This window comes from Manacus vitellinus, unplaced genomic scaffold (genome assembly GCF_001715985.3).
Source record: "Manacus vitellinus isolate BGI_N305 unplaced genomic scaffold, ASM171598v3 scaffold_14_pilon, whole genome shotgun sequence".
NCBI lineage: Eukaryota > Metazoa > Chordata > Aves > Passeriformes > Pipridae > Manacus > Manacus vitellinus.
This window is the reverse complement of record NW_021939063.1, coordinates 7,404,416-7,657,197: the sequence shown is the minus strand read 5'-3', so window position 1 is coordinate 7,657,197 and position 252,782 is coordinate 7,404,416. Positions and strand designations below refer to the sequence as shown.

Sequence of the window (252,782 nt, the reverse complement as noted above, 5' to 3'; positions counted from 1 at the left end):
TTGGGACCACTTACCTTTGCCCAGCGCCGGCGAGACTCATCCAAGCAGCGCAGTGTGGCCACAGTCACATTTTGATAGCAAACATCTTCCTGAGCGTCAGATCGCGGTCTCGTACATTTAAAGCTGACATCACATGAAGTCACTTTGAGCAGAATGACATGGGGATGCCACCATGGATCTTCCCCGAGCCGAGGCGCCGGGCTGGAGCACGGTGGGTTGGGGCAGAGAGAGGAAGACGAGCCCCCCCTCTCCACGCACAATTTCCTTCCAGTTTAAGACGCACAAATCGCTCGTGTGCGAGCTGGGTTTTTTCCTCTCTCTCTCCCTTCTTAAAAAGCAACTTGCAAAGCAGAGGAATCGTTTTGCATGTGGCAAATTAGAAGGCAAGTGCGATTCACAAGTTGGGTGGAAAAGAGTGCTCCAGTTCTTGCTGGGGTTAGAAGAGCCACTCCGAGTGAGCGTGAGGATTTTTTTTTCTTCTTCTTCTTCTTCCTTTTTTTTTTTTTTTTAAAGAAGGGGGAGAATGATTTTTTTTTTCTAAAGCAACTACCACGCAACCATGCTCGAGTTATTTTGGCAACCCATCTGCAATCAGCTCCGTTGCAACCGAGCTGGAAGATAATTAATAAATTGTCACTTATCTGCGAGCCTCCCCAGCATGTATAAATTAATAGCCAACCCATTAATTAGGACAGTGTATTAATGTTAATTAAACTAAGTTTAATTCCACCCCTCTCCCCTCACAGGGTAGCTGGTGATTAGCCTTAAATAAATGTGGAGGGAGTTGAGTCCAGGACTGGATTTCGCTGCTTTAAAAAAAAAAAAAAAAAAAAGACCAGTGTTCAGCGAACGGGAGTTCTGCAAATTGTCACCCCCGAAAGATGCCCGCTGCCCCGGCGAGGCACCCGGGCGGCTCTCCCTCGTCCTTCTAGCCCTTGTCGTGCCCCCCGCCTTTCCTTTTCCTCCCCCCTCCCCCCCAAATAGGCGACGATACATTATAGCGCCTGGATGCCGGGGTTTCTTTCCTTCCTCTCTTTAATTAAAACGTCGTGATGCGGGAGGGAAGGATTTGCAGAAACCTCAGATGCGAGGACGCGGTAATTGAGAGAGTCCCGCGTCCACCTGTTTGGGGGGGCCCGGCAGCACCCCCCTGGCCCTGATTAGCCGCCCTGTCCCTCGCTGGGGCTATTCAGCCGAACCAATTTTCCCCCAGCGATTCAGGGCGCTCAATTCTCTTTCACTTGTAGCCACTATAGCGCTGCGTGGAACCTGGTTTTGTGTGTTTCTAAAATAAAGGGGAGGATTATCCGGGGGAGAGGGGGGAGCGAAGGGTTTAGACTGAGCCTGGCCAGAGGTAAAGCAAGCAATGAAAAGGCCCCAATATATATTTTTTTCCGCCTCCCTCGCACGCCTAAGAAAGTTTGGAGGAATTCGGGGGTTTTGTGCGGCGCTGACAAAGCCGCACCTCCTCTCTCCGCCGGGGCAGCTCGCCGGCGGCTGTTTGCAGACAGGCTTTTTCACCTGCGAACCACAACACGCTCCAGAAACAAACTTTGAAAGCGGCGGCCGCCCCGGGCTGCCTGCGGGCGGAGGGGAGCGCCTTGCCCCGGGGGGACACCTCGTCTGGAGCATCAGGTGTTGGCATCCCCCCAGCCCTGCCCGCTCCATCCCGCCTGCCCGGATCTGTCGGGTCAGCGTTCACGGGAGCGAGGGAACCGTCCCGCGTCTGGGGCAGAGGGGTGGACGGGGACCGCGAAGAGCCACACAAGGCCGCGTCCGGTGGCTGGGCTGCGGGAGAGCCCGTGGGAACCCCCGGGGAGCGCGCCGCGCTTTGCCCGCCCTTGCCGCGCCTCTCCGGGACAGAGGGAGCGGGCAGGCGGCGGCTGGGCTGGGCTCCGCTCGCTCCCGGGGCTCGCCGGCTTTAGCAAAGTATTTAATTAGCCTCCACAAACTTCTTTTCCTCGCCTGCAGATTATACTGAGTGGAGGGTTGGGAACTATTTTACACCTTGCCACTCACATGTTAATTAATCTCTATCTAACCCTAATTGCAGTTTATTCAAGCACCGCTCAAACAGCTCACCCACACAATAAACACTGGGGCTGCTTTTATCCATATTACTCCCCGCTCACACGTTGAGTAATTAACTCCAGTACCAACTAATAGTGCAAACAAATATTTTCTGTAAACGAGATGATTTCGGGCAGGATAAAAGAGGGCTGCGGAGCCGGGGCTGAGAGCTTGCTGCCAGCTTCCCCGCGCCACCCTCATCCTTGCCGGGGTGTTTGGTGGACCGGCTCTCTCCCTCTTTCCCTCCCTCCATTTCTGGACGAGGGAAAGGCTGCCGGCTCGCCGCTCCGCACCCACCGCCCTGCTCGGGGCAGAGGGTCCTGTAGGCCTCAGGGCTCCTGGGGGCGAGGAGGGACGGGGGAACCCCGAGTGCAGCCCCGAGGCCGCCTCCATCCTGCATCCCGGAGAAGCCCCCGTGCATCCCGGAGCCGGGCACCGGCTCGGGCCATGCCGCTGCCTCCCGGCCGGTGGGGAACCGGGTACCGCATGCCTTGTGCATCAGGGCTTTGAGATCCCAGCTAAGACCCCGGCATCGGAGCTCAGTATTTTAATTGAAATCGCAGGTTTAGGCACAGCTGGAGGCCGTCTCTATCGATTCGACTTCTGCTGTTCCGGCGAGCATATTACAACTGACTGACTTTGAGACAGCTGCCCCAGCCCCCTCACCTGCCCCGGCCCTTCCGCCTGCCCACCGCCGAGCCCCTCGGAGCGGGTGGGTCTGGGGGGGCCGAGCGGCCCACCCCGGCTTTTGGAGGCAGGAGCTGCCGCACGTCGGGTGGGCTGCGGGCTCCCGGCTCGGCAGGGCGTTCTGCCTTTCCCGTGGAGGCTGTTGTCCTGTGGGGTTTTAATCCTTCACCCCCGACGTTTGGAGGGAGAAATGGTTTGCGGATTTTTCCCAGGAAGGGTGCACGCCGCAAAGCCGCTCCTGATGCGGACGCGATCGCTCCTACGGTGATTTTTGCGCTGCTGCCTCCCCAGAAAAACGAGTGCGGTGTCCGGTCGGGCCGGGCCGGCCCCACTCGGGACACACCGGGTCACCCGGGGCTTCTCTAGCCTCCGCTCCCCTCGGAGGGTCCTGTACGCGCCCGGCAGCCCCAGCCCCAAAAGCTCCCTGGCCGCTGACATCGAAAACCGGCGGGGGTTCCCCTTTTGCCCCTCGACAGCCAGACCTGCTCAGCGAGGGGCTCCCGGGGACGTGTCCCGGGTGGGTCCCGGGTGGGCAGGAGCGCAGGGCCCCGCAGGCCCGGCCCGGCTTCCCGTGCCCGTCGGGCCGTCCCTGCCCGGGCAGTCGGCGCTGGGCATTTCTGGTCCACTGGAAGACAACTTAGGATCCTCCTAGTTATTTAACTTGGCAGCTGCTTAAACTCCACAGTGGAAGCTGCCGAAAGTTATTAGCATTATGCTTCAATCTCTCCGAAATGGTGGCTTTGATTTCTATGCTGCTTTGCTTTATATATGTATTTTTCTAAATACTTTTTTCCCCTTTTTCTCCCCCCCTTTTTTAATAGCAGAAGGTGATGAACTACCAGCCAAGCCACCAGCCCAGGCAATGGGGCTGTCTTTGTCAGCTGGGGGGTGGCAGCTTTTTATGTGTTTTTGCAGCTTTGTGGCTGGTGTGAGGTGTGGCAGAGCGGCCCTGGGTCAGGCTGGGCTGTGGTGCTGCCCGGCCCTGGCCCCACTTTTCTGGATTTGGGACTGTCTCAGTGCAAGGCAGAAATTACTACCTCGAAGGGTCAACCCAGGGATGGTCCCAAGGTGTTTGGCTGGAGTTTGGTTTGCAGTGGTCAAAGACAGACACTGCTTGGACAAATTAGGGAGCAACGAATAGGGAAGTCAGGATAGCAAAGTTTGGGGCTGGGGTGAAGTGAGGGTTGTTACCCATGTGACTGCTTCCCGTTATTCCTTTGAAACCGTGATACCTGGTGTAACAGGAGCAGTGCCAATGCCTCAGTCCCTATGAGCAGTCCATCTCATCCTGCAGGATCCTGCTGCCCTGTCACCCAATGGGGAATGCCACGACCGGGGCAGGGGCAGTGCAAGGCAAGGCCACCTTGGCTGGAGCAGAGGCATCGAGTCCCTCCAGACTATTGTTTTATCTCTTTCACTGAGTTATGTACACATTACTGCGTATCTGTAGACAGATAATTTTAATTTTTTTTTTTAATTTTATTTTTAGATTTATTTTTCTTTACTGGGGAAGTAGTTTTTGGAGCACTGCACAGCTCCCAGAGCAAGTGTGGTCAGTGGGATTTTGGAAACAAACTGTCCCAGAGTCCTTGCATGGTTATGCTGTTCAACATTGTCAGTTATGCAAGAATAACATTGATATTTTCAACCTGAGTCCAATTTTAAGAGCTGGTATCTGACCTGCTTCTAAAGCTGTTTGAAATCTAGTCCCACTGCAGAGCAACCGGCAGGGCACCGTGGCAGGAGCTGCACAGAGTGCCTCGATGGCAATCAAACTGGCTTATGTAATTCTAAAAATGGCAACTCCTTACTTGCCACATCTCTTTCTGTCTTTGCGGAGAGTCCTGCAGAGCTGCCAAACAGAAGCAATTGAATGAACTCTTTTCCCGGCTCATTCCTCCTTCCGCAGCTCGGAGAAAGTGAGCCAGAGCCTATTCTAGTTTGCCTGTCAACAGGAATGGTAACTAACGGCTCGATCCCAGCCAGGCTTTATGCCCCAAAAACGCTGCCTGCCTGCCTGTGAGGAGTGGAGAGAGACATCATGAGGGAAATCTAGTTCCTGGTGTGAGACTGGTCTGGCCCGGGAGGCAGGCGAGGAGTTCGTGGAATCTACACCGTGTCCCAAGTCAACCTGGCCAGTAAGGCAAGGAGGAAATTGTTGAGCAGGTGAGCTGCTGATCTCCTTCCTTACTGTCGGAAATAGTCGTCCCTCGCGCTGCAGTAATGGAGCAATGCTGCGTCTCATTTCTGAACGCTGAAACTGAAAGATGCTCCTTCCTAATGTTTTGAAATGTTGTACTTTTTTGTTTTGAAAGAGTGGGAGCTTTTAAATTTTTCTGGTTTTGTAGGGTGTTTTTCCCCTTATTTTCTATTTAGGAGAAAAGGTGGGAGGAAGTAGAGAAGGAGAATATAATGGGGGGATGGCCTTGTTCTCACTTTCCTACTGAAAACGTTTCAGAAAAAGGAGCAAAAAGCAGTGAAAATGGGTAGAAGCCCACTTCAGTTTTGTGTTCCTATTCCTTCCTTTTTTTGCTTCGAAAAAGGATGGCCAAAAAAGTAAGTGGGACAAACTCCACGTGTTTTGAATTATTCTTCCCTTAATGAGATAGAAAAACATCTCATTTTCCAAATTTCTTGCTTTTTCAATGAAGAAAACCGAACAGAGAAAGAATCTTTCCAAAGCCAATTTTTCCACTGTGTCTTTTTGCCACTCCATCCTCACTCGGTGTTGTCCAGCCTTTGTGGCTGTGCCACATGTTACATAGTCTGAGATTTGTATTTGCCCTTGTTTGAACTGTTGTCACAGATGTCCCCATGGGCTGCAGGGCTGGACTGGTACGGAGGTGGCAGCACCTTACCTCCTTCCCCCGGGGCATGTGGGACCGGCTGGACTGCAGCATCCCTGTCCCTGGTGGTGGTGGTGGCTAAGACAGAGAGAGCCTGGCAAGACTCCCAGATTGACTGGTGAAACTGCTGCTGAGCTATTTGAGCACAAGAAAAGGGCTGATTTCACCCCAGAAGACATGATCTAGAAGAACCACTAAAAATCCCTCTAACAATGAGAGCCCGAACTAAAAATCCATACCTTGTTATTCAATGAAAAATATTCAGTGCACAACCCAAGTATTTCCAGATATTGAAGAATACCCACAAATTATGCAAAAATAGCTATTTATTTATTTGATTTAATTATGAACCTTGCCTGTGATTTTTGGGGTGGGAGTGGGGCTGGAGTTAATCATGCTGGAAAGCCAATTGAGAGAAAAGCCCAGGTGAGTCATTGGCTCTAGGGAGCAGAGGAGCTGCTTTGGTTCTTCCTCACAAAACAGAGAGCATTGCAGAACCCACCAAGGGCTTTGAGACTTCTTGGGTGCAGAGGACCTCACCAGGGGAGGTTTCTCCCTGGGGAACTCTAGGACTTTGGCCCCACAGTCCATGGATGAGGCTGGTGTCCCATGGCTATGGCCAGTGTGTGTTGGAGGGATTAGCTCATCAGTTCCTACTTGCACACCAAGCAGATGACCAAGGGTAGATCTGCCATGGTGAGCATCAGCTGCCATTCAGTGGGTCTTCCTTCCCATCCCCATTGGGCTGAGCTACTGAGTGACCCCCAGAACTGGTGAATATGGATACAGGACTTGTTCCTGTCCCTGACGTGAGGGTCCAGATGGTTTGGAGGCTGCCGTGTGCTCCGCCTCTGATGTAAAACCGAACCTGCAATCCTTGCTGATTTAGCTGGATAGAAAAATACCTTCCCCATCATCAGAGTTCACCACCACATTCACTTTAAGTCTTTGAGCTATTAATCTCCTCCTACCTCCCTTCCAGTGTGTGCTTCTCCTCTCCAGCTGACAGCCTGGGACAGCCCCGAGATCAGCTGCTTGTGGAGCTCTCTGTGCCGAAAGCAGTCCTAAACGGTGTGGCCTTTGTTCCCCCCAGCTGTCGTATCCTCCCGGATCTGCAACAAGTCCTCATTTTACAGACCCCATCTTGACAGTCCCCAATCTGATCTGACCACCTGGTTTGTTTTTGAATCGAGCACTTGAGTCATAACATTTCTGTTTATTTCAACAACTGTATTCCTTGCATAGGAAATGAGCCAAGATGGTCTAAGGTGGGGAGAGTGAAGCATGTCGTGGTTGTAATTGCTTTTGCTCTTCCAATATAAAATTTTACAGTATAATCAAAATCTTATTTTTGTAGTACTGGACTCTGTTATTGACTTAATCTTCTTAAGTGCTCCTATTATTCCAGTGATTTCATCGTTGTATGTTGATTTTAATCTTTTGATCTCCATATTAGCTACTGCCTGCAACTAATTTGTTGCTCAGTGTTTTTCTTTGTTTTGACCTGTGAGGCATTTTCCTCATGGCACACAACTCTGCTGGCAGATTGCATATAATCTCTGCACTTTTTTTCTCCCATATTCTGCACAGTTATAACAAATGCAGATTTACAAATTGAAATGGAATATGTATCTTTTTAGAAAGGCTGAGGAAAATACCACTTCAGGTTTAGCCCAAGAGCCTAAATGTGCTTGATTAAAGGTACTATGGCTGAATGCAGCTCACCAGAGAGAGATGTTGCACAGGTTTTTTAGTCCAGCAAGTTCAGAATGGGTGAAACTGCAATAATTGTAACTTATATACAGTCAAGGATGAAGGAGTTTCTGAAAGCAGTGTTAGACCTAAGATGAAGAAGGCTGGGTTTTGTGAATGGCTCAAGGGACTCTCCTAGCTGGGCTTGGCTTGATGCAGCAGTGACTCTGTTGAATCCTGAACCATGGAGCAGGTTTTTGAACAAACACTGGTGACAGTGGCAATAGTGCAGAGCCATGAACTTCACAGCCAAAGTGCAGAGGTTGACATACAGCTCTGCTGTGTTTTGGTTGGCCATTAGACAACTGCTTTTCCCCTTGGTAGTTGATGTTTTAACCTGTGCTGATTTATTGTGTGCTTTGTTTTCTTTAGCTTTTTCTTTTTAAAGCTTAAAGAAGTAATTTTTGCCTTAGGTTTGCTGTGACTTTTTAAAAAAGAACACAGCCTGAACATTGACAAAATCATCTTTGCTTTGCTGTGTGCCTGTTTATGCTTCTGAACACAAATTGTCTTCTAATATTTTTGACGTTTTGGTCACTAGAGAGGCAGAAAAGCAATTTCCAAGATGCCTATGGGCCAGAAGACATGCATTACAGCAGAGGGGAAAGAATCTGTTAGTTGCTGAAATATAAAACAAATTGGATGAACAGCTGCTGACACTTGTCAGTCAAATAGTTGATAGCATTTTCAGTCTCCATGCCACATGCTTTTAAGTAAGTCTGTCAAAAAAAGGATATTTTCGCTGGACTTCCCTGTAAATATGAGAGAAGTTTTGGCCTGATCTATCATTTAAAATTTTGCTGGCAGAGGAATGAAATTTTCCTCTTTCCCCAAAACTGATTGACATAACTGTACTGGCAGATTCTTCATCTAGGTGCAGTTGTACTGGCAGAAAGTCCTTTGACTGTTGGAGCTTGTTCTGTCGCAGCAATGGGTTGAAGTGAACCAGCAGCAGCTCTTTGCATTCCTTGTCTGGCTTTGCCAGAGCTCCCATCCATCCGCAAGCCCTTTGCTGCCCGAGCTTTACTCTACAGGAGCCTGAGCCCTGTCCAAGCTGTAGTCTGTGGCCAGCAGGGTTTTAAACTCGGATTTTCAGACAAAACCAAACCATTTTAAATTTGACATTTCTGCAGGATTAACCCAAGGTGGTCCGTCCTGCTCCTGGTGCCACGGTACAGAAGCCATTTAGGACAGGGTTGGGCTGCCAATCCACATAACCCTGTGCAGGGTTAAAGGCAGTGGGGATCAGGATGCAGAGCTCTCCTTTGCTCAGCCACAGGCTGCAGGCTCTGGAGTGGGAGGTTAAATCCTGCTTTGCAGCACTGCTTGTACGTGAGATCTTCTCCCTGCTCCCACTAAAGTATGTAACTTGAAGCTCATCATTTGGGTCCAAACTCCTTAAAAGTAGCAAGCTGGTTAATGCTTCCTTGTTCTGGATGTGTAGCCTCTGGGTTGTTTTGGAATCTCCGAGGTGCTTTATTGGGATTTGAGGACATGCAAAAAGCTGTCACAGGCCATAGGGTCGCTGCTCATGACAGAGGAACTCAGTTGAGGGTGTCCATCACCGCCGTTCCAGGGAAGTACCGACGTGCGTTAGCGATGCACAGCCAAGGAGCATCTCCTGAAGGCTGCGCCCACACTCTCATTCAAAAAACTGAGCAGGGCTCACTATTTTGAAAGGTGGCAGGTGGAAGTGGGCTGTGTTTTTACCCAATAAATATTTTATGGTTAAAAAAAAAAAAAAAGGAGCCATTCCAAGAGCAGAATCAAGCTGTTTCTCCAGCTCTGCTCTGCCTGCCTGAGAGCGGAGCTACAAATCTGCGTGTCCCTCAGTGCTCTTTGCTACCAGCCTGGTGGCCAACCCAGTAAGGCTTTCCAAGTTCCTCCTCTTGTTGTCCTTCACATAAATATCTGGGACAGCTGAAGGACAGGATGAAGAGGGCACGAGCACACACATGCATCAGTATGTGTGTGAGTCTCAAATGGATCTCAGCCTCCTAGAGAGAAGGATTTATGTCCATTGCTTTATGTCTTGTGAGATTGGTTTTGTCAGGCAAGTCTTGTGAGGGCTTCAAGGTGGGATTGAAGACTCCAAGCAAAATGAGGTCAAGATATGGATGGGTTTTTTATGCATCCCAGTGACAGACCTGCAGAGGCACCTGAGCTTGTTTTGATAGACTCAGTATGACTTAAACACTCATTTCCTCTGGGGATTTAGGACCAAGTAGTTGCACAGATGGAGGGTGGGTAAGCAGGGGGAAAAGCTTCCTGTGTCACTGGCCACAAAGCCATGTTCCTGCCTAAGTCCTCAGAGGTGGCCTTCCTAGCAATGCTTCCCTCTATCAGCAGCATGGAGCAAGACAAAAATCAAGAAGGGGTCTGCTGGGCTACAGTCAAGAGTTCAAAACTTGTCTACCCTCATGTATCAAATGGCTTCTCAACACATCAGTGGTGTTAAATGTGCATGTCCACTGCCCACTCCTGAAGTGAAGCCCCTGTTAATGCCCCTGTTCCCAGGAGGGTGGTGTGTGCAGGACACCGGGGAAGGTGGGTGCTGCTTGTGCAGGGTGTGCCCATCCAGGTGGGGCTGCAGAGCACCTCCACAGCAAGGTGCTAAACTCTGTCACAGGGGGGAGGGACCCAAACATCCAGCACTGCAGGTGAATATGCTCCAGGCTCCATAATTATCCCAGCCCAGTGTGGGACTCAGCACCCCCTTCACAGGCAGTTCCAGAGGTCCCAGTCTCCTCCCATACATCCAGGGAGTGTCTCATGGCTTTTGGACACTGGAATTTGGTTTAGTTTAATGGTTCATTATGTCAATCAGGATTGTCCAGGTAGGAAGGTTTTCCAACATTTGTCTGTCTTTTATTTGTGGATGGTGGACATTTGTCCTGGTTCCCCAGGCTGGCAACAGGATGTTGTGCTTGGGCATAAAGGACATCAGCTCTTCTGCTTCTCTCTCAAATGACTCAAATGACTGAGACCTGGGCAACCAGGAAGCATTTCTGGTTTGAACTGGCTGATGGGAGGGAGGGACTGCAAAACCTCTCAGAAAACTCAACCTAACAGAGAATGACAGAGTGGTTTTAGTTGGAAGGGATGTTAAATATCATCTCATTCCAACCCCCCTACCATGGGCAGGGACTCCTTCCACTAGACCAGGTTGCTCAAAGCCCCATCCAACCTGGCCTTGAACACTTCCAGGGAGGGGGCATTCACAACTTCTCTGAGCAACCACTTCAAGTGTGTTTCCATTAAACGTTTTCCATCAAACCAGGCTGTTATTTAATTTCAGCTCAGGGTCTGCCCCTGCCCTGTGTGTGTAAGTGCTGCTGCAACTGGCTGCTTTGGGAGAAATTAAAATACAAAATGAGGCCTTTTGGAGGAAGGTAAGTGTTGGGCAAGGCTGATGGCCATGTAAAAACAGGGGCTGAACAAGAGCAATTAGATGTCCAGGGACAAATCACAGGATGTAGAGTGCAGATAGCAATGGACACGACTGTGGAGGTGATTGCAGAAATGCCCTTGTACCTGGGGAGCAGGCAGTGTAGTCCCACCCTGACCTTGGGGAGCAAATCAGGAAACCATCTTCTTAATTAATAAACTAAAAAACACCCATGAGAAAAGAAAATTCCTTTATTCTGAGGTGGGGGCTCTTACATCTCAGCTTGTCTTGTTTTTTTTTTTTTCCTAAGGCAGACATAAAAAGACTCCATAATTTATTATTAGGACATCTGAATAGTTATTTATTGAGAAGCCACAGTTCTCACACTTTTACAACTGTCGGCTTGTATAAGGCAAAAAAAGCAAAATGGATCACTATTTTACACAGAAAGTAAAAGCTCTGGAGGAGGGACTGATGGACATGCAGTTACTGGTCAAAATGCAATGTACATGACATATATAAAAACCATTGTGAAACAGAGGAATTGTAAATTATGGTAACAATCTACTGAAATAAATATTCAATATATTATTATAAACACATTTGTATAGTCTAAGATTGTAATTAAAGTTGTCTTTGTACATACACAGTTATTTGAAATTTAAACAAAAATGTAACATTTAGAGGAGCAAATGTCAACATAAAACAACTGCTTTGGAGTTGTAATGTGGCATGATATATCCATAATGATAGGATTAATCTGGTGTGGCAATTAGAATGACTAATCCTCTGGGATGTAGCCTCTATGGAGTTAACTGCATATTGGAGGGAATAGCCTGGTACATTAACAAGGATGCAGAATGATTCAAACGGCTGTCTGGGTTTGTTTGTTTTCTGGTTTTCAAATGAACAGAGAGAACAAAAAATCATTTGTAATTGCCTGGTTCTTCTTTTAAAAACAAAGCTGGTTTTTTATTAATTTTAAGCAGTTGGCATCCACAGAAGAGAAACAAAGAAATGAAAGGACTCGAGTCACTCATCTTCACAACAATTTACCATCAATGTATATACAGTACATTAATGAAGCATTGTTTAAACTTTAATAACAGGGACACACCTAGCATGTTTTCTATGTAGTTTTTCCATTAACAGTATTAAACAATGGTGCTCCATATTGCTTATGAACATAGAGATATGAAATTAGGAAACTGATGAATCAAAGAGAGGTGCTAATCTTATTACCACACAGCTAACATGGCATTTGTATTGGTAAACTTCTCATGGGCATTGAGAGCTGACATAAAAATTCCTAATGTGGCTAACTGAGTTACAGACGAGGTACATGCACGGATACCAGGCGACCCCCAGCCTCCCTAGTCGTCCTCTTCATCTTCCTCATCGCTGTCCTTCATGGTGATCCCCTGGAGCCCTCCGCCTTCGCTGACCGACGCCGTCGCCTCCTCTACCGTCAGCCGGTTCCGGATCGTCTCGTAGGTTTTGCTGTTCAAGGTGGAGTCCAGCACGCCTTGCAATCGGAAATCCCGGTATGTTTTCTAAAGCAGGGAGAGGCACAGAGGAAGGAGACAACAGGGAGAGGTCAGGGCCCACACCAGCTCCCCTGCTTTGCCTCAGGGGCCAGCCTGTGCCCCTGTGCCGGGGGCTTGGGGCCGCTAATGGAAGAGGCTGTGATGCCAGAGAAATCCCAGCCCCAGGGACATTTTGCATCGCCCCAGACAATGCACTGGCCACCACTTTGCCATGGCAGAGGTTCCTTTAGGGTGCCTTGGGCAAAAAAATTTACAGCTCTGCAACTCCAGCCCTGCCTTTGTGGGCTTGCGGGGTGGCCGGGCTGGGTGGCTTCAAAGCAGGGACGTGCGGGACTGCTCAGGGCAGCTTTGCATCAGGGAGGCTGGGGTCTAAAAAGACATCAAACAAGAGATAAGGGCTCTGCTCCAGCTAACTTCCCTTGCTCCTGGCTGCGTTCATCCTGCCTGTGAAGTCATTTATTTTCCCTCATGCAGCAGAACGCTGATCGCCCATAACCGCCGACGTGATTACACGTTCCCGGAATGCTCCGTATTAAACAATCCTACCTACAGTATAGGGATTAAATGAACTAAGTCCGGGATACTGGAGGAAATTATTGAAGTATAAATATAAGCACACGGCATGTGTTTCTTAAATCTCTCTTTTTTCACCTCAAATTGGAGTTGCAGTTCCATGGTTCCCGTATTTCCCTTGTTATTACAATTAACATCTCTCATTTGAATTTATGTTTATAAACTTTTCGACTCTGTGAGATAAAAACTCTGGTCTCGTTGTTCATTTAATTCTGCTCTGTGCTCTGTGTGGAAACTATTTACTGTTCTGCTATTTCAGAAAGTCCTTGGGTTTGTTGTAGCTGCTTCTGAACGTAATATTGGTATAAATAAAGCACAAGGAAGAAAGCTTTCCTCAGCTAGCTGACAAGTAGAAATAATTTGTCTGTGCCTGTTTTCAGTTATGAAAAGCACATTTAATACATCTCAGTTTTAATTTATTCATGCCTTCAATGTGTTCACTGCACACAAGACCATAAACATTATAAAATACTAGACCAAAAAGCCTTAGATAGAACCTAAAATGATCAAAAATATATTTACCCCCTTCTGTGATCTTATTATTTCATGTAAACCACTGTGATTTCACACTGAAATAATTATCATTAGTCCAAGGCATGCACACACACATATACACATACACGTGCCCTTAAGGAAAAAAAAATGCTACTTTCAGGGTATGTTATCTCACCTTTATGATCTCTTAGAGTTGATTATATACAGTCATTGTAAAAGAAACAACTTCAACTAATTATGAGAACAATCTCTCATTTGAATTCTGACAATAGTCACAAGCCACAGTTGGGCTTAAATGTTTCTAGTAAAACAGTGTTAAAAACTTTTGCATTGATTTAACCCATTTTAACACTGGAGTTCATCGGTGTGATCAGCAGGTTTGTCCCCAGAAAGGCTAATTTCAGTGCATGCACTTTACAGGTAGGGTCAAATAACAAGAGAGGTTTTTTTTTAATGAAAGGAGTTACTTTGTTCTTACCTGCACACCTGTATTTTGCATCGCTATGCATTTCAATTTTGCGTGCTACCTGCCCTAGACACAACTATCTGAATTTTTAAAAAGAATTTTAATGAAAGGCTTAATTTATTTGCGGGTGACAGTCTGCCTAAGACAACATGCCACACATGCAGACACACACACGCTCCTCCCAGCAGCAAGGGGAAAACACACGGGGTGATTACCTTTACTATCCTAATGAGAGTTTTCAGTTGGTAGATGTGGAGCTGCAGGTCCATGCGGTCTGTCAGCCAGGTGCAGACGACATTCATCGAGCTGGTGTACCATTGCTGCAAGAGAGACAGGACTTCTCCAGCAACCACGTCAGGGCTGCCCCCAACACCCCATGACACCGACCTTCCCCACCAGCCAGCCACACACTTAGAGGGGAGACAGGCATCTGCTTTTACACAGAATTTCCATGCATGAGCTTTCGAATTTTTATAATATTAACAGCAAGCTTAATAAGAGACCACCAGTAATGCTGCAAGATTTTGTAATCTGATTTTGCCATTGATGGGACTTGCCAGCGGTGGTGTGCATTTGGCTCAAGCCATGTTTTAACCTGTTTCCCCCCCACAGTGAGAGCACAACCCTGCCTTTAAGTGTGTCAGTCCCACTCTCAAGCTACTTACCATCTTCAGATTCAACCACAAACAGCCACAGGGCGAGTCTGGTTCCCTGAGGGGAGGCTCGTGTGGGGCAAGGTTTGGCTGGGGGGCAGAATGCTGGTGTAAGCACCTACGGGTGCCTGTCCAGGCTGTGTGGGAAATGCTTTGGTTTCACCCTCACAATTATGAAAAATGGAAAAGCAGCAAAGAAATGAGCTTGTTTCAAGCTGCTGAACTCACAGGGCCCCTCCAGGGGCTGAAAATTTTGCTGCTTGTCTGTGAAAAAGGCTTGCAGCAGTGTGGCAGCAGCCTGCCGTTCCCCCAGTGCAGGAAGTCTCCGGTGGGCTGTGGATCAGCGCCCTGCTCACGCAGGGCTGACATGGCACGTCTGACGCCACACAGACGAGCAGTGAGCCCTGAGAGAAGGAAAAGCAGGGGCTGGGAGGGGGGGAATCACAGAAACCTCCCCATGGCTCTCAGCACAAGGGCTGGTTACAAAGCGGGCTGCAGACAGAAACTCATCACGCCTCTGTATGCGCAGTCGCACCCTTCTCGTGATCTCTCTTACACACAGAGATCAAAACCTTTACTGCAGACCAGCTGCAATTAATCTAGAAACAGTTAAAAATACTCAAGAAACCCCACCAGACCAGTTTATGAAAATCCTGATTGAGCACCATCCACGTTAGTGTGGGATGCAGCTCCTTCCCAATGAGCCTGAAACCTCACATCAGTTCAATGCACCTTTGGGTGGGGGTCTCTGACACAGAAACATGCTCTCATTCCACTGGTTGTAGAAGCTGCTGGTTCAGCAGGTGAATGGAGACAACTGAACATGCTGTAATTGTGATTTGTTGCCCTCCACCCTTCAACATTGGCACTCACCAAAGCAAACAAATGAGTCTAAGCTAAACCAGCCCAGCATCACAGAAATGTGGGCTCAAAGCACATCACTGAACTGTATGGTAACACACATGGGAGCTACCACCCTTCACCAGGAATAGAGAGCAGAGGTTAGACATGCTGCACAGGGAAGAGTTTTCCCCCTGACTTCAACAAAGATGTTCCCATACTTCTATTTCTACACCAGGAGGAAATAAAGAGGCAGAAAAGCCACCAAAGAAATGGCACATGGTAACCTCTTGCTCAATGCTTACACCTTGTGCAACTTCTGGCAGTGATTCTGCTGACCCTTCATCTCCACAATGGAAAGCTGGCAAGAGCTTGGATGAAACTAATGGAGGCTGGCAAGCAGGAGCTCTTGCCACAACCGAAGTCAAGCTCAGGCACTGTCAGCTGTCACTTGAGGTCCTGATGTCAGATGGGGTTGAACTGTGAGTGAAGCACCTTGGTTAAATGGCGTGGGCCTGACCAGCACAGGAGACATGAAGATCTGGTGGGGCTTCATACCTTTCAATCATTCAGACTAGTCTGGGGGGTCAGAGCATCTCTCAATATCCCCAGAGACCCCTCAGTGCTTCAACCCAGGACAGCCAGCAGTCAACCGGTGGTGCCACAGAGCGACTGCTGCCACTGGGGGATCTGCCTGAGGTGCCTTGAAATGCTGCAGGTCCACGTGGGCAAAACAGAGGAATCATTAACGTTCATAACGCTGCTTTTCTGCCATCAGTGTGCTTAACTGAGCCGTGCTCTTGGGTGACACCAGTTGTGATCTGGGGCTGCGCTGGCACACGGATGCCCAGGTCACCCAAACGCCTCCTTCTGCCGCCTCTTTAAATCAAAACCCGGGGGAACGGAGCGACCGTATGTTACACGTGCACGCCCTCGCCCTTCCACTGCCGCCTCCCGTCTTCCACACAACGATCTGCCGGGTGTTTATGTCACCTCCTCATGAGATGAGACGTCCCCAGCAGGGGCAGGTCCCGCCGTTTCTGTCTGTCCCACGCCACACACGCCTACACAGCTGTGCAGATCCCAAACAGAAATTATAACCTCTGCCCCGGGGTTATGGCAAGGTGGCTTTGCTGCTATGAGACCTTCAGAGCAAGCAAAACATTTCTCTGTGTTTCTGGGTAGGCACTTCAACATGCTGGATTCTGGGGAGATGCAAACTCCTCGGAGCCAAATCTGAATCACACCCTTCTCCTCTTGAGCACTGGCTGACAAGGGCTCAGCCAGGCACATTGCTCGGCTGCATGAAAGGAGCTCTCTTTTCTCAAAGCCAAGTTACTCCAAAGACTTTCTGCTTTATGAGAAAAAGACAAAGTCTAATTCATTGATCTTGATACACAAAACCGTCACGTCACTTCATAGAGCACACACCAACTGCTGAATTTAAGCCCTGCATATTCATAAAAATAAGTTAGCCCATAAATTAAATGTTCCCTTTAGCTATCACTAGTGTTGATGTGCTATAAGACGCACAAGCCCTCTGATTCATGACTAACCTACCAAAGAAGATAACATTTGCATATGATTATATTATTAAAAAAACAAAAACAAAGCCAAATGCTCCTGAACAGAAATGTGATCATCTCAGACAAAAGAGCACAGAGTGGTCCTGTGGGGACAGGGGCCACCTCGCTCTCCCTGGGGGGGTCTGCCATTCCCTCCAGGGCAGTGGGGTACATGCCAGGGACACAGGGTTCCTTGGGGATCTAGCTCCAGCCTTATGGCTTGTTCCCATAGATGAGATGCAGAGGTCACAGCCCAAATACTGAACTCTGGGGCCTTGCCATGGGGCTGCAACACATTTCAGGCACATTTCTGGAGCCCCAGCACAGCTGTGGCATGGGCACACCAAAATAAATTCTGTAAATGTATTTTCTGAGAACTCCTCACACCTGGTTGTAAAGAACAAGTAGACCTCATTGATGGTTATGGACCAAACCCCACGGATAACCCACCGTGGCACACACACATTACCAGTGCAAATTGGCATCCCTGTGTGTCACCTGGAGGAAAACACACTCAGTCTGGGGGCACAGCATGAGGAAAGGCTGTGGAGGCTGCATCCTGGTGGATGCATGGTGGATACCACACATCCACTCGGATGTCAGTAGGGAAGGGAGCAGGTCTCTGGCAGAGACAAGCCTGCTGCTGCACCATGACCCAGCTCACAGCAGAGGAAATGCAGATACTCTTTGGGTGCTCTCAGAGCCCAGGCACAGCAAACAGATGTAACTGCATGGCCAGGAATTCAGTCTCTCTTTCAAGTTAGTTTTCCAGTTCTCCTCTATGTCACAGTGACCCTCATTGTTGGGTGCCAGCCTGGGTAGATCAGGTAGGCCATGGGCTGGCTGGGATGCTCCAGGATGGGCAGTAGAGGAGCTGGAGCATGCCAAGGGGTGGACTTCCATGACTGTCCATCCAACATCCCAGCCAACTCAAGCATTAAGCTTCCTTGTTCCCCTGTCTTTTTTTTTTGAATGCAAAAGCATGATCAATAAGTTGCTGAAATAGCAAGTTTGTCTCTGAATACATAAATTTCAGAAATTGATATGAATTAATCTGCAACTAACACACTGAGTGTGGCACATTTTATCAAAAATCAGCCCTATGCTGGGCTCCTGCGCTTTCTGGGAGGTGGTGTCATTACACATACCCAGGAACATCTGCAAACCCCCGTCTTCTTTGGTGTGAGCTGAATGGAAGCATGACCTCCTGTTCCTTGCCATGAACCTTGAGTTCACACTCATATTTTACATGTTACAGGAAGCCACAGCTCACTCCAGGGGTGCTGCAAACAGAATCTCGTAAGCCAGATGCAACACTGCTTCTTAAGGCACCTGAAGGAGCTGTATTCTTCATTCAAAAGCTTACATACTAGTAGCTTAAGGTCACTTCAGCTTTTGTAAAGAGTGGGACAAAACCAGGAATGCTTATAGGGCTGGGTTGTCAGCAGGGTAGCAGAGGGATTACAAGGAACCTGTGACTCTGCCTCTTTCTGCCTTTACTGGTAGTTTTTTTGTGTGTGAACAAGTGCCATACAACAGATTGAGGCTGGTATAAAGGCCTGGGACTGTGCAAGAGCACCCCGCTGAGCCTCAGCTGTGCTTGCAATTAGCAATAGGCATGAAATGATTATTGTTGTGGTGGCTGATGGCAATCTGAAGTGACAAGTTTTATGGGGGAAGTTGTAGTAGGGATGTTCAGCAAGTTTCTGCAAACCATTAATCGAAGGCTGCAGCACAGTTTAGTCAAAGCTATTTTATGTCATTCCAAAGGTCTCACAAGGATGCTGAAAGAATATTTTTCTGCTCTCAGTGCCTTGGAATGGAGTTTTTCTAGGTCAGGGATTCTTTACTGCCCTATTTAGTGTCAAAAATACCCATTTGCCTCAAATTAGCAGAAAGCTTGTAGTTAAGGGCTAGAGATTAGGCATACAAAATTACTCAGCAGGTGACTGCTGGGTGGATTTGGGGGTTGAGAAGTCTTTAAAACTGACTACAAGACATTATATACTTCTGACAAAAGAACATAGTAATCCTACCTGCTTGCTTTAACCACTGTTGTTTGTCTATTATTATGTGCTTTAATGCTCATAAGAGCAAAACTACTGGTGATACTACTCAATTACCATAGTAACTCTCCCCTATGACCTCTCATTTCAGTACTCGCTTTCCAACCAGAACCAATCCAAGCAGGGCAAATCTATTTAAAACTGTGACACACACTGCACAAGGAGGCTCCGAACGCCGGCTGGCTCCCTCTCTTTGTCCGGGACATGGGCTTGTTTTGAAATGCTGAAAGGCAGCTTTGAAATGAACCCTTGAATTCAAGGTGTTTCAAAGATGAGGGACTGGATGCTGGGCGGCCGCCTCCGCAGCATCCCCGAGTCGGCCAGCGTGGAGTGAGGGGACCACAGAGGCAGGAAGGGAGAGAGGAAAGGGCTGAACGTGAGTCTTATTTACCAATGGAAAACTGAACCTGCTCTCAGGCAACAGCCCTCACTCAAAGTGACTTGATCAGCCAGGAAAAAAAAAAAATTAAAAAATTTACCAAGTCTGTTTCTGGCATTTGTGTCCCCATCCAAAGGGCCAGAAGCTCAGCTGGTGGAAGGCACAGTGGGGCTGTGCTGATTTACAACTGCTGACAGTAGGTGACAGGCCACAGAGCTGTGTCCATCCCCATCCAGGGTGCCTCTGAGATCAAACTGGGTCTTTGGTGTTGTCACATGCATTCAGGGCAGCCACCTCCCCTTGGCAGGTGTCCTCTCCACAGGGAAGGTACGGATGCAGCAGCACAGGGATGTGTTGTCCGGGAACCAGCCTTATGCACACAGCTCCCAGCGTTGTGGGAAGACTTGCTTGGAGGAGGGGAGCAGAGCCTGGGTGCTGCCTGCACTCCTGCCTTCACCCCCGGAGTGCCCTGTAAGCACAGCCAGCATTGTACACCAGAATTTGCTGCAGCCCAAAGGCCAGGCTGCTCCTTGGCAGTCATGGAAGGATCACTCTTGTCCCTTCAGTCTTCTGTGGCCACCAAAGTGCTCCTCTCCACCTTCCCCCAATGTTTCTTTCGCTGTTGATCCCAGGCAGTTCCAAAAACTTAGTAAAAACGGGTACATGAAGCATAGAGACCAGTGCAATTCCTATTCTTGTTTACAAAAAATAAAGAGATGTTCTCAGAAGTCCGAATGTACATGGCAGCATCTGAGATCCCAGTTTGAGAGCCTCCTAAAAAGGCCAGTTCTGACAGGGTGCTGGATGTGGATAAGCAGTGGTGGGATGGAGCGTGCCTCTTGCTCTGCTCCCAGCCAGTGCTACTGAAGTCTCCACCAGGCTGCCAGAGTTGAGCCCCAGCTATTTTTCAGGCTGTTCTGGAAACCCAGGTTTTGTCTTGCTGCAAAAGATGTGCTGTGCCCCAGGCTGACTCACAGCCAGGAGAGGGGGGGAAGAGCAGGGACAGGGCCTTGGTGACACAAATGTATCTGAAAAGCTTAAGATACATGGTGGTGGCCCTGGAGCAGGACATGGCAGAGTTGTGGTGGGCAAAGAGCCACTGGCCCTCAGGCACACACATCATCACACCATTCTGGTCCCCAGTGTCAATGAGGAGACAGGGATGGACCTTCTGCCACACGATGAAGAAGAAAGACGCATCTCTCCCATGAAAGCATAAGTTTTCTGGATGGCAGGCAAACAACTACCCATGCAGCAAACCACATCCCACACATTCATCATCTTTTCTTCCCACTACTCAACAAAATCCATCCACTGCACCGGGTATTACTCCTCAGAGCCCTGCTGATGGACTCCCCCTCCTGTGCCCTTCCCCAGGGACCAAAGAGCCACCCAAACGCAGCTCAGCATTTGGAGCTACAAGCCCTCCTCCAGCACAGAGGGCCAAACCTGCAGTGGGCTCAGGGCTGAACCCCCAGGCAAAGAGCATCTGGCTCGGTTGTGTCCCGGCCGCAGCCATGGGTGGCATCAATAATGACCCAGCAACTCATTGGATTTACACCTGTCAAGGATTTGGACCATTCCCCCAAGCCGGGCAGGGGCCAAGGCTCAGGGGATCAAGTGCACTGTTGAGTGCCTGGGTTTTCCAGAAGCAGAGAAATCAGTGTGATATTGCCCATGTTAGAGAAATGAAGTTTAGTGGCTGAGGCTCTTGGAGCACAGAGCTAACCATAAAATAAGCAATGAGTTAATATCGCAGGCATTGATCAGCTAGTCTTACAATTAATGCTTCCAATAAAAAAAAAAAGCTCCCCCTTTTATTCAACAGAATAAGAAATTAAACACTTGTGGGCTCATTCTAAAGAATGAATGAAATTGAATAAGCTACCTAGCACTTGAGATTCCCAGCGAGTGCTTGAATAGAGCAAACCTCCTGAGTTGAATGGATTGCCTTTTGGGACCAATTTGTCTCTTTTCACTCTTTATTCCTCCTTTTTTGCTGACAGATGTACAAAGGCGGAACTGCGCTGTGCAGCTTAGCTACATGCACCCACAGCAGCTGTCACTTTTGTCGAGCAAGTTAATCAAGCAAATGCCACCATATCCCACTTTCTATAAGGAACAACATGTTATAGACAGTAGTCTTGGGAGACGGGGAGGGAGGGAGAGAGACTTTATTTTAACTTCGAGTAGCTGGTATTTTTTTTTTCCCCTCTGTGTGTAAAAAAAAAAAAAAAAAAAAAAAAAAGAAGAAGGAAAAAAGAAGCAGCCAAACCTGGTAGCACAAGCTGACACTTTTGTTTTCCCGTAGAGCAAATATTTAATATGATTTTAACTCTAATTTGTACTAGAAGGAGAGCTGTCCGGTTTTAATTAAATTTAAGGGACTTAGGGAAACACGGTTAAAAAAGAAATAGAAGCTTTTTGTTTGCGTTAACGCTTGTTGATAATAATATATTGATTGTCAATTGCTAAGCCCAAAAGATTAGTGTAGTAAATACTATTATCTGAATGCCACAAGTGAAGTGCTAGCTTCCCGTCCCTGCTTTTCCCTTTGTGAGGCACTTTGAATCACTGGTTGTTATTTATACATTTTCTTTGATAAAACCAACTTGTGTGGCTGATTTTTTTTTTTTTAAACCCTGCCTCATTAAGTGCATAATAGCATTTGCGTGTGGGGCTTTCTGCTTTTTAGCCTTTCAAGCTTAAGCTTATATTCCTCTCTCACAACCATGTTTCAAAACTTGGGATGTTCACAAACAATTGGATACACACCAATATTGTATATATCAGATGCTCTCTTGCTATTGCCAAAGACTAGAAAATAACAGAACATTATCCACAAAGAGTAAATAAATAGTTATTGTCCTGCTACGCCGCCGCACGCCAGATAATAACGCTGTCCGGTCATTAAGCAGCTTTTCTATTGCACAAAATTCTTTAAGTTAGGTATGCAAAAGCCAACATCAAAAGCAGGTCTGTTGGTGTAGCTCTACGGAGCACACAAGGGCAGAGCACCGGGAGGGCTTCAGGCAGCCCTCAGTTTGCTGTTAGAAAAGTAATTCCCCCCCAGATTCACACCCTTGGGAAAGTATCTTTCAGAAAATAAACCTAAGTTATGGTAACAGATTGCAGCGTGCTAATTTAACTTCTCTGCAGGGTCTTTGGGTTGGTGTGTTCAGGAACAGTGCGCCCAAACCCGCAGTGTTTGGGATCCGTGACCCCTTTGCCAAACTGGACTCCACGCCTTCCCCTCGCCCGTACAAGTGAACCCTCTGCCAGCCGTGCTCGGCAGGGCTCTGGGTGAGCTGTCCTCACAGCAGGCAACATGACCTTCATATTCCGAATTAAACCTCTCTAGGAAAGTCCACATTAAATTCTAGAGATCTGGCAAAGTGCTAGCAATTTGATAAAAATCCCCTGAAACCTCAGGGTCTTTTTTTTTTTTTTTTAATAAAAGTTATGATTTTATTCTATCAAAGCCTCGTGAAACTGTTTCGATTCTCCCAGGTCACACTTGCACTGAGCTATTACTGAGGTAAACGGCTGCAGGTTTTTTTCCTGGGATTTTTTTTTTTACCACTATAATGCTATCACTGCAAGTACACACAGCGTGTTCTTACACATCCACCCCAGAGCTGTGATTTCTGGATGCCTTTTACTCTATTTTATATTCCTTAACCACGAAATTTCATTCTCGTTGACAATGTAGCTATACAAGGAGGTTACAAAGTCAGAGTCTTGATATTAAAATAATTTGTATTATTATTTAATAAAGTCACAGTCCCAAAGTTGCCTAATAGGGTTAAGCTGCTAGCCAGAGCGACTCATCACCTGTCTAGGATGCAAATGGCATCACCGAATTACATTATTTTTTTTCCCCTCTTCCTAAAAATAAACCCCAAAACAACTCTGAATCGCGTAAGAGCTCTGCCTTCCAGCAGGGAAGAGCATCCAGAGCGAAGGCAGCAGCGCAGACCCCGGCGTGTGGAGGTGCTGCACGCTTTTTGCAGTACATATGGCACCTGAGATCACCCACTGTTTGGGGATCTCAGCATCAGGGTGTGCTCAGGCTGCTGTGTCACCCTTAATTGGCTGGAAGTTGGACCCAGCAGGGCTCGGCAGGTCGGTGCCACAGGTGTTAATGGGAGGGAGGCACAGGGGTCCCAGTGGGTACATTGTGTGCTGGTGGAAACACACAAATTCCCTGCCCTCCAAAGGGGTACAGCCCATCCTGCACGCTCCTTGCTGCAGATCTCTCTCTGCTCTTAACCCAGAATGATTTTATTCCTTCTCGGAGAGGACAAGGAGGATCAGCATCTTTTGTGTCAGTGGGGCCAAGGTCCCCAGCAAACACACACGCCCAGGAAGCTCATCCCTAACACCCCCCACTCTTGGTGCTGCACAAACCTGTAACACCTACACGTGTTCTGTGCAGCTGCAACTCCACCTGCTGTGGTGGGTGCAGGTTTGTTTACACCACCCCTCAGTGGCTTTGCAAGTGATCCATGTGCTCTCATCACACCAGCAAAGGCTTCCCATGGCAGGGACACAGCCAGAGATGGACCTGCAATGGTACTGCTCCTTCACTGGGGGAGGAACAAATCTGCTGGGGATCTGTCTTGTACTTATTCAGGTGCTCCTGAGCTGTACATCAGGGTAGTCTGCTCTGACAGCCAGACACCAGTCTCTGCCTAGCCAAGAGCCACACACTCACACCCCTGGCAGAGGTGATGGGTGGATGTACCAATGACTCCCTGAGCCTTATCCCCAGGAAAGGATCTCATGGAAACGGTTACTGCCTCCTACAGCTGCGGATGCCCTGGTCTCAGTCAGGTTTGCTGTGAGCAAACACCGGTGCCAGATCATGCACAGACCATCTCTGAATCCAAACCAGCCACGTGCTGCTACACTCTGAGCCCTGAGCCACACGCTGGTCAGGGCTGGACAGAGGGCAGCAGGCAGAGAAACCTGTGAGGGAGACCCATGTGCAAACAGCTACTGATCCGTGGCAGGGTGCAGGAGGGATGTCGGAGCCAGTGCTCACAGTGATCTGGGAAGGAAGCCCACTGCCACTGGTTCTGGCAGCACCTCCAGCTTCTCTCTCATCCACAATGTCCTCAAACCAGGGACATCCCATACTTAAACCTGCTAGGTTTGCAGGCTGAGCACCTCAGCGGGTGCCTCCTTTCCCCTCTGAGACTGCACAGCCCCAATCCTGTTTACACACCAAGTTATACATCTCCAGAAAACGTTGCCTTTCGGGTAACAGGTAAAGCCTGTCCTGGCTACGTGCACCCCTGAGCTGGAAGACTCTGCCTTTCCAGGCTGTGTTGGCATGGAGCATCCCATGTCCCTGCACACACAGGGTTGAGTCCTTAGCACCTGGGTACAGCTCAGGTGGGCTCTGGGTGCTGGGCCCTCTCTCCTTCACTGCAGATACAGCTCAGCAAAGTGCACAGCACTCAGTGGGAACTGCCAAATTAAACCCAAAAAGCCCTACTGCTTTGCAGGATTTTGCAGACCTCGCTTTTCCTAAATGAAAGAGCCTCTGCATAAAAACCTCTGAAGGCACGCGCACACACAGAACCACTCCTGTATGGATGCTTGTTGTGAAATACTTTTTTTAACCTATAAAATATTCTCTGCTTATTTCCATTTTTCAAAAAAGAAATGAAGCTGCCATGTTAAAATCTGAGTTTCTATATAAAGCAGCCTAGTAAAATACAATATCCACACAAAGTGCTGCTATTTTTCTGTCCCGATTCCAGGGCCCTGTTAGTGCGAGGCAGCAATGGCAGAACTGGCTGCAGAGCTGCTCAATAAGATGCAATACAGCAATGCCTGCTAGGGAATACTTCCATTCCACCTGTTATCAGCTTGAACTGGAAGCTGTCACAAAGTGGGACTCGATAAACTTCAGCCTCTTTCATAGCCTTCAAATTCAAAAACAGAGTAGCTATGGGCTGCCTGGATACCTCAGTCCTGAGTGCAGGAGGGAGCAGCTCCCCTGGTATCATTCCTAGGGTTACACACCGGATGCAGCGCGCTCCCTGCCTGAGTCCTGCTAAGCATTTTTGAATGCTGATATCATACATCCAGGGCGAGGTTTAAGGGAGCACTGGGAAAGGAAAGAGCTGCAGATCAAGAGAAACGAAGTGACCTGGGACGGCTAATCCGGCACGCACCGCTGGCTGGCGCAGGCAGCGGCAGCAATTGTGTGGGGCTGGGCTGCAGGGGGAGAAAAGGAAAAGAGGGATTGAAGGCGCTGCTGGAAATCAGACAATTCGTCATTGTCCGCGCAGGGGCCGCTGGCTCACCCCTGTGCGCACCGCGAGTTTCTTTGGGCAAAGGCCCTTTGCAGAGCCCGCAGGGAGGGAGCAAAGCCGCCGGCAGCGGGGGCTCGGCCCCGCCGCAGCCGTGCCCCGCGGGCTGCGGGGTCAGCCCCGCACACCTGCGCGCATCCCAAATCCCGGCCCTTCCCACGCCCCGCGCACCCCCGGACGCAGCTGGGACCCGCGTGGGCTGGGGTTCACGAGCAACACCCGCTCCTCCAAGCTCTCCTCCCCGATGACCCACAGGACTGGAGCCCCAGTCAGCTACGGCTTCTTAAAGGAAGCTGGAAGGCAGCTCCAGCTCGGAGGGCACTGTGTAACTCTTACACAGTTATAAATGTGCAGAGAGCGCCTGGTCAGGGAGCAGAGAGGCTGCTCAGAAAAAGGCTCTCTCTGGATGGAGGATGTCATGCTCCCTCTTCCCCAAAACCTCCTTGGCCACTCACGTCTACCAGGAAATAAAATGATCTTTCACTCAGGGCTGCCCCCAAAACACAAATCTCTGACGCTCAAAAGCACGGTGCGGATGATGTTAGCAAGCCTATGTTGACCTTAACGTAACAGAGCAATCAGTCTGCCTTCTTAGAATGATTAATGGAAAATCTCCTCTGGAAAAGAAATCAAATTAACTGTCTTCAACCAAATGTCTACTGGAACATGAAAAGCTGTTCTGATAAAGACATTTAGGAGGGAAAAAAACCCCTTACAAGCATGTAAAATCCAGTGACAGATCTAGGACTTATTTTATTAAGACTCTCCCTAAAATAAATTAAATGGAGCCTACTTAGATGAGCACTTCAGAAAAGAAGCCTTGCTGAGGGGAAGCCAGGGAGGAGGGAGGCCACATGCCAGTGCATGCTTGGAGCCGTGTGAAGTTCATGGATGGGAGTATAACAGGATGAGGAGCAGTGTCCATGCTAAGCTCCTTTCTCTGTTCCTATGTGGCTCCAAGAGGGCACATGGGGAGAAAAAGAGGCTGCAGAAGGACAGTGCACTCTATGCCCCCTCAGAACAAGGATAATTTGCCCCCTAGAAGATATACTAATAATTGCCATCACAATTTAATTTTTTTTACCAGCAAAGGTCTCTGCTGTTGCATCAGTTCCAGGTCTGGGTCTGATCCCTGCTGAGCCAGCCAAGGGCAGTGAAAGCTGCGTGGCTCCGGCTCCTCCAAAGATGCACAGGGAGGGAAAAGCAAGCTGCACTTCCTCAAGATCAATCTGCCTAATTGTCTTCATTTCACAACTCACTCGGGAGGGGGGAAGAGGGAAAAAAAAAGAAAAGCAAAAAACAACGCAGAAGAAATAGCTCCGTGGAGGCCATATCAGGATGGGAGTGGGAGAGAGTTAGTGCCCTAATGAGCAGTCTTGCTGCGTAGGAGGGAAACAGGTTGTTGTCTGTCTAAGAGAGAGCGGTGAGTGCGGCTACAAGCAGATACGAGATGGGAGCCCGGCGCACAGCCTGATATCCGTTCTTCCCCTGATCCTGCAACCCGTCCTCCTGTGAGTAATTCTAACTCACAGTGAGTAGCTCCACTGACTCACGACCAGGCTTTTGAGTTCGAGGAGGAGAAGGGAGGGTGAGAAGGGCTCTCTTCTGGCATTTGATTGTGCCACGCAAGGCTTGTGTTCCGGCAAGAAATGCCATGATCCTGCAAGCATGCCTTGAAGGAGCTGCCAAAATTCAAGTGGGTAACCCTGCTGAGGGCAAAAGCTTTGATTTTAAGACTAAGCTAATGCTTCAGTGTCTGCAGAGGTCTTGCTGAGTTAACCGATCTAGCTGCGTTTTGTATTTTTTCAATATACTCAGGTGTGATATCAGGCTCCAAATTTGTAGGTACTGAGACATATGCTGAGCTGCCTGTGGATCCTGCAGTAAACCAGTGACAAGTACTCACTCAGGCTCCTGGAAATTTGCATAAGGATTTTGCTGAAGTCTGAGACTCACACAGTGTTATTACTCATTATGATATTGAGAAGTCAGTCACCAGCAAGGGTTTTGAAAACATGAGGACAGTCCTGCACTGTATCTTCAGGCCCTGCACTCCTGCTGGGCTCCTGGCTGAGGGAAGGAAATCCATCAAAATCCACCAGATGCAACATCAGCCTTGGGATATCACTGGGGCTTCCTAAAAACCCAACCGGGCTGATCCTGAAGGATGGAACTTGGTGTTGGAGTCTCAGCCAAGGGCTTGTGCCTCCCCGAAGGTGGTGGGAAGGAGATGTTGGCTCCTCTAGCTGATGAGCCATGGATTCTCCTTTGCTGGTGGAAGTGGACCTGGGGTGACTGTTCCTCTGCACCAAGGACAGCACAGAGCAGAGCAAACCCTGGTCTCTCCACTGCGCTCCCTGGACCCTGCTGGTCCCATCCTGCCACCAAGACTAAAAGCCATCTCCGTCTTGCAGGGAAGAGCGGGCTCGCTTCTCATTTCAGGAGAAAATACTCCGTCTGGTATCGCGGCTGTGACACAGACCGAGGGAGCTGAACACTCACAGTGACAGTGAAATGGTAGAACAGCCTTCTGCAAAAAGCACGGTGGCTGCTGCCACCTCGGTGGGCTGTATCACTGCGTGATTAAGTTCTTACCAGACTTTTTGGTAAAGGCAACCTTCCTGATCTGATAACTGCCAAGGACAAGCCAAATACGCGGGGTCAATCTATGCACACTTAATCCCCAGAAGGCAGATTAAGTGTATAATTGACCCATATAATCCATGTATCATCTCCAGTGAAATGTTTTCTATGTCCGGTTTAGGCAGACATGAGGCCCATAAGACAGCGATCAGAGACACAGAATTACCATTGCAGTGGATTTCATCAAAGTTAGAGATGGCTTTTTAATCACTGATCTCAGAGACTGCTAGATTTAAGCAGATGAACTAGCACTAAGCACATCTGTTTTAATCCTTATCTTCTACTCAGGCTGGTGTCTTCAAGAAGTACAAGGAGGAAAAAAATAAATAAATTTTTTTTTTTTAGGTCCTCGCAATCTTAGGAGCTTCTCTTGGTGTTTTGATCTCATATCAAAAGCATGTTTTTGTTTTTTTCGGTAAGATATTGAATTAATCATCAGAGACAAAAATGCCATCTGCGCTATTTAGGGACTGCATCAGGATGCTGGAATTTGCAGATCTCGGGGAGCTCACTCAGTGTTCAGTAGCCTTTTGTGTACGTGTTACTCGGTGTGGCTGGGGAGGAAACAGTCTCCCTATGTTTTACATTAGTGTTTACCAATTTATGAGGAAGAAAGGGTTGGCATTCACACAACCTAGTAGTCAATCATAGACTTTCTGGATCACATATGTTCTGATGGGTTGAAACCTCTACTGTGAGTATCTAAGGGTGTGTGTAAAGATATATACAAATACACAGATCTATAAATAAATCCCACCAAAGGGCACAACCCTTACAAGTAAAACTCCCACTGCCTTCAGATTTATAAACTCTGATCCTATGAAATTCCTATGAGTGACCTGAGACAAAGGGGGCCTGAATTTTGCAGGACTGGTCAGAAGACTCAAGATCACTCTGAAGATATTTTTCCATGTTTAAGATACACCCACCTGCTTCTGCCTCATTGTTCCTATAAACAGTGCCATTCTGCACATCAACTCTGCCCCCTTTCTGGGGAGAAAGTGTTAAAATTTTACTTTCTATCAGGCACTACACAGAGTTTGTGATCCTTCTGCATTGTGTACAAAGTATCACAGGGTTTAAATCCTGAAGCACAGGAACGCGGGGAGGGGATGCTACGATGCTATTCTGAAACTCTTCTGTTACCATTGCTCTCTACCAACGGGCCCTATTACAGTGTTTTAGCTTTAAATGTTATCAAATTAGTGAGCCAGACCAAGTAAATAAGTCATGTTACTCTGCAGTAAACAGCACTGCCAAAAAGCTAGTTAGGTTTTGATTACCAGCAGAACTCCACAATCAATCTGTTCATTCAATGATCCCAAGAATACAGATTTTTAAAATTAAGATGACTCTATTTCGGGGCGGGGGGGGAACCCCACCCTGACTAATTTGCAGAATTAAGAGGATTAACACATAGGCCACACAGAAATATGACAATAATCTTCCATAAACACCAGTATCTCCCAAAGAGCAGAGCCCTTTTCTGCAGGTGTGAGCAGGGCAGGCAGTGCAGGGGAAGAGAGATGGTTTCTGAGCTAAGAAATCATGGCAAATGCCAAGAAAAGACATATTAACCCAGCTTCTGTGGGGACATAACACACTCTGCAGCCTCTACTCTGGGAAGGAAACAAAGGGGGAATAAATGGAAGCACAGGGCAGGATTGCACAGAAGTGTGGGGATTAGAAATATCCCGTGAGAGCTCAAACCCCACAGAACATATGACAGACAACCTTGTCCTGTGCACCTCTGCTCCAGCACTGCTCAGGACTGCGCAGAAAGGGGATGTAGCCCCAGCCTACGAGTGTCTCCAGTGTGACCCCACTGGGCACAGAAGACCTGCCTGCAGGAAGGTTTAAGCTGTTTACTGCCACTGCTGCACCTATCATTATACAACACCTTAAACTGGACTGAGCTTTGGCTGGGGTAAGCCAGCACTGCTGCACTAAGCCAGAGGAGGAGCCAGCCTCGAAAGCGTTAATAATCTCATTGCCTGAAAAAATTCTGCAGCTAAGAGGATTGCTCCCCTGCCACACTGGGGGAAGAGTGAACAAAATCAGGTCCAACTCTAACTCAACATCATAAATACCATTTTTGATTATTCCCCTTCTCTTTCATATTAAAAAGGTTGTTAGTACCTGAAATGTCCTTGGAAAATATAACCAAAGAATCTTAAAGACCCCACGGCTGTGGTGCTTTGCTGGGTTAGGTGAGAAGGGCAAAGGGCTGCAGGGCTGTGTCTGAGCTCAGGACAAGAGAGTTAAGCATTTGCTCCTGTCCTTACCCAAACATGGGTGAACACAGCACCAATTTAAATGGGGTCTGGGCTCTGGTGAACCCCATGTACTCATAAACCTGCTTCTACTGACCCACCAGGAGCACCTCAGCCATGATGGGAGCTGACCACAGGAGCAACCAGCTCCTTCAGATGCAACCTGTCAAAGATGATACACAGCCACTCCACACACAGTTCCAATTTTCGGGTGACCAGGGCTTGGCACACCCCACTCCCTCCTCGTGAAGCAGCAGCCCCGCAGCTCGTCCCGCCCGCGGGCGCACACGGACGCCAGACACATGCGAACATGCCAATGGCATCGGGTCCCAACGCCACCCCACTGGTGTGGGGAACACGGATGGCAACAGGGATGGGAACATGAATGGGAAAAGGAATGGGAACAGCTCCCACATGCTGCAAGTCCCACCTTCAGCCAGTGTGGGTCAAAACAGGCAGAGCAATGTAAAAACACTACCCTTGATTATTTAATTCCACATGGACCAGGGAGACTTGAGGAGAGCAGGAAGGGAAAGAAAGGTTTTGCGCTTTTTGCTTTCCACCAAGAGAGCTGCTCTTTTTTTTTTTTTTCATGTCAACTGTTAATTTGTTTAAAACAAAAATACAGCTTCGTAAAACCAAATACGAGTGGATCAAACTGAAATCAATATTTGTGTTAATTACAGCCTTTTGAAAATTGGAAATAATGGCCCAAAGGGTACAAACACACCAACTGTGAATCATAGGGAAAGGATGAGGGAAAAGGCAGTGTGGGCATTGAAAAGAACAGTCCAGATGAGCTCTGGAAATTTAGCTGCTCGTGGAATAAATTTCAACACAAACGAGCAATGCACTCGCAGGCCCGCTGCAGATGGAAGCGACAGTCTTTTGTTTTATGTTTTGTTTTTTCTCCCCATGCCTGCTTGATGGGTGATTTGCGTCTGGTGCTTGCGCTGCAAACTCTCCCCGGAGCGAGCACTGCTGTGCTCCGTGCATGAATGAGGCATTCTCAGTGGATATGGGTCATGCTAGTAGATGTACACAGTAAGATTATTTGACTCTAATTCATGCCACTTGATATAATGTGATAAAACATTTGACATGAGAGATAAGTTCCATTTTAATCCAGCAAGTTATGGGGGAAAGAAAGAGTGGGAATTGTAAAGGAGGAAGAGGTTTCTAAGGGACAGGTAATGCGCAGAAAGAGAGGTATCGAGTGAAGGAGGAGGTTGGCTGGGGAAAAAGCAGCTCTTCCTGAACACTGAGGAAGCAAAAGAGCGAGTAAGGAAAGCAAGGAAGGTTGTTAAGAGTTCCAGAGCCGGAAGACTGAGAAATGGCATTGCTGAGAAATGGAAGGAAGGACAGTAGGGACAGAAGCTGTTTCAAACAGAAATTGAGATATGGACAAATACCCTCGAGAGACTGAAACACTAATGCTACAGGCTGGCTGTCAACAGAAAACCTTCAAGGACACAAAGGCTGTAAACGCAACAAGAGCAACAGAAACAGAGATACTGTTAACAAGCATTCAAACCCAAAACAAATGGGCATCACAGATCACTGTTCTCTCACAGTCCAATGAATTTATCTTATTCAACAGAAAATTAGCTGTGATCATATGGGTCAGTTCCTACCACGCCATCTTCATTAAGGAGACCATGTCTCAAATTTACCTTTGGTGTCAGATACATTATGATCCTCCTGCAATACCAAAGTCCATTCCTAATTAGCTCTGTTTTGATTAGCTTTTAAAATTAAAATTTAGTATGCTTAATTTGCTGTCAGTTTGGAGTGCTTGTCAATGAAACAATGCAAAATGTGCAGAAGAGATGGCCCTTAGCAAATGCTACTGCCAAAAAAAGGCTCAAATTTTAACAGTGAGAACAATGACTGAGATGTTCTGCTACAGAGAGATTTTCCACAAGCTTAAACATAATAAAGAGCTCTCTTAGAAGATGCTGTTCCCTTAAAATCCACACACAGACAGACTAAGACACAGTAGACTAGAGTAGAGATTTAAAGCAGGCAGAGAGCAGATACGAGCCTTAGTCAGAAAGAAAGGAAAGATTTATTTATTTTTTAAAGCTATAACCAATAAATTTTCTCAAAATGTGACTTATCCTCCTGTCTTATTTTGTCACATTTTGGGTCTCTCCTGCTTGGTGTCCAAGGAGGAGAAGGCATTTACTTACATCAAATAACCTTTCTATATACATCTCCTCATTGACCTTATCACGCAGGACATCCTGAGAGTGGCGGACAAATGTCACATAGGCATCAGCAACATCCATTCCTGGCTTCTGCATGGAGGAGAGAAGAAGAGAGAGAGAGAAAAACATGAATAGCGACGCAGGGGGCAGCTCCTCTGTGTAGCCTCGTCGCTGCTTTTCCTTCTCCTCCATCTCCTGCTGTCCTCCTGCAGTTTGCCCTTTCCTTACCTGATGGACACTGAGTCCTGCTGCTTTGTGCCCTGTGCCCAGCAAAATACCACGTGCAGCACAGGATCATGCACAGACATTTCTCTTCTCTTGCCTAGGGTGCAGGTGGTCAGAGGAATAAAGCTCTTCCTCAACATACTGATGCTGAGAAGTGTCTTACTACCTTTGGTGCTGTCAACCTACTGAGTGAACCTGCAAGATGGGCTGGGGATTTGTTGTTTTCTTGTGTCATCTTCTCTGCAAAAGCCCTATGGTTTCTTAAAGCAGAGAGCAAACAGCCAGAGCTGAGGTCTTGCTGCTTCTTCTGCGGTGTGAGGATGTGTGCAGCAAGCAGCTGGTGTTGCAGGAGGTGTTCCAAAATCACCCTTCTTTTGGTGTTTATAACCCTGACTTTACCTCAAACTTAGTGCTACTTTTAATATTAAATTGGGTAAATGGTAAGTCAGAGAGTGTATGTCTATAGGAATGTTTAAGCTGCTGCTAAAGTGTAGGACATCTGTGCTGGCGCATCTCTACAGCTCTCTGCAGAATTCAACTGATTTTAAAGAGTAACCTACAAGCACCCAAGGTTTTGGGGATAACAGCAGTCCTTTAAAGAAAATGAGAACTGAAGCAGGTGGATGTAAAAATACTTTCAAAAAAATCCTCTCTGAGTTCACATTCCTTGATACATTGGATTCAAACTTACCTCAAAGGAAACCCATTAAAATACGGTAACACGAGTCATTACAAGAGCTGCCACAAAATATTAAATTTCCATAGCACATTGTAAGTTTGTTAATAACTAGTGTCATTAGTTTCCATTACTGTGATTTACCTCAGATCACAGAGTATCATTTCTCTGCAAGATACGATTGTCAGCCACTGTAAATTGAAGTTAGTTAACACATCTGTGTAATTTCCAGGGTGAAAATGAGGACAGTTTGGAAAACAGTAGGAAGGAAGTTTTTTAATACAAAGCAAACAATTATCAAGCAAAGGGCCAGTGCTTGGCCCTTGGGGAGGCAGTGACATTTCTTAACACCTACTGCAACAATGACAAGGTATTAATTTGAAAAACAATGAGGACAACACAAATGTGGCAGTAGTCAAGTGTTACACTTTCAAGCAATTTTCAGTCTGCCGATTGTGCCCATTCCAAGAGGGCAGTAGATGGATTGGTTTGTACCCAGACAATTGCAACAACATTTCTGGAATGAGATTTAAGTAATGGTTTTCTATTTGATATGAGGATTTCCCCTCTGTCCTCTAGTCAAACAGGTTTTTCTTTCTCCTTGCCCTGGAAAGGCAGTGGCTTGTGAACCATGGGGTGGCCTCCACACAGGTTTGGATGCTGTGTGGGGCTGGTGGTTGATTTCATTAAAAAGACTGAGGCTGTCAAGGAAGCCATTGTAATGTGGCTTCGTTTCCAGGGGGAGGTGGGGAAACAGCCAAAAAATCGCTCAGATGAATGATTTCTGCTCTGTTTTACACAAAGAACTGGAGCATCTCTCTGGCTCTGAGGATCGGAGCAGACTCCACTCCTCCTGCTGCTGACTTCACAAAGGTGTCCCAGGTACAATGCTTTTGGAAAAGCTTGAAAGGGTTACACAGTGTTTTACTGAGACCACTTCCTTGAAGGTGCTTTACTTCCCAGGAACACAGAGGCCTCAGAGAAGACCATGCTTTGCTCTAGAAGTTACTTACTGTTCTGTGCTCAAATTTCTGATGACTAAGTATTTAAAGATGCACTCAAACAACTAGGAATTTCAACTGAAGGATCTCCACATTTTTTAAGGCAAGAAATAAATTCTTAGTTTTTCTTCCCAGTGCTGTAAATATCTTGTTTCTATTACTCCAGGATGCCAGTCTCTGCATCTGAGGTATTTTAAACCAGGTGACACCTCTTACTGTTCAAGAGTTTGTTTTTTCCATGCTGGGCTCAAAATATGATAATTTTGTAGGCAAGGTTTATCTTGGACTAAAGGGATGGAAACACAAATGCAGATGATGTGGTCCAAGTTGTCTGATAAATTTATCATGTTGTCATATGAGAGCATGTAGAGCAGTCCATCCACATTAAATATACATACATTATACATGCAGGTCACGAAACTCAACTGAGTTATTCTAGATTTCCACTGTCCAGTCTAACTGGATGCAGGAACTGGTGTGGTATATTAAGATCTTATCTTTTTTAATTTGCAATTGCTCAGGATCTCTCTGCCTGTAAATGTTACAGTAACCCCTTATTCCAGCCAACATTCATATATTACACTTCAACTTAATTTAAATGTAAATTTCTGGCAACTTAAGTGCTCTGTCTAAGAACGTTAAGGGCTCTTTTCCTTATGAATCAAGGTCTAATTAGAGGAGATCATGTACAGTTTTCCTATACCAATTACAGAAAAATGGAAAAAATTATTTTCATTAACAATTTCCCAAACACATGTTGCTAGCTCATCACCATTTCCCCAAAGTAATAAAAAAGTCATTTTCTGAAAGAGTAAAATAAACCAACAATTAGAAGAACAAAAATAAAATAGATTAGCTAATGTGTTAGATGTGTGTTGGCTCAGTTCTAACATGTCTGGACCTTTTTGTTTGGAAATTATACTGTATTTGTACAAGTCCAGATGAAGAATTAACAGAATGTACTGCTCCCATTTTTTTTAAATGTGATTCAAGCCAATTGCATAAATATGGTACCTTTTTGACACCATCTGCAAATTATTGCCTAAACAGCCTCATAGGTCTCCATAAGAGGGTAACTGCTCATTATTAACTTCATGGAGATATTGTTTCCAGTTCAAATGTTAGAAATGTGAAGGCCCATGGTTCAGTCTTGGCTGCTAATGCATAATGTGGGTTGCTACACATGCCATAAACCAAAGCACGATGCAAATTACTATGACAGAAGTTGTTTAAATTGTGCTTACGGGTACATCCACGTATTTGGAAGCAGCCTTCACCTGTAAAAGGAACAAGAAGACAGTTTACACCATTAGTAACTTCTCAGGTCTTTTCTTTTTTTTCTTTAAATATCTCTTAGACCTTGCCCAGCCAAGACTTGGGACAATGTAATTCTGAGAAGGTTGAAAAGAGTGATAAAACTAACTTTCCTGTCTAAAAGGGTGGTATTTTTGTTGTCATGGGGTTTTTTTGTTGTGTTTTTTTTTTTTTTTTTTTTTTGAGAGGTAACTTTACTGCTGCTAAAGCTCTAATAGCAACAGATGATAGTGTGGGAGTTGTGCTTCTCCCTCTTCTACTTCAGTGAGCGGGGGAAGACGGGGTTCATAAGTAGACATCGTTATTTTCTTTGGAGGCCTCGCTCTCCACCTGGTGCCACGTGCCTCCCAAGGCAGTGCATGTCTCTCCTGTCAGGAGCTGGGGATTTTGGGAACTTCCCTGGCACTGGGAGCATTACGGTATAGTGAGGCTGGCAGGGGCCTGCACCAAGACACAAGAAAGCACCCGAAGGACCCTCATTTTGCCCTCTTCCCATTGTCCTGCTCATGGTGTGCTTCCCCCAGCTGTGCAGGCTGCAGCCAGGGACATTGTCAGGGCAAGGTTGGATGGGGCTTGGAGCAACCTGGTCTAGTGGAAGGTGTCCCTGCCCACGGCAGGAGGGTTCCAACTAGATGATTTTTGAGGTCTCTTCCAACCCAAACTGTGATGCTCTGTTAGGCTGAGAATTTTCAGAGAGGTCTTGCAGTTCTTCCCTCACATCAATTCAAACAAAAAATGATTATTTTTTCCCTTTTTGCTGGCTCTGATGCTGACAGGAGCTCACAGACCATGTTGGGGCACTGTGCTCATTCCATGCTACACTGAAGTGCCCCAAAGCTCTTCTGCTTCCCAGACCCTGAACAACTAAATAATTTTTTCCATGATTTCCCCCCCCCTTTTAAAAAGACACTATTCAACTGGGGGTATCAGAGGTGGACATTGCAGTCTGTGGTGTCCTCACAAGTTGGTGGGAGCTGTAAGACCCCAGATGTACTTTGTCTGTGGTTTGCCATGCAGCAGGGTGCAGGCACGGGAGGTGGGGTGGCCCCGACGTCAGGGCCAACTCTTCCAACTGAGCAGTGCCCAGCTGGCCACAGAGACCTTTTTCCCACTGTAGCATAAGGCACCGTGTCTAGAAAGAGTATGGCTGGGATTTTCCACAACACTTCTGCTTTTAATTAGGGTAAGCGTTGCCGGCCATCTTTGTTTGGGTGTAAAAGCTCACCTGCTTTTAAATATTTCTAAAGCTACCATTAAAACAGCCTAAATATAACACGCACACAGTTGCATCTTGGGATGAATAAATTATGTGTCCCGAATGAGAGAATGAATGTATGTGTGAGACAGAATGTGAGAGTGGGTGGAAGCACTCATATGGTGTGTGTGGGGGGTGCATAATTAAGCACAATGAGGCGATACAAAAGACCAGACTGGTGGTAATTGCCGAGGTGAACGCTGCAAGTATTGGCAGCGCCCGGGCTGCCGAGCCGGGGGGCAAGAACAGAGGGAAGGGCAGGAGGAGGGCACCGAGCGCCTGCTGCCGTGGTGAGACCCGGGGTCTGCTGCCGGAGGGGGACGGGGCACGTCCCAGCACGGAGTTTATGAAGGAGGTAACAAAATCAGCACCAAGCCCTTGCTCTCAGCGAAGACTTGTCTCCAGGTATTCCTGTTTCCAGCCAGCTGTCTGGACACCTCACCCTTTCACTACACTCATCCCCACAACTTTCTCGGGAGGTAGCGAAGCGCTATCGCTTGCTCCTGCGGAGTGGGAGCTGAGGAGCCCCAGCCTCCGTGAGTGAAGGCAGCTGGAGCCCATCCAATGGCTTCATCTCCAGAGGAGCAGGCAGTCATGGCACACCTGCACTGGTGTGGAGCAGCCACAGGCAGGGCTGCCCATGCGAGCACCAAACCAGCAGTTTGTCCAAGCAGCGAAGCCAAATGACAGGAGGAAAGCTTGGAAAATGATGTGGCCTGAAAGCCCGCAGAATTCAAGCTGGGGTCCACGCTCAAGGCTGCACTGTGCCATGCACCTGTACCTTCAAATACCACGCAGTGCATGAAGTGAGGCAGTGGCAAACCTGCTATCTGAGTGCAGATTTGCACTCTTGGGTCCAGCTTAGCGCCACTGTTTTAAACTACCTTCTCCAAAGCCAAGAGGCGACAAGAATAACTCAGCTTCCTGCGATCTCCTCCCTCCACCCACAAAAAAACTGAGCTGCTTCTCCTGCCCACTCCCCTTTAATCAGAATAATTACTTGTTTTTCTTTAAACTCAGATTTGGCTACATTTAGTGAAATTTCCAAACTGCCGGATGTTGTGTGATTTTTGCTAGGCTGCCGTTTTTCGCAAAGTATGTGACTTTGCCATGAAACGTCTCAGTTTACCATACAAATTTTGTGCAGAACAAAAATAAGATCTTTTACTTCTGTCTCCCTCGGGTAACATGGAATCTTTGGTTATAATTACCATAGGTGCAATGCTCTGCCTACAGAGGCCATCCAGATTACAGGGAATTTTAGCAGCTGGCATTCCTGTGACACAGTGGATCTGTACATGCAGACGCCCAGCCAGGGCCTGGGCTGCTGCCACCAAGATGCACTTAAATGTATCAACAAACAGAAAAAAAAAAAAAGTCTGGCCAAATTTAGAAGGGTGTTTTCCTCTCAAAGTGCTCTGCAAGGAGAAGTGGCTAGTGAGAATTTATTAGGACAACAGATGCATTAATTTTATCTTGAATTTCGAGGCAAGAATTGGAAATGAGGATATCCTACTAGGTGATAAAACTGTCTGTCACAAGACCCCCGAGTACATGTCACTTGCAGAGCGCCTGGAAAACACGCGATGAAAGAAGTCGGTGGAAGGGGGTGGGAGACTAATGCTTTCTGGAGCTCAGCGGCTTGGACCATCACACTTTGTTGTATTTGTTCAGACAGGGAAAACGTGGGAGGTGGTGCAAGCATGCTGTAACAAGAGAGAGATTCTGTATTTACCATTGCAAAGACTAAACACAGCAAGTCACATTACTACTGCAGGGAGAGGAGACTTGCTAAGCCCAGTGCCAAAGGGGTCAGGGCTGTTCCTCAGCCTCCTCTCCCAGTGAATCCCAGCAAACACTCAGGCCAAAGCGAGAGACATCCCTTTCCCAGGAAGGAGCAATCCTGCTCCTCCGCAGTGCGCCCAGCCTCTTGGATGTGGGCGAGGGCTCAGCACTTTCCTGGAGGCATGCACACACCATGCACAGCAACTATTTGAATATACACCCCTTTCTGGCTGGAAACTCAGAAAATCAAGGTTTTGGGACTGCATTCAGAGGCTGTGGGGCCATTGGAGTGGGACAGCCACAGTTTTGCTGCTGCTGGGGCAGTTAACTGTGAGTGACTGTCTGAGGAGCAGCAGAGAGGATGTTTGAACCCCATGCTCCGATGTGCTGGCTCCTGACAGGAGCCCAGAGCCCAGGTGCAGCCAGAGGGTTTGCTCAGCAATCAAAGGGAGCAGCACTCGGCAGCGTAAACAGTAGGATGTGGTGGGAGCAGTGCAGCATCAACCGAGGAACAGCTTGGATTCATGGATAAGGAAGGGCTGCACATTACACTGTCTATGCGGGCTGATGCTGGTACTTCCGATGCCTGGAAAGCTGCCGCCTCCACATCCTCTGCTGCTGGCACACAAGAATTTCCTAACCCTCCACAGCACTGGAACGAGGGAAGGTATCCAGGTATTCACCCCAAGCCACCCTCTGCATCTGCTCAAGCAGGAATGTGCACAGCCTTGTGACTGTAATCACACAGGGGTTATCCAGGGAAAAGAGCTGCACTGTGGGGCAGTGAATGAGATACCCTCCCTTCCTCCCTTCTCGGAAGAACAAAGTGCCTCCAGCACACCTGAAAAGGCAGAATGCTTAGTTTGAACCATAGGGTGGTTCAGATAAGCTGCCAGACTGTGTGCACATAGCTGCCCACCAGCAGTTTCTTGCTTCTGCTGGTTAAGTCTTCCTACAACCACCCCAATTCAAAATTGCCTCAAACTCAGCAAAAGGGCCCATGAGCAGCAAACAACAGACAATTTCAAGTAACTGAGACAACTCCAAAATAAGATTTTGGAAAGCCTTGCCAGTTTTCAGAGCAGTGCCTTCTGCCTCCTGCCCGGTCTCTGCCTGCATGTGGGGGCAGCAGGTCCGGAGAATGAAATGTGAACCCAACTTTCCAACCATCCCAGACACAGGTGTTTGGGGGCACACCTGTCTGTGAGCTGAGAGGAGTGAAGCCATACTTGCACAGAGACTCTCTTGTAAACTTTCTGGCATGCATTTTTAGAAGACCTTTGGAAATCAGCTGCCATGTGTTTGTCCTAAGAAGCTATCACAACACTTTTCTGGAATACAGCTAAGATTGTTAAACTCTTGCTGGATACTCCGGCTAGTTTTGCACAGGTATTGGTCTGGTCCTGTACCTTGCTAGGAAATTTGTGGTGAGCTGTGGACTGGTTCTGCAATGTTAGGGAGAAATTAAATGTGTCATTAGAAGCACCTTTTGCTGCATGACCTCATGGCATTTCCTCTACCTTGTTCTCTTTTAGAAACATAAAAACAATCCCTAGATTTCCTTTGCTGTTTACTACTTAAGATGGTCACTGTTATGTCCAGAAGACTGAGAGAAACACACTTGTCATGCAAAGTGGCAATGAAGCAAATTCTTTAGTTAGGAAAATTGCATGTACAGTGTGATGATTTTTTTTTCATCTCCATACCTATCCTCTGCAGAATAAACTCCACCAAGATGAATGATGACTGGAAATGGCTTTACTTTGTGCATCTTGGGTGTTTATGTACTGTATGTCTGCATACAGGTTGTTTGTATACTCATATGGGGGTTACAGTGATCAAACATCACAGAATGGCAGAATTATTATGTAGCTGATCTAGTCCTGGGAGGGCAGACTACAACTCACAGAAAAAAGAAAAAGAAAGAAAAAGAAAGGAAACTGTAGTCTGTACTTACAGTAAATGACAGGAAAGAAGAAAACAAAGTTCCTTCATCGTATCTAGACAGTTTGGCCAAGACTCCTTCCAAAATGGTGACAAACTATGAAAACAAAAAATACTGCAATTATTTTTAATAATTGAACAAAGGTGTAAAAGTCAGCATCAGCTTCAAAGAAGCCAGTGGAGCTCTCAGCCTTGACAAAGCAACAGACCACCCGTCCCCGAGCACAGCAGGCTGGGGAGTGGGGAAAAAGGAGCGCTGCTTTTTGGACGGTAGTGGTGCACCTCTTGCTGGGTGGGAATCACCCTTCTGTGTCCTGGGTGATGCTGGGGACAGGACGTGGGTGCAGTGTGTGGGGAAGCCAGCAGAGCCTGTCTGGATGGGGAAGGCGGTGGTTCTTGCTCCCAGTATGCCGTGTCAAACACGCAGCTAGCTGGGTATTCTTGCAGAAGAATCAAACTGGCATATGTTGGTGGATTATGTTTAAAGGTCTCCACTGTATAATAGGGATGACTTGTTCTCAGAAAGTTTGAAACTAAAGGAAAACACACCCCACCATCTTTCTCCCTACATACCAATTCCCCTCCGTGTTAGCACAGCACACCAGACCTACACAACCACCCAAGGGGAATGCTGGCAGCTGAGCTAGAGGAGCTGACTCTGACGAAAAACAATTTCCAAACAATTAAACCTGACATTTTGGAATGTATTTCCCACTACTGTCACCTCTAAATTAATTTCTTAGGAGAGCATATGGTGATCTTGCACAAGATGAGCTATTTTGTCCGCACAACCTCATGTGTAGGAGTGGTGGCCACCTCTGCGTGCCACCCCAACGGCTCTGCAGCAACATTTAGCAGTGCCACCCCCTGACTACAGCTACCCCCAGTGCTGTGGGGTGATGCTGACCATGGGGTGCTACCCCATTAACATAACACCCATTCCTTAAAACCACTTCTGGCCCAGTATGGCAACCCTGCCAGCAGTGCATTACATCTCACGCAGTTCCTAATCATCAAAGAGTCACCATGAAAGGACTGGGAGATGTATGATCTTGCCTGTGAGAAACAAGAAGCCAATTCAACATCTTAATGTGTCACATTTTAATGGAAACGCACATATTAAAAATGCAATGTTAACAGTGAATCACTTCACCTGAAGCCGAAGGTTACCTTTGCCACTAGGAGTGTTATCATTTCTTTGACGGTTTCCTCAATTAGTTCATCTATTTTTGAATGGTACTGGTGCTAAAGAAAAATAAAAGGAGAGGGGGAGGAAAATATTAGCATTGATCACAGCCAACAGCTCTACCCTTGTCAGCCTCTTCCCTTGGTAAGCCACAACACGCAGTATTAAACTGAAGAATTATGCAGCTTATTACTCTGGGCCCCACTGCAGTGACCAGTGACCACTGACACTTGTAGGAGAGACCTTGAATTCAGGAGAATCCTATATCTGTTTGTGAAGCATGGGCAAACCCTGCCCTCTTCTGTGTGCCCACAGCTCCAGGAGCCACACGGGGGTGTCGGAGGGGAGGCTCTGCCATCCCTGTGACCACCAGCACCTAGTGCTCCTACAGACCCCCAAGTCCCTTTTCTCCACTTCCGTGGGCATTGTCCTGTCCATCTGGCACATGGACTGCACCGGACAATGAGATATACCTGCTGCTGGAGGGGAACAGGCAGCCCTTTCCCAGGGCACCACAAACCACCCAGCCCTCGGCAGGGGAGTGGGGAGGACCTGCTGCTCCAGGGGAGCTTGCAGTGGCCTCAACCACTCCCCCGGGTGTTGCACCCTTCCCACCCACTGCAGCAAAGCAGCTGAACCCGTGTTACACTGTGTTCAGCAGGCACACGGCTCAAATTAAGCACTTGTTTAAATGCTTTGCTCAGTGACTGTGTAAGACAGAGTTAAAAACCACCCAACAAACCACAACGAGCTTTTTTGTCCCATGCAAAAGCCAGCAGGCAGTGTATCCCCAAGCCCTGGGTGCTGGCAGATCCCGTGGCAGTAGCTCAGCACTGGCTGACCAACGCCTGTGCCTGCAGCATCAGCGCTTCTGAGTCTTCAACCCAATTTCTGCACATGCCAAACCTTGCTTAGCTTGGGAGCTCTGATGCAATCAGCTGCAATATGGCTAGAATAGGTACTAAAATACAGTCTTCTACTAATTTAGAAAAGACCTGTTTCCAATACAAGATTTAATTAGTGAAAACATACAGTATATTCTTATTTTCAATGGACTGAGAAAATACTGATTATGACTGCTTTCCAACACAAAACATTTGATTTTTCAGTCAAACATTTCAAGCACTGGTGCTAGTCACTATATTCATTACCACTTGGCATTAATATTGTTTTAAAATGTTAACATCAAATCACATTGAAAGAGACAAATCTGCTTTAAATACTAATCAGACTTTGGGAAGGAAGACTGCGAGGGCTTTACAAATGCTAGCTGCTGGTCTCAGTGTCTGATGGGTTCTCTCTGAACTGCTCTGCGGTTTGGGGATTTTTTTCTATGGCAGTAACATTAATACAGGAATTCGGGAGAAAGAAAATAAAAGTAGGACACACTTACCCACTCTTTTGCAAACTTTTCAGATGATTGGGGACAGAAATAAAGAGGAAAGTGCAAAAGACAGGAAAAAGAACATATGAAGATAAACAATAAATAAACCAAAATCTTTTAAAAAAAGAGACGTATGAGAACAGCAGCATCATGCACAGAAACAATAAGCAATGGGAAATGAAATGTGATCAAAACCTCCTTTCGCTGAAATACCAGAGATCGCTACCTGTAGGATTTGCAGGCAGTAAAACAGTGGGAAGGGGCCGGATTGTAGCTGACTGCTGGCACTCTGTTATGGTTTTATTTTGCTCCCAAGCGGAAGGGACCCGGCTGTTGACAGGCAGGGTTCGGCATCGGGGCAGCCGCACACCCCTCACCGGGATGGTTGTGCTGGGGGGACCCCTGCGGCAGGGGCAGGGCAGGGGGACGTGGCACAGCACGTCCCAGCCCAAGGCCTGGCTGGGGGCACTCAGAGCCTCACCTGGGCAGGAGGACAAGCTGGCACCACCACGCCACAGGCTGCGATCTGCTGGGCCCACGTACAGGGAAAACATACACGAACAAGCAGGTGATTTTTGCATTGGCACTTCCCATTCCCATGTCCTGCTTTGCAGGTCAAGACATATACCAGTCCCTTATGGGATCATAGTTATGATTAATCTGTTTAATGCAGAGCTAGCCCTTATCAGCTCCCAGATTGACCTGGCTGCTCCCAGCACAGCTGCAATGCAGCTGTGAGGTGACAGGGACCTGTAAGAGCTGGGTACAGGGAGAAGATGCTGATGTCCTTGGCAGACACAGCCAGGACTTCCTAGGAGAGATGGAGGAGGGGCTGTGTGTATATTGGGGTGTCTGCCCCACGACAGCTTCCTTCTGCAACTGCATTTTCTGTGTATGTAAGACCTTGCAACCAAGCGTTTAGCTAATGGCTTTCATCAAGTAAGTCATGAGCTTGAACTCAAACATGGCTAGCTATGTGCAAAGCAATCCACTGTGAAATGCACCGACTGATGCATGTTCAATCAAAAGCTTGTTTATAAAGCAAATAAAAGCCCTGATGGAATAAAACTGCTGCTCTGAGAGCAGGAAAGGAGCCTGGGCATGCACCAAGGCAGTGTTGCAGGACTCTGAGCGCTCATTCCCATCGCAGCCACAACTTCCAGGGTGGAGTCAGCCCCGGTGCCAGGGCCAGTGACCATGCAGGACAGGGCCTGTGAGGCTCAGGGTCCTGCCCCGGGCAGCCACAGCCATGTGCACCCTGTGCTCCCTGTGCTGCAGCCCCAGCTCCACCTCAGGAAGGCGAGCCTCGGCCAGGACGGGGTCGGAGAAGGCGGCGGTTTGGAAAGCGAGCGCCTGGTGCTGCTTACAGACGCCTGGCTCGTAAACCAGCAATTCTAAACAGCTCCTTCTACATTCCTTGTGAAAATGCTCAAGGTTAAAGATCGCAGAGCTGGTTTGCTTTCCCCAGCGTAGCCCCCGCTCTGGATCGACTTCATCACAGCTTTCTATTAGCTCAATTATTACAATCCATAATCAGTGCACTACAATGATTCAACTTGACTTTATGTGATGAGTATCTTGCCTTGTCATGTAACAGATTGTGTGTACGTTGTATTTCTCTAAGGACCATCTGACCTTAGATATTAAATAGAAACATACTAGACCAACTGAGAAACATTTAATACATACATTTATCCCCTTAGATGTATTAAAAATTCAGAGGAAAAATAAATATTTAAGATGGTAAAGTATGTTTACCAAATGTTTTAACAGCTGCCTTTAGAGACAAGGAAATGGAATGAAATGATGGGTGTTTGTTTCACAGGGTAATGCTCGCAAAATGCACTCAAGTATCTGCTAAAGTGAGTGTGGCTGAAGGTAGTGTGGAAGGCCTTTGGGGTGGGAGGGAAGCTGCAGAGTGAGGTCAAGTAAGGTATTGAGAGAGTCTCTGCCCACGTACATCTAGAACTGTCAGAAAAATCAGTGGTTTGTTTCTAATAAAAATGTCTTCTCCAGTTAGACCTGGGCAAACAGCCCTGCCTGAAGATTGTCGTGGGCAATGTGAGCCCTTTTTGCTCCTGTTGAACTGTCTGCACAGGGACCATGGACTGGAGGAGCCACATGATGGCTGCAGCACCAATGGATGGTTCTGTCAGCGAGTTTTTCTGACCCTCCCTCCCTTCTCTCCCTCCCTGGTGGAGTTGCCAGCAGCCCTTGCCGAGCTGTGCGACTGCCACACACCAGAGACAGCAGGACAGAGGGACTCAGTGAGGCACAGACCCAGCTCTCCAAATTACAGAGGAAGATGCAAGCTGGAAACTTGGGTGCCCGTCTCTCTGCTACCTATCTGACTGTCTCATCATTTCCACTGGGGACTGGAATAGGCAGGGTGGCCTTTTGTCCTCCCCTCCTGGGCTGTAATGGCCCAGGATCCAAACTTTTACGCTCCTCAGCCTGCCCATCTCAGCACACAGGTTTAGATACCTTCAAGAAGAGGAGATGGAGGTAGCCAAAAAACGGAGTGGTACGAGCGAATGGAGGGGGAGGTAGTAACACTCATTAAAAGAAAGAAAAGAAAAAGGGAAGGTGTATAAAATACTGAAGCCCTAAATGGTACCTTACGCACCAATAATTTACATCTGCTTTACAGGTCTATTAGTTCAGCTATCTGCTAAAAATCTTGTGCCCCAGCAACTGCTGCTTGCCACAGGAGTTTGTCTGTCTCTGAGCTGCTGTACCAAACACCTTCTGGAAGCAGCACAGGCAGATTTGCAGCTGAATCTCCACTGCAGCCCAGAACAGCCGAGAAACAACCGCCTGCTCCCCTCTCACCTGCAGCCTGAGTCAGGCTCAGTGTACACTGTGACTGATGCTCAGAATTTGGAGGAAATTGTGGCAAGCAGAGAGCATCACAAGTAGTTATGGAAAGAAGCAGCGAGTGCCCGGACACACAATACCCTGGCACAGCTCCTGTTACAGGTCTTGTGACATCTGAATACTTAACCTGACAGTTTTATAAATGCAATGAGCTTCCTCTGTCATGATATCAGCTTGCTTGATCTCCAAAATCTCCCTGTTCTCAGGGACTGTGCTAATATAAGGGTTTGATGCTGGTTTGCAGTGGGGAGCATCACAAACACGGACCATCCCAGCTGACGGGGCGCTGCCAAGGTAGATGCTGCAGCACCTGCAGACTGAGGGATTTAGGGAGATAAATGGGTATGAATATGGTACAGAAAATGGTAGAGAAGTTCACGTCCAGGCTCGGACAACAACAACCCACTCAAGATCTGCCCCAGCTGACCTGGGGGACAAGGGAAGAACCTGATGACGGGCAGTATGAAATCTCTTGCAAGGTGACTGTCACAAATAAAATGTCAAAACTGAAATATGTATGAGAAAAATAAAAAGAACAGCTGGATCTGATCCAAACACCACTGACATCAGGGCAAGGAGCCCTGCTGCATCCAGCGGCCTTTGGAGGAAATTCTTTCGGAGGAACGAAGTGAAGTGAACAACTAAAAAAACCACAGGAACAACTTGCAATGATTCACTGCAAAATCTGACCATGGAAAGCTGTAGTGAAAAGGCTTATCTAGGAAATGCTGACAAGCAGCAGGATAGGAGAGCCAAAGAGTATTTGTGAATTTATTCTAGACTGGTATATGAATATTTAATTTGGCTTGAAGCCACTGGAGCAAAATGGTCATTATGATGCATTAAATCTACTTCAATTTACCATTTCTTTCTAGTTCATAGATCAATTCACAGAAACTTCAACCTGCAACTATGGCTTCAGTAGAAAATAAAAATCAGCAATTCATTAAAACAGATTTGTTGTTTGGAAACTTGAGTCATTAAGAACCTGGAAATCCAGAATGATCAGTGATGTGCTGATTATAGCCAGTACTCAAAAGGAAATCAAAACAGCTGGAATTTCAATCTACTTTTGGAAGTTATTTCTTTATTTTGGTGGGGTTTTGTTTTTCCTTACAAGCATCACAGCAACAACTTGGCACTTCTGTTTTCCTTATGTTTGTCTACAGAACACACTCATACACAGAAAGTGTGTTGCCGACACCTGGCTCCAAGGTGCAGTTAATGACTCAATATATATGGTCATCATGCATCAACCAAGCTTGAGAGATACCGTATGCATACCACAGTCCTTGCAAAAAGCCACTCCTAAGTGACAGGGATTCCGAATGTTTCTATTCATTAGATTTGAGAGCCACCCCCTGTACATTCATCTGCACACTCTCTATGGAAGACTAAATCCACAACCGATACAACGTCTCTGAAACGAGCACAACAGGAGATAGGAAATTTCATGACATTGCTTTTAAAAGCTGTGAAAGGAAGAACCTTCATTTTTACCTCTTGGCCCATTTCCATACTGCAAAGCTTTGTTGACTGAGCTTTGGCATCCACCATGACATTAAACATGGTGCATATTGACTGAGGGACTCGGAAATCTGTTGATCGGCTGGTTTTCTGCAGTTTTACTTCAAATGCAATCCTCGTTCTGTGAAGGAAAGTAGAAAAAGATGTGTCAGTAGCTTTTAAACATTCTGAAGCCAATAATAATAACGTGAAACAATTCTGAGAAGAGTTTGAGAAGCCAGAAAGCCGAATGCTGCTGGGAGTACCATAGTGCAATTGCTACAAATGTGCTTTTACTAGAAATTATTTTCCAGTTTAAAAAGAAACCCACTTTCCAGAATACACACTCTATTTATAAAGTGTGCAATGGTTTCAGGGAAACTATGACTTTCTCATGCTTGATAAACAGTGTGATGATGTTACAAACAGCAGTGTCAATATACATCTATAATTTGGTTGCATTAACTGGTTTATAACCACAGCCTGCCACACTAGAGGAAGCTCCTATTGCTTCCTGATATCAACTACAAATAACAGAAACTCCTTCATCACTTGACTGAAAGGACATTGCCAGACCATTGCATTTTTAGGTCTCCATGATGGTATTTGCTTGCTAAGTTCCTAACTGTCTTATAAGTTCACAGATTACTAATTGTCTTTTCAGTATGAGCACACGCACATGCACCGCACAAGCCCACACCTCGCTGCTCTCCTGAGGTCTCACTGAGCACAAATTTGACATCTCTGGCAGTTACAAACTGATACAGTGATACACCAAGAGCTTTATTGGGCCAAAGACTACAGAATCTGATCCCGTGTCATATTTTGAATACCAAGGCATTTGTGACTAACATGGGAATGCTCTGCAGTGTGGTGGGCATTGTCTTGCCTTTCTTTGGAGTCCCTCTGCATATTCCAGAGGTAGTTCAGTAATCTAACCTAACACAGAACAATTATCACATCAGACAGAATCTGCCAACAAATTAACATAGGAGCTTCAATTTAGAAATAACAAATAATATCAGCTGCAGCTCAGGCATAACTCTGAACTTGGATGATCCCCCAAGGGTTATGCAAATGAAAACTCATTTACAAATGTGAAGCTCCCGTTCTCGGGATCAGATCTGAGTTTGTACATAGGTCCTCCTTGCCTGGATTTATTAGTTAATAGGCCTTCCTTGCAAGGTCTGCTTTCCTGACAGCCCCGAAATACAACCAAGTGCGGAAAGCGGGGTGGCTCCTCCATGGATTCAACAGTTCAGAGACAGACGCGAAGAAAAATGTTGTGTCAAACTGAAATTGCTAAAGAAACCTTAGCCAGGCCCTGTTTGCAGGTGATATAAATAGGGAAGGCAGCATATTGGTTTACATCAGCAGTGGCATTTGAACTGATTTAATTACCAGTGCCAGATTTAGCCTGGACTCGGGGACTAGAATCTTGGTAATTACTGAAAGGACCTAAGGAGACTTGGGATTTTCCATCGCCTTGCAGAAAGGAGCATGTTCCTACTTACTTGTGCTCAGAACCATTATTTATAGTCATACCAGTACAAGCTGGGCCAGGTTTTTACAGGGGGGCAACACATTTGTAGAAAGGTTGAGGCAATTAGAAAAAAAAACCAACCCTGGCTTCCAAGCACTCAAACCCTTCTTCAGATGTACCTAGAAATTTGCTTATTTTTCCCAGTTACCTCAGCTGAGCTAACCTGGTTTGATTTCTACAAACCATTGCAGCTATAACTGGAACCAAGGGGCTTTGGTTACAATTAAAGAAAAAATAAACCAAAAATAATAATAAAAAAACCAAACAAAAATCAACCAACCAAAAAACCCCAAAAAACCAAAAAAGAAAGTAAGAGTTTTGCTTGTGATGCTGCGGCAGAGCAGAGAGCAAAGTTCCAGCACTGAGTTTGCTCCTAAAGAACAGTCTGACAACTGGAGGAGAACTGAAGCTCAGTGACCAAGGATGAGCTGCTGCAATAGAGGGAGACTTGCTCAATGTCAAAGACATCATCTCACTGCACTTTAAATGCACTGGGGTTTATTCCAGGATGGTGAGAGAGCAAGTCTCATTGCCTGTCTTCCTGCCTGCATCCCAAGGACTGAATGTGCCTTCCTCTGTGGTGACACTGCACATCCAAGCTGTGAGGAACAGATAATAAATGCCACACTCACACTGACAGAGTGGCCAGGAAACTGTGGTATAGAACAGCCACATCACACACTGCAGCTAATACTAGCATGTACCAGCTGTACTTGACATGCATTTTTCCTCTGGTTGATCTCTCTGTCTATGCATTTCTGCACAATGAAATACATAGTCCATTTTTTCTTCTTGTCTCATCACCTCTGATACCAATGGATATAAATTGCTGTGGAGAGGTTTGAAATTTAACCTCAACATTTTGCTTTCAAAATGACAGCTGCCAGCATGTCTAGAAGGTTTTTAAAGAAATCTCTGTTTTGGAAGACCTGCAGGTGACTATCCTATAATGTGGCTGATAATACAATAGCTTTTCTCAATCAGCAGCAGATGTGAAACCTGTGTGCCAAGATACTATCTCCTTTTTCTGATAATTTTTTTCTTGTTTTTTTGTCATGGATCTGTGTTTTTTAGGTGAGTGCTGGGATCTTTCTCGGGGCTATGCCTTCAGCACTCAAGATCATCACACCAAACTGCATTTACAAAGGCTTGACTGCATGTGTAGCACTGCAAATAAGAACTATGTAAAAAGCTTGAAAAAACGGGTGATTATTGTCTTACTGTGAAAAGGCACTCTCTAAAGTCTCAACAGAGAAGTACTTGCTTAGGAGAGTCCATAATTCACAGGCAATGGGGTGAATTCCACTTTTTAGGGTGGAACAGGCTTTCCACCGCATCTCTGCTGGGCCGAGCTGGGCTGGGGTCACTAATAAATGGTGACTGAAATGAAATTTCCTTGACAATAAGACATAAAAACCCATTGCATCCTGTGAGCTGCTGTGAGAAACACAACCGGCTCGCTCATGGGCACGCACCTTTTCACACAGGACTCAATCATGTCACTCGCCATAAGCTTCAAGCGCTGCTCTAAGTGTTTTCCAAACTCCTCCTCAGGCCAGTGCAAATCCCGAATGAAGGTCTGCAGGGCATCAAGTTTCCAGAACATATCTTCCGAGGTGCCTGATCCGTTGCTGGCAGGGCAAAACGAGAACAAAAGTCAGAAGTGGTATCAGGCTCTTTGCAACCTGATGTGGAGACCATTCCTGCAACAAATGTAGGGCAGACAGTATTTTCATACACAGGACAACGCTGGCCATCTCCACCATCAGGATTTTGAGTTTTACCATACAGTTGCCTAATCTACCTTGCTGTCATCACCCACAAAACTTTCCAGACCAGATGAGTAAGACAACATCGAGTTACACATATTAACGGGAAGTATGGTAAAAATCAGCCTTAGTTAATAACCACATTAACATATGTGATTATTAAGAATTAAGGCCAGAAATTGTGGGAGAAAATCCTTGATCGATAATAACTGTCATACTAGGCTGTATGCAGTTATTAAGATTTAGGGTTTCATGCAATTCTCCTCCCTCCGAATTATATCTCGAGTTTGCCTTGTCCCCCCACTGAGGCCCTGTTTCCAGGTAAGGGACAGTGCTAACAAGTGGTGAGCGAGGACACACTTTATCTCTTGAACAGCTGAAAAAAAACTGGGGTAAGTAAATTGAGCTAAGGGCACTAGGCAGCTCATATCCAGGAGTTTTGGCAGGATTGACTGCTGCACCCTTTTCTTGCAAAGGCAGTTACAGGACAATGAATTTCCATTCTTTTAAAATTTATTTTGCAACAACTTTGGTCAGCCACAAAACTCTTAATTTCTCTTCCAAGCACATATTCTTGTACCCATAGTCCTGCCCAGATGGAAGTCTTTGGTCCTGCAGTGTGTAGATACACCAGCTCTTTTCACAGTATAATTATATCTCAAACCTCCACTTACAGAATAAAAATACAGAACTGGATTGCGCTCTGTTTGTGCAGAGAAATTTATGCATCCATAACCCTTTTCTCTCCCTCTCTCCTTCTCCCTCACTTTTTTTTTTTTCTCTTCTCCAGAACAATTACCAAGGGAGCTTCAAGAGTTTCAACCCCCTCCTCGCATACCACTAATGCTAACACAGTAATTTATAAGATATTTAACACACCATGCATTACCACTTGTGCTGACATCATCTATAGAAACAGATGAGGGAGGGTGTTTCTATTGTGACAGATGCCAGCTGCATTGAGTTAATGCTAGAGGAGCTCGGAGCTAATGCAAACAGGGCTACTGCCAGGTGAGAACTGTAGTCCCAACATGCCAAAGGGGTCCTGTGGGGTCCTGGGCTTACAGTCAACGAGATAAAGAATCGTCTCGGTTGTAGGAGAAACGTATCTGACACTAAGCAACAGGTAACATGTCCTTGATGGAGGGGAAGGGTGAGAAAAAGGAAACCAGGGAGATGAAAAGATAAAGAATCAGGCATTTCCTTTAGCCAGGGGACAGGTTTGTACAACAGTCTTACATGTTCATCTACCACCAGTTTTCAGTTGTGCCTGGTTCAAACCTGTGCTTAGGTGTAAATCAGCTTTAACAGTCTAAACCCAGTTTTTGAACTGCATAAATTTACATTTTAAGTGATTTAATGTGTACAAATATAGTAATTGGTATTTACTACAACAGCAATATTCTGACATCCATTTGGTTTCAAAATTTTAAAAGTATTATTCTCAGTCTTTTTCTCACTTTTGATTAGGGCTCCATCCAAGTAAACAATATAGTATATTAATTTCCAAAATGCACTGTTCTTATTTTGCTTGTAAGCACCACAATTACTCTAATCACGCAGGCAGCTTGCAGTATACCATTGATTCTCAAGCGTTTTCAGAGGAATTATCCAATTTTCTGTCATTACATGATTCTTATCTTTTCAAGGGCAATACCACAAAGCATGCACAGAGAAAGATTAAAACTTTCATGTACTCTTTACAGACAACTGCCTAAGCTAGCCTTTAATATAGCTATCTTAGCATGAATATGAGTTGTATGGCTTTGAAACATAAACAACCATGCTAATGTTTTAAAAGCTTTTAAAATGTATTAAAAAAAAATCTCACATCAGTGTTTGGTTTACTTTGATTTGTTACCGGTGCTCTGCAATCCCGCCTGCGCCAGGTTAATGACAGAAATGTTCTGGTGGACTCCAGGTGTAGATGTAATTGCAGGTGCTTCAGTAACACTGAAGGGGGCAGTTTTGGGGGGTTCTTCAGTTTTACCTCTTAAGTGAGAGGGTAGAGGAAAAGCACCACAGTGCTGGCTGAGAACACCCTATGCCAACCCTAAACAACGCTCTAGGAATTTAGGAGGAGGATTGACAAGACGTGTGTCCATGTTGGGATGTTCATCTCAAATGACAAGATTTGGGTTGAGCCCACTGTGTACCACCCTCCACACTGCTCAGTGATGGGACTTTTAAGGGAAATCTCCTATAAGAAGAGAACTTGCCTAATCTGTGCTGAGGATTTGTGGTATGTTCCCTCTGAGCTCCACACACGCACCCTGGGACACTTGGACAGGGAGGTGGGAGCACAGAACAAAAGGCTCCTACAGACTGACTGCTTTGGCACTGTGCCTGGTTTTCTAAGCCATGATCTGAAGCTCACATTGAAATATCTTTCTTTAGTTGGTCATGGCATTATTTAGGCAGCAATGATGGCTATGGAGCTTTAACTACTCTCTGGGGCCTCCCCCAACATGAATAAAAACTGTTGCAGGGTACTGCTCTTTCTTAGATTGCTTCATCAAAATCAAGACAAAAATAATCTGGGAAATGCAGAGCTTGCATTAAACAAAATTCACTTTTAGATCTACATCTGGTCCACAGAAATTGGTTGACTGGCACTGAAATTGGTTCATCTCTTTTGGACAAAACTCTTTGCTGAGACACATAATGTCACATTGTAAGTTCGGTGGTTTGTATGTTGTTCAAACCATGGCCCATTGTTGACAGCTATTTTGTACAGCAAGATACTTGCTCAAACTCTCAGTGGGAGTTGAGACAAATTTTCAAGATTTATACAAAAAAACCCTCAAAATACACATGCCAGAAATTCACTAGTGTCTCATTCAGAAAACGTCTAATTAACTGTATCACTCTTTAAAGTTTTATGTAATGCACAGAAACAAACAATACATATCCATGCCAAGATTACTTTAAATTTAAATGAGATCTAATTTGAACTGAATACACACTCAGAATCATAAATAGCAGCCATCCATGACGGTGCAGAAAAGCTAGGCATTTGTGGGATGCCTAGTGGGATGTTAACTGGTAGATTTGGTACTTTAGGGAGATTCACATTTGGTAGATTCACATTGGGCAGATTACTTGTTAAACTCCTGTGGAAGAAACAGACAGAAAGAAAAAATACCATAACAGTGACAATGCCGATGTAGCAGAAGCACATGACACTCAGAAACAAATCTGCAAAGTTCACAGCACAAGGACAGTTAAAAAACTAAAGCAAAACATTTCAGAAAGAAGCATGAGTATGGAAGCTTAAGTGTACTATGTTTGCAGTCTGCAATAAAAATCAAGTTCCTAAAAAAAACCCCAAAACAAACCAGAATGGAAAGAAGAATCACAAAGTAGCAAATTAAAAAAGTATTCAAACATCCATGAAAATAACTCCACCTTCAAGTCCTGATGCCATTTCAAAGTGCTGAGAGCAGCCTTTCTTCCAAAAAATCTCTCTTGTAAGTAAAAGTTTCAGTTCTTACACACTTAGGTTGGATGAAAGAGCTAAACTAAGAGATCTGCTAAAGAATTAGGAATTGAAATAATGAATAGATCTTGCCACTGAATTCAGAGGAGTCAGGCTTTCTCTGCAAAACCTCTCTTTGTCTTAGGCCCTATAAATAACAAAGAAGGGCTAATCTGGAGTGCTGAAACAGTGAACTACAAGGTTCTTCCTCAGTGAAGACTGTGCCCTGATCCTCCCTTGCATTCCTGGGTGTGAAAAAAATGGGTCCTGCAGGTTGCCCAGCCCTCATATGTGCACTGTGAATAAACTGCACTTTATAAATAAATCCAGGACTGGTATGTGACTGTTTCTTGGCTGGAAATGGGCCATGAGGTGATTAAGACATTCAAAGGTTAATTTATGAAGCATGTGTACTTGGGCATCATGACTTCAGTCAGTATTTTCAGATGTGCAACTGTTATGCAAAAGTGGGTGAGTGTCTTGATTTAATGTAACATTCTCCCCTAAGACAACCTGTGTGTAACAGCACCTCATGCCCAAAGTCTGGAGTCCACCCTGGACATATTTCAGTGTGCTAGGTCTCTAAATGTTATAATTGGTCTAAATCTGTTTTAATGGGTATCTTATCACAGCTTATGTTTTACGTGCAAAATAAAAACATAATGGTATTTGGGAATCAGCAAAAGATAGAACTCAATTACCCAACTCCCATGTCTCCTGGCTCACAGAAGAGGGGCCAGTTTCCAAGGAATGTCTTGTTTCTGCCTTCACCCAGTAATGCTGTATGGCCCAGTGGTACACAACCCATAGGTGGTTTTACAGTCCCATAAGAGGAACAAAACCAGATATTTTGACACTGTTTTCACTGGATTGTTACTTGGGCTCAGTGAAAATGGAATCAGGACTTCAGGATTTCAGCTTCACTCTGCACTGCTGAAGCTACTGAAAGCTTTTCTATTGATGTACACTGCTTCAGCATCCAAACTTCCCTGGTCTCAGTCACTGCATCAGGATATGCCACCTCTGGAGGCCTCTCCCATTCCCCTGGATTAAATTAGTTACTGTACAGGCAGCATAATATGGACTGTTAGGAAACTATCAAATTATACACTATGTCTTTCAAGGCATATTCAAATCTTAGCAATCTTCCTGAGCCACATTTTGAACTTCATTTCTTACTGCAAGTTTTATGGATCAAACCCCAAAGTAATGGAAACTGAGCTGGCTGCACTGAATAAATGTTTCCTAATGCAACAGACGATGTGAACCACACCTCTGCAAGAGCTCAGCCTGTCATTGGTGGCAAGTACTAGGGAATACACTTCATTCTTATTCTCCCTTTGTGAATAAAATCCCTTGTTGGGGAGAAAAATCACAAATCAAAGTATTCTTCTAGTAAAAAAAAAACCAACTATGTTCTTATTTTTTTTTCTTATATATTTCTTAGAAGATTTGATTTCCTGCTATCTTGTTTGTCGTCTTTGTCAGGCAATAAGCAGACAGGAGAATTCACTACCATCACAAAGATGCCCATTGTTTCCATTCATACTATATCTGCTGATAAGATGATATGACTATTGAATGAGACACAGACTCCATAGTGATTGAGAGAGTGTTAAATCTTCAGAACTGGCAGTGCATGTGGTTAGATACTGATACGGAATGAATAAAGAAATAGCAAGAGGTGGACAACATATAAATGTATAAGGAAAAGCAACTTAAATAACTTAGCCAGATGGTAAATACATAAATCAGAGGACCTTTGGTTTTAATATTAAAATTCAAGAAGTGACAGTGTTATATTAATAAAAACACTGTATTAATAAAATATGACTTCTAGAGTAAACAGTATACTATATTCACACGGAAACATATTTCTTTTATACAACACATTATTTTGCTGATGCAAGAATATGTTGCAAGAATAAGTTAGTACTCTTAAAACAAAACAAAACAGCAAAATAATGGAGTATATTATGTTAACATACAGTTACTAATTTAAAAAATATTCTCCTGAATTGACATGCACAGTTTTGCAGGTTCAACCGATCTAATTATCTGACTAACAGTTGCAGTGAGACCTGTAAAAAATGATTAATATTACCAACAAATGTTCCATAAAGCCTGCAGTTGCTCAGACCATAAAACTACAGGTCCAAGATGAGAAACCGTTTCTAGAAGCCAGCCATGCCTATTTAATATAGATGGCTAAATATAACCTCAGCCATCAGGCAGGGAATGTGGGCATTTGCATCAACAAGATGAGGGCTGTCTGATTTAAGACGACTCAGCTTCAGGACTGGATCCTGATATGTTTGATAAAAGACGCACGCTCTGGAGCTGTACCGCTTGTTTTCTTGGCTTCTTCTGCTTCAGCCCCGTTTGTGTCTGTTAGCTGTGAAAATGGCTTTCACCTGTACTGTCTGCTGGGAAATTCTCAGTGCAAACAGACTGGCAACGTCCCCCTGGACAACATCCCAGCGCTCACACGGTACTGCAGCACCGATCACACAGAACACGTCCAAAGGCACCGGGGCTGCTCCTGTAGAGCTGCCCTAGTAATGAAAGGAGGGCAGAAAAAATCACAGCATTTTTACTGAGCTGTCTCCTGGGTTCAGAATAGAGCTAAATGAGACTCTTGGCCATACTTAAATGCTCAGTTCCTACGGGATGCCTGAAACGATTTAGTGAGGGAAGATGCAAACGCCTGTCTCTTCCATCCCTATAAACACTTAAAACCTCACTGCTGAGGCTGAGCAAATGCTCAAGAGCAAATCTTTTCACAAAAGCCTTGATGTGAAGCAAAGAGCTTGATAGTGAAGTAGGCAGTCAAATCTGTGCTCTTCCTGTGACTGACACCCAGAATAGTAACAAAAATACTCACTTTCACTACAACGGTGCTTCTTTTAAGGGGAAACATTTTCCACAGGCATTTTGTAGTTGTACAACCTTATAAAGTGATTAATATAATCCTATTGTTCGAATTCTGACATTTATATTAATGATACATTTATAAGTAGTTTGCAAAGGGTTAGTGAGCAATTAAAAGATGCTAAAGCCAGGACCACAGTGCGTTAGAGACAGCCCTGGGTCAATGAGTAACATCTTAGTCAAGCCATTGAAACTGGTTGTCATTGCACCAGCTTTAGCATTTGCTCAAAAAGATCTTTCAACACAGACACACACACAGAGACACACACACACACACATACGTGTCTGTTGGCTGCGATATAAATCAGTGTTCTCTTAGAAGCTAGAATGAAAAAAAAAAACCCATTGCAAACCCTACTTTTCCAAGACCTCTCAACTCACCAGAGAACAGACCTACTCTGTATCCTGCAAACTTGGATGACTGTGCGAAGGACAAGTGTTCCACATTTCTCTCCGTGGATTCATACGAGCACACCAGCTGCTCTAGCTATAGGGCACGGACCCCCTGCAAACTCAGCAGCTCTGCAGAGGTAGATTACATAGCCCTCATAGGCACATTACATCCATGCTTTTTTCCCCCCACTTTTTCAGTACTTAACAGTATCTCTCTCGCTGTTAGTGATTTCTGTACCTAACTCCTCAGAGCATAAGGTGCAGAATATTCGGCAATGAAAATAGAAGAAATACATGCTTGCAAACTGCCATCTGGTCAGGTTATGGAGGGCTACATATTTCAGCCTTGATTGCAAGCATGAGCATAGAGAAACCCTTTCAAAAGACTCTGTGCTGTGGAAAAATTTCTTGGTTAACAGGAGATAATGAGATTTCCTTCTCACAATGCACTGTAGAGATCCTAAGCAGGACAAGAAGCTTGGTGGAACAGACAGCCATGATGGTTTGCCTTTGCTGGCCAACCTGAAGGTCTTTCTTCAAAGCAGAGGAAAGCTCTGGGAGAACATACTACAGTGTTCCCGATTTCCAAAAAGCTTTTCTGAAGAGGTGGCAATAGAAGGTCACAATTTGGATGGGAATTGGCTGGTCCAAAGTATTTGACAATCTATGGCCAAAAATTCAACTGTGCTGTAGTATGGACATGTGGAAGGAGAAGAAGACAGTAGACACAGGAGGGCAAATCAAAAAAACTAAGTCTCTAACCTGAGTTTCTCTGCAAGTTCCCTGTCGATCAGACAAAGAGGAGCAGGTGGTCTGCCCAGGAGGCAAAAGATGAAGATGCCTTAACATTTAGTTCTGAACAGAACATCAAAAGTGTCATAAGATCCTAGGAATGACACTCCTCTTTTCTTTTGCACTGTATGTGCCACCCTCTGGCACTCACTGGTGCCTTCCTTCACCGGGTCACATCACATTGAGCCAGCATTTGCAACTCGCACTTTTGTGTGCGAGACACAAGAACAAAATATGAACTAGTGAAAAAAAAAACATAGTGCATCTTTTCACCAGATGGACAGAAGCTTCTTGTGGAAAGCACCCACTTTCCTGATGGAAGAAATCTTTTAAATACCCAAGCATGTAAGAGAAAGAGTCAATCCTGGGCTTTTGCTTGGAAATGCAATGTTCAAAGTACTCTAACTGGAACTCCAGAAGGAAAGAACCATCACAAGAGAACTAAGAAAAGATCTTTTATAACTATCAAAGATAACTTCGAAATGAGAGGTGATGGCATACCCAGGGACAAAGCATTTTCACAGGCAAGCATCACATCGAAGTACATATGGGCATCTACAGGTAAGCCCCTAAAGTAATTAAACACCAAAATGATGACAGCTTCTGATAAAAGAAAAAAGCAAAATTAATTGTTTATTGAGTGCTTGACCCAGGTGGACAAGCACACAGGATTAACTGCCTCTGTTTCATAACAGACAAGGAAATACAAACACATTCATTACTAAAGCAGAGCTCTCAAACTGAAGTTAATGCTAACTTCGGAGTGCAATTCTGCTTGAAGGAGTGGCTGTAAAAATGGCATTCTCCTACTCGAAAGATCTATTTCTTGTATGTTTTCTGGGTCACATCTGCTTATTTGAAACAAGATTTTTTAGGATTTTTAATCCTGTTAGCCTGCAGACCAAAGACAGCAAATGGAAAGTGAGAGAGGCTCCTGAATGCCAGCCACTTAACCCCACTCAAAACAGAGGGGATGATCAGGTGTCAAGAAAAAGTCTGGGATTTGGCAGGCAGAATCCTTACGGATGCTGAGGATGCACAAGAAAGAAAGGAAAAAACCTGGGTACTCAGACTCCAGGTTGCATATGGGAGGCTGGCTGCTGAACAAAATCCTTTTCCTTGTAAACGGAACATATTTGGTGTGAAAAGCCCTGAAAGACCACACGTTCTTTTATACAGCAACCTCTGAGAGTGCAGTGCCACTTCACTTTGCCTAGAGAATCACAAAAAAAGCAAGGAAAAGAGTCTCTCCAGAGGTCACTTGGTCCCAGTTCCTGGTTTGAGGCACTGCCAGACTCATGTTGCTTGCAAAGGGTCAATCTTTCTATTTTAATACCTTTATTAGAAGGAAAACTCAGTTATTTTCCTTTGTAGGATCTGACTTGGCTTTATAGAGCAAGCATGACAGGGTTCAGCAATGCTTCAAAACCTGTGAAATAACAACAGTAATCCAAAGCACATGTCACATTTTTATCATTCGCCAGCTCTTGAGTTCAATTTGGGTTTTTCTCAGGCTCCCAGTTTCTTGCTGGTGAACTCCTAGCTTTCCAAATGTAAGAAATGAGTCTGCTTGACTCACTTTGGTTTCTGCACGTCGAATTCTACAGGCAAGGCAGCTGGGACAGGCAAAGCTGCCCGGGACATGGGACAAGTGCAGCCATCAGCCATGGGGCTGATAGGAGAGGCACACGCTGCACTATCCCCCCATGGGGTGGGTGGAAAAAATGAGTATTGGGAAGAATAAGTACAGCAATGACTCACACAGGTTATAGGGCTGGACTGAACACAGTGAAGCGAGTTTTTTTTTGTTCTGAAAAGGAGCTACTCGAGTTCAAAAGCAGCACTGGAAAAGGCCTTTTAGAATAGGATCCAAAAAGCCATGTTAGCTAAGAAGGTTTTCCCATTTTCATGCTTCCCTGTCCAAAGGCACACGGTTCAAACTGAGGCAGCAACGCATTTCAAAAAACCAATAACATTTCCCTCGTTAGCCTGAAAATGCTGAAGAGATCAGGCCTTCTATTTTTAGCATTACACTAGAAAATCTAAAGCGCTTTCTGCGTGTCCAGTCTAATGTTTGCTAATTCATCTCTGTATGAATCTCCATCCATTTGCACCCAAATTCCAATTGTATCAAAGGAGGTTTCCTTACTTTACTGGTTCCCATGACTCCCGCTCAAAGCCCCTGTGAATTGACTGTGCAATTGAGGACTCCATCAGATCGACATATCTAACAACAAGTGGAGCAAACAGGTCTTGGAGGTGTTTGTGGAATTTTCCATTGCACAAATTATCTAGAATAGATAAATAAAAGTATAGTAAGACACTACAGTTACTAAAACCTCTGTAACAAACCACAGCGTGGTACTTCATCACACAACAAATTCGTCAGCAAACAGGAAAACTTCAAGAACACAACAGGAGCTGGCATCAGGCACCAATGTTCACAACACAGACAGCAGGAATGACTTCTTACTCCAAACAAATAAACAGACAATGAATCTTCTTTTCCATTAATGTCACGCTTACAAATACATTATTACTTCCTGTGAATAAAACAGGTGTAAGAAATACAGCATGGCAAACATTACGGTTTTAGCAGGTGGGAAAATCATTTCTTTACTTGCTACCATGATGCTGGAACTTGCTTTCTGAGGATTGGTCCCTGGATTTTTTCATGTGGTCTTAGAAAACTAACTGGGGCCCTGGTCTGGGACCTGGCTGAAGGCAATGCCAATTCTGCCACCAGCTCCCTGGGGAGCGGTTGGAGCACCTGGGCAAGCACCAAATCCTCACACAGGTTTTTAAGGCATAGGCCCACGTGCTTTAGAGAAGAGTCTTATTTCACAAAGTACTCTTCTTCTGAATTACTCCTGCTTCCATTTACTTTAATATTTTCCTCCCTTCAATAGAATGTTAAAGCAGGGACTGGTTTACTTCATGCTAAATAAATGCAGTACACATATATAAAACAATACAGACATTTAACAACAACAAGATAGAGTACCTAATTTCCTGCTTATCAGGCAGCCATTACCAAGAGACTTGAGAAGAAGAAGCAAAATAAAAGTTCAGCTTCTCACCTTCGACTGAGGCATTTCATTTAAGGGGTGTCTGTGTGGGTTTTTTTTTCTAGTGGCAATGGAACAAAATCGAGAGTATGTACTGTAAACCTCTACTCATCTCAGTTCTCTTTGCAGTACGGAGGGGCTGAAAGTACTATCAGTAACCTGAGCCGCCCACTGAAAAGGAAATGATCAAAATACAATACATACAGTCACTACGGAGGGAATCGTTTATGAGCTGAAAGAGCGGAAAGCTGTCCCAGGTGTCTGGGGGTTGCACCTCTAACGCAGCATCCATATCCACTGCAAACAGTGACAGGAAGGTCTCCGCATGCTCAACCATTAGGTCTGACCACCAAGCAAAGGCCTTCAGAGTTGGTAGAAAAAGATAATAAAGAAGTGTGTTAGTTCTAAGAAAGCACAGAGAAAGATGTCAGGCCACGTTATCTCCAAAAAAAAATTTTAAAAAGTGCATCCCATGGAAACTACCTTTATTGTAAAGAGAACAGTGCTTTGGAGTGCTAGCCTGCATGGGTCATACTAATCCCAGAATTAGGCACTGCTATTCTAAGATAAAAGGTTTCTTGTAAAGGATCTGTTCAGAGCTCCACTGTAAAGGCACGCAGCTATAACATGGCAAAGAAGGTTTCATCTGTTCAATTTACAATAAACAACTTCATTAATCTTTAATGATGCTAATTATAAGAAAAAAATCAACTAATTCTTATTCTAAAGTATAGGAATTTGGGAGTTTCTTCACTGTGCTTGTGGGTCTTCTGCTGTGTTTTTCAACAGTTTAAATTTTACTTGGATTTGCTACTTCCATTTGTCTTGAAAAACTACAAGCCTGAGACATTAAAATCTGTCCTGAATCACTCACACTCTCCTTTAAAGATATTTCAAACATGACCAGTAAAAGTATTACAGCACTGTTCATTTTACATGGTTAGCTATACACGCCCATAGAAACACACTACCACCTTCATGATGCTACTGATTAGGAACTCATTACAAAGCTCTACTATCAACATGCCAAGGTGAAAAAACAAAAATATCTACGGCAAGCCTATATTTTCACAGAGGCAGGAAAAAATTGTCTAAACTTGAAAACCAAAAAATATCAGTGAAGTAACTCATTCTCATGCACATGGGTCCTTAGAATTGGCTGTGCGGGTTCTCTGAGGTGACATTCACATCATACATGGCTCAGATGTGAATGCTGCGGACGCATGCATGCGTGTTCAGAAGCCACTTCTGGCTGGGAACATGCAATATGAGAAGTGCTGTAGATAGGACCATGTGCTGTCATTTTGAAGTGACGGGAAATTACTCAGCGACTTGAAGGATCTAAGGAATAACTTTGTGGCACTCTGTGAGAAAAAGAAATTTCTAGCATAGGCACAAGAGTGGAGATGAAACGGAAGAGACTGGGAACAGAGGAATCAGTTTGAAGAGGAACTGCCAGCCAGGCAGGGGTATTTTTTGCAGATTTTAGCAGACATGAATAAGCAGAATGGGCTTTCACTCTCTCAGGGTTCAGTTTTGATTCGCTGATGAAGAACTGCACTGATGTGCAAAACACAACTCCAGCTGCTGGTTCACTTGGCCATGGGGAGGGGGCAGCACCCCCAAACCAGGTTACTGCCATGGACCCCTTTAATTTTTCCTGTTTTGTCCAGACTTCTCAGATGCAAAATAACCACAACAACCACCTAAATCCCAATCTAATCTTAGATTGGGCCTGCCCAGTCATGGGGGTGATGATGTGGACAAGGTGGGCTGTACCATGAAGGCACAGCTTCAGTGCTTGCCCGTGCCCAGAGCGGCAACACCAGGAGGTGAGTGTCCCTGTGGTCATGGCATGGGGACAAGTCAGCTACAGCAGACTCCTTTGTCTGCAAACTGTCCCCAGCCCCAGGCCCATAGATGAAGCTGCTCAGCACTGTTGAGGGGGTGCTCAGCAGGCTCAGTGGTCGCAGTGGTGGTGGCCTTGGGCATCTGCAGAGTTGATGCAGTGAGTCCACAGGGCTAAGCACTGAGGGCGGTGCTCTTCAGCTCTTCTCCCACATTTGGTGCTGGTGTCCAACCAAGCACAGGGCTGAATTCCTGCAAGTGCCACATCAGGAGGCATCAAACTGTGAGACCACACAGGAAACAAAAACGTCATGACACAAGTCTGGTCCCGATGCCCGCTCCAACCTTCTCCCCAAAGCAGGTGGGAAAGGAGCTGTGCTTAGCAATGGGAGGGTCCTCTTAGGTTAGCAAAGCTTGGCTGTGGTTTTCAAGGAGGGTGCTGGGGCTGTTCTCGCTCTGATGTGGTTCCTCTGGCTGTGCCTCTGCCTGCCCAGAGCCTGCTATGGTGTCACCACCAGACACTGCCCACAGGTCTGTGGGCACTGAGCGATCGGTATGAAGGACCAACAGCAACCGGGATTTTGGGGGGAAGGAAAAGAGAGGAGGCCAAAGAATATCTTCTGTAACAAACACCAACATAAACACTTCAGAGTCCTGCAATAAAAACCTGCTTCCACAAAAAAGGGGGGGGAAAGCTATTTTAAAAAAGAAATTAAAAGAAAAGCATGTGATCATTGGTGAAAAAAAAAAAAATGCCCAAACCAGTAACAGTTTCTCCTTTTGCTGGAAAAGTCAAATTTCAGTTCTGTAAGTCTCTAACTTATGCCAGAATCCTCAACCTCCTCCCTAGTTTCAGTGAGCAGGACCTTCCTGCGGTGGGAGAGATAACGACATACTTAGAAAATCTCCTTCAAGATGGTAACATTGCATTTATTTACCATCTACTTACCTGTTTTGTTTAAATCACAATGTAAAGGAGGAAAAAAAAAAGTGTGCTTCTAGCCAAACACACCTATTATTGTATATTTTACACATGGATACACATGTATATATGTATGACCTCAAGGAGTTAAGATACATATATACATATACACATATGTATACATAGAGAGAGAAAACACAAGTTCAAAAATAGGTGAATGGCATTGTCTCTGGCATTTGTCATCAGTCATCTAGAGGAAGGGAAAAGGAGCTAGGAGACATCTGATGGGAGAGATGACACAATGACAGAGACCTCCCGCTCCCAGATTACAGACATAGGCACACGGGTTCTGCTGCATTTCTGCCTGTGCTGGGTTGCTTCCTTCTCATGAGTAAGGCAAACCCAACTGACTAGACACAGTACTCCTCTTGTAATGATTTTTGAACATTCTCCATGCTCAGAGCATTATTTTCTGCGTTCTCATTAAGGAATCTGCCTGGATGTCCACGTAGGGAAAATGGGGCATGTTTTAAGTGCAAAACTGCTGTTTTTCAGTAAAATAAGGCATTTCTTCAGTAAGCAGTGCAACTTAATTTTCTGCTAAATATCCAAAGTAGACCAAAGAGTTGCACCTAGTAGGTCAAACATTTTCCACATGTAAAAAAAAAGTCACCTGGAATTGTTCGGGAGAAAAAAAAAAAAGAAGTGCAATGCCTCAGCAATTCTCATTGCACTGTGACAGCATAACACGGCTACAACGCATAATAAAAATCAGTGATAAACCACCCAGCCTCTTCTCTCTCTTCCTTGGGTGCAATTCAAAGTGTGCAGAGAGCTGGCCAACTGCCTGTGCACTGCTGAAATGCCACAGCCACCCTCAGGACAGGGATCCAATAACGCACCGACAGTGTGCCGGGCTCTGGAGAGAGATGGATTTCACCCTTCCAGGTCACTGTTCAGAACAAGGGACCGGGATATGCCTCCTATCCATGTTGGCATTAACCTTCTGTCTCTAATCAAAACCTTGTGACACAAAAGATGCTGGAGAACAGTTCTGAGCCTTCCTCCTGGTGATCTCGGCAGTGAGGCTGGCTGAGCACGACCGGTCCTGTAACCACTTCCTTCAGAACTCTACTCTTTTTAAAATAACCTGCGTTTTAAAAAACAGCTTCTTCCCAGCCAGTTGTATATCCAGCCTGTGCTGGTGAGGAGTGGAATAAAACAGTTTGTGCACAAGTGCAGTGCTCTTGAGCACCCCTTGCTTTTGTAAAAATGAGTTTTATTTCACTCTTCACCCCATATATTCTCTCTCTACATATAAATACTGTATATCCAGTACAATGCACATACAGACAAAACCAGAAGAAGACCACTACCATTCTAGGCACTCGTGTAGTACTTAGTCCATCTCCACCACAGTGTACTAGAGATCAGGTGAATGCAAACGACAGGTAACAACAGGCTGAGGAGCGAGTCCAGGCAGGTAGGGTTGTGTTGGGATGTAACTGCAGCGCTCGTAAAATATACCCACTGCTGCATGCATGGACTGGACTGCTATGCCACATTTACCCTCCTGTGTCAGGCTACCAGCCCTGCAAGCAGCCGACTCGAAGTTGCTGTTACATTCCTCGGTCAAAGTTACAGAAGCGAGGGCAACCCGGGTAAAATCCCAGTAGGAAACATGGCACTGAGAGGGCATGCACGGAATATGACAGGAGTGACTCGTTTCATTCAGTTTAGTCACATACCTCTTTCCCCTGCCAGGATCATCCAAGATTGAATGAACAGTAGAAAAACAGGGAGGAAATTTAAATATGCAGTCAGGCATTAGTTGGGTTTTGTGGATTGTTGTGTATTTATCAATAAGTAAAATTATACTGCAAATTTAATACACACCGGAATGATTTCTAGGTGATTGTGAAATTATTTATCAAATGCTTTTAATGCAAAATATAGTGAGTATATATAGATATATATATATATTGACGGGAAGGAAAAGAGAAAATAGTGAATGAGTGTTACAATAACTACAATCATAAACAATTAACCATTCCCTCTGAATTTTAAAATTATTCCCTTCTCAATAGGCATTCAAGAGCACCAGATTTACAGAGAACTCAGGGCTCAATCCTGCAAATACTTACATGGATATGCAACATCACCTGCTTGGGCAGAAATGTCCTGACGTGCTGAGAGCAGGACTACAGCCAGCCATGCCAGCTGCCTGTGAGATCAAGTGTTTCCAGGATCAAGCCTCACGATTTTCTGGTCTATACATGACTATGACATGGTTTCAGTGGTTTTAAAACATGAACTTTTCCTGTCAAAGTGCTTTGAAAAGTTAAGAGTGGCATTAGGCCTTAGATAACCCAAATAATGAGTAACTGAGCACACACAATTCATCCTAACCTCCATGACTAGTAATTGAAGTATTCCCAATAAGCCAAGACAGAAGAGGCCAACAGGAAACCAGGTGAGTTAATCATGTACTGTAGGGGCCCAGGGAAACCTGAATGCTCAGAAAGGGACAGAAAGGAGAATTGTCCTGTTTTGTTGTCGTTTTCCTTGCTTCCCTCCGGACAGCAGGAGCTGCTGCAGGGACTCTGCTCATGCTGGCTGGAGGCACACACACAGGTTATTATTTGGAAATACAACCTTTCTGGAAAGCGGACAGGCTTGCTCTTGTATGTAGTTGGTGGTGAATTATTTGGCCAGATTCAGCTCCAGTGCTGTTGGAAAGGCTGCAGACTGACATTGAGGAGAGTACAACTTAATTAATTCCTCCTTTAGCCCTCCCTCCCCTCTGAAAACACATTCCTCCTGAACTGTACTTTGCCTTCATTGTACTCGAGCACCGTTACTTAAGAATACTTTTGGCTTTTAAAGAAGAGAACCCAGCACCATTTGGGAAGACATCACCCAAACATACAAGGCTCCCACCGGAGCTTGCTGAAGACCTGGGGGACACGACCTCGCCGGGCGCCGCTGCTCACCTCTGCGTGGTGCTCTTCATTTTGCTGTAGGACTTCAATTACCAACTCTGCCAGACGTATTGTATCTTCTAACTTTTTAGCTGGTGTGACTAACCGGCCTACATTCTCTGTAGTACAAGAACTCAAGTTAAAAGGGAAGCAGGGTGAAAAGCTAGACGAACAGTAAGTTATTTTAGAGGTTAAAAAAAATAAAATCCCATAATATTCTACAGCTTTAAAGATCTTTTCATGCATATGTTAAATGCTTATATAATTAGTACTGAGCAAACCAGAAAGCCACATTCGTTATTATACTATGAAAATACAGTGCTCCAGCTCCAAATTTCACAATACTGTCAGAGTTGTTTTGCTTTATGGTGGCACTTTATTAGCTCAAATAAGAACATCACATTCTCCAAAGACAGCATCTGGCCACTAATATATGAAAAACACGTATCCTTCGACGTAGATGATGCTATTATAGGAATCGTGTCTGTATTATTTTAAAATTCTTTTAAGAAGATCAATTCAAACAAATCTGTCTGTACTTGTAATAAATTGTCTCTCAAGCAATTTAAATGTCACCTGCTACTGAAAGCAAAACTTGCAGGTCTGCCCTGCTCCAGGATTTAACTCCACAAGGGTCAGGAGTTATGCATGCTGGAGGGAGTGGAAAGTGGTAAATCCCATGTTCATAGGTAAGATTTATATGGGAAAAGGGATGCAACTTTACAACAAAAACCCCGGAAAACAAACCAAAGAGTTTAAATCCTGGAGCTTGGTGTTCAGCTATGCTGAGTTATTTTGCAGCGTTTTCTGAAAACTCTAAAAAATAATTAAACTGTATTCTTCCAGGTGATTTATATTATTAATAACACATTAAAAATCTGAGGTGCTAACAATATGGAACACTTAAGAGTATTTCACTAGAAATAATGTAGAGAAAAAGAAAATAATCACATTTTCCTTAAACAACAGCTTCTGCAGAGCTGGCTGAGTGCAGCCAAGAAGGTTTCTGTGAGCTGATCCTGCAGCTCACTGCCCTGGGGTGTGGAAAGTCTCCTTGGGATGGTTGCCTGGAGGAGAATCGGAGTGGGAGACCTGCTCCCTGGGGATCCAGGTCACCACACAGACCATAGGCATGTGTCTCCAGTTAACAACCAGGTCCCAGTGCTGGCTCTCTAATGCAGTGAGGGCGAAGAGAAGCCTTGCACTACACAGCCAGTTCACACCTCTGCACCAACATGAATTTTGGCCTCTCCATGATATCAAACCCACAGAACTCATAAATGAGTGAAGCACCAAAACCCCAAATGACCAATTCAATCTGTAATGAGCAGTGTAGAGCAGACTGCATGACCCCGGCACAGCAAACTGCTAGCACTGCAGGTACTGAAGTGCCACTACTGGGAATCACCCTGGGATTTCCAAAGGATCCCAGCTAAGCTGGAAGCCTGGGTCCTGACAACAGGCGAGGTGCTGGCTAGGCATCTCTCTCCAGCCTTCCACACATGCTGTATTTTTGCTAGTTCACCATGCAAATGAACTCTACACTTTTGCTGGTGTATGTCACAGATAGGGGCCCTGGGAGTCTCTTATCCAGTTTTCCTTTTGTTTCTTGTATCAGTGGAAAAAAAAAATCCAGGCTCCCCTTAATATTATGTATTGGGCAAATACTGAAATTGCAGAGCTCCTGATTAACTCCTTAGTCTTTGTCCTATTCAATCCAGCACTTCACCAGCTACAAGTAGAAACTGCTTTCTTTTGCAAAAGGAGCTCAAAGACAGGTCCCTTAGTAAGATCTGATTGTTTCTGCACCTCTGAAGCCAAGGGGAAGGTTTTCCATTGATCAGAGCAGCATCAGACCCATTCTCATTTGCAACACTGATCTGCTCTCAAATATAACTAAAAGACAAAAGTGTTAATAAGAACAACTGCTCAGAGATGCTGTCTTTAAAGAAAATATTGATGCTTATACAACTTTGGCAGCCAGCAGATGTCAATCTTAATTTTTTTCCTTCTTATTTTAAATATTTCCCTGGTTAAGTTACTATACATCAGAATATTCTGCTAAGATAGCTGGAGCACTGACAGTTACATGAAACGTATACGATATACTTATCAAACATTTCATCCAACATCATGTAAAGCTCATACATATTTATAGTTTTCATGCAAAATGTTATGCAACAACAATGTTATTTTGTGCTGACGTTGATATTTGAAAATGTTGCATATGTCAGACATTGCTAGACAAAAAAATGTGGACATTTTGAAATAAATGCTACCTCTAAATCTCTAAAACCTACCACATCGCGCTAGGTATTTTGTGTAAAGCTGCACATGAGAACTAGCTTTCTACTGCTACAGAAGCGGCTGCTAGACTAGAAAACCACTGAATAAAAGAAAGGAAGGCTATTACAGTACTTGGCGGCTGTTTGGCCATGCCTTTGAGCATATGATCTATCATGTTAGTCTGCGTTTGAGGAGATGATGGTGGTGGCCCAGCCGGTGGCTTAGGCTTGGGCGGACGGGCTGTTGTGCATGACGGAGAGAGACGCCAAAAGTAAAGAGACAAATGACTTCATAAACAGTGACAAAAAGATGGAAACTTCGAAAGGAACATAAGCAGAAATGATCAAATACAAATGGAATAAGCTGCTGGGTTTTTTGCTCATTGGTATTTGAAGTATTGCACGGTAATGACACCATTTAACAACACGTACTCTAGAAATCGGCAGATTCGAACATCCTGCGGTACCGTGCAATCAGAAAGCTAAAAATTCAATGCAAGTATGAAACTGCACTTCATGCAGTCCCACGAGGAAACTGAAATGGGTTAATTCAGTTAAAACTCTGGAATTCAGAAAAGGTGAACTAAAAAAGATGACTTGAAGTCAGCGCCCCAATGCTTAGGTACATTTAGCAATAGAATAATGAGCCACAGGAATTAATTGCTTTGCAAATATCAATTACACATTTTAGATTTAAACGTCACTGTTGGTTAAAGGGAGCTATAAAATATTCTTGTGCAATTTAAACATGTAAAAAAATCTGTCACTTAAAAATGTGTGGTTCCTGATCGTTTCCAGCTCATTTAATTATTTTCAACTTGGAATTCTAGTGGCTTTTATATTCTGGGTTGAATCATATATAAAAACTTGCCAGCTCTATCAAATATGTTACTTGCTATTCCAAATGTTAGAATACTGCAATCAGGACTTGACCCATCTGTCATATAGTTTACAATATCAGCATAGGAAAAATTCAAAGAAAATAGCCTTTCCTTTTACATACACCCAGAGAATAAATTATATACTGTGAATATATTAACACAATAGTTTCTATTCCTTTTAATAACAGTTTTTAGCAGCATTGTGACTATTTTTAATCATGCCATTTGCAAGGAATCTGGCATATTTATCTGGACATTCTATTGCCAAAAGTCCTTGCCATTTCGCTTGCATTTTCCAGCGGGGGGAAAAAGAATCGGTTGGCTTGTGCAAAGGAGATTTCTGATTGCTTTTAATTCTGACAGAATTATAACACTTATCAAAGTATAATAAAGAATACTCGAGTAAACCATTAAGGAGCGTGAGTTAGGTTGGTGCCCCTCTCAGTACATGTGGATATACACACACACACATAAACACACATACAGCGCACACGTGCGTGCACACACACACATACATATTTTTAGCCTTTGAAGCTGTGTAATGATTAATTCAGACTCTCAGATTTAAGCTACTGGTTCCTGGCTTTTTTATTTTTCCTTGTTTTCTTGTAACAGGAAAAGCAAATCTATTCATCCATCTCTGGAGTAATCCTGATCTTTGTTCAATGTTTACCAAGAGTGGCTTTGTCCCCAGAACTAAACCTCTCAGCCTCAAGTGACAAAAATAACTGCTTTTTGGGCATTGGCCTAATGACTTTCACTCTAATTTAAAACATAAGCAAGAATTCAATTTGCTACTCACTAATGACTCCTGAGCTTGACATGTAGATGTAGAAAGAATATTTTACTGCCCTTCACTATGGAGAGCAGTTTGTGCCAAGGTCCCTGGATGGGAAGGGACGGTGGTGGGCAGAGGGGATTGCACATCTCCTCCCATCTGCATGTGACAATAGTGGGCTGGGAAACCCTCACCACCCAGGGGAGCCTGTTGGGTGCCAAAGTTGGGGGTGTCAAAGAGAGTTCCTCTTAATACTGCCCCCATCCCAGAATTGCAACTCATTGCACACCTCAGCATTGCAACCCTCAAGCATCCTTAAATGTGAGTCCAGCCCCTGCACCCCCAACAGCTACCCATCAAAAAACAGACTTCATGGACATGCAGACTCCAGAGTGTTGAATGGGCCTGACTAGTGCAAGTGTTTTCTGTCCCAGGGAAAAGTCATTAACAGAGAAGGAGGAGGAGGAAAAAGCAAGAGATGCAGCAGCATCTTCACGAGTCGCTAGTGCAGAGCGTACAGAACAGCTTGGAGGAGGCTCCCGCTGTGCAGTTGTCAGCACAGTGCCCCGGGGTGGCTCTCACTTCTGTGAGACCCCCCCAAGCACCTTCCCCTGCTCCTGGCATCCCCCTGCCACCACCCGCTCTTGGAAACAAGCTTCCACAAGGCATTGCAGCAGGATAAGCAACAAACTCTTGATATAATTCTGATCTGGCCCAATCTGCACAAATATTCAGCTCTTTTGTTTAATTCCAATTTTTCAGACCCAAATTCAAGGCTCTTGCACTACGGCTGCAAAACCACCTGGAGCGAAAGGAGAAAAGTTCTCTCTGTTCCTGGGGGCACTGAACACCCTGTGAGTCCCAACCCATGCTTTTCTTTGTTGTCTCTTTATGGCAAGAAAATTTAAAAGATTAAGGTCTGGCTAAGGAAAAAGATTAATTTCCTCTGTGAATTTAGACAGAAATGGGGCTGTGACTGCCATGCCCTATGGAGTTTATGTGTTTCTCTGGGTCCAGGTCCTCAAGATGGCACGTGAGGTCCCTTTGAGGGACTCCACCTTTCAGGGGTGGCTCAGCTCCCGCTCGGAGAGAGGGAGACATGTAAGGCTGGATGGGTTTTATGGTACTTGCTAGTGAAGAGCTGCAGTGTGTGTGATAGGTTTTGTTTCACTTTGGCTTTTCTTTTTTCCCTGTCCTTTTCCTCTCTAATCCCTCACCACAGGCAGTTTAGTATCAGAAATGCTCTTGTATTTGCTCCTCATGTGTGTCAGATGGGTAGGATTTAAACACCTTCATCACTGAAATCAGAGGCAGGAGCAGCTTCTTCCTTACCAACAACCTGACAAAGTGCTTTCCTGGACAAATTTCTGCCAAAGGTTTTTATGCTTCTCTGTGATACTGGCGAATAAAATACTTGCAGAAGCTCAAATTACTTGGCAAATTCTGGGTTTGTGCTTGAAATAAGCTTCAGCCTGCAATGAGTATAACAGGTACATTGTTAAATCTGTGCTACTTTGGGTGTGTTATTGCACACAATTCATTGTGTGTGAATTTACAGACTGAAAGATTTTCAAACTACATGTTTTTCACTCAGCACCATGACTTCTGCTACATGGGTTACATCAACCATAGTAAGAATCACACTTGCAATAGAAGAGTATTATTGACTTTTTGTATTTTTTATAATTTGTATTTTTGTAGCTACTGATTTAAGGATTTCCTTGGAATAACTAAAACTATATGACCCTTGCCAACGGCCTTAGTATCTAAGTGTTATATGTGCATTCTTTTGCAAGCCAATCATCAAAATGATATAAAAAGCTGCTGTTATCAAGACAATTGTAAAGAATAATGGACTTAGCCATAATGGACAAGGCAAAACAGCCTTTTATTATATTCATAAAATGAATTTGCATATCTGAAAGGGATTTCAGTAACAATATTCTTTCTTTCAAAATTAGATGTGTTATCTTAAAGGCAAGAAAAAAAATCATGAAAAAAATGGTTTTTTTTCAACTCAGCAAGAGACTCCAGTTCACCTCAAAACCTCAACATACTGCCAAGTGAACTGATCTCCTGATTTTCTGATCATTACTGAGTCTAGTGAAGAATTTGTGCCTATCTGAACTGTGTGTCATGCCCCAGGCAGCAAGTTCCTCCACAGTTGGTGAGAGACTTGTAGAAACATAATGTCAGAATGTAGATGTTCGGATTTCTGAACCTCTTGTAATAACTTTGTACTGCTCTAAACACTGCCTTTGAAAGGGCAAGAGGAAATCTCAGAAGCTACATAACGATTCTTCATTAAACACAACTGAATGCCACTTCAAGGAATGAAACAAATAAAGCAGCATTTCGGCAGCACATGGATACAGGTTGTCATGTCTGAGTGAAAGTGTAGGATTTATTAATGACTTCAGCCTATACCCTCACATAAAAAGATGGATGTTTCCATACATTTTGCATCTGTATTTATGTGAGGAATATAATTTTATGTTCTTTTTAAGCTTTGGGGTTCACCAAAAATGCTGGAGGGATTGCCCAGCAGGGGCTGGGCTGACAAATCATACAGGACCTCTCCTTGTCTCGGACCTGATTAATCGTCAGGCAGCTCAGCTCCTCAGCTGAGAGTTACGAATATAAGCACAGAGCTTCCCAGGCTGGGATCCAGAAATAGGGAAGGCGAGTGACGTAAAGTGAGCATGGGACTGTGACAAGGGCCAGTGCGAGCGCCTTGAAAAATACCACTGCTTCTTAACAACCTGCTGTATCGCTCTAGTCTCAAACCAACCTCTCCTGCTCCTGCTTCCTCAGCGGAGGACGCCTTCCACGCCTGCTGGAGCGACTGTACGTGCAAGATGCTCCATGGCTGGTGCCAGCTGGGGCTGATGCAGCCCAAGACTGTGCTCAGTCCCTCTCCTGGGGGTGCGCCCGGGTCCCCAGCCCGGCGCAGGCACCTGGGAGATGCCTGCTTCTGCACGGCCACTGCAGCTGCCCCTCACTGCTCTGTGGGCAGCACTGCCCCCCACCCTGACTGGGTTTCAGCCTCACACCCACCCTGGCATCACCACCGGGTGTGTTTTCAGGGGAAGTCTGGCTTCCCTGTCAGTCTGTCCTGGGAGGACAGTGCTCACCAGTGTGGTGAGATGTGGTGTCTCGGGAGCCCTGCTTCCTTGCAAGGGGATGGAGTGGCTGCCAGAGAAGCAAAAACCTGACATGTTTGGATAGAGTAGATGATTTCCCTTGGTGACAGTGCAATAGGAGTTCAGTGGGTCCCTCTGTTTTCCAGGAGACATCCCAGTGCTCTGCCACCCCGAGGCGAGACCTATCTTTGTTTCTCATCTGTGTGCACCAACTCAGCACTACCACGAGAAGCCTCTCTTTACAGAGACCAAACCCAAACTGCAATATGAGAAATATTTGGTCTGAAAACTAAAAAAAAAACCAAACCAGTCTTACATCAAACCAATCAATTGTCAAGCTTACAACTATTGCCTTGGTTGGCACCATCTCTAGAGCTGCCTGTACCCAACTCCACCAGTGCAAGGTTGCACTCGTGTTCATGGGAGTGCCACAGCACTCCAACACAGTGCAGCACATTTCACAAACCCTGTGCACAAGGGACGGAGAAGTTATTCTCTTCCAAAGGAATTGTGGATTCCCGACTTATATAAATAGACAAACACTTATTAAAAGGTTACACTTATTAATCTGTTAGTAGTTTTGTCTAATCAATAATTAAAGCAAGCAATTAATTTTAATTCTTTTAACATAGTTTCCTGTTTAATGTTCTATTTCAAAATTTTAAAGCATGGTAAGAGACTACACACTACTCAGGAGAAAGGACATCAAAGGGTGACATTTGTGTGTTTAAGAAGTTGTTTTCAGTATCTTATTTTTATTCTTGCTTCTGGCAAAATAAATAAAAAGTCAGGCCAAACCCCAGTCACTTTTGACTCCACTTAAGCTGAGGAACTGGTTTCAAGTTGAGTCCTGCTGACCTTGCCTGAAAATTTTTCATGTAAGACAAAGGGAGATTTGTGGGCACAAAGCAGCAGAGTCACAACTCCTTGTGCCCTGTCACTCGCTCCAAGCATAGAGAAGAAGCAAGTTTATTTTTAAATGAAGTGGGCTGTAGGAATATCCTTCTGAATTTCTAAACTGTAGGCATGCAATGGGCCATTGCAGCTAGAATGATGCTTAGTGCATTTACTGTGGTTAATGCACAACAGCCTGTGCTCACTTTAACTGCTGCAGTTAATGGTAATAATTGGGATTGTTCTATTTGCTCTTTGTTTATTTGCACCTTTTATAGCTGCGAGGAAAAATTATTTTCCATTTTCTAAATATTGATTTTTATTCACAATTAATTTTAATGTCATGCAATAGATTATGGGCCAAATTTGAGATGAGGAGGTCTGGGGAAGCCAGAACCTGGCCCAGCTTCTTGTACTGCTCTTCTGAAGCAATTTCCCTTTGCAAACAGAGCTGAAATCAACCTGATCCTTTTTTTTTTTTTTTTCCCACAAAACAGAACAATCTACTCACAAAAATAATGAACAGTTCAGGTTTCAAGGACTTTGGAACTAGGACTCTGGGATACAACAGAAACGAGACCAGGGGCTGCAGAGCTCCACCATCCCTTCTGCAGAGACGGGCACTTGAGCTGAGCCTTTGCCTTGTTACATGTCACCACAGGTTATAAACGAGAGACAAACACAACTTCTGTCCCACTGGATTGTTTGTTACACACTAACAAAAAAATAGAAATAAAGAAAAACCCAGTCCTCTCATAAGGGCATAAAACAGAAGGTATGGAAACCAAAAATGAACGTTAGTTTAGTTATAAATGTGTTTGTTAGGTGTGGAAAATTAATGGCCAAATCACCAACATTTTTTCACCCAAAATGAGTTGCAGTTCTTTTGGAAAACAAGAAACTTTCTCTTTACAAAGACTAGATTCTCCTCTACAACTATCTCCTAAGAAGACACTACATCTCTATAGGGTACTTCTAATCTATAGGGTACTTCTAATCTACACTCTGGTCTATGGAAGGAGGAAAAGGAGATTATGTAGACAGCACAAATTAACTCCTTAAGTATCAATGCATCTCCATTTTCAGCCTGAAGGAGTACATATCTTAAGGAGCTATGAAAATAGAAAACAAAATAAATATAACTCAACAGTCCTAACAATTTATAATGCATATACAATTGTTCACCTGCGTCCTTTTGATTCTCTATATGAAAGAGAGAAAGCAACAAGGAGAGAAAAGAGAGAAACAAGAACAGATATGCAGGATTAATGAGCAAGTGGACCGCACAGCCCCCCAGTTATGCGTGATATATGACATTTGAAAAGAAGAAAAGTCGCCCCGTCTCGCCCCCCACCCCCCAAGCGTGGGGTTACCAAAGGAGGCTCCTTTCACGGAGGTGAGAGAAAACGCTGCACAAATAGAAAACCAGAGAGGGCGAGCTCTGAGGACACAGAGGGGATCTCCGAGTGACAGCGGGGTCGGGATGTCCCCTCCAGAGCTCGGTGCAAAGGAGTAAGTAAAAAAATCGAGGAGGAGAGCAAGTAAAGTGCATCCTTCCGCTCGAGAGCTAACAGACAGGAGACATTAAGATCTGATGTACAGAGAAAGGACAGCCTTAAACGATCTTAAACACAGGATTGGGTGAAGATCTTATACGCAGGCAAAGGGATGGCTTTTTCCAAGTGTCCTTTATCTGACCTCTAGCTCACTTCTCCCCGATGTAGCTGCTACCTTTTGATTGTGTACCAGTGACAAGCACTTTACAAATTGGGGTTACACAGAAGCAAAGTAAAAATGCATTCAGGTCACGGACATAAAGAAGAACTGAAAAAACTTACAGACGGTCTGAGTTTGTCACAAACAGATGGGTTAATTGTCTAACCTGGTTTAGGCTGATAAAAAGTGACTGGACTTCTCACACTGGGTTTCACAGACAGAAGCAACAGACAAGCCAATGCTAAAAGACTTGAAGCAAGGAGAGTGAGTTGGTTTGGATCTGGACTTTCTTGAGGTAATGAGAACAGAGAGAGCGAGGACAGCATGGAGAGGAGGGTGGTAGGTACTCACGAATGGTTAAATCCATCACTTGAGAGGCCAAGCAGAAGACAGGATGCTCATACATTTCTCTCTTTTTCCCTATAAAAGAGGATTTGGGCATGCAAGAGGCTTAGGTCAGAAGTAAAGAGGTTATAGGCTATAGGTCAGAGGAAAACTTCATATCAGGTTAAAAGGAAAGTAGCCACAGAGTATTTTGGGAAACATACAGGATAAAAAGAAGAAAAAAAAAAAGAAAAAAAAGGAGGGTTAAAATTTGAGATCTACTGGATTAACCATTCAGCATGCCCATGAGTCACAAGAGAGGCTGTGACCATGACTCTAAAGGTTTGCTCTGAACTGTTTGCAGAATATAATGATCAAAACATCATGAATAGAGGGAAATAGAATTTCATTGGTTTAAGGCTCCAAGATACTAAGGATTTCAGCCTTCAGTATCTAAGGCTTTCACAGGTATTTCTTCATAAGCATAGCCTCAAGCATTGCTGCCACTGATTTGGTTCTTCATCTCTGACAAAAGTCCCTTCAACATGTGGCTATTCAAATGTCAGCTTTCAAAAGCAAGATTTCAAAGCCATGTACGGCGTGCAGGAACGTGTCTCACCAAGAGAAACGTGGCATTTGCTCTTCTAAGGAAGCATTAGAACATCTAGTGGACTATGCTCATGAGAGAAAACCTGATGCATGCAGCTGGCGGATGTTGGGTTGTTCGAATTAACAATCCCAGCATGCTTGGAAATTGGTGTTACAACCACTTTTGTAGAAATAGCATCAAAAAGTGGCTGTGGCCAATCACAGATAAAGGAGGAGAAAAGCAGAAGAGAGCAGATAGTGTGGAATGAACTATTTCCCTGAAAAGGCAGCTGGAAAAAAAATAGGTTTGTTGCTTCAAAGTATTCCCAGACCTAAAAGTCACAGTGCAAAAAAGAGGGCAGATAATTAACACAACCAAGAAGAATTGAGGCACAAAAGGAAAAGTACACACTAACTGTTCTACTTTGGAAATGAATGCATTTTTACTTACAGATCATAAAGTTTGTTTTTGCATAGATTTATCTGAAAGAAGAGAGCAAATCTTACCAACGAGTTAGTGATATTTACACAGAGAACCTAAGGGAGCCAGCCCTGGGTAGAAAGCATCCATCAACAGAAAAGCTGCTTTTGATTCTCAGTCCTCCATCCTTGTCAAGTATATTTAAACATTGCATTTTACAGAATACACCAATTAAAATATCCTGTGAAGTTGAGTACTTTGATAAATTGCCTGATAATACAGTGCTTATGAAACCTTCGTTCCTTCTCTATTTTTGTCACTCATTACCAAGTCAAGAGTTGATAAACATCCTTTTAGTGCCCAATTCTTAAGTGTTTCTCGCTGGATGCATAACAATGAATTCATTACCACTGGTACACAATTTGCATCATTAGACAGAAAAAAAAAATGGAAAAAGAGAGGACATGTCATGTACAGAACCTGGACAATTTGCCATATAATAACAACCCAATTTTTCATGTAAACAAGAACTAAGAACAAATCAGAGGGAGTTTTAGGGGTTTTTTTTCCTCCTCTCAATATTGTCCTATAGGCATACAACAATAATCTTGGCTGTGGGAAAGCTTCACATCACACATGACAGAAACCCAGAGTGTAGAGCAGAACATACCATTCATCTGGAACACACAGGTTTAAGCAATTGGGAACTTGGAAAAAGTTGGGTGGGAGTTTCAACTTGGGAACAGCAGCCAACAGGGTACCAACATAAACTGAAAACATGTAAAGAACGACTGTATCGCAGAGCTTCAGTAACACATATCCTCCAGCAAACTTTAAAATGTCTTTTTGATGGCTACATGTGTCTCTGGTCACTGGTTATTATTCTCCCATAACTTAAAAGGTCAATAATATCAGCTATGCCAGATTTAGAGTGACAAGAAAGAAATCTGATGCAAGTATGGGATCGCTGATCAATGACTGTTAAGCAAACTGCAAAGACAATGAAACACTCCCAGAAAAAAAAGACATTTTAAATTGGCTACAAACAATTAAACATACATTTAAACAGTTTTTCAGCTTTTTATTTTTCATTCGTTTCCTGAGCTGTCACAAGCAATTAGCTGCACTATACCTTCAGCTGCAAAGATGACATCCCAAGTATTTCTCAATTTGTTTTTTAAAACCACGACTGTGAGTCTGAATACTACACCACTGGCCAAATGCACTAACGATCACAGAAAAAAAGCTGCAGTTCTTGTTAACTGTTTCCTCTCTCTTTTCCAGAAAAAGAAACGTTTTGCATAGCTTCCATTCTTAACTGCTTCTGAAGCCAACACCACAAAAATTATTCTGAATCACAACAGTTTTATTGACAAGAGAATAAATAGCAAATGAGCTTCTTTTAAATAGCTCCCAGCCACAGTTGCCACCTAGAAACATAAGAAAAATTGTAATTTCGCAAAGAAAGAGCCTTACCTTCAATTTTGGCATACTCTGATAGTCGAGTATAATTGACTAGAGCTGCTTGCTCCAAGCATTTACGGATGACTGTTTTTACCTCCTCTTGAGGGACCGGAGTAACTATGTCTTTCATCAGAACCTTGACACAAGAAAATCTGATTTGTTGTGGCATCGGGCACACTGAACTGCTTTTCTCCAAGCCCAGCACATCCATCCATATCCCTATGCTAGTGCTGTGTGGCTCTCGAGGCATGTGTACAATAGGCAGGACCTGCTAAAAGGTCACCTTGGCCAGCCTAAGACGTGGGACCTACCCCTCCTGTATTATTCCCCTTCTGTATCTGCACCCTATGGTACGCCCTGACATCTGTGCTGATGATTTTTTAGGGCATGACATTAAGATCCATAACAGCTTGCCCAGTGCCAGGCAATATTTTACTCTTCCCAGGCTCTGCTCACTGACTTGGGTTTGGGTCTGAGCTTGGCCATACGGCAGGTTAGCAGAGGTGAGAAGGATGTCAGAGCAGCGGGAAGGCTGGAATAGGGATGGGGAGCATGATGGTGAGCAGGTTTCATAGATCCAGGGGGAACAAGTCTGTCTGAAGACGGGAATTTCACTGGGCAGCAGCCAGGCATCGCTGACAAGGATCTGTGGTGTGGCTCCTTTCCAGGGAGATCCTCCACCCTCACATATCAACACAGACACAGGCTGTGCTGCCCTTAGTGGCCAGGCTACACACCTGCCTTCAAGCAGAAGCAGGAGAGACACCTAAATACCCACACTTCAATGTTAACTATTATTAACTGTATGTCCTATGCAAAGCCAACAGCTCCTCAAGCTCTTCTAGATGGAAAGGTACATGAATAAAGGTAATTTGAATGACTCTCTGCTGGTTTTATGCTTACCCTTTCCAGCAGCGACAGAGTGGCTTTCAGTGCACCCTCGGGACGGCCAAATGGAAAGCAGTACCTAGAAAAAACATATCATGTCAATACCAGACCAGGTGCATGTGAACAAGCCTTTCCTGAGCTATAAAGATGCTTTCCTAAATATGCCCAAGAAATTCCCTAGTCCATCTGCCTGGAACGAGCAGTCTTTCTACAGAGGAACTTTCTGAAAGGGTTTGCTGGGGACACTAAGGCAGCAAAACAGAATATAGCTTAGTTGTAAGCTGATAGTTGCAGCAGTTTCTTAAATCTGGGTGTCACCTGGAGAGTTTTTATATCTCCTAGGAAAGAGATAAATAGCATCTTGTAAAAATGGGGGGAAAAAGCTTCTCTGGAAAGGACATTAACTTCCAGCTGGAGACCTGGAGATGCACCAGGCTGTAGGTAACTCACATTGCTGATCTGTGTGTGAACATGCACAATCTGCCTGACCTGACCGGTGTAGTGGGAGCCATTCATCCCTTTTTGTGGGGGAGCATCCATCCTTCCCATACTGTGACATCCTTGCAGAAAGCCCTGCCTGTCAATACCAGGGAGAAGGGAAAGTAAGTGGGTAATAACTGAGAGGAACAGAGATATAAGAGGATAAGGGATTTTTTTGTTGTTATATTTTAGAAAAAATCCACAGCTTTACCATGCCTATGAGAGCAAGATGGTTTGAGATATCCTTTAAAGGATATATATTTAAAATCACACTCCAGCTATAAACATGCTGCACTGCCCTGTGTAGGTCTGTGTCACTTATGCAAAATTCCTGTATGCATTCAGAACCTGCCTTTTGGCTTTGCTGCTTATGGGAGGGAGCTGGGAGGAAATCAGTCCTCTCACATCCAGCCTGGGCTCTCTGCCTTTACCTGAAATGCGTGATCTGGTTCTCCAGAAGCACACGAAGCCGCTCCTTGATCTCTTCAAAGCGCTCTTTCTCGTCCACGGTCACAGTCCCTATCCCGTCAGGCCTGGAAGAGAAATGTCACAGTGATTTGGGTTCCACCTCAGCACCCTGGTACCTCATCCCCACTGCACACTGCCTTTTCCAAAAGGGACTTCATCAACTGCGAGACATGGGGAAGTCATGTCCATCAACTTCTGGACAGGGGAAGTGCCATGCCGAGACATGGGTGGTTGCAGCAGAACTGCTGCCAAGGTATCAAAAATAAACAAATATCCTCTCTCAGAGTGATAATCTAGATGTGGAAGCCCCCCCTTCCCCTTTATTTTCCTTATTAGATAAGTTGGGAAAAGCAGATTTCCCCGTAAATACAGGTATATGTACGGAGTGCAATGCCAGCTCTCGCTGCAGGATTGGGCCCATTGCCGGCAAAACAGAGACTGAATTTCTGCAGAAAAATTCAGCTACTAATTTAACACAATTCACAGTATAAAAGAATATCAACAACAAGACATATATATAAACAGAATAGAAGATTCTGCACTTCTTCTTAACCGCTGAATCACCCCACTATATTAATTTCTTGAAGTGAACCATCTTCAATATATTCTGCCGAAATGTGCCCAGAGAGTGACATGCATTTTGCATTGAAAATGCAGTGCCTTTTTGGTAATTTAATTTTAACTTACAAAAACAAGCACATTATACAATTTAGCACAGATTTTCTCAGACTATTTGATGATCCTGTATTTCAGGAGTGCACAGGAGTGTGTAGAGAGACACCCAGGTCCTGCTGCCTTGGGGTGTTTCGCATGTTTCACAGAGCACAGTGTGCAGGCAGTCCCTGCCGAGGCTCTCCTGGGGCTGGATGATGTGGTGGTCCCTGTGCTCTTCCACCCTGTACCTCTGCTGATGCCAACCCACCCGAGAGCAGCAATCCCCTCCTTCTCCCCCACACCCACACGGCAAAATCCGTGGCGCAGCAGCATCCCAGGCAAGAGCAAGTGTAATCCATCCATTGCCAGACAGACAATCATCGGCACTGCTTCCCATTGCAGAGAGCAAAGTCTATGGATTTGTGTACTCCTGGGCAACTCTGCTGGCACAGGCACTCTTTAGGTAATGTAAGACGTCTTAAAATTGAACAATGTTCTTACTTAAAGGCCTCCTCCAGTGTTCAGCTTAAGCTGCATAAATCCGCAGTACTAGACTGGTTTGGCTTTACAAAAGACTTGGCAAGGGATTACAAAGCTTCTAATGAACCTCCTGTCAGGGGTTAATTGGTTGGCTTTATTTTCCTCTTAAAGAATCAAAGGCCCTAAACTTAAAAAAAAAAAAAAAAAAGCTATAAAAATTTAAAAGCTATAAAATCTGTGCCATCACTTCTCCCTGACCCTGCATTTCGTAAGCTCTTAGTATCATAAATATGAACTCTGATATTCCAACACAGGTGAATAAACCATTAAAACATTTGGGAAGAGGAACTTGCAAACCGTACATGATATTTACTGCAAAATTTTATAGCTAAATATACATTAAATAAAACTTGCAACATGGACACAGAAAAAGACTTGAATACCAGGGCATGTATTTAAAGTTAAACAGCATTTAATCAGAATCTTTGATTATTTGCCAAATTCATTTGTGTATTAAGGAAAAAAATAGGAGAAAAGATTTAGGCTGAAACTTGGACAAAATGTCTCAGCTGGGGAACACATTTCATAAACAATTTTGGAAGTATGGATCTGGTCTCATTAGTACCTAATTAGTACTAGTTATTTTGAAGAAATGAGCAAGCCACAAAAAAACCAAATTAGATTACGAGCAAAAATTAATGTCTTAACATGCTTAATATAATTTATTCCAAAGTTCCATAAAATATTTAATATTCAGACAGAGATGTCCATGCCTTTTGTGATGCTGTGCACCGCACAGCGCCTGGTTTGCTCCCAAGCAGAGAGAGATAATTCAAGGCAGACTACAATAAATGCTGTACATTAAGGGGCAGAGTTCTTTGACTTTTGGCATTCGGTCCTCCCCCTGTACCCACAACAGCTCAGAGTGTCACTGGGTTAATTGTCTCAGCACTGACAAACGAGGGAGGGAAAGCTGCCTGCCCTGGCAGTGATTTGCTGAGGGACTGGAAAATTGTGTTACCCTTTGCTGGGTCAATAACCTCAACTGGTGAGATTTAATGGCCGGATCTGACAGCTCGGGTTGGGTCGCAGCCCTTTCACAGGAGTCTCAGCTTCTCACTGTATTCGAAGCGCTCGCCTTGTAACGACTCGTGGTGGACACCAGGGATGGGCTGACGTGGCAGCATCAGCCGTGCCACGGCTGGGCAGTGGTGGCTCTGGAAGCATCACCGACCCACATGAAGATGAGGGGTGGGCTCTGGTGACAAAGCCCCTGGCCAACACATCTCTTGCTCAAGTCACAACACCCCAAGGGATGGCAAACAAACCACCAAGCCGCGTGTAGACCATGGAGGCTTAACCCCTTGTCTTTGCCGTCCTTGGGATCTGTGTGAGCCGGGAGGACACAAACCCAGCGGCTCCAGCCACTGCTCCCTCCATGCAGGGTGTGCTGTGCAGTGTAAACACATGCTGCTCTCGTGTATCATGCAAACTTGAGACAATCTACAGGTCAGCTGTAGCCATTTTTGGAGCAGCGTGGATGTCTGGAAGGGCCTGCCAAGTGAGAGCCATCACCGTGGCAAGGACTCCCTTTCTCACCCAGCTGTGGACTATATTGCATCTGACATGATGAGCATCTCTTGAGTCTACCTTTCAAATTTTCGGCAAACCATTTTCTCACTGTCCTTCACAAAGTTGACATTTTCGGCAGCATGATAGGAAAGATGTCATGTCGGCTGCTTTTCAAGTTGTTGTCACAGTGGTTAGCACCAGTTCTGTCATCTTTGCTTTCCTCACAATCCCCCATCTTGAGCCATGTCACAAATAATAATACTTCCGATGTTTTTGTCAAATTTCAAATACTATAACCCAGCTGCACATCTTCAGATTTACTAGTTATGTTAATCTTTGTTGCTCATCTTCCCAGAAGCTGAAGCATTAGGAACTCACTAATTAGTGACAAATGCAGGATATAGATAGAACTGGAAAAACACTACCCAAAGCCTTGCACTTAATTTATTAGCTCGATAATTTTGAAACCTAATTAAATATTCAAGTCAAATATACTTTGAAAATGTAATCTTTCTGAGGGAACATATTTATTTTCCTTTTTGCAAGAACACAAAGGGAATATAGCTTAGCATTGCTATAATTTAAGATTCGCTTCTGTGCTAGAGACAATTCCAGTACATGGCTGATGGGGCTGAAAAAAAATCCCCAAGAGAAGCTCAAGTCGCACCAGCTCGTTCTGATGCTTACTGGCAATTTTGTTTTCAGCAAAGGTCTCCAGCTCAGCTTTGATACTTGCTGTTTGATCTCATGGACAGAAGCACTGACTCCTCCAGCAAACAGCATCTCTGCAGCAAGGACACCTAAAACACAGCTGCAGGAACTCGTGTTCTCACACACAGTCCACAAACACATCACTACTGCGCTGAAGCAGTGATGAGAAGTGAGAGGAAAGCAAAGGGGTGGGAAAAAAAAGTTTTTGATGTACATGGTATATACAAACACATGAGGGGCAAAACGGGTTTGGGTCTATGAATTCAGGTTGACAAACAACATTAATGTCTCCATCTGTGTGGAGACACAATTCCATCCAATTCTCTATAGCTCCTGCTCATGGATACTTGAGGTGTACGGCAGAAGTTGTGGGCAGAGAGGGAAGCAGAAGGGCAAAAAAGGCAAGAAAAATAACTAACGAGATTTTTAATTATAAGTAAACAAGTTTCAGATCACTCCTTCTGCTGCAGATTCACTGTGTTGGCTCTAAACTAGTAAATTCCCACTGTAAATATTTCATATGAAAAGTTTTAAATGCCACTTTCCTAATCCCTCCATGTTTTTAAGTTTTAAGCCACAAAAACAACAACATCAACAAAGCAGGTGGTGATATTAAAAAAAAAGGGTTGCAATTTAAACAGCAAAAATGATAGTCCTTGTTTAGCTTAGATGGTTTGTGCAAATTCCAGCGTTAATTATAAATTATAATTAGGACCTGTGATCCTAAGGCCACTGCTTTATTCTACAAGTCCCGCCTCCCCCCATGCCCTTTTCTAATTATACCCAGTGCCCCCAGGGCTAGTTATGCTGCTAAAACAAATATATCAAAATGATTTTTTAACAAAGACTAATATATGAAGCAATAGCATGCATTTGTATGCAATTATAAATATACAGTATAGCTCCAGCACGTTCATCTCTTTGACATAAGCCTCTATGAAATACCATGGCGGCTTCTAAATGAAAAGACATATCATCTTTTACACCTTTTATGTTTAACTTGTCTACACTTTTTTTTTTACTGGGGAAAATATTGCTTACACGTAGCAAACAGATCTTTGCACGCACTGTGAGCCCTGGCATGCAGAGCCAAGGGAAAAAAAACAATGTCAAAAACTGATGCAAATAATTTGATTTTTTAAGTAACAACTCAAATATAAAACACGTGCTGCCTTCAGCTCCCTTGCTGGTTGCCAGGTGCAGCACATATGAGCTATACAGTAAACATCAATGATTAGTGCCTTGGACGGCATGTGTCAGGATAGGCTTTCTCAGGATCCCTCGCAGGAAGACTTGCCTGCGCAAAGTCCCACCGGTTGCACGGGGCAGAGCTCTGGGGATGTGGGCAGGATCACAGCTGCCTGCCTGCTGCCTCCCACATCTCCCCCAGCAAATTGGACCTGAAAGAGCCCACCTGTCTAGACCCCCAGGAAAAAAGTGTATTCAGCAAACGTCAGTTTTCCCCGGTTCCCTTTTCCTTCTGGGGATTCACACGGCGCAGGAAATGCCGGTCGGGAGCCCTTTGTTCGTCCCAGAGCTCCTGGGTGCTTCCCCAGTGAGATGCTGCCGAGCATGGGAGCCATTTCATCTCCCAACTCCTGCCTTCATTTCGCTCGGGCTCTCCTCCACCACCGCAGCACTGAGCCAAGTCACGGCTCATCGCTTCTCATGTGCGATCTGCACCCCTGACGCACCGCGGCTGCACCGGATGGTTTCTGAGCCCTGCCATCCTACACCCATTGTAATGAATCACGTCAGCCGTGGAGCTGGTGATCTGTTGGTGGCTGGCAACCCACTGCCCTTCAGCACAGGCGCCGGATCCCATCCGACAGACAGTCGTAGCGTGTGCTGTGTCACCATGGACTCATCACGGGGCTGGATGGGACATGGAGCTGGCACCCAAAGAAAGGGTATGGCATCACACCCTGCCAGATCCAACCTGCCTCCCTGCAGCCAAGGCAGTGCATCTGAATGAGACCTGGAAACTCAACACAAAGTCCTAGGGAAGCACACGAAAGTATCATGATAAAATGTTCACATATTTACTACTGAAGGGACCAAAACAATCCCGGATTTCTTTTGTTTCAACTGGCTGTGTAGAAACCTTGCCTTTATGTGAAACAGCCAGATATGCAATTAGAATACAATGGAAAAAATTAGAGGTATGTCATGCAGTTTTCAATTCCTCAAGGTTTATGACACTCGCATTATTTCTGCTGTAAAAACACTAATGAAATGTTACCATTAGCTAATGAAAGAGCTACTTCTTGAAAACAAGCTCGAGGCCATAAAATACAGTTTACAGAAGAAAGGGAAGTCACTAATATACCAAATCAATTAACAGAGCTGCCTGGACCTTGGGTAAATCGTCATTGAACTTGCAACTTGCAGAAAATTATGGTGTTCAGTTCAGTTGTTACTAGACTGGAGAGGATTCAGTCCAGCACCCTGATTTTGATAAGCTCCATGTCTGCTAATACTAAGCATGCACACGATCAATATTTTAAGTCTTATTTTTAGAAGTTTGGGATTAACAAGCACAAAAAGAGTCTTTTACGGTGCCAACTTCAAAGTTGAAAAACAATATTATTATATGCCTAAATCAAAAAAATGCACAAGAGAAACAAGGCCACTCCTGAAAGCGACTGCAAGGGGCAGGAACCACTGCTCAAGGTTTAGGCACTAGCTTTTGACCTGGAAAAGCTGAGCTCAACTTTCTGCTCTGCAATGGCTCTCCCATGTACAGACAGGGAAGCAGCAAAGCTCCTCTGACACATCCCTTCTCTGTGTGTCAAACAATGCTGGCAGTAGTCATAGCTCTCCGACATGAGGACAGCGAAAACATGGAAAGAGAAGGCAGGGAAAGACCTCAGTGGCCATGTAAAACCTTCCACAATTTTACCTCAAATCACAATGTCTTCTCAAAACCATTCCTGCTCTTGCCTTTGCTAGTTTTTAAGAACTACTGACAAAGGAAAGCAACAACCTCAGTATTATAGTGGTGATACGAAATGCAGAGACATCAACAAAGACACAATGTATGTTGTCGGATGACTGGATAACACTGTGCCTTTCTCACCTGTCACCTAAGTAAATATATCAGAAATCACACCATCTTTCATAATGGTAGGACTTTACAAAAGGCATCCAGTCATACCCAGTGGACAAGACTCCGTTACCAACTCACTAGTGATCACAACAGTTAAAAAGCATCGAGTTCCTCAGTCTTAGTGAAGAGCAAGTACCTGGGGAACAGCAAACCATGTGGATATTTCTCTTGTTGATCCCTGCCTTCCTGACAACCTGACCTCACATAGTCAGGTGTCTGCAAGAGGTGAAACTTAGGACAAGTAACTTACATTTAACCCGATTTTTACTTGGAAAAAAGATGAAATTAAAATAAAAAATTAAGGGGACTGTCACGCAAACAGCAGTGATTTACAGCCTTGGTACAGAGAGAGCATGTCAGGGCTCTGAATAAGCAACATGAGCCCAAAGGAGGGGGAGACCAAACTCTGACATATAAAGCAACAGGGCTACAAAATGCCCCCAAAATCCCGTTTTGACCATTTCACCTGCTGCGGCCGCAGGGTCAGCTCCAAGCTGGAGGTGCTTTTCCACCAGCAGCCGTCCTGCCCCTGTCCCGGCTGTGGTGCAGCGGCCGTGCTGCCGAGGCGGGGGTCGGACGGGCGAGGAGGCATCGTGCCCACGCTGACGCCTGTCATCCTGTCAGCCTTGACCTCCAGGCTGTCCTCAGCGCCCGCACCGCAGCCCGCCTGCACTTCCCCGCTGACTGCGAGCGACTGTTGTCTCACTGCCTGACCTTATGCAAACACGATACAAACAGACAGCCCACCTCAGCTCCATCACTGTCTGCTGCTAATACAGGAGATTGATAGCCACATGAAATTATCTCCCTTCTCGACCTTCATTACTGGGTGGCATATTCTGACTGACAGCCAACCTCGTCCTGGGGAAAGCTAAACCACCCGTTCGGGGTTTTTACTGTCTAAAAGTGAAGGAACTTTTTTTTTGTAAAGAAAATCAACACTTTTTCCGTTTCGACAGAAAAAGAAGCCTCTGTTAAACAGAAGAATGTCTCGCAACTCAATCTTTCCCAGACAACTGTGCATCCCAACAACAATGCAATGCATGGTCGCTCCAAGATGTTCTGCTGAATGCCGTGCTGGGTCGTGGGGCAGGTGTGCCACCTTGACAAATTTTACATGGAAAGTTTTCAGCTCTGCCATGAGCTATAGGTTTCCTGGGGAGAGCAGGGCCAGCCATAAGGCAACAAGCAATGTATGGACACAGCAGGTGGGAGGAAGGGACGTAGCTGAAGCGAACGCGGTTTTACACACGTCGCAACTGCCAGGAAGGACTGCGCGGGTAAACACCGGCTTTCGATCGCTCTCTGCCAGCCAGCTCGCAAACACACCACGCGTGTGGCCTCAACAGCTCTCTGAAAAGAAATCGTGACTCTTCCGCTCAGATATTCACATTTCTTATAGTAGACACAAAAGATACGGAGTCATGTGTTCTCTCAGACCCCCTGTGGTCCCTTTCTGTGACCTTCTGATAGCAAAAGCCAGACGCTGCACCCCGCGGTCTCTGCACCGAACTGCTGGGTGCTACCCAGAGCCTGCCCTTGGTGGCAACGTGCAATGCCACAGCCCTGCAGTTCCCGCACAGAGCCTCCTGAAATCCCCAGGCAACAGAGAGACAGCAGTGACCAAGAAGGAATATGAACCTTCAACCTTCTGATGTGAAGTCAAGCATCAGCTAAAGACAGCTAAGTCATAGCAAGACACCTCACTTCTTTCTTGGAATATTTTAAATGGAATGTGACTATTTCAGTGACTGGAATAGCCCGTCCATGGCCGAGTTTCCCCTCTGGCCGTGCCCAGCAGCTCCCAGCACAGTGCAGCAGCCACACACAGCCCTGGACAGCTTTACAGCATGAGACTGGGGTCTACATACCACATGAGTTTTAAAGCATGACGTTTCCTGAGCCCACAACTCTCCAGCCCCATGGGGAGGGAATGGCAGGTTGTCACCTTGGTCAGTACTGTCAGATACCTCCCGCCACCAACCCTGATGAAAAGGAGGCTTCAGCTCTGGCTGTGCTGGACCCTGTGCAAAGGTACATGGGGGACCTGTGACTGGTATCTGACCTTCTCTCTGTTATGGGCTAAATGGGCTTTGAGCCAGGTCCTGTTCCCACACCAGCTGAGATGACAAAGGGCAATGGGGCAGCCAGTTTCGCTGCCTGGTCCCATCCCCTACACGTCATGTGAGCTATCTCACATGTTTACACATGCCTAAAAAGTTTAAGGTCCTGACCCCCTGTGGGACTTGGGTGCCCAAACTCCATCCAGCTCCCAGGAGAGTGTATGATCCAAATGCCAGAGCCACAGTGGGCATCCCTGAGCTGTGGGGATGCAAACTGCCCAGTGTGCTCAGTGACCAAGGAGCCCCCAGTGCCCTCTGCAACACACTCCTGTGCACTGCATGCTTTTGCTTACCTTTTTGGCTCTGGATTCGGCTGGGATTTGGGCTCTTTCTTTTTTTTGGACTCCTTTTTGGAATCCTTTTTTGTCTCCGTCTCAGCAGCAGGGGCCTGAGATGCTTTGCCCCCCTCACCGTCTGCACTTGGCTGTGACCCACCAAGTAATTCTGCCATGAGTTCTCTTGGGGGAGTGATTGAAATGTGGGGGGCAAGACCAGCAGCAAAAGTGAAAGAAACAAGAACAAAGCATGAAAAAACTCAAAATAAAACAAAAGGAAATTAAGCTGAAAGGAAACAACTGAAATCATATCACAATTGGCAAAGAAAGAACGGATGAGCAAAGGAAAGTCAGAACTAAAAAAGAAACTAAGGAATCAAAAACTTGGTTTCCATGACAAGATGTATGAAAGTAACTGCAAAAGCAAGTGGCAGCCTTGCAATGTGAAACCTGGGCAGTGCATGTCGTAATTCGGGGTGGTATTTACCAGAGCATTTATGAAAACACCTAATTATTTTATACCAGCAGCATATGCAGGATACACAGTGATATCTCAAAGTATATAATACAACTTAACAGAAAAAAAAGCAGAAAAAGAAGTTGCAATAGATACTACAGCTGTCAGCAAAATAAACAGAGGGAAAAAGCACAGCTCCAGTTCCTCCCATCAAAGGTTTTCCACATTTGAGAGAAAGGAACTGGCTTCTTCTGAAACTGAAACTGCTTTGAAACAGTGCAAGATAAAATTTTCAGTTATGTCTAAGCAATTTCTGCACTGATGTCATGTGGACTTTAAATGAGACATGGGTGCCCAAGGGCTTAAAGCCCTTTTGAACACTGAAGTTTGATAGTGCTGAAAATTTCACTGCTGCAATTTGTCAGATCCTCTCTCACAACAATTAAATCAGCACAGTGTATCATTTACTTGTATCTATTCAACCTGCAACAGTCACATGTAACTTTATCTTGTCCAGAACTGCATCTAGCAGGTGCCTGGGCAAGAAAGTTAAAACCCTTCATTTCTGGATCCTCTGTGTGCATTTTTACTGCTTACATTAAACAAGCGACGAAACAAACAAACAAACCGACTATGCCACTAGAAGTGCTGCTGCCAAACATCCACTGTGAAAACAAATTGGGGACTGTTGTGCATTATCCAAGGAAACCTATATTTGACAAAGTCATCCCTTGCTGGCAGGATGCTGCTAGCTAAGAAGAATTCCTTACCTGTTGCCATGAACATGTGATGCACAAAAGGCAAAGCTGTAGTGAAGTAAGGTGGGGTCAATCATAGCTCCGTTTTCTGCGCGCTCTAGCAAATCTCTGAGGTAGCAGAGATGTCTGTGACAGCCTCTCACTCCATTACGTGCACAATACTCATCTAGCACAAAGACCTGGCCAGGACTAAACCAGCCCTGTTTAGAAATAAAGAGACTTGATTTTAAATATAAGTTATTAAATACAAAGGCTATCAGATTTGGAGGTGTAGTGGTCAACTGTTCTAATAAAAGGAATACAAACCTAAGGCTATGTTAAGGAAAAAGGAGAGAGGTCACTCAAACAATACAGTCTGAACATCATCACTCAAACACAGCATATACTCAGTGCAACTGTTAACAAAAACATATTATGCTACCATTAAAGGGAAATGTCACTTAAATGCTGAAAAGTTAGGCCAGTTCATGACAGTGCCTAGCAAAAAGAAGAGGAAAAAAAAAAGACACCTTTAAGAGATGACAAAGGTTTGGTTATTTAAACAGTGCGAAACAGTTTTGGGGATGGGATTGTACATTGGGCCAGGAGCAAGAAGACTGATGTGGGGGAAGAGTATGGAGGATTACACTGAACAATGACTCTTGCATCTGGCAGGTAGGAACGTCCTGCAGACAGAGAAAGGCAGCTCTGCAGTATCAGAAAGGGATGTTTCCCGTGATCCTTATTTTGTGCCACTGGCGACATGCTCTGACATTGCCCACCTCCTCGGCACTGAAGCAAGGGGAGCTCTGCTCAAGAGCACGGTTTCTTTACACATCCAGAAACCTCAGACTATTTCTGTCTGTCAGTCCTGAGGGCCTGCTGACACACGGCTTGCAGTGCAGTGCAGTGTCCGGACTCCCAAGGAGGACGCCCTTCCCTGCGAGGGGATGGCTCCAGTGAACATCCTGGGACAGCCGAAGCGGAACGTGCCTCTGCCTTTGGGAACGGCGCTAATGAGAACAAGAATAATCTCGTAGATTGCTTTTCAAAATGCTGCAAAACCGTCAATATTTACATGGAAATTTGGGTGCTAAACAATTGCTAAGACGCAGCTCTGGAATGCATCAAGCTGCAAAATCTTTCATCGTTTAATTGAAAAGTTCCTGCAGCGGGCGGGAGAGTAGTTGAGGCAGAGCACTGCCCCTATAGGCAACTTCTTTGCCACCCCATCTGTTACCCCAAATGCTACATCTTAGAAACAACACTGCTGTGAAAGATTAAAATATATTTTCTACCACTCAGATGACACCAAATCTTTTCTAGATGCCAAAATAGCTGCTTTGAAAAGAGTTGAAGAAATATCAATTAAGAGCTCAAAGACATAGAGAAGGATTTGCTCATCCTTATTGGGCCAACTCCAAAACAGATTGAGAAAAGAATTAAAATAATGAGGGGAAAATGATAGATATAGGGAGTAGCTACAGTGCTGGGATCACTGGAAGTGCACATTTCAAAATGAAGACACAGAACAATGCAGATGGGACAGCCCTCTGGAAGGCTATTTTTTGGGAGGGGTATATTTGCCTTCACCACTCTTAATGGCATTTTGTCTGCTTTTTGGTTGGTGGCATTATGCTTGATTCAGGAGTTCTTTATGTTGCATGTTTGTTACATCCTTGGATGATCTCTTCACCTTGTCTCTCTTCACGAAAGTCTTTGGCTATGTGGCACGGAAAAAATATAGAAATGTCGTGATTGCTCTGCAATAGAAAGATGTCTATGTTTGGTTATGGGGGTAGAAGTGTAGCTGAAACTGTTATATTCACCTAATGCATACAAAGGACTCATTTCTCCCTACAGGGTGAAATCTTGGCCCTACTGACACTGACGGGAAGGCTGGCACTGATTTCACTGGAGTCAAGTATTAAGCCCAGAGTTTAAAGTGAAGGAAGCAGAGGCTGGATCCAGTGATCCAGAGCAACCCACACTGCTCCCCTGAACTGGATGCTGGTCCTCAGGAAGAGACAAGGGACAGGGGCAAACACTCAGGGTTGCTGCCATGGTGCAAGGAGGGGAAGTGTGAGCGAAAGCTCAGAGGTTCAGTGGTGAGCCTCAGACCTCATTAGACCACAGGCAGCAGAATGTGGGTGGAGAGACCCAGAGCCCAACAGAACCAAGCAGTCTTCATTTGCAGGAAGAGGTAGGAAATCAAACACCTGCTGCTGAATGGGGCTCCAAGGGAGCAGTAAATGCTGCTCACCACAGCCCCAGAAAAACTCCTAAGGTTTGATGAAAGGTGGTGTTCAGACAGATCTCCCAAATCTTCAGGCAGATCCTGGCTCTTGATGAAGATTTGCCTGGCCCAACCAGCTGACACCCAGCCAGCCTGGCAAACGCAGCTGACAGTGATGACACATGGGGTGTCTGTCCCCATTGCAGAGAGGTATAGTGCAACGTGGCCTCACAGATGTCTCCAATGGAATTAGGAAACCTGGAGGGGACAATGGAGAAAGGGCGCAGAGCACAGGGAGCTCCACTGACTGTTTTCAACAAGCTGAACTGCTCCAATACAGGAAAATGTGTCTAAGGCACCAGCAGGGAGTGCCATGGGAGCTTTGGAGCTGGGAAAAGCAAGGATTGGTCAGGGCTGGTGAAACATGGACCAGCTTCCTAAAGGCAAATGCAAATTTTGAGAAAACCAGAATTTTTGAGGGAAAATTTTCACATTTCATTAGCTAAATTTTGCCTTTACCACAGGAAGTCCAAGAGAATTTAATCTTGGTGGCCTGCTTCATGGACCTCTTAATCTGACTCCTTCACATATCTTGGCTAGGTTGGGCACTCTGAAGACTTTCCATCAGTACATGCTGTGCCATATAATGGGAATTCCACGAATGCTGACACATCATGGTCAGTACAGCTCCAGCACGGACCCAGCTGTATGAGCTGGATGCTGGCAGTGGGTTGGGAAGTCTTGGGAAGAGCTGAAGGGCAGTCTCAGAAACAGCATACATGTCCAAGTGAAAGGAGTGAAGACCCCATGTGTGGGGTCCATACCATGCTGGAACAGCTGAATGCTCATCCCAATAGTCCAGGAAGAGCCCTGAGCGTGACTCCGCTACCAGTTTGTGGATGACAGGCAGGAGCCCTCAGCAAGCTCTGCAGAAAGCGCTCTTCCCCTTTCCCAGCACTGAGCTCTCTGCCAGTAAACATCACTTCTGCTGTGGCTGAGTCAGCCAGGCTGTTTGTTTTCCTAGGGATGCCTGGCTCAGCCCATGAGTGGGCTCACAATTGCGTTGTTTAACCTGGTTCCACAGAAAGGAAGTGATGCTGAGTTATCCTCTGTGTCTGGGTAAGTCTTCCCTGGCACCTCCAGGTCCACGTTTGAAAACAAGAAGAGGTGTGACGAGGCAAAACTCCGTGGGACCTTGCATGGAATGTCCTGTAGGGAGAATAAGAACTGCCCAGCAGCACACAGAGTGGACAGAGCAGGCTTACCACGGGCTCACAGCTCCTCCAGCCAAGTCAACGCAGTGCTATCACCAACATCCCAATGGTACAGTAAGAACACTGGGAGCTCTTTGCAGTTAAACTCAAATTTTGAGGTCAGTCTGTTTTTTTTTTACACCATAATCAGGACAAAACCACGGTAAAGCAAGTAAAGAAGCATGTGAAATCCAAGCATAGGTGAACACAGGCCATTATTCTCTTCCTTACAACACTGCAATGGGTGATTTGAAAGAAGATCAAGTTAATTGGTTAATTGGTGATGTTCCGCTCCCAAGAGGCATGACTTGGTGCTGAGGGGAGCTCCACTGCTCCAGCAGCTTCTATCAAAGGCCTAAACATCTCCATAACGAGCAGAAGTGCGGTTGGTGGGTTTCTTGAAGAAAAACAGTGTTAATTGTTTTCAGTGATGGCCTCGCACCTCTCCACGGGTTTAATTCAACAGCCACAGCTCTCTCACCAGGCCCGAGATTGCACAGAGACAAACCAGCAGCAAGCCAACCTCTCAGACATGCATGGATGGGGATGGTCTTCCTAGGGTCAGCCATGCGTGGGGAGCAGAAGCTGCATGCCAATGTCACTGCCTGCCAGAGCAAAGACCTCGATGGAACCGGTGAGGAACCTGCTGCAGGTCTGACAATGCTCCCACCAAGCCTACTTGTACCACTTGGGTATCTGCAGGTAAAGTGCAGCCTTCTCCCACCCCATCCTTACCTCAGGGGACGTCCACAACAGTTCCTCCTAGCCCTTCCTTTCCTCAGGGAGGTGACAACTCACTACCACTAATGGCATTTACTGATTCTGAGCCTCTCAGAGATTGGTCCTCGTGTGCGGTGCAAGGTGTGGGGTAGTGAGAGAAGCACCGTGGTGGGGGGGGGACGTGGAGGACAGGATTTGAAACCAACAGCCTCATTGCCAGCTGCTCAGCTGTGCTCCCAGGTTGCTCTTGTAACAGCAAGACACTTGAGAGTCCCAGCTCCAAGACTGCACAGCTGGTAAAGATGAAGGCTCTTGGCATGGGGTGGTCCTTCTAGTGAAGGAGCCCACCATGACACCCCAGAATGGAGGGTTCTGTGCAACTCTAGGAGGGCAGCAGGTCAGGATCTGTCCCATGCCATGTTCAGGACAGGTTCTCCATTTCAGACCCCCCTAGAAAGGATTCATCCTATTGTTTTCTCAAAATTAAGAGCCTTTTCATCCTCCTCACTGAAACTCCTAAAAATTAATTGCTCAAGTTGTGTTGTTATCAGTTATTTGTAATTTAAACCCTTACAGTACCCAAGAGCCCCCAAGCACTGCACTCCAGCCAAAGGCTACAAGCTGTCCTGGAGCATCTCCTGTCACTGTCCTACAGTGGGCTGAGAGCTGCAACTGCTGCTCATGGGAGTGCTCAGGATGGGCATGCGACTAAGGGAGCGTGGACAGACTGCAGCATCACTGCAGTTATCCACATAGTACCATCTGTTACCTGCTTGGGATCCCTGCTCATAAAGAGACATAAAGGTGGGCCACAGTTATTCCTGGTGGGACTCCACTGACATGGGAGGTGGTATCAGACTGTCATCTCTCCCCTGTTCTTTCATCCAGAAGACTCTGGAAGGCAGTGCAGGAGGCTGCAAAACACTGCTCTCTACTTCACATCCCCACACTGGAGTTTGTCTTTGCAGGAAGAAACATTTTAAGCATTGCAAACAAAAACGATAAAGACAGTGCGACTGGAGAAGAACAGCAGTCAATTCACTGCAGGCAGCCTCTCAAAAGAAAACACCTCTGGGCCAAATTCAAACCTGGTGTAAACAGAAGTCAATCTTCCAGCAACAGGGGGATTAGCCCCCACTCACACTAGCTTTGACTTTGCTGCTTGATGTTTATATCACTAGAGACCAAAGAATATACTTGCCAGACAAGAATAGGAATCATTAAGTCTGTGGTCCAAAGTGAGGCGCTGAACCATCTCAAAGAGTGAAGCGTGGTCAAAGTTACAGGGATTGGAAGAGATAAATTCATCCATGCCATGCTTTTGAGCTCTATCTGCATCTGTTCATTTATACATATAGAGAAAGACACCATTTAGAGAGATATAAGACATTTTAGTTGACAAATACAACAGAGAAAAATATACAGTATGAAGCATGAAAGCTAAATATCTCCTCTTCCCTCCATTGCCATTAAGTTTTCTCTTTGCAGGCTACATAGTACACTTCACCTCCCATTGTCAACTTGCATCAGTTATGGACTATATTATTGCATTTAGGCAAAAGATTTTAGAATTAACATCTTGTCAACTGCTCATTATAGTGCATTTATTCTGTACTTAAAACCAGAACACAAACCCAAGAATTCACTCTGTATCTTACAATAGGCTATGAGTTAACAGAATTTTGGCTCACATAAGTAAATTAGCTCCTATTTAGATAGCTGTGGTTAATTGTAATAGATTCTGCCATTCTAATGAAGTTACAGCTGTAGCATTTTTCTCTACATTTGCTATGTTCTCTAGGTATCAGACCAGTTACGTTTTTCTTTATCCAAATGCCAATGTTTGTCTTCCCCACGGCAATTTTTTTTCCTAATGGCAACTTTAAATGCTACCTCACTGAAATAAAAAGATGCTCTTTTAAGCATTGCTAAGAAGTTAAATTGATATGTAGTTTGTTGTCACAGAGGCAGTAACCCGACAGGGCGCCGGAGCTGCCAGTCATCCCGACGGAGAGACTGAATTTCCTCTGCCTGGATTACGAGCTGCCATTTTTGGGTGAATTAACAGCCTCAACGTATTCACACTTCTCTGCTTTGGGTGACGTTTACGGGCACTAACTCCTAGGGGCTAATTAATTAATCTCAACATGGTTAACTAAAAATACACCGAATTCAGTAGTCGAAATGAAGCCGCCAAACCGGCCTGGGTGCGGCCAGCCGGGACCCTGCTGGGAGCAGGTTTTGTTCTTCCAGCGGCTGGGGAATTAAAGGACACCTTTCACTCGGTTTTGTCTGTGCTCAGCTTCCTACTATATGGGTTCTTGCCAAATCCTTGACAAAGAAAATAGGATTTAAATCCTTCCCCTGTTTATAGCCTCCTACGGGAACTGGGTGGCCTTGAAACAATGTGGCTGAAAGGACACAAAAATGCAGTTTTCCGCAATAGGAGTATATGGTAACTGTATTTGTTTTAAAACAAAATCCCTCTTTACCAGAAAAAAACCCACAAAATCCTTAATTAAAAAAAAATTCAAGTAAATCAAAAGAGCTTTAAATGAGAGTGCGAATGTTCTTTTATATATGTTTTACTATTCAATATTTAGCTGTGAAGGATGGCATGTCTTTCTAAATACCTCGCTCATGTCAGTGCTCTCAATGATCATTACTGATCATTGGAAGCAATCTTTACATTTTCTGTATAGTCTGTCATTATCTATATACAAACTATATAAATAACATCACCCACTGGAAAGAAATCAGACAAATTAAAACATGTAACATTTCAATTAGCTGCTAGGAATACTTAATTCAGCTGTAGCTGGCAATTTTCCTCGCTAAAACCCTGCTGAATAAACACTGACGTTTTTCCTACAGCTGGTTAATTTTTGAGGGTCTGCTCCCCTGTTTCACTCTATGTGCTGGGCCCTGCTGCCCCCCATGTCACCTCCCTCCCCGGTCCCAAATTCCCCCCTCTGTCTCTGCCAGCAGCTCTGTGCATTCAGCACAGGGACAGAAGAAGCTCCTGATGGTGCCGAGTGAGGTGGCAGCACAAGGGTTGGCTCGGGGGACGGGGACAACTTCCCTGAGGAGCGCATCACCTCCAGGGCACCTGTCCAGCACCCCTGAGTATGGGATGTGAAGCCCACCCAGGCCTGGGGCTTGTGGCATGGGTTGGCTCCTGTCTGTTTTGACAGCTTTCTGCCCTCTCCTCTCTGTCCCTTCTGGCCAAGATGGATTTGATTGCATTCAGTCCCAAAGAGTTCGGCTGTGCTGTTCTCGATTCCATCCCTAGTGCCTGCAAAATGTTTTAACAGCTATTATCAGACTATTTTTAATGGTTTGCTGCTCTGCCCGGCTCCTCGGAGTTGACTGCAAGCTGACAAATTGGCTGGAGGCCTTCATTTGCCAGCTTTGCTCAGAGATTTTATTACTTTTCAATTAGAAGCCCTGATACACTGTCAATCCTCCTGCTCAGCCAACGAGGCTCCGAGAGCCGAGTAAATCAGCTGGAAATTTGAAGAGTCCTCTAGCCCTTTAGCTGGTGAACTTTTTTGAGCATATGTGCTAGAAAGCATGTTTGAAATGAATATTTTTTACTCCAGACTAATAAGCTTTTCCCCACGTTATGTTCTCTGATCAAGGTGGGCACAGAGCAGACCTTTGGTTGGTGGGAACCGACCGAAGCGCCGCTGGCTTCCACCGAGCTGAGGGTCTGGCTGAGCTTTTTACAATCTCCCTGCCCAAGGCAGGGGCACAGACAGTTCCCTGCCAAGTGTGAGAACAGACACAGTGATTAAATGTCCTTCACAACTGTCCATAATCAGGGACAATTTTACTTTCATTAATCACTTTGAAGCCACACCTTACTGAGCATCCCGTTGGGTGCCTGCTCGAAAGCCCATTTCCCCCAAAGCTCTCCACCTCGGAACAACCACATGAAAAGAGAGACATCAGACATGGCACTGCGTGAGCTCAAGTGACCAGAAAAGCATGATCCACATGACTTACGCTCAGTCAGTGGTTTAAAATGTGGATTTCTGCCATGGGAAGGAGGATGAGCAGCTGCAGCTCTTCCTGCAAAGCCCAGTGCCGCAGCTCTTGCACCGCCAAACCATTTTGCATCAGCAGAGATGCAGGGCTGGGTGGGTGCATGTTGCCCACCCAGGGGATACAGCTGGTGTGATGTGAACTAGAGATGCCTGTGAAGAATGGTAATACAAATGTGTATTTCTTTCAAATGGAATATCAACTCTGGGCCAGATGCTGCTCTGGGCCAAAATTCTTAAAAATAACTAGGAGCAGGTTAAAGAGGTCAATCCTACACTAAATTCATCTTCCCTTAATTATTCTAAATAAGCACCCCATGCACCTTACAGTTTCTTTTTGAATTTTGATTTTTCCAATGGACTCATTTTTAAAAATGAAATTCAGGAATCGAATTTTCCCAAAACATTAAACTTCCTAGGCAATACACAAACAAAAAAAGAACAGATCTAAATATATTATTACCCCACTTCAGACACATATCTGCAATTTAAAATAATGCCAACATCTGCATTTGAAATAAGTTTACGTCTAATTTACCTTCTTTCAAAATGGCCTGTACAGTTTGCATGTGATCTTAAACAAAGTACAAAACGAGAATGGCTAATATTCACACCCAAACTGTACAGCCAATTTGTAAGTACTTTAAATTAATTGTTTCAGTCAAATACGGCTGCTTTTTTGACCCTGCTCTGTTATTCTAGCTAAAAAGGAAGGAGAAACCAAAGAAAGAAAGTTATATGATGCTCCAGTAATTTGCAATCCCTTCCCAAGGTGCCGTGCCAAGCTCGCTAGTGCTTCTTTGTTCGGGGCTCCAGCAGAAATGCTGCTGCAGGCCCACAAAAGTTATCTTACATATTTAGACAAGCTCCACACAACTGCAGCTGAAAGGTGTTTGATGGTGGTCTCGGGAGGGAGGCTGCCAGAGGAGGGACATGGGCAGCACAGGCTCCACGAACCTTTCTTCTGGAAAACTGCAGACTTTGGCCTTTTGTATCACACTTGGTCTCTACATTACTGCCTTCTTTTAATACTGCCAGGTTTATTTTGTTCGTTTTTATCCAGTTTGCATTTTACGCTGACTTCATTAACTAACCCCCTGTCACACAACCCCTTCCTACAAGTGTTTGAAATCAGTCTTAAAAATCTACCAGTGTCAGGAACACAAAGATTTCAACAACAACAAGAATAATGAAAACCAAAGGACTGTCCCACTGTTTGGTTCTCTGAGGGCTGTATTTCTCTATATCTAACTGTTATTTAAAAAGGAAGAGACAAAATGGTCAAATCTTTCATTCTTTTTTAAAAATGTATTTCCCTGCCCTCTGCATTTCTTTTGCTCCAGCAATAATTTTGGCAGATTTTGCTTTGAGAGCTGTGAAGTTAATAGTGGGGGACAAGCTCCATAAAAGAATTCTTGTTATAAAAGGCTTTAGGTAGCCATTTTATTGTAAGAATTTCTTACTCCAGATTTATTTCTTTTCGATAATGAGTGACTTTGTTTTAGTATCAAAGGCAACTGAACATCCAGTAAATTTTACAACGCTTTTGCTTATAAAAATAACCAATAAAATTCCAACAAACAAACAAAAAAATCAAACAACTGTAAATTAAAAGGTGACTTTGTATCTTACTCATCTGGAAAATGTGTGCTTGTCATATCTGCTTGACATTACAAGAATGAAGATGTGGTTTGGACAGTAACAAACAATGACACTAGTCAACCTCATCAGGAGACATGAAATAAAGGAATGACAATGATTGATGGCAGCTATTCATTTACAGATATTTCTAGAAAACTCCTCACTGGCCTGGCTGGGCAAAGCAGGAGAAGTTTTCCAGGCTGCACGGTGCCGGAATGCACCGCGGTGGTGGGTGACTGTGTGCCCACCGCGACCCACCGCCCACTCCCAGGGGCAGCGGGGTCCCCTCGTGTTCTCACCACTATATGAGAGCTCACGGACACACTTGGACTGTGACTCGCTACAGAAACACCCAGGGAAGTGCCTGAGAGCCTCATTTTGTCTGGCTGTGTGGAGCAAGAGGCTTCACCAGCAAACACCAGTGTTCTGGGGGGGAGAAACTAAGCCCCTGCACCAGGAAATTGCCAGGTGGATTGTGAGTGAGCTGCTGGCAGTGCTGGCTGGTGACTTAGCAAGTCCCCTCCTTGCCACGCACTGCGACATTGCCACCTCTGAGAAGTGCTATGTGTGTGTGTGTGTGTGTGCACAGGGCTCTGCAAACCTCCTCCCCAAACCTCCTCCCTGCGCGGAGCTGCGGCCGCTGCAGCAGCCTCAACTCGCCTCTCAGCTGCAGAGCAAAGAGCTCTTTCTTTTCCCTTCCATATTATTCCATGTTAGAAGATAGTTTTAAATTTAATTGCCTGTTTATTTCTGTGGTTTATGGCTTTTTCCCCTGCTGTAAACAAATTCTTTTCTGCTTGAGTTACAATTTTAATAAATTATTATGAATGTTCCTGTAAATCACCAGACACACCAGGCACTGAACTGCAATCTAAGTTATCTAATGCTTGGTCATTAAATGAATAAGAATTTGTAGTATGAACTTACATAATTCCTTGTGTGGCAAGTCAAAAACACAGTTTTAGAACAACTATTTAGAGTACAAAACATTGTTTCACAGCATTTTTATAACTATTTAAAAATATTTTGAATTGGATGACTGCAGAAACCCGTGAATTTGTATTTCATAAGTTAGAGTCCCAGGCTTCTTAAAGCACGTAGAAGTGATTTACAGGCTAGTTTTAAATTCATGCAAATTACGTGAGAACTGATTTAACATTTTAATTCTGCATTCCTGCAATGAAGCATCTGCAAGTTGACAATACAGAAGACACAGCAGCGTTCTCATGATATCTCTAACTATCTAAAAAAAAAATAAAGCAATTAAAGCACAAAACTAATAATCTAATAGGATAGCAATGCATAGTAGTGCAAATACATGTAATGTTGCCAAAATCAAGTTCATTCATTCATTCACTCTTTCTTTCTTTCTTTCAAAGTGGCAAAAATCTGTATTTCATTCAAATTAAACTTTTGTGCATTTTTTTGAGGTAAAGTCTGATAAGAATCCTCTTTGGAAATCCAAACATTTAGAAAACAAAATAAAGAAAGAAAAAAGAAAGTGTCTGCTGAGAAGGAATTCTGCCTGCTATACCCAGGGGGATACTTATACACACACGCACATACTCACACATAGGAAAAAAAGAAGAAAGAAGAAACAAAAGGAGCAAGAAGGAAAAAAGGAGTCTTGTTTGATGGCCAGGAGGGATGACACCGCCTGTTCCTTCTCATAATTGCATTCAGATACTCCGGATACATATTTGCCAGCTCTCATGACCCACTGATGCTATTCCCTCCTAAGGAAAGCAGGCACTCACCAGATATTAGAGAAGAAGCTTTTAACACCAATAAAGGATTTGTACTGGGTGTACTTAGGACTGAACAAAGACTGAGGAAAAGCTGTCTTACAGCACAAGTTTGGGCTTTTATATTTTTCAGAGTAGGTATTCCAGTGGGAAAAGGTAAAATAGCAATCCCCCTGGCTTGTGCTTTGACAAGCATGGCTTTGATTGGTGACTGAGACCCATGCTAAAAGATTAATTTATGATAATTTGGGGGAACAGCAGCACCCCTCCATGACAAATGCATTTAGGTCTGAGTGGGCCAGCATCTCCAAATCTGGGGTGACCCAGAGAGCTGCCACTTGCTGCTGAAATCATCCCCTAATGAGTTTATGGGAGAGGGAACTATCAAACCTCGATGACTCAGGCTTGTTTTCACAGGGCATGCGTGGAGGGGTTTTTGGGGGTCTCCTCTGGAGTCCTGCACCTTGTCTAGGTCTCTTGGGGTCTCCTGCCCTACCTTGCTACACCCTTAGGTGTCCATGGTTAGCCCCGCACTCTGGTGCGCTGCACCAAGCTAATCATCGGCACGGAGAGAAAGGATATTGTCAGAGTGCAAAATGATCTGTTTTCAGGCAGGAAGCAGTCAACTAGATGTAAATTCCATGAAACAAAAGAAGGTATTATTTACAGTTTTATTGTGATGTTAATTAATATTTACATCTTGGAATGAAAAATAGAAATGTTAATGATTGGCTTTACTAAGAGGATCACTTGATGCCAATGTGAAAGCCAGGGAGAGAAGGCAATTATGCAAACATCACATGCATCCCAATTTCAGTATGGAAACTTACATTTCAAACCTCAATTCAGGAAAATAACATGGAAAGTTTGTACTACAAAATCTAAACATGAGAAAGATTTAAGAGAAAAAAAAAAAAGCACATTGCATACGTCAGATAATCTAGCCTGATTATCTGAGCTGTGCTAGCTACAGGGAAGCACTTACCCTTGAGTCCAGCTAGAAGTTAGCAGGGTAAGAAGGAACAAACCAGAATAACATAAAGACTAGCAACAAGGCTCAGGAAAGCAGACAGGAGCCCTAACCTAGGAGCTAAATATTTGGGTTCAAGCAAAGAATGAAAAAGAAACTTAAAGAAAATCAAACCAACCAAAAAGAAAACCACTTATAGCTGAAAATTTCTTAAGCAGCTCAATAAACCTCGCTACTTATTATGGGGGAACAAATCATCACAAATTCTCAAAACAACCAACTCTTTGTATATGGTGTGATTAACAGTTATTAAATATAAACAGACATTAAAAAATTAAATATAACCACAAGTGATACATAAAACAAGTACGGACCAATCTTTCATGTTAAAAAGAAAAGGGTTTCGGAAAAAAAAGAACGTTGAGCATGTTTGGGAATTTTGTTTGATGCATCACTAACACAGAACAAACAAAGATTGGCGCTTTCAGACAAGTGACCACTTTTATGAAGCTTAAATATTGCCAAAAGGTGTAATATGTATTGGCAGCATTATTGACTATAATACTGTGCATGGTTTCAACAGTAAACAAGAACAGTTTGGGTTTTTTTCTTTTATAATGCGAACACTGGAGAAAAGCACAGCTTTGCGTGAATGGAGTTTTTCTTTGAAATTGTAGCAAAACAAAAAAAAGCAAAACTTTTCACTTTAACAGGTATTGTTCACCCACATAAAAGGAATTATAGAGTCATACAAAAATTAATGAATAGCAGGATCTATTTTTTTTTTCAGTACTTAAATAGCAAATAAAATAAACTCCACCCTGGTTCGGAGCTGTCTGATTGCTTCCAACTCAAGCGCTGCCATCAAACTGTGGATGAGAATTTGAATGCTGCTCTATCTTTGTATCTACTAAGTCAAAAGAGGGGGGAACCAAGTGAATTCACTATTTCTCCCAAGTTTCCCAAAGAGCAAGATATGTCCTTCCCAAGTTTCTGTGTGACAGACAGCTCCATGCCAGGCGTGGAGGGCTGGATTTTGTCTGCGTGTGCATGCATGCGCATGAGCTGTCTTGGACTGCTACGACATGAAAGCTGTAACAACAGTTACTCGTCAAATGGCTTAACATTTACTTCTTTGCACATCCTCATTCACCATAGCCTCTAATAAGCACAAAAAAAAATGACAGGTATAAAGATAAATGTACAAGAATAAAATGTTTCGCAAAAGTCCTTACCTTTCTGCAGGCAAAAAAAAAAAAAAAAAAAAAAAAAAAAACAAACCCCAAACCAAAATACCCAAGCCGAAAAAACCCAATAACAAACCAAGACCCTTTTAAAAATGCAATACTTGATATGTTTGAATTTCAAGACTGAAGGAGCTGAGATATGTATTTGTGCATTTAAGAGTCCCGACAAGCCATCATAGCATGCATGGTTCACTCCTGCTCTGGATTATTTAACTGCTGCACCCAATGACTTTTGCAATGAGCATTGCCATGTACAGACATTGAAGTATGAAAAATGAGCAGCCTTTGCTGTTGAGATGAAGGTGTACTATGGCATGTTGCCCTACTCCTCTTGTAGGATGTGCACAAAAACCTGTCAGAGGAATCTAGATTCAAAGGAGGAGGAGGACGAAGGAAGACCAAGGTCAAAACACACTAGCCCAGAGGATGCTGAGGTAGCAAGTCATCATCAAACTGATGGACTGATGAGCAGACCAGTTTCTCTCTTCCAGGCTTTGGCACAACACAGCCAAGAGGGTTTCTCAGTGCTTGCAGCAAAAAGGGGAGCCTGAAGCCGTCCAGCTTCTCGAAAAATACATTGTGGGTGGAAAGAGGGTGGTGGTGTTATAAAAAGCAAAATGATCCAGATTTGGAGCTGGCATTAGCATGAGAACAAGTGAGAGAAACTGAGGTCAGATCCTGACCCCCTAGGATACCCTGGAGGAACCAGGGAGTGAAATCTTGGCTGTTTTCACCAGAAACAAGGATGAAGGATCCCTGCCTCCTGGCAGGCGAGTGAGATGGAAAAACAAGGTCAGACCTGTGGCATTTCTCTAGCTCTGAGCACAGTCGGGCTGATAGAGTCTGCAGGACTATGAGCAGCACAAGGCTCTGATGGATGTGCTGGGCTGTGGGCTGTGGGCTGCAGAGAGGACTCCTGGGCTCAGCTACTGACCTCCCTGCTTCCTGTCAAGGGCTAGGACAGGCAAGATGCCCCTTCTCCACCCCAGGTACTCTTAAGCAGAGGGGTTCAGCTCTCCCATGCACACAGCGCTTGGCTGTACATGGAGACATCACACTCAAATGTCCACAGCCCTGGGCATTCCCTTTTCCTCCTCAAATTCCTGGCAGATTTTGCTACAGCTACTACGATGTGTTTGGGAACACAAGCCTTACCTTTGCCCACCAACATAATGGTGCGACAAAGTGAAAACTCTGTAAACATCAGGAATCTACCCAGCAGAAAAAAATCTCCAGGCCTGATGTCTGCAGGGATGGGAAACAACTGAAGGGAAAGGTGCTTCCCTAGTTTGATGTTCTCTGTTCTCATCTTACTCCACAGGAATCATGCTGGGATAAGCAGGAGTGTATCCTCTGAGCACCAACCCCACAGCTACGAGCATCCTTCAGCATCACTTGTTAAGAAAGGGAGCCACAAGCAGCATCCCTCTGCTGCTCTCCTTTGCTAGGCTTTGAAGGCTTTCAGCATGTAAAAAAGCAGCAGTAGAAGGACCCATGCCTGCTATTTCCAAGAATTCTTTGATTAAACACTCTGGGCAGAGGGACATAAAATCTCTGGGATGCAGTCTCAGGTCAGCACAACTCAACCAGGCTAGAGGCTAATTACAGCCAGTAAATGTCCCACTTACAAGAGGCCAATTCCTACCTCCCATTTTGACTTTCTGAGAGGCGCCCTTCCTTCCCAACCCCAGTTCTTTACACCTTGCACTCCCAAAGTCAGTGACCTGACTGGGATAAGGAGGATGAGGGCCACTGAAATTGAAACACTCACTGCAGGTTTACCGCGCTGCATCACACTACATCTCACTCACAGCAGCAGCAACGCAAGACAGAAGGGAGGCCAAAATATGCAGGCATGTGGAGAGTACAAAAAATTAAAAAGCATCAAGCAGAGGTTTTCTGCTGTAACGTTGGTTGTATAGCTGTATGTCTTGCACTATTATTTTCTATAAACACCAATATGAAAAAGTCAAACAAATATAAAAGACAAATATAAATGCTATTGACAAGCAAAGGGCAGATTTTCTGAGTTCCTTGTAACAATATACTCCATAACTGCTTTAGAAAGACTATTTTAAAATGTTAAAATCTGCTTTAATTAGGAGAATTCTTTAAGATTTACCACTTTTCCTTACTTATATTTAATGATATAATTCTTAATTTTTGCTGAAGCTAACAAGAACTGCTGTATGTTACATAACAAAGGGGCTGCAGACGTGTGATTGAGACCTTCAAGAAAAATGAGTGAGGAGGCATTTGTGTGGTTTATAATCAAATTACATTTGCAAGACAAAAGAAATTGCTCTAAATTTCAAATGAAGCAAACTGGGTATAACTGCACAGGACATGCAGCATAGCTACGACTTAAAAGATGATTGCTCTAAATTCACATCTAACTGGCCTGCAAAGCAACCTGTTAAAAATACCATATGTTTTCCTACAGTTGAATATTCAACAGGAGACCTCTTTTTGTGTGTGCATTTCATACTTGCAAGATTTGCACCTGTAGTTCTGGGCACGTGATGCATTTGATAGACAGCTAATGGCACTAATGAATCACTCTGATCTGGGTGTGCAGTTTATTGTGTGGGGGTAAGACGCGTGTCTGTGAAAAGCAAGCTGGGTCTCAGGCTCTCAGATCCCAGTCTCTCTCCTCCATCAAGTATTGCACTTTAAAATACCCATTGACAAGTTCCCCAAGGAATATTGTTTCTTGGGTTTGGTTGTGCTAAACACACAGGTTAACTGCTTCTGGATCTACTGATGTAAAAAGCAGCTTAATGATAATGAAAAAACATTTCATTTTGAAATCAGAAACATGTGCGCGAATATTGATCAGTGCAGAAAATCTTTCCATCAAAGACTTCTGCTTTCTAGGAGAACTTATTTACTTACAAAATTGAGAGATTGGGGCATCTATCTGGGGTACATTTCCTCCTTTAGCATTTAGCTTTTGCACTTGGGTAGGCGGTACAGGTTTGTGAGACTGGCCGGTGGCTCGGTACATGGCTTGGACCCACAGGATACGGTCCTGTTCATCGTCACTTGCAAAAATCACTGTGTCTCCTTCCTTCACAGCGTTGAAGAACGTTCTGCCGCCATCCAAACCTGGCAGGAAAGGAAGTGACAATGCAGTTTCACAGACTTTGAGGTCAGCTAGGGGATCTCCCCAGCTGCCCACCCCACCACTGCTTGGGTGTCACCTCAGCCAGCTCCATGCTGCTCCCAGCTCAGTCCCCTCCCTTGCATCAAACTCACCTGAAAGACAGCCCACCATCCTGTACTCCGATTACTAAAACATGCCCTGACACTCTTGGATTAATTGCTTCTCTCACCTACAGCCCCATCTGTGCAGGTCCCATTTGAGTTGCAGCACTGGAGCCCAATTAAAAATGGGTTTTGAAGGGATGTGGTGGGAGGTTCCCCATTAGACCAAATGCATCAGTGCTTACAGTGCACAAAAGGTGCTTGGATGATGCCCTTATTTCTGCCTTTTCCCTGATTTGGCACACATCTTCCCATCTCCATAACATGACCGTTAACCTGGAATAAAGGTCTTGACAACCAACCTACCGTGCCTTTCTTCGTCTCCTCTGGGGATACCCTTATCCAGGGCATGGGGAGGATCACCACACCCAGTGTGTTGCCCCGCTGAAATAAAAGTCTACTTGGACCCTCTTCCATTTGGAGAAGGGTCTCACCATTCAACAGGTACCTCCAAGTACCAGCCCTTTTTGTCCCTGCCCCTTCCACATGCTGATATCCATCAGAGAGAGAATGGGGCAAGCAAAACTGCTGGCTTGGTCCCATAAATATTTTCTACAATAAAGACAGGCACAGCTGTTAATCTTTAATTTAGGGAATATAAGCTGAAGGCACAGGTTAGAATCACTACTGAGTTTGAGCATTCAGTTCACAATCAAATTTCATTGGGATTTACACGTTTAATTCACTTAGGCTCCCCAGAAGAGACGAGTCTTTCTCTCCTCTGGTGCAACTCTTAGCACAGTTCCTTGGATCTATTTATAGTAAAGTCATGCATAGCTAATGATCAGTATAAACACAAACATATTTAGAATAATGCTGATCACAGTTCAGCTGCAGGCAGGGAGAGAGAGAGAGAGAGAAGACTCCTGTTGGGGAGCTGCACGTGTGGTGAGCCAAGCACCCGCGGGCGCAGAGGGACCCGTCAGCCCCGTACCTGGCTGTGGGTCCGTGTAGTCCACAGTGTATCCGTCGAGCTGCAGCAGCTCTTGAGGTTCAGCTTTTTTCTCCCGGTAGCTGCACATAGCAAATGTATATTGGCTAACCTGAAGGAAATCACAAAGCTAAGATGGCACCGTGCGGTCAGCACAAGGCAATCCAAAGCGCTTACAAACGCTGCGCGCTGACAGCACGTTTGCAGGGGCTGGGGGTGGTGGGGTAATTTTGATGGTCATTGCCCATATGAAACAGACTAAACTTTTTACCAGGCTTCTGCAAATACCTCTCTTTACACACCCTGCTGCGGCAGGCATCCAATTCTCCACATCAGTACATACAGCGGTTTAATTTCCTCCAAAAGAGGAAGCTCCACGGTTTATAACCCTCTATCATTCATCCCCAGACAAGTGCAAGAGTGACACCCTGTCACAAACAATGTGAGCTAAATTGCTAGGTGCCAGTCATATTAAAGCAATCTTAAGATCCCACTGATCTCGGCAGTTGTTGTCATCAGTGCTGTAAATGGCAGCTCTCACTCCTCTGAGGTACCATCTGCATGACACGATACATTCAATGTCAGGCTCTTGACGGAAGCCGACTCAGCTGCGGGGGCTCTGCCAGGCTCCCGAATCGCCTTTAGGAGCCCATCAGGCCGCATCAAGACCCCGCGTGTACTCGGCGTGCTGCGATCTGGATGGTCGGCGAGAGGCTCGTCCAGGGAGGAGGAGAGGAGAGGATTCTCCGTGCCCCAGGCTAGGAACTCACGGGGAAATTTACTGTCAAATGATTTCAAATGACTTTGTTAAGGTTGTGTCACATCCTGGATGCCTGACGTAATTTTATTCGTCTGGACATTTTCTTGACCTCTGGAGGAAACTTTTAAACTCTAGTGGGTGGCAAAGAGTCGTGCTTGTCATTTTTTGGAAGTTGGGAGACATCCTGAAAGGTGGGAGCATGGCTGGGCTGAGGGTTTTGCCCTCTAACTCCAGCCAAATCTCTCGGCTACAAAGACACATGCAGCCCTTATTTTGGTGACATCTATCGCTAATAAAATGTAATTTATCTAAGTCGGGAGACCCATCTACTGGCACAGTGTCTCCCAGCCGCCGCTCGGTTTATTGCTGCCCTCTATGGGTTTCTGCTCACTGCCAGCCTGCTCCAGCAGCCCTGCCTGCACCGTGCCTTCCTCCAGGAACAGCTCCAAGAGCCACCTAAGAATAAACCCTATCATTAACACATTTGTGGGAGTAAGACTAAAAGTGATGCTTTAAGCATCTTGCATCCTCCTTAAAACTACCAGCACTGACGAAAGATTGACAAGTAACAGACCAATAGCAGGAGCACACCAGTGCATATTCCATGCTCTGAACTTTGCATGCCTACCATCGTACCGGCAACACAAAAATTAAAAAGATTAACAAGAAGAAATCTAAAAATAACCCAGTGCCCCACAGCACAACATTCAGACTCCTGCAGTGTTCATTCAGTTGTACTTGCAGTATACTGCTGCCATCTCCTGGAGAAACTTTGGAACGTACTTGATTAATGAGAAACTCCTGGAGATCTCATCTGAGAGGTAAGGATTTGATTTCCCTGCGTTAGACAGCCAGAACTTCAGAGACTGCATGATAAATTCAATTCCTGAAATAAGTGCTAATTACGCTGATGTTGATTGAAAACATTAATACCACTAATGTTTTTTTTTGCTTCTCCTCTACGCTCTACAGCAACAGGTAAAATTCATTCAGTAGTTCAGCTGCTGCTTCTCTGACCCTGAACACAAGGTCTGAACTTCAGGCTCTTCTTCATATAAAAGTAATTCCGCTCCTATTTGAACCCAGAAAATACTCTTCATCCCTATCAAATAGCCAACCATACCAACACAGCAGTAATGCTCAGAGCTTGTACTTCTCATGTTAAAGGTCATAAAAGGCAGATGTAGACTGTAGGCTCTGGTGGAGCCATCCTGGGACAGAGGTCTCTCCTGTTAGCATGCACATGATTTCCTTTAAAGAAGATGCCCTACACTGTTAGTAGAAGAGACCTCTAAGACAAACCTTCAAGTTGGTCTATAACATGTAGTAAGCCAGGGCTCACCTGTGTTCACCTCATATTTCTTTCTCTACTCACATAGCTCAAGGGCAAAGCCCAAGCTCAGGAATGCTGCAGAGCCTGCTGGCACGAGCAGGCTAGGATCAGGCTGGAAGGAGGACACGGCTATTGATGGCCTCTGGAAGAGGTGCCAACTGTGCCAAGCAGAGTGCCTGCACCTCAACAACTCAAGATACTGACTTCAAGGACTGGCTAACCAGCCTGTGTGCCCTATCCTGCTGCCCAAAGCATTTACTGCTTGGGGTCAGAGAGAAGCTGGTGCCATGGCTACTGGTGCAACGTGGCTCCTTCCATTTACAAACAGTGGTAAAGCAAAACCCAAGAAAATGAGATTCTAGAAGACTCGGTATGTCATGGTTATGCTTCACTGCTGAACAGCACTGTAGGGTCAAGTGGAGATTGCAGTTGCCTTTCATCAGTCCTCTAAAATGTTGTGCTTTACAGAGCCTCCTTTATGTAGAAGCTCAGAAGTGGCCAGACAAGTGAAACAGTTAATAGCACAAATTAATCTTACAGCCTGCTGAGTTCACACTGAACCATAGCTGAGTATGAGAGCGAGCGAGCAGATGGGACGGGCAAGATGAATGGTTTGAGTAATTGGAAAAAACACAGATACAGAGAGGAAACTGAAGGAAGACAGAGGAAAAATCTCTGCCCAGTGAGGGACAAACTCTCAAAGCAGCTGGGATTTCATCCAGGGACTCGATGAGGGCCAGAAAAGGAGCATCTAAGGAAGCTGAACTGAGCGAAACTAAAAGAAGGGAACTAATCCAAGGCAGTCCTGGCTGGTTCATTACAAAAGAGGGAAAATGCTTTGAGAAATAATTTGAGACAAAAGAACATAAGGAAAAGGAAGTGGGGGAAAAGAGAAAGAGACAAAGAAATTCAGGAAAGGGGAAGAAGAGAGCGGGAGACAAATGCCAAAGTTCAGTATTCCCAGGCTGCTAAATTAAATCTGACTTTCTTGGCACTTGACCATATTCTGTCACCAGCTATATAATCCAACTGATTAATAAATACAGTAGATATGCATTAACCAGTCCTGACTTCGTCCTTGTTTCTCCAGCAGAGACTCCTGCTCTAGCGAGCACTGCTTTCCCCAGGATCCTGCTCAAACCTGTTAATTGTCATGCCTCACACTCTGAGCTCAGTCATTCGCCTCCCCCTTTCTCACTGTTGACACAACGCCACCCTACTTGGGTTAAATTCTTAAATGGACCTTTCCTAGATTAACAGCATGCATTTTGTCCCAAGGGAGAGAAACCGTGCGAAGATACTGCCAGCTGTAATACAGCTTTACACTTTGATGGCAGACTCTTGTCCTCTGGTTGCAGCTGTATGTTGCCTCCCGAGCCCTTTCCTGACACAAATGAGCAGAGGAAATGATCCAGCTTAAAGAAAAAAAAAGTGAAAACAACATAGATTTCACATCTCAGCACATCCATTCAGCTCTAAAAAATTGCACATAGCAGTTGTCTCAACTTCTTTCTTCAAGCAGGTGTGGGTGCTCTCCTGGGGTAGGGCTGCGTGGTGGGAAGGTGTCCCACGTGAGCATGGATGGGATGTGCAGGACCTATCACAGGCAGATGTAACAGGCTGTGGCATCTGTTTAACCAGCAGTTTCCAGACATTTTGTAAGTATCATCATACTCAAGATTTCTCAAGAATCACTACCTATGCCTAGTTTTCAGCAAGGGTCTAACCGAAAACATGATTTAATATGATTATGGGGACCAGTCAATGGGTCATTTACCTTGGCTTGAGGACCACAGTCTAGGACTGCTGGTGTGCAACACTGCAATTCTGCTGAACTATTTTCAAATTCTGGTGGTTATTCAGAGTTACCGAACACTTACTTCATTTCAATTTAACCCGACTCAGCTGAGTTTTGCTAAAAGCATGAACTGTCACTGTTAGTCTAAATTATACTGAGTTTAGGGGTCTGTCACTAGAACAATAGATCCAGGCATAGACACTGCAACTGGTTTTAATCTGTAGAGAGTTGATCTGGTTCCAACAACATTCTGCAAACACCATCAGACACAATCAGCTGAAAACTGCTTCAAGCTACACAGCAGACATGTCATCCAGGTACCATGGAGTGTTACTTCCCATATGCTGCCAGAGCACAGAAATGGGGTTATGACAAGAGAAGAACAGATTCAGTCTGAAATCTCAGTGTAATTAATTCACTTGCCCTTAAGAATCATTATAAGAAATTTCTATCGCAAAGCCAGCAAACCCACCAGAACCAGCCATGGTGTTGTTGCCAGTACAGCACGTTAGACCTTGCAAAGAATTAATATAAGCTCTGTCAGCTATCAAAAATCCCAGCCTTTGCATGATCAAGGGTCTAACTGGCAAACTGGTTGAAATTTGTATGCTGTGCTCAGGCAGCTGATACAGCAACTCAGGGAACACTTAAAACATCCACAATGGATGTACATTTTCTTTCCTAACCAGTCATGGAGAACTTTGCCCTAAATAGCTCCATTGCTTTTGCTTACCACTGCCACTGGCATTACGGTTGCCTTTACGAAGCATTTTCCTCACTTGTGATGCTGCCGACCATTTCCATCCAAGCTCAGGGCCATATTCTGCCATCACTTTCACACTGCATATCTCAGGATTTAAAATTAGGCAAGTAACGAGTCTCTGCCATGTAATTTACATCTAATCAGTATTCTGCTCTTCTGCTGCTCATCTCGAAGGGTGTCTACGAGAAGGGTGGGCAGCATGCAGAGAGGACTGCGATTCATTTGGAAAACTAACCCCTCTTAATGCATGGATTCGTGCTGGAGGAGCACACACACCAGCTTTGCCAACCATGTCATGCTGTAAACCTTCCCCGAGGGGTTGAGCCAAGTCCACCCAGCAAGGCAGGTGCTGGAGAGGTGAGGCTCAGGTCTAGAAATGGCACAAAGGAACTGCTCACACCCACTATACCCAAACAAATCACTCCACTCCTGTATAACCCTTGCAGTTACACAGACACAGAAGGTGCGAGGGATTATTCCACCCAAATTACAAGGCACTTATTGCTCCTTTCCCCTTCTCCCCAGGGCTTACACAAGCCAAGTAGCAGTGGAAGCGCTCCCAGCAGAGCTCCTTTTCCTCCATACGCGCGCAAAGCCTCCGTTCATGCCGGCGAGGCATCGCTGACACAAAAGAGACAAACTGCCATCAACACCTTCCTCCCTGGTGCCGCCCATGCAGTTTGGCACCTTTGTGCCTTGTTTAAATGGTTATGAAGAGTTTAAGTATTTATTACCACGAATTTCCTAACTGCTGGTACCAAAAGGCAGAGTGGTACCACCCAATAGCACTGAAGGTATCGAGGCTGTGTCCATTTGAAACAGGGAGAGAGGGGTAGGAGAGGGCACAAGATCAGGAGGAGGAGGAGGTTACTCTGCAAAGCAAGCAGAGAGGAGACAGGGCTGCAACAGAAGATGCTACAGGTAAAGGACAGAGACAAGGGATCAGAAATAAAATATTCAGTTATTCATCCAAATGTATAGCCTTGACCTCCTGGCACTGTCATGGACTGACCAGACCATTATATCCCAAAGGGACTTTATGCTTTGGACTCCATGTCTCAGCTCTGCTGCAGGCAGGAGCCTGGTGTGGATGAGCGAGCTCCTGAAAGAGGGGCTGCTCCTTGTCCATTCTCTACATAACAGAGCCAGCTCACCTTCCTGTGGGGGTTATTTTCTGTCTGTGGTTTAGCAGAGTTCAGAGCATCCTGGACATCAACACCTTTACTGCCAATCCCTGCTCGTATCAGCACCCATCCTTTGCATTGCATGAAAAGCAAATGACAAACATACGGACAGCAAAGTATTTTTATTCCATCTTTATTGCCTGCTGACATGTTCAATATGCTCAAACTACATCTGAGGGACTGCATAGAGAGTGTTTCTTGTTTATATTTGATGTACGGCAGAACACTTTACATTGCACCAAATGTTGAGCAAACGGTAACATAACAGAGAAGCTGCAGTGGCAGCTGGAATTTCTGAGGTGGGCTAGAGAGACTCTCTGGGGGCAAAAGTCTGCTCATCTTATTCAAATGAATTGCTTTTCTGGCCAAATTCTGCTCTGATATGCCAACTGACGAATACAGACCTAGTAACATGAGAAAACATGGAATAACTCTGAGAGCTTCGATTCCACAGCAAGCTGAAGAATATATAGCAGCTGAAAACTAGAGAAGCAAATGCAACCACACTGAATGGTCAAAGGAAAGGCTCCTTAAGAGAGACAAGGGAACCCACATCCAAACCTGCAAACCCTTGCACAGAAGAATGTCAACAGATTTACTTATGGGAGAAACCGTGTCAGGAAAGATGATTCTCTGCTTTGGAGAATCCTTGTTCACAGGAAAAAAAAAATTGAGAACTTGATCTAAAAGGACTGAATTGTCTTTCAGGGAAAAGCAATACCGGTTGCTCTACAGGTAATCACAGAGTGCCACAGCACTTCTAACTTCATTTCAGAACATAATAAAGGAAACATACAGAGAAAAGCAATCCTTCAGTCTCTGCCAAAGAACAGGGTCAGTGCATAATGTCTCCAAAAGGAAAGAGGGATGAAGGCATCTCCTGTGGCTGCTCTACACTAACTTGCCCATCTCTGTGGTCATTTTGACCCCATGTGGAGTCCAAAATGAGCACTTAACCTGTCCCTGCTGATCACATTTGTTTATTGGACTAGGTACTCAACAGGTTTCTCCAAATAGCCTCCTACTTATTTGGGTCACGCATATCATAAATCCCCTTTACTTCCCAAGGATGGGTTTTCTTATCTGCCCCACAATTTAGTGCTATGGAAGCCAGCAGTGATGGACAAATGGGGAATGAATGCAATTAAGTTTCCTACTGAGACAGCTGAACTTGGAGCAATAATTAACACAAACCAAACTAGCCAGTTTACAGTAGGTGATTTAGGACCAGAGAAGCCAGCTGTGTAAGGTGAAGATGGACTGCCTGGACTCCTGCCCTTACCAGCACAGGACAGCCAGCACACAAGCACGCTCCATGCCACCTGTGGAGCCAGGTGCACCTGGTTTACACCATCTCTGTTCTTACATAGAGGTGAAATCCCTGCTCCTCTGCAGCAGACCTGCCATCTGCTTCAGTAGCAGCAGGATTTCACCCTTTGACTTGATCACTTTAGGTCTGTGCTGGCACAAGATCTCAGTTGGATCCCATGTTATTTCATCAGAGCATTTCTGTGTTGCTTTCATACAGGACTCTGTACAAAGTTTTTATATCTCACAGTTGGAGACAACATAGCCTGGGAGTCTAGAGAGAATGAAGAGAGAGATGGACCCAAGAGGACTCCGTGGCTTTCTCAGGTTGGTGTGAGATGGATCACTCACACTGGGGCCACACGCAGTGGTTTCAGCTGCCACTGGAAGGTGAGGGAAGATCTAACACACAAAGTATTGATCAGATCTTTTTAGGTCACAGAGGACATCTATCTGTTTCCTTGAAATTCTTAATCATGGTCAAATACACAGGTCTACTGAAACTGGGGGGGGGCAGAAAGTGAAAGAAAGAAAAAAGGGGAAAAGGAAGACACTGCAAAATGATCAATGAGAGCTGTAGACAATGAGAAGCAATAATAAATGTGAAGGCAAGATAAACATCAAGAACAATATGCTGACTGATGTAGCCAGTGATGAAACTTCTGTAGATTTGAGTGGGCTCCAAATTTAACCTGGAGGCTCAGAAAAGAGCATCTACACCCAAGAACCTCCAGCCAAGACAGACTGAGCTTCCTCCTCACCTCATTAATTCCTCACTAAAATTGAATCACCATTTCATCAAGCATTCAGGAGCATCTGGAAACTCACAGCTGGGATATCCTTGAGAACGTGTATATGCTTAGAAAAAAATCCATGACTTAACACACACCCTACAGAGAACCACAGCTCAGCATCAATCACAAGGCACCAAAAATCACCAGAGGAATGACTTAAATATTTCATGTTGTGATTTAAGATCACTTCTAGTTACATCTGTTACCTGGACCAGGACAAAGAATCGTTTCTTCCATCTCTTCCAAACATTTTTTCCAATGGCCCATAAATACCTAGGAGAAAAGAACAGGTGAATTCATTACACAAGTAACTATCTGTTGTTCTCTTGTTTTTCAGTGTATTTTCTTTACACCTAGAAAATGAAGTTATTGCATGAGCAGGAGTAATTACAAGACTCTCAAGCCCAGCAGCATTCACAAATGTGTTTATTTCTAGCCTGAACAAATATCCTGTAAAGAAAGTGACACAAAAAGCTTCTAAAGACTCGACATTACACAGTATTAATTCTCTCTTTCCCTTTGTCTTTCTCAACTTGCTCATAATTTGAAGCACTTTGATGCCAGGGAATAGATACAACATGGTGAGATGGGCAAAGACTACATTTGCAACGGAAGAATTAAGGGAGAGAAATCCCTAATGTTAATTTAAGACTTCACAAAACCATTTGGCTGAGGGGAGCTGCCAAACAGAGGGATACTTTCTACATCAAACCCACTGCTCAGGATCCCAGTATCCACTGGACTGACTAAACAGGACACTTTATTGAACAGCTGAATTCCTAGAAATTGATTTGCTACAGATTATTCAAGCAAACTGAATAATTTCTCAGCAGGAGTGAATCTACTGTTTTCTAGAAAGGAAGAATTAACTTTTAAAATTAATGTCAAAATAAGCATTTAATCTCTATGATGAAGTGGCCACTGTGACACAGACAATGGCAAAACTAGTGGCAGCACCACGCTAATAATAAACACAAGGATATTATTCAGCATTAATATGTTTTATGTATCATTAAATTACTTTTTTTCTGGCTCAAGAAATAGAAAAACACTTCATTTTGGTTATGGTAGGGGTTCCTTATACCAGAAGAGATCCAGCATACTCTTGATGAACGTTTAAGCCACAAAATTCCAAGTGATGCTGATGTGGGCACTGAGTCCTTGGTTAGCCCAAGAATAGGGTAATAATTGTCCTTTTTGCTATTGCTGCTAATATCAACAGAAAGACAATCTCAGTTCTGGCAGCAAGCTGATGTTATAAACCTCAAAGTTTTAAGCAGCATTATACAAATCAAATGTTAGTTGAAGAAAGCTTGAGAATGGCCCTGCTGTCATGTGCAGTCAAGGAAACAAGCAGGACAGGGAATCTGTCTTCTCTGGCTTTTGGTGCCTGTGATCATGGTGGAAAAATTAAGCTTCACACGTGGCTATTGGTTCTGATCTCATCAGCAGAGAAGACAGGACGAAGAAGAATTAAAGAGGATGAGGGATCTAAACCACAACTAATGGATTGAATCTAACAAAATGCTATGAAAATAAAAATGAAATGACGTCATTTTCATAGCACCAAAAACATACTGGAGAAAGAGTTAATCCAAACAATGACTTTCCTGAACATTTTCAATTTTTTATCACATCCTGAGCTCTGAAGAACAAAGAGAGGGAAGCCTTGCCAATGGCCTTAGCTAGACCTTCCCAAGGATGATCTTTGTAACTGTACGAAGGTAGAAGCAGTCAGGGATCTCTTTGGCCCCAGAGACTCTCACACTGACTCCTGGAGGGAAGAGGTTTCTCTTTTAACCTTCCAGATCATTAGTCCTGCTCCAGGCAACTGCTATTTAATTGTGTTGTATATCTCAGTATAAATAATGGCGACCACACTGGGGTTTATTTCAAGCAGAACATGCACTGCACGTGTGGTTCTGAGCAGCCAATACAAGAAAACAAAGACTAACTTAGAAAATTATATTATTCTCAGCAAGAGAGTTGGGCAGTTCACCTATTATTTCTTCACAGGGAAAAGCATAACTAGCAATTTCCTGATGAATACTGTTTAAAATTTAAACTGTTTAGCTCATTCGGATTAAAAAAGACTATGCTAAGAATATGGAAAGTGCACTAAAAAGGACTGAACTAATGCCATTTTTATATTTATCTTTCTCTTTCACCTCCTGTGAACTTGAGAAAAAGAGTTTCTCTTTCAGAATCTTAAAAAAAAGAGAAATTTCCTAATGCACACTCAAAACAAAATGAGTTCAGACAGAGACAAGTGTTTACCCAGAATGCTTCATGTTCTGAGGCTTATCCATTCGCACGGCAAGCTTGATCTTCAGGTCTTGATCTGGGCAGTTTTTGGAAACAGTCATTTTGTGCCACTCTGACTGCTTTGGGCTATTAGGAGTAGGATGCAGAACAACCTGTAAGAATTAAAACCAACAATGTTAAAGAGAAAAATTATTCACAAAACGGGGTTTAATGGGGAACAGAAACACATCAGATGAGCTATTTTTGACCTACAAGTCAGTCTGGATATGTCTATTCACATCAGTGAGGATGGACAGCTTTTTACTGCTTTCTTATTATTTTGGAATTAGGTCATGTATTCTTTGGTTCCTCTATCAGCTCATGGAGCTGTGCAGACAGAACCTCATTATCAGCTCCTGTCATTTATGGAAAGATTGTGGTAAACGAATTTGCAACTGTCCAGGTAAATCAGTCTAGACATGATGGTGGACTGATGTGATTAGCAAAGCAGCGACAAGTTTTTTTGCTGAGATTGCCCACTGCAATGTCCCACTTTCAGACTTGTACAACCTGGACAACCTCCAGCCTCCCTGATACCTCCCACGTGAGGTGTGCTGTTTTCAGGGCTCAAAAACCTCTACCTACAATGGTTCATCTACTGCTATTATCAAGTTGTGAGAAAGCTGGCTTGATTATTTACTGCGATGACTGGATAAAGTAGGCAACAGATAGGCTGCTGTGTCTGACTGTGCTATGACAGCAAATCAAATCTGCAGTGAGGAAATTATGGGAGGGTCTCCAGCAGGGGCACATCAGTGCAACACCACTGCAGATGAATACCAGTGCAAGTGCTTGGCTCAAAGTAACTGAAAGGCTGCAAGAGGTGAATAATCTTTCCTGATCATAGCTGTGCTTTTCTCACTCATTCATCACCACTGCTAAGCTGAGCAGCTCTCTCAGAGAGTAAGGTACAGAGTATTCTCCCAGAACTAAACCACACCGACCATCTTCTTCTGGTGTTTTCATATGTGTCCTTTTAGGTGGTCTAACCTTCTTCCTCCTCCACCTATTGTCCTTCTGATGCTTTCACTCTCAGAGGTCTTTCACTCTCAGAGGTGACTTTGCCTGGCACAAATTCATTCAAGTTTCCGCTCCTATGTAGTGAGATGAATCTCCTTTAAATCCATCAACCATTATGCATGCCAATTGTTTTACAAATGGCAGTGTTCATCCTCGTTAAATGATGTGCTGCCATCACTCATTCCTTGCTCATGCTTTGTCCATGCTCCTGCCAAGCTTCTGCCCAGACTATAATCTTGTATTCCTCTGCTCTTCAACTTTACTGCTGATGCAACAACCTAGGGGCTGTTTTCCACTAAAATATCCTTGACACTATTACCCTCTGATGAATAACTCTAAAACTTACTTTATTGCCTCCTCTAAAGCCTGAGGTAAATATCAGTAGATTCTCAAGTTCACCCTTATTCATTAATGTTATTTATCACTTCTTTTATTGAATTGCTTTCTCTGGCAGGAATCTGAAGCTGATATTAGTCACATAGATAACTGAGCATAACCACTCTGTACTGCATCACTCTTGGAAAAAAATACATTTAAGCAAATTCTGAAGATGAGAAGCGAGTTCTCCATATGGGGTGGGGGGTGTTGGAAACATTATGGACCCAAACTGAGCAGTATCCAAGGAATCCCACTTCAAGGCAGGTCATGCAAGCACATACACTTGAGCTAAACCGCACCTCTCAGCGAGGCAGCAGCCACTCAAGGTGTTTGGAATGCTCTCCACTTTGATTTCTAACTCTTTTTCATCAGAAGGCACATAAACTTTCCTCAGTGGTGTTGTAATTCACAGCTCTTCCCCTCCTTCCTCTCAGTAGATGAAGTATTGGCATGGCTGAAATCCATGGGAGCCCTGCCACTGGCTTCAATAGGGCCAGGATGTATTCCCATGCCTTTAGCTGCCCATCCAGCAGGCTGTAAGGCTTGGGAGCATTTTTCAGCTCCTTTGGATAAAAGTGGTGAGCTGAGGATTGGCGGCCGGTTGCCAATTTAACGCTCGCAATAGAAAGTGGGCATTGTACCCGCCTGGCAGAGCACAAAGCCACTGCTCAAAGGGCGCCTGAGCAGGGGTGTTTTGTGTATAAAACCTGCTTCCCTTCTCTCTCCATCCAGACAGGTTCCTGCCCACTCCAACAGCTAAACCAGGGGCTTAACACGTTCCCGGTTTCATTGTTACATTAAAGAAGAAATCTTGATGCAGCCTGAGCAGACACGCGTCATCTCTCGGCCGCTCCGGGCACACTGAGCATCCCTTTGAAGTTTGGCCGACTGAAAGCACTGGTGGCCACGGGCCAGGGGGAGTCACTGCCAGCTCCCCACACTTGCCACTGCTGGCCCATGTCCTCTGGCCCACAGAAACTCAGAGCTGAGGGATGTTTTCCTGCTGGACCAGGAATGAAAGCATATTGGTAGGGCTTGCTCATCAGCATTTCAGGGCAAGGGGGGTTGCTTTGGGGCCTGACATCTTTCTCAGAACAACATGCACAGTTAATTGCTTCCCGAGACCAGCAAAGTCAGCAATGTTCATGGCTGCCAGTGGAAACAAGACTTACAAAGCAAGTGGGTCTGCACCGGGTGTAACCACTCAGGGGAAAATCCCTGAATGGCATCGTGGCTGGCTGGGTGAAAAGCTCTGCTCAGCATGCCACAGCGGATAAAGGCAGGGTGCCAGGCTGTTTGAAGTAGGAGGTTTTGAAAATAATCCTGAAAATATTATGATGCTGTGCAGCAAAAACAACTGTAGGTCTTCAGCTGGAGTATTGCAGCCTACTGGGGTCATCCTCCTTGTCAAAAAAAGGAGGAGGACAGGATAACGGGAAGGGTCAAGGTGTGGATGAGGAAAGCCTGAAGGGGCTGTGACACTCTTAAAAGAGAAGAACAAAGGATGCTACAGAAATGTGAAAACACAAACAGTTGAAGTGAGCATGGATTATATGAGACAAGATTGCATGCACTGCTCTGCGCTATAAAGTTATAAATTAAACCAACAGCTCAGTAGGACCTGGAAGAATGTTTGGCATTTTTATGAACAGAATTAATATAAACCCATGTTAATTAGGCAAAATGTTGTTGTATAGACAGACTCTCTTGTGTCAAGACACAAATAGCCATGGAGGTAGCAAGAAACATCCCAACAGGTTAGTCCATAATTGGAAATATTGCACTTGGGCTTGCCACAGGATCGGTGGCTTTCCTGGCCATGGATTTCTTGGACATAGCCATGTACACAGAGTGGTGAGCAAGGTGTGCTGCAGAGATAGGCAGACAGAGCCCAGGCTGTTCCAGGTCGTGTTGAGCCCTCTTACCCTGAACTGATTTTCATGGGGTCTTTAACATTCTGATCTCTCAGCCTGAGAAGCTGAGGAAGGCATAACAGGGAGTTTGCTGTCACTTATGCCTGAGGCCAACACAAATTATACAGCTGGAAAAAATCCATGGAGACAACTGAAATGTCCCAAAGCCACAGATATTCTGGAGCTGTGGGCTGTAGCGACGAAGGGCCACCAGTCCCAGGGCACTGGTTTAGGGGCCACAGGCGCGGGGCAGAGATGGGGTGGGAAGGTTTGCTCTGTGGCCAGTAACCTGCGAATCTGAGCTCTTTGCTATAACACTATTGAGGGGAGCAATGAAACCCCATGTTTCACTCCCCAGTCCAGCCCCACAGAAGCCACCAGTTTGACCTCCATCCCCAGGGAACCCAGGGTTCCAAACCTTTAGCAGTGAGTACTGCAGTCAGTGCTTTCAAAAGCTCAGACTGTGCACCGGCTGCTCAGCAGATAGGAGAGCAGCTTAACACTCCCTTGCCAAACTTAAATCCCCTCTTTTTGCTTCAGCATAATCCCCTTTTCTGCCTCAGGAATGTCCATTTCCGTAAGCAACTTCTAAGGCTTTCCGGACTGCCAATATCACACACAAGATCCTCTGCCTTTGCTCAGAGCAGGCACAGCCAGCTGAAATGCTGCCATTAAAAACTCACAACAAAGACAGCATGCGAGATGCACTCCTTTCCAGCAGTGCAGAGCTTGCTTTCTTCCCCCCTCCTGAAGCTTGGCAAAAAAGCAGAGCATGTTGTGCTCCAAAGATATTTCCGTACAGGAGAGATTTCTCTAGAAAAGCAGGGCCAGAAGGAAACATTATTAAACTCAAAATCGCCTTACCCTCCCAAGCTCTTTGTCCTCCAGAGCCAGCACTCCTGTGCTCTCCGTGAACAGCTTCACCTTCACTGCAGGAAGCGCGTGGGTTGTCGTGAAGTCTCCCTGGGTGCCCCAGCTGTGAAAAGAAAGACAAGAGAGATGTTCAGCTCAGCTGCAGGTCAGCACTAACACCGCTTGGGTGTGCAATGGTTAATCCAAAATGTCCTGTCTGACACAAGCTGAAGTGGTTGGGTTGTGTGAGTGACAAAGGCATTAATTATCTTCCTTGGGAAATGTGGGACAGATGTTTGGAAAACCCATGATGATTCTTGAGGGGGAAAAAAAGAGCATTTGGGAGCAGCATGAAAACAAATTTAAGAGAACTTTCTTATTAGAAAGAACAATATGTCTCCTGCAGCGCCAGCCTGTGCAGTCACAAGAGAAGTTGAGGACTGAAGACATCTGCACCCGGGATGTCTGTAATCATTCAGGCCTCTGTTCTTCTCGTGGCCAATTAACCTCTACTTTCCAGACTGATAGCGAGGTTTGGGTTTTTTTGAAGAAACTGTAATTTAACCTAGGTCCTCTTCCAAGTCTCAGCCCAGGCCCAGTTTAAATTCAAGCTGTTATGTCTGGAGTAATCCTAGTTTGCTGGAGCTGTGGAGCAGGACACCAGCTCCTTATGGATGGGATGGCAGTGGCCAGGAAGATGAAACCTCTACAACTACGCAATGAACTGAGACCACTGCCTACTATTTGTACTCCATGAGTCATTCCATGGCTTGGAAAGGAGTGTTATGGAGGCAGAATGACCCACGGTGTGTGAAAATGCCCTCTAGACATGTATGTCTCTAAAGGAAACCTCCAAGCTTCTGCAGTCAGAAGTTGTCCAAGTGCACAAAGAACATGAACGCATTCCATGTGGGACCCTGCCAGGACGGTGTTATGAGCAACACCTGTGAGTGATGTGGTGGAACACACACTGCAACCCAGAGTGCTGCAAGTCAGATGAGAGATTATGCCATACCTCACTAACAACACTTCTATTTGCCCTCACTCTATTAATGACACATTCTGTGCTCCAGAAGTATCAATTTATGCTTTGCTCTCCATTGAGCAAATCTTGTCCAACTGAGCTCAGCAGATGAGCATGTTCAGTGAAGAGCTGATTAACAAACTCAGCTTCTTTATCAGCTCTGCTCTAAAGTTTTCTCTCCTGGTGCCACTGATCCACGTTTCATCTTTTATGATGATGCATCAAACTGCCACCAGTGTCAGAGAGCAGAGCTTTGGCATAAATTACCTACAGCACCACAGGTCCAGTCAAGTCCTCTATAATATATCTTTTTCATGTGTGAGCCATCAGCTACATAATAACTGTTTTAAGCATAAGAACCAAGAAACAACTTTATTTTCTAATCACGGTTTAGGTCACAGATTATGTTTTCTCTCTTAAAAAACTGCGCCGTCACCAGGAGGGAAAGCAGGGAGATAATCTTGCTTTGGGTAAGAGGCAAAAGTAAGAAAATATCCAACCTTACGCTGTGTACTTTGACAGCATCTGCTTTATAGAACTCATATCGCTGTTTACTATTAAAAAGCTCTTATTTGCTGAAGCATTCCCAGACCATATGTTATCAACAAATGTTACTAACCAAATACAAACAGTAATTTTCATTAGGTTTCCTTCATGAGAACAACATTAACCACAAAGGGAATAAATGTTTCAAATGACAGTAAACATACATAGCAAACCCTTGACAACACTGTGGCGCTGACACATTCATACCCCCAAAAGCCCTGAAAAGATCTGCACCAGCCAATGGAGACCATCAGAAGTTGGGTTTTGTGCTGGTTGGAGCCTGTGGTGATGTCATTAGTTGCCATAGTGATGTTCAGCATAAGGCCATAATTCATGTCACTGAAATATCATTTGTATTCAATCTAAGTACCCAGTTTATCTGGGCTGTGTATTACGTTATTGTTGAGAAAATTAGCTCTGGATGGTAGCTAGGTATTAGGATCTTCTGAGGGACTAACAATGTAGTGGTTTAATTTCCATATTTAATCGCTAAGCAGGTTATCACTGCAGGAGTTAATTTGTTGGGAAAGTGCCTTGGGACTCATTCTGGACAAATCTCATGAAGTAGCCATGCTATCTTGTACCCTATCACAGAGTTTGTGCTGATGCTCCAAAGCAATAAAACTTTTGCAGATGAGGACAAATAAATGTCATTCTGGCCAAAAGGAGATTTACATGCACACATATATATATATATGTTTGTGTATATACACATGTCACAAAAAAAGAAGCACACAAGCAGAAAAATCCTGAGAGTACTTTTTCAGTCAAGACCATATCAACTACCTGAATCCCACCTGAACCCCTCAGCCCAGCATTTCTTACTGCCCAGTGCATTCCAAAGCCTGGAACTGATCAAGAAATGCTGCTGTGCACAGGGACTTTACTAGAATCACCGACCTGTTTATGGCATCTCTGCTGTTCCAGTGGTATCACTGGGATCTGCTTGTGTCTCCAGGGTTTCTGCTTAGGCATCAAACTTAGGATGAGCAGCTAAACTCTTCTGGCTGCAAAGAGGTACTAATTTGACAAATGTTGGCCCTTTTACAAGCAAAATAAGGAGATCATCTCTGTGGCCTTTGTGTCTACAGATTCACCTAGAGGTGCCATCACAGTTATTGACCAAAGAGCCCAAAGCACTGAGAATTTTTCCTGAATGAAACATAAAATGACACATATCCAGAGGATATGAGTGGATAACAAGGAACAAAGGTCAGCTCTTGTTTCCCATTACCTCAATGGGCTCATTTAACACGAAGCACCTAAAGGATGGGCTCACCTGTCTGATTTCAGGAACATTTGGGAGCTCTCACAAGCACTGTCCTCCCTGCCACATGAGGGACAGTGATGCCATTGCCAATGCAGGTGCCAGACTGCTCTGACCAAGCTGCTGTCAGCTGTCTCAAGTGACATGCTGCTGATCTGGCAAACCTTCAGCTTGATGCTACTCAGCCCTTCTGAACTTCTGGCCAAAATTGGTAAGACCAACTAGTCTGCTGATGCCACACCAAGCTCTTACCCTTTCCTGCAGAAACAACTGTCTTCATCCTATGGAACTGCACTGCTTTACATGCTGATCTTTGGCTGTGGCCTCTAAGGGCTACTAAAATGCAGACACAGCAACTACAAAATTAAATTACCACATAGCTAAAAAGACAAAAGCATTAAAACACCATGGGGCTGCTATGTTACAATGTGTGATTATCATACTACTTGGGATATGAATAAGGCTTGAGCAAAATCCCGTAAGCATCCCTGCTTGAGTCCTGACTGCACTCATGTATCACATGAAAGCAGGCAGGAGGTTCTCTGACTCCAGCTGCTTTTCTCCATGATATCCCACTTATGTGGCCTAATCCTTAACTTTCTCAGCTGTCCTTTAGAGACACTGACTTAGTAATTTCTGTTCAACTTTAGCATGTAAGTTCCTCCACAGGAAATTTTAGCACCCATGACCTTCCTAAAAGTGAACATACACATTTAATACCCAGGAAAATGCATTAAATTTTCTTCATTTGTATACTGTGGTCTCCAGCAAGTCTGCTTAACTCTTGCCTAATTTGAAACATCACTCTTCTTCCATCATTGCTCTTGTAACTTGATGTAGCCAGAACACTGAGGCCTGTGATTTCTATAAATAAAGAACAAGTACAACTGGGTTATATTGCTGGGCCATGAACCAGCCCTGCTAACCAGCTCAGCCTGTCAGTGGGCTAACACAAGAGCAGCTGGAAAGCCATGTGCTTTCCACAGGGTTGACTTTTAAACATGATCCATGACCAGTTCTCATGGGCTTCAAAACTGCCAGAGGATACCTTTTATCCCTCTCCAGATATATTTATTGAAATGGGTTTGGTTGCCAGTTTGCATGAAACAAAAGTGAAAAAATCAGAAAATGAAAGTAAAAATGTTTCCTAAAGGAGAGCTACACTCTTCCCTCAGTGGGTTCAGTCCAGGTGTGCACTACAGTCAATGCACACAGCAGTCTCCTGGGACAGATGGTCTCTGCTGAAGATGATGCCCTTCTGCCTTGTTCCCACAAATTCACCACTTAAGTAAAAAAGTCTTGCAGAATAACATTCCTAAATGTTGGTCAGATTTGCACCTGCTTGGTATAGTTTTTCCAGTCTAATTGACTCAGCAGCAGTGCCTGTCCCCTCCCAGGCCAGGAACATGTCCTTGGGAAGGCAGAACACAGCAAGCAGCTGCTTCCATCCCTGCAGGGGCACAGCCACTGAAACCTGCAGCAGCATCCCTCACCCTCCTGCACAGCCAGCTGGCTGTGTGCAGGGGTATGTAGGTCCAGCTGAAAGGCCTTTAATAAATGTGACCATGTCTTGGACAATATTTGCAAGGCCAGCTTAACCTCACTCGCTCTTCTCTGCTGCCAGAGTGGGATCCCATGAGAACAAGACCAGCTGGTCTGGCTGCCTCCCTCCCTGTGCACTGCTGGTACTGGTAGGAGAGTCACGCACTTCTCTTCATCCTCATTCCTCATCTTGTCCCTCCTGGCACTCACACCAGCATGTCTGTGTCCCTCCTGGTGTATTTATGGTTTGGTCCCCAAACTGAGCCAGCTGTTAAAGGGAAGCTCATCGCAAGGGTGGCACAGACATCAGCCTGACAGACACTGCCTGTGCTTTGAGGAAATACAGGTCAGCAAAGTCACCTTTTGCTTAGTGACTGCTTCACGTGGTGTGATGCTTTTAACCCAGCCTTGGTTTTTCAGCTTACTGCAGTGCCTGGCCACGGTGCCTGCCGGAACTGGATCCTGCTCTGACGATGGAATGTTCCCATCCCGCTTCATTGCTGGGAGACTGAAATCCTACACACAGTCTCAACTTAGTTCTTCCAGAAATCCTGTCTAGCAAATGACGGCTTTATTTCTTTAGCACACTCCTTTCCTCCCAGAAGAGATCTTTGCAGGAAACATCCTTAAATCTTAGGCCATAAATCATGTATGCCCACAGCTTGAGCACTGGGAAAAACAGAGTTATAGCAGAAGCATGCCAGGCACTGAGCTAACCTACCTTCATGCAGCTGATGGAGTAGTGCACCTTTTCCTCTAATGTAATGGTAAGGTGTATTTCTTTTTTACATGTTTCTAGAGACACAAGCAAGGAGGAAAATAAATGGTCTTAAAACATGTTTAACAGTACATGAAGAAGCACACAGGAAAGCTTTTTGCTATATTCTCTAATGCTTTACATATACCAGCCATTCAAAAACATCAATTAGAGGCTGACCACCACCATTACCAGTGATCTTTTTGAACTTCCCTTGCCCATACTCTGAGGCTGCAGTTCATTATAATCGAGTGCACACAGACTTAGCTCAACAGCAAAACCTGATGCAGGGATGGCATTAATCCCACCGGGATGAAAACATCCATTTTTAAAAATGAAAAGAGCAGTTGGGAACTTCTAGGAACACCATAAACTAGACAGCCCATGTGCTGACCTTTCACAAGCAGGTGCTGGGAGAGCAGACAGCTCGCTCCTTTTTGGGAGCAGTGTTGGTGAGGCACCAAACTGGCAGGGACGCGGCAGCACGGATGTGTCCATGACACGTGGCAGAGGCAGGCTCACACCTGCACCAGCTGGGTCACAAAGCCGTAAGAAACAGAAGTAGGGCATCCCAAGGCCTCTGGGAAAATATGTACTCTTTGCAACTCTCATGGGTAATGGCAATGGATAATATGTTTTTCGTTTGTGTCTTAGGGATTTGAAAAAACCCAAAAGCATAGAAGAATTCAGAATTTTAGGCTCTGCAAGAAAACCCACAGGCTGGGGTCACACAGCTAGAGACCTGTGGAGTGCAGCTCCACACACAACTCTGTTTCAGTGGGAGAATGCAATAAATCACTGCTAGTTTGGGGATGCTGGATTGGGGATAGCTACAAACTCGTTGGCAGCTTACTGCAGTAGAGCTACAAACCTCAATTGAGGTCAGCTGAATTCTTCTAGAAACATAATCCAGTGGGCAATACAGCATAAATATTGAAAGATAAAAAGGTTATTTAGTCAGAAACAAAACAAGGTGGTGAGTAAAGACACCAAACAAAGCAGGAAGCACTTGCTGCAGATGAAGCAAGGGAGGTGTTGGTTCCTCCCACCAACCACAGCCATCCATTGGCAAAATACCAAGCTATTTAATCCATTTGATGGGTTTTTTGGGACTGAGTTTGGATTTCACATGCTGTAGAGAGCCTCAAATGGATCTATGGCTCTGAGGAAAGGATTTGATCTTCAGCTGTCAGAAGATACTGAAAAAAGAGACCAATCACAACTGTGGAAAATCACAAATTTAGGGGACTGTACTATCATGTACAAGCACCCAAGTCACCTGCTTTGGGCTCCTGTTATTACAATAAAGAGAGATCTATTTAATAGTCAGTAGAGTTAGGCCTTAATTTGCCTTATCCCAATTTAGCAAGCAGATGAAATGATGCCTAACCTAAAAGGGTCCCAGTCTTCACTTCTAAAGAGGGATGTTGGAGGTAACTGCTGCGGGTGCAATTAAAATCTCAAAGAATACATACAGATACAGAGAACTTTCTATGTTTCTGCTCATGCAAAGATGACCTTGGCTAGGAAATACAATTCAGGTGCTAAGAAAGGCACCTTTCCGTTGTGCCTCTAGAAATGGATTAAGAACGGTTTGCATCCATAATACGTCTTGATTCCCAAGAGCTGCTGAGCCTCCTCTGGGATTCCTCCTACAGTAAAAGTTTGATGTGTTTACTCACCTTCAAAACAGGATAACCAAAGACATCAGACACAGATTGACAACGCAGCCTATTTCTGTTTACATTTGTTTCCTCTCCTCCCTTTCTGCTGCCAGAACAGCCTTTCAGTCCCATCCCCTCGGAACAAGCTGAGCTGAAGTGGGAGTGACAGCACAAACAGATTTGATTCCTCCTAGACTTTGCTGCACAGACTTCGTAACGATTCAAACTCTGCTTTCACTGATGCTGCTCCCATGCAGGTGAGCGACAAGTCAGCATCTCCCTGGCACTGGCCAGCAGAGGCAGCTACACCTGCCTTCCCTGGAGCTATGGAATGCTGAGCAGGGCCATGTCTCTGCATGGAGCACTGATGCCTGTTCTGATGGGATAACCCAAGGGTGCTCTAAGTGAATCCATTATTTCCCATGACATCCTAATTCCTGCTGAGCATATAGCATTCCCTCTTCTAAGAAAAGAGCACCATTGGTAAATATTTTGCTTACAAAAAGGGTGTTTATTTACCCCAAAACACCACTGCAGAAAGCACTATGGTGTTATCCAAAAGGTGAGCAGAGGCAGCACATTCCCTAAGGACAGCAGCTGAGTTCCAACGTCCAGCATTTCATCGACTGCCCATTTTCTGTTCTCATGGCTCTGAGACACAATGTATGTCACCCACACAGACACCATTCTGCTTAACATCATGCAGCCAGCAGTACCAGACAGCTGATAAAAGGCACCACCTCTCCCTCCAAGAGCTGCAACTCCCACATCCTCAAACTGGCTCCGGCAGCACTACACTGCCGGCTGAGAGAGAAATATGTCTTGGAGAGCATCACATCTGTGCCTGAGCGTGCAAAGTGCAGAAGGAATAGGGTAAAGCTGACAGAGACTGCAGCAAAGCAAAGCCTGCAAAGGTCTGCACTTGATCTGCTTGTGGCTCACACACAGTCCCCACAGACCCCGTTCCAGTGCCAGCACAGGGCACTGCAGCCAAGAGGAGCTGCTGAGGCCGACAGCACAGCTTTAGGAACCCAAAAAAGGATGATCTCTGCTATACAGAAAATATGGAGTTTGATTTGTGTTTCCTGAGAGTGACTGATACAGTGGGGAAGTGTCATGAAGGAAGTAGGGAGGGGAGGTGGATTTAATCACATTATAGCTATTTACGGCCACGAGATGGCATTCCTGCCCCAGAGATGTCCCTGTGCCATGCCTGCACCCAGCCCAACTCACCTCCTGTGCCCAGGACCACATACCCCTCCTGGGCTGCTGCAGCCCTGGCTGGGCTCTACTGCACAAATCCCACGGTCGGTTTGGGTGAGAAATTCTGGCAATGCCATTCACCAAAATCTTTGGGGTATTAACAGGGAAAACAAGTAGTGTGATTACTTTCCATGATTTGATGACTGTTTTTCAAATGCTCTGTGCTCTTCCCTAATACTTTCACAATTAGAGAAGAAAAGCTCAGCAGGAGGAAACGGAAATGAAAGCCCAGCATCGTTTCACTGGGAGGTCTGAACTGAAGGAATAATTGGTTTTACAAGGGCTGCCTACTGTATGTGCTCCATCAGTGTATCTGCTTTGGATACAGCACAAGTTAAGAGTTTAAGTCACAAAATGCATCTGTGTGCATTTACTGTCTGTGGCTGTGACACTTCTTGCATAATGCAATGTCTTGCAATGACATCCACAGGCTAATTAAAGTTTCTTTTGGTCAAATATGCTCCACTGAACCAGCCCCAGAGCTGCTCATTCCACGGAACAATTAAATTCAGTGGTTAATCACTTCTCTCAAGTCTTGTCACCTTGAAAGAAAACCAAACTGCAGAGGACTGCTGCTGGTTAAGGCCTGGTCATGGTTTGGACTTAGTAAGGCCAAGCCCTGCCAGCTTCACAGAAACTCAGTATCTCACAAGCAGAGACCATGAAAAAGGAGAAAGAAATCCTCTGCCTGAAAATACAGGTTACTGGTTTGTGCCAACATAGTCTACACCTTCCTTTATAAAATTCAGGAGAGGAAAGCAATGAAATATTTCCTAAATGTAAACAGAGCAGAAAACAGCACCAGGTGCCTTTCCAAAATCAGCTAAAGAGACGAACAAGATATCCGAGACCATCTCTTGTTGTTGCATCACCACTTACATTTTTCCTGTCCTATATTTTTCTAAGACAGAATCCAAGACAGAAAGCCCAAATCCAGCCAGATACTTGGGATAACATTTGCCTTGCCTAACTTCTGACAGCTAGAAGTAAAGGCATCCTAGAATCTCCTGTTTCAGTGGGGATGAGTGGACAATTCCAGCAGGTGATGCCCATCCAGCTCCTCTCTCCATCAGCATGCAGTGACAAGAGGACGTTGCTCCCTTTAAGTACTTTCAGACTTAGTGCTGTGGTTTGTTGGGAGATTTAGCCCATTCACAAAGCCAACAGGCCTCTCTACCTTCATTTCACAGAAAAAACACCTAAAACGTTGAGAAATCACTGTCCAGACAGGAGCAGGCACAGTACCAATCCTTTAAAGCATGTTCTCTATCTCCCTACGCTGCTTTGCAACCAGCAATAGCAGCACCTCTCATTAAATGATAATGTGCATTACTTGTACACAGCACTTAATAAATAAACCAACAACTGGGCCCTTTCACATGTCTCGCTCCTTGCCTTTCCCTTGGCAAATGACGTGCAGAATCTGCACTAAGGCATGGCTTAATTATTTTTAAAAAACACCAACCATGAGCAATAAACAAGATGACTAAATGTATCCCGGGACTTGCATTTTGCAGTCCTTCTCTTAATTTAGCACTGTTTCAGCTCACTGAATCTCAATCTCATTTCAATGTCCTTTTGGTCTCTACTATCCCATCTTAAGGTTGCATGAATAGGAGTGATGAAGCAGACGGGTGTCGATGAAAATTGCCTTGGGCATCATCACACCTTCTGGAATACTTAAATTTGAATGTATGTGCTATCACAGGAATACATAATTCCCAAGTGCATAGGAACACTCAAGAAATTAGACAGCTGGCGAGAAAAGAGAGACATTCATCTGTGAAAGAGAAGGTGCATGAGCTCAACCCTTACTAGACACCAGAGAATCCATGTGAAAGCAGTGCTCTGTGGGCTCTAAAGGTCAGGGAAAACACAGTCAAGGCTTGCACTTACTTGATACCAGCAAAACCAACTACAAGAGGTAAGTCCACAGAAACAAGCCTTCATTATTCTTCAACACAGCTTCTAGTGTAAAATACAGGAGAGGAGGGACTGCACATGAGACCTTTGGGAGCAGGATCACCATCCACAGTCCCAGCAGAGTATTCCACAACTGTCCAGGAGGCTGCTCACAGCAGTGTGGCTGTCTGGGTGACAGTCAGAGTAAGGGAATCCTGTGGGGTCTACCTTTACTCTGGGGAAAAACTTAGCCACTTAATCTAAAGCAAAATTTTTGTCCCCACAAGGTAAGAACCATTCCTGCAGAGCAGCTATGAGTAAGCATCAGAAGAGGTTCTGAATTCCTAATTAAAAAAGGTATTAAATCACTTGCATGAAGACTTCCCATAATAGATCACACGCTTGCATCTGGGTAATAACTTTTTAGTGCAGTTTTTGCTGTGCTTAATGACTTGTCCACAGCCTCCATTTTCAGAAAAGGGAACGTCACAGCATAAATCTCAGGAGCATTATGGAAATACTGTCACACACACAAAAGGGGATTTGAAGAGCAGGTCAGACCGAGCTAACAGCAGAACCCTCCAGGTGCAAAGTCAGGCACAGTCTCATTGGAAAACTGTCTCCTGGGCATGCTAAAGAGCTGTCAGTGAAGAAATCATTTATCAGGGATTTGGACACCACTTTGTATCTTTCAGCCTCAGACAGAGGGCTAAAAACAACTGCCCTGAAGATCCTGTTCCTGTCCCTGTCATTGTCACCAGCAGCATCACTTAACTCACAGAGAGCAAAGCTGAAAATCTCTCCTGGAAGACCTTTCTCCAACAGATGCCCTAGGGCAGACTGACCCTGTGCTCAGAGACTCACTCCAGGGACGAGGACTGCACCTCAGAAGTGATGGTGTCTGATGTTACCTGTACCCAGGGCTCAGTCACTGGCCTTAACACATTCCTAAGTCTCCTGGAGGTTTCCTAAGGAGAAAGAGCTGCAAACATCTGCACAGCTGTGAAATGAAATCATGCAACTGGAAAGGCAAGCCAATTGGTATGGGTAATTAACACAGCTTATATTTAATGCTGAAGCCAATTAGAAGAGGAAGGAAAGGGGAAAAAAAGGAAAAAAAAGCAGCTACTTCCTAAAATTTCCTTTTGCTTTGTTTTTCACCCAGCATCGTGAATTTTGCTTACACAGGGCTTAGCTAAGCTTGTAAACCTAAATATGAATGCCTGCTTAAAACCTGCAGCCACTCAGTTCTTGTGCCTAAGCTTTGCCTTATCTGGAACAGCCCTGCCAGGCACAGCACCAACAGCTGTACTGGGAGATACATAACATGAATTATGGGCTAAACTCTGCTCTCACTCACATCAGTTTAAACCCCTTCAGTTCAGTGGAGTTAAATTAGTTCTACAGCACACAGAATATTTATTTGTAATTTATACATCTCAGAAGGACTTTTCTCATTTTACCACAGGGGAGTGTGCAGGGCATCCCCAACTAATTTTGGCAGCAAAACACTGACTGCAACAAAACGTTTTTATCGTGCTCCTATCTGTGCAAAGCCAACGGCAGCACTTCACACTCCAGGGCCTGAGACGGGGGATTCCTGAATGAAAAGACCAGATTTTCCCCTTCTGCAGACAGAGAAAAGATCCCTGTTTGCCAGCCTCCCTTCCTGCAGGGCTTCTCCCTTTGCCGCTCAGTGCCCATCTCCCAGAAGGAGAGGGTGACCGAACGGCACTGAGGAAGGATGCTGTGCACTTCCAGTCCCTCTTTACAGTCAGGCAGCGGGCTCTGATGGACATGGCACGCCAATCTGAAACAAAACCCCTGGCTGAAGGATAAGGATGGAGATCTGGTGCAGCCTGTCAAAGCAGAGATAAACAGCTGAGCTGTCACAGCACCTTGAAACAAATCAGGGAGCAGGATCAGAACAAGCACAGAGATAAAACAAGGCACTCCTGTCTCCTAGGGCAGTGGGTAAGAGAAAGGAGATGGGAGAGGTTTAGAAGTTTACCAAAGACATTACTTTATCATCAGAGTGAATTTCTGGAAAGGCCCAAGCCCTTGGTCATGACAAACAACATAAGATGTGATATAGAGTCAGATGAGACTCATTGAGTGCCCTCTCTCCAGCACTGCCATACAGTACATGCTGAAGAAACCCCAAGTACATGGAAAAAACCCCAAGCAATGATGATTTGTCTTTTCTCCTTCAAAAACAACAATCTTCATTCCCACCTATTCTCTGAGCCACTGCACAACCCCTGCACTAGGGTTGAAGGTGCTCAACCTCAAAATAAAGACACTTCCAAAATAAAGACAGCCCACACCTCTGTCCCTTCTTGGCTGTGCTAAAATGCACAGACAGGATGGCCAGATTCTTCCCCCACCAGTTATTTACTGCTTTTACCCCAAATGGTTCAGCTGAGGTCAATGCAGGGACACATGATTTTCACTACTGTGCATCAAGGGAGAATGAGACTTATCTGTGTGCCAAAATAGGTCCAGGTGAATACACAGCATTTATTTACAAGGCACGTAGGACCTTGCTGTTGTTTGGGTCTCTTTGTTTTCTTTTGTTCTGCTTACATCAGAGAAAGGTTATAGAAGATGCTGAAACACTGGTACAGCTGATGAGCACTGCTACAAGCATGGGTTACTCTAAATATATCCATCAGCCTCTTTAGAGGCTGTAGAACAGGGGTGTTGTGGCTGCATCTTTTGTGCTATTCCCAAACCCCTCAGCAACCCTGTTTTCAGGCTGTGCAAATGGCAGCACTACTACCACAGCTCCTGGAAGGGCATTTTGGAGACATGCAGACAGCAGACCTCAGGCCAGCATGCAGGGAAAGGGGGGTATAAACCCCTCAACCATCTGTAAGAATACAGTTCCAGTGTGAAAAGCAGTAAAATCCTGCTCATGTTGGGATTTGGGATATTTTTCAGAGGCATCTGCGGGTTAGGACATAATACACAAAGGCTTTTTCTTACACAACTTATTAAAAGCACTACCAATAATACACTGCAAACCCGACCTGAAATAAACCTTACCATTTCAGGTCTGACTTTCTCTAGAACTGTGCCATCACACTGAGGCAGATAATCCTCACATGAAGGGATTGGGCTTAAAATGTCAGCAATCCAGCACAGAGCCTGAGAAGAAATAGAAGGCCAGTATTTACTGCTGTCCCAAGAGCCACACTCTTCGCACATGACTCATCTGATCACTTGGCTGCTAACTCTGCTACTGCCCTGCCTCTCTCAAGATCTGCAAACAGCTCCAAAGTCACTAAGATGCCTTCAAACATCTTTTTGTCAAAAACTGCTGGTTTTCCACCAGGGAAGATGAAAGGAGAATCTCTCACAGACCTAGACCAGTGCTTTTGGAAATCCGCTCCTGGCCAGGGAATCACCTTTCCCCATTAGTGGTGTGGAGCCAAGGTTAGCACCCCTGGCATGGCACTGAGCTGAAGAGCAGCCACTGCCACTGCTGTGACTTGGGTGTTTTAGCTGAGGGCTGGTATTTCAAGGACACTTGAGAATACAGTGACCAACTCCACGAGTTAGGTGAAAAGATGTCCTACCGGCTCGAGTGGTCCCGTATCACCCTCCACCCCAGGACACCCTATGACAAGGCTGTCATAGAAAAGGGAAGTCTTCCAGTGAATCCTACTGTTCAAATATAAGCTACTCACCCCCAGGCCAGGCAGCATCCCCTGCCAAAGCATGCAAATCCTGGGATGCTGGGCAGTGAGCAGTACCTCATGCCTTTGCTGAGCTGCTTCCTTTATCAAGGAGTGGTTTGTTTATTATAAAAAGTACACAAACAAACATGGTGTGAATGACCTCAATGAGCATCTAAACTGACACCCCAGAAGGTTGTTTTGCCTGGCCATACATTATCTGTCTCTAAGGCAGCACTGCTCAAAAATGCACCAAAAACTTCTCTGAGATGTTTCTATCACTGCCCTCATCACCGGAGTACCTGAGGGCCTTCAAGTCTTGTATTAAGCAACATGACAAACATGTCACATCTGGGTCATTCTCTCTTTCCTGCTCTTCTCAAGAGGAGAATTAAGTGCAGTAAATTGCTTTCATTGGACTTTGGTTTCCTGTGTCTGTGGTGCTGTGTCTGCAAGAGGAAGCAAGGTGAAAGAAACACCTCTAATGCAGAGAGGAAAAAAGGACAAGCTTTCTGTGGTGGCCTCTGGTTTCTGTGAATGTTATCCCAGAGCCTCTGCTTGGTTGGTCTTTGGTTTTGGAATTAGAATGTCCCAGGACCCTCAAGCAACACAACTGTCAAACCCACTCCCTTCCTAAGGCACTTCCATAAGCATTTTCCAAGTGCTGGAGCCATCCAGAAGACATCACACCTGGCTCACACCTCTACAGGAAGCCAGAGCAGAGAGAGGATGAGTGTGATGGACTTGCATAACTCGTATCACACTGCAGCATTCAGTGTTGGCTGCATTTTCCTGAAGGCTGATGGCTTCATGCCCAGACATTGTACATTTCATGATGATAAAAAGACCCACTCAATTGAAGAGCTGACTCCTGCAGCCCTTATTTTAAAAACAATTCTTGCAGAAATGGTCCTACATCTGGCAGCAAGAAGGCTTGTGCAAGGAAGGACAGACCCTTTGAGCAAAAGTGGGATGAACAGACCAATCTAAACAAGCACATGTAACCCAGAAGTGTGCTTTTCAGTACTGATAGTAGTAATTTCCCCCAGATAGAGCCTAACTTTCTCTGCTGAAGCAATAAAAATACCTAAAATAGTGAAATTGTAGGTTCTTATGGAAATTTTGTTCCAAGCACAGCTCTCTTCCTTCCTTCTCTGAAGGAGATTTTTTGAAGCATTTTGAAAAGTAAGCCAGGCTGCAGCACTTTCCCTGATTGGGAATATTGTTTTTAAACCACTTAGTGCAGATTCCTACTGCTCTGGTGCAGTGCAGGGCACAAGGCATCAGCAGTTTCTTTGCCTCTATGAGAGGACAGCAATGGAGGGAGGGCAGTCTGCCCTCAGCTCTGCTCTCTCCCGAGTGTCTGCCCGCAGTGCTTGTGCATTCCCATGTAATGCAGCCAGGCAGTTCCAGCTTTCCTTCCACCAGCTTGGGAAGCTCCTTGGAAAACCACTAAGAACTGGCCATTTGGAGGGAATGGGATATGGAAACAGAGGGGGAATATCCCAAAAGCAACCCCCTCCTGCACTGCTCCCTACTCCTGGAGGAGGCTTCATACCACCTTGGCAATTCTCCACTGTGAGGATGTGCATCAAGAATTAAATTTAAGGGTGGAATCTCTGCGGTGATCCAGAGAAAAACTGCCTCAAATCCATAATGTTTCAAGCTAACTAATCCTACAAATTGGAATGGAAATAAGCCATTCATCATTTTCTCCTTCCAAATTAACCAAGATCAATCACTACTTGCAGGCGTTTCACAACATCTGGGCAAGACAAAAGTGGGGATTTGGGGACCAGATCAAAGAGGACAGAACAAGACCCTGCCCTTGAATGGGATTGGGTCAGAGAGGCCTCTGATAAAGCTTTAACTGAGTGACTTGAAGCTTTTCCCAGCTCCTCTCTCTCACCTCTGGTTGTAGCTGCCAGAGTGTGTCCCTGCCAGCTGTTTCCTTTCTCGTAGGACTACCAAAACCCAGACAGTGAGGATGAGATAATGTACCTACACCTGATGGCACCAGTTCAGATGGACACTCAGACAAGTATTTATCTAAGCACATGCTTAACTCCATCCCTATTTAGCAAAGTCTTTACGTACAGGCCCAAATTTATCTCTCTATGGCTACATGAGACGTAAGCCTCTCATTAACACCTCTTTTTCTCAATCAGGGCTTATGTGCCATTCTTAGCTGCAGGACGATGCTGTGCATACGTGGAAGGCCACATTTCTCCTCTGCTTCTCCATGCAGGAGGTAGAGCTATCTGCAGCGACTCAGCAGCATAGAGATGGGGGAGAGGACAGCATGGTGGAGAGAGAAAAAAGCAAAGCAAGACTTACGTTGGCTTTGAGGCTTCAGCCTGGTCAGTCTGCAGTTTCTCCCCACCTTCCACTTCCATGGTGCAGTACACGATACGGTTGGGGGCCAGCGACTTCAGACCCTGCACCTCCATGATGACAACCTGCCGGGAGAGAAAGAGAAATGTAAGAGAAGCAGCCTCCTTCAGACCTTGCTGTGGCTCCTGACCCAGCCAGTGCTGGGGGCCTTCATGTGCTGCTGGCTGTTCATGGTGGCAGGTGGGCTGGGACAGTGGCACTGCCCAGGCTGAGTTGCAGCCAGCGAGGTCTGTGTGGAGATCAGGACTCCCTCTGCCTGCACATGGGCTTGTTGAAACCTTTGGGTGCCCAGGGCTGTACCAAGCTTCAGGAGATGGACTTCACAGACATGGTCCTGCCCCACCTAGAAGTGCCTAAAGATGTGTAATCCAGAAAAAAAAGCAAACAACATCTCAGCTTGTGCCAAGACAACAATAAGAGTAATCACACAACAGTTGGGGGTTGACCTCTGAAGATCATCTAGTCCAATTCCCACATCGTGGCAGGGACATCTTTCAGTAGATCAGGTTGCTCAGAGCCCCATCCAACCTGACCTCGAACATTTCCAAGGAAAAAGCATCTTTGCCCCAGTTGTTCCCTGTTCCTGTGTCTCACCACCCTCACATTTTCTTATATTCAATCCAGATCTACCCTTTTTCAGTTTAAAACTGTTACCCCTTGTCCTGTCATTCTACAGTCCTGGTAAAAAAAAATAAAAATCTTTCTCCATCTTTCTTATAAGAAACCTTTCTTATTAAGAAATCATCATCTTAGTTTCTTGCAGGTAATTACCCTTTTTTCTTTTTTTAAAGGTGATTAATCCCATTAACTACATACCTTAAACTTTTCTACAAGAAGCACCGGGGGAGTTTCTGTTCGTGTTTTAACACAGATATCTATGAACTATATACACAGGGGTTTAAAATTGTTCTCCTCAGGTCTTCTGATCTGGCTTGAGCTGAAGATCCCCTCGCTGGCACACAGAGCTCCACAAACCCTCTAATGAGTGCACATTTTCAGTAAAAGCTCTCTTGCAGCAAGAGTTTTCAGCACTGAGCGGTGCCCAGACCTGCCAGCTCCTGAAGTCAGTGCTTCACTGAGCTTTGGCTTCCCACCAGATGGGGTTCAGCTGGAGTAAAGCATTGTAGACGCTCTGTTGTAAGGGCAAGTCCCTTCACACACGGCTGTACACGATGCACAGGCTTCTGCAACAGGGAGGTTTATTGCTTTGTGATAGTTCCCTGCTCCCCCAACAGGAATGCTTGGAAGTCAGGCTTTGTTTAATGCTGCTCCTGAAGGCACGATCTCTGGGTTCACAGCCCTATTTCTAAATAAGACTGAACTGAATACTATAAAGAAAGTTTCAGACATCTAGTGAGTTAAACTCTGAGACTGGACAAGCAGTGTCATTAAGTTTTGCACTGGCATGATATGTATAAAAATGCTTCCCATTTGCTTCCCATTTAGGAAGCAAAATAAACAAGAAACTACACAAAAATAGAATTTTCTGATTTTTCTGCATCCTACATTTTTGACTCTATCCTAGTAGTTGTTTTGACAATGTAACATAAACCCACTCATTGACAGACAACCACAACTCTGTATGGGTGAGCTGATGACTCCTTGAAGTAAATATGCCTGCAAATAGACCACAAATATGTTTGCACAAAACAACTGAGTTGGCTGAAAACAGCTCCTGAGCAACACTGTTCCAGGACTGAGGCAGCCTGTGTCAGAGGTAATGGAGGTCCCACAGCATCCTGCCTTCCCCTGGGCTGCACAGACAAACTGCTCGACAGAGCAGAAAGTCAGTGTTCAACACAGAGCAAAGAGCAAGTCAGCACAGCACAGTATTTCCACACAAACTGCAAGCCAATCTGTTTGGTGCATTCAAACCCCAGAAATTTTCAACAATTCTTCAAAGAGGAAGCAATTCTTGCAGCGAAATACAGCGACCCCTCTAACTGGCAATAATTAAACACAATGACATTTACAGTGTTGCATTATTGTATTGGTTTTGGGGGACAGTACAGGCTCAGGTTTACTGGGGTACACTCAGTAACAAACTGCATGAGGAGGTCAGTTAATGATGTAGATTTCTGAGCCATCTGATATACCTCAGCAGCAAATGCCAGACAGCATATATCACACAGTTTGTTCCAACAAGATGGTGAGACACCCGAAAGGACACAACATTTGACCACAGGCAAAGCTTCCAGTAACCAGGGAGGAGCTGTTCCTCATGGAGATCAGAAAGTGATTTCTACTCACCTTGCTTCAACTAACTGAAGTTTGAAGGGAGCAGAACTTGGCTGCTGTGATTTTTACTCCCACGAACTCTGCACCCTGTGGTGTGTGTGAAACTTACCTCCAGGGAGAACGACAACACCACGTCTGACTTGGAAAGCTGGTTCTCATTTTCTTCTCCCATGTCAATTATTGAGGTGTTGTGGCTACGTTTCAGCTTCTGCAGCTTGAACTCGGAGCCTCCTTTAGACACAGGCATGCTCTCCAGGTTTGCCATGAGGAGATTGACAGAGGACTTCAGCTCCTCAATGTACATGTTCTCCATTTCTTTGGACACAAACTTGGGAAACTTGCGTTCCTTGGATTTGGAAACAAACACAACAGAAAGAATGGCTGTGACAATCGGCAACCACTTGTTGCACTGGAAGAATCCCCCATGAGTATCTGCAGAGGTTTGCTAGCAGGGAACTCCCACAAACCAGATGACAAATTACAGCTTCTCCCTGGGTAATGTAGAAACATTATTAGCTTCCGTAGAATTACTACTTACTACTTGGTACTTGTCCAACTTTCCTGTTTGTTGCATGGACTTGCATTTCATTGATTTTTCTATCAGCAAATGGATTTTTTCATATGTATGTATTCACAATTACAAACACACCAGGTCAACTCTCAGCTGAACTTTGTGACTGACAGTAATTTACTAAGGATTCAAAGGATGTTGACAGTATGGGACTTGTCTTCCAGTCTCCCAAATGCACCAGTTCTTTTTAAAACACTTCTGAGCAGTCGCTCCATCAGTTTTCTAGGTATGAAAGGAGCCCAAAGAGGGAAAACCAGCAATGTGTGGGCAGTAACATGTGGTCCCAACTGGAAGAAGGGGTAAAACACCCTTCCCACTACTTGCCAGGGCCTGAATTTCCCTCCAAGACAACAACCTTTCATTACAGTGCTGCTTGTTGTCAACAGGAACTTTAAAGATTAAAACCAAAGCTGACGGTGAGAGAAAAACATGATGTTCCCCAATGCATGTTCTCAGCTTTGAACTTCTGCCCATCACTGGTCTGAGCCCTGTCTTCTGACAACTCTTCCCATGCCCTGAATCTGCTCAGGATTCGAGTGCCTCTCAGTGGGTTACGAGAGACTGTGCATGGTGTGTGACAGCGAGGCAGCACCTGCAGCCAGGGAATGTGAAGCTGACGTGCAAAGTATCTTGGTAGCAATTCATAATATTGTAAAAAGCTGTTTGTAAAATGTATGCTAGAAAAGAAAACAAGGTCATGTTTCTTCTAGAAGACTGTCACCAAGCTGCTGAAAAAGTACTCCACTGCACCAGTTTTTGCATCAGTCCTCCTTACAAGCACAGTTCACAGCAGCACTAGCACCAAGCAGTTAAAATATAGTCATCTGTTTCCAGTCTCAATCTTGGGAAGCAATTCCCTCATGTAAATTAGACCTGGTGCAAGATAAACTACCTAATCAGTCTGCTTTATTGTCTATGCATTGTATAAGTTGCAAGTCACCCTTAGGAAAAAAAAAAAGTAACTGTTTTGTGGATTTTGAGAACTACTGCTGAAGCAATGATGTTCAGACATTATTGCTTTTTTACCATGCTGCCATCCATCTCTCCAGGGACTTCAATTTTGGCACTCCCTCCACAAACCTCTTCAGAAGTGCAGCAAGACTGAGACATTTCACTGTGTGCCACCAGCAAGATCTCATATTAAGGCTAAAAATGTCTAAAGTGACAGAAAACAGTTTAACTGAGACTATTTGACTGATGATGGAAATGCAGAGATGCAGGTGTAGTCTCTAGTTACCCACTGGATTGGAGATAAAGTTGGGGAAAGTCTCGAGTAAGGCACTATAAGAGATGCAGATAACAGCAAGATTGGGTGTTAGTCAGCTCCACGTGTACTTTGAGCAGAGAGAGGATCAGGAATGGAGACAAGCATAGAGAGAAGCAGAGTTAAGAGACTGCAAGAAATGACCAGTCCAACAAGCTGGAGCAGAGTGGCCCAGCCCCAGACAGATATATCACTCTGGTCTCATCACAAGGTCTCATTTAGTTGCCCCTACACGCGCTCCTCCTTGTCCTTGAGGCCAGGTGACTGGGTGGGGGAAAAGGCACCCCAGGACAGCAGAGCACTTGCTACTGCAGAGAAATACATGTCTGCCTTGGCATCACTAAGCTCTCAGTTGTACTGCTGCTCTATTTGGCTGCTGGAAAAGTACAACATGCAGAATGAAAAGCCTGTCCAGGTTCAGCTTTAAAACATCTGCTTGACTTTGAGTGTGATCCTCAAGCCGCCTGGCTCCAAGGCTGGGCTTATGTGCTTTGATGGAGTCAGGTTCAGTGGGGGACCCTGCCTAACGCTGCCCTAGTGCTGTGCTGAGCTGCACTCTCCTGGGCACATGGGAAGGCAAAAAGACCCAGAGCTGTGCCCTGTATCCAGAGGCAGGAAGGCTGGCGTGCACAGTCACCGTTCAAGGTCACACGACAGGTCAGACGAGGGCGTGCAGAGCCACTGGTTCTGCAACACTGCAATGCTAAAGTCCCGTTAGACTCCACAGCCTTTGATGCCTCTGAAATGCAAATGTCCTAGTGTGAATTTCTTAATTTATTAGCGAGGCATTAATTTGCCTTGAGCATGGAATCTCCAAGACAGCCACCTCAGGGCTGGTTTCACGAGCACTGTAAGCCTCCCTGTGCAGCAAATCTGTATTAAAAGCTGCAAATTGGAGATAAAATTGGAAATGCTATCCTTTCACTGAGCTGAATTGTGAACCTGCCCTCTGCTAGAGGGAAAGCAGCCTTGCCCAGAAAGGAGGATACAGAGAAGGATTCAAAAGGTCATTTGGATGCCTCCAAAAGACGGTATTCATGGGTCTGAAAGAACAAGGTTTCTCATAGGCAGATGCTGGTGGGACCTGACATAATGGAGAGAAGGCCTGCAGCAGTACCATGAAGGAGATTTAATATCAGTAGCTGCCAACTGGATCACAGGTAAGTTCCTTTTACTCGAAACCACCCTCCAAGCTGCACAGTTGTATTTTGAAGGTTGAATTCTGCACAGGGATATGTCAGGTTGTGTTGAGGAGTTTCCCCTGACTGTCTCTCGCAGGGCCAGCAGTGTCATAGTTTGTTTTCAGCATCCTTAGGGGAAGAATGGAAATGGCAAATTCTCTTTTGCAAAAAATAATTCATGAAGCTGCAGCTTCTGCTGGCTGCTACTGAATCATGCATATTGTTGTCCCACATGCCATAAAGAGAAAATGAAACAACAAAACCAGGCAATCTCATTCTGGCACTCAGAGCCTGGCTACCCATCTCGGAACCGGAGCAGCCATGCTCTGCACAGGGGCCTACATTTCACTGCAAATGAGTACTGTAGGTTTTCTTGACAGGAATAAAATGGCAAAGGGCCAAATGCTGAACAAAAGAGCTGCAGTCGGTTTGCTGTTTTGCTGCACCACCGTTTGGCCATGTCGCCCTTGGCCACCTCAGTAATTTTATCAGTGAAGTGGGGAAAACCAGAGCCTATGTCCCTGAAGATGCAACAGCAGCAGCTGTTTAACAGAAGTGTTAATGAGGAGGAGCTGTGCAGGCACCAACAGCACTCTTGCTAATGCCTGATCATAAATGAATGTGCTCTGCTTTTCATACCCAGGGATATCAGTGTGGCTGCAAACAGCTCTGATATTACCTTTCTTATGAAAAATCCCGATTTGGGCACAGGTCAGTGCTGGGAGAGCTGCTGCTGAAAGGCAGGCCCCTAGACTGAGCTTGCCTCTCTGATTAGACCTTTTTCTTTTCCTTCTAGTAATGGTTTCTTGATTATCAAGAATGGCCAGATAGATCATTCCCAATGACTTCAGCCCCTTTAGGGCTTTATCAGAGCATCTAATTAGAGGCAAGGATAAAATCTTGGCTTTACTGATGTCAACAGAACCCCCTCCATCTGTGGTCCATCAGAGGCCACACAAATCTGCACTGTGTGAGGGTGTGATTTACTCCTAGGGAGACAGCTCCTTACAGAAGGGTCTCTAGGCATCTTAGCCAGGTGCTTGGTTACCAAAACTCTTTGGAGGTCCTGTGCCTGCTGCTCCAAACAGCAGCAGTGCCTGCAGGGTGCAGTGCTGGCCTGACTGCTTTCATGCATAGTGAGAACTTGTTTGGGACAACACATATGAAGTACCTTTACTGAGGCAGCATCTACCTACAGGGAGGAAACTGTGGCTCCCAGCAGCCCAGCAAAAGGTACAAATCCCTTCAGGGCAATTTCTGTCTCCTTTGTACATGCCATCACACACCTTATTGCCCAACGCAGAAATTTGACAGAGTCTGACAATATCTTTGTCACTGGTGAGGATTTGTAAGGGATTTTGCAGGAACCCAACCTGTCCCAGCTCATCAGGACATTCCAAGGAACGCACATCACAACAGCTTCAGCTGTACTTGTTGTTTTGTTTATAGTTAAAAACCTGGTAATTTTTATATGGTGATTACTGGGAGGAAAAACCCATAAGAGAATGACAGAACCTGGAGGTTGCATCAAACTACTTATATATGAAAAGCTTATTAATAACAGCAGAATTTTTTTTACCTTGGCAATTTGCTCTGCCATTTGGAGACGTCCATCCAACTCACGCCTGATCTGTGCTGCTTGCTCATCTGGGTTGTCCAGCTGTATAAAAACAAAAAGCAAAAAATTAACCAATGCAGCACCTTTACGAGCAGTTCAGTTCTTCCAGCTTACCACCTGCACTACATTATCAGTGAAGTATAGCATAGAGGGAGTGGTGATGGGCCACCTTCCTGAACAGAAGCCCCCCCCAAGGACGCCCACGATGCTCACCATCAGTGAGCACCAAGACAGACAGTTTTGGAACCTGCCCAGCTGCCTCCTGGGGCTGAGCATCCTCACCCTGAGATCTTACACCCACTTTGCCCTGTGATCCAGCCTCGCAGCAAACTCTGATGGTGACTACTTGAAACCCTGGAAAGCGGGGTGCCCTCCAGAGGTATCACTTCACTGGCTCTTGAGAAGCCACAGCACCCTGTGCTGGGGCAGGACGCTCGGCAGCTCCAGATCACCAAGCCAAACACCTCTGGCCCAGAAAAAACATAAGGCAGCTTGGCAGAAATGCACAGCAATAGCATTTGCTTATTTTCTTTCTCTTTTCCTCCATATTGCTTCATCCCTGTGCTACCACCTAATTCATGCCATCAGTTTTCCTGCAGACTTCAGCAGAGATTTTGTGGGGGTATTTTTGGGGTGTTTTTTGCAATGCACTGCCCACAGTCCTGTGGTTCAGTGTTCGGCATCTGCCCAGCTCTGAAATGTCTTCTGAGGGTAAAATGTTGTTTCTGCCAGTTAAGTAAGTGATTACAGTACAGGTGGAAGAGGTACAGTGACTGCTGCAAACAGTTTCCTATTGGTAGGACTTGGAGCAGGTCTGTTATTTTTAGTGGGAATACACAGGCATGAAATCACAGAACAGCAAAAACGCACAAAATCAATCCGACAACTGCTATAATGAGGTGGCAATTTTATAGCTGTTTTCAAGATTCTCACTGCTCTTTAGACTGCTTTGGGGTCATTTTGGCCATGGCACAAGGCTAGACACATGGTCAGCGGGGTGGTCATGGCAGTGCTCCACCCACGAGGCACAAACCCAAGCTCAGCCTGATGCAAAACCTTACTGGTTTAGTTCATCTCCTTGAGTCAATGTGACTTCAGGCGGGAGGGCTGGCTACCCCCCCCAAATGCTGCCTTTGTTTTCAAACTATCAGCTCCTTCTGGCTCCCAGCAAAAGCAATTGCCACAAGCCGCTGTGGGTCAGCTCTCCCATCGACTGCTACGTGCAAATGAGCTTTGTTTGCTGGCTTGGGGTTGTAATAATCACCTCCCTGGGCTTCATCCTTCTCTGGAGACAAACTGCTTGACACAAGAAAGGCTCAGTTGGTGCAGTGCAGTCTGGAAAGTTACAGCTACAGCAAGTTCTGATTATCAGCCTGATGAACAATGGGCTCGGCCGTTGGTGGCCCCTGGATGGGCTGAAACACAACACTTTTCCCCCAGCCCACCACTTTCCACAGCACCTCCTTGGCCTTCTGCCTGTGCATCCTGCATCTCCCCTCTCCCACACATGCTCGTGCAGACCTGCACACGTGCAGGTGTTTATTTGCACACTGCTTCACCTCGTATGATTTTCCAGAGAGACAACATTGACTTTGGCTGAGATTGAAGGAAAGTGTATTTCTGATTAGCTTTTGAATGTCTTCATTACTGTTTTAATTCAGGAAAACTACAAAGTGTCCTGACTATGATACAAATCCACTGAAGCTTCAGTGGTTTCATTCACACCAGCTGTACCACACAACCTTTCATCTTTATATTCCTGATCCCAAAGCTAGCAGAGAGACATGGAGCACCATCACCTTTTGGGACAAGCTGCCTCCATTAATTTCTCTGTGAACAAGTGCACCTCGCAACTATCCTGCATCAGTGTGCAAGCAGCTGTCAGAGCTGCTTCATTAAGGGTAGGAAATGCACAGTCCCAGATTTCCACTTCTTTGCAACTCTGAAAGAAGGGGCATTATTTGAATTCCATCTGAGCTACAGTAATTGAGGTTAATCACACACTACCCAAAATAACTCAGGCGCTAAATTTAGAAATCGAGGATGCTGCTGTGGAGGAGAGTTGGTTCTGTGGTATGATAAGGAGCCAGCAAACTGCCTCATGCTTTCTGCACTATCTTGATTTTGCAGATGTTTTCCAGTGATGCTACAGGTGTCAATGAAAGATCTGACTGCAGAAGATTATTTTTCTTAGGAGGTAACAAGCACCCCAGGCAGCCTCTGTGGCTGTGGTTGAGTGGGTAAGGTATTGCTTTCCAGGGCTGCGCTTCCCAAGATTAAGTAGTGATGCCAAGCCAAGTAATCCAGTATTTAAAAGAAACAAAAAATCTTTCCAGGCTGTATTTTTGACTCGGCATGATGGCTCCATGGCAAAAACTGATCTTTGGGAAAGCAGTCACAGCCTGTAGTAGCCAAAATAATATTTTCTTCTTGTTGTCTACAGAACAGTACTAATGAGGCAGCCCCTGCCTGTCCTCCTGGCACCTTCCAGCAGATCTCTTGGTGACTGAGAGCAGCAGCCCAACAGTTCAGCCACTGTCTCCTCCTGTGCCTGGGAAAGGCTCCTGCTGCCACCAAAGCAAGTCGAGTACATTTTACACAGTCATAACACTATACAGGGCCATTAAGAGAATAATGTTGGTGCCCATAAAATATACTTTGCTTGTGAAATAAGGCAAGGGGCAAATGTGAGGCATGCCATCTAAGCAAGACCAAACATCCAAGTAAGGCAACACAGACCATAACACCATTAAACTCCCAATTCCTTAACTAGAGAATCAGCTATTTATTATCTGCCACATGTGTGCCCACTTTATATTCAAATACTTGACAGCCAAATACATAAATGATTTACAAAGTCAAGAGAAACTGAATTAAGTTTTGTTCTGCATTATGACTATGTTATGGGTGTGCTATGAATAAAGCAAAGATATAAATAATAAGGTTGCCCCAGTCAATTAAATGTGAAAAGTATTATAAATTTCAGTATATATATGATTAGTCATATGCACTGGGTTTTTTTTCAGCAGTGTGCCACAAATACACGACGTACATAATTTGCAATTCTCAACTGATCATTACCCAACTGCCTGCTGGTAAATTAGATGTTTTCATATGTCTACCCGCATATGACATTATTTCTCTCTGCCTGCCCTGCAGAGATTATCGACGTTGGTGGAACAGTTGCTAAAGCAAAAAAAAAAAAAAAAAAAAAAAGTAAATGAAGTTCTGAGTGGAACCCAAAACTGACTGGCATCACAGCCAGCCCATCACTGCAGGTGCTGCATGGTAGGTGTCTACTTTAACCTCCTGTGAGGGTTCAACTACACGAAGAAGGCCTTGCAGAAGAAGGTTTTTTTACATACAAACTGTTAATAAGGAATAATTTTTAGTGGGCATGAGTAAATGAAAGAAACAGGTTTAAAATGTTCATCATGTGAGTTTGACAATTTTCATTGCCAGTAAGAACCAGATGCTGGCCTGCAGCAGCAACCCTCTGCTTTCACCCCCCTGAAACAAAACTCACTGAGAGAATTTTCTTCATGTTATCCCAGAGGAATAGGAGATAATCCCCCTACACCTTTGAAAGGCAGAAGCAGATTCAAACCAATCAACCTAATAAGGTCATAATATCTACAGCAAGATGCATAGGCACCCACTAAACCCACACCTAAACTGTTTGACTGCTGGGTCAGAGACCTCCCACACATAAGCCAGCCTGAGCCTTGTAGTTTTTAAAAGTCTAGAGGCCAGGCTCACTTCCATTCGTCCCAGGAAATGCCAAAGGCAGTACAAGGACATGAAGAGGGTTACAGTGTTACTTTAAACCCCCATGTTTTTGGAAATCAAGTGTTATATATTTAAAGCTCCAACTTCAGTTTATCACAGTTTATCACAGCCTGATCGTTTACAGTTGCAGCCCTGGTCCCAAAAGTGATGTTGGAGCAGTGCAGGTTGCCCTCCTCTTTCCTTCTTTGTTATGGCCAAAGTAGTTCTGCTCAGATTCACACCTCAGATCCACCCACCTGCCTGGGGACTGAGCAGAGCACAGCTCTCATGCTGTCAGAGGGCTGCAGCTGGGGCCAACACATCCAGCCTGGGGACCGTGCTGGTGGCACAAGTGACACACTGTACACAGCACTTGGCCAGTAAGTAAGAGCAGAGTGGATCTGGCCATGCCACCAAACATGGATTGATGGGACATGATCCCAACAGACACAAGTGAGTGAAACACGACATGGGAGCTACACCCACGCTCTGAGCTCAGCACTGCTGGAAATAACATTGTTAGGATTTACAGTGACAGGATGCAACATACAGATACAACCTTCAATGCCTGGCATTTATGCTGTGTATGTGACAGATATTGTTGGTATAATTGCCATCAGCCCCAGCCAGAAACCACTGGGACCATTTAACAATGTAATCCCTCCCTGTCAGTCACTGCTAATGCTGATCCCTGTTTCCCAGCAAAGACAGCAAGTGTCACGACATCCCCATTCCTGATGCATAACTAGGGCTGCTCTGGAAGCATTTCCCTTCTCTTGACAAGGGTTACAACATGGTGGTGAACCCAGTCACCCATCTGTGTCATGTGCTTCTACAGAGGACCAGCCATTTGCAGTGGGATTCTGGAAAACCACATCTTAAAAGCTCTGGCAGTGCAAACACTGAGCGGCAGCAACCTGTTTTGCGCTGCTTTGGGAACAGAAACCCATCTGGTTCTTCACCTTCTGGAAAGGAAAGCATTTAGTCCAGGTGTCCAAGAAATCCTCAGCCACTGCCTGTGCTGGTTTTCCTCCACGGCAGCACTGGCACCAGGGAATGGCCACACAACTGGAGGCAGGTGCAGGTGGGCTGCTGCTGAGCAGGAACTGTTCTGGCTGGGGATACTCTCAGCACTAATCTTCTCTATCCCTGTGTCCAGCACACCACCATGCACCCACTTTGTGAATGATTTTACCTGGGAGGAAAATAAGTCCCTGGAGGACAAAGACAAATGCTGTGACACGCTCATGTCCTTCCTAAGCCTGGCTTAAGTCCTCCCAAAATAAATGGTGCAGCATCTGTCATACATGGTTATAGGTGCCAAAAGCCTCAAAGAGAAAGTTTCAAGGCAGCTCATCCTTTGACATTCTGGGAGCTCTGTAGCTCAGCAAATGGTTGATTAAGTATTTCAAAGCAAACATGTTCATGTGAAGGCTGAACAAGATCACAATATGGGTGACAATTTTGCAGCTTTGATGTAGGGCTTTAAGAGAGATCTTTGTCTCGTAAAAGGTGGTTTCCCTTTGTGATGCACAGTGTGAGAAAACACTGAAAAATTCATAAACCACATCAATTAATAATTAATCTATCACTCCAGGAGTACTCACAACTTGTGGCATTGGCATCATGGAGTGCTCCAACTGAAAAACATGTGGCCCCCAAAGTGACTCATTGCAGGGAAGCAATTTCTTAGCACATAACTGCTGTTTTAGGAGATAAAGTGCCATGAAACAGGACAGAGTGGCACCATGTGGCACACAGCTTCCTGAGCCAAACTCCATGCCAATGTCACGGACTGCTCTGTAGCATCATTTTCCCACCAACAGTAAATATTCCTCTCTATGAGTGGCAAAGGGGAGCGGGAAGGTGGCAGTCTGGCACTCAAGGCCCCAACCTCTTCCCAGGAGTCTGAAGCAGGAAGCTTCAGGAGGATCTGAACATTCAGATGTTCTTCAACCACAGGTGGGATTCTGATCTCCCTTTAAATTGGGAATGTGACCAGTGCTAACCTGCCTTGGAAGGGTAAGTCACTAATGTCCTGGGCAACTTGCTAACCCTCCAAGCAGCAAAGTGCAAGCCCCAGACCACTGGCTGCCTTGGGATCTGAAATGAGAGCAAGGACAGCTTCACTATGTCAGGCACCTCCCCGCATCAGCAAAACCAGCAGCATCAGCACAGTCCAACCACGGATTCAGCAACTATCACTCATGCAGTTCAAGACAGGATTTTGGAAGACCTGGAGGGACCAGCAGAACATCTCTCCACCAGCTCTCAGGACTGCAATGCTGTATGATCCCTGCACATCTCAGGGACTGATCTCCCAGTGCCACTGCACAACAGGGATGCTCAAGGCCACCTCTCCTCTGGCCAGTCAGACCTCTCCAAATCAGCCCTTTAGGTTCAGTCATGCAGAATTTTTCTAGCACAATTCTTCTTAATTCAAGGAATTACAATCTGCACATATTACCTCACCAAACATTTTGGTTTTCCTCCTGTGAGCCCCTGTCAGCTCCTCACACAGCTCCAGGGCTCCAGCACCCCAAAAAGTGACAAACCCCCTCCCCTGGAGAGAAGCTCACACCATTTTGCTCATGTATAGGTGAAATAGGCCATACTGCAGGAATTCAGTTGCTTCCATTTGCAGTTGCACAGTCAGCTGTTTGCTGTGGATGTGTACCTGCTCCCACTATCCTGGCAAACTCCTGGATTATCTAATGAAGGACTGCTGCTGTGAGAGAGTACTCAGGGGGTCCTGGGAGGGTGATTTAAAACAGTAGAAAGGACTTGGATAATTCAGTAAGGGCTGATGCTTCCCTTCTTCTCTCTTAAAGAGAAATCTCATTTCATGGTCCACAAACTTTAGGGTTTCGGTAGATTTGTCAGTGAAAATATTCCCTGGGATGTAGAGCAGCCTTTCCTTGCCCCAGTGTGAATCTTAGAATGCTGCAATAAATCTCTGTGCCTCAGCAGTTGCCTGGGCTGTGCAGGTTCCCACCCATCACATCTGCCTGCAGACACTGGGACTGTGTCTGCTTCACTAGGTGACGTCAAGAGATCCACCCTCAAATTCACTATGATCCTTTTGGATATCTGTTTATCCCACAAACTGAGCTGATTTCCAGCATATTTCAGAGCAGGACTGGTGGCTTGTGCAGGCAGAGGTTTCTCATGCCCTCCTTGCAGACAGCAGCACCCATGGGTACTGGGTGCTACAGCTCATCTGTAGAGCACTGATGGATCAATCAGCAGCTGCTGGTGTCGTGGCAAGAGCAGACAGGTGCTAGGCATGGATCCTGTGCAGGAAAAGAGGACATCTCCCTGTGCCATCACCTGCCTACCACCACACCCCCTCTGCAGGATTGCAAGGCTGCGCTGCAGGGCTGAGGAAAGCTGAGACAAGCAAACCCAGCATGCAGCTTTCTAGGGGGTTGTGCAAAGATACCTCCAGATTTATGTGCAATGATAAATCAAAGAAAATGAAAAAACAGATTCAGCAAAACAGGAAGGGGAAGGAAAAGCGCTGCCTGCCTTTGCAAACGTTTTGCAAGCTGTTAAGAAAAGGGATGGCAAAGCACATCCACTTGAAAGACACGTCCTTCCCATCTGTGGCCAGAGAACTTTTGAACCCTGCAAATCCCTCTGCAAGATCATCCGTGAGAGGTGTACGACACTGAAAGGGATTGAAAACTAAAGCTGTCCAGAGGCTCTGACCTCTGAGCATGCCTTAATACCCTCTTCTTATGGCATTGCATAAGGATGCTTGAAGGCGTGCGGGCAGCATATGCTGAGCTGTGGCATCACCAAAGAAACTGGAGCACTGGCTGGTTGATGCTGCCCGAGGTAGACCACTACATTTAGCTTGCCTGTGTTTCCTTACAGCTTATCATATGCTGAATTTCACACGAGCTAATGGGAAAAGAATCACCTGAATTTCCTAAACAGGGCAATAAACTACTATTGAGTTCCAAGTAAGTTTTACAGCTAGAATTACTCTCAATTAATTCATCCTAGTCATTATGGAAGAATGGTCTACACATCCTTAAATCCTCATCTTTGATTAAAAGCTTATTGGTAGACATACTCACCATGTAATTCAAAATGGGCTTTGGCTTTTGGAGCTAAAGCAAGTTGCATGAGGACCTAGTCCAGCAAAGCTGCACTTTCTTGACACTCCGTAGGATTAAAAGTGATGGAATAAAATGTGGGAACATCTCCAATGGTGTCTATGCAATAACAGTTTTTCTGCAGAAAGCTCTAAGCAAAGAACTGACAAAGCAGAGACAGGCCATGAACAGCAAGGTTTTGGTTCTCTTATATGCCAAACAACAGGCTACCAGTAGAAAATGAGGAAAGGGAATGTAGAGGGAAGGTTATGGCTCCCACTTTTTCAAGGACTAAAATAGCAAAAATTGCAGTGCTGCTCATTGCAGTGCATTTTGATATTTGTGAAGTTTAGATTTATCACAGCCAGAGACTTTAAGAGATCGATCTCCTAAACAGGATGATGCCTTTCACACTGGTTTGACGCAGCAAACTTTCCTGTGAGGTCAGGGAGAAAACAGTTAGGAGAACTAAGCCTCTAGGCAGCAAATCCTCAGCATGCAAAGAAGTCACTACATGTTCCCAGTGGACAGTGTCCTAAGGGAGCTAAAGCTGCTGATCTCACCCGTGACTAGGACCACACTTCTCCAGCAGTGACTGTGTAGGTCACCATCAGACCCCTTTCCCTACAGCAATGGAGAACTGGAAGGGAACTGCCTTCCATGGCAGATCCAGTTATTTCAGTCCCTCTGGCTTGTACCTTCACTAATTAGCATCGATTTATCAAAATCCAGAGCAGAAACAACACATCTGTAAGGCCTTTTCATCAATACATAAGAACAACTATTAATGATTAATAAGTAATCACTATTATTATGCTAAATTACTATATTATGCTAATTAAAAGGTCACTTCCTTGCTTTTCTTAGAGCAGTGCCCAGACAGCTGGGCTCTGAGTCATTCAAAGGTTTCAGAGAAGTTTACCTCAGGGGGAATCTCCTGGTTTTGAACAGAAGCAATACCCTTAGTCATACCAATCCTATCAAATATATCAATGCATTTCAGAAAAGTCACTTCTTTTTTAAATAATTAACATCCAATAACAGGAAAAAACCCCACGAGGAATATGGATTAGAATCTTAGTTTTGCTGATTGGGAACATCCACCTCCTCTTTTACTGCCTGATCCCCACCAACAGGACCTATTCTGCTCCTGAAGAACCAGTGGCACAAAATGGATGTATGGCATCTCTGAGAAGGGCCACGTGGAGCTGTGAGCTGTCATGTGGGATCTAACCCCGCACAAAACCCTTGCGAGATGCTCTGGCACCTGCATTAAGGATCAACGATGTGAGAAGAACTGAAGCAGACACAGAAAAGCAGCAAAAGGCTACGAAGAAACAAACACAGGGAGCAAAAATGTAATGCTTTTAGGAGCACTGAGTCCCTAAGATGAGAAGGAGGAATACAGCACAAGGTACCATGTGGGGGGAGAGCTTAGCAGATGGGGCAAGTCCTCCCATGGGGTACACCACCCTTGTCCCCTTACTGGTGAGGACAGTCTGCCCAGCAAGCCATCTATGCAATATGGAAAATGCTGTTATGTGTCCACATTAAATATATAATAAATAATTTATGTGTACAGATACTATAACAATTACAGAAGATGCTTCAGCCTGGCAGCAGCAGCTCCTGCAACACGGTTGGACAGTCCAGCTCCCTCTGCACAGAGCACAGCACTGCCGCTCCCGGGCCTGCCCTACCTTTGCTCTAACCAGCTCAAATCATGGCTGCTGTGAAGCTGGGTTACAGGCTGGGATTGCACCATCCCGCCTTGAATTTGGGCCCGGTCCTGACTGACCCCCAACACCCCTCCCACTGCCTGGGCGAGCCATGGCAATGCTCACAGACTCCAGCTAGACCTGTGCCAGCACAGGCTGTGGGTGCACCCTGAGGACAGGGCGCTGCTCCCTGGGGAAATACATCCCAACAGCAACCACCCACCAAGGTTTACAGGGTGCTTTGTGCTTCCCTCCCCTCTTGATGTTGGAAGCTGCCACCCCAGCTAGAAGCTGCTCTGCAGAACAGGCTCATGGCAGACATGGCTGGGGATCAGCCCTCAGAGCTGCCAGGGAGGCCACTCCACCTCCCTGCGCTGGGGACTCTCGCTCAGCACATCCGTGAGCAGAAGAGCTGCAGCCATGAGCCAGGCAGATACAAGCTGAGATGTTCAGTCTCCCACCCTTCACATAAACCCTGCAGGAGATTCATCAAGGCAAATATCCATATCTGCTGAGCCCAGGCTACATGCAGCCCTGCCTGGGTAGGGGAGGATGGGCAGTGGGTATTCCCCTATGTGAACAGGGATGAGCTTTTGGGGCCCTGGGGTTCAAAGACCCTAAAAATACTACAGTTTAAAATTTCTCCTAGTCTTAGAGCCACCACCTTCCACCTTTTATATTGATGTCCAGGGCAGGCTGCAGGAGTGCAGCACTAATACACACATGTAGAGTCATGAGCCGTCAGTCTTCACCATGTTACCATGCTGCAGGCAATAAACATTTCCTTTTCTTCTTGTCAGGGAGCCAAATGAATCCTAATGGCTTTCCTGACCATAACACACACAGAGCACCGGCTACAGACCTCAGTTTCTGACACATAAGCTGTGAAGGCAACAGCCTTCTGATAAGAGAGCATCAAGGCTTCGGGGGCTCCTGCCAGACCCAGTGTGCAGCACTAAGAGCAATTAGTTTTTTCCAGGCCGTGTATTGCATGTAATAGAAAATATTAACTCATGTTACAAATATTTATAAAAAGTTCAGACATAATTAAGCGATTTGCAATTGAAAATTAACAATCTAAAAATTCAGCCATGCAGACAGACAATGTTAAATATAACTGCAGTTAATGTGAGCTAATTTAAATAGAGCTAATACAGCAGCAACAGAAAAAGGCAGTCAATCACATCCCCTGTCATTAACAGCCTTCTCCGTGTGGAATATTATTGTGTGAATCTTTCAACCTGCTCTGCTGTCCCAGTAGGTGCAGGAGAACTCTTTGCCCACAGCCTGTTCCAGCCAGAGAGGAAGGATGAGGTGTCTGTCTGCCCCCCACCTCCCAGGTGTCCACCTGCCCCCCACCCCCGGCTGAGGCTGTCCCAGCACACCTCAGCCCCAGCCAGCCCTCACCACGAGATGGCGAATGGAGCCAGCTCGCTGCGGAGCATTTTGCACTGCCTGCACCCCACGCAGCTCCCTCCCAGGCTCTCTGCAGAGGCTGTGTGTGACATGGACCCCAACATCCTGTGTATGGGGGCACCAGGGCAGAAAGAGATCACTGTCACTCTGAGGGTCTCGCACTGTGCTCATGACAGCATGAACACCAGCTTTCCCCCAGTCCCCCTCCAAGCTTCGCCCACTGCCTCTTATTTATCTCTTCCTAGAGCTCAGCAGGGATGGAGCCTCCAGCCAGAGCTCTTCCATCTTCATAGGGTGGAGAGCTCTTTTTCACACTGTTTTACTAATCATTCTTTGTATTTAAATCAAAATAAAACACTAGTTTCCCAACACCTTCATCCCAATCCTGGACTACCTCAGCTTTGGCATGCGCCAGGATGCAACACAGCTGGAGAAAAGGGAGCAGCACCCACCACCCATGAACCCTGGAAGGGCAGCCTGAAGGAGAGGGTTGGGATGCCAGGAGAGATGGCACAGTCCTCTGCAGCAGAGTCCCATGAACAAAAGATGATGTATTTAAGGATGGGACATGGACTGGGTGGCGGGTCAGGCTTCACTGTAGATGCACAGTGTATCTGCCAGACAGCTCCTCTGCGAGAAGCACCGTCATCTCCCGCTTTTTGAGGAAATGTGGTATTTCAAACTACATTCATCAAGGCATGACCTCTTTCCTTTGAAATTGTTACCAGGGCAGGAGGCTTTCGCTTACAGAGTTAGGGAAAATATACTGGACACTCAGAGAGTATGGTTTTACATTCACTGCTATTGTTGAGGTCCCTTGGTGCTTTTGGAATGGCAGACTGTGCTGCAAAAATAAGGTGATAACCTGCTCTCTGATCCCATTTCATCTGTGTCTGCCCTCAGCCCTCCCTTTGAGCTTTCATTGATGGCAATACACTTCATATGTACAAAAGACCTGCAAGAGAGTAGTGCAGAATATACATCTGGAATCCAGATGTGAGCCAGAGTGCAACCATGACTGTGGGTCTGCAGCATCAGCACCTGCTCCTCTCAGACAACTACTGCGGTTCTTTTCAGAAATTAGGGAAGAACACCAACAAAGATTAAAGAGAAAAGCCACTCTAGAAGCACTCACACAGAATTTAGCTTTTTTTTTTGCATTCTGCTCTGTAATCGGGTCAAATGGTGCTGTTAGAGTCACCCTCTTACTGCAAATGAAGGTACCACCAGATGCTACCAGCTATAATCCCACGGGAATATACACCTATGGAACCTACAGCTGAAACCCTTCCCCTCTGTTACTTAATTGAACAGATCTATGGAAATTAAGGGAAGGACAGCAGTGCTCAGGGCACTGGAAAAAAATCACGTATGTGTACCACCACCCATGGGGTTGGACTGTTGCCCCAGCTGCGACCCTGTGCATCCCTCTCCCCCTCCGGCTGGAGTTATAGGGAAAGACAAGAGGGTAAAGCAGACTCTGACAGGACTGATGGCTCAAATGCTCTGAGAAGTCTTAAGAAAGGTGGAGGAAACTGAGGAAACTCTTGCTGGGAATTGGAACAGCTGGGAAACGCTCTGGATACCTGCCTGTGCTGCTTTGCAGGTGCAAGGGGATTGCCTGAGGATCACACTGTCACCTTACATGAAAGCACAGGGAATAACTGAATCATTTGGCTTACAGACTGAGCAAAATCCACAACAGATCCTACCCCTCAAAAAGAACTCATTTTCATACAGGTTTCCTAACTACATTTTCCACTATCTTAAAAACATAAGCTGTTCTGTTTCTAAAATGCTCAGATGCACCTTAAATCCATTCTTTCACTACTTTTTAGGGAAATTTAGAGTAGAGGATAAAACACTACTGAAACAATTCAATCAGTTCCTCAAAAATCTGAAAAATGCTTCATTCATCCCAAATCTTCCTACATTATAAACCACATGCACGTTCATCCCGCAGGATGCATTTGCTGAAAGCCAAGAGATGTGAGATTGCCTCTTCCATATATCATTGGGAGAAAAACCAGCAATCCTGTTCCATTTTTCCGGGGCCGTTTTCACACCCAGCCAAACACCTCCCACCTGTGCCAGATGTGTGCTTTCCATTACAGGTAAGATGAATGGAGGGGGTGGCAAAGCAGCCGGCTCTGCAAGATGCTGCCTCCTGTGAGCAGGAGCCCAGCTGAAAGAATGAGCACCCAGGCGTGGGGAGGGGAAAATGGGCAAAGCAGAAAATCCCATGCCAGCTCAATCACCACACAACATTATTCTGGTTTATGCTGCTGGCAGCTTTCTTCACTGCACAATGACACACGCTAAAAATATTTGCCGTTTGGACTAGATTTCATATTTAAAAATGTATAACAAATAATTACTTGTTCAGCACAAACCTTATAGCTTCTGTTTCTGAGCAGATGGAAATTTGTAACAAACTTCATCTGGCAAAGCAGTGTCCCCTCATCTGCCATCACCTCATCCTCACTGCCGAGCAGCACCGAGCGCTCTGTGCATCCCAGCCCTGCTTCCTAACCCAGGCATTTCCATAGCAAAGGCTTCTGGCTGCAGGTGGCCAGGAAACAGTTCCAATCCGTCTGGCTCCAGGGCTCTTTTTAGAACCCATCACAACTTCCACTGCAGACTAAAATGAAATAACCAGCCTAGACAAAGTTCAGTTAAATAATTGATCTATTTTGATTCTATATTCAGCAATAACACTTTCACGGTGTCCAAAATCTGCCCAGCCATGGGAGGCTGATGGGCTCCCAGCCCCAAATGAACCATTAGCCCCTTCCTGTGCAATGTCCTGTACACCCCTAGTAAAATTCAGCCTACAGTTGCTATGTTAAGGCCAGACCCTCCATTCAGACTAAAGATTATCTGATAGAAAACCATCAGGTGTATCCTTCAGGAAACAGAAAAGCTGCCACAACCTTTGCCCAGCTCTCCCAGCCCTGACTGTCAGAAGCAGCCAACAGCAACAGCTTTGATCCCAGTTTTACTGCTCCTGTACATGCACGGTTAAACATCGCTCCAGTACATCTGCAGACAAATTACTCGGGCCATGTTCCCAGGTAAACCAAACTGTTAGACCTTCCTAATCCTGCCACATGACTCCCAAGACCTTTCCAACGCATTTTTATAGTGCAGATCCCAGATCTGGATAACAGGGAGGGGTTTTTTGCTGCCCTATAGAAGGACAACGGTTTCCCACAATGTTTCCCGGGGTTCCTCTGCTTATTTAGCCAAGACCTGAGTAGATGTTGCAGCTACAGTTCTGTCCCTGAGTCCAGACTGATGCACAACTGTCCTCATTGTCTTTTCAGAGGCTTCTCTAAATGTCACATCCTCTCTGGTCTCCTCAGCATCACAAGTCCCTAATTTACTCTCACCAGATCCCAAAACATCCTCCTCATCTCTACTCCTTCTTCACCACTCTTCCCCTTCACTCTGTCTTTAGAGATACATGTGCTTCCACTGCATTGCTCAGTCTTTCAGTCTTCATTCTATCTGTGGCCCTAAGTTCCTCATGGTTCCATGCAAACAAAGCCCAAAGTCCAGCTCTTCTTTCATGATTTCCTACAAGAGCCAAACCTTCACATGTCTTGGCACCACGGCTGGAGACCTCAGCACGCCCACTGAGGCTATGGCTGTATCCTGTTCTCCTTGCTTATACACATGCCCTGAGAACCCTCAGCTGATGCCCTCAAGGCATCAATCAGACACAAGCACTTTGAAAACTTTCACAACTCTGTCACCACTTTCTCAGGTGCCTTGTTACTTTACTGCAAGTCTAACTCTTGTTTTAACATTATTTATGACAGCTCATACTTCCTCCTTGCTTGTTTTCCCTGTAAGTCCTCTCCAGAGCCTCTTTTGAAGCAGGAAAAAAAGGAAGAAGAAAAGGGGGGCAAGGATAAAAAAAGGAGTTGATCTTCCTCTCAAGTTTGCTAGAGGTTCTCTTGGAGGTTAAAGGCTTGCATCCTGAGAAAAGCAGGGGTAGCACAGTTATTTCAGATGCTGGAAAACAGAGCAGGCAAACCACTGTAGCAAAGTGGCCCCATATCCATTTCAACCCTGTCCATAAGTCCTCCTCAGGAGAGGCAGCCAGGAGGGTTTTCCAGCACATCCCAAGGCAATTGGAAAAGCTCTCCACACAAATCGCTACCATCAGACCAGAGAGATGGGGTTTGCTCAACATTAAGGCAGGAATCATTGCAGCCTGTAGACAGCCTTGCAGCAGACAGCTAATGACATTCCCATTCCATGCTGAACTCTGTTTTGCTTGGTGAATTTTTCTGAGCCCATCCCTTGCTGTTACTCTCTGTCAGCTGCTGTACCAGCCCTGCTCTTCCCTTCTGTGAGGATCGCATGGCACAGGCCAATTCATGTCCAACAGAGTTTGTCCCTGTTGATTTCAGTTACATCCGATTTCATACTATCAATGAGCATTTACTCCTTTTTCAGCAGGACTTTATTTGACCTATTTTTCTTTTCCTCTGCTCCCCAGTGCTCTGGCACACCCTTCCCCAGCAGCCTCTGCACAGAGGGAGTTTTGTTATTAATGATTCCTACGAACTCTCTGTCTTTGAACAGGAGAGATTTACTTTTGACTGATATCTGGCATTGAGTAATTTCACGCAACAGTGGAGAGAGAGAGAGAGATTCCCTTCTGCTGTGGCCTGCTGGTATGGCATGAAGCCTTAGGGAGACAGATGTGCCTGCTCTCCTGTCCTTGCACACTGCACCGCCCTTCCCTCCATCATCCCATGCTCTGTTGCTACCCTGACTGCAGATGAGACAAAACGTAAGACAGAGATACCAGGGGGAGTTCCTGACTTGCAGTGCTTCACATGGTGCTTCATGTGATGGTGATAACCACTGATCTGGCCTAACAAAACTTATTCTGATTGTTGTCATCCAGAAAAATCACTCTTATTTTGAAGCACACCAGGTCTTCATAAGATCACTAATGACAAAGCTCAGATCAGGCTCATATTTTGATGTTACAATGCCAGTTGTCCTTCTGCTATATTTAGGATAGAAATAGATATTATTATTTTTTTTGTTCATTGATGGTGCTTATGTTTTTAGCCATACAGGGATGAAATTGCAACTGGCATTACTATAGGAAAGTTTAATGATCCCAATTATCTCATTGAATGTATCTTTGGTTATTTTCATGCACAGAAATAAAACTTCTACTGGCTGCCAGACATCCTCAGCTGTTTTGCAATCTCTATACATAAAGGCGGAACAAATTGGCCAAGCAGTGACCCCGAATGTTTGCCTGTGTTAAGTGGTAATAAAGGAGATCAGGAGTTACACAGCTGGGCAAAAAACTGCACGTGAAAGGCACAGAGTCACCTCCTGGCACCGACCAGGCGGTGCTGGGGGAGCAGCAGGGCTGCAGATGGTGCCCCTGGGGAGAAGAGCACCTCATCAATTAGCCAAACCAGCAGCAAAACCCATGTCCAGTTCTCTCCTCTCGCTTTGCTAAGGACTGTGCTCTCAGCAGGGACTTCCCAGAAGAAAGCTGTTGTACCAGCCACAAAGAAACCACGCGTTCCTCATCCCAAATACTGCAGATGTTCACAAGAAACACAGTTGGGAACAGACCCTTTCCCAAATACTGCTGCTGCTGCACACTCATGAGGGGCCACTGTAACTTTCATGATGGATCTCTGACAGCATATAAGACAGTTCTTAAGGAGATTGTTGGTACAGTGATGAGGAACTGTTGCTGATAGACTGTTCTGTATCAGAAATAGAGAGCACTGTTTTTTAATGTGCTTTTAAAATACAAAAAAAAGTGCTGTGCTTGGCAAATGACATTCTTATCATGACCTAACAGGCATCACATGATTTGATAAAATTATTGTGTCAATTATTTCTCTATGAAACCACATCCCTGTTTCGCAGCTATTTTGTCAGTCCTGGTCTCAGTTCCACACAAGGGCACACAACAAGACTCCTGGTAATAGCAGCCAAACACATGCCTGCAGCTCATTTCACCAGTGTTGCACAACATGAGCTCTCCAACAAACTGGCAGAAATATCAGCAGGATAAATGACTGGTGTCGAGAAGAAATAAGAGACCTTTTAATTACTCAACTATTAGAATTTTATAATTTAAACTACCCAAAGACTTTCTCCCCGTCAACTCTAGGCTTAACTAGGTCACAAAAGAAGATAGCTACGTTTAGAAAACCCCTCCACAAAAGCCAACAGCTCATGGTCCTCAGCCTGGGAACAAGGGAACTCTCAACTGATGCTCCTTCTGCTGAAGAACAGCCAAGGAGTAAAGCCTTGCACTCGATGCCTCCCTCCAGCATTGTACTGCAATCTGTATTAGATTCCAAGATCTCCCAGCTTTGTTGATGACCCAATATTCTGCTGTGTCCTACGTTTTACTTTTTTATGTTGATACCTGGAGCAATATACCTTCAATATAGACTTTGCCCAGTTTCCCTTCCAGTGGACTAATGACGACTGGACATCTGTGATATTGGTGCTGTAAGCACAGGCAGCAATCAGTCAAGACACAGAAAGAGCAATCAGTCAAGACGCAGAAACAAGCTTAGGAGACATCCCAGAACCTGCAAGAATGAGTAGGTATTTTAACCAAAACTCAGCAGGGTGCTGGGTGAAGTCTGGGAGGCTTCCCTGTGGTCACTGTCTGTCACTGTGCCTGCTTCCTCCCAGCACTTTTCTTTCACTGCAAACATCATTCCCCGGGCAGCACATATAGAAGAGGACAGCAAAATTATGCATCTGCTCTTTGTTCTCATTTATTGTGGTAAATGCCTATAATTTTAGCTGTACCCTCCTCTGCACATCTAAGGAATGCTTAAGGCTCAAGCATGAACACAAAAGCAGGCAGCCTGGTTCCACCAATGCCCAGGAGCCCACAAGGCACTGGAACCTGGCTGTGGTTGGGGCACAACAGGGTTCAGATTCCAACGTCCATCTCACACCATGCTATCCTGGGCCACCAGCACTCAGGGTTCACATCCAGACCTGTTGGGAAAGTCTGCTCACTTCCCTATCATAGCTATCGATGTTTAACATCTGTGGTCTTCAAATCTACAGCAAAACACACATGTCCCTCACATCTGACATGAGCTGGCTGATGAAGAGGTTTATGCCGCTCTCCCATACCTTCTAAGTCTTTCCATATTCAGTGGGGAATTTCATCTCAGTACTGCCCTTAATCTCAAGGCACTCTGGTTGTTACACTTCATTAAACAGGGGCTGCAATCGTTTTCTCGCTTTCATTACAATGATGTTTCTACAAAGGCTTCATGGCAAAGTCATGACAAATAATATTGTGCCATCACCTCCCCATCTTACTGTTTTCTATGTTAGAGACAAAAGAACTGGACCAAAGGCTGGATACAGCACTTGAAAAACACATGCACAGATGTGCACAGATCACTCTTGTTAGGAAACATCACTGTGCCCTGCATTATACAACAAAGTCTGTGCTATGGAGACCAGCATGGTTTTTACATAAATTTAAGCTACTATAGCTGCCTTTTAAATACATGAGAGGCTGTATTTGAAGTTATCTTGCATCCAATTCCCTATTGAACTTGCACTCTAATTTCTCACAAAACATGAGTAGAATCAGATGTTCCAGAAAAAATGTAGTATATTGAATATGAAAACTCAGCACTGAAATAGAGGTAAGGAGCAGCTTACATAAGTTAGGGATATTGAGGCTGAGCCTTTGAAATGCATGAAATCTACTTTGTTGATCATTTGCCAATTTATAGTCAGCTCAGTAGCAACAAATATGTGCCTACTTTGATATCCTTTTGAAGACAACTCTTGTCACCTCATTTCTTTCAAGAAATATACCTATTCTCTTATTAATCTAGTACTTTTTGGATAAAATTTGTAAGATTAACCCAGCTGTATTTTATATTCATGAAATACTTTCTATGGTCTGATCGATCCGACTCATAAAGTTTCTTCTGAATTAAAATGACGCTGTCTATTGCATCCCAAACTGTGGCATAAAGCGTTTGTCAAGTTACATTGAACACTGGTAGTCTGAAAAAAATGTAAGGAATGGAGGAAAAGACTGGTAAATAACATCTTTTTTTTTTTTTTTTTAATAATTCTCTTCACTGGAAATCTGAACACAGTATGGATTGCAAAGGGGTAGAAGCAGACTTGAGGAAACCACATCTTTCAGAAATAAGATTAGAGAAAACCTAGTAAAATATTAATATAGAACTTCCAAAATATTCCCTTAGTGGATGATGTATGTCTGAAGAATGATCTCTCTATTTAACACGATAAAAAGAAAACTGAAAGAATGGTGTGTAACCTGAGGCTAGCAAAGCTCAGTGGAAACCAGTCCAACTTCTCTGACAAGACACTGTGTGTTGAAATGAAGACCCTGGAGTTCTGGCACAATCCAGCATGACCATGTATAACCCCTGCTATGTGCAACTACAACTGTATCTTTCCATATTGCCCATGAGATAGGCACAAAAAGTTCCCCAGGAAAGCAACAGGATTTCAGTGATAAAATACAAGAGTGAGGGTTGAAGTGCTGCAAAGCATTGAGATTTTCGTGTGGAATTCAAATTAGATTTAAAGACCTACACATAAAATCAAATTCTAGCAGCTGCATTGTGTTTCCAGTTAAAAGGAAGAGAAAGAGAGGCATTAACATAGTGCAGGGTCGTGCACCAGTTATGTCTTATTAAGTATTCCAGCCTTCCTTAAGATAAGCATCACATATGGGTTCTTTTGCAGCTAGCAGTTCCTTGCTTAAAGAGAGAGAGGTCTGGATAACACCCCTTCTGTCTCCCAGGGCCTCCTGGGTTGATTGACAGGAACATGTACTGAAGGGAACAAATGCTGCTCAGAGAAAAAACAAGACTACTTTCTCCAAAGGGGGCCAGTGGGGTCATTTCTTTGTCATGTCTTCTGCTCATCATCTCTGGTTGAGGCAAAGACAAACAGGAGGAGTGACATTTTCCTTTCCTAATAAGACACAGTCCATGCTGAGAAACTGATTTTTACATACAGTGGCTTCTGATTCAGTGGAAAAAACCCCAAACATCTGGCTAAGCAGTGGAAAAGTCATGCCTACAACTATATTTTCCGTGAAAGAAGAGAATTACCAGTCCTTAAATAAAGGGGTTAAGGTAGATTGGAAATGTCAAGTCACTGATATTATATTTTATAAGGTAACCATGGTTATTTTTTATGCATTCCTTTGCAGCATGAACACAGATGATGAAAAGTATTCATGGGCCAATTGAAACAAAAATAAAACTGAAGAGATATCCTGATGGTAATTTAAACCTTAGACTGCAGAAATTATTCAGTCCATACAGACAACAAGTAGCGTTCAGCTGATACTGCACCACAAAAACCCCTTGGTAATTAGACAAGGGTAAAAACTGGTTTTTACATTTCACAAAGGATGAACATCTTGAAAATCATCCTGACTTTAGGCCTAATGTATCTGCAGTGATCCATATTGCTGGAGCAGGATAGATCTGGCCTCAGGCATGATGTTGTGCTGTGGCCTCTGGATAAAGCACAACTGTTTCTACTTTAATTTGTTTAAGCTGCTGAAAACGCAGAGGACAGGGGTCCTGGTGTGCTGCAGCCCCTCAGTGCAGGCAAGCCAGGGGGTCAATAATGGTCTGGATGCTCTGGTTTGCTCTACTGCTGCTTCTTGAGATCATTTGACATGCTCTTCCATGAGACTAATGAGCTCTCTTGGTCGCTCTTACCTCGCTGGCAAGTGGTGTCACCCCTTACAGTGGGGGCAGGGGAGCAGCACAGCAGATTGGAAGCAAGGGATGGGTGCCCAGTTGTGACAAAGCACAGAATCCTAAAATAGGGCTTCAGCTCCGAGGAGTCCCCATGTATTCCTGCAGCAAATAATGAATTAAATTCATCTCCAGAACCCCTAGGAAGAGGGGCTCCCATCAGCCAAAACGTTTTGCATGGCAGCAGAGTGCTGAAATAAGAGGCTGTTCCTTCACTAGAGAACCTGTCTGGATGCTGAAACCATTTTCTATCCCTTGAATAATATACCATGACAAGCCACTGCTTGTTTTGGTGGAACAAGTGACATTTGGCTAGGCTGCAGAGAGGCATCCACACCCCTAATCCCAGAGGGAAGGCTCGCAGGAGGTAGCGTGGGAAGGATTCAGTGCAGAAGAGTTCTTCAGGCTAATAAACATCTCTGGTTAGTGTTAGAAGAAAACAACTGACTTTTCCTCTGCAATTCTTCACTGTTGTTGCATGACATTATAATTTCTCTACTCTTTGGATGTACACTCTGGCCTGGTTTCTGTAAAGGGACTAAAAACCAGAAGAAGTCCACAGTAGGGCCAGAACTGGAAGTTCCTAGTGCACGAAAACATACATCCCCAACTGGCAGCTAACAGGGTTAAAACACCCTCTGATTAAATGAAAGCATCTTTAATTAGTTTAATTGACCATGCCTCAGCCAAGACCATCTGCTCAGCAGCATTTGCCTGCTCTTTGCAGGAGCGATTGATCAGCCATAGCTAGAGAATACAGCATTAGGCTACATCAGATTTATTTTGTTTAATAGAAGAGCTAATTTGCTTTAAATTTAATTACAGGGGCCAAGATTGCTCTCTAAGTCCATAACAGCACAGAACATAAGCTGATCCTACAGCTAATGGATGCATACATAGGTCCATATGTATCTGTGCAAATCAGATACTGGGTGATGATGGCTCAGGGACGAAGGTACCACCCTGGCAGAGAGTGATCACTGCACTGTCCTCCCCAGAAGGCAGCAGCACTGTGGCACACTGCTGGCAGGGCCACCCTGCTCAGTGCCTTGTCCCCCCCCAACCGCCTGAGCTCTTCCCTGCAGCTCTCACTGGATGCTGGAGCTGACATATGTCCCATCTCAACCACCTCTCCTGCTCCTAATTATACAGACACTAAACAATGCATCATATGCAGGGTCAGCATTTCTGCACCACAGAGGACCAATGGGGACAATCGGGGGACCACTCTGTACCTCCATCAGCAAACCTCTCCCAAAGGATGTGGTTGGCAGTGGAGGGTCCAGCAGAGACAGACATCACGCTCACCCCATCCCTGACACTGTGCCACCCCCTCAGTTTCACCTCCCTCCCGTGCCAACATCTTTGTTCAAACATTGCACCCTGAGCAATTCCTCCTCCTCCCCAAAGGAACACGTGTATCTATGCTGTGTTATTATGAGAGGGAAAATTTCATTCACTTCCCAATGCTTTTTCCTTTCTCAGTTTCCCATCGGGCGCTACATCACGGCTGTCTCTGGGAGATGCTGTGGCTGCTGCTGGCTGCTACAGGAGTAATTACAACCCTGCAGAAGGCTCCGGGCTGCCATTGCTGTTTCCATGGAAATAAACACTGAATTACTGAAAACAGAGCATGATGCTTTATGGCTTTTGAGGCTTTTGATCATCTTGAAACCACTTTCGCCCATTTTTATTGGTGGTTTGTTTTAAGGGGGTGGGGGAGGATGATGCTCAGAGTGTGGAAATAGGTGGAGCAACTAAAATAGTGAAAGAGGGGAAAAAAAGCTAAGGGGTCTGGCTGATGCCCTGGGGATTTGCAAGGGGGACAGCAGTGCTGGCCAAAGCTGCTGGTTGTCCTTACCACAGGTATCCAGCCCTGGAGAGAGGAGCTCGTGGAGGCTTCTTGGTCCTTGTCTGCTGCCTCGCAGCAGTCCCAGATCAACACCACAGTCCCTGTGATGGGCCATTTGCAGGGGCTCCAGGATCCAAGCAAACCTCCTGCCCTTGCAGAGGGGTCACTACAACCAGCATTAGTGCTCAAGCGCCCAGAACCGCAGATGAATGTTTCACAGGCACTGAGCTTCAAGAAGCAGCTAGAATAAAAAGGAATTGCTTTGTGTTCTTTAAAGTTGATGAAAAGGGAGCAGATGGGAGGGATCTGATACCAAACCCCTGAGTCTCTGAATTGAAGGGACAGAGATGTGCACAGGTAACTCCACGCTGTGCATGATCCTGGGCTTAATGCTCATTGCAAGGCATGGTTGCGAATTCTTCATCACAACAAACTAAATGAAATACTTGATTTGGGGAGGATACACACTTTTTTACCAAACATTTATCCTGAGGTGACCTTAACCTTCATCTCACCATCAGAACTGTCACAGTACCTCACAGGACTTCCTGCCCCAAACCTGGGCTGCAGCTTCCAAGTACCACCGCAGCATCTCTGCGACGGGAGAGGGTTTATGAGGGGTATTTGTGGAGATGACTGTAACTTTCAGCTAAGTCAGCAAAGTCAGCTCATGCCATGTGATTGGCACACGTAGGGTGTGTGATCAACGTGGGGCAGGCACATGACTGTCGCACGTCAGGCGTTTGAGGGGGTTCAACAGAACACAGCGAGTGGAGAAATGAAGTTTGGTAGAACCACGTGAACTGCAGAGATGAGAGAGGGGCAGAAGGCGAGACACCACCTCAGCAAATCATCCCCAATACTGACTGGAGCTAAAATCAAGCAGTCGAGTCAGGACAGAAATCCTAAATATCTTTTCTGCTAACACTTCTGAAACTGAATTTTTTTTGGCAGGGGAACTTTCTGCTTTGTGAGAAGTGTCAGCCTTTGGATGCAGTGTCCTAATTCAGCTGCAAAAATAAATGTCAAAACAGTGAATTCTAGTTTTAAGCCAGCTCTGGTTGACAAAATTTGGGTTGAAATGTTTCCTAGCTAAAATCACAGGCCCCCAATACTTGCAAAACAATTCCAACTGCACTGGTGAATGGCTTTTATGCCTTAACATGAAATAGCCGCCAGACAGCGATGGGACCTGGTGTGGGTTGCAGCCCACTCACACATGCCACTTCTCTGATGTTTTCCCTTCTATATGGAGGGACTGGAATAGATGCTGAAAAACCATGAGCATTTATTAGTATCCCTCAGCAGGTCTGAGATGCCTATATTTAGTTACTTGCTTTCAAATCTAAAATCTAAGGGAATTATGCTTAGCACAGGTATTTTGCACATTTAACAGGCATGCTACAGTGTATGGGGCACTTCAGGCTCAGGAAAGAAGAGAAAGTCTGATTGTGAAGCCTGAGAGATCAGACAGTTCTGCAGGGAGAGCCCAGAATTCCACGCTTCCTCCAGAGGGGGAGGATGGAAGTGTGCAGCTCATCACAGACATGGTCTGGACATCTGCTCCTGCTGCTGGATTAACTGAACAGCACTGTACTGGCTCCTGCTCTTCTCACTGTAGCTAAAAATGACTTTCAAACGCAGCTTGAGATAGAAAAGTAAATCACTGCCCTACGGCTGGGAAAGAACAAGACAGGGAGAACACAACAGCCTGATTTTCAGAGATGCTGCAGCAATTCAGCTGTCACGAAGGTCAGTGGGAAATACAGGGTTTGTGCCCAAGGAAAAGCCAACTGCAGCAAAGACCCAAGTTTCGAATTGTACATCACTTACAAAAAGTAGTTCCTCTATGACTCTTCCACAACCACAAGCTAATTACCAAGCAGAAGAGCTAAACTCAAGCCTTGCCAACAGGTTTGGGACCAGGAAGCCAAGACTGGAACATATTTGTCCCTCCACAACACCTCTCGCACATCAGAAGAGCTCCATGCTGGAGCCAGAGATACTCAATTCCCACGCTGACTCCAGTGGAGCAGAAACACCAAGCCACGTGGCGTGTGTTATGCAAAAAGCACAAGACTCTGTGTATTATTTAAAATGTTCTAGTCAGAGACTGTGCTTAACAACACTGTTATCTTCACAACCATTCTGCTACAACACCACTTCCCATCTTTGTTTCCTGAAAGCATTTCCAACTGCATCAATCCCTTTTGCTCTGTTGCAATCTCAGATCCTGCTATATCACTGCTATCGCATTAAGAATACACTTATCTCACACCACCTGGGGATATTGTATTAAAAATAAAAATCTCTTTAGAAATCATCCTCCTTCTGCACAAACAAAATATTATCTCAGAGGTGAATGGAAATGCCGTCCCAGTGATGCAACCATTATGCAATTAGTGTGATGTAACAGAAGGCCAAATAGAGAAAAGCATCTGCTTCCAGAACACAGGAGAAATTCAAGGAGTGTTTGGGGCTTTCAGCACCATTCCTGGTCATGCTTTCAGAGGAAAATAACCAGGCAAAGCCTTCTCACCCCCTCCCTCCTAGCACAGCCTACAGGGCAGTTTCACCCTGCACACCAAGGCAAGGAAGAGCATATCAGGCCAGTCAGCCCCTCTGCTCTGCAGGAGCAACCAGAGGAGACAATGGACATTTTGCTTTTCTAAGCACAGGTGACTGACTGATAAACTGCATGAACAGCACAGTGCTGCCACTCTGGAAGGAGTGATGGCATTCAGACAGCCTGCCAGGGAAAAGGTTTTGCTTCCCAAGCCCATGCATGGCAGACAAGCCATGGGTCAAAAATAAGTGTCGCTTTTACCATGCCAAACCACTGCTGGGAAGCTCATGCTTGCCCCCAGCTTTGTTTGGGAGGTTTGCTCAGTGCCAGTGTACAGCCTGTGGCCAGCACCATGACAGGTTGCTGAGCCAGGGTCCGTGGTGGGCTCTGGCGGGAGCTGCCCGAGAGAGGAAAGCAAATGCATCAATCACCCACGTGTGCACAACTTGTGCCTGCATGGCATTTCTGGGAATACTGCAATTGCAGCTCACCCAGGAAAATCCAGATAGTTTTCCTTATTCACAAACAGAATATGTAAAATATTTTTGTTATTACAAAACAGGAGACAGAAGCTTTAATTGAATTATTAAGAAAAAGGTTTAAGTTGTAGTTCGAATTAACTCTGACCAACAGTCAGTATGTCTTCATGGGGAGGCAAACGAGCCCTGCTTAGGCTGACTCTGACCCAGACACAATCCAGTCTGAAACAGAACAGCACGTTGGAAATAACTGACCATTTTTAGAGGTTATGGGGCCAGTGCCCCAGAGCCCAGTGGGTGTGCTCTGTGATGCAAGTACAGCTGCAGGCACAGGCTGGGAGGTGTCTGCAAAGCCCTGCCGGGGAGGGAGCTCACTGCTGATGTCAGGACAGAGGTGGTACAGAAGAGGACAGCTTGTCAAACACAGGGAGCAGATGTGGCAAGTGAAAACTTACGAAAATGCAAAGTGAGGTGGAGGGGAGCGAGCAGCTGGAAGAAGTCCTGCAGAAGCACATCCCAGTCCTGCCACGGCCACAGCACACCTGTACATGCAAAGCTGGGAGCCATTCCTCCCCTCCAGGTGGCCTGGGTCCTCTCCCACCCAGCTGCCAATACTTCATCATGAGAGACAGGAGAAAGCGTTCATGGAAAGATGCAAAGGGAAAAGGAGCTAACACCCGAATCATTGCTCCCTGCTCATGATTCTCTGCTCTCCCCTGCAGCTCTGCTGCAGAAAACACGCTGGCCAAGTGGCATGCACCTTTGGTTTCTGCCAGGAACTCCCCATACAAGCTAAGCAAACACAAACATGTACAGGTTGATAGGTTTTCCTTATACCCTACAATAGACTGGCTGCAAGCAATGACTGAGACCATGCAGGAAGGAGGAGAGGTCAACTGCAATTTTGGTGCTTCATGGCAAGACAGAAGTACGAAGTGGCTGCTGCTGCTCCCCCAAGGGCTCTTGGTGGCCGGAGAGGTCCAGAGACCCCTCTGGTATAGCCCAGATTACATGACCACAGGTAGCACCAAATTAAGGGTCCTCACAGCAAAGCCTGCAGTTTTCCCATGTGCTCTCTGCTGCCTTCCCTGCAGCACCTAATGGGAGAGGGAGAAGGAGCAGCAGTGACCTGTTCCATGTGGGGCAGGGTCCCACCCCACTGTGCTGGCACCACGGCACTGTAATCACTCACACTGTATCCCAGGAAAACACCAAACATCTGGATGACTGCTGGCCTTGCAGCTTTCTGAGTTTTCTTTTACAAAGGGCTTTCCTTTCTGCATAGCTAATCCTCGCTATCCAGGTATTAAAAACAGAGTAACTCCCATGCTAATACTCGCTTTCAACAGAAATTATGTCTTTCTGTAAAAGCTTAAATTACAGGTTTACTGCCTCCAAGTATTAGAAGAGACCCAGAATTAAATCCTTCACTTTCAGAGTAAAACTAGGACCTACTGCAGGAAAAAGGTTGCTTGATGCAACAGGGCAATTCGTAGGAAGCAGCCTCTGGGTTCACAGTGTCAGCCAGAAAGGCTCTCACAAGCAGAGATCATCCACAAAGCAGGGCAGCTATGTTCAAATAGTGTTTTCTGCATCAGTGGGAACCACAAAGCAAGAGGTTGGGATCACACACATGCTCACGCAAAGCCACCCTAGTCCTTAGCTGAGCACAGATCAAGGGAGGATGAGAGACACAGGGCTGGACCTGGTTTAAGTTAAAAAAACCCAAAACACTGCAGAACTGACTCAGCTCTCAATATATCACTGAAAACATGGTTTTGATTTTAAAGAAGCCCTCCAACAGAGGATAGAGGCACAAAATCTGGTTTGTAAACACAATTTATGAGGTCCAATGCAGTTATTGCTGTTGGTTTTTTGCTATGAAGACACATTACTCAGTGACATTTATTATCCTCTCCCTATTCTGCCAATAAAGTTCTGAGATGAAGAACAAAATGCAAGCTAACTAAGCTCTTTACAGGAGAAAAAACAGATCAAACATAATTCTCTGTGTCTTAAAAAGAATTGGAAATGTCTAGACAGAAGACAGACAGAATTGGTCTCAAATGTATTAATTTCAATAAGAAGTTGAAGCCCTGTATTACAGGGAAGAGACTGAGGTCTGCTCCTCCTCCGAAAACTTTCCACAGCATTACCTTACTCTCTCTGTGACTCTGACATCCTCTATCCCGCCTGTGATATTTATATCCCATAGCAGGGGACTGTAATCTGGGTCACCAACAGCCTGGACAGACACCAACAGCCTCAGCAAAAGCTGCTGGAAACACAAGCAAGCACTGCAGAGTCTCAGCTCTGCAACTCTGGGGAACTGGCTCTTACTGGGGGAGAAAGAGAGAAATGGGAAAGGTTTTCAAGTACAAGCAGAGCCACTGTGAGGCCATGGGTGTTTGGGATGCTCTTTCCTTCCAGCACAGGACTAGAGGGATCACGGAGCCTCCTCTATTTAACGTACAACCTCAATGAGCAAGTTTGCATAAGCCACCCACCCCAGGGGCTCCTGGCTCTAAGTACTGATAAATTATTGCAGGCTGCAAGAAAGTACCTCTGTCATTCAGACTGGTGATATGACAGAGGAAAGGCAAACAAGTCACAGCCAAATGGCCCACTTAGGCACCATCAAAGACCTGCCCACCCAGACATAGAGCTGAGGAATAAAATTTTCCCATCTCAGCAATCCCATGGAATTTCATGAGAAAACAAGAGAGAGGCCCACTTGGACACCCAGAACAAAATTAGCAGTGCAGAAATCCCACCATGAACCAAAACCCCTTTCCCTGGTGGAAGTTCTCTCAAAATCAGTCTGGTCAGCCCCAAAGTTTCCAGTTCAATAACGCCAGTATTTCCCATTGGCAAGCCTTCCCCCAAGAAACTCTTTTCCATTCCCACCTTACCTGACATGCATTATACAGGAGCTGATGCTCAAATTTCTTGATCCCCAAAATGTTCTGGAACATCTCGTAGAGCTGCTCCTTGCTGAGGATGAGCTCCGAGGCAGCGCTCGCCGTCATCCTGGCCTGCTGCTTCCGAGGATCCTCTTCCCCACGGTAAATAGCATCAAACTTTGCCATCCAAGAGCTCAGGACCGTCTCCTTGCTCAGGCCATCAATTTCTGGCAGGCTGCGCACTCTCTTCTCGATGTGCTTCTTGAAGACCTCCCGGGAGTCATTTGCTGAGCACCCTCCACTCTGCACCATCCTGGCAACGCGGTCACTTTTCAGGAATACCTGCAAAAAAAGGGTGACCAGATTGCGTCAGTTAAAAAAAAATAAATCCCCTTTAAGTACCATAAAATGTGGTTTCACTGCTGAGAAGCTGCTTATTGGCTGCCAGGGTACTTTCCAACTCCTCACTCAACCACCACATGTTGCCAGATCAACAGAGGTTTCAGCTGCACTTTGGGAAGCGTAATGAAATCAGGTGAAGCTTCTGCTTTGCATCCACTAAAATGAAGCATTTTGATGCAATTAGGACTTGATGTGATGTTGTGGTCGCAACTCACCAGATACATAAATGCCCTTTGGGAAAGCAGGATTATATTTTTTTCTCTCAAATGTTTTAATAAAGAAGTTCTTGCACAACTACATTTACCTAAACAAGTTCTGCCCTGTTAGAGGGAGCAGAGTCATCCTACTCAAGCCAACAGCCCTGCACTGCATTTACCCTGGTAGCCAGGTCCCTGGGAAACCTCTGACCGTGCAAGGACCAGGCTTACATCTTAATTCTACTACACCAGAGGAGATCTTTGCAGACTGTCCTGCTGTCACAGGAATGGCACTGTAATAATTAATTTAAAGTTGCCTTCAGGTAAATAACGTGTCCCCTCACTTCTCCCTTTTCCAACCTGGGCAACCAGTATAGCAAGAGTTAAAACACCCCAGGAAAGGACAAATGCACTGATCTTTACAAACCAAGGGGAAAACACCAAGGCAGCTCAGATCACTAAAAGGTATCATGGCCATAGTGGACGAGCCCAAATCTTTTCCTGCTCCACCTCTGTGGAAGCACAGGACAGTTCAGCACAGCTAGAGGCTGCCTGGGAAGGCTTTGCAGAGGTGCAGGGCACTGAAAGCAGGAGGGAGGGAGAGAGGGAGAAGGCAGTTGATAAAAATGTTCTTCCCATTGAAAAAGCAGCAGAAGGGTCAAAATGTAACAGACTCCCACAGACCAGGAGATGTCCTGGGAGCAACGCAGAGCTGAAGGGTGAGAGGGGTAGGAGAAATTGTGTTGGTTCTTCTCTCCCAAGGCCTGAACACAGGAAAGCAATCGATGGCCAGTAAGAAAACTTCTGTTTTATTAATAATGCTGAGAACTGATGAATGCAGCAGCCGGCAAAGAAGCTGTACCAGCACAGGGGTGTATCTGTCAGCTCTCAATAATTAAAGAGCTTGTGGATGACCTAAGGACACAATAGATTTATTTTTTTTATACCACTCAGCAACATGGCACTCCAAGTTCCCAGATGCTTTATAGCACAGGCATCTGTCAGCAGTAGTAGTGGGTTTTGCTCAAGGACCAGCCCAAAAATGCTGATGAAGGAGAGCCAGGCTGTTTCCTTCCAATATCACCGTGCTGGGGAGCACTCCCTGCAGACCAGACAGGCAGGATGCCACCAACAGACTCTTCAATGCATGCTGAAATGACACCCAGCATGCACTTTGTTTCCTTGCAGAGCTTAAACAGGAGTGATGACATCCCAGGTGTGTGTGCAGGTGCTTTCAAGTAATAGGTGAGAGCTATCAAGAACCAAGCTCCTGTTGCAGCTGAGGAAATCAGCAGCACACTGACTGGAGGAAATGGTGGGAGGTCACAGTGAACAGCCCCACTGCAATATCCTGGGCTCCCATGTCCCCTCATCTGCTCCAGGAGCCTGGGCCTCACCCTGTGTGACAGTGCTAATGACTTCCCACACCTGCCAGCACCAGTGGCTGTTGTTATCCCATGGTCCTCACCCACACCAGAGGGACGATGGCACTGTAAGCAGTAGGATCTGGCTCCCTGTATCCCCTCAGCCCTGATTTATCCTCCCTGGGTGTGGAGCAGCAGCCAGCAGATGAAAGGATGGCTGCAGCTGGCACAGAGGAGACAGGCACAGGGGGAGCGCCAGTCAGATACAAAGCAGAAGAAAAAGACCATGAAATAGGAAGATAAAAAAAGATAAAAAATGTGTTTCATCCTGCAGAGCAAGCTGGTCTCTTTAGAAAATACCAGGTGAATCGCCTGGCTGTAGGACTACCCAGTAGGGCTGCCAGGAGTCAAGAATAGCTGGAACAAAATCCTAGTGTGGGTGCACACACCAACACGCAGAAGAGAACTGACCTCTGGGAGCTGGGTCAGGCAATTCCTGCCATGTCCATAGAATAGCCCCCCATGTCATGTGTGGCTCTGTCTCTGTCTGCCCACAGCAGAGTGGAAATGGGTCTAATGAAGCATTTCCATAATACCCACAGAAGCAACTGCTGCAGAACGTGCTGGTTGATAGACAAAGCTTTACCCGTTAGAAGTAAAAGGACCTGAGAAAAGCTCCCCTGGAGTGTGTTGGAGTGTGCTGGGCCTGTCTCACACACACACGATCTGCAGCATTCCTGCAGGCAAAGCAGTGCTTTGCAGAGCAGCAGCAGATCACTCAATTTTTTAATTTGATAGTAGCCTGTGAACTAGTCTAAGACTGACAGCACACACTTAAGCCCTGACAGCAGAATTAACAGCAGAATGAGGTCATGCAAACATACTCAGGGCAACAGGAAATGAATTTCTGACTTGCAATGTCACCTTTATGTGACAGAAAAAAACTCCAATCATTCCCTAGGTAATGAACTTATTCTGCACTGTTGGTAAGTGGACCCCTTAGAAACACCATCCATGTCCTGCACAGAGATGGCCAGTTTCAGCTGAGAAAGAACAAAGAAGTGTAAATATTTTCCAAGCCATCATGCAGCTTTATAAGTCAGAACCTAAAGGCTGATTTTGAGATAATGCCTATGCAAGAGACAGTTAATTGCACAAAACTGAGATCTGCAGGAGCTGAGATCAGCAGGATCTGCTGCGACTGTGCCTTGGATCAACCAAGGGGAGCACCTCTCTGCAGAGAAGGGAGGGAGAACACTCTCAGCAGGGAACACTGCTCAGGCACTGAGAGGGGCAGAGGTTTTCAGCAGTGAGACTTTGCCTTGTACCACTGCAGCTGCTGCCAAGGAACAGCCACACAGCCAAGCTCCAGCTGCACACAAGCCGAAAGCATAGGGCCATAAGTTAAAGGAGACCAACAGCTAAAAAGAAGAAAAAAGTAGTTGTGCTAAAGAACACAGAGGGATGCATTACACTTCATGTGGCCTGTTTTAAGCAAGACAGCCAGTGCAGGGTTCAGTTAAATTGCATATATGGGTTTGCACACATCTAGTGCTGGTCAACTGCTCTTTTAAAGTTTGATCACTTGGGGCAATTATATAGCACAGAACTTCTGGAGTTGATCAGGACACACTTTTGGCCAGACACACCAATGAAACAGAGACGGACTTTGCCTGTTTTTAAGCAGTTTCCCTTTCCTGCCCAATAGTCTTATCTGAACAGATTATGCTGCTCTTGCATCCTAAAACACAGCTCATGCCATCTTGAAAACTTTCTTTGAGAACATCTGTTCACTGAAGCTGTGATGATCCCTTGGCAATTTCTTTTCTGATAAAAGATGTAAATGACTCTCAGCTTCCTTCCTGTACAGAAAATGATGGAGCAGTAACTATTAGGCTGGTTTAACAGAGTTAATCCACAGATAATTTTTGCTTTCCTTACACAGAAGCAGCTGCTGTCATTTCTTATAGAGTAAAAATTCTCCTCAGTTCTAGTATCAGATTTTGGTCCCCTCTTAGATCCCACTTCCCAAGAAATATTTTATGTAGGCAATTCAAAATCTTCACCTGTTATGACAGAATAGCTCTAGGGAGAAAGAAATGGTATGCAGAAAGGCTAGCAAAAAAAAAAAAAACACAAGCAACACTCCTCATACAAATCACAAGCACCAATTTCCTTCAAAAACAGAAGCTCTTTCCTTCTGAGAAGAGATATAAAAGGCAGCATTATGGGTTGCATACAAAGAGGTGCAAAAAGACAGACATGCATAATTATTCTTTTGCACAATTATGAATGATGCTTCACGTTCTTTGGTATCATCTAGTTTTGTAGATGCACATCCTCCTCCCTCCCCCTTTGCTTTACAGCACTTGTCATGCCAAAGAGAAAAGACACGACTCTCACTGAAAATCCCAAAGTCAATTGGAACACAATGCAAGAGCTTCCTCCAGAACTGAATGTGCTGCCCAGATTTCTCCTGATATTTTTCATGGGGAGCATGTGACATCGATTTTATATTGTGCCATATTCACTGCTTTAGAGTACACTGTTTAAAAGTATCAGGAGGATATTTTTCAGCTTAAAGGAAGGGTGGTCTTCCCTATAATCAGAGCTACAGGATACACCATGATGTAGGGTTTGCCACGGTTGCTCTGTGGTTTATGTTCAAACTCTGAACCTCCCAAATCTTGTGATGTACCAGACATCAGACAGAAGATACCTTGCACTTGTCTTAGCTTTGTGCTGCTTGAAAATGAACAATCTATTAAATCAGAATTCAACCACATCTGTGAATAGGGATAAGAACAGGGTCCTGTACGAATATTACATTGTCTCTCCTTACCTCATAGTAGCTCTGGACAGCATTTATAAATGCTTCGTCTGCCACAATCTGGGTTTCTCCATTGAGAAAGGCCTGGAAACGATCTTTGATCGTCTGGAGCTGCTGCTTGCTTATCTGTAAAACATGCCAAAAGGATAAAATTAGTCAAAAAAGGTTTATGTACGAGGAAAAAAACCACTAATTGTTCTGCAGGATTTTATTGGGGTGCTTATGATGAGTATTTCTGCTCTCCTTTGAGGACAGCAGCCACACACGGATACAAACACACATGCATTTTGCACCCTGGTAAGTTCATTTAGGCATCATGAGCACCTGAAGTCACCCTGAACATCATTTCTAAACAACTCTGCCACCACAAAACGCGCACAAGACTTTCACAACTTCAGGCATACCCAATTCACAAGCAAACTGCTGTGTGTGTGCTTGGAAGAGCCTGTTTCGGGGCAGCCCCTTCCCCACTCAGCTTCCCCTGCCCTTCAGAAGCTGAGGTTTCATTCAGAACAGGAAGCCTTGTGAGCTGGCTGCTGAAGGTGGCACTCATCAGCACTCTGGGGCCTTGGTTCTTCCTTGCTTGTTGGTTTTTTTTTTTTGTCCTTGCTTATTTCTTTCTTTTGGCTTGTCATATATAAAACACCAGTCAGGAGCAGTGGTGAAAGAATTTAATGTCAAAAAAATCATGTGAGGAGGGTAAACCTGTTGTCCTTATCCTAGGAAGGACTTTGCTGTCTCTTTGCTGCTCAAAACAGTTTCTGTCCATCATACAGCTGGTATAACTTACAAGACAGTTCTAATTTTGTCACAATGACATCAATAGGAAGTTTACAAGGGTTTATTCCAGCCTTATAAGAAAACATGCCACTACTTTCCCAATTTATCTGTCAGTTTAAAAACAGGCATAGCTAAACCCCCACCTCTGCAGCTTACAGAGCAAAGTCACAGCAGGTGCATAAATCATGTACCAAAAATGCCAGCCTAACATCTTAAAATGCAGATAACACTCATGCTGAAGGGCTACAGGGATTTAAATGTAGCTGTGCCTGGTTTACCATGGGGCTACTTCAAGTTTGAGGATTAGGCAGAAGGAAGCAAACAAGATGTATATATGGCAACTACAAACTTAAAGGAAAAAGAGGGCAGTAAGAATTAGGACTAGAGACCAAAAGGTCTAGAGAAGAGTGCCTTTTCCTCACTCGTATGCAAGCAGAAGAAACCAGCCCATTAGAATGGAAGAGAAAGATAACATTAATGGCTCTAAGTGTCTAAATGGCTTTGAATAAAGTATCAAAAACTGCAGAGATTCAAACAACTAGGGCATAATGAAGCCTGGTAAACACAGCTAGTGATAAAAAGCAGGAGCGGGACCACTTGGAAAATGCAATGATAAATATCACTACATCTACACAATGTGCTATGCGGGACTGTGGTAACGAACATCATGAATACTGGTAATTAATTCTGGAACACCATGCTGAGAGGGGTTAGTGAGCAATAGCAATTTGATGTGATAATCTGGGATTAGTTTATCCTGGTGCTTATGGAGAGGTGTTCATCAAAGTGACATAAAGTGAGACTCAATATGCTCTGCTTCAGAAAACATGGAACAGCCTTCACCACCCCTGTTGGGTGCTGGAAAGACGAGTCATTCCCACCCCCAAAACCACAGCCCAGACTTCAGAGGGTCTGACACATGCAACAAGGCTCAGCATCACAGGGCTGGAGTAAGGACTGTCCCCTAACCTGATCCAGCTAAGCCTTTGGCAATATGCCCAGTGGAAAAGCACTGCCAAAAGCTCATGGTTTTCAGGTTGGTGGGATCTAATGTTTGGCCCTAAGAGTCTATCTGCCATGTCAGGCACCTAAGCCCCTTTGTGGTGTTTGCCAACAGCACCCTAGATATCCCGAGCCCTTCGGCAACAGGCACAATATGAGACATAAAGCAGGCTCCAAACCTATCTGAGCTGATGGAATTGAAAAGAAAACTGGGTCAGCAATAAGAGGAGCCAGAGACAATGCAGTGATCAAGTGGGAGACACCTGTGGGAAGGCACTAGGTCTGTTTTTATTAAGCATTTAATTATCTGGAAGAAGAGAAAAGTAAGATGTTAATTAAATGTATTGATGATTTTGTATTAGCAAACATCGTGAATGTCAGGCAGAAATGACAGGGCAACAGAGGCCATAAGAAACCAAGGAAAGAAAGAGGAAAACTACAGGTGACCTTGAAATCAGGGTGCTGAGGCGCAAGGAAAGACATACTAAGAGCACAGATACTCTCAGCCAAGAGGCTTTTCATTTCGGATTTTAACAACTTGCGTGGCATATTTACTTTTTTTTTTTTGTGCCCAGGTTTTTTCTTAGGACAACCTCCAGAAGTCCTTGTTTGTTCAATTACTATAATGCTATCTAGCAGCAGTATTTTATGCTCCTTCCTCAGTATTGAATGGGCTACCTTCAAAACAAATGATGCTCCTTGAAATTCCTAGAAATTCCCAATACGCAGCTCACACGCAAGCCCCTGGGGGCTGTGGAAATGAATCATCAGATTTGTCTCTACTGGAGTGGCAGTTGCCTCCTCCTCAGCCAAGCTCTATGCCAGTATTTTCCCTATCCAGGGAAAAAGAGATCCTCTCTGATCACATCAGGCTGCAGCACAGTCCAGTCCTCAGCTAATGGGACCTTCAGTCTCCCATCCCATCAGACCATGAAACAGCACTGGTGTATTGATCTGTGTGTCATTGATATGGATGCTACCAGGGAGGCAGTCAATCAATCTGAGCCAAAATCAAACTGCATTCATATCGAATTTAGCTTCTGCAGCACAGCAGCACATGCCAGGTGCAGAAAGGCAGCACCAGAAGGGAGGAGACCAGACCTCCAGGTCAGTAAAATGTGCCCCAACGTGCTCCACCTCCCATTTTATGCCTCCTCCCTTCCCTGTCAGGCACCACAGGCATTGCTGCCGAATCCCAGTAACACTCCTGGGGCAGCCAGGAGATAGCATCTCCCAGCAGAGGCTGAAGCAGGACAGGGGAGCAGCCTCAGCCCCAGCATCCCACTCCAGAGCCCTGAGGCAGGGCCAAGCGATGCCACCGATCCAGCCACAGGCTTAAAAAACCACGTGCCCTGAACACTCAACTGGAAGCTTAAGTGCTTTAAACGCAGGGGTGTTATTTTATCTCTCGCTATTAGAGGCAGCAATGATCAGCTAGAAATCCATATAAAGCAAGCCAACAGCTTCTGCAGATACAGTAAGGCCACTAAGGGGTCAATACAAACCACTTCTCAGTTACCTGCTGTAGTGTGCTCACAAATAGCAGAAAACAACAGAATTACTTTCCCTTGGGAGCACATCAGTACAACATCACAGCCATTGCACCAGCTGTGGCAGGAGGTGAAACCTTGTTAGGCTGCAAGCCCAGCAGGTGTGAGGATGGTGGGGGCAGAGCCTCGCTGCCCCTCATGCAAACACAAATCCAGATGCCACCGCACAGGAGAGGAGAGCTGGGAGTAAGCAGGAACACTGTGGTGGATGGAAGAGGTTTATTCAATTCACCTTCCGTCACTTTTCCAAACCTCTCTGACTTCCCCACAACTACTTTCCATGTGTGACAGCCATTAAAGAACTAACAGTCATTTCTGCATTCAATAGGGACCACAGAACACAGTGACTCTGGACCCAAGTGAACTCCCAAGTTAATGCTGTGGTGTGCTTATGCAGCAAAGTGTTTCCCAGCCTTTACCTGTCTAAAGCATGGCAGTATTTAGTTGCCAGATATACACATGTATATTAACAAATGTAATCAATTGAGGCAGTACTGATGAACTCCTGGCACACATATCAGGCATGGAGCTTTGGGCTGGCATCCTCAGTGGACTGCATGGCTTTTTATAAGAAGCGTGGCAGATGTCTTCTTCATTACGGACTAAAGTGCAGGGAAGAGCTCACCAGTGACTAGGTCTGCGCACTCAAATGATTCCTGCCTTCTTGCTCTAACTTTTTTTAAGAGAAAACGTATGCCCAGCACAATCTAGTGACTCAGAAACTGACTGGAGAACCACTGGTCACAACCAAGTCACAGAGGCAACTGACTGAATTCGCTTGATGCAGATCTCAGCAAACGGCACACCAGCCTCCTCAGCACAAATGAGCCAGCAGCTTTCTTACTCCATGTTATTTTTACACACACTCAACCTGACTTGGAGCCAAATCCAAACCTGAATGCATGGAAACACGCCACCTTCTCCAGAGTTGTCCCAGCCAGCGAACAGCTGGCACATCTCTGTGCATCGTCTCCAGCCTCCTTTGCCTATACCAGAGAAGCACAAGCATTGCAAAGAGGAGATGTTTGCCACAGAAAAGTTCCCTGAAAGAAGTTATACACTCACTAATCCACCCTCTCTCCAGAATGCTTTGCTGAGTCTGAACATGCAGGAATAAATACAGCACTGAGATGGGCCCAGAGGCTGTGGCATCTCCAGTCTTGCAAATTTCCACAACCTGACTGCATGAAAGTTATCTAGTTTGGGAGGGAGCCCTGATTTGAGCAAGGAAATTGAGCCAGAGACCTCCAGAAGTCCCTTGCATTATGCTACGGCAGCACCATATCCAACAGATTTGGAAGGAGAAACCATTCTAGATTGTAGATTGCTGAATTTGTCAGTGGCAGGCTGCAGAATAACCCATCCACAGCTGTACGGGTACTCAGATCAGCTAATAAAGGCATGCCCATCATTGTGACAACTGCTGGAATTGCAGATCCGGATGCTATAGAAGGAGGTCAAGTGAAAGGCACCCCTGCAGGAGAGAGCTGACCCCCTGTACAGCCACACTTGAACACCTCTGATCGAGGACTGAGTTTCGATGCACTGATGTCTCATGGTGCCCTTGCACCCTGTGCATCCCACTGGAAGGGTCTGTCCTGCAGCCAGGATGTGAGGATCTACTGCAACACTGCACGCTGGTCCCTGATGGCTCAGCCCATCAGCATCACCCATGTCTTCAAGGAATCACTTCAGCAGGTGACTATAGGTCACCTACTTCCCAGGGGAAGCACCTCTGCCTTTCATCCAGAGAGCCCAGGAGCAAACAACCAAGAGCAGCACTGAGCTTTCTCTTTGGGACACCTGCTGCTCAGGGACCACTGCAGGAAGGAAAGAAGGAATATTTAACGAGTCACTGTTCTGTTGCTCTGAGTTTGGTTTCGTAACATCTAATAAATATTTTATTACTCCTCAGCATCAGGTGATTTAGGAAAAAGCTAAACCAACCGAATGAGCACCCCTCATCATCGCTGCTTGCACAGTCAGAAAACCATACACAACAGGGACGATGTGGAGGTGTGGAGGGGCCAGAGCAGCTGAGCACTGGCCTTGGGAGAGAGGCCAGAGACCCCAGCAACAGGCATGAGGCTAGAAAAATCCCTGTCAGGTTATTTTGCACTGGGAAAATGCATCAGGTTTTCCCTGTGACGATGTTGCTTCCCCCCCTGCAAGAGAGAGGACCACAGCAGGGGTGACTCACCCCCCCAGCTTTTAACTACAAACTCTCCTGGGCAGACGTGGCTGCTCTGCAAACAGCTGAACGCTGCCGGCTTTTCAGTGCTCACATCCCCAACCAGCATTAACTGCCAATCCTGGGCAACTCTCCCCAGCCACCAAAGAAAAAGTCACAGCTCCGGCCACCAGCCCAGTAACACTCTCTCCTCTCCCAGAAGAGATGCCCAGTTGATTTTTTGCAGAGAAAATGACTGTGCCATCATCGTGCCTGCGTTTACACTCACGGGGCAGCCAAGGGCACACACAAGCCCTTCTGTCTGCAGCAGCTCATGTCCTGCCTGCTCAGCCCAACTGCAGTGTTGAGGATGGGTCAGAGCAATGAGGATCCTTCAGGAGCAACACTCCTACAGAGCCACCTGCCCTGTGCTCAGAGATAAGGCTGAATTTGGGCACAAATAATGCAGACAGTTCCTGGGTCCCTACTCACCAGCCTAGCACTGATTTGGAGGTCAGAGACTGAACCAACCTTTCACTCAGGCAGCCCGAGAATACAAGAATAATGTTTCCTGACCTAAGGGCAAACATTTGCATCAGCAACATGATCAAAGGGGTGAGAAAAACCACCAGAGCTGCCTGCAGAGGAAGGAAGGCCCTTCCCCAGCCCAGCCACAGAGCTACCACCCAGCTGTGCTCCACCCCAGCACCAGCTCCAATCTCTGCTAGGACCTCTCACTACTTCTGTTATCATAAGCAAATTCCAGCAGTTTTCAGCATGACCAGTGAGTGTTAAATGATTTTGGCACTTGCTGGAACATTTCTTCTTTAAAGAGGCTCAAGTATTGCTGGGTAAGTAATGGGAAGGTAAAACATCAATCCCTTTGGTTAAGCCAGCGGCAAGCACAGAGGCTCTAGATCAAGCAGAGCAGATCTGCTCTTCCCACTGTCCCAGACTACATCCAGTAGCAGATTTATCGAAGAGACAAAGCACAGGCTCCGAGTTGCTCTCTCTGAAATACGTGAATGTGCTTTTTTATCCTCTGAAACGCTGAGTATATTTCTTTTCTATGATTCACTCTGCCAGCTAGGCACACTTCTTTGACCTACATGAAAGACCTAAAACATTATTAAGGTTGCTCCTACTTTCTGAAATGCTGTGATGCACCATTCTAAAAAAGGAAAGCAAAGCCAGGATTTGGGACTGGGCCTTGCCATGCTGACTTTCCCCTTGTGCTTTCCAAGCTACACATTCCTCTTGCAACCTGGCACCACAGGGCAAGCCTAGATGTAGACATATCAAAAGACACCTTGCCACTGCCTGCTTCACTTGATACCTCTGTTTGTACCAGGTGTGTCCATCTAACACTCACATGCCAACCCGGCTTCTCCCCGCTGCAAAGGGTCCTCTTTTCCATTAGTATCATAAAATCACAGAATGGTTTGGGTTGGGAGGGACCTTAAAGATCATCTAGTTCCAACCCCTCTGCTATGGGCAGGGATACCTTCCACTAGACCAGGTTGCTCTGCTGTGGTTCCAGTCAGGGACTTCTGTTTCTGTCTACAAGTTTCCTTGTGCTGTGTGTCTCTGTCCTCCTGGCTGGTCCCTCCTCTGCAGCTGATGTGCAAGTGAGTAACCCCAAGATGGAGCCACCTGACAAGAGCACAGAAAACCTGGAACTTCTCCCAACTTTGATCTTATTTTACCTAAGCAAGCCATTAGCAAAGTGAGTTTTCCAACAGATCCAACGGACTAAGCCAGCCCTGCTGGGTATCTTTCTGTGTATGATCAAACAGATACAGGCCCCTATTTTTTTCCCTGATTAATAAAAATATGACTTTGATCTCAGAAGAATAGAGAAGCCAGCACAAAACAGAAGCAAGAAATAGCAATGATGAAATACTAGGCCAGTGACTGAGGATGGGCTGAGGGGTGATTCCTGCTCTAAGAAACCTCACTGGTGACTTCTGCTGTGCCGGAAACCTCGCCTGGTGAGCTCTGCTGGGTAAAACACATCACTGTGATGTGGCAGCTTTAGCAGAAAGCCCAGTGTCATTCTGCCTGTGGTAAAAGTGCAGCTGCTCTGTTAATAAAACAGAAAAAACAAACCCATAAAAATAGCAGCAGAAATACAACTAGGAAATAAAACCAGGAGACAGATAGAATGGAGGCTGTCTAGGATGGGCAGGAGTGACAAGCAAAGCCTGCCAACACTGGGTGCCCCTCTGGGTGCCCTAAAGGCAGGAAACAAATCCCTTTACTCCCCTGAGGTCTCCTCCAGGCTGGACTCTGCAGCTGGATTCTCTCCTCCTCCTCTCTCCAGCCCTTCCTTTCTCCCTCCCAGTGCCAGCCCCTGTCTAATTAACCTCAAGTCTTGAGGGCCACTAGCACAATCCCTTACACAGCATCCTCCAGCAAACTCTGCTAGCAAGGGCCTGGCCAGAAGGGCAGGTTGAGACACGTTTGCTATGACTGGCATAGGAACTCTGTTGTAAATGCAACAGAAATTGCTTGGCTTGCCCTTTTATTCCAACAGTGCAGTACCTGTGGTACGTACAGTCCATTGCTGCTCTGGGACCTCAGAAAACACTTAACTTGGGAAAGAGGATCAAAGGAACATTCTCCTTTTCCTCTGGGGCCGTACAGGCAGTCTTGGAAAATAACATTTTCACTCCTTCTCTTTTTCTCTTGGATGGAAAACAACACATGGTCTGTTCAAGCCTGTGAGTGTTGATGTGACGCAGCTACTGAGACACTACCTTGCACACTGTCATGCTGCAAGACCACAGTGTGCTGCAGTGGAAGGCAATGGTGGGGAGCTGCAGAACATCACAGGTCCTTTTCCTTGACACACCCATGTGGTATCCTTTGGAAAAGTTAGGAACAGGCTGGGCTATGAACCTAGTAGAATTCATATTTATTTCAGAATATTGAGGACAACTTCCAGAACTTGGATGTTCACAGCCTGACGGACAAGGAAAGTAAAAAAGTCAGTTTGGGGTATGGATGCTGCACATTTATTGCCTAGTGGGTGCAAAGCCCAAAGTCTTCTGCTCTGTCACCAAGACAGGCATCTAAAATCTCTCATTCAATCATCTGCAATAGATAGTTGATACTGTATTTATTTAATAATAAAAACATTTTGTGCAAAGTTTCCTACAAGTGCTACAAAGGAGCATTCCCAAACAATGCCCAGGTACCCAAAGGAAAGAATTGTATATAAGTCAATGGTTTTACACTACTCATCAATATAGTGAGAGTCCCCTTGATGAGGGATACCCTGCCAGCCCCTCCTGAGGAGCAATTAACAGCACAGGACCTCTTCCCACCATCCAGGCCAGTGTTATTTGGACAGTTTAGCACTCTGAAGATAAGTAACCCATATTGCTGCTGATACTACCTGAGAGTCTCCATTCTTGGACTAATTTAGAGGCTGGGAAAGGCCTGATATATCCTATGTTTGGAGATCCCAGGCACAGCCTAAAGACAGCTAAATACGCATAAGCTAACTGATCCACAAATGTGAGTGAGGGACAGGGTGGGAACACAAAGTGGTCTATGCTGGTGGGTCCCCCACAGAGGAGGCAGTGTCCCAGGACCCAGGCAAGTCCTCGCTCTCCAACAGCCCAGTCATCTGATTCCTTTGTGTTGCATCTCCTGCTTGTGAGGGAGAATAACAGCACTTCTCTCCAGAAGTGGCTACACACATGAAAAGATTGAGAGGACTGAGAGCACCTCACAGACTCAGATGGTGGGTATCCAAGAAGAAAGGCAAGCTACTTTTAGAGAGACACTTTTAAATAACTATTTGAACTATTTCCATTTCTGTGTTCCTACTCCAGGCAGACATTACATAGTACAGAAGCTAATCATCCTTCCTGGTTAATGTATACAGCAGCTCATGCTGACTTGAAAACATTGAACGACGAGAGCTAAACATCTCCTACCAACACTTCAGATGTCCAAACAAGAAACCCAATCTTGTCTCTACTTTTTTTTTTTTTAAAGCAGCACATGCACCATCACTGAAGTTATTTTTGTACCATTTTCATTATCAAACTCTGCCTCTCCTCCATGTCACAAGCTATTTTAAAAACAGTTCTTACTGAGCTAAAGTGGCAGACGAATGGAGGCTCAAGGACTCCTGGTGTGTCCCAGCCTCTGTGAAAGCACTAGTTTCAGCCTGGCAAAGCCAGCAGGGGAGGGAATATCTTTGATGGGAACGAACAAGATAGCAAGAAGTGGAGGGAAGCTTCCAGGCAGACCAGGCTGAAACGGTGAGCCCTGCCATGGGCACCCCGCACACATCCACTGCCACTCCCCAAGAGCTGGGGACACCACCAGCCCCCAAACCAGAGGGCTGATGCCTAAATCAACGTGAAACTGGGCTGGTGGAGCGGAAGGGGAAGCAGATACAGGTCTGAGCAGTATTTCTTTTCCAAAGAAAGCACATTTTCAAAGCAGCCCGTCAAGAGACATGACCTATTGCACACCAGGGCTCTGACTAAGTACAACCTGTCGCGTTTGAGATTTTCCCTTATTCTGTGCATACGCCATGATTTCCAGGAAACAAACAAAAAGAAAGAAAACACTCCAAATTTTAAGAAAATCTGTTTAAGAGCCAAACACATCTCTGATCCAGTAAAAGAGAAGCTGTCTCTTTCAGATAGCACTTGAAAAAGGTTCAATCAATCAGTCAAGCCAGAACAGAGTTTGTTTCTAGATAGAAAAATGAGAAAAGGTGTGAAAGTGTAGTGCACCTCCTCCTCCTCCTCACATTTCCTGCTAAAGTGAGTAATCTCAGATTTTACAAGGGTATGTTGTTTGGAGCTGGAAGAAAAAGTTTGGTAAAAGGTAGTTTGTTCTGAGGCAACAAACTACTGCAAGAAAACAGAGCATTTCAACTTTCCATGCCGACTGCCAGGCAGTGACACGGGAATACACATTCGCAGGGTGGCTGGTATGTACCTGGAACAGCTGAGAACATCTGCCTGCTCCTTCAAAGACATCAGGGAACATCACCTGCAATAACATCATTCCACTGGGGGGGATTTACTATTACTTATTTTAAGGAAAGGTACTGTTAAAACTATCCAATTTTTCCCCCACAGCCCTAGTCTTCAGACATAGTTTATGTCAGGAGGCTGAAAAAGAGGGGCAAAACTTGCAAATGACCTGAAGCATCACCCAGAGTGGACGAGACTCCGATGGGGACATTCCCTCAGGAGTATATTTGCTCAAGCAAGTCCACAGATTTCCAGGCTTGGAGCACATTCACTTGGCAGGGCAGGCTGGAGGAAGCAGTGACCTTTTCTCAGCTTTGGGCTGTAAACATAAACTGTCCAAACCCAGCTAGGGAAATCACGGTGCACACGCAGCCTGTGTGCAGTGTGGGCAGGTCCCACACTGGCATAAGCAAAGAGGACAATTAGCTGCTTGCATGAAATTAGGCGTGAAGTTCAATAATGGTTTTCAGGATAAGGGAAAGGCCATTTCCTGGGCTCTGGAGTCTGCACTGATCAGTCCAAGCCTTGCAGCCCAGCGAGATCTGCTGGGGAACCAGTGGAAGGACAGGGATTTCCAGGGTGAGGTGTCCAGGCTGTGCAGGGTTTGGCACTGGGACCTTCCCCACAGCAAACCCCACAGTGGAGTGGAGGAAGCAATGCCATAACCAGTGTGTGCCTGAATCATCCCCGGGGGCATCTGGCAGGGGCAAGAGGGACATCCCAGCTCCCTGAGGGACCAGCCCGCTGCTCTTGGTGCCCCCAGCTGGCATGTTGGCTGTCTTTTGCCTTTCACCTCCTGCCAAGTTTAATTAGCGCTAAATAATATCCCCCAAAGCTGCTTTCTGTGACCCAGCACTAGCCACTCAGCCCCACCCAACTGCACAAATCTCTCCTGCTGGCTCCCTGGCACAGGGTGCAAATGCAGCCACATCTGGTGTGGTCCAACTCACCTCCCCATCAGCCTGGAGGTACAGACAGAACTGTTAACCTGGATGGAAAAAAACCCCAAACAAACAGCTAAATAAAGCACTTTTTTGTGCTTCTGATGGCTTGTGGTGCCTTTCTTGGTCCAAGGTTCAAAACATCCAGTTTTTCTAACAAACCCAGAAAGAGCAAGTTTGGTACCAATATTATACATTAACTATCTAAAGTTACATGTTGGCAGTGTTCAACACAGCAGTTGTATATGGCACTACATAAAGATCCTTTCCCAAAACACATGCCTACACAGTAAAAACTCTCATTTAAGGCTAGGAAAGCTGTTTTAAGGATTCCTGTGAAATGAAGTATATGGCAGGCTGTCTCAAAAAGAAGAAAGAGTAATTTTTCTTCTTTGGGCTCGAGGCAGGATAATTTTAAAGGCTTTGAGTGAGTTATGAGTTCTGTGCATTTCTGCTGGGAGGGTCAGAGCCTGCTGACCCTTCCCATCAGATGAGACATCTCTATTCCTCACTTGCTGTGGGTTGTGCAGAAGAATTGCAAGCTGATGCTACAAGAAAAGTGACCTGCAGTAGAAGGGGATGTAACACATGGAGCACATATCCTTTTCAACACACCCCCAGAATATGTTGTTCAAACCCAAAATCCAGATTTCCTATGTCTCTTATGCTACCTTACTCTGGTTGAAAAAGCCCAGGAGGAGGGAGATGAGGTTGTGCACAGAGATGGCAGAATATAGTCCTAAAGGGCAGGAAGGAAGAACTGTCTGTTGCTACATCTGGTAATGAGTTTGTCTGCAGAGTGAGAGTACAAGTTGAAACCCCCACAAAAAGCAGCACAGTTACTGCAGAACTGAAGCATGTAATTTCAGAGGAGTGTTTGTAGGAGCAGAAAAACATGTGGGCATACAGAAAGAGAAAAAGACAAAATCAAATTATTCTTCATAAAAGGCAGCTGAGCTAACATTTGCCCACAGAGTCCTCTATCCTGGCACTTCCCTTCTGCTCCTAGGAGCCCTGGAAGAACTCACTGAAACCCTAAGAGTGAAAAATCGCAAAAAGGGGGAACATAGGCTCCCAAAATGAGCACAATGCATTGAATCATTACTCTCATTTTTCTCCTACGAACAAGCACGAGGAACAGGCTATGTCCTGAGAGCAGGTCTGTGCAGGTGGCAGATCCAGGAGCTCGGTGGCAGCTGGACCATGAACTCTGTGTGCTCTGATCCCACAAAACAGATCCCATGCTATGCTGTATATGCACAGACAGTCCCAGCGACTCCAGCACACCTCAGCCTACAGCATGGATTGCCTTTTTTTCTTTTTTTTTAAACTCAAACATTCCTATTAGAAGCCTCAGCCTACGCTGAAGTACAGAGATAACCGGTACCTGCAGAAACTTGAAAGAACACTAATCTTAAATATTGCTTAAATAAAAGCTGCAGAACTGGGGTCGTGGGAATCCAATCTTTCACCTGAAAATGCCCCAAGATATTTGAGTAAGAAGAGCTTGGAATTTTGCTCCTGGTGCTGATTGCTGGGCTAGAACCAGCCCAGTCAGTGATGGTCTCTCCCTGAGCACAGGGCACCAACACACATTGCAGAAGGGACCCACACAGCCTGCTTGGGAGGGGGTGGCCCTGATTGATGGCTGTCTCGGAGACAAATGCCTTCCCATCCCTCTGGGATATCGGCAGTGAGCTTCCCTGGCAGCTGGACAAGGAAGAAGGCACGCTGTGACGTGGGCAGGGAGCCCTTGGGGCACGTTGGTGAAGGCAGGCGATGCCAGAACCCACAGCACCAGCTTCGCGTGCTCGTGCAACTCCTCTGGCCTCAAAAGGAAGAAGAGGGGACCAGGTTGAACAGTCACCAAGCAGGTTTTGTCCCGAAAGCTTCATGCACACTGGGGCGTGCATGAAGTGGAAGTGCCAGAAAGCAGCACACACAAGCCCGTTCCCCTTGGTTCCACTGGCAGGGCTTTCTCCAGGGATGCCAACGTTACTTTGCCATTCAGCCTCTCCTCGTCTGCAGTTTCCAAACTTCAGGGACCTACTCACAATGGTTTCTTGAGTGTTCAAGTATCCTGCCCACACTGACAGGAGAAGGACAAACTGGTGGGAAACTTTGTTCCACCTCCAACTCATTCTCAGCCAGGCTTCAGCACTTGGCTTGACCCACGCAGCAGAGAGAGCTGCCAGGTTCCAGCTGAAATCCTGACTGAGGGTTTGGAAAGCCGGAGATTATGCATGCTGTGGCAAACAAAATCAGCACCAAATTCCCCCCCAGAGGAAATCTTGGAAAGAAATAACAGAGAAGCTGGCAACAGAAGTCACTCGAGAACTTTAGCATCCCTGCCCATCGGGAAACAAAGGGACAGCTCCAGTCCTGGAGAAGATACTCTCCCTGTCACTGACATGAAAGTCCAAGTCTTTGGTAGGAGCAAAGCTCCCCAAGCCCAAATGCAGAACTGTTGGGCACAAGTCACTCTTGCTGGTTGATGCATGTCTGTCTTTGCAATCTCATTTCTCTCTCCATGCTGTCTCCAGGTTACACTAAAGGTCCCCTTAAATTCAGGGGGCAAATAAAATGTTTTATTTCCTTTAATCTTTTTAACTGTGACCACTTCTTTTCAAACCACATCCTGTTTTTGAGTGTTGTGATTAATTCCTTAGATATTTTTTACAGAAATGCAATTTAAACAAGCAAAACAAATCCCAATTCATCCAGATACCACAGAGAAGAAAAGAAACTGAAGATAGTATCAGAAAAAAAACAACACAGAAAGACAGATGCCTTTGCTACATTGCAGGCTAACAGCAAACAGACTTATGCAGCAAGAGCATGATAGAATAAAGATGCTTATCTTGAGCAACCCAGTGCCTGCCCAACATGAGTCAGTAAGAGCAAGGCACCCACCAGCCTGTTTGGGAGACCAGGGAGACTTCTGAATGGGTCTGGCAGCTGAGCTCTCTGCTAAGCTGTGTACAAATCCTCTTTGCCTACAGGCTGACATTTGGGTGGGTGACACATGCTGCATTCTCTGCTCGGGGGCTGCTGCTGAAGAGAGAGCAACATTCTCTGTAGCTACGGAGGGCCACAGGGAAACCCTCTGAAGCACTGTGTCAAAGGCTGGAATTCAAAAGAAGACTTTTATTCCCTTATTCTTGGTGTCTGCAGAACCAGCATTAACCCCCACCACACTCTTCAGCTTTACGGCCTCTTCCCAAGGAAGAGAATAACAGAACATTAAGCTGGCACAGTATGTATGAAGTGACAGCAAGACCCCTTGCAGCAAAATCTCTGTGTGATGCAGAAGGAATTACCTCCACAATCCCATTCCTGTCAGACAGCAGAGCACAGCATAGAGAGTGCTGTGCTGCTGATGCTAGAGTGTGATTTCCATTAGTGTTAATAGGAACTACTGACAGAAGCAGCAGCCAAGAAGCCAAAAAGCCTCTAATCTCGATGACCACCTTTGATGAGTACAGAACTGCATTAAGTCAGTCCCAGCAGCTGTACCAGGCAAATGATCATGGTTGTGAGCATGAGAAAACATCTAGGGCTCAGGCTCAACAGGCCCCCAAGAAGGCCTGGGGCACTGGAGCCAGAGCAGTGCCAAGGGCCAGCAATGGCACAAGCCAACCCCCAGTCCATTGTCCACGTGGCACTTGGTTACAGCCCTCAGGAGCAAACTTGAAGGAACCAGGTGGCCACTGCAGCACTTCTTGCAGCTACTCCAGGAACAGCTACTGTCAACAACCCACAAGGCCCTTGGGATGGGGCACAGAGCACCATTTCTAACCCCAGCGGAAACAAGACAGTTCATGAGAAAGTATAGGTTTGGAAAAAGAAGGGCTTGGGATCAGAAGATGATATAAGAAGAAACAAAAGATGAAACTACATGTATGGAAGAGGCTTAAAACCAGGAGCTGTTGTTTTGGGGTTTTTTTTGGCTATAGCTATAGTTTCACTTGCACGACTCTGAAACAAGCAACCAGAAAGAAGTATTAGTGCTTCCTAGCTAAATGTATGCAAACATCTTCTTGGGAGTAGCCTGAAAACTCCTTTGTATGCAATCTACTCACTCAGGTTCCTGCTTCCCACAGCCATCCCTGTGGTTTTCAGACCCCTTGAATCTCAGGATCTCCAAAGCAAATATTTTAATCAAAAAAGTTAAAAAAGCTTGCTCAAGCACAGCACCACATGAAAAGCCTGGGGTTCAGCTATGCCTATCTCTGATTCAGAGTGATATTTCAGTATTGTTTTTCCTTGCAAATTACACCAAGAGAAAGATAGTTGGTTTTATTTTCACTGCTTTTTAGCAGATAGCAGTTATACAATCATTGCACCTTTACAGAAACAAATCCCACTTTAAATGTACTAATTTGCATTCCCCATTAGAGTCCAGCAGTTCAGAGGCAAAAGTCCATCATTACAACCATCTCTTCAAGTCATTGAGACTTTTTTGGATAAGCAAAAGCCTAGAGAAAATTCATCCCCAAGACATAAATATAGACTTTTATTCTTTAGAGAAAAAGACAGAAACAAATCACGGTCCTTTGAGAGTGGATAAACTAGATGTCAAGGTTATTTTCTTCAAAACAATTTAATAAGCAGATGCTGAGCTGGTGGTGGCTGTTCATCGAACATGCCACACGAGGCAAGTCACTGACACAGCCCTGGTCCTTGCAATTTGCAGCAAAACCATCAGGTCTCACAGCAGATCCCCTGCAGTTTGAAGTGCCTACCCACCACCTCCACCACTCATTTCTCATCAGCTCTCTGCAGACAACAGATCATTTCATCCTGTTACTTACGCCACAGAAATTTAGACTCGAGGAAAAATAGGCATAACAACATTACATCATTTAAACAACCAACTTCGCTGACTACATCAAATTCTGCCTGAACTGCTGGCAAGAGCAACAGACCTTTAATTGAACTAACTAGCCCTGGGCCAGAGAAAGACTTTTTTCCTGCTGATTCATTTGATAGGAGGTGATGGTGCTGAGATCACTGTCACAATTCAAAGCACTACTGAGTACTCGCCCACAGCTCACTCAAATCCCTTTGGTTACAAATGCCTCTGCAGCAGCCTATGCTTCCCAGGCACCTGCCTTATCCTGTTTGCACCCAGGTCAGCTCCAGGGTTTATTTTTGCTGCTGATAACCAGAATTTCGTAGCTTCTCTGTACCATTTGGTGCAGAGTGAAAATAGGAAAAAACCCCAGCAGCCCTAGCCCCAAGGTACTCGTAACTCGAATAATTTCACATGATAAGCCATGAGAGCCAGGAGCAGTCCCCTTCACAGGGCTGTGCCAAGGACACAAGTCTGTTTCCCTTGGGCAGGGACTGATGCTGAGCTCTGGAAGGGGAGCCCAAGCTCATGCCAATAGGATCTGGACAAGCTGGGTGCAGGGGAAGGAGATGGCACCCCCTCTCCCACTGTGCTTGTGCTTGCCCATGTCAGGTTTGCCAAACACCTTAGGAAAAGCCAGATTCTTCACATGAGCACACTGCTGCAGGGAAAAGACACAGCTTTGTACCACTCAGCATGATATTCTGCCATGTGGCACTGCCCAAGCCCACACAAAGCATTACCTTCTATTACACACTGAAGTGAGCTACATTTTTTGATGCTTTTTTCTTTTCTTCTAGAAAGGAGCTAATTAGAGTGGAAAAGGATCTCTATGACTCTCACATGTATGGCTCCTGTATTTCAGAGACTTTTAATTTGTGTTATGCAACTACCATACACACACTGTACTTGAAATTATATAGCACACAACCTAATCAAACAACACTAACAGTGCCAGGTAGTTAAATCACGCTGTGATAAGCAAGGAAAACAATTTTGCGTAGGCATGGCCCCTTGGTCAAAGTAGCATCTACTACCAATTATCAAGTTGATAAAATGCACCTGTTGTTTTGGGTAATGACTTAACACGTAAAGTGAATGGCTGGGACTGCACTAAGGCACTTGCCCAGTGCAGGGAAGGGTCACCCTGGTGGCACTGACCACCCAGGAAGCCCCAGAGAAGAAATGTGAGCCTGGGGCAGGGCTGTGGAAACCGCAGAGCTTCCTTGGGGTGGAAGAGGCATCGAGGACAAGACTCCTCAAAGTATGGAAAAATCTACTGAAAAAAAGAAAATAATTTGTTCCTTGTGTCCATGACAAGAAATTAAAGGTATGCTTTACAGCAAAGAAGCCAGGGATAATGGAGAAAAAGTCCTGTCCCAGTAGGGATGCAGATGCACAGGAGGAGGTGGCCCAGGAACTCATATCCCCACATCCCCATTGGGACCGGCTGGATAAATGCCACCAAGAATGACCTGGGCATGCTCAATCCAACTTCAAGGGAGGAAGACGTTCAGACAGCCTGAGGTCCTTCCAGCCCTATTTTTACAGGATTTCTACTCTTGACTCCAGCTGCCCTGCCATCCCTCGCAGGAGGCATCCCGCTGCCGATGCTGCTCTGCAGCAGCCCCCGCAAGAGGCACAGGCTATATTTATTCTGGTACATTGCAGTGGGAAGCTTTAATCTGTGTAATCGCCTCAGAGAAGATTTCATTCAGTGAGGGGAAAGCAATTACTGTTTCATTTGCAACCAGTTGTCTTCCCAGGGTCTTCATCTATCAGAGCTGGAGGGTCCTGTCAGCCCTTGCACCTGCCTGGACAGTTTTTGTGAGACAGGTTCATGCCTCTGATAAAAGCATCTGCAGATACTCAAGGTTTTCTGCCCCTGTTTGAAGCAATTTTTCTTCTCCCAGCTGCTATTGCTTTTATCTGACAGCATACAGCCTGCATGAAGAAAACAACTGGATATAATCCTAGATTAAAGGGATTGTAACGCAGAATTAAATACAAGCTGTACCCTTGATAGGGCTTGCTGTCGTCATTCCCTGAGCACAAAGCTCGGCCGTTTGGGAGGTGGTCAGATGGTGGTGGCATTTCTGATACTCTCTGCAGCTCCTGATTCTCTTAGACAGGCATTTATGTCTCCCCACATAGGTGGAAGGGAAAAAAAAGAAAAAAGGGAAAAAACCTCAACAAAACAAACAATCCTTAGCGTTTTCATATCATGCTGCATTAAAATCCCATGGAGATTTCACTTCAAAAACTAACAACTAAAATCCAAATTCTCAGCAGGACCCTGCACATGCCAGCCCTGTTGGAGCTGCTGCATCTCAGTGCTGGGAAGGTCTGTGGTCCTACAACAACCACACCAGGAACTGGAGGAAGGTAAAACAGACAAGCAAAAAGTCCCAAGGAAAGGATATTCACTGTCTACTGCAGCAAGGACCACAATAGCAGAGCAATGCAAAAGCCCACCAGGAAATCTTTATGACTTTATCTTACGTCAGGAAAACCACAATATACTTATATGCACAGCTGCACGTCTGAAAAAAAAACCAAAAAAGGCACTTTAATCTTCTGCTCTTTCCAGCCTGGCAGCCAAAGTAGCTTGACTTGATAAAAAAGACTCGAGAGTTGTGAAAACTACATATTAAAGGAGAAAATTTCCAACTGTCTTTCTCTTGTAGATTGTGGCAGCCAAAAAATCCAACCCTAAAATAAAGATGTGCCTGAAGGTAGCAATTTTACAATCAGCAACATAATGATTTATATCACTGCTGTCATCTTTGTTGGGGAAAAGGAAGCCAGGTATTGTGATCATTAGCTTTTTGATACAGATGATATTTTTAAATGAGGAAAAACACATGCATTTTAATCAGGAATTGAAGGAAATCGTCCCAAAATACTAACAGAAGAATCTGCAGCTCATGCCAAGATTTGTAAACACAGGAGATGAATATTAAGCCAATGGCATCGTTGGTGGCATCCTGAGACGCTGCACATCCCTGAGTATGTGCATGGGAGCTCACTCACCTTTGAACCCAGGATCCACACCCTCCCCAAACACATGTCCTCATGCCACAGGGCCCAACCAGGCCTGAAAACTGGCCCCACTCCTGCTGAAGCCTGTGGTCCAAACAGTGAGGTGCCACTGCTCCCACCCAGAATCCAGCTGCACACACTGGGGAACTGGGGAGTGCTGGGGCTCCCCAGTTCCCACTGACAGCAGGCACAAAGCAGCAGAGTTGGGTCCCACTGAGCAACAGAGAGCCAAGACACTCCTGCCTTTTATCCCCAGAGAAGTCCCAGAAGCAAAGCTTGGTGCCTGATCTCTAAGCTACAGCCTATGCCTTGGCAGACACACATGAAGTTGCAGGTGTACCAGACAGGAGGCTGCTGCTGTCAAAGGATTAAAAATCAACTGATCTTGACCTTTAATGCAACAACCCGGCTTCTCATGCTTCCATTCCCTAATGTAACCATAATCACATTTGTGGTTGAGAATCAGAAAACTGCCTTCAGAAGACTTACATGCAGCCTTCCACAAGCCTGGGTGATACAACAGCAAGGACACCACATCAGCACAGGCTTTCTCGAGACCCTGATGAAGCAGGTTTGAAGCTGAGATACATTTTAAAGTCACAGAACTGGTTACAAAAACACCCAAAGCTCAACAAAGATAAAGAAGACAGAGGCCAAGTCTAAAAAGCTCATTTCTGCCCACCCCCACCATATTTTAATAGAATAAAGGAAATGCTCAGCCCAAATTGGAGTAAGTTTTGTTTATAAATCCCACATGATATGCAAAAAAATGCTCCTCCAGAGACAAAGCTGTGTCATGTCCCAGTTCACAGCTTGCACTGACAGCCATGTAATCTCACCCTGTGTACAGCAGTTTCAGACTTTCAACACGGATTCCTCAGCCTGACAAGGATGCACTGAGGATGTCCAGCAGCCCAGCACTGTGCCATGCCTGTGGGACAAACCAGCAGTCGTTCTGCACCATTCAACTCACGGGTCAGCACTCCTGCCTCCCAGTTCTCAGACTGAGTATTTCTGGCCCTGTGGGTCTGCAATACCTCTATGCTGCTTGCCCTCCTATGTTTGCCATTGAAAAGCATTCATAGCACCAGAAGTTGCAGTGTTTTCTGAAAGCAACTCTAATTAAGTATGAAAGCAAGTCTAATTAAGTATGGTTCTGCTCTGTGAATCCCCTGGGAAGACAGCAGAATACTATTAACCCTTGCATCCAGCTATCTGCCTTTTGCCCAGTGCTGAGAGCAGATGAAGCCCTGATCTAAGTGCCAAGGTGTGCACCTGCAGCTGTGCTGAGCAACGGGCCAAGCAGAAGGTGCCACACAGGAAAGGGCTAAAACACTTCTCATCCTCCCCATCCCACCTGGGAATGTGAGTTTGACAACCATCCTTCTGCCAACAAACCCTCCCCATCTCTGTTAAAATCACACCAGCACCTCAGGCACATCCGTTTCTCATTTTTGAGGCTTCTGCAGGAAGTTGTACGTACACAAAGCAATCAGGATGAGATCTGGAGCATCCCGGTGGCCGGGCCTTTCCCACAGCCAGGCACTGAGCTCTTGCTTGCTCTGTATTTCATCTCTGCGTGACAGCTAGAACAGATCCCAGGTGCTCACCTGGGAGTTCATCCTGCTCTGTGCAATACTGCTAACGACAAAAGCTAACAGTGAAACCTCCAGTGAGGCAAAGAGAACCAAAGTACAGCCCCAAAACATTAGTCACTACAAACACTGCATCACCTGAAGCTCAGTACACATGGGGCACATTTAAATATACTTTTATTTAATTATGAATGAATGTGGGTTTATCTGGTGTTTACTCCAGAGCAATAAAAACACATACAAAATGATAAATCCCCCTGCAAAGAGCCATCACCAGTGGATGCACACCTTGACCACCTGAGCCAGTGCAAGCAAGTGGAGATACAACTGAACAGCAAGGCCTGACAATTTTCATGCCAGAAAAGGGGCATTTTCCTTATGTGCTATCCTTACATGCTACTGTGTGCACTCTCAGGAGATGCCCACCTACAACCTCTGCTTAGTTACTTATTCTTTTGCACAACCTATTTATTAAACTAAAAGTTGAAAAGCAAAAACAAGGAACTCCTACCCAGGAAGGGAACAGTGCAAGGAAGGATTGCCTGGATTCACCAGGACAAATGATAATCATTGCTCTGCTCTTGGGCTGCAATTGATTAGCTATAAATACACAGCAGCAAAGGTATCAGGGCATGGAAAAATCTTTTTTGGAAAGGCACAGGAACAGACCCCAAAAGCAGAGTCCTTGCAGCTCTCCAACAGATAACCCTAAGCGCCCATTGCAAATGGGAGATGATATTTTCCCACTCACACTGGACAGAAGAGCAAATGATATCATTAAAGCCCACACTGCACCTCAAAGTCCTTGGAGGGAAGGGAAAGAGATACTTCATATTTCTATAAAACAATTAGTATTGACAGAACGGACTATAATACAGCACTCAGCCCAGAAGAGTAATTAACTATCCCAGCAGCTTGCTTACTGGATGCAGATAGGAAGCAGAGAGGTGGCAATTAGAGAGCAAAAAGGCAAGGCAGACACATGGCTTTGCTATAACGAGGTATTGACCCTCGAGCCCTCTGCACAGTTGTCTGACGAGGCATCACGTACGCTGTGCCGAGCAGCAGAGCATCCCCAGCACAGTCACTGCCATTGGGCACGGTGGGGAAAGAGCCAGAGCCCAGCACTGATTTGGGAGTACCTTCTCTGCACAGGTTGTGCTCAGCCTCTCTTCCCCTTGAGCCTTAAATAGGAGTGGCTATAAGCCAAGCAGAGAGCTCTGGCCACTGATAGCATCAGTGATGGAAAAGTACCACCGATGAGGGATAAGGCCTGGGAATTTATCTGCAAGATACCACATATCATCAAATACGTTTCCACCAAAGCTCAAGGCAACTGGTTTCAGCACCCTTCTAATTTGCAATTCTCTGAATAATCCTGAAAATTGAAGCCGTGGGGACAGCTGGAGCTCCTTGCACACTGTTTCAGCCTCATAAGGCTTAGCTTTAAACATCTTTGCAGAGAAAAGATTTGTATTTCAATTTGAGGTCCAGAAAAAAAGGATATTAAGTGCTGACACCTTCAGTGTTTCTCCCCCAAAACACAGAGGCACTGTGGATCTGTTCTAAACAGCTTCGCTTCAGTAGCCCTTGCTCTACCTTATTCCCACCTCCTGGGGGAAGTGTCCAGGCACAGTCCAAAGGCCCTCCGTAGGGAGCTGAGGCAGAAGCAAACACTGTACTTCAAGACAAGCACCTTCCTCCCACCTCTGCTCAGCTCTTCTCCACCCTTTCTCCCCTCTTTTGCCACAGGAGTTTTCTAGCACGGACTGGTGATGCCCCTCCACAGGGCAGCCACAAACAGGCAGAAAACACACCCGTGGGAAGCCAATGTATTTACACCTGCATAGGTATGTCTGGCAAACAGCTCACAAGTCGGGCTGACATAAATGATGGAGCATGAGAAATAAAGCTCTTTCCTGCTGTGATGCTTCAAAACAATTCAGCAGGTTTTTCACACCGTGAATGTGTGTGAATGTGCAGCAGCTCCACGTGTGGCTCCAGAGTCAGAAAGTTATTCTGCAGTGAAGAAGATGACTGCTTCATTCCTGATATACCCGAAACAAAGAGAGAAACTGGCCCAGTGAGGGTTTCTCAAGGACACCACACTCCCCTGGGTGCAGGTGCCAAGGCCCTGTAATGATGAAGGGCATGAAAGGAGCCAAAAGACATCAGGCATCACTGGACCAGAGTGAATATGAGAATGCCTAAGTCATTCTCACTGGCCAGACCTAACTCTCACAGCACATTTAGTGGTTATTTAAGAAATGGATCTGGATTTGGAGGCAACACTAGTCTCAACACTTGTTGAGACTCTGAACAAGCTGGGTAAGGAAAGCAAAGTTGCTGTAGGGTCTGCTGCAAGTGGTGTAGGACGTGAGACCTGCTGGGAGAAGGTAGTTTAGCAACCAGACTTCGCAGAAACCGAAGATACAGAGACCTTGGGGTCAAAGCCACAATTCCCACCAGCCAATGCCAAACCTCACCCAGCATTCAGGAGCAGCAGCATCTCCCCTGCCACCTTCTCCTGACAGCAAACCCAAGAGAGCAATTGGAAGAACCCCATGGGTGCAAGTATGGCATTAAGGTTTTGGACACGTGACTGTAAGGTAGGAATCCTGAATGAGCCTTTTGTCACGTTCCCTGTACAGGAAGGGGATTCAGACCAGTTTGCTGTCACCGTACATGCCATTTCATTCATTTAGGCAGCAGCACCCAATCCCAGGCTTTCTGGTGGCAGGGATCAGTGTCCTGTGCACCAGGAGGGCACTGGGGAGGAAACACATCTTCTGAATACTACCACGGAGTCAAATAATCTCATCAGCTACGGGGAATCCCAGCCAGGTTCTGAAGTCGCAGCAGGTGAGGACAAACAGCATCACAAAGTTGCTGCCACATGGATGACAGAGCCATGTAAAAGCAGAGCACTTCTCTTCCCAAAATGCCATTGTCAATCCTAACACGCTAGGATGAGAAAGCCTTGTTTTCACTGGAATGTTCCACCAGCAACCACCTTTGCACTCTGGCTCCGTGCAGTGTTAACAAAATAAACCAGATCTTGGCCCCAATGAGAACAACATGATTTTTTGGTGCTGACGAGTCACTGCTGTATCTCACCTCAACATCCCAGCTCGTATGCAAAAGTGGTGCCTGTTTTCACAGCACAATTAATGCAGCAGCAGGTAACAGCCAACACACAACTCCTGCCAACACAAATGTGCTGGGTTCATCTTGGGACCTACTCTGCTGATAGAGCTCAATATTGCTCCATTAGCATCAACATGGGCAAAATAAATCACAGATGAGTAAAAGCTGACAGCGACAAACCAAAACACCCTGGTCCTGCTGCAACAGTTGATAAATCATATTTAGGTACCAAATGAGCTCTAAAGGACAGGGTAAAGGAAGGCAGCAGGATATGGAATAAAATTTGGCAGCTGCAACTCTGGTGCCAGAAAGGCAGCAGGACGGGACCACGGCTGGATGCCATCGATTGGAGAGGCAGCTCTCAACTGCTACTTTACTACCATACAAAGCAAGCAGCTCTTCCCCACACTCTCCTTGTGCAGATGATTTTAGGAAGGAAAGAAATCAGGAATCGTTACTGTGCCACAACTCTGAAATACCTCCCTGTCTAGGTAAGAAACTGTTCCCATCACAAAAACTCTAATTTCAGTGTGCATGTGCATGAATGCACAAGGTAAGAACTAAAAATAGAGATACCCTATTTCCATGCATCGAGTCAGCAGGTACAGAAAGAGCGTAAACAGTGATTCAGCAGCAGCCCGCATGATGCTGAGATTGTTTCCTTGCCTCTGCCGCCCTGTAGCCCTTCCCACCTCGGCTGGGTCACCAACACCCAGCAACTCCCAAGAGCAATGCCCAGATCAGCCTTGCAAAAACAGCCCGAGCCCCACAGGGAGATCTGCCAGCCATGGGGGACTCACTGGCTGCCCAGTTCCCTTGGGAATGGGGTGATGTGAGGTGGCTGTGAACGCTCTCCAGCTCCCAAGAACATGGACATTTTATAGAATTTCTCTGTCTACAGAAGTTTTTCTACTGTAAAGTCTACACATTACCATAATTAAATGTTTTCTAAACAAAATAGCTGTATCATTTGCATTTTTGTAATTTTTTTATTAAGCTTCTGTGCCTTATATCTACAAATTGTAGTCATCCAAGCTGGGTACAAAGAGATGCACAATGTACAACCACAATGTATGGCTGCAATCTCTGGTGCAAAGTAGTGCTGTGATTCCATAAACACCTCTGATAAATCGCACAAGATGACATCAAGGACATTTTTTGAGTCCTGTGAGATTTGCTACATAAACAGCTACAACCTTGTGCACATGGTTTCAACAGGGACAAGTTGTTTTTTTGCTGGTTCTCACCCCCAATTTTTTTGTTACTGTTTGCTAAGCAGCCAGAAGGAGAAGCAGATACAAGTAAATGAGAATTAAGAGTAGAAACTTCATTTACATTTTGTAGAACTGAGTCTATCTCTTCAAGTAGAAAGTAAAACAATATTTCAGTCCTTCCAATACCCAAGATCTCATTCACCCTTTCGAAGCTAGCAACAGGAAGAAAAGCCTCCCAAGCACTTACCCACTCTATACTAAGCATCCATGTGAGCAATTCCCTCCTCCAGCCCCTGAAGTCCTGGGGCTGGCATGCTCCTTTCTGCTTTGGCAAGCTGTGCTCTCAGCTCCAGGTGCCATCTCTTCCAAAAGCACCACTGTCATGGGGAAAACCCCCAGTCCTCCTATCTAGTGATGCTAAAGTTCAGCTCAGGGCTGTGGCTCTGCTCAGCATTAGTGCCCCATCTGAGCCACCAGACATCCAGTGGAGCTGCCACCAGCCCTGGGTGCTGCTCCCGTCCCCTCCCATCCTGCTATGAGGTCCCACAGCAATCCTGGCTCTTGGCCAGGACAGAAACCAGGGTCGGTGACACAGGGCTGGCTGGTCCCACAGGTCATCTGGGGAGGTCCAGCCATAGCACCCATAGTGCACCTGCCTTTGCTGGATTATTTTTATTTACTTTGAGAATGTGTCTGGTTTATAAGATTCTCCCACAGAAAAAGCAGATTTACCCCAAAGCCCAATAATAATTGGGACATTAAAATCAGGGGAGTTGTCATTACAGCTGCAACTTTCAGTCATATTTCTATGATTTGAGGGATGACAGTCCTATGAGCTACACATAGTCAGCAAGCCTTTTAACATTTGACAAAAAAATATTATTGAAGGGTTTCCTTACACATTTGTGACTTACTCCCACAGCATTCTTAGCCAGTGTAACTAACCAAGAACAATTAAAGTGCTTGAGGACTTCAACTCAATCTCAGAATGGATTAAAGTCCTTTCTACTCTCACCTTGACATACTCTGAAGTCTGGAGGATTTGCATTTTGACGTCTAATTGAAATGAGACTTGCTGCCTGACAGGCCTTAATCTTCTCAAAAACATAGTTGTTCCTCTCCCAGAGCAAGTATTTATCACAAGTTTCACCTTGAATATAGGTCAGAGCATTGCAAAGCAAGTAATCAGAGCTGTAAAAAAACCAAACCACAAAGATTCTGTCTAGGTAAAAAAAATGAGTTCAAAAGGCACATCTGTTCTCCTGAGTCACAGCAAGGAAAGATTATTACCATTAGCATGAGGGTTATACAGAAATGAAACAACTGGTTAGAGAAAAAAAGAAAAGAAATAGCTTATAAGTGTGATCTTTCATCATTAAATTTTAATAGGAAAACTACTGTGATTTGCTTAGCCTGAATATATGTAAAGAGACCACCTGACATCATTGAGGCATAACAGCACAAGATAAATGGAGATGATTTGCCACACTACTGGAGCATCTGTAACTCCCTCCCAGACCTGCAGCAACTAAACAGCAAGTCAGATGCTTCTGGCTGGCCACTGAATATGCTTCTGGCTGGCCATCGGATCTTATGCCTTTGGCTGATAGGAAAGAATCAGAGGTCTTACTCTATTCCTGCTCACATGGGCTTTAACAGGGGGCAGCTGAACTGCTACACTAGTTTAAATGCCCATCTCCTGTTAGTCTCATTTTGATTGTCCCTGCGAGCCTTAAGCATCACCACAGCACAAATATCTGGAGGTCACAGTTTGCATCAAGAGCGCCCTAAGCAAGGGCAGCCGGAGCACATGCATATGGAGCACATGCATATGGAGCACATGCATATGGAGCACATGCATATGGAGCACATGCATATGCATCCTGAGAGAGCCTGTCTGGAGCAGAGCCTTGCTTTGCAGACTCCCAGCAATGCAAAGCCAGGCTCAGCACTCCAGGCTGCCTTCCTTTCATACAGCAGTTGGGTTTTGAGAGCATTCAAAGGAAAGAGAAAAGTGGTGCAATAAGGATGGAGATTTTCCTGCCCTGCTTCTGCATTACAGAGCAAGTCTCCCTGCTGTGCTGTCCTGAAGGATGGCAGCACCCGTGACAAGCTCAGGAGATGACAGAGAGAGCTGCCAACAAGCCATGCACTGCCCTGCCTATGGAAACACCAGGCAGCCTGCTGTCCACCTGCCCAAATGCAAACAGGAGGAGAGGGTGCACAGCTATTGTGCACAAAATAGGTAAGAACTATAAGAAGCCCCATGTGTGTAAATTAAACATCAAATGTGTACAACTCATAACCATGAATTATGCAAGACTATTAACTGTCTTATTTTAAGAGGGAGCAGCTGTAGAAGCTGCTTGGAGGACACAGCAAGTCACGGAAGGGACAGCCCCTGGGCGCTCAGTGTCTCTGTGTGTCTGAGCTACAGCACGGATATTCTCACCAGGTCCAGCCTCAGCAGTCCCAGGGACCTGCATCCTGCACTAAGCAATTAACTCAGCATCTCAGAAGCTCTCACCATCCTCCAGTGCTCCACAGAGGAAGGAGAAATATTTTCATCACCTTCTCATTGACGGCAGCTTGAGAAAGATCTGGATAATTGTGAGAGCTTGTGAAGGAGCAAACAGGGAGCCTGTAACCTGGCGCAGACCCAAGCCTCCAGCCAGTGCCCAAACTGCCAAGCTCTGCCTCTGCTTTCACCTTTCACAAGGAATCTGAAACAGCAAACTCCCTCTGAGACCAGAGAGCTCCAGGCCCTGTTTCACTTCAGTAATTTTCTTGTTGACTAATGAACCCCCACACTCAGGCAGAGTGAGGTTGGTGAGGATGCCAGCCTAGAGCAGCACTGCACAGCCCATGTCACAAGTGCCACTGTGTCACAGGCAGACACAGGCTGCAGGCAGGGATGCTGGCTGGCAGCGCAAAGCACTCGCCTGTCCTCAGCCCACAACCTGCAGACACCGCAGGCTACTGAACTCAGCCTGGTCCCCAAGTCCTCCCTGAGCAGACAGCACATTTAGCAGATGTGCTGAGGTTGCAACTGAGGTTGCTCTGGCCATAAATTACCTATAAGGTGAGAAAGCTTTTGATAGAATTTTACATAAAACATTAATTTCTCTGGTCAATACAAATACTGTTAGGACTGAATGGCAGGGCCATACGCAGCAAGGAAGCATGTTGGAACATAACAGGTGCTGAAAGGGAGGCACAGATGGGTATTAAGACCAGTTTCATTCATTGTATACAGCATGGACTTGGAAGAACAAACATCAAGCACTGTGATTACATTTACTGATGATTAAGATTTGTGTGGGCTCCTCAATACACAAGAGGAGGGCAATAAAGTCTAGGACAACTGTGAGCAAGCAAACACCTCGAGGGATAATTAAATTAATTTGAGCTATGGAAATGCCACACAACAAGGTGAAAACATAAAGAAAATAACATTGAACAGGACTTTGCACTCAGAGACTATATGAGGCAAATGCAGGCTATTGCTTGCTCCCAGTGACCCACTCAGAGTACCAGGTGCTGTCCAACCCCATGCTGTCATGGCCATCAGGTGAAAATAGGTACAGGATACACATAAAACACTAAAAAAAGCCATCCCAGTGATACCAGTTGTACATGCCCACAGCCCAACAGACTGTGGCTTTAGAGAGGGGCCATATCACGTGGGTACCACAGGTGATACAGCAGCTCCTGGGCCACCCTGGCAAAACAAACCCATGCAGGGGATCCCAAGACACAACACCTGCCTCCTACCTGGCTTACCAACTCCCAGTCCCTATTACCAGCTGCTTCCCAGACTCCTGACCATTGCTTCCCATTTTGAAATCATGTACTTGCCCCTAATTGCCTGGGCAGCATCACTATGCTAACCAGCCCTGCCTGATGGAAGGCAGTTGCCTTAGAGACACCTTCTCTGAGCCACCCTGCCCAGCAAAGGGATCACTGGCAGGGCATCACAGCAGGCACAGAGTTCCTTCCAGGAGATGGGCCCCAATAGCACGTCAGAGCGAGACTGAGGAACACGAAGCATCTGGAGCAGCAACGCAAGATAGGACATGGGAGAAGTCAGAAGTAGTAGAGCTGCCCAAAGCCCTGAAGGCAAGAAGATGCTAAATTTGATGAGGTTGAGAAAGGGAGCCAAAGGAGGAATAAATAGAGCTAATGAGAAAACAAGGCATGAGCATTCAAAAACCTTTAACACACTGCTAAACAGCAATAAAAAGGCAATTAGAGTTCCAAGATGCATGGAGGGTAATTGCACACACTATAAATAGGTGGTGGGAAGACTGTACTGCTCAGCAGGATCTGATTCACTTTTGGGGTGACTTCTGCACAGAAAGGAATATTCTGGTGTGTGACAGAAGCTGAGAGAAGGGAGTTTACAGAGAGATGAAATTACAGGAAGAATTTCTATCACTCACATCCTGCTGCATGAGATATGCACCAAGCAGGAGCTTTGTCACAGAGGCTTTAGAGGCTGGTGTTTGAGGAACTCCAAATAAAAGTTAAGCAGCAGAGATGCAACACAGCCTTAGGAAGAAACATCCATTTTATACCAGTCAGCAATTTATATGGCACTGGAATCTGAGCACTTCAGTGGCTGCCACTATTGATGGAGAAACCTTCTAACAACACCCATGAAGATCACATCCTGCTTAGCTTATGACCCTTGTACAAGCACATGCACTTGTAACAGCACTTAATGACAAGCAAAATCAGAGGCTTAAAAGTGGAATTCAAATGCCAAACTCACTTCTCCCATCCTCCATCATGCCACCAGCATGCTCCTTCTGTTCCCTACCTGTGCCTCAGACGTGCTCGCTCTGCTCTGCAGACACTTTCCCTCCTCCCCAGGCTGGTGGAACCCTTGAGGGGATGCCCCTGTCTCAGCGTGCAGGCTCATGGTAGCTGGTGCAAGCAGCCAGCTCACTGTTTAAAGAACAGGCTCTCTGATGCTCTCTGTCCTTCCTTCCCTCCCTTTGCCAGTTAGGCTAGAACAAGTGCACTGGCTGCTGCTCTTTCTGCTGGGCACATGGCTGTGGGGGAATGTTTTGTGAGAGATTCTGGGGAAGAAATAGCCCTCGGAGCAGAAAAACATCACAAGACCCCAGCTGAAGGCAGGGGAAGGGTCTTTGCAGCATTCTGGCCAACATCTTTAAGAGCAGAAGGTACTACTGAAATCCAGGAGCCCACCAACAAGCAGGCAGAGCCTTGGCCAAAATAAACCACCATTGCATGATCAACTTGAGTCTTTTGAGGACACCAGTTCTCTCCTGAGATAGCTAGAGGCTAGGAAAGTATTATTCTCCACCATCCCTGCATGCCTGTGGGTCATACCTGCCACAGAGCAAGTGGGAGATGGAAGAGGAAAACACAGCCACACCTGGAATCTGTCAGCAATCCCTCCTCACTGCCCCAGCACCTTCACAGATACCTTTCCAGAGGAGGAAAGTTTGCAGACTGAAGCACCAAACTGATAAAGAGAGCTGATAAAGGGCGGGAGCAAAGCTGCCAGTTCCCAACTCCAAACTCCCTCAGACAGGCCTGGTGCCCTTCCCAAATCCCTGTTCCTTCCTGTCGCAGAGCATCGACATCGATTCACGCTCAAGAGCTGCTCTGCCCTCGCGAATGACTGAGCACACACAAAGTCTCTGCAGTTCTAACTCCAACTAGCTCTTGGCTATGCACCAAAACCCAACCCCGTGCAGCTCAGACAGATGCACGTCCCCAGATAACAGCAGCAGATGGCTCCTGCCTGGAGGTCTCGCTGGCAGAGGGTGGTCTGCAGAGCCACGGGTGGGAGGCACGGAGCTGGTTTTTGCAGCAGGCACCGCTGTCAGGTCACACAGCGTCACCCATGGCTGAAGAAGGGCTGGCTGTGTCCTTCCTTCATCCTTGCACTGTCACCATGCAGGTAGCAAAGCAGCTGGCTCCGGCTGCGTCACCCCATTAGCTTCCTTCTGAGGCAGCGATGAGTCTGTCATCTCTGGTTGCAAGAAGAATGGGAGCAGTTTGCTGGGAGGGAGGGAAATCTAGGTGGGGAGGTAAGAAAAGCAAACTTGGGCACGTGCAATATGCAAAGCATTTGTGCCCTCTTCCTGAATTAGGAAAGGGTGTTTGGCATCTTAGAGGAAAACCGCCTTCGTTTGATGTTCTGCTTGTGGGACACCCGTATCACCTTCCAGCTGCCTAAATCCTCTGCTGCTGAGGTGTGGGACCAGCTGACCTCAACAGCACACCAGGCAAAGTGAAACCCCCTCCTTGCAAAAGCTACAGCCCCTGACAGCACCAGCAGCAGTCCAACAGAAACTTCTGCATGGCTTCACCTGATTGCTCCCAAATCACTCAGTATAACTCCTGAATGCCCCTTCCTTCCCAGGCCCCACCCATCAAACAGGGACACCTGAGGGGAGACAGGCTGCATCTGGTTGGCTGCTCCTGGAGGAGCTTCTCCCTTTCACAGCTGCCTGCACCAGCCACATGTCAAGGCTGGCCTGTGAGCTCAGAAACCTCTTCCCAAAGTGTCTTTGCAGTATTTAAGTTTACTTGGCCAACAGGCTGGACAGGGGTCCCCTAAATCTCTTCTTGGGTATAAGAGTCTGTTTCCAAGCAAAGCACCAGCTGGAAATGCGATGTTACTTCAACAAGAAGGCACCCACCTCATCTCAGTCCTATGAGCATGCTGCTGTATTTAGAAGCATCAGTTTATCTTCTCTCTGACAGCCAAATATCAAACCCAAGTCTCTTTATCTCACCGGGGTGCCACCAGCCAGGCAGCTTGTACCCTCCTGTCCCAGCTGGAGTCTGTATGTCAGCTGTGATACCCAGGCTCCAAAACAACCCTCGTGCACGCACACCTGCATCCCTGCCAACAAAGGGAAATTACCACCTCTCTTTGAAAGGCTCCAAGGAAAGCAAGGGGCTGCTCCCCTGTGTTATGGAGGTGGGGAAGCACCGTGGGCTGTGGCTACATGTTGGGGTGTTTAAGATGGTAAAATCCTGCACTCCACCACACAGGCTTCTGTACCTCAGGGCAATGCCAACGTAGCATCATCTGGCCTGATAACAAAATTAATTCCCTAGGAAAGGGAGAATCACATCCTGCAGGAGTCAGCACGCCCCGCACACCTTATGGATTGCAAACACACCTTGCAACTAACAGACACCAGTGGTTGCTACAAACTTACAGAATCTGCAAACTCCCTGTGCCATCCTCTCCAGCTCAGTGGGTGCTCGGGATCAAACTCAAAAGCTAGTGCAGACATCACTGATGCTCTTCACAAGCCAACGTGTGAGATGGTTTCAGTAAGACATTTCTTAACAAATAGCTTCTTCTATCAGTACTTCCTCGTGGTGTGAGCCTGGAGAACAGCCTTTCCTCCCTACTACCTTCCTCCCCTGTACCAGACAGGCGACTGGGAGCCAAACCACCCCCTTTTAGCCTTGTTCCAAGGGACTGAACTGTGTCTGCACACACCACGGTGCTGCAGCTGCTCTGGATACAGGGCTCCTTTCTCCTGCAGAAGTGCATTAGGCAACAACAACATCCAAAGCAAGTACTTCTTTTCCACTGCCAAAACCTTTATTGAATTTTTTCCTCCCAAGATTCTTCCCCTATCTGAAGACAGTGAGTGATGGATTTGCAGGGACAGGGTCACTCTGCTCCATGCTTGTGCAGGATCAGATCGAGTTCATATGTGGTGCTCATACTAAATCAAGTGTGGATCTAAATCCCATCCCAAGGAGGGAGTCTGCAGGAGGTTTACAGACAAAGCCAGACTTGAAGACTCATAATTTTAGGAAGTCAAAGAGCACTCTTCCCTTGTGTGAATGTTACCCTAATTTAGCACATAAGATCACAAAAGGCCACTGCGGGACCATCAGTGGGCAGCCCTGTTTGCCAGGGTATTTGTACAAATTCATTGTGGCATCAGCCCAAAGTCCTACCAAAGTCAGTGGGGTTCCTTTGAGATCTGTACATTGCATCTCCAGTCCCCAAGGATAAACACTGCAGCACTATCATCAAAAAAAACCCCATTCTTTGGGCTAGGAAAAACCATGATTAAATCTAGATTTCATTAATTTCTTCATCAAATATTAACATTTGGGTATGGGGAGACACCGACAAGGGTCACTATATACCTGACACTAATAAAAGTCCAAGCTCTCAGCCTTGCTGTGAAGTAGACAGGCAGGTTTTGAACTATGACAACTACAAACATGGCATTGCTTCCCTCAAGTTGAATAAATATTTGCATGACATTTTGACTCAGGTGTTTAAATTCTAGAAAACGTCTGACTTTATCAGCCTGAATCACAGACAAACAATACCAAATATTATCACTAAAAGCACCTTTTCAAACAACAATTTCGAAAGGTTAACATCCAACACTCAGAAACTGTTCTTATGTCTGGTTTTAAGAATGAAGCCCACCCGATTCAGAGGAAAACCTAGGTGAAATATCCCAAATATCCTGTACCCACAAATAACTCCTTCCTAAACAGGCACCAGGTTAAGACGCTCTGTGTACTTTTGTCAGTACCTACAAGGTAATGACACAGGAGAACTCCCCAGGAACCTGCCATCTCTTGCATTTCCTCTCTCCCACCTCACGAAGATGCAGCTGGACCTGCTGCTGAACCACAAGGATCACCCTATGAGAAGGGTAACCCAATTCTGACCCACTGGGAGCTGGTGGTACCACCTGAGTGAGGAGCAGCCAAAGGTAAGGAGACAACTCCGCCTGTTCTGCCATGGCTGCACCACGCTCCAAAAGAGCTGGGGAGCAAGGTGCCACCTTCCCTTGGACCTCACCCTGTTCTATTTCCAGAAAGAGAAAACCTCTGAGGGGCCACCTATCAAACTCCTCCTCTGAGGAGCCGGCTGTTCTCCTGGATGACAAACAGAGAGGAGCTGCTCACCACCAGGGAATGTCCTCTTGTCTGCTGTTTTAAGGGAACTCTACTGTTTTAACTAGTCTTAACTTTCAAAGACACACTAAAATATATGTGATTCCTAGAGATCACTCTGTGGGTGAAGCCCTGGCACTGCTGAGGTCTTTAGCTGGATTCACATCAACACCATCCAAGCAGCAGCTTTACTGATCATATGATATTGACTGGTCTTAACATACTGATCAAGTTTACATAATTAAATAGAAATAGGATGTTTACTTTGTACCACCCTGGACTAAAGCACTGGCAGTAGCTCTAAGGGGTTTGTATGCACACAGTGCTCCTAGCAGAGTTGTGATGGCTGGGCTCCTACTGCTAAACCACACTACAAACTAAGTAAATACTTCTCCAGCTAACAAAAAATTGCATAGGGAAATGACTTGCCGACCAATTCCCACTTAGGTGAACGAGAACAAGTGACTCACCACTCAGCAGAAGGAATTACAAGTTGTGCAAAAGGCAAAGTGCTTCGGGGAGAGTGTCTAGACTATGCAAAGCAAGGCCATAAATAATACCTTTTGGAAATGACGGGCTTTAGCAGGGGTTGGAGCTGCACAATCAGATAAGTCTTCTCCACTCTTAGTTCACAATATCTCTAGCCCAAGAGGTGCCACCCAGAATAACTGAAATGTCAGGCTATGGATCAAGAACTGCAAAGTTTCACAACAGCCAAAGACCAAGCTCACAGCCTATTTAATTACCTGCTTCACAATCCAATAAGCTGCAAGTATATAAATAGCCAAAGTATGACAAATATTTAATATCTCCAGAATTAAATTAAGATAAGGCACTGGCAAAATAAATTATAAGTGTTTTGACTGAAAATAACCATTTTCTGCAGAATCCAGGCGATTTGAGCACAGTAATCACATTCTGCACTTCACACTGCTAAGGAGCACAGCATCTCAGATGTGCCAGACCTTCCTCCCCACAATGATGCTCTGAAAACAGGCTTGTCTTCGCTTTGGGGCTGGCACAAAGCTGACCCAAGGACAGCCCCAGCTGAGAGCCCAGCCACACACACAGCTCTCATTTGATGGTCACAGTGGCCTATGCCCACACTGAGCCACCTACGTGGCAAAGTCATCCCCTAACTACTCTTTCAGGTTTTTATAGGCATAACACTAGTAATTATCTTGCAAGCTTCGCTACAACTACAGAGCTGTCCATGAGGTCCAGCTCACGCTTGAGACCTGCATCTCCTCCTTAAACAGCACTAGAGAGCAACAGAGGAACAGAGAGAAAACACGCAGAGCACCGTTTTTACCTCTCCTCCCCTGCAGAGCTAGAAAACCACACCTCCAAGCATTTCTCGAGGCCAGCAGAGCAGAATCTGACCATAAAATCAAGTTCCTCCAGCAGAAAGCTGCTAAAACACGTCCCAACACCACCTGAGTCAATGTCTGTCCCAGAAGAGCAATGTGTTGGTGATTTTAAGAGAGAACTTGTGTAAATATGGCATGAAACTAACAACCCAGCCTGTGACAGGGAAGAAGTATGCGATTATTTGGAAGGCTGCACTAGCTTTACTACGTTCCTAACTGTGGTAGCATCTGTGTGCATGCCGAAATGGCAGAAATTTGATAATTTAAGGTGCATTGTAACCAATTTAACAGTCTGACCCCTCACACCTGTTCTGCATTAAGCACTGTGCTTAAATCAATCACACCATTCAGCAAAGCACAAGCTTAAGCACTTTGCTGAATTTGACTGAGAATTTTGCTAATGCACCAGACATCATCCCACAGGCTTACACCAGGACCCAAATCACAAACCACTTCTCCCAGGAGTAGCTCTGGTAATCTGCAACTAAGCTGGAACTTTTTTCATCCCACATTTATCCCACTGGGAACTGATTTACTCTCCCGCCTGCCTGCACCCTTGTTCTGCAAGGAGGGAGGAAAACAGGCAATGGCAATCACGACTGCAGTGATGTCTAACCTAATGTGCTCTCCACATTTTATCTCCTAACAAGTTCTTCCTGCTGCCCCTTTCCCAACGAGTGTTTTCATGGGGCTGGCAATAATCTGGAGACGATCTCTCCATTTACGCTATTCCTAGGTTGCGCTGTGCCTTTTGGCTGCTGTGCTTTGGAGGTATTTAGCAAGAGGTACAACCCACATCCAAGGATGCTTGGTCTGCACCACTACAGACACACATCTTGTCTGACATCCCCAGGCTGCCGGCTGAGCTCTCCTCCCAAAGGCTTCAGACAGTTGGGATCAAGTGGGAAGAGGCACCGAGCACGGCTGGTTGTCTCAACTCTACTTCCAACAAGTCAGCATGAGCTAGAGAAAAGACTAAATACATCCTGGGCAAGCAATTACCAAGCTAAGTGCCATCTGCGGTAATAAAACACTTTGTTCTGAGAGCAACAGAGCTGGCAAAGCCACTTTCTTCCTGAGCTGCATTGCAAGGCTGGAGCCTTCCATGTCCAGCAATATTGTAAGGTCTTAGGGGAGGTTTTTTCCCACATTCAGTAAGTCTCTTGTTCAGATTCCCCAGTGTCTAGTAAGGGCTGCCCACACACTGCTACCTTCCTCCCACCTGGCATAGGAGATGAAAATGGATCTCCCTATTCTCACCTAGCTTTTCAGGGACAAGTGTCTTGCAGACCACTATCCACCTGTCAAATGTGCCTGGAATTCAGCGGTGGCTTATAAAAGGACCCTAAGTAAGTAAGACAGCACAGGAAAGTATCTAATAAGCCTTTTTTCTTTTCCCTTGGGAAACAGTGGTAGTGAGATGCAAATAAAAGAACTTACAGATAGACATCACAGATGTGTAGTTACTCAAGTGAAGCTTTACCACATAAACATTAAGATAAACCTGAAGCAGAGGTGTAGAATTGAACACGCTGATCTAGAAAACAATTTTTTCTCTGTTGCTGAAATTTCTGGGGTGTCAAGATTGGAAAAATACCAGCTCTGAGTGGCATCTGTTCAAATTTATCTGGAAATCCAAAACTGAGTTTGTTGCTGGTGTAAACAAACAACGCTGTCATGCCCACGTGCTGTATATACGCAGCTACGCCATCCATTCAAACTTTGCCACTGTTCGCTTCACCCTCATACATTATCATTTATCAAACGGCATGTCAAACCTTTCTGTTGCAACACTACCTTAACTACACACTTCCCCTTATTCCAAGGTGGTTTCTGAGTGCTGCAGAAAACCAGGCTGCATGTTCCAGCTCCCCAGCACTGCACACAGGCGTGCAGACACATAACCAGTACCCATGGTGCCGGTGCATTTGCACCACGGTAACATGCAGCTCCCTGGGGCTCCAGGTACCAGCCAGTTCTGAGACAGCAGTGCTGCAGGATCAAGGAGGGAGGATTACACACCTCAGGGGAGGCACCGCAGGGATCCTCAGCCCAGGCAAGAACTTCAGTGCTGTGACCGCAATAAAATCAATTGCTTTCTTATCTGAGAAAATTGCAAAGAAGAAGATGAAGCTACAGAAGCAGCCCTGGGCTCTGGGAGCCTGGGCAGGGGCTGCCTGAAACACAGCCCATCTCAGCTGTGGTCCTCCTGCAGGTATGGGCTGGCTCTTATCAGGTAAGCCAGCCAGGAAACCACTCTGCGGGGCAACAGCCTCACTGCCTCACCTGCAAGGCCACAGTCCCCTGCCTGAGCTGTGCTTGGGGGTGGCAGCATCTCCCGTGCTACAGGGAAGAGCTGTGAGCCAGGCGAAGCCAGACCTCATCCTCCTCCTTCCAGCACTGGTCAGGACCGGCTGAGCATGGCTGGGGACAGGTCACCAGCCCTCACCACCACACAGATCTGCCCAAACACCTCTGAGGTGGCTGTGTGGCACCTCCCTGACATGGGTGTGGGGTCTGAGCAGCCCACTGTGAAGCCTGGCTGGTCCCCTTGCCTTGTCAGAGCCTCAGTGGGGCTTCCCAGATGTCCTGCAGCGACTCCAGTGGGCAGATATGCAGGGTCAGGCCCTCGCATCTCCAGAGTGCCCACATGTGGATCCAGCAGCTCCCTCCACAGCCTCTCCATCCAGCACCATCAAGAGAGGAGGGAGCACGGTCCTGCACACCAGCCTGGGGACTGGCGGTTTTCTGCTCCCCATTTCTCCCAGGATGAAACACTTCCCTGGCAAACAGCAGACTGTGAGGATGGAGAGACAAATGGAAAAGGAAGCAGTTTATTCCTGCTCTGCTGATGAGCAAAAACTGAGACAGCAGCTCCCATTAGAGCAGGACCAAAACCCAGTTTTCTCCCACCTTTTCCCTAAGGAGCAAAATGCATTTGCATGACTCTGATGAGTCTTGAGCGCCTGGTATTTCCATCATTACTAAAAGCCCAACTAAAACACTGAGGCTGAAGTTCAGTAGCCAAGAGAGAAGGAGTCCCATACGTTCACTCTCTGGTCACCCTCCAGCCAGAGAAGGAAGGATGGTCTTTCCCAGAGGGATGCATACAGAAAACAGAGGACATAAGTCCAGCAACAAACTGCAGGCTCTGGCAGTCCTTTAATTGACTTCAGTAGGAGCCTTGGCTAAGGAATAAGGGCAAGGATTTATTCCCAGCATGAAAACTGAATATAAGGATATACAGAAGACAAAAAACCAGAATGATTTCACCTTTAAAAGGGTGAATTCAATTTGACATGTGTTGTCATGTCAAATTTAACTTTCCCAGTTCCATCTCACTGCTAAGTTTGAGGGGAGACGGTCAGCCCCCAAGACACACCTATTTTAGCTATCTGTATAAATAAGCCAGACATGTTTCCCTACATTCTTCATTTCACAGAGGATGGATTATTTCTCCGGAGATCGTGCATAACTTCTCCATGTCCTTGAGTATTGCTGCCAGTTGTCATTACTCCTCATTTTTTTGTTTCACTTGCACTTTATTCACCCCCTTTTCCTCCCCTCTTTCTGTCCTTTCACAATGCACTTTTTTGATTTCAGGGACTATGAACTGTCCTTCTTCCCAGCCACTCTTCTCTGGACCACAAGATGCTGCCTGCTCCTTCGGATAAACTACTTGTCAATTTTGGTTCAATTTCATGTGAGTTGCAGGGCTTGTTTGTTTGTTTTTGTTTCTGCAAAACTAACAATTAGTTACATTTCACAATCTTTCTCTAACAGAAAGAAGTTACACAGGAAACAAAAGCCAAAACAACTTTGGAAATTCACAATATTGAAAAGGCAAAAATAAATAAATAAAAGCATCTCGAAACCTAGCTATAATTTCAGCTATGCCCTTTGCTCAGCAAACAAAAGAAGATCATTCAGCCTTCCAGCAACACCAGATTGTCCTATATTGCCTTTAAACTACATGAGACAGTACGGATACACTTTCCTACCTCCGTATGTTGCAATGACTAATAATAGTCCTGTGGTGTAGCAGAACTGAATGTCGTTTGCATCAATACAACCAGGAGTCTGCCTGAATTGTAAAGGTCATTTGTGAACACAGAACAGTATCAAGGCTAAAACTGCAGTCTAAGAAACTCAACTGAAAACGGTGAAAAAAAATCAGCCAGCTGTTCCAGATTGCTACATCCCATCACAGACCCAGCTCTGGCTGCCACAGGGAAAAAGTTGGCTGCATTTGACTGGAAGATGCCCGTGTTCACATCTCCGAGAAACTTAAATTTCTGTCCTGGCCCATGAGTTTGTGCCTTAGAGGAGAAACAAGCTCCGAGGCAGCTCCTTGGGATGGGGAGCCCAGGTGAAGTGTTCCTGCCCAGCCTCTGCCTGGAGCAGCACACGGCCCTGCCGCGGTGACGCACTTGGGGAGGAAGAGTCAGGATTGTGGCAGGGACTTCATGGCAAACCTCTGCTGCCCCATTTTGCTGAGAGGCCAGTGTCAAGGAGCTCACTGCACACAAACACTTGCAAGAAGTTTAAATGAGACTCGGCAACTCCCCAAGTCAGTGCCGGCACTCCCAGTTAAGCAAACTTTGCAGTAAGCATGGAGTTGTGGAGTCCCTTTGCAGGAGGCAATGAGACGCACCTGGTGTTTTCCAGCAATCTAACACACCTCTCCTTTCAACAACCTTTAGACGACCAACATCCCAAACTTCCCAAATCCCAACGTTGCGTAACTAGGAGCAGTGTCCTATGTCACCGTGCAGGCTCCGTGCTGGAGGCCACGTCGGGGAGCAGCACGGAGGGTGGCAAAGGGTCAGGGGGCTCCCCTGAGCCCCGGGACAGGGCTGCTGCCAGCAAACCCCAACACGCGGGCCCAAGGTGCCCTGTGCCGGGAGTGCCCTTGGGGTGCCCGGGCGGCTGCAGGCCTGGGGAGCAGGAGGACAGGCAGGGAATGCAGGCAGGGGTATTCAGGGGAGCAGGCAGCGCAATAGGTAAGCTGTGGGCATGCAAGCAGGGGGCAGGCAGGTGGGTGGGTGGCGAGGGTAGGAGGACAGGGGCAGGCAGGGAGCAGCCAGGGGTGGGTGATGGGGACAGGAGGCCGGGCCTGGCCGGGAGGTCAGCGCCGGGCAGGGAAGGGCAGGGCAGGGCTGGTACCTTCTGCTGCCGGCGGGCCATGTCGGTGGGCTGCTTGGCGTTGAAGGGGTAGGCGATGCAGCGCATGACGAAGACGTAGAGCTGCAGCTTCTTTTTCCTCTCCTCCTCCTCCCGCTGCAGCCGCTTCCAGCTCGTTCCTTCTCCTTTCTCGCTGGCCACCGGGGCTTGGGCTGGCGGGGCCGCCGCCGCGCCGCTGCGCCGCCGCCGGGCTGCAGCCCCCCAGGCGCTCCATCGTTTTCGGCCGGCACCGCCGCCACCGCCGCCGCCACCCCGGGCCCGCGCCGGGGCGGGCTGGGCGAGAGCCGGCGCCGGCGGCGGGCGCCAGCGGCTCCTTGCCGCTCTCCTCCTCCACCAGCTCCTCCGACTTTCCTCCTCGCTGGACGACGGGTCAGCATCGCCGGCGGCGGCTGGGCTCGGCCGGGGCCGGGTCGGGCTCTGGGGCTGCGCTGGGCTCCGCCGCCGCGGCTCTGGCCCGCGCCCGGCTCCGGCTCCGGGCTCCGCGCCGCCGCCGCGCACCGCGCGCGGCCCCCGCGCCGCCCCGCCCCGTTGGCGCGGAGCGCTGACCCGCGGTTGCTGCAGCGCGCGGGCGAGGGAGCGAGGCGCCGGGCGGCCCCCGCGCATGCCCGTGGGGGGCCGCGCCGCACGGCGTGGCGTTGAGCGCCGGTTGTCCCCGCGGCCACGCACGGGCACCACCGTGCCTCGGTTGGTCCTGCTGACACCGCGTGTCCCTCGGTGTACCCACACAGGAGACCAGTGTCCACTCTGTGTCTCCACTTGCCCGCACAGACACCTGCTTGTTGCTCTTCCAGTGTCGCCCAGAGCCCGCACAAGGGACCTGTGCTCCCGTGGCGTCCCCCCCAGCCACCACCGCGGGCACCGCCGTGTCCTCAGTGTCCCCACGGACACCAGTGCCCCTCAGTGTCCCCAGAGCCCCGCAGAGATACTGCTGTGCCCGTGGTGTCCGCACAGTCCCACACTGCTGCACTCATGATGTCCCCGCAACCCCACACAGGCACCACTGTGTCCTCAATGTCCCCACGGACACCGCTGTCCCTGAGCGTCTCCACAGCCCCGCACAGACACTGCTGTGCTCTCAATGTCCCCACACAGGCACTGCTATGCCCGTGGTGTCCCCACAGCCCCACACAGACATTGCTGTGTCCCCACAGCTGCCTGAGCCACACATATCCTGCAGACCTGACACTCTCCGCATTTTCTCAGCAGCTCTTCTTGCACCTCAACGTAGCTGAAACTCTTAATCAAAAAGCAATACTGCTGATAAATATTTCACCAAGTCACTAACTATTACACATGTAATGATATCGTGGTGTTCTGCTTTGAAGATTACCTGGAGTAAACTGAGGACTTCAGGAGCCACCCTGAGGGATGAATCAGTGAAGATGTCGTGTGTGCTCAATGGTTTAGTTTTTGGTGATTTTCAGATCTGAATGAGGCTTCATTTGCACGTATGTGTGTATTTGTGGTGGGTGGGTGTTTTCAAGGTTTGGGTTTTTTCTACTCAATTAGCAGTGCTTCTTTTGTAAATGTCAAAATACCTGTCACCTGTTAATTCATGTTAATAAATGTTTGGGGAAGATAAGTAAACATCAACACCTGGTAATGGGGCTGTGAGAATAGCTTGCAGGAGAGGAGATGGGTGCTGCTTCAGACGATGTGTTCCAGCATTTTCACATCAGCTGGGCTTTCTGAGCTCCTTTCCTACTTCTAATTAAAAGCTCAGTGTAGCAGATGAGTCCGGAAAAACTTCAGGGCCCTGCATTTCCGAAAGCCATGAGAAGTGGCTAAAAAAATTGTGTAAAGAGGGAAAAATGGCTTTCTCCAATTCCATTAGTCTTACCTGCTAGAGCTGTGCCCTTCTGCACGTCACTATGTCATGGTGTGTCCTTCCAGCAATGTGGGAAGTTCTGAGGATGCTGAACTCTCTGTGTGGAAGAGCAAAATTGTCAAGTTCCTGCAAACAAAGTTTTCCATGTGCTTCCCATAGGGAATCCTGCTTGTCAAGGCTGGGCTTTGGAACCTTGCACCCCTTAGCACCGCAGGGGAACACTCGGTTCTAAAGCTGGAACAGCCACAGCTTGCTCTGCCCAGCTACTGCTTTCCTCTGAGACCACTTCCAGAGGCAGTGCTTTATTGCCCAGTTTCTCAAGTGCTGCTGCCAGAATGGTCAGTCCAACTCAGGGGCTGATGGAAGCCGGCAGAAACCACCCCAGCATGAACTGAGCACATGGTGCTGGTGCTGGCAGGCAGCTTGCTGTGCAAGTGACAGTGCTGGCTACAGGGCAGGATGCGAGGACAGCTGGCAGCACAGGGTGTTTTCCTATATCTGCATCTTCCCATGAGCCAGGGAAAGGAAAGGACACAGGGTGGGGTGCTGAGATACAGAAGCTAGTCCAAACTGAGGTTAGGAAAAGGGTTTTTGGCCCCTCTCATCCTTACTTAGTATGATTTCACTTCATGCCTCCTTATTTATTGTCTCCCCAGACCAACAAATAGAAGCACCATGATACCATTGCTGTGAGGCAAATAACTCTCCTCACCCAAGTTGTGTAGTTGTGGTGCCAGTACCTTGCTATGGGGACAGGTTGTACAGGACCTGCTAGTTCCGTTTTGCCTGGCCCCTAAGATGGCTAATATAAGGATGACTACCACAGGGGTGATGGGATATCTCAAAGGTCTCTTTCTCAGCAAAGTTCTCTTATTTTTTTCAGGAATTTTTTTTTTAATTGATGCCATTTTCATTTTATACATCAGAAAAACTCATTGTCCTGAGTCCGGTTGTGCCAACTGTGAAGGCAGAAAAAAATGTGAATCAATTACATCAGCGTTTAGAATATTACCTATAGGTGATCACACAACAGAGAAGACAAAGGTCTTTGGGGTTTCAAGAAAGAAATGCCATTTATTGTACTGAAGAATGGAAAAAATTCTTTCTGTGACATGAGGCTGCAGATGCTCTCCCTCACAGTTGAGGAGGCAGATGTTCAGAAGCTGCAGTTCTCTGTCTTCCCTCTCCCAGACAATGCAGCAACAAAACTTTCTAAGATGATCAGAGGAAAATTGGACCATTTTTTATGAGAGGTTTTCTTTCTGTGGTGATTGCTCTGAGCTGTTTAGGTAACTCTGCAGAAGTGAATTTGCTAGAGGAAAGCTACTGGGGATGACAGAAGCAGCTTTTGCTGGTAGGAACATCACAGACATCGTGTATCTATCTATAGAGACAGATTGAGTTTTCTGACAGATTGTCAGAAAAGATTCCTTAAATTAATTGATGCGAAATAAATACAACCACCAAAACTCCACATGTTCTTCTTTAGGAGCTTTCAGAATTATATTTATCCTTTAGTGGGTGAGATTTGGCTCACTGGAGAACTTTGAACTTGGTTATGTTTGAAAGGGCCTGACTGAATATCCAGGCAAGGATTAGTCAAGGTTCATCTGGAAGTTCTGCTGGTCCAGAGAAGCAGGGACACATTGCCCTCAATGTGATCAACACTTTCCTTCCTTAATTCACACAACCATGTGTTCCCAGTGGTTACATCTGAATGTACAGTTGAAACATTCATGCTTTTTGCTGAGTAAAAGAAAGAACAAGGTAAAAAGTTCTCAGGCCTCTTGCTTTCTGTTTCCAAATGCCATTTCTGTCCTGAGAGATGTATCCAGATCCCTCTAAAACATCTCTAACTTACAGTTGTTTGCATCTTTTTGCAAAGCAGCCTGTCCAGCATCCTGCAGGAAGGGAAGCAGCGCTAGTGGAGCGATCATGAAAATTATGTGTGCCTAACTTCCAGTGGTAATATTTCATGGTGCGTAATTGTGTAATTACCCATCATGAGTGGGTAAATGTAGACAAATAAGAGCATTAGCTAAGTAATTTTTGATGTTGTATGGGTGTATATTGCTGTTTGCTCAGGATATTAAAACAAAGGCTCATTGGGTCAAAAGGATGCCTAATGTTGGGTAGTTCATTTTCAAGATGCAACATAGCTTCAAAATCCACGGTCCTTTCTAGCTTATCACTTTGGAACAGGCTCTGGGAGGTTTTAAAAATCTGCCCCTACATATTTGTTCCCAGCATTGCGAATTAATTGCATCTCCTAGAACACTTTCAAGAATAATTACTACATGAGATCCCAAGTACCTGCATTGCCAGCTCTCTTGCAGGTTCCAATAAGAGGCAATACACACCATATGGGAATACTCCACCTCCGTGCCTGCTCCTGTTCACAACAAACAAGAAGCAGCAAACACACACACACCCATCCCTGCAGAGGGCGAAACACTTCTCACCTCTCCTGCCTGGAGCCACTGCAGCTGCGTAAAGGAGATACCAGGTGGCCTCAGGTATTGGAAGCAGAGTCGGCTGAAGAATAGTAAAAGTATTTCGTGAAATGTTTCAAATTTGTTTCCATTTTGCACAGTGTCAGAGGGAAGAACCTGTCAATATTAGAAAAAATCACTGCTGTAGCATTTGTATCCCTCTCCATTTATTCCCATTAGGCAGGGAAAATCAGCGTAGATAATGATTTGTGGAAATGACTGTAAAGAAAAGCAGAGCTGAAGCAGAGGCCCTGGCTTTGGGGAGGGAGTGCCTGTGTATGTGGTACAGGGTGCTGTGGCACTGTCTGTGCAGGCAGGACCCAAGGTTTGGAAGAAACCCTCAGAAAGAGTAAATTCCACTTAAAGCAGCCATTTAGGAGAGTTTAACTGAATATCTCCTTCAGGGAGGGTCACATTTGCATGAAAAACAAACCTTCCCTCTATTTTATAAGTCCTGGTTAAAGGCCTAAAATAGAATATTTATGAAAGCTGTAAACAATTAGCGCCTTTATAAAATCTATGTGCACCAATGGCAGAAAACACTGGAGGGGTGTGGAGAGACCCCAGCTAGGATTGACCCTCAATTTGAGACTGACTGCAGAGCAGCTCCTGATTTCAGGTGATGTAGAGATGGGCATGGTGTCACCCGGTGCCAGTCACCCAGAAATCACACTGCTGTCTGCTGATCTTAGTGTGTGTAAGAGTCCAACATCTGTGATCATTTGTTCTTCTGGCCGTTGCCTACCACAAACCCAGCCCTCTGGCAGTGTGCCATCAAAATGGGAAATAAGTGTTTGCTCGGCTGTACCTCTTGTTTTGGAAAAGCAGATTTGCAATACAAGTCTCAATTTTGTGCAGCATCAGGTGACAATGGAAGGGGAAAAAGAGGCAAAGTAAGAGGCAAAGAGTCTACTTAAAAATGTATTACAGTTCATGCAGATGAGAAATTTCAGCAGCAACTGAAAGAGGAAGCAGGGAAGCTGCTGAGGGCCAGCCTGGCTTAGGCTGTGCAACAGGTAGTGCCAAGTAAATGGTACCTTCTCCTGAGGACTTGCTGCCATGTCCTTGGGCACATGCTGTGAGGGGCTGGACAGTTTGCAGTTTGCAGCAGGGCAGATTAAAGAACTGGATAACGGGAGTGTGTGAGTGGGCAGGTTTGAGTGACACGTTCTTTGATTCAGCCATGAATAGAGTCCGGCTGCAGAGTGACACTGGAAAACACTACAACTTGGTAATAACACTCATTTACAGATTGATAATAGAAAACCTGGTGTGTCCTAGGCTCCATTTGTTTCCCTGTTTCTTAAATAGCACAGAAAACAATCCTTGTTTCTTGGTAACAGCATTATATAGATTGCTGTGTCTCCCAAGTGGAGTGGCTTAAACTGGTGCTCCTTTCACCTGTTCACGCACACTCAGCTAATATTTACATTGGGATCCTGGCTGCATCAGGGCTGTGCCAGGAGCAAAGCAGGGGTCAGCCAGAACTGCTGGCCTCACTTAACCCCTCGACATCAGGGAAGCGTGGGATGGGGAAGGGAGGCACCACAGGGCACCCAGCCACTGCGGCTGTGGATGGTGCAAGAGCCGGGGTGCCACTGCTGCAGCTCAGCAGTTCTCTTATCATAGAATCAGCCGGGTTGGAAAGGACCTCTGAGATCATTGAGCCTAATCCTTCATTTCTTTTTTAAATCCAGTCTGGGTTTTCTCCCATTCCATACTCCAGAAAAATACAGTCCAGGTTTTCTCCCATTCTGTACTCCAGCAGAAATCCATTCCGGGTTTTCCTCCATTCCGTACTCTGGCAGAAATCCAGTGTGGGTTTTCCCCACCCCCCAAAGCAGCCCTGGGACGCCCCGACAGAGGCACCGCAAGGTGTGAACCCCCCAAGGTGACACCAGAACAGTGTTTTATCTATTGTAACAAACACGGAGGATCAGGATTTCTTCCAAAAAATCAGCCATAACCCTTGTAACTGTACAAGCACACGAGGAGTAAATGCAGTATAGCAGTGTGCATCAGACACTGGTGTCCATCTCAGATGGGTGTGAAGCAGCTATGTTACTGTATCAGTTTCGTGCATTTAGCTGTGCTTCTGGTTTATATTGTGGGTGTTTACTGTCAACTGGCTTAAAAAGAGATGCAGCTTTTCTTTTTAAATATATCAAACCTGACATTATATTCACTTTTTGAGTTCACTTTTTGAACTCTGTATGTGGATGCTGTCAGAAGTTTGGCTAATGGAACGAAAAGGACGTAGTTGTGAAGGACAATGGGTGGGACTTCATGGGAGCTACTTTCCTGCCATAAAGGTAAATATCTTGGCAACCTAAAAAGAGATGGAAATTAAAGGGAAAACTGAGATCGCAATTAATATCTGGCAACAAGGTTAAGCATGCACTGCATTTTTTCTTGGATTAACAATTCTGTAAAATCTATATCTCCAACAGGACTTTGAACTCCCTACTGTTAATTAGGCTGTTATTATGGTTTTAATTTCCTAACTGTGAAGTGCTAAATAATGTCAGCATACATGTCAGTGCACCCCTTGCCAATCAGAATTTCCCAGGGAAGCGTGTTTGAGAGTTCCTGGTGGATGAGGAGTACTGGTTAAGTGCTGATCACAGGAGCAAAACCAATCCATTATCATTATGCCCCAAGCAGGCATTGTGTTATTGAAAGTCCTCGTTACCTTTGTTTCCCCATGCTGAAATTGTTCTGTGAGTCATCTTAACGTTAACTATTCAATAATGATATTGAAAAAGTACTCTGCAAGTGTCAATCTCCACACGGATGCATTGGTTTGCTCCTCACTGCCAGAGTGCTGAGCACTCTTACCAGTGCTCAGCCTCCTCCCTGCCCTGGACACCTAATATTTACAGCACGGGGCTCTCTGAAATACCACCTGGGCAACCAAATTTCCTTCCATCACCAAACGGCCACCTCAAAGGGCAGCTTCTGCCAGTTGAGAGTCACTTTCCTCCACGATGGGACTGGTTATCTGTGTCCTGTTCAGTCGTAGATGCCTGCTGGCAGAGCCTTCCTGGCAGCAGAGATGGAGTTCCCCACTCCACCTGCACCACTGGGAAACTGGGGCTCGCAATGAGGTCACCTCCTAATCTATTTCTGGATACTGTATTTGAAAGTGCTTTGGGAAGGCTTTTCAGTCCCTTGAAAAAGTCGGTTGAGCCATCATTTTCCCTCTCCCTTGTTTGCAGGTGCTGGGTGCTGCTCTCCAGACCTGATTAGCATCTGCAGGGAAATGAGAGCTCCCACAGCATCCAGGTTCTGGAGACAGAAATAGCCCTGTGTGCTGAGGCAGGAGTGCTTATTCCACCCTGTAACTGCATTTAGACATGCTGCGGCTGTGTGTGGGGTGCTGGTGGCTGGGTTTGAAGCAGCCCAGGCAATGCTGCTGCTTTCCAACCCTCTGCCTCCCGCAGTCCTTCTTTGGGAAGAAGACAGCCAGCACATAGGCTTTGGTGCCTCCTGTGCCTTGAGGCTGATGCTCATGATGTGCGCCTGCTGATGTGCGCCTGCTGCTCCGAGGCACTGGGAGAGCAAACACTGCAGGGAAAGAAGTGGGGCTACACTGTGAGAGGCACATCAGGGCAGAGGAAGAGGGGGAGTGGTTGAATGGCCTTCTTTGGTGACACAAGGCAGGAGTGGTGGGAAACATGATACGTGCACCCTGTTTTCCTCCATGGGCTTGGGCAGAACCTGCTCACCACTGAGGATTCACTTGGTCCTGATGCTGGTTCTGGTCTTTCCAGCCTCTTCCTTGGGTTTATTATACCAGGTGTGAAAATAAATAACACCAAATTATCCTGACCCAGCAGGCCCTGAAAGACACTAGACTCGATGTCTGCAGCTACTCAGCAAAATCCACAAGCAAGCTGTTTATCTCCACTTTCTGGCCAGACTGTCAGCATCACATCCATGTCAGGTTCAGCACATAAATCCTTTTCCAAACACTACTGAGAGGATTGTAGCAATATTTTGCTGCCTAATCAGCACTGGCTCCCAGATTTGAGGTGTCTATAATTAAAAATGACTGAAGCTTATTGCAGATAGGAGGACCACGAGCAATTTATCAAATGCACCCTACTCTGCTCACCCAGAGCTTGGAAATAATTGCAGCTGATTTATTCCAGCGCACGCAGGGCTCCTACAAAACCTGGGCTGGATTGCTCCTGCCATTCAGTGCCTGACTGCCATCCCTGGGGTCACTGCAAGCCAAGGTGCATCTATTTGCCTATTTTTAAGTTTCTTGTGGTTGGTTTTAAACTGGTCCTCATATTTCAGGGAAGCACCTGGAGAAGGTAGCAATCGATTTGTAGCAATTATGCTCTAGCTGTGTGATTGCTTCTCCGAATGTACAGTACTCCCACTGCTAAGGAAATAACTCCTAATTTCTTCTAGGCTTTGAAGTGTTTTTATTCTGGAAGAGCTGATGTTACTGGTCTTCAACACATCACTAAAAACTTCCAGCTAGTGCTTTTTTCCTGGTAATTATGAACCCTTGAGTTTCCCTTTGCACGAGCCATTTCCCCAGGTTTACAGAAGTGTCTAGATGAGATTCCTCTGGGGCCATGAATCTCTCTTTTTATTAAACAACCCAATCATGATGAAAGCCTCAGAGTCACCATTTTAAAATAAATGTATTATCAGTACTGCAAAATCTATGTGAATTAATATGTAATATCAGTAAGTAGGACGCTTGAGCAGTATTTTAGGCACAGAATAAATATTTAATGATTTCTGTTCCAAATTTAGTGTGAAAGTGATTTAAATGCACAGCATGTTCCCTGCTTACATATCAACAATTTGAAACAAATACCAGCCGGTTGTTTGTGTGCTTCCCAGCGATCCTGCTCAGGGATAGCAGAGTGTCCTTACTGGTGGCATGGTCACGGTTCACACTTTGAAACTCTTCTGCTATTAGTTCAGCAAAGGACTGGCCCACTCTTGGAAAGCTGACTTGATGCTGCTTATAAGGAGTTTGCTGTTGCCATCAGATAGGATGAAATAACATTCCCATATAGAAGCTTGGCCAGGGCTGGCAGGAGCAAAAGAGTTCGCAGAGGTAAGGATTGGGGGATTTACTCAAACTGAAAACCCACACACCTAGAAAGGGGCTGTTTCTCCTATGGTTATTTTGGAAACATTGGTGATCATCTTGATGCTCTGAGACTCACTGGGAAAAGGTCTCTTGGATCCTCTCCTGAGCTCCTCAGGAATTGATGGATTTGGTTGACTTTTCTCAAAAAAAGTTGACTTTTATTTTTGGTTGACTTTTCTCTGGTCACTCCAAAGGAATATGTTTTAATTCCTCAGATGGACAATATCACTGTCAGGTTCACCATGAAATTCCTGAAGAGATCCCCTGGGAAAGTTTTAGGCTCCCACAAATCCAGAAGGGTTGAAAGTTGCTTTTAACCAATTCCTTGCCAAGTTTGTTGAAAAGACAAAAAGGCTTAATCTGGAAAAAACAGATTTAAAAAAAAAAGAAAAGCTTTATGCCTTTTGCTTGGAATCCCCAATATTTCAATTTTTCAGCTACACACACATTGTAATGGATGAATTAGAGGTGCAGCACCAGAGCACTGCAACATAAACCTGGAGAAGCCTGTGGCTGCAGTTTCACCATGGGGGCTGCTGCATTCAGGACACCTGGGATGGCTTTGGAAAGTCAGTGAAGAGCAGTGCTTGACTTTTTCCTCTTCATTTGCTGCAGGCAGCCAGCTTGGACGAGGGGCTGACACAGGAGTCTGACTGATGGCACAGTCCTTCTGCTACCTCACCCTTCCCACTACAGGCTCTGTCTTCTCAGGCAAGACAAACCAGAAAGCTCTGTCTTTTAAACACCCCTTTGCAACCACCTGCTCTGGTAGGGGGTATTCTCACCCAAATGAGACACAGCTGACCCAGTCTCATGGAGAAATACAGCCATAAAACTGCAGACTGATAAAGCTCCCAAAGTTTGCACCAAGAAAGCAATTTTCCTCAGGAGTGAGAAGTCTGGGGCTCTGCTTGTGCTGCATATTTTACAAGCTGGTAAAGCAACTGCTGGGTGAATTTGTCCCTTAGAAGCATATTAATGCAGTGGAAATATGCCTCTTTACACCATGGGAACCTCCTCAAATAGTTTGATTGCACTTTGATTCTCTAATTTACTGATAGGAAAGGTGCTGAGTTGCACAGATTTCAGTCCTCCAAGTAATTTGACATCTCTGTACATGATATCACACAGCAGCAGCCACAGAACAGGAAGGTTTGATGTAGGTTTTAAAAGCATCAGTTTGGATCTCTTCCAAGCATTTGTGCGGCATTTGCATTTCCCATTACTACACAAGTATTTTTGTGGCAATCAGTATCTTTCAGGTTAGATCCAAAACGTTCTCCTTCACTAAGAAACTTGATTCTGGAATGATATAAAGCACTGTATATATATATTCACACACAAATGAATATTTCTACACATATGTGTTGGTTAAGATGATAATAATGACAGTGAAATTGCTATAGAACTGCCTTAGCACCCATTACTAAAAAAGATTATGCTTTTTGTAATGATCCTAGGACACTATTACTTTTAAATAAATTACAAAAATGGTCAGATCACTTAATAAATATATTTCTTCTGTATCATGGTTTCTGTGATTCACAGGAACATCTTACTGCCTTGGTCTTGGGTGATGCTCTGAACTGAACATCATTTGCAGAGATATTACACAGAACAGAAAAGGTCCTGTTTATCAGCATATCAGGTAGTCATTGTCATAGGATGTAATTTTTCAGACTGTGGACTTGCTGAGCTGCTTCTACCACCACCCTCAGCCAAGGCATGGCTTGTCCTGCAGAAAAATTCTGTTTCAGCAGGTGTTTTGCAGCAGCTGGTCTGTGATACCTGCAAAGCCCTGATATCAAATGCATCTCTCCCCACCTGGCATTGCCTCAAGGGCTGCACATGCTCTGCGTACAAGGGCACAGCCACAGAGTTGCTGAGTTTCCAGAACACCCACCAGGTCCCTGTCAGCCTTGGTGGGAGCTCCTCTGCCCTGGAGCCTCTTTACCCTCTGTGTATCAATCAATCACACGCCTTTAGGACAAGTCCTAAACTTAGCAGTTTTGTAGATCCAGGGTTTATTTCTCTGACAGGATTGTGCTGATTAAGACAGACCCTATTTCTTCTAAACAGCAGGTTTTAAAGTGCAGGGCTGAAACTCTGTTTGAACACTCGTTACTTTATTTGCCTCACTGGCATAATCTCTGGCAAGCTGATTTACTGCAGCCGTTTTACTGTGTGTAGGGCAGAGGGACAAAGTCTGTGTGCCTCCCTGGCAGGTTTTTGGATAACATAAAACAGCTCCAGCCTCTGTTCGGTGCCCAGCCAGCACATGGAGGGCCAGCTAGCATCTGTGATTACTTGTGGAAGCATGGCTGGCAAAAACACAATGTGAAAACCACAAGCAACAGCTCATGCTGAGGAGGATTGGCCACAGGAGGGTTAGAACCACTGCAAAGGGCAAGGTGGTGTTTTGCAACAAATATGTGGAAATGGAAATAACTATGAAGCCAAATAACTCTAGTGCTGTTTGCAATGAGAATGAAAGAGACAATTTGGTCCCTGGACTAATCCAAACTTCCAAACACATCTTCAGACGGGAAAACAGCCAAAATATTCCCCCTAGGGAGGCAAGCAGTGGCAGAGGGGAGAAGCAAAGCAACATTGCTCACTAGATTTCAAACAGCTGGAAAAAGGCTAATATCCATTTAATCCTGTAGCTTGGAGCACAGTAGGAGGTAAAGAACTCTTCACTGGGAATAGCTATGACTACGAAAAACTGCCTGCTGACTCCCCAGTCATTGCAGGAACCAGCACTTGTGTCACCCGGGCAAGCTGTCTCTGGGCAGGCTTTGTGCTGTGCCTTTCCCTGCAGGATCCCACTGCCATTCTGTGCAGTCCTGTGACTGCATGAAGGTGTCTTGCCACAGATGATAAGGACAAACCCCAGAGGGCTGCTCCACCAGGGGCAGGTAGGCAGGAACACCTCCCTGCAGACCGGGAGGAAGATGCCCAACCTGCCCTGCCCTGCAGTGACACTGCCCAAGCTGAAATCAAAGGACACAACTAATGTTTTTTAGCCACAAGTGATGAGAATAGATTTTTGAGGCTGACTGCAGCCTCTAAACCTGAATCTCATCCAGTGATTCCTGATTGAACATGCCTGTACTTCAGCAGTACCTTACTTCAGGATGCCCAGTCCCTTTGCAAAGCTGCAGTGAAGGAAAAGCTGGTATATCTACACAGCTGACTAAGTATTGTCTTTATTAAACATTTTGTGCCATCTTTTTAGCCTTTTGTCTGGGTTTGACTCCCATTTCATTGTGCCATTTTCTGCTAGGTGACAGCATCATGCACTTCCCCTGCATCAGCTTGTGCGGAATCTGGTCAAGACACTTCTTAAGCAGCAATAAATTAGACCAGAGTACCAGAGATGCTAAGCTCAGGGTTGTTCATCAAACGCTTGCCTGGCTTCCTTGCACTGTTTTATGGAAAGCTCTACAGCAGTGCAAAACCACCTTTCTTTAATATTTCCTACATATGAGATAGTGTGTTTCTCTGTCTAAAAATATCCAAACCAATAAAGGTGTCATGTTTATTTCTAGCCTTCTTACTGTCCTTCATCTGTTAAAAATCTTACAGTTGTAGATGGGAGAGAGAGAAAGCTCTCACAGGGCCACTTTCCTTAATGTTTGCTGCCCTTTTTTCCTCTGAAACAGAAAGTGGATGACTAGGTAAATATTGCTGCAGTTGATCAAACCCTCCTGAGGGCATATGTCACAGCATCCATTACTGGATTGCCTCTTGCTGCCTAATTTCCCATGGTAATTCATGGCTGAGGAGCTGCTGCTCCTGTTCCCATCAACAGAGCATTGTCCCTGCACCAAGGAGGGCAGGTAGTAGCAGACTTCCTGGAAAATCCTTCCCAAAATCACTGCCATAGGGAGAATGTTTTTTGAGGAAATGTGCTTTTTATATGTTCTCTTCGTGCCTGCAAATCCCTCGTACACAGCTGGCCATACCTTGCCTGGCTCAGCTGCCCAGGGTTGGACACAGGACGATGTTCGAAATGGCAACTTGACACTTGAACAGCCATGGAAACAGCTGAGACCACAAACCTTTCTGAGACTCACAGGCAGGAAAAAAAAGCAATTGCTGTAGCCTGCGATTTACAGGTACCGCAGGGACTTGGGCAAGCCTCTCTCTTACAGACGTTTGCCACTTTTGTAAGAGTAAGCAGGAGACACCATAATCAGGGAATGAGCCAGCCTCTGAAAATGCAAATACAATATATACTCTTCAAAGACCTGGCATTACTCTTCAATTTTTTGCCTTTAAACATAAATCCAAGCCCTTTTCTATTTTAACAACGGATTCCTTGATTGCAGCCCATTAGAGGTTCTATTAGTGTTCTTGGTGCCGAAAAGCTTTGGGTAATTAACTTAGGAAAAAATGGTACTAAAAAGGGCATAAGATACAAATTTAATAATGCTACACAGATAATGAATCTTTCCTTAATCATATATGGCATTTGTCCAACATTTTCAAAATGTTTTGAGACCTAATTTAATCTAACAAGGGTGAATATGAGTAAACAAAACATGAAATTTAGCAAGCAGTTGCCAGTCATACAAACATCCCTGTGCTCATAGATTGGTGTCTTGGTTGTTTCATCAGCTTCAACAGGTCCTTGAGCTTTTTGATGGGTTGCACAGACTCGGTGTCCCACTGCCTGTGCAGTGCTGGGGCAGAAGAAGACAGAACCACTGAAGCACTCACCTTTTCTTTCCCTTCGCTTTCCACCTTATTCTATAACACTCTGATATTTGAGGTTATGCATTTGAATGTGTTATGTGTTGTTAATATACTGCACCGCAAACCTAAAAATCTGGAGGTTTTGGAATTTGCAGGCAGTATGGAAGGCAAGGCTATGGGCTGTTTTGGGACAATAAAACAGAGCAGAAGAAACCCCCAAGCTCTTCTTCTTCCAGGACTCCAGCCCATGTGGCCACAATGGTAAAGCTGTAGTGAGACCAATCATGGCACAGGCACTGTTTCAGGGCAGGGAAGTGATGGAGGAAGCAGGAGAACTGAGCTGCAGACAGGAGACTGCAAAAGGAAAAGGAGTGGAAGGCCATGTCCTTTCTGTGAGCTCTGCTGCAAGTATCCTTCAAGCCATCTATCACCGAAAACATGGGTTCCTTACAAACAAGGACCATCTTCTGCAGAGATGGTAGCACAACAAGTTTTTTCAGGCTATGGTCAATCTCCTTTTATGATAGGTACCTTCAATGTGAGGGATAGTTCCTGCCTTAGCAGTCTTGATTTGTCTCTTTAGCTCTGAAAGGAGCCCATGCCACTAATGGAGATGGAGATGTTCATAATAATATCTCCAATGTCAGGAGAGATGTATTGCACCCAAAAAGGACTGAATTTCAGTGCTTCTCTGTCATGATAAGACACTCTATCCTAACATTTCTCCTAACCATAGAGCATGTCCTATACTGTATCCGTAGCTGGAGGTGCCTAGGGAGAGATATCAATGGAAGAAACTTTGTCAAACTCAAGGTAAGACCACTTATGTTTGACTTCTTCAGTGAATCATTACATTTCTGGACTGCAGCCATGCTGACATTTATTTCTGCAAGAAATCTCCAATAAAACAGTATCTGATATTAATGTGATTGACCTACTGACCTTGCTGAAACTGCAGGGAAGTCAGTGTGCATTTGATCAATTTTGCTGTGTATATAGAGGTCATCCTTGTGAGTGGGTTCCTGGAGATGCTGTTCAATTACTTCTTCTCTGTAGAGAAGAAAATTTTAGATCCTGATATCATCTTGAGAATGCAAATGTCCAGCAAATGTCTTCCTATAAGAGCCTGTTGGGAAGGAACCTTGATACTGCAGATGCACAGAGTGCCCTGTGCTTTGGAAATGTGGCTTCTTCGCTGCCCCAGGGGACCATGAGCATCCTGTCACCTGGCAGTGGGTCACTGCAGAGAGCTCAGCTCGCTCAACACTGATTACTTAGAGCAAGCTGTGGTCAGCTTGGAGTAAGTAGAGAAAAGCAGCATTCCTGAGAAGCTCAGTGGTTGGGAAATGCATGGATTGGTGTACAAGATAAAGAAAAGTGGTAGCAAGGTTTTACCCTAATAGAATTTTTTTGTGTGTGTGTTTAACATTAAAGTGAACTTGAAACAGATTCTGTTGTGGGTTTTTTTCTTAGGTAAATAAGTGACTTTCTATAATAATTTTGATGTGAGCAGTCAGAGCTGACACTCGTGGAGTAATTGTATTTTGTCTGATATCAACCTGACCTGATGGATAACTGGATAGATTAGGCCAACCATGATCCTGTGTTTGTTTGTGTGGCACTACTTTCTATCTCATTTGAAATGCAAATTCCTAGCACAGATCTGCAACCCTAGATAACCCAGGGAAGGCAGCAGCTCCAGGACACCCATCCAAGCACCATATGGGCTGCCAGCTTTCCTTAATCAACTCAGTAATTTTTTGGTAGAGCCACCAAGGAGGTGAACACTTCTTGAAGGAAAACAACACACCACCACATCATCACTTGCATCAAGAGTTTCATGTCAACATTTTTTCCTCTTTCAAAATCCTGCAACTGAGGACATTGCATTGCTGTGACAGTAGCAGCTTGACCAGACTCATATCCTTAAAAATGGCTCTAGGACGGCCTCTGATAATCTAGTTCTGTTACCTGAAGACTGAAACAGAAATAATTGAGAAAACGTGCTGCCTGTCCAACAGAAAATGCTCATCAATTAACAATTAACCCCATGCAGAAAAAGCAAAATCAGAAAACCCTGACCTGATTACCCCAGTAATGAGAAACTGCTTGCAATCTTGAGGCATCTCCTTTTGAGTAATAAGCTGCTGCTCATGTGAATGCACTTATTCGCCCAGCCCAGCAAACATGTGCAGCTCAGGGTGCTCCTCTGATGGGGTGGAAGTGAGAAAGTGCCCAGGGAGGGCTGGCCAAGCTCAGGCCTTTCTGTTCACTTGTCAGCACCTGTGGAGCTCTAGAGTTTATTTCTAATACAAAAACAAGTGGGATCCAATGAGACATTATTTGCTCTCAGTAAAGAGGAATTAACTCCAGGGCAGAAATGTAACCATTCCTCCATGGGCCAAAGATCAACTATTGATCATAACTCATGGAAAGGTAGAAAAAAACCTGCTAGTCACACATTCACTTGGTATGTTGGAAAAATCAGTTTCTCAAAGCAAAACAATTGTGCACCAGGGCAAACTGTGAAACAGAACTCAGAAAATACACAAATACCTTTGTAGACTACTGCAGAGAAAGCCTCTGAAAGCCCCAATCTCTCTGCTGACAAAGGATCTCTGAGATGGTTACAGAAATTGAACGTGTCTCAGAGAAACAATGAAAGGAGCAATGTTTGCATCCAAATGGAAAACAAACAGAAAAAGGGAATGTTGCAATTAGTGTAATTTGGAAATTAGAAATTGGGTAAATTAGATGAGGGAAGGAAAAGAATACAAGAGACAGGCTGCAGCTACAGAGAAAAAAAGCAGTAAGGAAAAGTCTTTAAAATATATTAGGGATGAAGAGAAATCAAACAATGTCTTTGGACTATTTCCAAATTGAAATTATAGAAATAACAATAATTATGCAGAAAGGCAAATGTTCTTAATGAATAAATATCTCTATTCTGAACCTAGGGAGAAAACCCACCACAAATGATGCATTCCCGCCAGATGATGATGATACAACAATTTGCATAATAGCAGAAGTTCAGGGGGTAGCAAGCAATAGTTACAACAGCTCAGCATCCTCGAATCAGCAGTGTAAATAATTTGCACAGAGGTGTTTTGAAGAGAACTTACTGTTTTTTCTGGCTAATGCTGGTTTTGCAGAGATCATGTAGTACCGGAAAAATTACAACAGGAGAAGAAAAGCTGCTACTTAAGGGAAAGTTGAATGGTTTGAATATTGATAGGCCTGCTGATCTTTGATCCTGGAGAGATAATGGATCCCATAAAATCAGAAAAAACCACAGAAGTTAAAAAATAAGAAGGAATAATATCATTAATGCCCATCAACAGGAATAGATCTTCTAAAACTAACCGGATTTTTTTTTTATAATGAGATTAAAATTTTGCTTAATAAAGGAAATAGTGTTGATTTAAGCTTCTGTAAAATATTTGACTTGATATTCCACAATGTAACGTTCAAGAAGCCAGTTCAGTACAAAATCAACACAGCACACAAAGTGAATGAAATATGAGCTCAAGAATTACCTCTCCCAGACCAGTCAATGTGAGTATGTTTCAAGTGGAATCTCCGCAGAAATCACCCCTTGATCTCTAGGCAGGCAATGTTCTACTGATTACCTGGGAAAAACTACATAAAATCACATCAGATCTGGCTGACCACTGACCAGTGCTAGGGCAAGCAGTGAGCAGTGGAAAGTAAAGGTCCCTGATGCAAGGGCAGGTGTCCTGCTTAGCAGAACATGATGAAACCGCACACATTTTCTTTTAGTTATAGGTAAGGTCAGTGCTGAAAGAGATTGTGGCACTTGTGCTTGGCAAGAATGAGGATGTGGTGGAGCTGTACCCAGGAGATCGGCTTCTGAGAGAGAGGTCTGGGTCTGAAGATGGGTAATTAGGTATGAAATGTCTAAAGGGCTAATACAGGGAAGCCTGAGACAATTATTTCTGAAACACTGCGCAGTGGGAGGCTGCTGGCCACAGCAGCATGCTCCTGAGTGCTGAGGTGGATCCGCTCGTGGTGGAAATGTTTTCATCAGGCTTTGCACCGGAAAACAGGATCTTTTGTTAGAGCAATGGCACAGCTGGAGACTGCAGCCACTACTATCAGGGTTCTATCTATTGAACCAAGGCCTCTATTTTATTCCAACATCAAGTCCAACGGTTTTCTTTTTTAGCAGTTACTTCAGTGCAACAAAACCAGTGTCTCATCTCATGGAGAGGGCTCAGTTTGGTGTACACAGATTCTTCTCTCTTTCCCCTTCCCCCCCTGTTTCATAGAGTAGTTTCATCTCCTCCATGAACTGCTGAAACACCTCATCACACATCACTTAATAGCTGGCACATGTAAAAAATTTTCAGTCATTTGGCTTCCATACAGTAATGATGGATATTCAGTTATTTTTCTTTCTAGTAGGTTATGATGGCTAAAGATCTTTAGGATATGTTTTCCTCCAAGCAGGTCTCATGCCAGGTGCCAGCACAGAGCTGGGCAGTGAGGGGACGAGATCCGTGCAGAGGTGACATGTTCACTGTCTTGGAACAAACACGTGGTTATCAGCAGAGGCAGATCTCAGCAGGTGCATCTGTCAGGGGGAGGGTGGAGGAGAATAAAGGCAATTAGAGCCATTATTAATCACTTGTGGGCTTTCTGATAATACAGAATTAATATGGAGGGAGCAGTGATGAAAAACATTGCACCGACCCAGCTGCCTATGCTCTTACCTCGCTGGGGATGTGCTGTGCTACCTGCACAGCGAGGCACTGGTGGGGATGGGGAGCCAGGACAGTGTCCCCGTGGAATACACTGAGCCTCCATACCCCAGAGCCAGCTGGGACTGCCACTAGTCCTGGCAAACAAACCCGCTGTTTACAAGGCATTTCGGTAGGTTCCTGCCATTCCACGCAGGGTGCCCCAGAGTCCTCTGATAGCACATCCTTCCTGGTCACAGTCATGGGGACACTGCAGCCCACGCAGGCTCAAAGTCATGTATTCATGGAATTAGGGCTATGCCAAAAGCAACCAAGGATGTTGAGCTCTCAAAGTGAAAATCTTTCCAGAGAGATGAAAAATTGTCTTTCGATTTTTTTTAATTTCTTTTCCCCCTCAGCTGAACATAACAGAGAGATCAGACCCTAAAAGCAGAGAGCCTTTAATCAGCAGATTTACCCATGACAGGGAAGGTTGCAGAAGTATGATGGTTATTTTGACTGAAGATGACAGTGTTGCATTGTTCAGCCACATGGGAGGCCACAATCCTGTGATAGAAATACCAACTTCAGACAGCAGAAAAACCTAAATATTTGATACTGTTTTGTGGAAGTAATGATCAGATATTTTATTTATATTTTTTAAATATGCTGAATTATTTATTTGGTGATAAACATTACTTTAAAAAACTCTGGGAAAACAAATGTGAAACAAACGATTTAACAGAGATCCCTAAAAGCTTTCTACCATAGCTATTATTTCACATCCTATTTCCAAGGAAAAGTCTGTTTAAAGTTTCTATTTGTGATGGTTTTCAGGCAGCTATACCTGAGCATGTGAAGCATTTCTTAGTTTCATCTGTCAGCATCTGCCAGTGAAATCAAAGGCTTCACCAGGGGGCCAAACCTGTTGTGCTGCTTTATTACATATTAGTCATCCCTAAGTCTCCTCCAGCAGCTGAAGATCACAGTGTGACTTGTCCCCAGCGAAGTCAGCGCCGTGCTGCTCCTCCCACACCTTGACAAAAGGGTATTTCCTTTTGATTAGGCATTAGCTGAAAGCAGCTTATCTGCAGGATCCTCCCGACCGCCGCCCTTGCTGTGCTAAGGGAGCAGGAGTTTGCGGAGCACACAGCTCCCCGGGGGTGGAGGAGAGCACACGGCTGTGCTCTGCCAGACCAGCCCAGGGGCCTGGTGTGCATGGCAGAGAGTCTTGGGTGGAGTCCCAGCTCTAAAGAAGGGGTGGCCTGATACATAAGTGGTAAGGAATACATATAGTTTCCAGCCAGCCCAGCAGCCAGCCCAATGCTCTGGGCAATCTCTTGAGGTGCTCATCTCAAACTAACTTCTGCTTTCAGTGCTGCTCTTTCTCATGGAAAGCTTTCTGCTGCTTGTACATGAACAAGAGTCACTTCAGCTTCCATAATCTGGAAGCCAAGTGAGTTGCTCCTTCTTTATTTTAACAATTTGGACAAAGACTTGTTCTTAGAGGGATGTGATTTTTTCCTAGTGGGCTGAAGATGTTACATCTCTGCTCTGTTTGTTGCACTGCAAGGGAAAATATAAACGTGAAAAAAATAAACACATAAAATGGATTTTGAACCCACATATTTGGAGTGATTCAAAGTAATTGTAGCACTTCAGATTTTCAAGAGTGCTTTTTGGGTTTCTGGGCTTGCAGAGTTTAGAGCAATTTAAAATTAATGGAGTACTTAAAGTTTTTAAGAGCACTTCAATTTGCAAGTGATCAGAGTTCAGGGATGCAGAGAAAAAGTAAATTAAAATAACTGGAAGTGTTTTTCAGTGTTTATCGTAACTCTGGCATAAATGGCACTATGTTCACGGGCTGCCAGCACTTCCATTGCATCCTGTGTGCCACAGAGCTTTATCTCTGTGACAATCAGCTCTTCAACAAAATCAACTGGCTGATCATGGCCTCTTAAGAGACAATCTGTATTTTTAAACAGCAAAGTAACCTGCATGCTCTTTGGGCACAATTTCTTTGTTGAGAGCTTCTTTTGGCATATTTGAAAGGACTTAGACCCAGGTGAAAAGTTAGGGAAAGGCTGAATTGAAAGCTGGCACCGTGTATGCTGCTGGTTGGATGTGCTGCACAACAGCCCTCGTGGGTGCCCACACGCTCACAACAGCTTTCCACCTCTTCTGGCATCATTACACCTTTAGGCTTTGTTTCCAGTTGTCTGGTTTCCCCTGAATACCCTGCTGCAGGAAGACAGCAGGAATGGCATTCCTTCCTTTGCAGAGGGGTGTCTATAATCATATCTAAAGGCATGTAGATACACATAGCCTAAAAAAGAGTGATTTTGAACATAGTAGTTTAACTTAAAGAAGTGAAATACAAGATCTTACAAAACCAAAACCAAATAAAATAACCCTTTGAGATTTCCTGGAAAAATACACTTGTGAAGGTATCTTTTCATGCTAGGAGGAAGGCAGATACACTGCTATGGCAGCACTTGCACAAATTACATCTAATATGCCTCCTCAATGGACTATAAGGGCATTTCCTTGCGTATCTATTGAAACTTGTGTCTAAGAAATTACTTCTCAGTTGTTCCATTCATCTGCAATAAATCTCATGACTGTAGAGGGAAAGATGCCATCCTGAAATTACAGCTTCCCCATCAATGTGCTTGAACAGGTTACCCAGGGATTGTCATTTCTCATCTGAAAGCAGACATCAGAGTTCCTTTTTCAAAGTGCTATTTGAAGTAGTAAATGATGTGGAGAAAAGAACTGGCAGCAGAAAGGAAAATAACATTTGCACGTCTTGCACAGCAATTTGAGAGAAAGCAGGTGCCAAAGAAGAGCTGATGATCCACAGTGTGGGGGGGAAGGTGGGGAGGTTCCAAACTGCAGTAGGGGAGTTACCTGGGCTTGAGCCCCAGTTCAAGTTCTCTTTAAAGGTTCAAAGCTTTTTCTGTTTGTTTTCTGTAAGCAGGCAACTAACAAATCCTGTCAAAAAGAGCTGACAAGTTAATTAGTTTCAGAAATAACTCAGACCACAGAAAGTGCCCACAAACCTCAGCACAATGAGTCCTGCCCACGACTGTGGTTTCTGAACATTGCAAGGAAAGAGGAGGAGGATGTGAGGAGGAGGATTTTCCTTCTAAGATAACACTGTGGAGGCAGAAGGGATCAGCTGGAAGAAGCAAAGGGTTCAGCAAACCTACACGATCTTGGAAGTGAGGAGGGGGAAAGGTGAAATAAAGATAATTTCAATGAGAAATTTTCTAAAGTTTCTCATCTCTAAACTATGTATTCTGAAAAGAAGAAAAGAGAAACAAAAAGCATAGTAGAGAACACAGAGGGAACTTCAAATGGTAACAGATATTGCTATAGAACAATGCCATGGGCTACAGCTGTGCTTTGTCTGGGAGATGAAGCCTTGATTATGGGAAAGCAGTCACTTGAATTTGCCTGCACCACCCAATTCAGCAAGGCACAAGTGGGAATTTCCTTCCCTGTGACGTATTCAAAGACCCACCATATAAAGACATCCAGACAGCTGGATTGAAGACAATGAATTCCCTGTTAAGTAGCAAGTACAATCGGACTGTATGTGAACTCCCATGTGGAAATAGCAGCTGGGTTGGAGCAGATCTTCCCACTGAACAGTGCCAGGAGCCCTGCCATCAGGCCCTGCACGGTTCCAGACCCTGGTGGGGCACATACCTGACAGTTGCTGGTTTTCAGGAACAGCATAAATCCACTGCTCAAAAGTTGAAAGGATGAGTATCTTGGAAACTTGGCAGAGGATTCTCCTTTTATATGAGCCATGACTGAGGTGCAGCTTCTGCAGCCCAGCACGAGGAGATGGAGAACACCAAAAGAGGAGCCTTAAGGGACGGTTCCCCCACGCCTGAGTGCTGTCTCCTTACTCTGCTCCTTCACCCAGCCTTCTGTGAGCACAGCATGGTCAAGAGAAGACTGTTGGGGCACTTAACCTCTAGTGCCCTGAAAAGGAAAGTTACCTGATCCAACATCACAATCCCACTCCCTCATCATTTGCTCTTGATTATCAAGCTATTTAAAGTTAATCACTCATTGCAAAACCCTGTGCAATATCAGGTAGCAGCAATATGTACCCTGTTAATTTGTAGTCTTCATTGATGGATGCTGTGTGTATGCTCCCAGGGAATATTGCTGTCTTCTAAAAGATGATAATCAAGCCCGGTTATTTCCTGTGGCATTGGGAAATAGCTTAAAATCCAGTAGTGCTGCTTTCAGACAGCTACAGGTAGCTGTGATATAACTCCTCTAACTTATGCCCTGATTTATGAAAACGTCAGAGCCAAGATACTGCACCTAAAAATGTGAGATACAAATGGTATCTGTTATGGAGTCTGATACATAAGTCTATCTACCTGATTTTAAGACATTTAGAGCCAATGTTTTTTTTAGAAAAAAAAAAATGCCTGAGATGCAAATGGGCAGTTTGTGAGATTTTGTAAATTGCCTACAAATACAGAAGTTGTGAGCAAGAAAGGACAATGCAAATGCCTACTTTGTGCATGGGTTGTTATTGCAATTAACAAGGTTAACAAGTACCTTCAGCTTTACAGAACTCTATGGAAAGCCTCTATAGGATAGACAATGCAATTATGTCTGGAAAAAGCAATCACGTCTCCTGCAGAATAACTTACAAGGACATTAACTCAATAGGCAAATCATAATTAATTAAGAAGCTTAATGTGTTGACTTTTTAATGTCTAATTATATCTCTGTTTATATCAGTTACAGGTAAGAGTCAAAGAAATGGAGGCAGAATGCTTTTTAAAGAGTTTTCCCTGTTTGCTTTTTTTTTAAAAAAAAACCAAATTTCCCAGAGGAATATGAGAAGAGAGCTTGAATTATGAAAGAGGTAAAAGAAGTGATGAAATGGTGAAGCAAGAGCTTCATAAATAAAAATTTAATCATATTGTATAATAAAATATTTTTATCATTGAAATACCTGAATGTAAACTTAGTTTCCCCATTGAAATAAAGTACTTAGTGCTCTGCCTCTCCAAATATAAACATCAAACAATTTTTGATGAATTTGTGAATTTAAAGCAGTTCTTGTATGACAGACTTGGGCTTTCTGCTCGTCAGAAACGTGCAAGAAGTCATGTTAATCATCCAGAAATGCTGCCACCATCTTCTACCACAATCTGGACTATGGCAATGAATCTTCTTAAAAAAAAAAAAAAGTATTTTCCAATCTCCAGTGACTGTAGCTTTTTGGGGTTTTTCCAGCCTTGCTCGGGTGGAGGAGCTCCAGTGGAGTGAGGATGGCAGTGATGGATCCCAGAATTTACCAGGAAGAGTAAAGGGGCTGCAGATGTCATTTTCCCTGTTCCGTCCCACCTCCCACATGCTCCCACTGGGCAGGTGCCTGATGCCCAACATGGCACAGCCATCCTCAGTGTGTCTGAACACACTCTGCATCTTACTGCCAGCAATGACCTGAAAACCATGCTCCTAAAGCCTGAAGGGTCAAACCAGAGTGGATGATGGATCATCCATGAGGTTCATGGAGTGCTGCGAGCTGGGCTGAGCCCAGCTGGGAGTACAGACCACCTTCCTCCAGCTCCTTGTGAAGCCAAACCTCTCTGTGCACAGCTGGGTGGGAGGAAAGCACTTGTTCCCCTACCCACATCATCTCTGTAATGAGCACCAGCACAGCAGCATCCAGCACAGCGTGTCCTGTGTCCCCACCCACTCAGCGCAGCAGGACTGGACTCTTCTCCCTAATTAACACCCAGTACAAACACATCCCTGCTGTGTCGTTAGGCTGGTGCCACGCTGCTGGTGTGTCTGTGCATGGGGATCCTGGTAGCTTACCTCCTTTACAGAAAGAAGCACAAACTGTGGTGGTAATTTACTTAACTCCTGCCGAACAACTACCTTTTCACTGGGTGTAATTTCCTGACTGCAGTCTGGTTTGATTTCAGTTTTACTCCATGGTACAGAGATTCATCAAGCCACCTTGGTGTTATAAAGCACTACAAAGCATGGAATATGAACTTTCCATCTTCAGGGCTGAAAAACATTACAATTTGTATGAACAGGTGTTAAGGTTTTTATGAAGAGCAGGATTTTATGTCTATTTAATGAAGAACAACTTTAAGAATAGAAAAAGTAAGAAGGGGAGGGAGAAAGGAGGTATATTGTAAATAATTAAATATAAAACTTTTTTTAAAAAATATGATTTGCACAAGAGAATATTCAAGTTACTTCCTAGCCTGCTTCATTTCCTCATCATGGGCTGGTGTCACATCTTCAGTTCTAATTGTAGACTAATCTGCCAGGCTGCCCATGGCAAGGGAAAAGGAATGCAGACTCACTTGCCACATCCCAGCTGTTGGTGATATTCCTTTAGGGTTTAGGTCATGAACCCTGCTCTGATTCACAAACCCTGATAGATTTAGCTGTGCCTGCTAGCTTGAAGCTCTCTGACCTGCTTCTTCCCTTCAGATCTCCCCCTCCCAGCTGCAGCAGTCAGAACAGACATGGCATCTTCAGGATCTGCAACCCTGTCCAGTGATTTATATCACCATGGGTTTAAATCTGTGGAGTTTCTCTGAATATTATTAATTCTCCACTTTCCTAAGGACGGAATTTCTCACTGTAATCAGAGGTCTTCATCACAAATTCTCTTTGTCATCTGTGGGAACCATGGATTGAAATTCATTTTAACAGACCCGATGTGATGCCTATTATTGCTCATGTTTTCCATGTACTCAGCATCGGTAAAAACGACAGTAATACAAGTACTTCCCAGAAAACCATGAACCACAGAGAACCTTTACAAATTCAGCTAAAGCTTTTGCCTGCAAGAGCCATACCAGCTTTTTCCTGTCCCCTATTTGGCACTGGAGGTGATTCACAGCTAAACAAATAATGCTAAGCACAAAACAGGAGAATATGAATGGTTTTATCATCACTCCCACCAAGATATTTTTCAGAGAATGAGTAAGTCTTCATCTATTAAACTATGTATGTTTTATTAGTTCTAGTAAGAATGTATTAGACTGACAAGGATCTCAGAGGTATTTGTCTTTTTTTAATACCCAGGCTGCTATTGCAGTGAGAGCTCCAGAGCCAGGCAGGCCAGAAACCATCGTGCTTCATCTGGTTAGGAAATTAAGTGGTGGATGCAGAGTGCATTCCAATGAGGAGTGCTGCAGTAGGTCTGGGGACCTCAGGAGAAGATTAGCTATAGTTCAGACTCATTTTAAACCTCACTTCAGCCAGCAAAATATAGAAAAGGTTTGCATTAATGAAGGATCCCCATAAAATTGTTGTTAGACTCTGATAGCAGTAACACAGCAACAGGAGAGAGTTATCAGTAATATTCTTTCAGATACTGAGGTCTGTTTATTGTGTGTAGTTTGTTGTGAAAATTTCATTTTCAGATGAAGGAAGATAAGTTCACGATCGCTGAGCTCCGGGAGGGGAAATCAGCTCCACAGATATAAGGTGGCAGAGACTGAGGATCTCTTGGAGAAGAAAAGGCCAAGCAGACTGGAGGGATGAGAAAATTCCAGATTTTCTGGAAAAAGTAGTTTTTCTTTCTGAAGAAGATGAAGGTATAATAATAATGTCAGTTACTTCTAGTAAAGTCACGTAAATAGAAAATTTGAGTTAGCCAAAATAAAGGTCTGGGAAGAACTGTTTTAACAGTTTTTCCTTAGTTGATCACTCCTAAAGGGTACCTGCAAGTCAGTCAGAAACTACATTTTTCACTGCTGGCAACATAGCCAAAGCAGTCAGCAACTTCCTTTCCTCACTACTGAGAGCTCTCCTTCATATATATGAATTCTCCGTGTTTGAAGAAAGCTGGTCAGAATAAACTGACCTAATTATCAAGCAGAACAAAACTGGAACAAAGACGATTAATTAAATGAACCCAGAAACCTCGAGGAAAGACAGAAATCTGTAACTCTAGTGAAGGCAGACAGATTTGTCAGGAGTGGTGCAAGTGTTTGAAAGTCCCTAATGATAGCAGGGGTACAAAGGGAGGAGGAGACTGATGTTTTCACTCAGCCAAGCCTGCAAGCAACAAAACTACTGAACTAGAAAGACAACCTGTCCTGCTTCACAGGGCCTTTGCAGAAGGAAACTTTCAGCAACCTCTGCCAATGTTTTGCGATGAGCAGACAGCTAATGAAGATCTCCAGTTAAGGGAGATACTGATATCAGATGAAAGCGGGCTCACTGGGCATGTTACTCACCCTGTAGCTCGAAGCTAAATCCTGTAGCTGAAAGCACAGCCAGGCAGCAAGTGCGTGGTATTGATGGTTATTAAAGCCCATCAATAGTCTGCAATATAGGTAACTGTTAACTAGGATTTTAAAAAAGGTTTTGAGTTGTTAAACTCTGATGTAAAATTGATTGATTAATCATTTGTAAACTAACAGTTGGTTCTTTATAATCTATAAATTCAGCTTTACTATTAAATGTAATGACACGGCAGCTGCACAACCACTGAGAACAAAAATGCAGCCCCCTGCTTACTCTGCTCAGCCACCCCGTGATCGTCCCCCTCTCTCTGCCTGGGTTGATCCCTCACAAATAAAAAGGAGATTTCTGTCTTGCACCTTTCCAATCCTGCCATGCTGAGTAATGTGAAGTCTGGCACTCCAGCCTCCAGCTGGGGAGCAGATATCTCGCTGTCATGAGCAGTATTTTCCCCCATTGACTGAATTCTGCATCACAGAATTTAGCATATTTTCCAAAAGCAATTCCACTAATTATTCATGTAGAGTTAAAACCGCAGGCCTTTTAAAGTGTTTACTGCCCCTTTCTAGCTGGCAAATTGGTTACTGGTTCGGCTTCATTGAAATCACCAGCCAAGGACAGTCAAATTGCTTTTACAGCACGAAATGCAGAAAACAAAAAGTCCCTGTTAATTTAATTGGGTCCTTTCAAGTGCTTCAGAGATTTTGTTAGCGGAGGTGCTAACATTATCATCTTGTGCTACTTAAAACCCAACACATTTCTCACTATGTTTTCAAACATAACACTTGATTTTATTTTTAAATATTGATGTGGCCTGTGAAAATTTCTTAGAGATCTTCTATAGAAAGGGCAATTCTGAGCAATTCTGGTTTTAACTTTAAGGGACCTTTCAAGTACTGTGTGTGTTTTTCTCTTCTGGGAGAAAGATAGGCAAACACTTTTCTTAATTAGCAAATGCTTATATAACTTGCCTAAATATAAAATTAGACTTTATTTTCAAGCTGCTGACCTACTAGATTTCTTTGTGTCATGTGGAGCTCTGGCACAATAGTAACTGTGAAAATACTGCTAAAATTGGAGCTGCAGAAATTGACTGCTTTATTTTTTGCTTTCCTATGTACACACCAGAACCGGAGGGTCTAGCAACGCTGACGGTGCAGGGGAAAGCTGGAGTGGGATGTAACAAGCACGGAGCAGGAGGGGTTTGGCCTTCTCTAAAAAGACTGAAATCTGTCTCTGTTACAGCAAGGAGTTGTTTTGTACTGGACTGTCTGGGTGGAGGATAAAATCTCTTTTATTTTCAGCAGAGCTGAGCATCTGCTACTTTTAACTCCAGTTCTCATTACTGCTGAAAGCACTGAGAACATGTTGGTACACAGGATACTATTTGGGAGTTTTTATTCAGCCAAACTCTAACCAGCCCCAGTAACTGCGTGACACAGGCTTTGGGAATACCTTTGGGAATACCCCACCTCAGCTTTGCGTCAGGTGGTCATACTTGCATGAGCCCTGGACCCTCAAGTGCTGAACGTTGCAGACATCCAGCCCAGGAGACCCAAAGCTGGTTCTCTGGGCAGCTCTCCAGACCCTGAGTCATGATCCATGAAAACAACAGTTTGGGGGTTTGCAGAAGGCTAAATTAATTGCAATTCAAACTTTCCTGTGAATAATTCACTGCCCCGTGAAATATGTGACTAGTCAATTTAATTTAATATCCCAGTCACAGAAATAAAATTAAACAAACCCAGTTCACATATTGAAATCTCATTTGGAACGCGCTGTTATTTTAATTTGTCTTGTAACCTCGAGCACTGAATAAAAATAATATACCTGTTCTAATTGCCTTAAGGAAGGAGAGGTGCTAGAACAAAATGTTTTCTACTCTGAAATTAACTGACAGATCTATTTATTCTTCCATGTATTGATGATGGAGAAGATACAAATATAGTACAAATGGCACACACGTGTTTGAGCACAAGCTATGGATAACCAACCTGGCTAGCACGTACCTGAGTCTGCAGTGGGCTGAAAGCAGCAGCCCAGAGCTGAAAGCCAGGGAAAACAGAACATTTTGACTGTTCTAGAAAGTTGAGGACTCACACCTCATGTTCTGACCTGAAATTTTTCAAGCATCTCTTTTCCTTACACATCATGGTAGGAAAAAATAAAAAAGAAAAGCCCACCAAAATGTTCAGTGAATTCTACCCTTGTGTGATATACCATGGCCATTCAAATAATCCAGCAAAGAGCACAAAAACAAGCTCTGTCCATCTGGTAAAGATGGTAAAGAGGGCAAAAAGAGGACAAATGGCAGAGCTCAGTTCTGTCAATCACCTCATAATGAAATTTAATTTGCTGGTTAATGTTTTACTTGACCTATCTTTCAATGAGTTTGAGTGACACTGTCAAGATGATTTATGGCAGTGAAGACCAGAAAATCAAAGGCATTTTTTGTAATTTGAGACCACGGGGTGATTTTATCCTCCCCTCTTGCAAGGAGGACTTCCCTTGGTATCAATGGGTTGTAATGAGGACTCAGCATTTAAGAAAATATCTTCCTGTAGACCAATTAAGAATACAGATATTTTTAAATTTTCATAAGACACAGATACATGAGGTAATAATGAATAGTCTTTAGCGTGTTGCCTTGATATTTGACATCAGGATATATCAAAAGATATAAGTCTTTCACAGTAGGGAACAGTTAAGAAGGAAAGTTGCTGTTATGAACTTACTATCTCCTGGATGAATTGTCTTCCTCTCTTTTTTTCCCCCATGTCTTTCCTATTGTTGATATGTTTTGTATTCCAAAAAAAGCTCCAAACCAGTGAAGGTAAGCCTTAGACAAGACTAAAAAAAGGTACTTAAGTGAGATAGTGGCCTGATGGGCTCCCAGTTTAATATGCTATTAGTTAGCTCATACCACTAGCCATTGCAATTAATCTGGGATCCACAGTGGAGGATTCCTAGGTAATGTTTCTTTTCATAGGGAAAACCAGGCAAATGTTGATCTCAGAACAAGATCCCATAATTGAAACTAACCCTAGCTATAGAAAAAAACACATGCAAGTGAGGGACCTTGTAGGCTAAGACATAAGCCATCATGCTCTGTTTCCTAAACCTGATCTGCAACACCCTTGCTGGTCATCCTGTGAGTTGTGTCCAGACACAGGGTGCACCCTGGGTGAGGCACCCACGACTGCTCACCCCCATCATGAGGTGGTCCCTGGTCCCTGGTTCTGTCTCAGGCACAGAACCTGCTTGAGCTGGAAGTTGCCATCAGCTGGGATGCTTGGAAACTGCTCTGAGCTGTGGCTGCAGACATAGAGGAATGCCCAGGTGAGCTGAGACTGATAACCATTCCTCTTGCTGAGTAAGTAAAAGTAAAAAGATGTAGAAGTCCCATTCAGTGGTGTCAGTTCCCAGCTGTGCTGGCCAAGCTGCTACACGGTGCCATGTCAGCAGCCAGACTTCATTTAGTTCAGCATCCTGGGCTCTGTGGCAGGTTTGGCTGAAACAGCATTGAGGGGAAGAGCCAAGAATCAATTATGGGGAGTTAATTGATCAGCAACCTGGGTGCGATGTGCTGTAGTTCAGCTGTTAAAGAGCAGGTGGGAATAGCTGTCAAAAGGCAGGTGTGGATGGGCATCTCCATGCTGCATTTTAGCTGCTGAACTGGCTAAATGCTGGTGAAATCTTTCAAAGGAGCCTGGTCCCAGGGATGGTCTGAGAATGCCCTTTAGTGACCTTGGTTCTCATCGTCTGTGCAAAGTGGGATACTTTGCCCTCTGCACCATGGGCAGAGTTTATGTCATCCCTTCTGGTGACTCCTCATGGTCCTGTCCTGGCTGCCATAAGCTGATCTTAGGGCATGACTTTCTCAGCCCCACACTGAGACCCTCAAAGGCACAGCATAAGGTGGACAACATTTGAATAATCTGCAGCTTACAGTCATTTCTTTCTAGATCTTGCCTAGTCCTACCCAAAAAGCTAATAAACTGAAGTTC

The 252,782-nt window shown here is 45.4% G+C and overlaps 1 protein-coding gene across 20 annotated transcripts; it reads right to left on the bottom strand.

Annotated features, from left to right (window-relative positions):
* Positions 1-10,976: 10,976 nt before the first annotated feature.
* On the bottom strand, positions 10,977-221,811 carry CADPS (calcium dependent secretion activator). Of its 20 annotated transcripts, none has more exons than XM_025894702.2 (32): positions 221,650-221,811; positions 180,893-181,006; positions 176,097-176,429; positions 147,441-147,521; positions 142,955-143,191; positions 140,551-140,672; positions 124,581-124,692; positions 120,379-120,518; positions 118,308-118,374; positions 110,165-110,273; positions 108,859-109,071; positions 104,732-104,743; positions 97,516-97,652; positions 92,139-92,326; positions 81,951-82,052; positions 81,055-81,118; positions 80,164-80,287; positions 77,706-77,774; positions 76,824-76,841; positions 67,670-67,776; positions 66,425-66,433; positions 62,111-62,267; positions 60,988-61,129; positions 54,211-54,357; positions 50,951-51,106; positions 47,927-48,074; positions 42,150-42,224; positions 40,993-41,076; positions 35,926-35,958; positions 32,762-32,869; positions 14,040-14,144; positions 10,977-12,296 (listed from the first exon to the last, which is right to left on the bottom strand). In XM_025894702.2, the coding sequence occupies exons 1-32, from the start codon at positions 221,713-221,715 to the stop codon at positions 12,117-12,119; spliced, it is 3,759 nt and encodes a 1,252-aa protein (XP_025750487.1). In that variant the 5' UTR covers positions 221,716-221,811; the 3' UTR covers positions 10,977-12,116. The 20 variants fall into 20 exon arrangements, with proteins under 20 accessions (XP_025750487.1, XP_025750472.1, XP_025750475.1 ...); XM_025894687.2 differs by lacking the exon at positions 77,706-77,774 and adding an exon at positions 43,559-43,573; XM_025894690.2 differs by lacking the exon at positions 77,706-77,774 and having other exon boundaries at positions 221,650-221,810.
* Between the last annotated feature and the right edge of the window lie 30,971 nt (positions 221,812-252,782).

Coding starts and splice junctions, on each gene's coding strand:
- CADPS (XM_025894702.2), bottom strand. CDS start 221,715: ATGCGCTGCATCGCCTACCCCTTCAACGCCAAGCAGCCCACCGACATG. Junction 54,358..60,987: donor GAGTCATGGGAACCAGTAAA/GTAAGGAAACCT, acceptor TTTCTTCCACAG/GAGTTTAACAAGTAATCTGC. Junction 32,870..35,925: donor CCAAATACGTGGATGTACCC/GTAAGCACAATT, acceptor TCCTCCATGCAG/AAGCCAGGAATGGATGTTGC.